At 47.5% G+C, this 267,765-nt stretch overlaps 37 protein-coding genes and 8 non-coding genes across 69 annotated transcripts in view; 26 read left to right on the plus strand and 19 right to left on the minus strand.

Annotated features, from left to right (window-relative positions):
* Positions 1-19,427: 19,427 nt before the first annotated feature.
* mrm1 (mitochondrial rRNA methyltransferase 1 homolog (S. cerevisiae)) lies at positions 19,428-21,718 on the minus strand. The gene is made up of 5 exons (XM_028982456.1): positions 20,933-21,718; positions 20,757-20,850; positions 19,938-20,058; positions 19,730-19,849; positions 19,428-19,630 (listed from the first exon to the last, which is right to left on the minus strand). The coding sequence occupies exons 1-5, from the start codon at positions 21,556-21,558 to the stop codon at positions 19,554-19,556; spliced, it is 1,038 nt and encodes a 345-aa protein (XP_028838289.1). The 5' UTR covers positions 21,559-21,718; the 3' UTR covers positions 19,428-19,553.
* An 84-nt stretch (positions 21,719-21,802) lies between these two features.
* mks1 (MKS transition zone complex subunit 1) lies at positions 21,803-28,327 on the plus strand. 2 transcript variants are annotated; one of them, XR_003750065.1, is made up of 21 exons: positions 21,803-21,847; positions 22,010-22,106; positions 22,638-22,750; positions 22,845-22,900; positions 23,736-23,891; positions 23,968-24,065; positions 24,154-24,282; positions 24,360-24,464; positions 24,554-24,662; positions 24,755-24,811; positions 25,246-25,288; positions 25,378-25,440; positions 25,541-25,611; positions 26,115-26,184; positions 26,274-26,381; positions 26,886-27,019; positions 27,096-27,178; positions 27,266-27,363; positions 27,471-27,633; positions 27,881-27,940; positions 28,017-28,327. XR_003750065.1 is itself a non-coding variant. In XM_028982453.1 (19 exons), the coding sequence occupies exons 2-19, from the start codon at positions 22,030-22,032 to the stop codon at positions 27,578-27,580; spliced, it is 1,680 nt and encodes a 559-aa protein (XP_028838286.1). In that variant the 5' UTR covers positions 21,803-21,847; positions 22,010-22,029; the 3' UTR covers positions 27,581-27,739. The 2 variants fall into 2 exon arrangements, 1 of the variants encoding a protein (XP_028838286.1); XM_028982453.1 differs by lacking the exons at positions 27,881-27,940; positions 28,017-28,327 and having other exon boundaries at positions 27,471-27,739.
* Positions 28,328-43,603: 15,276 nt separating this feature from the next.
* On the minus strand, positions 43,604-47,544 carry fzd9a (frizzled class receptor 9a). 3 transcript variants are annotated; one of them, XR_003750064.1, is made up of 2 exons: positions 45,526-47,544; positions 43,604-44,720 (listed from the first exon to the last, which is right to left on the minus strand). XR_003750064.1 is itself a non-coding variant. In XM_028982451.1 (2 exons), the coding sequence occupies exon 1, from the start codon at positions 47,397-47,399 to the stop codon at positions 45,678-45,680; it is 1,722 nt and encodes a 573-aa protein (XP_028838284.1). In that variant the 5' UTR covers positions 47,400-47,544; the 3' UTR covers positions 43,604-44,720; positions 45,668-45,677. The 3 variants fall into 3 exon arrangements, 1 of the variants encoding a protein (XP_028838284.1); XM_028982451.1 differs by having other exon boundaries at positions 45,668-47,544; XR_003750063.1 differs by having other exon boundaries at positions 43,617-44,720; positions 44,806-47,544.
* An 11,462-nt stretch (positions 47,545-59,006) lies between these two features.
* Positions 59,007-61,788, minus strand: fkbp6 (FKBP prolyl isomerase 6). The gene is made up of 9 exons (XM_028982464.1): positions 61,688-61,788; positions 61,489-61,606; positions 60,924-61,013; positions 60,308-60,510; positions 60,106-60,225; positions 59,838-60,035; positions 59,446-59,555; positions 59,249-59,332; positions 59,007-59,077 (listed from the first exon to the last, which is right to left on the minus strand). Exons 1-8 carry the CDS (start codon positions 61,757-61,759, stop codon positions 59,260-59,262), a joined length of 984 nt encoding a protein of 327 aa, XP_028838297.1. The 5' UTR covers positions 61,760-61,788; the 3' UTR covers positions 59,007-59,077; positions 59,249-59,259.
* A 473-nt stretch (positions 61,789-62,261) lies between these two features.
* Positions 62,262-69,048, minus strand: LOC114791909 (E3 ubiquitin-protein ligase rififylin-like). Its single transcript, XM_028982458.1, has 5 exons — positions 68,802-69,048; positions 65,664-65,842; positions 64,940-65,377; positions 64,655-64,865; positions 62,262-64,422 (listed from the first exon to the last, which is right to left on the minus strand). The coding sequence occupies exons 2-5, from the start codon at positions 65,832-65,834 to the stop codon at positions 64,235-64,237; spliced, it is 1,008 nt and encodes a 335-aa protein (XP_028838291.1). The 5' UTR covers positions 65,835-65,842; positions 68,802-69,048; the 3' UTR covers positions 62,262-64,234.
* A 352-nt stretch (positions 69,049-69,400) lies between these two features.
* On the plus strand, positions 69,401-74,058 carry rfc2 (replication factor C (activator 1) 2). The gene is made up of 11 exons (XM_028982457.1): positions 69,401-69,527; positions 69,611-69,680; positions 69,761-69,802; positions 69,883-69,989; positions 71,937-72,038; positions 72,117-72,217; positions 72,628-72,785; positions 72,876-72,941; positions 73,021-73,101; positions 73,193-73,306; positions 73,852-74,058. Exons 1-11 carry the CDS (start codon positions 69,451-69,453, stop codon positions 73,960-73,962), a joined length of 1,029 nt encoding a protein of 342 aa, XP_028838290.1. The 5' UTR covers positions 69,401-69,450; the 3' UTR covers positions 73,963-74,058.
* Positions 74,059-78,141: 4,083 nt separating this feature from the next.
* Positions 78,142-81,532, minus strand: LOC114791912 (transmembrane 4 L6 family member 1-like). The gene is made up of 6 exons (XM_028982463.1): positions 81,036-81,532; positions 79,724-80,052; positions 79,184-79,249; positions 78,755-78,888; positions 78,486-78,672; positions 78,142-78,402 (listed from the first exon to the last, which is right to left on the minus strand). Exons 2-6 carry the CDS (start codon positions 79,898-79,900, stop codon positions 78,394-78,396), a joined length of 573 nt encoding a protein of 190 aa, XP_028838296.1. The 5' UTR covers positions 79,901-80,052; positions 81,036-81,532; the 3' UTR covers positions 78,142-78,393.
* LOC114791911 (mannose-P-dolichol utilization defect 1 protein-like) lies at positions 78,793-83,814 on the plus strand. Of its 2 annotated transcripts, XM_028982462.1 has the most exons (9): positions 78,793-78,902; positions 79,191-79,268; positions 80,985-81,094; positions 81,170-81,235; positions 81,322-81,454; positions 81,801-81,886; positions 81,970-82,088; positions 83,009-83,119; positions 83,196-83,814. In XM_028982462.1, the coding sequence occupies exons 3-9, from the start codon at positions 81,007-81,009 to the stop codon at positions 83,316-83,318; spliced, it is 726 nt and encodes a 241-aa protein (XP_028838295.1). In that variant the 5' UTR covers positions 78,793-78,902; positions 79,191-79,268; positions 80,985-81,006; the 3' UTR covers positions 83,319-83,814. The 2 variants fall into 2 exon arrangements, with proteins under 2 accessions (XP_028838295.1, XP_028838294.1); XM_028982461.1 differs by lacking the exons at positions 78,793-78,902; positions 79,191-79,268 and adding an exon at positions 80,828-80,869.
* Positions 83,815-87,282: 3,468 nt separating this feature from the next.
* LOC114791910 (transcription factor Sox-19a-like) lies at positions 87,283-89,018 on the minus strand. The gene is made up of 2 exons (XM_028982460.1): positions 88,430-89,018; positions 87,283-88,330 (listed from the first exon to the last, which is right to left on the minus strand). Exons 1-2 carry the CDS (start codon positions 88,984-88,986, stop codon positions 88,099-88,101), a joined length of 789 nt encoding a protein of 262 aa, XP_028838293.1. The 5' UTR covers positions 88,987-89,018; the 3' UTR covers positions 87,283-88,098.
* Positions 89,019-93,744: 4,726 nt separating this feature from the next.
* On the minus strand, positions 93,745-99,494 carry LOC114793024 (eukaryotic initiation factor 4A-I-like). Its single transcript, XM_028984617.1, has 11 exons — positions 99,430-99,494; positions 98,705-98,753; positions 98,492-98,624; positions 98,253-98,392; positions 97,970-98,138; positions 97,438-97,547; positions 97,052-97,195; positions 95,924-96,061; positions 94,492-94,581; positions 94,183-94,262; positions 93,745-94,098 (listed from the first exon to the last, which is right to left on the minus strand). Exons 1-11 carry the CDS (start codon positions 99,450-99,452, stop codon positions 93,954-93,956), a joined length of 1,221 nt encoding a protein of 406 aa, XP_028840450.1. The 5' UTR covers positions 99,453-99,494; the 3' UTR covers positions 93,745-93,953.
* Positions 97,622-97,692, plus strand: trnag-gcc (transfer RNA glycine (anticodon GCC)). The gene has a single exon. It is a non-coding gene; the product is annotated as a tRNA-Gly (tRNA).
* A 591-nt stretch (positions 99,495-100,085) lies between the features above and the next one.
* On the minus strand, positions 100,086-105,114 carry senp3a (SUMO specific peptidase 3a). Of its 2 annotated transcripts, XM_028984075.1 has the most exons (12): positions 104,939-105,074; positions 104,247-104,344; positions 103,464-104,085; positions 103,213-103,386; positions 101,837-101,948; positions 101,599-101,746; positions 101,432-101,479; positions 101,259-101,336; positions 101,010-101,147; positions 100,834-100,917; positions 100,707-100,757; positions 100,086-100,261 (listed from the first exon to the last, which is right to left on the minus strand). In XM_028984075.1, exons 3-12 carry the CDS (start codon positions 104,041-104,043, stop codon positions 100,151-100,153), a joined length of 1,524 nt encoding a protein of 507 aa, XP_028839908.1. In that variant the 5' UTR covers positions 104,044-104,085; positions 104,247-104,344; positions 104,939-105,074; the 3' UTR covers positions 100,086-100,150. The 2 variants fall into 2 exon arrangements, with proteins under 2 accessions (XP_028839908.1, XP_028839907.1); XM_028984074.1 differs by lacking the exon at positions 104,247-104,344 and having other exon boundaries at positions 104,939-105,114.
* Positions 105,115-117,986: 12,872 nt separating this feature from the next.
* plscr3a (phospholipid scramblase 3a) lies at positions 117,987-119,675 on the minus strand. Of its 2 annotated transcripts, XM_028983805.1 has the most exons (6): positions 119,141-119,675; positions 119,016-119,058; positions 118,719-118,939; positions 118,485-118,646; positions 118,244-118,402; positions 117,987-118,158 (listed from the first exon to the last, which is right to left on the minus strand). In XM_028983805.1, the coding sequence occupies exons 1-6, from the start codon at positions 119,189-119,191 to the stop codon at positions 118,099-118,101; spliced, it is 696 nt and encodes a 231-aa protein (XP_028839638.1). In that variant the 5' UTR covers positions 119,192-119,675; the 3' UTR covers positions 117,987-118,098. The 2 variants fall into 2 exon arrangements, with proteins under 2 accessions (XP_028839638.1, XP_028839637.1); XM_028983804.1 differs by having other exon boundaries at positions 119,016-119,207.
* Positions 119,676-120,148: 473 nt separating this feature from the next.
* LOC114792550 (PHD finger protein 23B-like) lies at positions 120,149-124,433 on the minus strand. 2 transcript variants are annotated; one of them, XM_028983801.1, is made up of 5 exons: positions 124,154-124,433; positions 123,270-123,301; positions 122,903-122,995; positions 121,800-122,349; positions 120,149-120,972 (listed from the first exon to the last, which is right to left on the minus strand). In XM_028983801.1, exons 1-5 carry the CDS (start codon positions 124,179-124,181, stop codon positions 120,770-120,772), a joined length of 906 nt encoding a protein of 301 aa, XP_028839634.1. In that variant the 5' UTR covers positions 124,182-124,433; the 3' UTR covers positions 120,149-120,769. The 2 variants fall into 2 exon arrangements, with proteins under 2 accessions (XP_028839634.1, XP_028839632.1); XM_028983799.1 differs by having other exon boundaries at positions 122,903-122,998.
* On the plus strand, positions 123,213-129,204 carry LOC114792551 (CTD nuclear envelope phosphatase 1A). 2 transcript variants are annotated; one of them, XM_028983803.1, is made up of 8 exons: positions 123,213-125,242; positions 126,001-126,067; positions 126,240-126,322; positions 126,494-126,565; positions 126,692-126,808; positions 127,726-127,837; positions 127,924-128,008; positions 128,308-129,204. In XM_028983803.1, the coding sequence occupies exons 1-8, from the start codon at positions 125,138-125,140 to the stop codon at positions 128,366-128,368; spliced, it is 702 nt and encodes a 233-aa protein (XP_028839636.1). In that variant the 5' UTR covers positions 123,213-125,137; the 3' UTR covers positions 128,369-129,204. The 2 variants fall into 2 exon arrangements, with proteins under 2 accessions (XP_028839636.1, XP_028839635.1); XM_028983802.1 differs by having other exon boundaries at positions 123,214-125,242; positions 126,240-126,358.
* A 1,377-nt stretch (positions 129,205-130,581) lies between these two features.
* LOC114792257 (gamma-aminobutyric acid receptor-associated protein) lies at positions 130,582-132,424 on the plus strand. The gene is made up of 4 exons (XM_028983211.1): positions 130,582-130,849; positions 131,149-131,227; positions 131,974-132,092; positions 132,180-132,424. The coding sequence occupies exons 1-4, from the start codon at positions 130,760-130,762 to the stop codon at positions 132,261-132,263; spliced, it is 372 nt and encodes a 123-aa protein (XP_028839044.1). The 5' UTR covers positions 130,582-130,759; the 3' UTR covers positions 132,264-132,424.
* A 539-nt stretch (positions 132,425-132,963) lies between these two features.
* gps2 (G protein pathway suppressor 2) lies at positions 132,964-138,245 on the plus strand. Of its 4 annotated transcripts, XM_028983898.1 has the most exons (13): positions 133,075-133,109; positions 133,320-133,403; positions 133,524-133,641; positions 134,121-134,230; positions 134,313-134,425; positions 134,517-134,596; positions 135,317-135,396; positions 135,510-135,684; positions 135,786-135,869; positions 136,943-137,019; positions 137,154-137,249; positions 137,353-137,436; positions 137,599-138,245. In XM_028983898.1, exons 2-13 carry the CDS (start codon positions 133,401-133,403, stop codon positions 137,689-137,691), a joined length of 1,113 nt encoding a protein of 370 aa, XP_028839731.1. In that variant the 5' UTR covers positions 133,075-133,109; positions 133,320-133,400; the 3' UTR covers positions 137,692-138,245. The 4 variants fall into 4 exon arrangements, 3 of the variants coding, with proteins under 3 accessions (XP_028839734.1, XP_028839731.1, XP_028839732.1); XM_028983901.1 differs by lacking the exon at positions 133,320-133,403 and having other exon boundaries at positions 132,964-133,109; positions 137,599-137,691; XR_003750138.1 differs by lacking the exon at positions 137,599-138,245 and having other exon boundaries at positions 133,067-133,109; positions 135,510-135,707; positions 137,353-137,400.
* A 4,990-nt stretch (positions 138,246-143,235) lies between these two features.
* On the plus strand, positions 143,236-152,404 carry tp53 (tumor protein p53). 3 transcript variants are annotated; one of them, XM_028983911.1, is made up of 11 exons: positions 143,236-143,408; positions 146,391-146,510; positions 146,708-146,741; positions 146,831-146,998; positions 149,255-149,441; positions 149,890-150,002; positions 150,462-150,571; positions 150,654-150,796; positions 150,865-150,953; positions 151,689-151,792; positions 151,910-152,404. In XM_028983911.1, exons 1-11 carry the CDS (start codon positions 143,365-143,367, stop codon positions 152,007-152,009), a joined length of 1,212 nt encoding a protein of 403 aa, XP_028839744.1. In that variant the 5' UTR covers positions 143,236-143,364; the 3' UTR covers positions 152,010-152,404. The 3 variants fall into 3 exon arrangements, with proteins under 3 accessions (XP_028839744.1, XP_028839745.1, XP_028839746.1); XM_028983912.1 differs by lacking the exon at positions 143,236-143,408 and adding an exon at positions 146,040-146,153; XM_028983913.1 differs by lacking the exons at positions 143,236-143,408; positions 146,391-146,510; positions 146,708-146,741; positions 146,831-146,998 and adding an exon at positions 147,014-148,472.
* A 734-nt stretch (positions 152,405-153,138) lies between these two features.
* Positions 153,139-156,377, minus strand: LOC114793018 (E3 ubiquitin-protein ligase TRIM21-like). Its single transcript, XM_028984610.1, has 10 exons — positions 156,235-156,377; positions 155,778-155,902; positions 155,606-155,686; positions 155,161-155,286; positions 154,965-155,084; positions 154,757-154,885; positions 154,502-154,547; positions 154,351-154,377; positions 154,247-154,273; positions 153,139-153,699 (listed from the first exon to the last, which is right to left on the minus strand). The coding sequence occupies exons 1-10, from the start codon at positions 156,335-156,337 to the stop codon at positions 153,164-153,166; spliced, it is 1,320 nt and encodes a 439-aa protein (XP_028840443.1). The 5' UTR covers positions 156,338-156,377; the 3' UTR covers positions 153,139-153,163.
* A 1,738-nt stretch (positions 156,378-158,115) lies between these two features.
* On the minus strand, positions 158,116-161,528 carry LOC114792853 (macrophage-capping protein-like). Of its 4 annotated transcripts, none has more exons than XM_028984334.1 (10): positions 161,459-161,528; positions 161,180-161,329; positions 160,511-160,708; positions 160,252-160,406; positions 160,017-160,178; positions 159,781-159,930; positions 159,631-159,717; positions 159,355-159,487; positions 158,884-158,972; positions 158,532-158,597 (listed from the first exon to the last, which is right to left on the minus strand). In XM_028984334.1, the coding sequence occupies exons 3-10, from the start codon at positions 160,701-160,703 to the stop codon at positions 158,532-158,534; spliced, it is 1,035 nt and encodes a 344-aa protein (XP_028840167.1). In that variant the 5' UTR covers positions 160,704-160,708; positions 161,180-161,329; positions 161,459-161,528. The 4 variants fall into 4 exon arrangements, with proteins under 4 accessions (XP_028840165.1, XP_028840167.1, XP_028840166.1 ...); XM_028984333.1 differs by having other exon boundaries at positions 160,511-160,848; XM_028984335.1 differs by lacking the exons at positions 158,532-158,597; positions 158,884-158,972 and adding an exon at positions 159,009-159,223 and having other exon boundaries at positions 160,511-160,848.
* Positions 161,529-162,939: 1,411 nt separating this feature from the next.
* slc25a35 (solute carrier family 25 member 35) lies at positions 162,940-166,342 on the plus strand. 2 transcript variants are annotated; one of them, XM_028984337.1, is made up of 6 exons: positions 162,940-163,361; positions 164,104-164,169; positions 164,668-164,820; positions 164,963-165,097; positions 165,168-165,386; positions 165,548-166,342. In XM_028984337.1, exons 1-5 carry the CDS (start codon positions 162,990-162,992, stop codon positions 165,336-165,338), a joined length of 897 nt encoding a protein of 298 aa, XP_028840170.1. In that variant the 5' UTR covers positions 162,940-162,989; the 3' UTR covers positions 165,339-165,386; positions 165,548-166,342. The 2 variants fall into 2 exon arrangements, with proteins under 2 accessions (XP_028840170.1, XP_028840169.1); XM_028984336.1 differs by having other exon boundaries at positions 165,168-166,342.
* On the minus strand, positions 166,313-169,568 carry rangrf (RAN guanine nucleotide release factor). 2 transcript variants are annotated; one of them, XM_028984339.1, is made up of 5 exons: positions 169,423-169,568; positions 169,217-169,333; positions 168,187-168,244; positions 167,907-168,001; positions 166,313-166,654 (listed from the first exon to the last, which is right to left on the minus strand). In XM_028984339.1, exons 1-5 carry the CDS (start codon positions 169,485-169,487, stop codon positions 166,537-166,539), a joined length of 453 nt encoding a protein of 150 aa, XP_028840172.1. In that variant the 5' UTR covers positions 169,488-169,568; the 3' UTR covers positions 166,313-166,536. The 2 variants fall into 2 exon arrangements, with proteins under 2 accessions (XP_028840172.1, XP_028840171.1); XM_028984338.1 differs by having other exon boundaries at positions 168,082-168,244.
* A 1,659-nt stretch (positions 169,569-171,227) lies between these two features.
* On the plus strand, positions 171,228-177,131 carry grk1b (G protein-coupled receptor kinase 1 b). Its single transcript, XM_028983044.1, has 9 exons — positions 171,228-171,273; positions 171,448-171,619; positions 172,076-172,776; positions 173,705-173,832; positions 174,688-174,845; positions 174,951-175,034; positions 175,707-175,831; positions 175,922-176,123; positions 176,219-177,131. The coding sequence occupies exons 3-9, from the start codon at positions 172,078-172,080 to the stop codon at positions 176,506-176,508; spliced, it is 1,686 nt and encodes a 561-aa protein (XP_028838877.1). The 5' UTR covers positions 171,228-171,273; positions 171,448-171,619; positions 172,076-172,077; the 3' UTR covers positions 176,509-177,131.
* Positions 177,132-177,850: 719 nt separating this feature from the next.
* On the plus strand, positions 177,851-183,627 carry arhgef15a (Rho guanine nucleotide exchange factor (GEF) 15). Its single transcript, XM_028983981.1, has 16 exons — positions 177,851-177,917; positions 178,026-178,320; positions 178,579-179,334; positions 179,414-179,453; positions 179,547-179,605; positions 179,686-179,921; positions 181,019-181,179; positions 181,266-181,418; positions 181,490-181,619; positions 181,713-181,787; positions 181,873-181,965; positions 182,059-182,213; positions 182,295-182,459; positions 182,615-182,700; positions 182,809-182,913; positions 183,294-183,627. The coding sequence occupies exons 2-16, from the start codon at positions 178,065-178,067 to the stop codon at positions 183,443-183,445; spliced, it is 2,622 nt and encodes an 873-aa protein (XP_028839814.1). The 5' UTR covers positions 177,851-177,917; positions 178,026-178,064; the 3' UTR covers positions 183,446-183,627.
* A 101-nt stretch (positions 183,628-183,728) lies between these two features.
* Positions 183,729-188,429, minus strand: LOC114792221 (uncharacterized). Its single transcript, XM_028983146.1, has 16 exons — positions 188,400-188,429; positions 188,181-188,324; positions 188,036-188,104; positions 187,273-187,497; positions 187,130-187,226; positions 186,755-186,972; positions 186,235-186,388; positions 185,937-186,145; positions 185,735-185,852; positions 185,431-185,636; positions 184,869-184,983; positions 184,565-184,734; positions 184,332-184,423; positions 184,094-184,245; positions 183,957-184,000; positions 183,729-183,882 (listed from the first exon to the last, which is right to left on the minus strand). The coding sequence occupies exons 1-15, from the start codon at positions 188,427-188,429 to the stop codon at positions 183,969-183,971; spliced, it is 2,031 nt and encodes a 676-aa protein (XP_028838979.1). The 3' UTR covers positions 183,729-183,882; positions 183,957-183,968.
* A 1,046-nt stretch (positions 188,430-189,475) lies between these two features.
* On the plus strand, positions 189,476-191,037 carry LOC114792716 (mitochondrial fission 1 protein-like). The gene is made up of 5 exons (XM_028984079.1): positions 189,476-189,565; positions 190,325-190,457; positions 190,560-190,636; positions 190,712-190,817; positions 190,940-191,037. The coding sequence occupies exons 1-5, from the start codon at positions 189,521-189,523 to the stop codon at positions 191,032-191,034; spliced, it is 456 nt and encodes a 151-aa protein (XP_028839912.1). The 5' UTR covers positions 189,476-189,520; the 3' UTR covers positions 191,035-191,037.
* A 1,995-nt stretch (positions 191,038-193,032) lies between these two features.
* LOC114792701 (claudin-15-like) lies at positions 193,033-194,359 on the plus strand. The gene is made up of 5 exons (XM_028984056.1): positions 193,033-193,403; positions 193,570-193,734; positions 193,814-193,895; positions 193,962-194,072; positions 194,151-194,359. The coding sequence occupies exons 1-5, from the start codon at positions 193,187-193,189 to the stop codon at positions 194,230-194,232; spliced, it is 657 nt and encodes a 218-aa protein (XP_028839889.1). The 5' UTR covers positions 193,033-193,186; the 3' UTR covers positions 194,233-194,359.
* Positions 194,360-196,448: 2,089 nt separating this feature from the next.
* Positions 196,449-198,503, minus strand: naa38 (N-alpha-acetyltransferase 38, NatC auxiliary subunit). Its single transcript, XM_028984280.1, has 3 exons — positions 198,344-198,503; positions 197,194-197,362; positions 196,449-197,091 (listed from the first exon to the last, which is right to left on the minus strand). The coding sequence occupies exons 1-3, from the start codon at positions 198,386-198,388 to the stop codon at positions 196,982-196,984; spliced, it is 324 nt and encodes a 107-aa protein (XP_028840113.1). The 5' UTR covers positions 198,389-198,503; the 3' UTR covers positions 196,449-196,981.
* Positions 198,504-201,219: 2,716 nt separating this feature from the next.
* Positions 201,220-205,226, plus strand: LOC114792798 (claudin-15-like). The gene is made up of 5 exons (XM_028984247.1): positions 201,220-201,517; positions 204,202-204,366; positions 204,443-204,524; positions 204,615-204,719; positions 204,812-205,226. Exons 1-5 carry the CDS (start codon positions 201,301-201,303, stop codon positions 204,897-204,899), a joined length of 657 nt encoding a protein of 218 aa, XP_028840080.1. The 5' UTR covers positions 201,220-201,300; the 3' UTR covers positions 204,900-205,226.
* A 2,874-nt stretch (positions 205,227-208,100) lies between these two features.
* Positions 208,101-210,652, plus strand: LOC114792905 (low density lipoprotein receptor adapter protein 1-like). Of its 4 annotated transcripts, none has more exons than XM_028984415.1 (3): positions 208,101-208,188; positions 209,390-209,964; positions 210,531-210,652. In XM_028984415.1, the coding sequence occupies exons 2-3, from the start codon at positions 209,409-209,411 to the stop codon at positions 210,605-210,607; spliced, it is 633 nt and encodes a 210-aa protein (XP_028840248.1). In that variant the 5' UTR covers positions 208,101-208,188; positions 209,390-209,408; the 3' UTR covers positions 210,608-210,652. The 4 variants fall into 4 exon arrangements, with proteins under 4 accessions (XP_028840248.1, XP_028840249.1, XP_028840247.1 ...); XM_028984416.1 differs by having other exon boundaries at positions 208,119-208,188; positions 209,393-209,964; XM_028984414.1 differs by having other exon boundaries at positions 208,137-208,188; positions 209,052-209,964.
* Positions 210,653-216,640: 5,988 nt separating this feature from the next.
* taf6 (TAF6 RNA polymerase II, TATA box binding protein (TBP)-associated factor) lies at positions 216,641-226,808 on the minus strand. The gene is made up of 14 exons (XM_028983643.1): positions 226,385-226,808; positions 225,720-225,879; positions 225,531-225,617; positions 225,183-225,336; positions 225,038-225,094; positions 224,842-224,961; positions 224,618-224,739; positions 221,954-222,133; positions 221,687-221,869; positions 220,132-220,206; positions 219,912-220,037; positions 219,534-219,707; positions 217,540-217,731; positions 216,641-217,181 (listed from the first exon to the last, which is right to left on the minus strand). The coding sequence occupies exons 2-14, from the start codon at positions 225,873-225,875 to the stop codon at positions 216,900-216,902; spliced, it is 1,908 nt and encodes a 635-aa protein (XP_028839476.1). The 5' UTR covers positions 225,876-225,879; positions 226,385-226,808; the 3' UTR covers positions 216,641-216,899.
* A 7,673-nt stretch (positions 226,809-234,481) lies between these two features.
* Positions 234,482-238,463, plus strand: LOC114792970 (serine-rich and transmembrane domain-containing protein 1-like). Its single transcript, XM_028984527.1, has 2 exons — positions 234,482-234,588; positions 238,111-238,463. The coding sequence occupies exon 2, from the start codon at positions 238,131-238,133 to the stop codon at positions 238,461-238,463; it is 333 nt and encodes a 110-aa protein (XP_028840360.1). The 5' UTR covers positions 234,482-234,588; positions 238,111-238,130.
* trnae-uuc (transfer RNA glutamic acid (anticodon UUC)) lies at positions 236,576-236,647 on the plus strand. The gene has a single exon. It is a non-coding gene; the product is annotated as a tRNA-Glu (tRNA).
* On the plus strand, positions 236,912-236,983 carry trnae-cuc (transfer RNA glutamic acid (anticodon CUC)). The gene has a single exon. It is a non-coding gene; the product is annotated as a tRNA-Glu (tRNA).
* An 820-nt stretch (positions 238,464-239,283) lies between the features above and the next one.
* On the plus strand, positions 239,284-239,355 carry trnae-uuc (transfer RNA glutamic acid (anticodon UUC)). Its single transcript has one exon. It is a non-coding gene; the product is annotated as a tRNA-Glu (tRNA).
* A 501-nt stretch (positions 239,356-239,856) lies between these two features.
* On the plus strand, positions 239,857-239,928 carry trnae-cuc (transfer RNA glutamic acid (anticodon CUC)). Its single transcript has one exon. It is a non-coding gene; the product is annotated as a tRNA-Glu (tRNA).
* Positions 239,929-241,086: 1,158 nt separating this feature from the next.
* Positions 241,087-241,440, plus strand: LOC114792222 (serine-rich and transmembrane domain-containing protein 1-like). The gene has a single exon (XM_028983147.1). The coding sequence runs from the start codon at positions 241,108-241,110 to the stop codon at positions 241,438-241,440; it is 333 nt and encodes a 110-aa protein (XP_028838980.1). The 5' UTR covers positions 241,087-241,107.
* Positions 241,441-242,260: 820 nt separating this feature from the next.
* On the plus strand, positions 242,261-242,332 carry trnae-uuc (transfer RNA glutamic acid (anticodon UUC)). The gene has a single exon. It is a non-coding gene; the product is annotated as a tRNA-Glu (tRNA).
* Positions 242,333-242,833: 501 nt separating this feature from the next.
* Positions 242,834-242,905, plus strand: trnae-cuc (transfer RNA glutamic acid (anticodon CUC)). Its single transcript has one exon. It is a non-coding gene; the product is annotated as a tRNA-Glu (tRNA).
* An 856-nt stretch (positions 242,906-243,761) lies between these two features.
* On the plus strand, positions 243,762-243,833 carry trnae-cuc (transfer RNA glutamic acid (anticodon CUC)). Its single transcript has one exon. It is a non-coding gene; the product is annotated as a tRNA-Glu (tRNA).
* Positions 243,834-245,283: 1,450 nt separating this feature from the next.
* rfxap (regulatory factor X-associated protein) lies at positions 245,284-248,557 on the plus strand. The gene is made up of 3 exons (XM_028984574.1): positions 245,284-245,832; positions 246,868-246,978; positions 248,048-248,557. The coding sequence occupies exons 1-3, from the start codon at positions 245,476-245,478 to the stop codon at positions 248,141-248,143; spliced, it is 564 nt and encodes a 187-aa protein (XP_028840407.1). The 5' UTR covers positions 245,284-245,475; the 3' UTR covers positions 248,144-248,557.
* Positions 248,558-248,623: 66 nt separating this feature from the next.
* Positions 248,624-253,041, minus strand: smad9 (SMAD family member 9). Its single transcript, XM_028984573.1, has 7 exons — positions 252,738-253,041; positions 251,830-252,299; positions 251,308-251,547; positions 251,100-251,207; positions 250,621-250,842; positions 249,290-249,546; positions 248,624-249,111 (listed from the first exon to the last, which is right to left on the minus strand). The coding sequence occupies exons 2-7, from the start codon at positions 252,239-252,241 to the stop codon at positions 248,968-248,970; spliced, it is 1,383 nt and encodes a 460-aa protein (XP_028840406.1). The 5' UTR covers positions 252,242-252,299; positions 252,738-253,041; the 3' UTR covers positions 248,624-248,967.
* A 1,534-nt stretch (positions 253,042-254,575) lies between these two features.
* alg5 (ALG5 dolichyl-phosphate beta-glucosyltransferase) lies at positions 254,576-258,263 on the minus strand. Its single transcript, XM_028983312.1, has 10 exons — positions 258,014-258,263; positions 257,290-257,458; positions 256,641-256,687; positions 256,380-256,448; positions 256,193-256,285; positions 255,391-255,504; positions 255,246-255,305; positions 255,017-255,168; positions 254,852-254,937; positions 254,576-254,765 (listed from the first exon to the last, which is right to left on the minus strand). The coding sequence occupies exons 1-10, from the start codon at positions 258,077-258,079 to the stop codon at positions 254,650-254,652; spliced, it is 972 nt and encodes a 323-aa protein (XP_028839145.1). The 5' UTR covers positions 258,080-258,263; the 3' UTR covers positions 254,576-254,649.
* On the plus strand, positions 258,221-261,049 carry exosc8 (exosome component 8). The gene is made up of 11 exons (XM_028983313.1): positions 258,221-258,642; positions 258,924-258,960; positions 259,037-259,100; positions 259,249-259,322; positions 259,404-259,449; positions 259,621-259,726; positions 259,799-259,844; positions 259,930-260,026; positions 260,102-260,222; positions 260,635-260,741; positions 260,823-261,049. The coding sequence occupies exons 1-11, from the start codon at positions 258,626-258,628 to the stop codon at positions 260,939-260,941; spliced, it is 834 nt and encodes a 277-aa protein (XP_028839146.1). The 5' UTR covers positions 258,221-258,625; the 3' UTR covers positions 260,942-261,049.
* Positions 261,041-267,765, minus strand: part of supt20 (SPT20 homolog, SAGA complex component) — a 13,302-nt gene continuing 6,577 nt past the window's right edge. Inside the window, exons 16-23 of one of the 4 annotated variants that reach the window (XM_028983307.1) lie at positions 267,439-267,594; positions 267,074-267,353; positions 265,932-266,029; positions 265,791-265,825; positions 265,595-265,711; positions 265,236-265,323; positions 264,764-264,852; positions 261,041-261,740 (exon numbers count right to left, since the gene is read on the minus strand). In XM_028983307.1, coding sequence (XP_028839140.1) covers positions 261,597-261,740; positions 264,764-264,852; positions 265,236-265,323; positions 265,595-265,711; positions 265,791-265,825; positions 265,932-266,029; positions 267,074-267,353; positions 267,439-267,594 — 1,007 coding nt within the window. In that variant the 3' untranslated portion in view covers positions 261,041-261,596. Of the gene's footprint in view, positions 261,741-264,729; positions 264,853-265,235; positions 265,324-265,594; positions 265,712-265,790; positions 265,826-265,931; positions 266,033-267,073; positions 267,354-267,438; positions 267,595-267,765 lie in introns of all 4 variants that reach the window. The other 3 variants (XM_028983308.1, XM_028983310.1, XM_028983309.1) reach the window with 3 other exon arrangements.

Raw genomic sequence — 267,765 nt, forward strand, 5'->3', positions numbered from 1 at the left:
TTCATAGGTGAGTGTGTTACCCCACTAAGGCTTCTACCACCCTACTACTACTACCAAAGATAGAGATGAATGAAATTCGATTTTCATGATGATGCATTCTTGAAGTTTAATACTTGATGGGTAAAATTCTGCATTTTCATTCATCATGCAGGCAAGATCAACTATTTCCTTTTTACAGTTTTTTTCTATCGTTTTTTTCCACTAGTTACAGAATGTTGATGTTATTTTTTAAAAACTCGAAATGCAGATTTTCCTAAACTCTTCTGACTAGCGTGGACACAATACACTTAAAACAGGGTTGCCTGGTTCCACCACGCCATGTCAGGTTCCACCACGCTCAACTGGGGCAGGTTTCAGGCCCATTCCCACTTCACCACCATGTTCTTGCCACCATATTCTCCTGTCCTCAACTGCATTTTCTCATGTTTCTTTATAAATATGGATGCAAAAAGCAATGTTTGGAACAGTCACCATTTTGTGACTCAATGTTCTTTAACTAGTGAAAAAGTGATTGGAAAAAACTGTAAGTTGCATTTAGCAAACTCCTGTGTTAGAGTACCTTTCATGCTTAATATGATAGTAATATAATTACATTGAATTATTTAATAACCCCTTAGTTAATTAAACCCCCCCTTGAAGTTTTAAGTTTTCTAATTTAATGGAATTCACACAAGCATGCATTGCATAAAGCTGAAATTATTTGAAGTTTCCAGCATTCCATCTCAGGAGCCTGGCAAGCAATTATCCATCTTCTGTATTCAATAGTTTACATGAAAACGTGATCAGCAGCTCTGGAGAAGAAGAGCACACGTGCATAAATTCCTGCACTGACAGCCATGGAGTTAATAATATCTTAATTAAACGACCACTTATCCGGCCAAGGGCCGAGTTAATACCCAATGCGCAAGTACCTTAATATTAAATATTGCACAAATTGCTTACAAATGGGCACTTGAGGTCCACTGTGTGGGATTTAATAAAAAACTGTAATGGCTTTTTTAAAAAGTAAATGATCTTTCATGGGACATCCTCATGAACACAAATCTAATGCTCACGGGCAATTATTAAAACCTTAATCAAATAGAGATGGTCATTTGCTAATTAAATTCATCTGGGTCATCAGGGGTCGTTTGGAAGGTGAAAAATGTCCCCAGCCAGAAAGGAAATGATCCCAAGTGTTGGGGAACTTCATGAAATGTTACCTGGATTCTGTTGGTGGTGCTGTAATATTTCCTGAAGAATCAGAACATGCTGCAGCCTTCTGTCCCGATGGAGATCAAATGTTTGCATGTCCTTTTTCTTCTCTGGCATTTACATGACATTTGCAGTAGGTGATGAAACAGGAAAGTGGACCTGGAACCATTTTTTCTCGGCCCACCCGTGCCATGATCCATAATGACATTTTATCTCACTTTTCAAGCCCTCACAACATGGCACAAGAACGTGGAAAATCTCCCAGAGCTCAGGATGGTCAGATAAATCAGATCGTGCCGCACCATTTCGAGTCGTGCCGCCACGTCCCCGTCGCCTCGCTGCAGGACGCCGTCGGTCTGAGTCGGACGGCCGATGCAGATGTAACATTTGTCGTGTCAATAGAAGTTGTTTGCGCTGGACTGATTAGCTGCACGCGGGGGCTCCCTGAGAAAGAGACTGTAATTCACCCGACTCCCCTCCCCACCTGCTCTGCACCCAGGAGAGAGACAGATCAGAGCGGCCCGGCTGGGGTGGGGGTCTCACAGGGAGTCTGCAAGGATGTAAAATGGACGGGGTAATTCTGTGTTAGTACCCACTAGGGGTGGTGGTAGCCTAGCGGGTAACACACTCGCCTATGAACCAGAAGACCCGGGTTCGAACCCCACTTACTACCATTGTGTCCCTGAGCAAGACACTTAACCCTGAGTGTCTCCGGGGGGGGGGAATGTCCCTGTAACTACTGACTGTAAGACGCTCTGGATAAGGGCTTCTCATAAATGCTGTAAATATAAATGTAAATGTAAATGTGTTAGAAATAAAGGATATTCCCTCTATTCTGTATAAACTGTAAAACATTAAGAACCATCCAGTGGAATTTTTGAAAATAATTGTGATAATTACAGATGATGAAGTTTGAGATATCCAGTATTTGGGAATACTGATGTAATTTCTGTGTCTGTACCACTGCTGACGAGTTCATTTGGTGGAGCGTGGCAGGTTTAATAGATAAAATAAAACCCGAATTGAACCAACATCTCAACTCCTCTTTCCTCCTCCTCCACCTTGAGGAGCTAAAAGAACCGAAGACGTCTCAGTCGGTGCCTGGTGAAACGAGAACCGATGAAACCACGCCCCGGCCTCTCCATCAGACAAGGTGGGCGTTGCCAATTAACCTTTTCTGCTATAACTGCAACACCCCTACATTACTCATTTACATAATTACACAGTTAGAACCAAATAGAACCACAGACATGCATGTCATGTTAAAATAAAGTAAAAACCGCTGCAATAAATGCAATTAAACAATAGTCAGCAAGTTACACTCTATTTAATTATTAAAAATTAATTCTAATCTAAACACACAGCATGAGCTGCCAGCAGGAGGCCTTTTGTCCAGTGAAATGCTGGATTTGCTCTTATATACAATTTTAAAGGGCCCATTTCGTCTGATTTCCTTACGACATTTCACTCAGCAGGAAATGAAGCGGTTCTTATCATGCCCCCGCCTGAATTATTAATCACATAGATTTTTAAAATTTCACAAAGACGGGCAGGCACTGCCAGTAGACACACTGATTTAATTGCATATATTTTAGTGTTATTAATTGCGTTTTACCAATAAATTTCTCATTAATCCACAGCTGAAAAAACATCATCACTGTTGTGTGCTTATGTCTGTGTCTGAGTGTTTCATGCAGACATTATGAATTCATAACGTGACCTGTTTGCATAAAAATGGTGCAAAATGAGGTTCTGCTGGTGTATGTGTGCAAATATAAAAAATAAAATATGAAATATGAAAATACAAAAGAGGAAAAAAGGGTTTCCAAATAAAATGCACGCGGCACATGGTTTGTGGTGGAGGGACGTGGACATGACCTCTACTCCATGGCGTCGTGAACCGCGGGGACGCCCTCCTCCATCCCGCCAGTGTCCATTATGGCTCCTGATTAGAACGGGATGAAGAAGGATCCCTCTCTCCCAAATGTTTGACAGCGCATATTAAAAATGTGCCACTCTCAAGGAGACGGAGAGGACACCGGCGGATGTTTGTTGCGACGCGCCACCATCCCCATCAATCCAAAACATTAACACTGACACAGTTTGTCCATATCAAAGACCAAATCCGGCCTTTCCCTCAAAATGAATATCAATTTACATCAAAATTATACATACATACGCTGTCACTCATCAGCGTTTTCTCATACAAGAAGCCCATTTCTCTCTCGAGACACCAGGTCCTCAGGACGAGCGGCCCGGTTTGAATTTAGAGTGTTCATTAATAGGATATTACGTCAAATCACAGGCCTCCGCTCCGACTTCCACCATGAAAAGGGCTCCCGCTCATTATGACAGCAGAACCGATGGGGTGGGGAGTCACAGCAGGCGTGTTAAGCATAATGTCAGATCATGGACAATGGGCTTAATGAAAAATGGAGGCGGAGGCGGATCAGTTCAGGTCAAATACTAAAATTAAATTAAAATACAAAACCATGGAATGGGTTAAATTCATTGGAACTATAGCAATACACAGTAACTATAAATGCAACTATGCATGGAATTGTTATATATATATGCTCTCCTCACTCATCTGTACATTAATGCTTTATTCCACCCTGTGCATGTTGCATGCTCATATAATCATATTACCATTAACCCACGAAGTGCAATGCAATTCTATATTACACCTTATCCTACACTGCAATTTATTTTACTATTTGCATTTAAAACTCTTATATGATAGACATTTCAAATAGAAAATAATCGAAAAGGTCCATAAATGTCATCTCAGGTTTCTCCTCAGGGCAGGAATGTCAGGGTCCCAGCTGACTGCTCAGGGAGGGTAAATTTGGGGTAAATGACTACGCCTGGGTCCTCCCTCGGACCGGCGATTGACAGGAAAGCGCCGCAGGGTCAGCAGAGAGGAGAAAGAGACCTTTCCTGTGCCCGAGGGCTGAGGAGCATCAGTCAGTCTGGGGTAATTCATAAAAGAGTCGGACAGGGGTGATAAAAAACGAGTTGGAAATGAAGTGCACCGGGGACGAGGGCGTGTGACAGACCCGGGCGTCCAATCCACCTTCATTCCCACACATCAGCCAACCTGCCTGGTTTATCTTTCTTAAAGGAGCCGTGCCCATTTCATGCTGCATGTTAATACGTGAATAATAACTTCGTCACACAATATTTTGTCAGCATCGTTCAGATCTGCTATTTGCTGAACTAACAGAACTGCACTTCACTCATTATTGTTAAAATAAGATTTCTCTAAATCATATAATCAGTCGTATTTTAACATTCAGACTGCAATCAAACAAAGAACCGCGGCCCCTCAAAAGCCAACGTGACCTCTGACCTCTGGATTTGGACTTTTGATGCCAATGTCCCATCACACACACACACACATGGATTACTTCTATTTGTTCTCTGCTGCTAGTGGGCCAGTTATTGATACAATCCCAGAATGATGGCTGGGATTTTCCAGTTAAGCCTTTGAATGACAACAAACATTCTCCAGCGGAATAATTGAAGAGCGGAACGGTATTGATTCCTTCCCCCCTCACTTCCGCGGATATAAAGGAAGGAGCAGGGTCCCCTTTATGAGCTGTAATGTGGTGAGATGCGGCCATGCTTGCAGGAAGGCAGGGAAGCAACACGCAGCACCTGAGATGAAGCTCTTTCTCTCGCCCGATCCCTGGCAAGCAGCGGCGCAGACAGGAGATCCGGACTGATGGATCGGAGCGTGACACCAGACACCCCGATATTTAACTCCTGCACGTGTCTACGGGAGCCAAAAGCCGCAGGACGTCCAGAGGTTTCTGCAGTTTTTAATTCGCTAAAATGAAACGTGATTAATATCTGATGTACCATCATTGCACATCACATCACAAAGGGATTATGAGGCGGAAAAAATACGATTAATGTCAGTTCACACAAAACCTGCTGTACGCAGTCATGTGCAAAGGTTCGAGCATAAAATTGTCCGGCTGAAGTCTTTAAATTCTTACACAAGACTTGTTGCAAAAAAAAGGCTTCCAATCCTGCAAAATGAGCTGAGCGTGTCCATATGTGGACTCGTGCCTGCCTTCAGGTTCTTGAAGAATGCAGATCACCTGATTTACGGCCCTCAGACTCCTGTACATGAGATTTTTTCGTAAGATTTGAGTTTGCGGATAATGTTTGGATCTGTCGCGTACGGATCCTGAGCATAACAGTGAATTTAAAATGCACGGAACCTTTATATGAAAAGACCGGATCTATTACCCTTCCAGCTCAGCAGTTAGAAGTCTTATTCACATCAACGCACAATTAAGAAGGACGGATTTGAACCTAAACGTTCAATAGAAAACTGAATGCAGGCAAATTTCTGGTTATAAATTATTTGTCTGTGTATTTAAGGCAGATCCAAGTTTTAATTTTTTTGCAGTCAACTTGATCCATTGTATAGTTATGCAAGCAGGATAATCCACTATCCATTAAAGGGATTTAAAAGACCTCAGAGTGGATTATCCTTCTCGTGCCACAGCCTCGCCGAAAAAAAAACAAAAAAACTCACTCAATTGAATCTCTTGTTTCTTAATGATTATTTAAAAAAACGAAGTTCTTTGTTCCAGACTCTTTGCGCAGCTTCCTGCGGCTCTGTACCGTACAGTACATGGTCAGCTGCAGGGGGTGGGGCCTGAATGGGCGCGGTGGGGGGAGCGCTCCACTCTGGCAGTAGCAGGTGAAAAGGAGCCAGCAGATGGCGAGCCGGGAGATTACGGGCCGCGGGATCTATATTCATAAGGCGGCGCACACCTTTGATTTCCAAGCGGATTACACCTTGTGTTCAAACACAGAGGGAAGAATGGGTCAGGGAGGCAGAGGACATGGGGGCAGAATAAAATCGCCGGCTACTTATTCATGGTTAACTCCTCACGGCTCATTACGTCTAATCCTTATTGCGCCGCAAGTAGTGGGCCGGTGTGAATGGGTCATCATTGGGCTGGCGGGGGGGGGCATGTGTCACCATTGTAGGCCAGAGGGCCTAATCCCACTTCGTGGAGACCCCGGGAACCCCCGACACCATCAAACAGCCCCGGTGACGGGGGCGCTCCCCGGGAGGAGTCGGCCTGGTGAAGAGCGCGGAGAGAAGCCCGCCTTTGTTCGTCAGCCTGGTGGCACCTTCTTCAGCGGGTGCTAATGAGGTCGTGTGGTGAAGTTAAAAGAGAAGTAAATGCTAAATGAGATTTTCCAATATGAAAGGCACCAAAAGTCACCAAAGTCACCAAAAGAAGCCGTGTGCACAAACGGGTCACTTTTGTTTCACGGCAAGCCTGTGAAGGTTATTAATGTCATGAATACATTATAAAGCAACTTGGATTGTAATAAATTGTAAAAACAACATCAGTTAATGGTATAAATACTAAGTGAAATGGAAAATTGCTTCATTAAAATTTTACTGTAGATAAATAAACACAGCATACAAATGATAAGCATGGAATGTTTGAATAAGACTTAACACATGAATGTTTTGTGAGGTACATTACCGGAATTCAGAAACACTACAGAACATTTGGCTTTGGATCGGTACGCAATAATGAGACAATAATCTTGATGGTTACCAAGATGTCTGACTCGTTAACACTCATTTAGTGTAATATAAGGAAGCACCACTAGATAGAGGACTGTGAACATGCAAACGTGTACGAGGCCTACGGTTTTTATAACAGCCCCCTGCTGTCTCTGAAAGTTAGAATTCAAGACGATGTTAAATAGGAGAATTCACTGCCACATGACAGAATACAGAGCTTTTTATGAGGTACGGCGGTGTAGAAGTTCAATCGAGAATTAGAGAGTTCAAAAGTCTTTTCAAATGATTCAAATTATTCACAGCTCACAAAATGCACAAAAAAAAAGGCCTGACTGTGTTTGTCATCGTCGGCATCTCCGTCCATCTCTTTCCCCCACCAGAGATAAGAGCACGAAGACAAGCCGCGTCACCTGCCTTGCCCATTGTCTGAGCTAAACCTTCACTATGGTGACTAGTTTCCATCTCGGGTCGCGGTGCACTTGTCAAGTCGCTGCCAAATCAAATCATGCAAATGAATTCGCTCCCCATTGTAAACGCTCCCCGAGATCGGCGCTTTATCAGGAACACGTCCCACAGAGCCGATGAGGATCTTGCGCCCGACCCCGCCGCTCGGGGGGCGGTGACTTGGCCCCATTCACGACTCGAAGGTCATGTGACACACATCTGATGCATACAAAAGAGGGACGATTTCTACAAATTTACATCTGCATAAGACCGCAGGTTGCAATTTCCCAGCGCGATATAAAATGTAAAAAGTGAAGTGATTGTCATTGTGAAACACTACAGCACAGCACAAGGTGACATATGTCCCCTGCTTTTAACCATCACCCTTGGTGAGCAGTGGGCACCATGACAGGCACACGGGGAGCATTGTGTGGGGACGGTGCTTTGCTCGGTGACACCCTCGTGTATCGGGATTCGAACTGCCAACATTCTGATTACTACACATCAATATTCATCAAGTCTAATTTTAAAAAGGGGAGGAGTCTGTAGGCATGATTGACAGCTCTCACAAACCCCCTCTTGTCAATACGTCACATGCCCAGGTGTCTTTCTCCTCCGTTTGCCTCCGCTCTCTACACTCCTAATGCGCCTGGCCACGCCCCCTACCCACACCAACATGCAGGTAGGTTCATCAGCAATTTATTTAAGAGTTCTGATGCGTGAACTTGCGAGCCTCACACTTCTTATAAATCTTATATACATCTTACATCTTATAAAAACACAGCCCCGCAGGCCAACAATCACAAAGCTGGAGCCGTGATAATGTTACAGGTAGACCATCCAGAACATGATGAAATGACATGGCCATATCTGCCGGGGACGGGCAGTGATCCATTCGGCGAATGAGAAACAAACGCACAGGGGAAAAAAAATTGTGAAGGTGAAAGTTTTCACATGTGACACAGCACAGCACGCGGTGACACGGTGAAACGTGTCCTCTGCTTTTAACCATCACCCTTGGTGAGCAGTGGGCAGCCATGACAGGCGCCCGGGGAGCTTCAGCAAGGGGACCTCAGTGGCACCTTGGCAACCTTCCGATTACCGATGTCCGCTCTTCCTTACCCGCTAGGCCACCACTGATCAATATCTCAGATGAATCTCAGATGATACTACTGGGGTGGTAGTAGCCTAGTGGGTAACACACTCGCCTATGAACCAGAAGACCCAGGTTCAAATCCCACTTACTACCATCGTGTCCCTGAGCAAGACACTTAACCCTGAGTGTCTCCAGGGGGGGACTGTCCCTGTCACTACTAATTGTAAGTCGCTCTGGATAAGGGCGTCTGGTAAATGCTGTACTTGTAAAAAGTTTCATCCCTGCTGGATTCACCTGTTATCATTTTCAGATGATCGATGGAGGAATTTCTTGTTCAGAAGGATGCAAATCTAAATTCACAATGCGGAAATGCATTTTTCTTTTCCAACTTGCAGGTGAACAGAAAGCAATTCCGAATATGAATCCTTTCAATCGTGGCGACCTGTTCCATAAAACCCAGTCACAGGATGAACCCCAGTCCTTCAGAGCTGGTAATGGCCGCTTACGCCTTATTTACAGCGTGTTTACTCCTTTTATGTCGTGGGGACAGGAAAAGGCAGCGTCTTTTTCAAGCACACGCCTGCGACCCCCGTGATTGAAGGAGAAAGGGACAGAAATGACCCACTTATCCGTGATTGACAGTAGGCCAACTCCTGCCCTCGCTGCGCCGCTGGCTTTGTGCAGCCGGCTGCGCTGCTTTTGTTACACGTGAAATTGCCATTTTTCCCTCGTCTGTGTTTCCCGCTTCCCAAATTGGAGACACATTATGCTATTGGGGACACACGGAGGACCGGTGCGGAGGGGACAATTCGTAAAATGCCCACCTCCGAACAACTTTAACGACTGGCGGTGCAGGAGGTGTCGCCACTGCGGCGGAATCGACAAGGAGCGTAATTGGGGTTGTTAGGGGGACATTATGAGATGCTGTGGTGGGACGTTTACTGTGTAAACAGTCATTACGGCAGTGTGGGACCGAGGCGGGGGCGGCTCAGCTCCACCTGAACCTGGTTTAAATAAGACCCAGAACCGTTCGAGATCCTTCGTAATCCATCCGAGTCCAGGCCACCGACACCGGGCTGTGCGCCGGGCCTGGGATTGGTCGGAATGCGTACAGCATCGGTGGTAGAAACGGAGGGGCCAATTAAACGGCGAGGGCTCTCGTGTGGAGATACGCCCCCATCGACCCGACCGCCACGCCCGGCTCGAAACCGACTCACCACAATTACAGCAATTACCGGCAGCCGGCGACTCTCGCCGTCAAGTAGCTTTTAGTGGGACTCACCGGGTCAGGTACCCATTAGGATCACCGACCGGCCGGGCAGCGGGGAAAAAAAAGAACTTTCAAACAAACTGCGAATGTTAAAGCCAATAAAAAGAAACATTTTATTTCACAGTAAATAAAAAAAAAAACAGTGATAATAACAATGTAATAACAATAGTAAAAACTCCACGACGTCCCATTCCAGACTAAACTGCAGCACCGGGATCTAGAGTTGTCCGTATAAAACGTGTTGGGAATCTCCTCTCTGATGACGTGCGCTGGAGTGCAGATTTTTGGTATGGAAATGTGGAATATTTACAGAATTAGCGAGCATCTGGGATGTAGGTGTGGGACGTGTGGACGGTGGGGAGACACACGCAGATGATGAAGAGGACCCACTGACCTCCATTAAAGCCTAAACGGCCCATCCTGGACTGGAGCGCGTGAGGGTGGATGGGGCTCGCACGCGATGGGCGGCCACCCACGGGTGCAGCGGGGGGTTGTGGGTAGTTAGGCTGTGATTTACTTCAGGAACGAGTTGGGATGCTCCGATGACGAGTGTGTGCGGAACGAGTGGCCGCTTCAATTTCTGTAATCGTGTACTCAACCAAATCAAGTCTGGGATGGATGGAGTCGTTTAAACTGGTGACGGGCAAATCTGGAACGATAGGCGAAAACGTGAGGGCTGGAAATCCATCAGTCACACTGGGGGAGATGCGTGTCGCTCGTCTCAAGTCCTCGACCGTGACAATCCAGAGTGAGACAGAGTTCGGACAAACGACTGCACGTAACACGTGAGCCTGGGAGGGCAATATTTCATCCGAAATGTCTTCTATTGCTACACAAATCTCTGAAATGTAGACACTTCTTCGCTTTCAAACTGGTTTTTAAAAATCATGCACGCCCTGAATTGGCGGTGTTTGTAATATTGAGCATACTGTGTACTTGACAAAATACAATTTGAATTTGAATCCTGTTTTTTGCTTCAGACTCATCTCCATCTTACCAAAACTTATCCAGAATTAAAATTGCAAAGCTATCATATACTGTATATTCATTATATGAATATTAATAGCATGAACCTAATATATTAATAGCATGAAGACTGCTGAGAGGAGGCAGCATGGGTCACATAATTAAAAAGAAAGTTCAATTAACCTAATATTCTGCTCTTCAAATCTTCAAGCCCCCGCCGGCTCGATGAAAGTGTGCCATTCGGCAGCATTTATATTTACACGATAATTAATATATTCAGTTCCTGACAAACCGCCCAACAGGGACCCCGTCATCTTGGAGAGAACAGAGAGCGCCGCCACGCCATCAACATCTCCCGTCATACCAGACACCAGACACCACACCATCAGCTGAGGAAATACTCAACACCACGACAACACCAAGACTCAACACCACACCATCAGCTGAGGAAAAGCACAACACCACGGCATTAGCTGAGCAAAGACTCAACACCACGACATCAGCTGAGGAAATACTCAACACCACGACATCAGCTGAGCAAAGACTCAACACCCCAACATCAGCTGAGGAAAAGCACAACACCACCACATCAGCTGAGGAAAAACTCAACACCACAACATCAGCTGATGAAAGACTCAACACCACGGCATTAGCTGAGGAAAAACTCAACACCACGACATCAGCTGAGGAAATTCTCAACACCACGACATCAGCTGAGGAAATACTCAACACCCCAACATCAGCTGAGGAAAAGCACAACACCACGGCATTAGCTGAGCAAAGACTCAACACCACGGCATCAGTTGAGCAAAGACTCAACACCACACCATCAGCTGAGGAAAAACTCAACACCACAACATCAGCTGAGGAAAAGCACAACACCACGGCATTAGCTGAGCAAAGACTCAACACCACGACATCAGCTGAGGAAATACTCAACACCACAACATCAGCTGAGGAAATACTCAACACCACGACATCAGCTGAGGAAATACTCAACACCCCAACATCAGCTGAGGAAAAGCACAACACCACGGCATTAGCTGAGCAAAGACTCAACACCACGGCATCAGTTGAGCAAAGACTCAACACCACAACATCAGCTGAGCAAAGACTCAACACCACAACATCATCTGAGGAAAACTCAACACCACAACATCAGCTGATGAAAGACTCAACACCACAACATCAGCTGATGAAAGACTCAACACCACAACATCAGCTGATGAAAGACTCAACACCACGGCATCAGCTGAGCAAAGACTCAACACAACAACATCAGCTGAGAAAAGACACAAAACCACAACATCAGCTGAGGAAAAACTCAACACCACAACATCAGCTGATGAAAAACTCAACACCACAACATCAGCTGATGAAAGACTCAACACCACGGCATCAGCTGAGCAAAGACTCAACACAACAACATCAGCTGAGCAAAGACACAAAACCACAACATCAGCTGAGGAAAAACTCAACACCACAACATCAGCTGATGAAAGACTCAACACCACAACATCATCTGATGAAAGACTCAACACCACAACATCATCTGATGAAAGACTCAACACCACGGCATCAGCTGATGAAAGACTCAACACCACAACATCAGCTGAGGAAAAGCACAACACCACCACATCAGCTGAGGAAAAACTCAACACCACAACATCAGCTGATGAAAGACTCAACACCACGGCATTAGCTGAGGAAAAACTCAACACCACGACATCAGCTGAGGAAATTCTCAACACCACGACATCAGCTGAGGAAATACTCAACACCCCAACATCAGCTGAGGAAAAGCACAACACCACGGCATTAGCTGAGCAAAGACTCAACACCACGGCATCAGTTGAGCAAAGACTCAACACCACACCATCAGCTGAGGAAAAACTCAACACCACAACATCAGCTGAGGAAAAGCACAACACCACGGCATTAGCTGAGCAAAGACTCAACACCACGACATCAGCTGAGGAAATACTCAACACCACAACATCAGCTGAGGAAATACTCAACACCACGACATCAGCTGAGGAAATACTCAACACCCCAACATCAGCTGAGGAAAAGCACAACACCACGGCATTAGCTGAGCAAAGACTCAACACCACGGCATCAGTTGAGCAAAGACTCAACACCACAACATCAGCTGAGCAAAGACTCAACACCACAACATCATCTGAGGAAAACTCAACACCACAACATCAGCTGATGAAAGACTCAACACCACAACATCAGCTGATGAAAGACTCAACACCACAACATCAGCTGATGAAAGACTCAACACCACGGCATCAGCTGAGCAAAGACTCAACACAACAACATCAGCTGAGCAAAGACACAAAACCACAACATCAGCTGAGGAAAAACTCAACACCACAACATCAGCTGATGAAAAACTCAACACCACAACATCAGCTGATGAAAGACTCAACACCACGGCATCAGCTGAGCAAAGACTCAACACAACAACATCAGCTGAGCAAAGACACAAAACCACAACATCAGCTGAGGAAAAACTCAACACCACAACATCAGCTGATGAAAGACTCAACACCACAACATCATCTGATGAAAGACTCAACACCACAACATCATCTGATGAAAGACTCAACACCACGGCATCAGCTGATGAAAGACTCAACACCACAACATCAGCTGATGAAAGACTCAACACCACAACATCAGCTGATGAAAGACTCAACACCACGGCATCAGCTGATGAAAGACTCAACACCACAACATCAGCTGATGAAAGACTCAACACCACAACATCAGCTGATGAAAGACTCAACACCACCACATCAGCTGATGCTTCAGCCATATCTACATATTTTGGGATTAACAGCGAGCTCAATTACAACCTGCATTTGATGGTGAACTTCTGCTTTATGAGCTCCTGGCTCGTCTGATTCATTTGAAACTGTTTTAAGTGATTTTCTTTGACACGTTATCATGGCCAATTGCATGTAACTGCGGCGATGTTACCTTTCTTCTTCACTACATGATACTAGTGAGGCAGTGGCCTGTAATCGAAAGGTTGCTGGTTCGAATCCTGAACCACCAAGGTGCCACTGAGCACACACTGCTCCCCGGCACCAGTCATGGTGCCCACCAAGGGTGATGGTTAAATACAGAGGACACGTTTCACCGTGTCACCGTGTGCTGCGTTGTAGTGTTTCACAACGACAATCACTTCACTTTTTCACTCACTAGAGGAAATGCAACCACACCGACCACAACGGCAACATTAAAACCCCAGAATAATACAGATGCTCTCATTACAGGACGTGCGGAGGCAAGTGAAAATGTGCAAGTGTCTGAGTGACGAGGAGCATGTCGGCATGCTGGACAACAGGGCCAGAACTCCAACACAGCAGGGTGTTTTTGACATGTCGCGGTCAGTCCTGTAGACTAGATCGTGGCACCAGGACGCACAATAAGAAGAAGACAAGCCAATGGAGGGTGATGGAGGGGGACGTCAGAGCTCAGTTTAAATCAGCGCTTGTCCAGACGGCTCGCATTGCACCTCTAATGAGACAAAAAGCGAGGGATCCAGGAGTGGCCGGATATTGTGGCAGAAAGGGGGCTGCCGAGAGGGTGACTGATGGCGGTTTAATCAGCAGTGAGGAGGGTTAAGTAGCGGCACACCCCCCCGACGCCCCCTCACAGGCTCTCACAGCCCATTAAGACGGAGGATATGGATGGGGGGACAATGGTCCCGCGGGGGGGCATCGTTGGCGGCTGATCCCGCACTCATCCTGAGTTTAATGAGCTCGCCGCGTCGTCCTCCAGCCACAGTTTAACCGCGGAGCTGTGCGCCACCTGCACCTGCTCCCCATTTTTTGTTTGGTTTTGGGCTTTTTTTGGGGAGGAAAATCTGTTAAAAAGAACACCGAGAACCGAACTCAATCTGGCTTCAGAGAAGGAACCAATAAGGCGGGTATAACGCCGGACCCTACACTGGGAAATCCCACAAATGCATGACGGCTTGAGCGGCCCATGAGGCCGGCTGAAAACGGGGCGCAAAAAGGCCGCAGGAGCCCCGACTAACCTGAGCCTGGAAAGGCCGGCGTGGCGGCCGCGTAAAAATAACAGACGCTCATAAATCAAGGCGGCGGGAGAGGTTCCGCGATGAGAGGTAATCGATACGAGGGCCTGGCTTCGCCACCGAGCAAAATGGCACTCCATTTATAACGCAGGACTTTGAGAGGAAACATCACTCACGTCGGAGCACATGGGGCTTTAAAACCCGAAAACCTCTCGAAATGTCTTAAAAAAAAAACCTGGTCGTGGGTCACAATTTACACCAGACTTCCACCAGCCTGTTTTCATAATCATCATATACTGTAGATGGATGGTTTAAAATCCCACTTTTACAAACAGTCACATGTAGCTGAGGAAATTCCAGGCCCCTCAACTGGAGTTCATGGTCATGATAAATCTAATAAAAAAGATTATTCTAAATATAAAGATTATAATGACAATTGTGTGGGAAAAAAAAAAAAAAAGGTCCACATTCACTGGCGACATATTCATCAAGGTGTTGAACAAAGGAGCTCCGTATTTTCCGCCGCCAGCAATGCCATTAAATATTAACATGTAATTATAACAAGGTGAGAAATTAAATATTTACAGCTTTTAATCATTCATCCATTAGGGAGCTGTTTTGCATGGTGAAAATCCTCTGATTAGAGCAACGCAAAAGGTCACGTTTGATTATTACCTCCTAATTTTAGAGCCTCCAGATCTGGAGTGTCAAGGCGGAGGACGGAGGCGCCGTGATGAGGAACACTTCACCCGCACGGAATTGGCTAAATGGGGCCTGGTGGAGATCGCCCCGGAATACTGATCCGAGATTTGATGGTCTTATTAAAATCATTTTGTACGTTAAGGGTTTATCATGTCGAGTTGGGAACACAAAGAGGACCACAAAGAGTTGGAATAATTCCTAAAATTATAATTCTGAGAGTTCAAATTTGTACAGTAAAACTCTTACAACAAACACATGAAGATATATTATGAATAATATATACAGTGTACAACTTATTCCATACATAAAAAAACACCCTGAAGTCCTGTGAAAATGGCAGGAACCCTGGCGGTCTCGGCCCAGCCGCCGGTGAGTTGCAGTAATTGGACAGTAGCTGCCGCGGCCATCCGTGGCCATTAGGCCCTCACACCTCCGCGGCGTTTGTGGATCGGCGAGGTTTAATGGTCAGACCCTGCGGGGGGGGGGGGGGGGGGGATGGCCAGGGACGTCGGCGCCAGGACCGGTGGGTGAGGGCGTCGCGGAGAGTCTTCATGTTATTACCGCATTTTTACATTAACCCTTACACACACTTTCACTTCCGCTGCCTGACACCATGTTAATACCTACGTAGCAAAGTGTTATAAATGTGTTGCAATATTTCCTCCTTCTGCGTCCTGGTGCGGTCACATTCTCGGAAAAAATTCACCGTTCCTATCGCTGTGAGAAGACGCCGAACGTCACCAGGGTTCCCGCACTGATCCTTTTCCTGCCGTGTTGAAGACAGCGACCCAGGACCCTCACCCCCCAACACCAGCCCACCACAAAACCGCTAACCAGGCGGCAGCCGCCAGTTGGGCGCTCGTTTAACGTTAAAGAGCAGATCGATTGTGGTTCCTCTACACGTTCTCCATTACAGCACCTGCACCCGCGTCACCGATGCGCCGCCACGGACCCGATTCTAAAGAATATAAAGAACGCTGAACATAAACGGTTCAGAAGGTCTGTTTACCAGGGAACCGCAAACTGCAGTCTGGAAGTGACACCAGTTTATTGTGTGTGTGTGTGTGTGTGTGTGTGTGTGTGTGTTGGACAGTGAGGGGCCGGAGATGCCCAGTCAACCCGACATCTTTTACAGCTGGTTTTACTGGGGTCTCTTACAGGCCTGTCCCCTTCTGTCTCTTTGCCATGGCAACCAGGGTCTCATTTCAGAAGTGTCATGCTGCATTATCATCTCACCGGCTTACCCCCAAACACACACACACACACACACACTTTCACCCAACAACACTTTACCTACACACAGAAAGAGAAGGAACATGAAAAAATGATTTTTTTAAAAATATACATATAAACAATGATCTCATATGTTCTAACAAATATCAAACAATTCCGTCTCGTAAAACACTTAACGAGGATAAGAAATCCTCCCCACACACGTTCAGGGCTCCGTTTGTTGAGAGTTGAGTGTGTGACGGATGCAGGTTAATGACAGAATAGAACATCAGAACGAGTGAAAATTAGAACCTCTGCAGCAACACGGTTCAGACGGTGTGGGTTGACAAGAGGCCAAACAGTGGCGTGAACAAAGCACATGGCAGCCCGCCTGCACAGGGCACAACGGACTGAATACCAGCCGGAACCCCGATCAGTAATGAGAACATCAGAAAGTGCTCAGTATTATCTGTTGGTTGAATCGCATTCTGGGGTTTCTACTAAACCATAAACTCTGTCCAGTGCACCTTACCCAGATTGCCACGAAACCCACTAAAGCGAAGTGATTGTCATTGTGATACACAGCAGCACAGCACACGGTGCACACAGTGAAATGTGTCCTCTACATTTAACCATCACCCTTGGTGAGCAGTGGGCACCATGACAGGCGCCCGGGGAGCAGTGCTGGGGAGTCGAACCGGCAACCTTCTGATTACGGGGTCACTTCTTTAACCACTAAGCCACCACTGCCACTAATACTATAATAAACTATAATAAACAAGCCAAATACCACTTTTGGGTATTGAATCTGCTGGATTTTATATATATATAGTTTCATCTGAATCATGTTGTTTATTTATTTGCCTACTTGATGAGAAATGAATGGACGCGCGGGTCTGAAACTGAGTCTACGTCTCTGTCCACCTTTAATCGCCTTCATTTTAATAATGATCAACTTCACAAATGATCCCTAAAGGAGCCGCAGTCCTTCACTGACACTTAATCCGATCCAGCCCCCCTAATTCAGCCCCGGCAATTACCTCCCGCCCTCGCCACGCGCTCCTGACACGGCCGCTCCGTCACGCCGGCCACGAACTCTGACGAGTAAATTAGCTAATAACTCCGCAGGCGCAAGGAGCTAAAGCCCCGTCACGGGAAACTCCTGATCCTGACGGGCCCTGGGGACAGCGGTGTTCTGTCCCGTAGGAAATCGTAATGAAATCACCGCAGGCCAGAATGTCTTGTAATTGCTGTGAAACACTGCAGCACAACACATGGTGACACAACGAAACGTGTCCTCTGTATTTAAGTCACCCTTGGTGAGCAGTGTAAGTAAAGTGAAGTGATTGTCACATGTGATACAAAGCAGCACAGCACACGGTGCACACAGTGAAATTTGTCCTCTGCATTTAACCCATCACCCTGAGTGAGCATTGGGCAGCCATGACAGGCGCCCAGGGAGCAGTGTGTGGGGACAGTGCTTTGCTCAGTGGCACCTTGGTGGATCGGGATTCGAACCGGCAACCTTCTGATTATGGGGCCGCTTCCTTAACCGCCAGGCCACCACTGCCCCAGTGGGCAGCCATGACAGGCGCCCAGGGAGCAGTGTGTGGGGACGGTGCCTTGATGGTTGTGGATTTGAAGCCACAGCCTGTTGGTTTAGAGTTCGCTTCTCCGTAATAAAATGCTGCCATTCCGAGCAGAAGACCCTGGGCTGCCAGGTCTGCCAGCCTCTGGCACATTAAACTGATTAATTGATCCCTCCAGGGAGGGAGGGTCGCCTGTCAATCTCAACCCAACACACGGGCGGAAGATGGAAGCAGTCTGTGGCTCGGCCTTCGCTGCTGATAAAGCAGGAGAAGCAGAAGAGACAGTTGCTAACTTCCTCCATTTCTGTGAATAGGACGTAACCTCTGGAGCTGACGGACCCTGAACAAGCCAGATGGCCATTTACCAGGCCCCAGACCGAGGAAGTGCACGTCTTTATCAAAAACATTTCTTTCTCATTTCAGTTCGCCTCCGTGGGCTCCGACAAGGAGAGAAAGAAACCCACGAATCAGAGAGGGACGTCCTCCCAGAGTAAAGTGGAGGTGCAGGTATTAAAAAACGTCCAGCAATATGTCAGAGTAAGGTTGGAATTGAGAAGTCTCTTTCTTTTATATTGAAAGTGTACATACGAGCTCTTTTTTATTACTAATATTTTCTTTACAGGAAGGCGTCTGTCCTGCATTTGAAGATCTTTATTTGAAGAGAAGAGTCTAGACGAACGCTTTCCTTGAACGATGGTGGTACCAGCGGAGCAGTGCTGGAGGATCGGAGAGATGGAGGTGCAGAGCGAGGAGCGGTGAGGCATCTGCGGTAGGACTACGCACGGTTCAGACCTGATGCAGGGGCAGCTGCAGGGAGCCCGTGGAGTGGTGAGGGTTGAAAACGCCGTGGATCAGCTGGTGAGGTCGAGTAGCACTTGGAGGAGAGAGGTGCAGTGGTCCAGCTTGGAGATGACCCGAGGTCCGTCTCGGTGGCAGCAGATCCGGCAGTGGCCAGGACAGCCTGATGCCTGCCGAACGCCAGTCTGTAATTACAAGTCGGGTCCGAGACGCCACTGACGGCCCCGGTGGGCTGAGGGGATTCGTGGTGGCCGTTTCAACTTTAATTGTCCATTTGTTCTCAGCCTGCGGCGTGTGACGAGAGGAAAAGCGGCAGGTGTTGAGCGCCACCTGCTGGTTAACACCCTACTAGAGCACCTTAACCAATCAGAAATGTTCCTATGTGCAACATGCATTGCACAGAAGAGTCTCTGTTTAGAATATACATTAAATCATTGGCTCATGAAAATGAGTAATCCAAATTCTCATATTATTAGGATATATCCTACGGTCACCTCAAAAAAAGGATTCGAAATACTGAACTGTCCAACTTCTGTAAAGCATCTTCATTTATAGTCAGTGCTATTCCAACATTTTCTCATTTTTGAGATACACTAATGTACAAGTTTTCATAAGGACCCCCTAATACAATGACGAGCAATGATGGTGAGACGCATGGTTCACATCATCCCTACTGTGGTTCCAGTCAGTGACGTTCCCCGAGGTCGAGAAGAAAGCAGCGAGTGCAACAGAATGCCTGCCGTTCACAGACAAAAACATGTCACCAGTGAGAAATCAGACCAAGTTATGAACAGAAAGTATTGCTGAACACTTCAAGATGAACATAAGATGGTACCTGTTGCAACCGAGACGTTCAGCGATTCCACGCCAGGATGGAGGTCTCGGCGGGGTGGGATGGTGAGGAGGACCTCACACAGGCCACGCAGTTCTCTGGACAAACCAGAACCTTCTCCGCCTGATCGAGAGAGTGGACCCCAGAACCCAGGCCAATCAGAGGAGCTTTCGCCTGATCCACTGCGTGGTAAAACGTGCCTGGAACTCACCCATCAACAACAACGTCGGCTTCGACATGCGGAAATCAGAACACTGCAGAACCGGGACGTCCGCGTTCCGCTCTTCGAAGCCCACAGTACCAACAACCTGCCAGCCTTGTTCTGCCTTCATCTAAAATAAGCAGAAGACCAGACTTCTTAGATGTTAAATTACACACACACACACATAATCAAGTATATAACGGTATTACAGATCATGTATCACATCAAGAGTCTCGTCAAAATGCATCGAAATAAGTAGAAATGCTGGTAATTGGTTTTTTGGAGACATGGTGTGTAATTCATTCTGACATCCCCTTTAAAAAGGGCAGAAGCCTGTAGGCATGATTGACAGCTTTCACACCTCCTACTTCCTTGTTCTGGATGACTTAAGCCCTCTCCTGTCAATACGTGACATGCCCAGATGTAGAGCAGCGCCCGTCTTCTCCGTTCTCTACACTCCTAATACACCTTGTACACAAACGTGACCACGCCCACTACATTTACATTTACAGCATTTATCAGACGGCCTTATCCAGAGCGACTTACAATCAATAGTTACAGGGACAGTCCCCCGTCTGGAGACACTCAGGGTTAAGTGTCTTGCTCAGGGACACAATGGTAGTAAGTGGGATTTGAACCTGGGTCTTCTGGTTCACAGGCGAGCGTCTTAACCACTAGGCTACTACCACCCTCGTAGGCCACTACCAACACCAACACGCAGGTTATCGGCTCTTTAATTCAAGCCTTCTGAATGGTGAATTGGTGAATGTGACTTCAGTGAACGCTACATCTTATGCAGCACCTGGGTGGGGAAAAAAATCCAGGTACCTTGATCATCTCTGCCAGGTTCATAAAGCCATAGACCCCCATGAGCTCCATCACGCCGGAGCTGGCCTTACTCACGACTGGTGTAAGAGGGCAGCTGGAGAGGGAAAAGATGAAATAAAATGACAATATCGTTTACGACCTGTGCAAACAGTGAGAAATTGGTGGAGAGTGAAGACCTATTGCGAAGACTGCTGGCCACCCTGTCAACACCGAGGAAATACGCAGAGCGCAGAACCGCTCCGAGGTTCATGGGGTCCTGGATTCCATCTAGAACCAGCCACAGTGGGGAGCGCTTCTGAAGATCTCCCCCCTTGGGCTTTTCCGAGCCGCCATGCATGAGATACGCCAGAGGACTGGCCTGAAGGCAGAGCCCCTGATGCACCCGTCCGCTGGTCATCCTGTCCAGCTCCTTCCTGCTCACCCTCTGGACAGGAAGGCGGCGTTTGTGCGCTTCCTCACACACCCGGGCCACAGATTCCCCTCGTTGAGACTCAATCACGTCCTTCACGAAAAGCCGGAAGACCTTCCTTCTGCCCTGGGTGAGGGCAAGGAGGCATGGGGCCACGCCAAACACCAGGTCATGCTTCTCTTTCGTCCTCGTGAAGTGCAGGTCCTCCAAACTGAGATTCTGGAGTTCAGGAGGTATCCGTCCAGGTTTGGAGGGACCCACAGGGCCACTGCGTCCCAATGTCATGCCTCCAGCCTGCAGAAGGCGCCTTGTGCGGTGATGAAGAGCGTTGGGAGATCTGCCCAGCTTCACCAACACTGGTTTCAGGAGGCTGGAGGGCTTCCACAGCTGCATGTTCTCCTCCTCTAGGACAATTTATTCTAAATGCTCCTCGCATTCAGACCAGTAATTTACGTGCTTTACCGAAACGTGTTACTTTTACTGTACATCTATTTAAAAATAATAATAAGTAACGACGAACAACACAGACCACGTGTGTGTATGTTCTTCTTTTCTGGTTACGGTTCTGCAAAATCGCGTTGGAAAGACCGCTGCTGCCATCCAGCGGCGTCCGGCGCAACTGCAGCTATGCGCAAACCGGAAGTGACGTTAAGTTGCTATGCAACCTAGACGACGCTCACTGGTAGGACACTGGAGAAGATTAACTTAACTTTACACATTTGTAAAGCGACATTGGTCGCATATTCAGACAATGTACTGTTTTAGATAACACGTTCTGTGCGAGGCGGTAAAACCATAGTGCTGAAGTCAGTCTTTACTTCATGAGCCTTGTTTTGCTGATTAGCGTAGCTTAGCTAACCGGGGATGGCTGACGGCTGGACCTCCGACACCGGAGAGGCGGTCTACCGTTCCCGCGACGCCGTCAAGAACCTCAAGATTAAGTAAGCACCTCGCTAGCCTGTCGCCAATCACGTACGCGCTGCGTGTTGGCTGTTGTTGGCGCGGTGTGTGCTTGTCTGGACAGTTATGCTACAGTGTCTATTCAACGTCATGTACTCACGTTGTAAGTCGCCCTGGATAAAGGCGTCTGCCGAATGCCTTAAATGTAAAAATGTCACAATGTTGTGGAGGGCAGCAAGGAGAGACATTCGGACGTGAAGGATTTAATGCGTTGACTTCTGTGTGTTTGTGTGTTATTGCATATCTGTATTTTCTCTATGTCTCTTTCTTGGCAATCCTACTGTTTTGCGTTCTGCAGCACTTTAGTCAGCTCATTTGTTGATTTAAAGTGCTTTGTAAATGAATATACAGTACCAAAAATCTAGCCACACCTTCTCATTCAGTGTGTTTTCTTTATTTTCATGACCATTTACGTTGGTAGATTCTCACTGAAGGCATCAAAACTATGAATGAACACATGTGGAGTTATGGACTTAACAAAAAGTGGACGTTGTGTTGTGGTGTGTGTGTAGAGTTCGGATCCAGCGCGTGACCTCAGCTGCAGCCATCTCGCAGCATCTTCAGCAGCAGGTTTTGTCCCACCAGGACCGGGGGGGCATTGAACTCAGCACCTTGGCCCCTACAGGTACTGAAATCTCTGCCTCACCAGTCCACGGTTTAACAGAACAGTCCACATCCCGCTGCGTGGTGGTCCAGTTATGTAATTCACGTCCTTTCAGGTGGGGACGATGAGGAGGAGCTGGTCCTGGGTTGGCAGGAGAAGCTCTTCAGTCAGGTGAGTTTTCGGCTTTTAGCTGCTCCCCTTAGGGATCGTCTCCATCCAGGGTTCCTACGGTCATTAAAAACCTGGAAAAGTCATGGAATTTGAAAAGAGAGTTTTCCACACCTTGAAAAGAAATATGCTTAAAAAAACCTGAGGAGAGAAAAAGGAGTGATACAGAGAGGGACCCCCTTCCAGGGTAGAGTGAGCCTGCAGGTGGTGTCAGTGCAGGGTTGGTGATGGTTTGTCCAAGAAGAGAAAAAGTCCTACAGTTGTAGAGGTGGGGAAGTCCAGAGTGTTGTATAGAGGATCTATCCATGTTTGGAGGTACTGGACAGGGCAGAGTAGGTTTAAGTCCAGTGTCATGGTGTACGTTACGTCTCCATTATGATGTTACTGGTCCATTTGAAGATCCCTGAAGCTGTAGTTGTTACGGTGGTGTTGGCTGTGGTGACCCTCTGGTTCGTTTCATGTTAAGTTGTCTGGTTAGCAGTTCATTGCCAGGGACCAGGATCCCTCTAGTGGTCCCTTCACTGGACTCTGGAGGTGTCTGGGCGCTTGATTCCGTGAGAGAACAAACAGAAGCAGCGGCAGACGGTGCCATTGTACGACTGGTACAGAAATATGTGGTTATAGCGGTGTATTGGTGCTACAGTGGCCCGGTACCCTAACTAGGACAGCCTAACTAGGGTGAATTTAACACTGTCTGTGCTTAACAGGGTGACTGTGTGATAAAGTGGACTTAATATTTGACACTGTGTCTGTGACTTTTTGACACTGTGTCTGGGACTTTTCAGTTTAGATTTAAACACTACGTCCGTTTAATGATCCGCACGTGTGTCTTGTGCAGTACGAGGTCGACCTGTTTCAGACGGAGGCGGCGTGCCAGACCCCGCTGGACCGGCAGTATCACGCAGAAATCGCGGCCCTGCTGCGAGGAAAGGGCCGCCGCAACGGCCGCATTTTCACATACACCGACTCGGACCGCTTCACCAGCTGGGAGGAGGTTCGTCCTTGTCCGGCGGCGCCGTGCGCTTTGCTGTCGGGGTGTCCGCGATGTGACCCTGCGGTTGTTTCGGCAGCACTCCGAAAGCCTGGTCACTCCGGGGACGTCTGGCCCGACGTTTCTGGCCGAGCGCATGGCGAACGTGAGGCACCGCAAGCAGGAGAGGTGTACAGGGTGAGCGCCATTCCGCCTTCTCTAATTCACTGTCCCCAGGCCTGATGGTTAACGTGTTAAAGTTCCCGCGGCCCGTTGTCCTGTGTAGGGACTCGATTGTCCCAAAGTCTAAGCTGGTGAACTGGGAGCCGTCACAGGAGTTCATGAAAAACAGCCACATCATCAACACACCCGTTCAGACCATGCACATCATGGGGGACCTGGGCCCTCCTGGGAAGTAAGAGTTTTTAATAAAAATCCGTAATAATAAGCTGAGATGGAGATGTGCGCCTGTAATGGAAATCGGTCCGGTAGGCTGGGTCTGAAGGAGAGCGAGCACGTGCTGTGCACCATCAGAGCGTACAAGAACGGCGTCGTCACCATCAAGCCCGACTTCAACAACAGCAAAGGGCCCTACAGGCAAGACACCAGACGCGACCTTTCACCCCCACTCGTCAGGCGGGTCGCCGCCCCGCGACGTGCACACACTGTCTCGTGTTTGTGAGCAGGCTGGAGACGGCCGGGGGGACCAGAGAGTTGTGGCGCCTTACGCTGGTCAACGCCTCCAAGGCCATCGGCGCGGAAGAGCGAGAGCGAGAGCAGCGGATGTACAGAGACGTGGGTTACAGAATCTGGTCCATGTTGAACGTTGATTATCGGTCATATCGGTCATGATTATCGGTAAGTTTTTTTTTTTATTCTGCCACCAGCTTTACGTTCGCCACAGAGATTACCTCAACAGCCTGGCCGGTCAGGATTTTGAGATGGTATGTTCCACCAAACTCTTTTTTACGATATGACTACAGAAACTGTTCATTCTTCTAATGTCTCAAATATAAAAATGACATTGACCTGTTTAATATAAGACCTGTTTAAGATTTTTATGGCAAGGATGAATAATATATTTTTACATTTACAGCATTTATCAGACGCACTTATCCAGAGCGACTTACAATCAGTATTTACAGGGACAGTCTCCCTGGAGCAACTTAAGTTTAAGTGTCTTGCTCAGGGACACAATGGTAGTAAGTGGGATTTGAACCTGGGTCTTCTGGTTCACAGGCGAGTGTCTTACCCACTAGGCCACTACCACCTTTTTATTGATGCACTGTCACAGATTGATTAGGAATTGTGTACCTCTGGATTCAGGAACACTACAAAGTTCACTACAAAATAATAATTTGTGGGATTTCTCCTGTAGCCTCCTACCGGGATCCTGCGTCTTATAGTGAACGGGGAGATCGGTAATTTTTTTTTTTTATAAAATATTATCCAGAATACATTTTCACCCTTCAGCTCATATTATCTGACGTCTGTTCTGTCCGTTGTGCAGTTTCGGCTGAAGGTTTTGAGTATGATAACCTCTACATCCACTTCTTCCTCGAGCTCCCGAACAGTAAGCACGAGTCCAGGAGCCAGTAGTCCATATAACCGCCAGGGTTCGAACCGGTTCTCACTCTTCCCTCCTCTCCTCTCCTCCTGCTCCTGCGTACCAGACTGGTTCAGCCTGCCGTTTGAGCCTCTTTCCGGAGTCACCCAAACCTGCCGCACCCGCACGCTGGGGAAGGTGGGAAGAGCAACTTCAGACACTACTTCAACTTTAACCTCTAGATCGGTTTTGAGAAGATAAAATGATCCTTTATCATTTTATCTTATTTACATTGTCATGGCAGAAAGTGGACAGTTCATGAATAATAGAATAAAGACGACAGTATAATATAAAAAGTTCACTATTCAAATAAATAATTTACATTTACAGCATTTATCAGACACCCTTATCCAGAGCGACTTACAATCAGTAGTTACAGGGACAGTCCCCCCCTGGAGACACTCAGGGTTAAGTGTCTTGCTCAGGGACACAATGGTAGTAAGCGGGATTTGAACCTGGGTCTTTTGGGCGAGTGTGTTACCCACTAGGCTACTTCCATCACAAATAATCTGAAAACAACTGTGGATGAGTGTATTAAAAAAAGTCTATGTACACACACACACACACACACACACACACACACACACAAGGAAAGTGTTCTAGTCTGACCCTGCTGTTTATTCCTTTTTTTTTTTTTGTAGGACAACGTGGCTTTTTTCTGCTACCCTTTCAGCTTTGAGTCTTTTTTCCAGAGTGAGGATGAGAGTGAGGGTGAGTTCAGTCGCATGGCGCTGCAGAGGGCGCCAGGCGGGGCGGGGCACCAGTAGAGGTTTCTCACCGAGGTTTTTCTGCCCAATCAGAGTCCTTGCCCCGCTGGCCAGTGCTTTACTTCAAGGTTCTCTCCCTGGACTACTGGCAGCGCTACCGGACCGAGGGATACGGTTACCTGGTCATCCCATCGGCGCACGGTCAGTGAGATGATTGAACATTAATGCAAGTTCCCCAAGCCTGTCTGTGGTCCTGCAGTGGCTAGAAATGGCGATAGGTGTGAAGAGTGGTTCGGCTGTTCTGCTTCAAAGGTTCAGAGAGGGGCAGCTCAGATGGTCTGATCAGGAATTTGATCAGGACGTCATAAGGGGAAAGGTTACCTCCCATTTCGCCCAGAGAATTTCACGCTCCTCCCCTAAAACCCTAAATCTCCACCGACTGTTATGGCTTCCAAACAGGAAAATTTCAGAGACTTCAGATACAGTATAAGAGGATCACTAAGACCAATATAAAAGGTTGAAAAACCTTTAATAGTGGCAACCTCATGTAAGAGCACAGATCTGACGATTACTTTCTGATCTTTATGTGAAATATAATTTTGTCATGGAAAACAGACATTATAATAAGTAAATTAAATGAAAAACAGCTTTATAACAATATCACTTGGATAGAATATTGTAATCGTGTGTGCGTGTTTTCCCCAGGCTGCCACAGAATGACGTGCCAGACATGGAGACCCGTACAGAACGGGACCGTTGCAGAGCTGCGGCGTTTCTTCATCGGCGGCTCCCCCGAACTTGAGGACAGCAGCTATGCGAGGGTACCAAGCACCTTCAAGGTGGGCGCCTTCAGGCAGACACCAGATATCAGACATGAATAAACATGAAGCTTCATTCACTGCTTTTACGACTCAGGGAGAGCGCCTGAGTCGCCTCGGCTTTCGAACGGAGACGTCGGGGAGCGTGACCCTGACCCTCCACTGCATTCAGCAGGCCAGGCGAGTGAGACGTAAACCTGCTGCTGAGTCTGGGAGCGTAATATCGTCTTATTGACCGTGCGTCCCCGTGGCTTGTTATGTCTACAGGGCTTTTGTCGATGCCAATTCTCTGAAGAAGAGGAGGCAGACCGTGCTGGACCAGCTGGGCGGCCACAGTCAGCAAGGGTCTGTTTACAACGTGCTGGGTAAGAGCCCCGCCTCCACCTGCTCTGCTGGGTTTGGTAGACGACTTTTACTCTCACTCCACTGACCGTGTGTGTGTGTGTGTGTGTGTGTGTGCGTGTGTGCGCAGAGGCTTTCCAGCGGGCACGCAGGCGAATGCAGGAGGCCAGAGAGACTCTCCCCAGAGACCTAATCAGCACCATCTCTCCCGTCCCTCGCAGCTCCGAGTCCACGGCCTGACCAGCCAGCACAGACCTTCCAGAGTGATGTTCTCTCAGTGGAACGTTGCTCCGGTGAATTCCAGGAATTGATCTTAATCACGACATGATATATATTTTATACAGCAGTATGTACAAGACTGGGTTTTTATACATATAAAAAATAAACCTTTCTAATCAATTCATTCACGTCATTTGGTATTTTAAATTGCATAATGCGTGGATTTCCACGCATGAAATTCTGCACATAACATTACAGGATTTTAATTATATAAACCTCTACAATTTAGCCTGTTTAATTTACTCTTGTATTATGTATCAGGACGTTTCCAGAAATCCTGTTAATATTGAGCATAGTGTGGAATGGACTACAGAGATACAGGTAGGTCTTCCCCGGCCCAGGCATTACTGCCTGACGCACCTTATCCGGTGACTACGGATTTGTACCCTTAAACCAGAACGTCTCCTGGGACGTCTCCCAGCCGCCCCCTGCAGCCCGTGAGCTAGGTGGTGCCGCATCATGCATCCCTCCTCTCCGGCCACAGCCAGAAACTACTCCTCTCTGCCAGGCCTGCCCCGCCCAACCCCGACTCTGTCAGGAGGCGGACCGCTGACGTCCCCACGAATCGTGGTCCTCCATCCTGCTTGCCTGAAGACCCGGTCATGCCGCCATCTTTTCAGCGGCCCTGGGAGATGTGTTGGAGGCTCGGACTCCTGACGTTACAGAGAGACACAGCCACAGTTCTAAATTCTGATCTTCCAGAGATCTTCCACGCCCTCCCATCCTGCCTCATCTCACTTTTCATCGTGTTTCTGTAGATAATGAGATATGTTCTGCATACATCAGTAATATGTCGTCCCGCGGTGGGAATGTACATTTAATGGCTCGGGGCCTTCTGAGATGAGAGGAGAGGTGTGATGGAACCCCAGTGTTGTGTTGCCTGACCCGGACAGCTTGAGTCCTTGTGAAACTGATCCAGATTAGTTCCGGCAGAAAGGGCCCGGCCCACCCCGATGAACGCCGTGCCCCTGGCAGCATGTGGCGGTGAAATGGACGCGGGCGGGCGGGTCTCTCTGACCAGCTGCCGGTGTGTAAAATGAGCCGAGGCCGACAGACGCTTGGGCTGGTTTACTCCCCGGCAGCGCATGGGCGGGGCCCCAGCCTGCCAGGAAAGTGTCAGCGCTGGCGTGGCACTCCCCTGCCCGTCCGGACGCCCGCAGCACCTGCTCCTGTCACAGTGCATTCTGGGCCGGTGCTCTCGCCCGCCTGAGCCGCTAACGGCGGCCTGATGACAGGTCCACCACATCAGGGTCCGCTTTTAAACAGGGTCCTGCGCCTCTGTGGTTCTTTGTGGCAACTTTAACGGTGCATAAAACCCCTTAGCACCTCCCTGTCACGTTGTGGGTCGGATTGATACGGGCAGAAGCGAAACTTCTCTTACTCTCCTCAAGCAGTAGGAGTTTTAGCGTCTTGCTGACGTGTGGGAAAGCTCCTCTTCAGTCGTAAGAGCAGCACACACCAACTGACTTGTTTTCCTTGTACCCTAATAGTGGGCAGTGGTGGCCTAGCAGTTAAGGAAGCGGTCCCGTAATCAGAAGGTTGCCGGCTCAAATCCCGATCCGATCCCCCCACACTGCTCCCCGGGCGCCTGTCATGGTGCCCACTGCTCACCAAGGGTGATTGTTAAATACAGAGGACATGTTTACATTTACATTTACGGCATTTGGCCCTTATCCAGAGCGACTTACAACGTGCTTCCATGTTACAACCAATGAAGTGATCAGTTCTGGTTCACTAGGACCCCCAACTATGAATACAATCTTTTTATTCACTATGATGTAGTTTCTATACAGAAGAAGGTTACAAGTTCATCTAAATATTCTCTAAAGAGGAAGGTCTTGAGCTGCTGCTTGAAAGTACTCAGTGACTGAGCTGTTCTGACCTCGAGGGGAACTTCATTCCACCACAGAGGGGCCAAGATGGAGAAGAGTCTAGATGAGCGTCTTCCTTTTACCTTCAGAGATGGAGGGACCAGGCGAGCAGTACTGGAGGCTCGGAGTATACGAGGTGCAGTGCGAGGTGTAATAAGGGCTGTGAGGTAGGATGGTGCTGCTCCATGTTTGGCTTTGTAGGCCAGCATCAGTATTTTGAACCTGATGCGTGCAGCTACTGGGAGCCAGTGGAGGGAACGTAGCAGAGGGGCGGTGTGGGAGAATTTGAGGAGCTTTCACAACGTTTCGTTGCTGTATTGTATGTCACAGTGACAAAAGCAATCACTTTCACTGAACATCATGAGCATTCCATGCAACAGCATGAAATCAGACAGCATCAACTATAAATCCAAAGAAAATCCAAATTGTATATAACATAAAGTAAAGTGAAGTGATTGTCACATGTGATACACAGCAGCACAGCACACGGTGTACACAGTGAAATGTGTCCTCTGCATTTAACCCATCACCCTGAGTGAGCAGTGAGCAGCCATGACAGGCGCCCGGGGAGCAGTGTGTGGGGACGGTGCTTTGCTCAGTGGCACCTTGGCAGATCGGGATTCGAACCGGCAACCTTGTGATTACGGGGCCGCTTCCTTAACCGCTTGGCCACCACTGCCCCAAATGATTGTCACTTGTGATACACAGCAGCACAGCACACAGTGTACACAGTGAAATTTGTCCTCTGCATTTAACCCATCACCCTGAGTGAGCAGTGGGCAGCCATGACAAGCGCCCGGGGAGCAGTGTGTTGGGATGGCAACCTTCTGATTACGGGGCCACTAACCAGCAACCTTCTGATTACGGGGCCATTTCCTTAACCGCTAGGCCACCACTGCCAATTAACACAGCTTTACCTCACTGATCATATTTCATGCTGCGTATGAGCTTAGTTTCACTTTCTAGCTGCCCGACGATCACATATTCCGTCCTGTGCATTAATGAATAATTTGTGGGGGGTGCTGATTGTTTATAAATGCCATGACCACCAGCTGACTGTCCACCGGGCAACAGCATGCCAGCCACAGGCCCTGGGCGCCACAGGCACCATATGGCCTCTCAGCCTGCATCAGCCGATGCAATGTGGCCCCGCGAATGCAGTATTTCAGCCGCCTGAGAACAAAGCCCCCCGCAGAAAGGGCTAAATATGGCCGGGCGCGGCGCGCTTTGGCAGCGGCCTGGTATTTGTCGGTTCGGATGCACGCGCATGTAATGTGCAGCTTGAAGGGCATAGCGTGCGTTGCGATGCGCGCTAAGACGTGATGCAATGTTGCGTCTGCGCTTCTGGTTACGCTTTGAAAGGTGTATTCCTCGCCGGGGGGCACGAAGCGACGCTCAACATGTTTATTTGAAACGGTAACTTCATCCCTCAGCAGCTGAGAGGCCGAACAACAGATCACTTTCCTTTCCATGGCCCGCAAAAACGCTTAATAGAACATTCGGTTCTATTATATTATATTTATTGAACTGTAAATTATGTTTCTATTACTACTACTATTATTATTATTGTTATTATTATCATATATGGTGGTCGTAACCGAGTGGGTTCCCCACTTACTAACATGTTCCTGAGCAAGACACTCCAGGGAGACTGTAAGTGAAAGTGAAGTGATTGTCATTGCGATACACAACAAAATGTGTCCTCTGCATTTAAACATCACCCTGAGTGAGCAGTGGGCATCCATGACAGGCGCCCGGGGAGCAGTGTGGGGACGGTGCTTTGCTCAGTGGCACCTCAGTGGCATCCTTGATCGCTATGCCACCACTGCCCCACTGTAAATACTCATTGTAAGGCGCTCTTTATAGGGGCGTCTGATACATGCTGTAAATGTAAATATACTTTATACACTATGTATACTAAATATTCACCTATACACTGATATACTATCGTTTTGCTGTTACTTGTCCGTCTGGTTTGTCTCGACCTGCACTGTATTATGGGTCATGCACAATGTCCTTTGTCACAACTTTATCTTTGACTTTGACTAGCTGGACATCTGCATGGCGTTCTGGGTCAGTTTGGGTAAAAAGGTGATGACGTGAATGTGCAAACGCTACAGCTGTGCTGGTTTTTATTCTTACCAATAAATCCACATTGTCAGGATTTCCTGCCAGCAGATGTCGCTCGTCTTCACCCAGAACCGGAACAGGCCGGTAAAATTCTGGCTGCATCTGAGGTTTATTATTCATTTCTTTATGAACGCATTCCTGTCCTTCACGCATAGCTTTGCACAGATATGATGAACCATTGCATTATTTTCCCCCCGCAATAGAGCCTTGTTTTGTGTGTTGAACGATAAGAAAGTAAGTGATGATTAACCTCGGGCTGAGAGCGAATGGGAAAGAAGCACCTGGGGAGAAGTCCATTTCCGGGCATGGACCACCTGTCGCCACTTTTAGGATTACTGAGGTCAAGGCTGCTGGAGATACCGGCCCTTCTGGTCACTTTATCACCGCTGTCCACCATCCGACTCGGTCAAGTGCCCCATAAAAGCAGCCAGGGGGAGGAACCTGGGTCCCTCGGGGTCCCTCTGTTTGTGACTCATTAGTGTTTGGAAAGAATCTCTGGGACCCTTTGATGGCTTCCTGTTCATCAGCTCATAAAAACCGCACTTCGGTTGAGCCCTTTTCCACCTTCCAAGGCTCAACGGTCTCCTTTTCTTTTTTTTTTTTTTTTAGGAGAAAGGGGGGATGAAAATAACGAGATAATCAAAAAGCAAATATTGCCGTCTGGAAAGTATGCATTCCCATTTCATAGCATCAGCTCAGCAAATAAACGCCGCTGGGCTGCTCCGCAGTTATAAATTTAGCATGGTGCCGAAGTTTAGATTAGCACTTTGTTTTAAATAAAGGAGCCGTTTGAAGTGCATTTTTGTGCCATGAACTGGGAATTAGAGCAACTCTCCGCTTACGTGCGAAACGATGTTATCTCAGACCTAGCGAGAAGGCTTTTCTCGAAAACGGGATTTCAAAAAAACCTTTGTCCACACGGGAGCATTATCTGAGAAGTCGTTGTCCACACGGAGACGCAGAGAACGTCCCGAACGCTGTTAACCTCCCTCCACGCCTGCAGGTGGCGCTGTAATAGTTCTCCTTTGTGTTCTGTTAAACAGCCGCATCTTTTTTAATTAGAATTGTGCAGCGTAGAGAGGATCTGAAATGTCGTTGTCCACAAGGAGACGCAGAGAACGTCCCGAAAGCTGTGTCAACCTCCCTCCACGCCTGCAGGTGGCGCTGTAATAGTTCTCCTTCGTGTTGAGTTAAACAGCCGCGCCTTTTTTAATTAGAATTGTGCAGCATCGAGAGGATGTGTTATCCGCCGTTGGACGCGTTTGGTGTAATAGGTCAGGTTGGAGGTTGAGAAAGTCACTCCGGAACCCATTTTAGGAAATAACCGTTCTGGGTCCCCTGAAACGCCGTCTCCATGTGGACGGCAAATTTCTGCCGCGTGCCCGAAATGAGAGCGGAGATCTACTGGTGTCGTGGGCGTGTACATATTCCGTTTTCTACCAGATCTCCAGCATTTTCTGGCTATAAGGGGCCGCGTCGGTCTGCGCTCTCGACATTCCCCGTCTTCATCAGCAGCCCGGGGATAATCCAGGCACTAAATGTCTGTGCTTATGAAGACGTCGTGATATTTGGCCCCGGACTCGGCGGGGGGAGGCGTGGCCGCAGCCGGCATGCGGCGGCCCGCTGTCACTCAGCGGCGCGCCGCCGGGCCGCGGGCTTGGCGGCCCACGCTAATCCCCGCCAATAAAACGCCGCTTTAGTCCCGGTGCCATGTGACCATGAAGGTGACTTAATCCTATTTTTGACAACACACACACACACACACGGTCAGAGAATGAGAACAACGTCATGGACACACACGCGCGATGGACGTGCGTGTCTCACCGCTGACTGGAAGCCACGGGCCTGGTAATGTGCCGCTGTCAGAACGGGGATTAGAAGCCTCCTGCCCTGGAGCTCTTATTTTAGACGCCGAGTGTCCCTGCTCTGCGGCGGCAGCGTGACATCTTACCCTCGGCCGTCCCCGGCCGCAGCGCTTCAGATCACTCCAACGTGCACAAAATAAAGACGCTTGGAAATATCTTGCTCGTCTTTAACCGAAATGTTATCAGCCCGATACTCCTCAGTTGCCTTCGTGGTGGAACTGGTGACTTTCAGCTATTTAGCTGTAGCCATCAGGGGACACTGACCTCTGCCATGCTGCACGTCTCGCTAGTACGAGACTCCCCTCCTCAAATCCTGCACTTTTTTTTTTTTTTTGCAAGCAGCTGTCCAGGAACATGTGTTATGGGGAGACGAGAACGAAAACCAGGATCTCTGCTTTCGTGACAACTGTGAAGACCCCAAAGCTGCATGAGCAATAATGGCAATCTGCGTGAGAATTGGTCTGCAAAGCCGTGCAAAGTTAGTGTGGAGTTCTCAGAAATAAACACACATAACCATGAAAACTGGTCTTTGCAAATTGCCTGGATCTGGAAGAGGAGGACGGTTACACAGTTCATGGTTACACAGGAGGAGGTTACACAGTTCATGGAAATTTACAGCATACACCTATGCTGTAAATACTGTATATAATAATATCAGTAGCTGGCATGCTAACTCCATGTGCTGTAGCTAAGAACTTATTAAGGCTTGCAAAGGGGAACACATCATGGGATGTGTTAACCTTTTTATTTTTAGTATTTGGGTGGTTTAAGTGCATGTAAATATATTCAATTTTGTTATTGTGACAGTCTAAAGTTCGTTAATAATTGCATGATTCAGACGACGCGTTTTGTTGGCTTCAAATGAGTTAGGGTTACAGTGCAATCAGATACCCCAACATGCTGTACCACAGCATTTTGGGGTCTTTTTTTCAATTGTAATTAATTTTACATTTATTGTAAAATTTAATAGATTTACAGCCTGCATTGTTCTACTATCTTAATGTGTAGAGGAAAGCAAAAGAATAAATATTGTGTTTATGGAAAACTCTCCCTGCACAGAATAATAAAACTAATGAAGAGCTGGAACTGAGATCATCAGCTAATCTCCATTACAGCACCTCCTCTACAGCAACATGGCCCCCACACAGCGGGCCGCTCTCAGCTTACAGCTCCACACATGATGATACGGACATCTGACCACACGGGGCAGCTCATAACAGGTCCCTGAACCGTATCCACCAGCTGGCCCCGCAAATTCCTGCAAACCCCCCCGGGACGGCTGGAATCTGGCGCTGAGGTCGGCCATGTCTGGCCCCAGCCACTCAGCATACAGTAACGTCCTCCACCGCAGAATCACCAGCTCTTGCTGCGCCTCTCCCCACCACCGACAGCAGCGGGCAGATTAACAGCTTCCTGCTCTCCGGAGTTATGGACCTCGGGAGGGCCGCTGGAGCCATGAGTCTGTCCACACGCGGGGTCCCAGGCGCCCCAACAACATCAGCAGCGTTTTTTTTTATAATGACACGAAGCAGAAAGCAGAGCAGCTCTGAGGAACGGTGTGAGGGTGAAGTCACCCTCGCACCAGGTCCATGCTCCGTGGGCAGATGGCCGCTCTCCTGCGAGGGAGGACTCGGCCGGCTGGACCCACACAAACGCTGACCGGCCCGTGACCACGCATGGCCTCTCCGCATGACGGGGCTTGGATGGGACGACCGCGGCTCCCACACAGACGGAGAACATCTACAAAGACCTGGAGGGGGTGTCTGTCACTGACTATAAAATTAATCAGAATGCTGGTGATACACTGTGTTCTGCACCCCCTTCTTCAGTTGATTACCAGCTCGCATGAAACAGAACAGTATATCTTCATATACAGTAAAATGTATTACATTTAAAGGCTTTACATCTTCAACAAGCCATGATCATGACAATACTAAAATTGCACATTGCTGAAACAATAATGTACTATAGCCAGCAAGGAACCTATTCTAGAGCTGTAATCTGGCCTAAAAAGTCCACAACTTGACAAGCATGGCTTTTTAAAAGCCCGGCTTTCTTCAGGCGCTACAAGTGCTGGACTTAAAGGGAAAGGAAATGTGTGTGGAAATGATCAGCTTTAAAAAAAAAAAAGCGGAGCCAAAGGCTAGCGTCCATTTCACCTCCTCAGCATCCATTTTCGTATCTCTCTTGCGATAATTAAAATACGTTACCTGACAGCAGTGGCCAAAAATTGCAAATCAACTTGAGATTTCATGAAAAAATGTACATTTAATAACACAAATTTACAACATACACTTTTACCAGTAACGAATAAAACTGAAAGGATAGGTACAATAGACCGCAAGTTCGTGTTTGCTGGCTGATCATTTACTGATCAAGCTCGACCTGACCGGAACTGAGTTAAATGCTAAACATTGAGGCTGAACCCGGGCTCTGGCCAAGATTTACAGCTCTAACCTTTATAACCAGGATTGTTATCGAGGTTGTCAGATTGGGCGATTTATTGGGTACCTGGTCGAATGAAATGAACTGCGCGTCTCTTCTCCTGTTTAACATACACGATCAGTACAGTGAATGTTATCTAACCGGTCAAACTAACTTCTCTAACTTCTCAGAGAAGTAAACAGCTGTAACCAGGATGTGTTGGTCATTTTCAGGCTGAAAGTAGAGCTTCAGTAAGTGCTCTCTGGTATGCTCAAATAATTCTTCTTCTTCTTCTTCTTCCTCCTTTGGCTGCTCCTGTTAGGGGTCACCATAGCGGACCATCCAGTTTGGTTGTCCACATAGTCAACATGTTACAGTCCCCTTTTACACAGGCTAGGGACCGGCACCAAGAAATACACCATCACATGCATTCCCAGTTTGATTCCCATTAAATAATTCTAACAATATTTGTGCAAAATGAAAAATTCGTAAAAATTCACTGCTTTTATGAATATCATATCAGATTTAGCTCCAGGCCATACACAATGACAACACACTCACCTAAGAACCAGAAGACCATAAAGTCCCAAGTTCAAACCCCACTTACTACCATTGTCTCCCTGAGCAAGACACATAACCCCGAGTGACTCCAGGGGGGGATTGTCCCTGTCACTACTGATTGGAAGGCGTTCTGGATAAGGGGGTCTGGTAAAGGCTGTAAATGTAAATAATAGTACTATTTGTATTTTTTGTATGCAGAAGTTATGAACTGGTCGATTTCATCACAAAAAGTCATTTTCATATATGCATTCAGTTCTGACCGAACTGATGACTGCAGGCCTTCAGTCTGCTCTTCTGTGGCCCCGGAGTTGGTGGTAAAAGTGACAGCTGACTTCAGGGGGCGAGTGGGAGGGGCACAATCGAGGGGGGTGGGACCAGCAAGATGACTCCCCCACCATCCCTGTGCCCGTAATCTATAAACCTGCTTCCTGCTGGCAGATGCAACAATGTGAAACTGCAGGAGCTTCCCTGGCGCCAGCCCGTTTTACTGCCCACTGTGTGCGCTCATAATCGCCTCTCACGGCCTGGTAGGTTGGTGTGCGGTGGACGGGAGTGAGAGAGAAGCTGGGCTTCGTCTGGATACAAACACACACACATACTCTGGCCTGACCCGACAGCTACACACACGGCTGATCACCAGTAATATCTGCTGGGATAAGGATTGTGGATGTGACTTCAGTTTCAGATTAAATTTCTGATGTATGGTTGTGATGGGTTTGTAGGCATAAAACTTCTCCGTGCTCAGTGTCGATCTCTGATTTTCTTGATTTTCATCTGAATCTTTAGCAAAAAATCTGCTAAGACCTTAAAATAGCTCATAAGACAACGTAAAGTTCTCTTAATAAGTTATAAATGAGTCAGAACCCAAAATAAACAGAACTTTTTAATTTGTAATAGAACAACCATGTGGAACAATGAGAACAGTTCCCCCTTCTTCCACGTCAGTTTCTCTAGGGCCGCCCACATTCTTGCTTGAATTCTTGACCGGGTGACCACTGGAATATGTATTCACCTCCCCTCCACATTAATACACAACAGGAACCATAAGAACCCTAATCTGTGGAATCCAGGAAATCACATTGTATGATTTTCAAAGAATGTGTTTTAGTAGTGCAGAAAATAAGTATGTAGCACCTACAATCAAGCAAGATTTCAGGATCTCACTGACCTCTTACTTCTTCTTTAAGAAGCTCTTCCATCCTTCATTTGTTTGAACTCCAATCTCCACCATGGCCAAGACCAGAAAACTGTCTAAGGATACCAGGGACAAGGTTGTACTCCTGCACAAGACTTGGGACTACATGCAAGATGCAAGATGTCACCTCATAGGGTACAAATGATATTGAGAACAGTGAGGAATGGTGGGGAACTGGTCTATGAACTAAAGAGAGATGGGACAATAGTAACAAAGGTTACTATTAGTAACACACTACGTTGTCATGGTTTAAAATCCTGCAGCACTCAAAAGGTCCCCCTGCTTAAGACAGCACATGTCCAGGCCCATCTAAAGTTTGGCAGAGACCATCTGGATGGTTCAGAGGAGGATTGGGAGAAGGTCATGTGGTCAGATGAAACAGGACGACTGATCTGTTTTAAGGAAAGAAAGAATGGTGCCATGTATTGTGAGATTTTGGGCAAAAAGCTCCTTCCATCAGCCAGAGCATTGAAGATGAAATGTGGCTGGATCTTCCAACATGACAATGATCCCAAACACGCTGCTAGGGCAATGAAGGAGAGGCTACCTAAAAAGCATTACAAGGTTCTGGAGTGGCCGAGCCAGCCTCCAGACCTCAATCCAACAGAGAATCTGATCCCAGAGACAGCCCCAAAACATCACAGCTCCTGAGAATATCTTGCATGGAAGACTGGGCCAAAATACCAGCTACAGTGTGTGCAAACCTGGTGAAGACCTACAGGATATGTTTATCTCTGTCATTGCACCCCAAGATTACATTACAGTATTGAGGTGAACTTTTGCTGTTGACAAAATACTTATTTTCTGCCCTATTATACAAATAAATCCTTATAAAATAATACAGTGTGATTTGCTGGATTTTTATACATTCTGTCTCTCACAGTTGAAGTGTACCTATGATGAAAATTACAGGCCTTGCTCATCTTTTCAAGTGGGACAACTTGCACAATCAGTGGTTGCCAAATACTTTTTTGCCCGTCTGCATATTTATGAAGCCCCACAGAACCCAGTGCCGTGTTTTTCACATTCGTCTGAAGGTTTGAACGTCTCCTCGTGGCCATTTTTTCCCACTTCTGCTCCATTAGCTGCACGCGGTACCTGCAAAAGCCATAAGTGTGAACGAATCACCATGCAGAAAATGTCAGGAAGACACGCTGCTGGGCATGGGGCTAAAAGTGGGGCAGGGGTGTGACGCCGATCGGCGGCATTCTGTTCATCAAGCCTCTTTAAGAGGCTGCCGACCACCGAAATCAGAGCAGAGGTCCGGTTCCCACCGCCCCTCCTCGCGGCTTTAAAGTAAACGCATGTTTCCGTGGGGACTTGTTCCTGTGATCATAAATCTGTCATCCGTAATCTCAGCGTCCTCTTAACTTGTAATAATCAACTCGCGCCGCGCACAGACACCGGAGAGCGTCTTGTTTTCCCATGGACCTCCGCTTGTGTGATGACGACGGCGATGATGATGATGTTATTTCCAGCAGATATTTCTTAAATGATGCAGCTTCTGTTTGCACAAGGGGCCGCGACCTTTTTTAGGAAAGCTGCCGTGTTTTTATTCTGGTCGACAGCCGCCTTGTGGCTCCCTCTGCGCCCATTGTGCTCTGAGAGACTTCCTCACTCTGTCTCACACGCAAAGGTCCCGGCGATCGGGACCGTGACACAACAAGATCAAAGTGACTTAATATAAAGGTCACCAAGGTCACCAACACTGTAATGGCTACAGGTTCAGTGATCTTCAAATGGCCCAGTAGCATTATAATGGACATTTTTCTTTCTTGGACAAATCCCTGCTTATTTTAGTGGAGTTTTATCTTGTGTGCAGAAGGGTCAAGTGTGGGGTTCAATTGTAGGGTCTGTCAGAGCTTACATTTACATTTACGGCATTTGGCAGTTTGTAAGTGATTTTGGCTTATATAAGAAATACATGTTGTTGTTGTATTTTATACTGCCCCCTTGTGGTCTCCAAAAGATGCTATTCCAGACACGATTAACTGAATGAACCGGAAAGCGTATTTAACCAAATTTGAATCCATCAGTGCCCCAAAAGCATATAAGAGCTAATCAATAATCGATTTATCAATGTTTTAATACAATACACCAGCAGGGCTTCAGATTTTTGCTATTCATACCGCATTAATAAACAATCAGTGCCACATTTGGGGAGATTGTATCTTATGAGAATATCAGACTAAGACCATGGTGATATCCTTGGCACAGGCTACTGTGCACAAACAGGGGCACGTTAGAGCCCCTCCGCCCTCCCAGTGCTGAAAAAATAACAGAGTACTCAGATTCCAGCAACTCTGTGAAATAACTCTCCATTTTTAAAGCAGAAATGAAGGCACGCTCTGTCCGCGGCCAGAATTTCGGCGCTGCCGGGCTGGACGCTTTAATGGGAAACAGTCTGGTGGCAGCGCACACACGTCCATAAAGGACCCTTTGAGTGAGTGGCAGTGCGTCAGGCCCAGTAATGTGTAGCAGATGAGGGGTGAAACTCCCCCAGCCTCCTGGTCTGAGCGCAAGGCTCCGCGCCGCGGACGCCGCAGCCCCTGGCAAGCGCAGCGACCCGAGAGCTTTTAGGTGTTACTGGCTCATGTGTCTGACACTTTCTATTAAAAAGCGCATTTCTGAATTTTTCTCTCTGCTTGGAGCTAAAATGTTAAATTTATCTGCGGTTTTTATCCCTAATTTACCTTAAAATAAACAATTATACCATCATGTCATTCCATTTTTATCCTTGAACTGTAACCATAATTACATCTCTATTATTAAGTGTAATGAGACCGACATTAGGGGACTTTCTGTAGGGTTGCTCTGACCTTTTCAACTCTATATGAACCCCATATAGCCCTTCATATGAAACATATTATGATAACAAGTAAAATAAATGAAGCATTCAGGCTGGTTTAACCCTGTGTCTCGAAAAGATTTTAAAATAACACTTGCACTCTATGCACGTCATTCTTCCACTGCACATATTCATAATTTTTCTCATATTCTATTGCATACTTAATGTTTACATGTTTATTTTACTACATCTACAGTTACTGTTACACTGCAAGGAATTTTTTTGCATCTATTCTATTCTATTCTATATCATATTATATACCTTATTTATGTAAACATATCTATATATTCTCCATGCATGCAGGCATCAATACATCTGATCTCATGCTAAAAAAAAATTTTTCATTTTGCCGGTAGAGTGAAAATTAAGGCGTCTTGTCCAGTGAAAGTGAAGCTGGAACGATGGACCCTGGAGAGACAGTGGACACTTTACAAGTCCAAGGTGTTCCAGATGGGCAGGTAAGGAAAACAGAGTGTTAATGAAATTCCCCTTCTCCTCACACCATCAGCAGCTCAAGTGTGGCCCCGGGGGCCGAGGCACTGTCCATCCCACCGCGTCTCTGTCCTCCACCAGAGGGAAACACAAGCCAGCACTCCCGTCTCACAAGCCCCGCATCGATTTCACATTTCATTAGAGCCTGATAAGACAAACAATTTAGGGCTCTGAGGGCCACAGTCCCTCCCTGAAACCAGAGGCCGGCAGCCATATGGGCCGCCGCTGAAGATAAATATTCAACGAGCCCAGCCGAGTTAACGGTTGAGGCCCCTGTCCCTCTCCCCACCACGACTACTGTACTAAACCTGCAGAACGTGGGAAGCGGCCCACTCCGAACTCCGAACGTTTTCCAGATTCTTCTGCAGAGTCCTGGGACTCCGGTCGGCTTTTAATATATTTTAGGGCCTACCGGGTTGCCAGGGCGAGGCCACGGCGCAGCTCAACCCTGGCGCGGCGTAAAAGCACACGGAGCAAAAGGGGAGAATAAATGATGCAACGGTGCCCAGGCAAGGGACCCGTTTATTTTCACACGTCCCAACCGTTCGGGCCTAAATCCATTTACATTTACATTTACAGCATGTATCAGGCGCCCTTATCCAGAGCGACTTACAATCAGTAGTTACAGGGACAGTCCCCCCCTGGAGCAGTTTAGGGTTAAGTGTCTTGCTCAGGGACACGATGGTAGTAAGTGGGGTTTGAACCTGGGTCTTCTGGTTCATAGGCGAGTGTGTTACCTGCTAGGCTACTACCACCCTTCTGTCACCTGCCGTCAGCCGCGAGCTGCCGTCGGCGGAAAATCTAATTGCCGCGTTCATTAGAAGGAGCGGCCGGAGCGCCCGGAGACACCTCCATTTCCTTTATGGGCCTCTTCCTGAAACCTGCGTGAGCCAAGGTGCCGTCTCGCCAAGCGGCGGGGAACCCGGCTATTTAGGACACCGGTAGCGAGCTGGGAAGCGCGCCCCGCGGCGCGAGCGGCTAACGAGCAGCATATGGCACCGAGTGCCGGTTCCCCAAAGTGGTCCCATGTGTCCCGACTGGATAATCGGACAGACACTGACATGGCCGGCGCGGGACGTCCTGTTTACGGGCCCGGCGTTTTCCCTAAACAGGCCCGGTCGTAAAACGCGCTAATATCACTAATGGCTGCTAATGACGGCTCGTAATTCCAGGAGTTCCTTTAACGCGATGGGAAAGGAAAGCTGTGCAAACGAAGCATTATAAACAGACGCCGAGTGCGAGACGGTGAGAACGCGCTCCTTCGCGGCGCGATCGACAGGCCCGATAAACACGCGGCGCAATGAGAAATGGCGGCGGGGCAGGGGCCAGCGGCGAGCCGCGGGAGGAACCTGTCGGGGGCTTTTTCTCCACACAAAGCCCCCTCTGTGCTACCTATCCCGGCCCCGAGCCAGGCAATGGCCCTTTGTCGGGGTTCTCTGGGGGCCCTCCGGCTAAACGCGGCCGTGCCGAGGCCGCCGTCGGCCAAATGGCCGCGACTCCGCGCAAAAACGCGGAATAAATACCGCGCTTCAGATTTACCCAATAAAACATGGCCGTGCCATAATTATCCAGGTGAAGCCGCGCCGGGCCGAAGTGACGTTGGCAGGTGGGATACGGACCCCACGTTCGGGCAGATGCATTTTGGCGAAAGGCCTTCTGGGAGCTCTGGCTTTTCAATGGGCTTCTTTTTTTTCCACCTCCTTCTTCTTCCTCAAACTCATTACCACATCAAATGTCCAGGAAAGGGATACTGCCCATGGGCGGGGAGTAATGAGGACTCCTCTTTTCTTCCCTGTCTCCGCTTCTCCGGCTTTCTCCTGTTGTTGAGGCTGGGGAAAGCCCCCCCCCGACGCTTTAATGATCTCCCCAAACCACAAAACGCTGATTCTCCCTCCAAGCCGTGGCATAATGGCGCACAGATACTCTATCTTGTCAGCTCTAAAGCTCACTTACAAACCCATTAAAATTCGCTGTTATAATAGAGCTGGACCTGAAAGGACGTTATTTTAAGATGTCGCCTACAATTGAGCCTTTGTGTCAAGGGCTGTGATTGGCAGAATAATGAGCGACGCATCGTCACAATAAAACACCAAAACCATCCCAACAGGCACTTAAAACGGTTTTTGCGGCCGGTCGCGTCCCAAGAGTCCGCTTGACCGTGGCTGCAGCATTTTTAGCCCCACTGTGCTGCGAAACGAATCAGCAAAGATCACTAAACATTTACCTTTAAAACACGGACGGATTAACCTGACATTCCGCAAATAAGTGATCGTGATTTACATTTACATTTACAGCATTTATCAGACGCCCTTATCCAGAGCGACTTACAGTCAGTAGTTACAGGGACAGCCACCCTGGAGCAACTTAGGGTTAAGTGTCTTGCTCAGGGACACAATGGTAGTAAGTGGGATTTGAACCCGGGTCTTCTGGTTCATAGGTGAGTGTGTTACCCACTAGGCTACTACCTTGAGAATCGTGAACGATTCTCAAGACGCGGCCACCTTCAGGTGTGCACCACAGTGAAATCACAGTGAAAAATGCATTGAGGATGGCCTGAAAGTTTGTGAATTATTCAGAATTATTTCCTGGGAACAGATGTCAGGATGTCACAAAATGTCTACATTTTTATTCTTGACTGGCACAGCATTTCATAAATCATTTTTTAATGTATTGCCCTTACCCAAAATTTGAATAAGAGATCGTGCGTTCACAGTGTTTGCGGCTCCATCTAATGGTGCTTCCTTATAAAATGTAATCCAGCTTTTTAAAAAATATGCACACTGCAACTTTCTGTCCAGACAGGCAACCACACCCACAAGACACATTTACATTACATTACATTTACATGATTTTTTTACCAGACGCCCTTATCCAGAGTGACTTACAGTCAGTAGTTACAGGGACAGTCCCCCCCTGGAGACACTCGGGGTTAAGTGTCTTGCTCAGGGACACAATGGTAGTAAGTGGGATTTGAACCTGGGTCTTCTGGTTCATAGGCGAGTGTGTCACCCTCTAGGCTACTACTTACACAATTGTCTCTGATTAAGTACTATAATGTGGATAATGTGGACGTCCCGTGCAACTCTGCTTTGCCTGTGTGTGTGGACCAGGAAGGAAGACGGCGGGACGTTTTATTTCTCTTTGCTTCTCACCATGCAGAGTTAACAGCAGCTGCTCGGTGACCACAGCCTTGTGAACGCGAAGATCCTCCTGCAGCAGAAGCAGAAGATTGACTGCGTCGAGGCTGTCCGCGCCGCGCCGTCCCGTCCCGGCAGCGAAGGCCGCCCCGGTCCTGAGAACGGCGTGTCTCCGCTCGCCTCCGCTGTGTAAACTTGAAAGCGCATTAATTGAACGTTTTGGTGACGGGTACGTGTGGTTTATGCGCCGCGGGGCCTGGGCTGCGGGCTCCAACACAAACACAACCTTTCATCCGTGGCCAAACGCTACAGCGGCTCTGGACCCGGGGCTGCGGCGCTGCCGAGCCGTGGACAGTGTCTGCACCGGCTGAGGCCTGGCGAGGACAAGTCGACGCTCTCGACGATAAAACAGCAGAACACTGTCAACCGCAGACCGTCCCTTGTCTTTATCGCTCCGTTCCTCCGCCCGGGCCTTCCGTGGAATATTTCTGTTCTTTTTCCTCATCAGGGCTCTTAGGGCTCAGAATCTATAGAATTGCTGGTGTCGTCCTCTTGTACGTCGCTTTGGATAAAAGCGTCTGGTAAGTAAAGTAAAGTAAAGTAAAGTAAAGTAAAGTAAAGGAATTTGTCAGTCTCACACACAAACAGCCACCAGCGCGGCACCTGAGTCACTTTTCCCTGCGGCGCGAGGGTGATGCAGCGGAAAGTGATTTGTAGGTTCAGAATGGGTGACATCCACAGGCTTGTCTCACACACACACACACACACACACACACACACACACACACACACAGTGCATTAAAAGGATGTATACATCATTTAGATTTATGCTAAATTCTCATTGAATATTCTTCATTGTTATGTTGTCAGATTTTTTCTTTTTTGCAATAAAGTTTTATTTGGATTCTGATTCAATCGGCGGAAGGAACTCCCACATAAAATATCTTGATTATTGTGAATATCAATTTTTTTTGTGACGTGAAAATGTAAAAAAAAATGGCTTGGTGGCTGATCACATCAGATTATGCAAGAAAAGCGGTTTCATCATGCCAGTTACCCACAGTGCAGAATATCGACCATGTTGATCCTCTGGCCGAGCCCGGCTCTCGTCCCGACGGATTCCGCGGCAACACTGGGCGCATGTTGGCGATAATTCAACGATAATTCAACGATAATTCTGCGCCGCGTTCGCTGTGCAAGTCGAATCAAACGCGCGGTTGTACGTTGTACGTCACGACACCGATCAGACGCCACACCGGGAGACTTTAAGAAAAATAGATCTGTTTTATTTTCATTACGGTTCTTGAAAAAGACACTTTCGGCTGATATCAGTCCCGCATGTGACACGGAAAAATACATGTGGGAGGGGGTGGCCTACGGTACCTGCATTTAAATACTCGGGAAAAAAAAGAATAAATTATCTTCGCCCCCGGGGGCCGAGAGGGGCCCCGGACGTTTATGTACAAGTCGCTCGTCCCCGCGCCAAATAAATACTCCCTTTACCGCCAGGTCCCCCCAAGGTCACCTTCTGGCCCTCAGACGTGCGCAGGGGCGTCCAGGTACGGCTCCGCTTTGGTCACGTGCAGCGCCACGCCCGCCGTTTTGTAATGGCAGTGGGGCTTCCTGCCGCCCTGCGCCACCAGCCTGCGGCCGCACAGGCCCTGCCAGGTCTGCAGGGTCTTGGGGCTCCACACCCACACGCCGCTGGTGATGCCCACCACCAGCAGCATGAAGATCTTCACCATGAACACCGCCACGGCGGGCACCGACGCGTCCAGCGTGCAGTCCTCGCCCCTGCGGCCGGGGAAGGCGGAGCACTTGCTCTCCAGGGCCCTGAACTTCCAGTAGTCCATGTTGAGCCTCTCGTAGAAGTAGCAGACGATGACGCAGGTGGCCGGGACGGCGTAGAGGATGGAGAACACGCCGATCTTCACCATCAGCTTCTCCAGCTTCTCCGTGTTGGTGCCCCCCGTCTTCATGACCTTGCGGATGTGGAAGAGGGCGACGAAGCCCGTGAGGATGAAGGAGGTGCCGACCACCAGGTAGCAGGACAGCGGGATGAGGACGAAGCTGGTCAGGGCGATCATGTCCATGCTCCCCACGTAGCACAGCCCGGTCAGCTCGTCCCCCGCCACCTTCCTCATGGTGAGGATGACGATGGTCTTCATGGCCGGGACGCCCCAGGCGGCCATGTGGAAGTAGCTGCTGTGCGCCTCGATGGCCTCGTGGCCCCACTTCCTGCCGGCGGCCAGGAACCAGGTGAGGGTGAGGATGACCCACCAGATGGAGCTGGCCATGCCGAAGTAGTAGAGGATGAGGAAGACGATGGTGCAGCCCGTGCTCTCCAGGCCCTCCTGGATGATGTAGAGCTCGCCGTTCTCCCGGTCGCAGGCGATGTTCTCGGCGCCGGCCACCGAGCGGATGATGAAGGCCACAGAGTAGACGTTGTAGCACATGGAGAGGAAGATGATGGGCCGCTCGGGGTACTGGAAGCGCTGGGGGTCCAGCAGGAAGGTGAGCACCGTGAAGGCCGTGGACACGAAGCACAGCGTGGACCACACCGCCATCCAGATGAAGGCGAAGTCCTTGTCCTGGCGCGACCAGAAGACGTCCACGGCCGGGGAGCAGCGCGGGGCGCAGGACCGGCTCTTCTCCACGTACTGGAACTTCTCCTGGTTCTCGCAGGAGCCCTGGACGCCGGTGGCCGGCCCGGGCGGCCTGGGCCGGGCCGGCACCGGCAGCATGCCCTCTCCCTTCCTCCCCTCCGGCCTGGTGTCGTTCTCCGGCGCCTCCATGCACAGCGAGTTGGGGTCGTTCCTGGTCGGCAGCCGGGCGCAGTCCAGCGAGTCGGGCCAGCCGAAGCGGAACTTCTCCATGACGGGCGAGCACCGCTGGCGGGCCTGCTCGCACATGGGCCGGCAGGCCGGGATGGAGGCGGACACCTGCTCGGCGCACATGGGCACGAAGAGCGAGCAGAGGAAGAAGCGCAGCTGCGCGTCGCAGCCGTACCGCACCAGCGGCTCGAACTCCCGCAGCTTGGCGGCCGCCTCCGCCTGGCTGGCGTGGCGCAGGAGGTTGGGCATCCTGGTCGTGTTGTAGCCGATGCCCTGGCACAGCGGGATGGCGATCTGCTCGCACCGGGCCGCCGGTGCGCGCTCCAGGTCGTACGCGCCGATCTCCAGCGTGGATCCCGGCGCGGCGAGGTGGCACCAGAGGTGGCACCAGAGCGCAAGTCCGAAGCGGCGAAGAAGTCCCATAATGAGCGCGAGAGCAAAGTGAAGTTTTTAGAACGTCAAGGAGATGGGACGAATCCGGTGTCGCCTGTCATCCCGCGACGTGAGCGCGCCCGGCGCGTCCATGTGCCGCCGACGCGACTGTCTCTCGCCTCGCCGTCCCACAGCGTGTGTATCCCGAGTCAGGAGGCGGGGCGTGGCCACGACGCCCCGCCCCGCCCCGCCCCCGCGTCCGTCGAGCGACCCTCCGGTGACCGAATGTGGGTTCTTTTCCCCTCTCTCTCTCTCTCCTTCTCTCTCTCCCTCTATCTCTCCCTCTCTTTCTCTCTCTCCCGCTCTCTCGTTCTCTCTCTATCCTATATCTCTCCCTCTCTTTCTCTCTCTCCCACTCTCTCTCTCTCGTTCTCTCTCTCCCTCTCTCTCGTTCTCTCTCTCCCTCTATCTCTCCCTCTCTTTCTCTCTCGTTCTCTCTCTCCCTCTATCTCTCCCTCTCTTTCTCTCTCTCCCTCTCTCTCGTTCTCTCTCTCCCTCTATCTCTCCCTCTCATTCTCTCTCTCCCTCTATCTCTCCCTCTCTTTCTCTCTCTCCCTCTATCTCTCCCTCTCTTTCTCTCTCTCCCACTCTCTCTCTCTCTCTCTCTCCCTCTCCCTCTCTTTACTTGACACGTTCCCGGGAAAAGAGGTTCTCCAGGAAAAAGTGATTCATGCCGCTGGTGCAGAACAGGACCCAGTACCGTCCGTCCTCTATTCCGGCGTTTTCACCTACACTTGCACACGTAAAGTAATTACAGCAAGAAGAAAAAGTCGAAACCCCCCCCCAGATTTGGCGGGAACGTGTGGAGAAGTGTTCGTAATTCGGAGAGAGCGACTCTGCTCCACAGGTGTCGTGCAGGGCTGGTGTAAAACACTCCATCGTCCATTAAACAGTCGTCGGTTGTTGTCCAGTCGTCCAACATCCAGTTGCCATTTCTTGGTGCATGAAAAGGAAACCGGCGGCTTCTCCGACTTTTATTGCAGATGAAGTGAACAGATGTCCCGGGAAAGTGGAAGGATGCCGTTCCCATCTAGTGGCCAGGCGACAAGCAGCGCCCCGGCACCGCAGAGACGCCCCGGGCCCTGGGCCGGGCCTACAATCTGGCACGTCGGTCCCGGACATTTAAAAGACACGCCCGCGATGAGACCGGCATCTGTTACCTGCTGTTCTAAAAGCGCTACACAGTCCACGCCCGTAACGGGAATTTGTCTTTTTAACGTGGAAAGTTATACCAGGACACGACACGCTGTGAAATGCGTCCTGAACTGCTAAAATCTGAAAATGCAGAAACGTGCGTCATCGCTGTGTCGTTGCTATGGATACTATATATGCAGCAGGATGGTAGTAGTAGGGTGGTAGTAGCCTAGTGTGTGTCACTCGCCTGTGAACCAGAGGACCCAGGTTCATGTCCCACTTACTACCATCGTGTCCCTCAGCAGGACACTTAACCCTGAGTGTCTCCAGGGGGGGGACTGTCCCTGTAACTACTGTCTGTAAGTCGCTCTGGATAAGGGCGTCTGGTAAATTCTTCAATCAGCCAAAATACATCCATGTTACACCTCTTCTTACCTCCCTCCACCGGCTCCCGGTAGCTGCTCGCATTGAGTTCAAGTCCTCGATGCTGCCTACAGGGCTGTAAATGGAACTGCACCCTCCTACATCAACACACTACTACCTACTACACTCCTGCACAGAAGCTACAATACTACCTCCTACATCAACACACTACTACCTAGCTACACTCCTGCACAGAAGCTACAATACTACCTCCTACGTCAACACACTACTACCTAGCTACACTCCTGCACAGAAGCTACAATACTACCTCCTACATCAACACACTACTACCTAGCTACACTCCTGCACAGAAGCTACAATACTACCTCCTACATCAACACACTACTACCTAGCTACACTCCTGCACAGAAGCTACAATACTACCTCCTACATCAACACACTACTACCTAGCTACACTCCTGCACAGAAGCTACAATACTACCTCCTACATCAACACAATACTACCTAGCTACACTCCTGCACAGAAGCTACAATACTACCCCCTACAACAACACAATACTACCTAGCTACACTCCTGCACAGAAGCTACAATACTACCTCCTACATCAACACAATACTACCTAGCTACACTCCTGCACAGAAGCTACAATACTACCTCCTACATCAACACACTACTACCTAGCTACACTCCTGCACAGAAGCTACAATACTACCTCCTACATCAACACAATACTACCTAGCTACACTCCTGCACAGAAGCTACAATACTACCCCCTACAACAACACAATACTACCTAGCTACACTCCTGCACAGAAGCTACAATACTACCTCCTACATCAACACAATACTACCTAGCTACACTCCTGCACAGAAGCTACAATACTACCTCCTACATCAACACAATACTACCTAGATACACTCCTGCACAGAAGCTACAATACTACCTCCTACATCAACACAATACTACCTAGCTACACTCCTGCACAGAAGCTACAATACTACCTCCTACATCAACACAATACTCCTGCACTCCTGCACGCTCTCTCAGATCAGCAAACGAAAGGAGACTAAAAATTCCTTCTTCACGGGGTCTCCGATTCCAATCATCTCTGTTCTCCGTTGTTGTCCCTGGCTGGTGGAACAACCTGCCCTCCTCCACACGACTAGCCGAGACTATCACCACTTTTAAGAAGCAGGTGAAAAAAATATTACAGACAAATCTAACACATGCGTACACATTGCACAAAACAATACAAAAATGTATAAATACATTATACATTGGATCGCTATTGTTAACACCCACGGCATCTGCAAAAAGCCTTGGGGTTTGGATAGATAACAAACTGAGTTTGAACCATCATGTTGCTGCGATCTCCAGATCCTGCAGGTTCACTCTCTACAACATTCGCAAGATTCGGCCTTTTCTCTCACAACAGGCTACGCAGCTCCTCGTCCAGGCAATGGTAATCTCCAAACTCGACTACTGTAACTCTCTCCTGGCTGGAGCCTCTGCAGTCACCATAAAACCACTCCAGATGGTCCAAAATATGGCAGCCCGCCTCATCTTCAATCAGCCAAAATACACCCATGTTACACCTCTCCTTACCTCCCTCCACTGGCTCCCGGTAGCTGCTCGCATTGAGTTCAAATCCTTGATGCTTGCCTACAGGGCTGTAAATGGAACTGCGCCCTCCTACATCAACACACTACTACCTAGATACACTCCTACACGCTCTCTCAGATCGGCAAACGAAAGGAGACTAAAAATTCCTTCTTCACGGGGTCTCCGATTCCAATCATGTCTGTTCTCCGTTGTTGTCCCTGGCTGGTGGAACAACCTACCCTCCTCCACACGACTAGCCGAGACTATCACCACTTTTAAGAAGAAGGTGAAAACCCTCTTATTCCAAAAATATTACAGACAAATTTAACACATACACATGCATACACATTTAACAAACAAATACAAAATGTATAAATACATTATAATTTTTCTTAGTCTAGCACCCAACACTCTCCGAGCATGTTCTTCAATGACAAGTCTAAGCCTTATCAGGGCTCTTAGTTTGTATACTTGATATTCTATAGAAATCGAACGAGAATTGCTGGTGTCTTCCCATTGTAAGTCGCTTTGGATAAAAGCGTCTGCCAAATAAAGTAAAGTAAAGTAAAGTAAAGTACATTATAATTTATCTTCGTCTAGCACCTAACAATCTCTGAGCATGCTCTTCACTGACAAGTTGGGCCTTATCAGGGCTCTTAGTTTGTAAACTCGATATTCTATAGAAATCGAACGAGAATTGCTGGTGTCTTCCTCTTGTAAGTCGCTTTGGATAAAAGTGTCTGCTAAATAAAGTAAAGTAAAGTAAATGCCGTAAATGCAATAAAAAAAAATCAAATGAAAAATGAGCTGTGACAAAATGCAGGGTGGCGATGAGCGACCGCTTCTCCCCCGGGGACCCCGACGGACCCCGATCACGGGGTCAAGGCTTCGGACGGTCGCACCTGGTTCCCACCCGTCCCTGGCCGGTCTCCGGCCATTCTCATGCAAAGCAGGCCGGGGGAGCGGCGCAGCCTGGAGCGGCCCGGCCCGACTCGGCCTGTTGTTCCAGCGCTCTCTCCAGCAGGTCAATTTCCTGCCGGTATAAACGAAACAGGACTCCTCTTGGCGCCTGTTTTTGTTTTGCCGCCGGCCTGTTTAAGTAGCGTTCGCTGCGCGTATTTTACCACAAGTCCCCCCCCCCAGCCCGCTATGAAAGGAGCCATTCTTCGTGCCTGCTGAATGGAGCCGGGCCGGAGAAGAAAAAAAAAAAAAAACGAACCCGCATCTACAAGTGCAATCAGTCAAAGTCACAATTGCGGTGCATCGGGGCGGCCGAGGCGATTTCCATGAAAACGGCGGCCATTTAAACCCTCGTGAGGGAACATCTCATTAACCTGGATCACCGGCGGATGGGCGCGGCCCCCTCCTCTCGCGGTGGCAGGGTGGGCAGTCGGAAAAAACAAACCGCCGCTTGTGTTGGTGTAACGTGGCTACTTTACACCCGGCGGCGTTCTAGCGGCGCGTCCGGCTCAGGATGTGGTGGTCGGGGCTGGAGGAGACGGTGAGGAGGATGTGGGGAGAACTTGGCCCGGTTTTTAAAACATCAGTTCACCTGAACTTATTAGGGGTGGTTGTAGCCTAGCGGGTAACACACTCGCCTGTGAACCAGAAGACCCAGGTTCAAATCCCACTTACTACCATCGTGTCCCTGAGCAGGACACTTAACCCTGAGTGTCTCCAGGGGGGACTGTCCCTGTCACTACTGACTGTAAGTCGCTCTGGATAAGTGCGTCTGGTAAATGCCGTACATTTCACATTCGTCTACGCGAGTCTGGCCGTTAAGGACCACGTTGGAGATGGAGCGAGCGGCTCTGGTGGAGCCATGATGATTTCTGGCGCCCAGAAGAGGAAATGTAATGACGTCTTGGTAAAGGGGAGGAGCATGTAGGCATGATGGACGGCCTCCTTCTCGTCGAGGGCGTATTTTAACATGTTGCCGACCCTCCGGGAACGCGACCCTCGCTGCCGTTCCTCAGCCGGAGCTCCTCGGAGCCGCGCTCTGGCACCACGGCGCGCCAGTCAGCACCGTCCCAACTATGAACAGAATGCGGCATGCCAAGGAAAGCAAACACGCCAAGGAATGTGAAACATAAATGTGCAGACGCTGTTGCGCGGGTCGCGGTGAAGGCCCGGGACGTTGCCAAGCCCCCGTTCTAGCCCCCCAGCCCCCTGAATCCGCCACAAGTCAACCTTGAGATATAAATGAACAATGCGGTACATTTATACGGCGCAGTCTCTCACTCTCGCTCGCTCGCTCTCCGCAACCTCGGCCCGGCGTCTCGCCTTTGTTTGCAGAGGCAGCGTTCCCCAGCGGCGGCACGGCACATCGCCGGGATGCCAGGCGATGGGGCCTCAGAGACCCCATCTGGCCTTTGAACCGGAGACGGGCCTGTCTTCGGCCTAGCTGGCATTCGATAGGACGAAGGCCTTCCCAGTTTCCCGGCGGGCGAGGACGCCCCCGGCTTTCTTGCGCTGTCCCAGGAGGCGAATGGACACCGTCTTCAAAGTCCAAACGGCTCCCGAAAAAGCAGCGGCGCGACTCGGCCTGCCGCGACCACCTGACCCGCTCTCCATCACCCTGTCAGGACACGTTAGCACGAAATGCCGGCATTTTACTGCAGGCCTTTACTCTCAAGGTGGATCTTTCTCGGCCACTTTCTACCATAAAAAATTGCAATTAAAAAAAAGATTAATTTATTACATTCACTGATTGTGCAGCAATATGTAAAACCACGGTTTTAATTGTCATTTGGTCGTCTGATAATTTAAACAATTAGCACAGTATCCCTCTAAAATGATCAACATGAACCAATTTCATAGTTTACTAAATGAAAAAAATTAACCCTGAGATGCCTTGAATTTGGCTAATTTTTTGGGATAGAATATTTCAATTTTGAAATATCAAGGACTTTACAACTTAAAAAATGTAACATTCCGTTATTCTGATGATCGAAAATGTCAAACCCAGCATTATACAATTGATGCAGCAGCATAAAAAATGATTTTATTCCAGCATTCATTCGCGTGTAACGCCGTTAGGATTAATTTACGGGACATTTAAGCTGCGGTGGGGGGGGTGATCTTTTACGCATTAATGCCAAATTCCCAGCCTGCCGCTCCCACCCTGCTGCCCCATCTTGGGTTTCCCGCGTGCCCTATTAATACTGTGTGGATGGACAGAGACATCAGGTGGCATCTCGCAAAGGCGTGGCGAGAAGGACAGGACGCACCGTGACAAAGTGCCAGAAATGTGTCACTATGGGCAGCCCGTTGGGACCGGTGGACGGAACGTGAAATGTGCCGGACAGCGATACGGCCAGCGGAGGCCAAGAGCCCAATATACGACCAGGTTCCGCCCACAGGTCAACCGGTGACCCCGTTACAGGAACGGCTCCTCTCCGACCTCTATTATCTAGTGGCGTTCTCAGAAGCGCGTTCTAAATACACGAATGAAGCGTTGTGAAGATCCTGGGGGGTACGGATGAAACAGTATCGTGAGATCGCTGAGCTCCAATTCTTCTCTTCAATTTAAAAAAAAGAGGAAATCAAAACGTACAGATGTCAGTTCTGGACATGAAGGGCCGACGGTGCTCGTCCCCGTTCCCTGAAATTCCAGGTCGGTTTTTCCTGAAGAGCGCTCCGAAGCCGAGCGAAGATTGGGCCAAATTAGCATGGCCTGCGTTATACGCTGCAAAAACATGTCTATATAGTGCATGTAACATACGTTTCTAAAACTAGTCTTGCACAAATCTAAAATAAAAAAAGATTGGCCTGTTGTTTTTTTGCAGTGTATTTACACATGCAACGAAACCAAATGCATAATGATGAATTATTATGTTTTTTTTTTTTTATGATATAAAATATCCAATTACCGTTTTACGGGAATAATATGTTTGTGTGGGACACGAAGGATACAGCCCCATAATTTCACTTAAACAATACGATCCCTTAAGGTGAACCTCCAGTGCTTATTCTTGGCTACAGAAATGTTTAGGAAAAGTTTTTACGCCAGAAAACAAAAACGGCATAATTTGATATTTAATATTTACGAGTCGTGCAACAAAAGTCCATTCAAGTTCTCCACAAATGAATGTACATGGTTCTGCTGCTCAGGAAGGGGAGATCTGGTCAGATAATTAGATGCATCGCAGGGCCCGCGGAGGGACAGAACAAAAAGTGTGAAAGTGAAAGTGAGGTGGCAGCACACGGTGCACACAGTGAAATGTGTCCTCTGCATTTAACCATCACCCTTGTTGAGCAGTGGGCAGCCATGACAGGCGCCCGGGGAGCAGCGTGTGGGGACGGTGCTTTGATCAAGGGGACCTCAGTGGCGCCTTCGAACCTTCAACCTTCAGGGTTCCCTCTGCCTCCACCCACAGTCCATGAGACATGCAGGTCAATTCAACTTCGCCGTTTCTTCGTGTGTGTGCGGTGGGGCTTCACCCTGTGATGAAAGATCTCTGGGAAGAGCTCCAGTTTGGATAAACAGGGCTGCTTTCCTCACACAAGCGAAGGTCACGTGGAAAAAGGTCCTTCGAGTCCGTCTGGGATGTTGGGACCGGGGACAATGGGGCCTGTTCTGTCGGGACAGGCCCGGAGATGAGCCGGATAGCAGCCCGTCATCAGATTACGCCGAGTCGCTCACCAAACGCTCTGAATCCTGCGAGACTCCTGTCCTCCTGTCCTTCTCGAACCTGCTGTCCCCACCCCGTCCTCTTGCGGGAGTCACGGCGGAATGGACTGGAGGAACCGCTCCGGCCTAAACGGGCCATAAAGCGTTACAGCACCACATCAATAATAAACCCGTCTCAGCGGATCCTTATTCGGCGCGGGGTTCATTTCTCCGCAGGGCCGTGTAAACAGCACCGGAGTAACAACAATGCGCTCTTATTATAATAATTATTAACTCATGCTCGTCACCCATAAAACCGAGGAAAATAATGATCCCAGATTTGGTCACAAGCTTTTGGCCGAGGAGGCACAATTGAAAGGTTTTTCTTTCATTTTTTTTTAGCCACAATGAACACATTCACGTGTCGCCAGCGAGGGGGGAAGCGCTTACCCTGCAGGGGGCATTTAAACGCAGTCGTATAGCGCCTAGAAACGAAAGGGGCACCCTGACAGAGTCTCAGTTTCTTCGCAGCGGTGGCCCCGTAATACAGAAGGTTGCCGGTTCGAATCCCGATCCGGCAAGGTGCCACTGAGCAAAGCACCGTCCCCACACACTGCTCCCTGGGCGCCTGTCATGGCCGCCCACTGCTCACTCAGGGTGATGGTTAAATACAGAGGACAAATATCACTGTGTGCATCGTGTGCTGTGCTGCTGTGTATCACATGTGACAATCACTTCACTTCAACCAATATTCGACCTATCCATCATACTGTCATTAATAATCTAGGAAAATTACATTAGATAGATATTAAATATTCGATCGGTGTTAAGCACATTTGAGTAAGAAAAAGGAAAATGTCAAGAAAAGTCCAGCGGATTATCCATATGGACCCAGTGGTGGTCATGGGAATAACATTCTAGATGAGACATAGGGGTGGAAGTAGCCTAGAGGTTGACACACTCGCCTATGAACCAGAAGTCCCAGGTTCAAACCCCACTTACTACCATCGTGTCCCTGAGCAAGACACTTACCCCTGAGTGTCTCCAGGGGGGGACTGTCCCTGTAACTACTGACTGTAAGTCGCTCTGGATAAGGGCGTCTGGTAAATGCTGTAAATGTTTTGTAGAAGAATTACCGGGACACATTTACAACTTTTGCTTAAAGTTTCCCCTGATCCTCTTGTTCCACGTCCTCCGACTCGACGCTGAAAAACGTCTCCGTGTTTATGGGGAGCGAGGCGAGTCCGATCTTCCCTCGTCCACCACACACCTTCCATCCTGCTCCGCTTCTTCCTGGGTAGACGCGGGCGCCGTGGCGTCTGCAGCTTACCGTGGGGTGTCCTACCACCCGCCCGCCGCCGTGCCAGGACAAACACCTCGCCAGGCCCTCCTCACCAGGGACAAAGAAGCAGTGTGCCCGAAACGGCAGAGATGGGTTCCTCGAAAAAAAAGAACCCGCATCACTACGGATTTTGCAGCGCGATTGTCCAGAATGGAAAACGTCCCCCCCGTTTTGGTGGAAATATATTAGTTACCTAAAGACAAACACGAGGAAAGGTTGAGCCGTCAGATCTGTTAGTAATTATACGGTGGCCTGGAGAGAGCTGCGGGGGGGGAAATGGCCTCCTGCTTTATATGCAAGGAGGGACATTTCAGAAAAACAGCCGTGTTTTTACGCCACCCCCCCCCCCCACAAAATTAACATGGTCAAAGGTACTTCCCCCCCCCGACGAAATCGCGATCGCTATTACTTCACACTCGCAGAGGACAGACGGCCGAGACGCAGGCCTCATTATTCACCCACCAGAGTTCCCGCTCTCCGGGGTCCGAGGCCGACAGGGAAAAATAACAATGATCAACCTCGGAAAAATCCCTGGAACGAGCGAGACGTGGATTTGCCCAAAATGTTTTCGCACACTCCACGTGTTCCCGTTTTCTCCCCCACAACATGGCCGCTTGGTTTAGGACGCTGTCCTCCGGTCACTCCACTTCCACGTCCTCACGTGGTCCCGAAGGACCATAAAAGTCGGCCTGGAGCGCGGATATTTACCGGGGTGAGCGCGGCAGGGGCCTCGTGCCCCCGTTCTGCACGCCAGTCTCGTTGGTGCATCAGCCTAAAGGCCCCTCACCGCTGGTCCAATCATCTGAATTTAACGTTTATAATAGAAAAGGGGAATTTGTCTGACTTAATAGGCTTTTATGGCGATTTTATGCTCCTTGCTGTTTAATTCGAGGTTTACTGGTGAAGAGCATCTTCTGTTTCGTGGTGGATGTTCTGTTTTATATTATTCTGGTCGCACTCGTTTCTCACGCAGTGAACAGTCGTGTCAGTCTGAGGCAGCAGATGGAATCCTACCCACAATGCCATGCGGTTTAATGGGTGGCCTGTCTGCACACTCTCGGCGCCCTCCTGCCCGGATCTCTTATCAGGACGGCCCCCACCCAGCCTTTTCCAGAACCTTCTCGAGCCGAGGCAGACAGCCATCTTCATTGTGGCCATGGTTATCGCACCGTTCCATCTGCGAGGTGAAGATCCGTGTACACCAACATGACGGCCTGTCTCCGGGGCGGCGGTCTAAACACGCCCGACTCCGTCGGGATACCAGGATTCTTCATATTTTACACACACACACACACACACACACACACACACACACACACAGAGAGACTCATTTTTTTCACTAATACATACTAATCTCATTGGTCATAAATCTGACTTTAAAGGTCCCCCATCATGAAAATGTCACTTTGTGAGGTGAGGTAGTAGCCTAGTGGGTAACACACTCGCCTATGAACCAGAAGACCCGGGTTCGAATCCCACTTACTACCATTGTCTCCCTGAGCAAGACACTTAACCCTAAATTGCTCCAGGGAGACTGTCCCTGTAACTACTGATTGTAAGTCGCTCTGGATAAGGGCGTCTGATAAATGCTGTAAATGTAAATGTAAAAATGTAGATTTAACATTAATACAAGTTCCCCGACCACCATGGCTTCCTAACGTGCGAAGCATTGTAGTTGCTTGGTGATTGGATGTAAAAATTAGCACTTTTATTTTTTCTGGAAAAACGCCGAGACAACTTCCTGTCTGCGCCAGACATCGTGGTTGGTGTTGATGACGTAATTTCCGCGAAGGCCTGCTCAACTTCCACTGGCCGCCCTCCTCCTCGTCCCGCCCCTCTCCTCCTCATTTGCATTTAAAGCCACAGACGGTGAAGCGGCGCGTCCTGGGAAAATCTCACTGTGGGACCGGACCAAAGCGGCTGTGATTCTGCACGAATTTCGGAAAAGAGACGTCAGGTACTGGATCCCGGCGCCTTTTGCCACCATTACTGACTCACAGCTCCTCAGTAGCATCTTTCAGTCTAAACTGTGCATCCGGGTGGCAGGTCCACGGGTTAGTTTTAGGCCGTACGGTGTGGATTGGGTACCGACACGTCCAGCTGTAGCAGCACAGGGCAACTGGGTGCTGGTCCTCAGTTCGTGACGCCAATAAAAAAATGCAAATGGCCAAAGGAACATGCTGACAAATCACGATACTTTTACAATCTTGTGGCCAATGTGATAATAACAAATTATGCAAGAAAGCAACGTCTCAGGCTGTATCACCATAACAATTGACGGCCAATATTGGTCAGAAGCAAAATTGCGCGAGGTGATCAAATAGAAGGCGTGGACAGGGTAACAAAGGCTTTACTGACTATGACAACGAAATAAGAAAAACATCTCATCACCACAAACAGTGCATGTCAAGGGGCGAAAAAACGAGAACGCGAGAGAACCATGTAAACATTATTAACGTGAATAAATCATTAACAAACAACAAAAAAAAAAAAAAAAGAACTTGACGAGAACGTCGTCCTCAGCAGGTCTTGCGGCGACAAACCCGGGTTTTGCTTCAGCTCTCTGATGCTGCTGGTGTTGGGGGGGGGGGTCCTGGTTAATCAGAGAATCGACTTCAAGTTGGACACGCTGCTACACGTGACACTTTTAATGTGTTTTTAGCAGATGCCGCCCTCTAGTGGGGGATTAACAAAGTGCACGCAAATCTCGCGAAGGTTTCGTGGACATCAAACAATTAACGAAAAGAGATTAAACAGTATTTACCTGTCAAGGTTTCATGATATGTTGAAGCTCGCAAACATCTTGCAGCACATCTCCCTCTCCTTATCCACAAAGTCTTTGTAGGAGCTGCACAAGATGCAACTTTTATTACACATCAGAGCGAAGGGGGGGGGGGGTCGAGAGAGAGAGAGAGAGAGAGAGAGAGAGAGAAAGAAAGAGGGAGGGAGGGATCAACTCACTCGGCCAGCTTCCTCAGAGACTTGTTGATGTCTTTATCGAACGGCTTTCGAGCCCGAGCCGCCACGAGGAAATCGTAGGCTTTTTCAAAATCAAACATCTCCAGACAAGCCTGGCAAGAAAGAAAAATGTCACATGATTCCGGTTCAATTGCCAGGGTTTACGGTCCGGGCTGCTTGAACAAATCGAATCGGATTCAGGTGAACCGACTTACAGACAGTAGTTACAGGGACAGTTCCCCCCTGGAGACACTCAGGGTTAAGTGTCCTGCTCAGGGACATGATGGTAGTAAGTGGGGTTCGAACCTGGGTCTTCTGGTTCACTGGCGAGTGTGTTACCCACTAGGCCACTCCCACCCTCCAGTGGAGGAGGAACGAGGCCCACAGGCACCCACCTGCCCACAGCGGAAGAGGGCCTTGGTGCTGCTGGGATCCACCTTCAGGGCCTTCTGCCCGATCTGCAGCGACTTCGTGGGTCTCTCCAGCCTCAGGTAGGTCAGCGACAGGTTGAGGAGGACCGGCAGCCGCACGGCCCGGACCATCTGGCGCTCCTCCTCGTCCTTCGCGTCGCGGTTCTGCAGGAGGGTGATCGCCTGCGCAGGGACAACGTCACACGAAAGCGCGCGGCCGACGCGCGGCGAAAATTCAGAGACCGGCGGCCACCTGCTTGTATCGGTCTTTGGCGTCTTCATAGCGGCCCTGTCTGAAGCAGTGGTTGCCGAAGGTGCGCTCCGCGTTGACCACGCTCAGCACCGCGGCGAGGGGTACCGCGTTCTGCTCCTCCTGAGATGTTCCGACCAAAGCAACAGACGGAGACTGAGGAGACCGATCCGACATTAAAGAGTCCAAGTGGAGATTCCCTCACCGGAGTCAGGGCGAAGAACTCGTCCACCTGGGCCGAGTCCAGGAAGTCCAGGATGTGCACCTCGAAGAGCACCGTGGCCCTGGGCGGAATGGTCGGGGGGCAGCCCAGGTCCCCGTACGCATAGCTGGGGAGGAGGAGGAAGCGGGAGAACTCGCCTTTCTTCATGGTGAGCAGGCCCAGCTCCAGGCCCGGGAGACTGACGTCTGTGGAACGTGACATTTGTTAAATCTCAGAAGACTCCCGACAAATGCTGACGGGCTTTCAGAAGTGGAAAGCCGTTCGGCCATCATCAGACAGGGCTCCCACGGGCCGGGGAACGTCTGGAATATCAGGGAATTTTGCTCAAAACCTCTTTAAAATGTGCAACGTTCTGGAGCGTTCTAGATATTGGTCTTTACGTGCAGGGCAAGTGTAAATTTGAGGATGTTTGGCCTGAAGCTGAAGAATTTAAGGACTGGCTCATCCAAAGATGCACGTAGATGCACCTATATTCAACAACAATGGCGGCGATGTGGTTTGGAACTCCTTCTCTGCTCAGCACCGGCGCGGTGTTGGACGGTTCTTTATACGGGAGGCGAGTGGGAACCCCGAACCTCTCGGCCTTGGTCTGGCTCACCTCTCCCCAGCTTCATCATCCGGGGCTCCTTCAGGTGCCTCGTGGTCTGGAAAGGCTGCTCGGAGTACTCGAGGAACGCAGACAGGTGCACTGTTAAGACACGTTTATATAAAGATAAAGCGAAGTGATTGCCGTTGCGATACGCTGCAGCGCAGCACGCAGTGCACACTATGAAATGTGTCCTCAAATTCAAATGTTCAAATTCAAATTTTATGTCACATACACGGTATAATATGCAGTGAAATGCTTTAGCGGCTGCTACAGACCACAGTATTGCAAATATTGCAAGTATACAAGTGTAATATTTGGTTATGTTTGCAATATTTGCATATTGCAAACATAACCGAGTCCTCTGTATTTAACCATCGCCCTTGGTGAGCAATGGGAACCATGACAGGTTCTCGGGGAGCAGCTGTGGGGACGGTACCTTCATCAAGGGGACCTCAGTGGCACCTCAGTGGCACCTTGGCGGGTCGGGATTCGAACCAACAACCTTCTGATTACGGGGCCGCTTCCTTGGCCGCTAGGGCCACCTAAACGCCTGTTTAAAAACGACACACCCCACCTGAAACGGACGCGTCCATGGGGACGGTCGGACCCTCGCCTTCCCGGACCACCTCCTTCAGGACCCCGCCGTCCCCCAACACGTCCTGCATCTGCGCAGCGAGACGTCGGAAGGGAGTCTGGGACAGGGACAACGGGGACAGCAGGTCACCGGTGGCGGCCCCGACCCGCCGGTGGCGCCATGTGACCCGAGCACTGACCTGCGCTCCGGCCCGCAGGCGCTCGCCGGGCTCCAGGTACTGATGGTACCGGGGGCACAGGCCGTTCGACATGGTTCTTCTCGAAGGTTCGCTCGGGACGTTCCGGGGGAAACCACGTGGCATTCGCCGCGCCAACCTTATAAACCCGCCGCTTCGGGTTTATATTTTAAAAAACGCCGCCTCACTCCGGTCGCTTGTGCCCAATTATCGATGTTATTTAAATGAGTGATTTGGGTGACGCTGCGCGTAATGACATTTTGCGTCGCCTGACGTCACCACGTGACGTCACCGGTCGCTTAAGCTCGACGGTGCTGAGGAACAGCAGGATCGGTGGTGAGCTTGCTTCAAACACATCACTATTAATAATGAAGATTATTATTATTATTATTATTATTATTACATTTCACTTCACTTTTCATTATATTGTGTGCGTATTGTTATTGGCCGTCGTGTCAGTTTTCTGGCGCAAAAACTACTGAAAACAGGAGACCAGTTTATAATCCAGCCCTCGTGTTGCTTCTATACCCGCAACACTGGCACCAAGCACAAAATACAGAAAAGAACAACACTGTTGTAACTTTGTAAATTATTTATTGTCATCTTACGTTTTCATCTTTTCACAAAAATATAAAGATAAAAAAAAACATACATACGTACATACATACACCAACATAAGCAATTACAAGTGCTTCTTAGGGTAAATTTTCACAATTTTGTTTCGTTCTTTTCCACATGCATGCAGATCAGCCTTGTATGCAGAGACACTTAGATAAACTTCCACCTGTTCTAATACTGGCAAGATTTTTTTTAAATAGATCTTTCGTTTTGTCTCCTTACATGCTTCCAACAAACTCCTGTGTCCATCTCATTCTCTACCTGCGAATCTCCAGCATGCAGCATGAGGATCCAGAAGCAGGAGTTGTTATGGCAACATCTGGTTCCCAGAGCGTTTCACCAAATTTGCCTGCTTGACCCCATGCGCCGCTTCCAAACATTGCTCTTCATTAAAGTGGATTGAGGAGTATACGGTTGTAATAGCTATAAATGTGTGTGAGATTCCAAATTACCTAAGCCATTCCACAAAGTGCCAAAACACACTAAATACACTCAAAACCGTGTCTATTTTTTATACCCTAAACAAGGATACGGAGATTCAGTCAGGACACGGCCGACTGAAACGGACTCGTTTCACACCGAATAAGAGCCACACCACATTGCTGTACTATTTTTAAAGGAACAGGATCAGCAGGTATTTGTTTAGACATTTTACTGTGGATAGAAATGGTCATCCTGGGACCTGCTACTGGGATTGGCAGATGACGTTAGGCCTGAGCGGTATGGTGAAGATGGGATGCACCGTGGCACAAAAACGTATATATATCGGATTTTGCATTCTTATTCAACTTAATGGATAAAATGATAAATATTATTCATCGTTTTAAAATAAATTTCAGATTCGTCACGCGCCATCGGATGGCAGAATGCTGGCCAAGGGCATTCAACAGGCAGCTGTGGCAAGGTCGATCTAGTGCAAGTGTAGTAGATATAAAATGTGAAAATGGGGGTTAGTACCAGATACGCCGGACTCTGTTAATGAACTCAGACAGGCTGCACGGTACGCTTAACTCCGATGAAACCACATGTAAGCTCGCTTTTGTCGTTTCGTGTGACGTAGCGATCTGGCGGACGGGACGGATCGGGTACTGACGTTCCACTTCCCCCCTTTTCAAAGTAACACACGGTGGCCACGTCAAAATAAACGCACACGGATACCGCCCAAACCTAGATGGCATCTGACCTTTCCCGATCAGAAAGGGTGGACTCCAGTGCTTCGGTACTGACGATGAGCGTGGCGTGATTACATTCAGTTCAGGCAGAACGCGTACCCAAAACCAAACACACCCGGAGATGAACATTTTGTACATTCGTCTTGTATAAACCATGAATATGTTAAGAAAGAACATCTAGAACAGAAAAAAAAGAAGTGTTCTTGTTCTATAATTATGCATTCGATTTATTTACAATCTTGACTGTGAAACAGGTATGTATGGTACGGTACGGTATGGTATGATATGTCACATGCTGCTTCCTGTTGTACAGAAAAGACGGTAAAAGAAGCACCACGGGCCGAACGTCTCTACGGCAAGGCCCAGTAGACATTCAGCGCTACTTCACGCTGACCCAATGAAGGGACCTTACGACCTTTGACCCCCCTGTTTCTCACCCACTCCCACCTACAGCACTGGCTGCCCCAATTCACAAACAGAACTGCGGTTAACGTAGTGGAGATACTCACTCAGTCCGGCTAGCCGAGCTACAACACCAGTATTAGCACAAACACTTAAGCGGCCAGACCGCCGCCCACTGGGATCTGAGGTGGCATCAGCCATGCGCCTTGTAAGGAGGAACTTCGCGTAGTTCTATACCCTGTATCAAAACTCAACAATCGGACGTAAGATCACAAGAAATCCTGCGGTAGGGGGAGTTCTGGAATGCAGAGAGAGAGAGAGAGAGAGGATGTGTGTGTCGCCACGGTGACGCCCCTCCTCAGGACCTGAAGACGTGGACGGCCCTCACCACGTACTGCCTGCAGATGGGACATTCGCTCATGCGCTTCCCGCACTTGCTGCAGGTCACCATGTGGCCGCACTCCAGCAGCACGCAGTCGATGGGCGAGTCCATGCAAATCTTGCACAGGTTCTCCTCCAGCCCGGGGGGCTCTGGACCTGCAGGCTCTGGAGGTCAGAACAAGGAGACAATTCAGAATCTTCAGACTCCCTTATCCAGAGCGACTTATAATCAGTAGCGACGGGGACAGTCCTGGAGACACTCGGGGGTCAAGTGTCTTGCTCAGGGACACAATGGTAGTAAGTGGGGTTTGAACCTGGGTCTTCTCGTTCATAGGCAGTGTGTTACCTGCTAGGATTGTACCACCGTAGCACTTTCTGGATGTGCTTCCACACTCACCCACGTTCTGTTGGTCCTTCTGGTCGTTGTAGAGACGGGTCACTCGCTCCATCAGCTCCCACTTTTCACAGCAGCCTTTGAAGTTGACAAAGTTGCGGGCGAGGATCTCCTTGAGCTGCCTCACGCTGAGCCCCTCGATGTCCTCCACGCTCCTCAGATCCGACAGGGAGGCTCGCCGTCCTTCGCCCAGAGCATCCTCACTGTCTGACGACTGAGGAACGCCGACAGTTAAACGTGAGCCCACTGCATGAATAATATTAAAGAAGATGAAATCACTTCTTTTACCTCATCTTCATCCTCCTCCTCCTCCTCCTCCTGACCCTGCTCCTCTTCCTCGTCCTCATCCTCGTCCTCCGTCAGCTGCTCGGTCTCAGACTCCGTAGCCGGGTTGATGGCAGTCGTCGGGGGCACAGTGATGTTGGAGGGCAGGTCCGTGTCGGGCGGGGCGCCCGCTTGCGACACGGTGTCACTGCTGCTACTGCTGGGCGGAGTCTGCTGGCCTATAACCAGCTCCACCAGCTCCTCCTTCTCCCGGCACATCTGCGTGGGGACCTCGTGCAGGTGGAGGTAGTCGCGCAGGTCCTTCACCTTCAGCCGCATCAGCTCCGCCCGGCTGAAGAGGTTCCCGTGGAAACGCTGGCAGGTGAAGCACAGGCGTGGCCGCGGCTCCAGCTGAACGGAGCAGCGGCTGCAGAAGTTCTTCTTGCAGTCCACGCACACATGCTGTATAATAAATAATAAAGCGAAGTGATTGTCACATGTGATACACAGCAGCACTGCACACGGTGCACACAGTGAAATTTGTCCTCTGCATTTAACCATCACCCTGAGTGAGCAGTGGGCAGCCATGACAGGCGCCCGGGGAGCAGTGTGTGGGGACGGTGCTTTGCTCAGTGACACCTCAGTGGTACCTTGGCGGATCGGGATTCGAACCGGCAACCTTCTGATTACGCGCACTCAACATAAACACGAACCAAGATAGGATCTCGTAGGAGCGAAAGACACGTACCTTCCTCGAGACTGTTTCAAAATGGCCTCCGCAGGCCTTGCACAAGTGGTCGGGGGACGTTGGGTAGGGGCTGAAGCCCGAGTTTGTGTAGGCCTGGCGCCATGAGCTGCCGTTCTCGTCCACTGTGGCGGTGGTTCCAGCACACAGCCAGTTACAACAGGAGGGCCACATGCCCCTGCCTGCACACAGAGACAAAATCAGCGTCTTACTTCGTTTGCTTTGGTCCAAACCAGTTTTGAACATCGTATCATTGTTCACGGGGGGAAAAAATCCAAGCGAACCGAAACACATCGCTTCAAAAAACACGAGGACTTTCTCTCTGCTGATCGGGCAGATGTATCGCCGTGGAAACAACAAAAGTAAATACAGAAAGTAGATCTGCTGTAGTGGACTGTGTTTGTGTGAAATTGGAGGGACATGATGGAAGTTGGCCTGGCGATTTGATATTATATTTCATGCATTTACCACATACAGTACAGGCCAAAAGTTTGGACACCTTCTCATTCAACGTGTTTTCTTTATTTTCATGACTATTTACGTTGGTAGATTCTCACGGAAGGCATCAAAACTATCTACCAACGTAAATGGTCACGAAGATAAAGAATACACATTGAATAAGAAGGTGTCCAAACTTGTACTGTACGTTTCGAAAATGTAGCGCGGTTACATCTATTATCTTAATATGCTGTAGATCTGGAGTTGCCGAAGGCGAACAGCAACACAACACAGGAGGGGAACTCAGTGTTCTCAAATCATGTGATAGCATTTCAAGTGTCCCACGGAGAAAACGAACTGCTAAAGAAGGGAAACCTTGGCTAAACTGCCACCGCAACAACTCACGTACATTAACACGCAGCAGGTAATAAGAAAGGGAAACCGCTTGACTGTCACTGCGACAATTTGCAAGGGAGCAGTGCGTCTTCAGTGGGAATCCTTCACTGAATGTACTGTGGGGTATACGGCCAATGAATATATTTTGATTTTAGGCGCCTTTCTGACACACAATCAACAATACAACACACAGCAAAACTAGAATAACATACAAGCTTATAAGGCATAACACAACAAAAAAAGCAAAAAAGACAAAGCAGAGAACTCAGAGAGAGAAAGTGCACCTGAACAGATGGGCTGTGAGTGAGGAGTTAATGGGCGAGAGTGAATTTATGATAGTAAGTTCCAGAAACTAAACTGCTATCAATATCACCCGAAATACCGTCGGCTTTGGATAATGTTGATTTAGTGTGAAGTGATTGTCACTTGTGATACACATCAACACAGCACACAATGCACACAGTGAAATCTATCCTCTGCATTTAACCATCACCCTAAGTGAGCAGTGGGCACCATGACAGGCGCCCGGGGAGCAGTGTGTGGGGACGGTGCTTTGCTCAGTGGCACCTTAGTGGCACCTTGGAGGATCAGGATTCGAACTGGCAACCTTCTGATTACGGGGCCGCTTCCTTAACCGCTAGGCCACCACTGCCCCAAATTTATTACTAATAAGTAGGATTTCAGTTTTATCACTGTTTGATTCAAGGAAATTTGAGTAATGCCAATGAGTGCAGAGAGATGGTGGAGAATTGTATAAGAGTTAATGTTCTTATACAATAAGAATGATAAGTTTGTATTACCTTCATTAGAGCAGATTAAACCAAAGCAGCAGTTGTGCTTGGTGTGAATTATACGACTCTTGTAATGGAGCAGTTAAATAGCATGCCATGGGACAGGACACTTAAAGCAACATGATTTTTAAACGAGTTTAGTTTTTACAAAAGGAACACAGACGCAACTCTCGGTTCAGGAGGTCGGATTCGCAAGCTCGGGGCAGTGGTGGCCTAGCGGTTTAGGAAGCGGCCCCGTATTCAGAAGGTGCCAAGGTGCCACTGAGCAAAGCACCGTCGCCACACACTGCACCCCGGGCGCCTGTCATGGCTACCCACTGCTCAATGAGGGTGATGCAGAGGACAAATTTCACTGTGTGCACCGTGTGCTGTGCTGCTGTGTTTCACAAGTGACAATCACTTCGCTTATTTATTTTTTTTAGCTCGTCCCGCCATGCACGGAATGATTTGGTGATTCATTTACGTTTAGAGCCCTTATCCAGAGCGACTTACAGTCAGTAGTTACAGGGACAGTCCCCCCCTGGAGACACTCAGGGTTAAGTGTCTTGCTCAGGGACACGATGGTAGTAAGTGGGATTTAAACCTGGGTCTTCTGGTTCATAGGTGAGTGTGTTACCCACTAGGCTACTAACTCCCTCTTCGGTGAACGAATCCTTTGAGTGAGCTGATTCTAAAGATTCGGTACATCTAAAAGAACTGCCGAGGCCCATCACTAGTGGGAAGTCCAGATCCAGCGTGAATCCTGAGTGGCTGTCACACAAGCAGCGAGTGAAAAAGGCTGCCTCCGATTGGTCGGCAGCAAAGGGCGCCGCTTCTGATTGGTCGACAGAGGCTTCGCCTGCTCGCCGGTGAAGAGCGGAAGAATAAATCGAAGAAACCACAGGAGACAGTAGACGTCTGAATGTGCTTGTGCAGATGAAGGAAAAAAAATAATAAATTCACTTTATCTTTTCACTGAGATGACAACACGCAGGAGTCCCCCTCCGTTTCAATTACCGATATATTTAATATAATAATTAGACGTTTAATAATAATAATCATATCTTAATATCTTTTTAAAAAGGCACACTTCCTCGTAGTGCCACCAAACCTAATGACACCTCCGGACGACTTGCTTAACACATGCATGAGATGAAATCATATATGAGCAACACTTGTAGTTATTTCCTCTATTTTTCCATCCCTTCAAGGACGCCAGTGCATTTTCGCCCCCCCCAGGGGAAAACACTGAAGCTGTTGCCTGTTCGGGCGTTCAAAATGACCCAGAACTTCATTTCGTGGATCTGACCAATTGGCCCAACACACTCACACCCTTTATTCGTGAGCCGGGCTTGCAATGCAGCATGCCACACTTGCGTTTTTCTCAGCCAATTAACATGTCTTGGTGTTGCAGTGATTGTGCATCCGTTTGGTGCTGAACCCCACGGTCGCCACATCGTCGGGATGCGGTTACGCGTTCGTCCCGTTTCTTGCATGATCGTCCACCTTGCAACATTTTAAGGATGCATGACCTTACCTTAATGACCCGCAGCAAAGCCTCATTGTCACGGGCATAGCGCAGAGCTCCTCGCTGATATGCATTGATACACTATGTATGGAAGCGAGCGTGTGGAAATTAAAATTTTTATCCTGCTATGTTCATCCGGCCACATCCATCCCACAAGAAATACTCCCGTTGAAAAGAAAACAAGAACGGTAGTTTGGAGCAAGACCAACGACTCTCGCTTATTCCTGAAATTAAAGCAGTTCATTCATCCATATTAAAACTGGGTTAACATTTTTGTCTGTATGGTCAAGGGAAGCATACGGCAGTAAAAGAATGTTTCATTTACATGCGGACATCACTCTTTATTAGCACGCTGGCTGGTGACGTCATCAAGGTACGCTATATTCGAGCAGCACTGTGCTAGCATTTGCTGTTCGTTTACATTGTGTCACTAATTTAAATTAAACACAGGTGACGTTCAATGTGTTTAGATATTAGCACTATACAACATTTACTATACAACTCTCAACAAACGCATAAAAAAATCCCCAAATTATAACGCGGGGTTAAATAGAGAGTCGTCGATCTGGTTTCTAAACGCGGCGTGAGAACAGTGAAGGTGGCGCGTTGGTCTTTTCCGGACGTGACGTCACAGCGGCGGCGGGAATTTGGGAGGAAGATGGACGTCGAGATGAAAGATGCTGGTCCCGAGGAGGCGCGGAAGAAGGGCTCGGCTGCCGCGTACGAGCTACCGTGGTACGAGAGCTTGTTAGTCCGCTCGTCGCAGGCACGTCTAACGCGACGCAAGCTCGGCGCTTCTGACCTGGTTTGTTGTGCAGGGTGGAGAAGTACCGACCGGTGAGACTGGACGAAATCGTCGGGAACGAGGAGACCGTGAGCAGACTAGAGGTAAAAGTTTGGAGTTTGGTTTTCTTATCATTTATTTTTTATATCTTTATAATAGTTTTGGTTTGTTTTTGCATGTTCAGGTTTTTGCCAGGGAAGGAAACGTACCCAACATCATTATTGCCGTGAGTCTCGCTCCGTCTGAAGAAGTGCTCTAGGACTGCAGCGAGAGCCTGATTATTGGTTATTGATGATGATCTTGTAGGGTCCGCCTGGAACGGGAAAGACCACCAGCATCCTGTGCCTTGCTCGGGCTCTCCTCGGCCCCGCCATGAAAGATGCGGTCCTTGAGCTGAATGCGTCCAACGACCGGTACGTTTTCTCTCTTCTTTTTTTTATAAATATATTTTTGTATGATTCCTATGACTAACATGTAATTCAACACCATAAAGAACAATACAGAATTTTGTCCAATGACCCAGCAGTATATCTTAATAATTTGCCATGCTTACACTGAGAGTGATAAAACCGAAGCTTGTTTCATTAGTTTATAGATTTGAAGCCATTGGACAACTCATGTCAGTGTCTGACACAGCATACATATTAAGACCGGTACGTTTTTAACCAGAAATGCATATTTACAATATATAATAATATATCTAATATAATATACATTTTTATATATATGTATACACACATGTACAGTACAGGCCTAAAGTTTGGACACCTTCTCATTCAACGTGTTTTTATTTTCATGACCATTTACGTTGGTAGATTCTCACTGAAGGCACCAAAACTATGAATGAACACATGTGGAGTTCTGTACTTAACAAAAAAGGTGAAAAGTGAAAACGTGTTTTATATTCTAGTTTCTTTGCTCTGATTACTGCTTTGCACACTCTTGGCATTCTCTCAATGAGCTTCAAGAGGTCGTCACCTGAAATGCTTCTCCAACAGTCTTGAAGAAGTTCCAAGAGGTGTTTAGCACTTGTTGGTCCAGCTCACCCCAAACCATCTGGATTGGGTTCAGGTCCGGTGACTGTGGAGGCCAGGTCTCCACTTTTTGTTAAGTACAGAACTCCACATGTGTTCATTCATAGTTTTGATGCCTTCAGTGAGAATCTACCAATGTAAATGGTCATGAAAATAAAGAAAACACATTGAATGAGAAGGTGTTCAAACTTTTAGTGTGTGTGTGTGTATATATATATATTAGAGGTGGGCATAGATTAATTTTCTTAATCTAGATTAATCTCACTGAAATCCTGGAATTAATATAGAGTAAGAAAATTTAATCTAGGTTCTTGATTAATCTAGATTAAAATGGCTCATGTGAATTCTGCCGAAGGCATTCAGAATATGTGTGCTACCCAAATAATGACTAAAAGTAAGTCTTTGAGAACGGGTTTCTCAAGTCAGGTGGCGCATTAGACCAGGGGCTCATCTCCTGTTTCCAAAATGCATCACAAACTGCTTGAGAAAGCTGTTCTACTATGATAATTGGTGATGAAAATAAATTATGTTCAATAAGTTGTACTTGTGTTTTACCAACTGTTTATTCAGTTAAATAGCTGCATCCATCCACGTCACATCTGATGTGGTAATTTCACAGTTTGAAGACTCGTTCTCGCCCCCTACAGTGCAATTCGGCTAGGTATACATCCGCGCTAAAATATCAAGGTGAAAGTAATCATAGTGTAGCAGTTCTTCTTCTGCGTTGTGTAACTTTTTTATTTTGTTTCTTGAACCACAAATGATGAGCTGACACCCAATAGGTCGCGTCAGAACATCACGTCACACATCGCGTCTTTCTGCACCTCTCTCTACAATATACAGTATTAAAAGAACATAAAAAAATATTCACAAAATAACACACATGCAAAATATTCCTAATATGTACAGAAATTCAAATGAAAGAATTAACTTTTTGCACACAAACCCCACGCAGCTCTCACAGCTCACGCCATGTGTCCAAGAGACCAGAACCGGGTCTCAAAAACAAAATAAAAGTCTTTAGGAAATAAGAAACTAAAAGACACAAGAGAGAAGAAATATACTTATAAATCTAGTGTAACCATTTAACTCCGGCACAATAGCTTGCGTAGTATAGACCCAGCTCCCAACACAACTTTGTGAATAGATTAACGGCGATATTTTTTTTTTTTTTTATCGCTCGATAAGAGTCTCACGTTAACGCCGATAACGGCCCACCACTTTTTTATATATATATATCTTCTCTGGTGTAGGTGGTAAAATAAAATATTGCTTTATGACTAGACTTTTTTTTAATTTAAAATCTCAATATTGTATCTTTGTCAGCGGTATTGATGTGGTGAGAAACAAGATCAAGATGTTTGCCCAGCAGAAGGTCACCCTTCCGAAGGGACGGCACAAGGTAATCATTCTGGACGAGGCCGACAGGTGAGGATCTATGAAGAACCTCCTGGTGGCCAAAACATGCCGCTGGTGTCTAAATCCTGTTGTTCGCTCTTTTAAAAGCATGACAGATGGAGCTCAGCAGGCTTTGAGGAGAACCATGGAGATCTACTCCAAAACCACACGCTTTGCTTTAGCTTGTAACGCTTCAGATAAGATTATAGGTGAGTCTGTGTGTATGATGGTTTTATTCTGAATTTGTCAAAATAACGGTGCATTAAATCATATTTAATCGCCAATTTCAGGCTACGTTATTTAACACCCCAATTTATTAACTTGCATGTAAAGTACTTGTAACCCATTTCAGTAAAGTAATATTAAATCTGGCTATTTTCTGCTAATATTTATTGAGCCGATTACATTGATCGTGATTAGTGCTTAAATTCAAATTTCATTGATCATATGTGGCGCAACAACTGCCAGCTGTTAATAAAATGTTTTCAGAAAAATTTAAATCAATATTGCTTAATATGAGAGAAAAAAAAAATAGATATTAACATATCGTGCATCAGTTTTTGCAAGTTTTCTGTTTTAAGGTGTGTGTGTGTGTGTGTGTGTGTGTGTGTGTGTGTAGAGCCAATCCAGTCCCGATGTGCAGTGCTGCGCTACACCAAACTGCGCGATGAGCAGATCATGATGCGCCTGATGGAGGTGGTAGAGAAGGAGGACCTTCTCACCACCAACGACGGCCTGGAGGCCATCATCTTCACCGCACAGGGGGACATGAGACAGGTTGAATTGCTGTACATAAAAAAAAAAAAATCGCCAAATTAGCTCACCGTTTCCTCATGTATTTGCTTGTTTTGTACATTTTTACTCCAGGCGCTGAATAACTTGCAGTCGACCAACTCCGGATTTGGCTTCATAAACAGCGAGAACGTCTTCAAGGTGGATTCATTGTGCAACACTGCCATTTAATTGAAACTCTGAAGCCTCACTTTAATTGAATGAATTTCTCTCTGCGCAGGTATGCGATGAGCCTCACCCCCTCCTGGTGAAAAGCATGCTGGAGCACTGCGTTAACGCGAACATAGACGAAGCGTATAAGGTGCAGTAGACGCAGATGAGACGCTTCATTTCACTCCACTCCCTTCGCTGAAGTTGTCGGGTTCTGACTGATGCTCTTCTCCCCACTGCAGGTCATTGAGCTGCTCTGGTCGCTGGGCTACTCCCCCGAGGACATCATTGGAAACATCTTCAGAGTGTGCAAGACGTTCCAGATGCCAGAATATCTCAAGCTTGAGTTCATAAAGGTTTTTTTTTGTTTGTTTGTTTAAAGGTCTCCTATCATGAAAACGTGACTCTCTGTGAGATGATTTAACATTAAGTCGAGGTCTTATGGTCCTGCAGTGGCTAGAAATGGTGATACGTGTTCACCGTTCAGACGGTCGGATCTGGAATAAGGGGGTTATTTTATTTATTTAGAAAATTTCTGACACTACTTCCTGTCTGATGAATGGTGTTTATGACATCATTCCCGCAAATGTCCCCTCAACTTTTATAGGCCGCTCTCCTCCTTGTCCCGCCTTTCTCCTCTGCATTTAAAGCTACAGACGGTGAAACGGCGCGTCCTGGGAAATCTCACTGTGGGTCCGGATCAAAGTGGCTGTAATTCTGCACCAAGGCGGAATTTCAGAAAGAGACGTCAGATACAGAATTAGGGGGCCAACAAGACCGATATAAAAGCAAAATGTCAGGGAGTTTTATTAAGAGTCGATGTCCCGACAGCAGTTATCGTAACGGAGAATGTTGGATCGCAGGGAATTTACTGACGCCGCGTCTCTGCTTCTGTTCTCAGGAGATCGGCTACACCCACATGAAGGTGGCGGAAGGCGTTAACTCGCTGCTGCAGATGGCGGGGCTTCTGGGCCGACTCTGCAGTAAGACGGCCGCCCCCGACGCGTCCTGAATCCTCCTCCTGCTGCTGCTGCTGCTGCAGTTTTACGTCAACAAACGACTCGTGTAAATACTGTGATGCCCAGTTTAATAAAAAAAAAAAAAAAAACTTTACAGCTTAAAATGTCCGTCTGTTCGTGGCAGAAGGTTTGGTGCTGCTGAGACCTCGTGGAGCTTCTAGTAGGACGTGCCGATGCGTGAAGATGGAAGCTCCGTCAGTTCTCCGTGCTGGCGTTGACGTAATCCGGCTCATCTGAATCGTCTGCAGCGCGTGAGAGAGCAGAAATCAGAACGTTGCACAAGATGCTCCGTGTGCTCTTCAGAAACGACGTGGAAATGTATAGCATTCTCTGCTTATGTCGTGCAAACATTTTTTTTTTTTTTTTTGTTCATAAATTAATTCAGAAAGGTCCATTTATGCGTTCAATTAAAAGAGTAAAGTACTGACCGTTTTCCTTCTTGGCCAGATATTCCGCATTTTCGTAATCGGACTCATCTGTTGGGTCAAAAGCTGGTTTCGTGGTCGTGGTTTTTGTTAAATGGAGTAATTAGTGTGTAATGGCCACTCACCGGAGCGGCGCCTGTTGCTGAACACGTTCTCGTACGGGTCCTGATCTGTGCGGAGGTGGAACGAGAGAGTGTGTTTCCACCCTGCAGTGGGTTCCTGGTGGGCGTCGGCCCGTTATTTCCTGTGGCCCGATGTTCACCTACCTGATTGGTGGACGTTGCCGTAGGTGCTGCTGGGAATCGGGTCTCTGTGGGGAAACATGAGTTCCTCTCCACTCATTGTTTTTTAAGACATGTTGTATTTTGTGTGTGTGTGTGTGTGTGTGTGTGTGTGTGTGTGTGTGTGTGTAAAACTCACACGTATGTGGGTTCAAAGACGTCAGCGGCTGCAAGAAGCGGCAAGATTAAAGGTCACTTGGTCATGTGACGGTTCTGCGTCCGTCACAGTATGTTAGAAAGATGCCACTCACGTTTTGAAACGTTCTGATATCCATCCTCATAATTGTCTATAGCTGATAAAAGTAAAAAAAAAAAAAATCAAAATACTAAAATATATGAAGTGCAACACTCCCGCTGATTTTGATTTTTGAATTGCCAGACATGTTTCATGAGATCTTTACCTTCTTGTGGACGTTTGTTGTGTGCAGGGTACCTTTAAAATACACACTTACTGTAAAATCCGTCTGACAAAAAGTGATTATTATTATTATATTAGTCAATCTCGAAAAGAATATGGTTTAAAAAGGTTTTATCATAGTTTAACCCCAGGCATGTGTTGAGTGTTCTGTGAGATGCTGGACTTCCATCAGTTATAATAAAAAGAAATGCCGCGTGTATAAAGAAATGACCTTTTCTTCACCATATTCTCATGTGTTGAGATGCCCCAGGTCTCCCGTTCGTGGCGGGGACGTCGTACCTCGATGTGATCTGGTTGGTCCGCGTCACTGAGGATGAAACGGTTATGCCAGTTAGGCCTTGCGTGGCGTTCAACACACTCAAAACCCCACCGTCACGCTGCAAACCCTTACACGCACACTTTTAACACAGACAACACTGCACTGGCTGCGATAATACAATAAAAAATGACAGCACCTTCTTTATATTCTTCAATAAACGTCAAAAGTACAAGCGCTCATTCAAACGGTTCTGCTAAGCGACTAACTACACAGGTTAATATTCAATATTATATAGTATAATAATAATAATAATGTTTTCTGCAGTCAAAACTGGGTGAAATAATGTTAACGTTTTCCATGGTGGAAGATGGTGAAGCTGCTGCACCACATAAAGCATAAAAAAAATTAATCAATAACTGTACCTGTTTTTGACCTCGTCACTGCAAACATACTTCCTCCCCTGTGGCTGAGAAACAGCATACGTGATCACCTTTACTTTACTTTACTTTACTTGGCAGACGCTTTTATCCAAAGCGACTTACAAGAGGACACCAGCAATTCTCGTTCGGTTTCTATAGATTTTGAGTTTAAAAAATTCAGCCTTACATCACTTGTGGGTCGTAGAGTTGGTTCTCTTCTTGTAGAATCTCTGTGAGAGGAGAGAGGGTTAACACGGCCGAGCGCGTGGCTGGACGTGGACGTGCAGGACAACTCACTGGATCTCCGTCTGCACCACAGGCACACGGCGCCGGCGACGCCCAGAGACGCCAGGGACGCGGCGAGCAGGAGTCCTCCCTGCAGGCCCACCATGGCCACCATGCCTTCAGACAGAGACGAGAACCCCGCTCAGGCCCTCAGGTCGTCCTGGGCTTCAACCAGAAAGTTCCAGACTTCTCATGAAACAAACCCAAAGGAGCTACTGTGGAAAGCTTGACCCCTGCCCTCCACACCACTGACCACTCCGTAAGAGTTCGTGCGAATGTGAAATTTGGCCTGGACGGAGGTGTGAAGAGCAACATTCACACCTTCACCTCAACAGCTCCTCTTCAGACCCGGCCAGACTTCTGAGGTATTTCTGCAGAGATACTCACAGCAGCTTGAAAATAAATTCATTTTCCTTCCGTCTCGTCATTTTAGAATCCACACCCGCCTTAACAAAGACCACGAGAATGAAAGGGTCTGCATTTAAATAATAATACAAATTTCAATACCTCAGGAGAAACCACACCCAAACGCTGCCGGGTTTTAATCATTTTATTCAATTTACGCTTTAATCTTAGTCTGTAAAATAAAAGCACCGTTTCATAAAGTGTCATGAAATGGTGAAATAATGTGAATAGAGCAGATTTTTTGGAGTGGGAATTAAGATTTAATCCGTACAGTATTTCTCAATGCCATGAAATAAAAGGAATTATTAAAATGATTTCACCAATGAGGATCCCAGACGCACTTATTCCAACACTCATTCCAATAAAATTCCATTCGTTTCATTACGTATTTTGAAATGGGAACATTATTGAGTGTTCAGAGGCGTAATGTGTTTTCGTTTTTTTTTTCATATTTACAAAAAAAAATATTCCTGAATTTTTTTTCTCTATTGAACAGTATTTGTTGGTATACGGATATGAAGATCGGGTGAGATCTTCATCACTACACAAAAGCATCTAATGAATAGAGCAGATTTTTGAGAGGGAAGAGAAATTAAATCAGTAATGGACTGGACTGAAACTTTTTTCCCCCTCAAAGCCATGAAATACGAGGAAACGATAAAATAATCTTTTATAATATCCTTACATTTGTAATGGAGCCGGACATAACCGCGAAGTCAGTTATTTACATTTACAGCATTTATCATAGGGTGGAAGTAGCCTAGTGGGTAACACACTCGCCTGTGAACCAGAAGACCCAGGTTCAAATCCCACTTACTACCATTGTGTCCCTGAGCAGGACACTTAACCCTGAGTGTCTCCAGGAGGGGACTGTCCCTGTAACTACTGACTGTCGCTCTGGATGAGGGCGTCTGGTGAATGCTGTAAATGTAAATGCAGTTATTTCCCTGCTGTTCCTACAAACCTGTTGTCTTGTGAGGAGAATCCGGTTGAACAACCTTCTGCTCATCTGCTGGAAATTCCAATCAGATTTCTGAATCCCGAAAAAAAAAAAAAAAAACCTTTCAGGGTTCGCAGAAATACGGAAAGCCCCCTGTAAGAAGTTCGACTTACCTTTAGAAGAGGCCTGAAATCAGGCATCTGGTGGTGCGGTGTGTGTGTGTGTGTGTGTGTGTGTGTAGTGAACGCGTCTGCTTCCTGTTGCAAACTGCCTCACCACCACATCCGCGGCATCAGCCGCGCCGGACTCCTGTCCCCCTCCTGCTGACCTCGCCTCCCCGCCACCAGCTTCGGCCCAGGAGTGAGATGGAGGCGCGCTGCGCAACCGCTGTGGCCAGATGAAACGTTTCACCAGAGGAAGTGGGGCTTGGCCTGCTCTGCACAGGCACGAACCAGGCTCAGCAGTTATCGGTGACGGGCCAGAGCTTCACGATCGCTTTCTGGACCTCTTTACTCGCTCGGGCCATCAGGGCCGCCGCGTGCGTGGTGACGTGTTTCGGAGGGTCGCCTGTTCCGAGCAGAACGGAAAGACGGACTCGTCACCCCGCTCTAAAGTGTCAGGCTTGTCGCCAGTTTCATTTTGTGAGGGGTCTGTCCCACAGACCCGCTGCGCTGTTGTGACTTCCTGTCTCTGCGGTGGCCGCCGGCTCGAGGTTCAGTGCAGGAATCACAGGACTCGTATTGTATTATTATTTTTTTTTTTATTAGTTTAAATCTGTACGGGTAGAAAATACCACATTGTACACAATCCCAGTAATATCTACATAACACCAAGCCGTGAATATTCCAAGAAATATTTACAAGAAACAGAAACATTGCCTTTCTGGAAAAAAATAAAATATATATGTTGTTGGACAGTAGAACGGGCGTGGTGTATCTCTGCACCTGGCCACAGGATGGCGCTGCTGAACTGCTTGTCACCTGGAGTCCCCCCTACAGAGGCTGCAGGGAAGAAGTGGAATGAATTTCGGTTCGTGTTCGTGTGTACGGGTGTACGGACGCGCTGTTCGGCGCGAGAGCCCCACCCCTTTGCTGTTGCAGGTCCCGCAGAGGCAGCCGAACAGGCCGTTGACCATCTGGACGCCGCAGAGCACCACCTGCAGGCTGCTGGCCGCCAGCAGCGTGCCGAACAGGCCCACGTTGAACTCCACCACGTTGTTGGGCTCGGTGCACAGGCCCCAGGAGTCGCGGTCGTTCAGGTAGCTGCTGTCCCTGCAGGAAGAGGCGGGGCCGGCGTCAGCGGGGGAGGGGCCACGCTGGAAAACGGGGGTGGGGGGGGGGGTATTCTGCTCACCTTTCTTTAAACGGGGTGACCCATATGAGGAGCACCTTGCAGAGGGGGCCATTTATCAGACCAAGCATCGCCACCACGAAGCTGTAGAGGGCGCCAGCCACCCCGAGCGCCGCGAAGGCTATGGACAGAAACATCTGCAGAGACCAGGGTGAGGGCGTGGTCAGCACGCACAGCACCATGGACATAAGGGACAACTCTTTTTGCCAACTATGCACGAAAGTAAAAACCAACATTCCATTAGTAAAAATTAAACGTACACGCGTCTTTAAAGCCCATATGGTTCTTAATCCCTCAATATTCCCATAAGAATAATCCTGTAACGCTCTGTAGTGTAACTAGACACTGTGCATGATTATATATTATATATTATAAGTGTATTTATCATACATGTATTATCGCATATTTATGCACTTCCTGCCGTGCACTCACCCCACAGCGGTTGGCGCAACATCCTCCTTTTCCGGTCAGGTGAATGTGGAAGGCAGGAACCAGCACCTACAGGACACCACCATATGTATGTAACACACACATATATATATATATATATATTAATAAATGTCATATGGAACCCTGTCATATAATTATATAACATTACAGCCATGTAACCCAACCAAACAGACGCTTCTAAAGTACCGTGGCACTAAAGCGACAAACTTCTCCACTCCCCACGTTCCACTTCCAGCCCAGCAGAACCTTCTAACCTCATCAAGCTAATCGCCTAACTAGATTTAAACTAGTCTGCATGGCAGCGCGGTAAAGCAAACGGGCCGTTTTCAGCGGGATGAAGAGCCTCCTTTGTGTCAAACGTCCAGCCTAAATCAAAGCGAAAAAAATTCCACCCCGCCCACGTCTCACCCAGCGCTGTTCCGGGAGGATTTCGGGAGGAACCTCGCGGCCTTATCATTTTATAAGAAGGGGCGACGTTTAGAAATGATAGAGGCAGAGCAGGCCCAGGATCAGAACACTCACCAGTACGCCCCCGCCCACCAGACCGCCCATGTACTTGACCTCCTCGGTGAGGTGTCCATCCTGGGCGTACTTGACGTCCCAGCCGGGGAAGAACAGGATGACGTTGCAGACGATGGAGATGACGGCCAGCGGGTAGAGCGTGGCCCCGATGCACCGCGCACACTTGCCTGTACACATGGCGCGGGCCGAGGAACGTGCTGGCGGGCGTCTGAGGCTCGCCGCCCCAGTTCGGGGGTTAAATACGGGGTGGGAGGGGCCTGTGGCCGTCCGGCGAACCGGGTTGCGGCATGTGACTCACTGTCATCATCTAACCAGCTGACCTGGAATTTCTACACGGATGAAAAAGGTTTAATGAAACTGCGTGATATTTTGAGCCCTCTGGAGTTTTCATGTCTACAGTTGAACAGCAAGAAGATCTTAACGATCTACAACAGTCTCTAAGTAGAGAGCTCCAGCAGGTGGGACTTTTTGGACATCATTGTACCTGATAATGTAAAACAGGGTCATAACCATCACTGTGGGTTAAAAAAAAAACCCAAAAAACATCTATGTGGCTCGTACAGGCCTGCGAGGGACCCGTTCGGGCGGGAGATGATTGGTGTGTTAATGGTGTGTGCATTGGTGTGTTGGCCTTATCGGAGGAAACGCGGTTCGAACGTCTCCATTGTTTCGCGCTCAGACCCTGATATTATGGCACCAAGCGGGACGGCGCTGGGCTCTAAAGGTTAAAGATTAACTGGCGCCTGAACGTGTCCATCTGGCCTCTCCGAGGTAAACAGACACCTACACACTGATAAAAAAAAAAAGGTGTGGGGCCGCGGGAGGGTCTGAGGTCCCAGAGAGCGCTGGGGAAGGTGTGTGACGCGCCGGGGGCACGGTGACATGCCAGCGTTAGTCACCGCAGGGTAAACATGTCCGAGTGGCCTCCGAAACCACTTAGTAACGGGACATCCCGCGAAACCGAATTTACAACACGCACACAGACCGAGGTCCGCTCCAAAATTCCTGCACAGATAAGGCTCATCCATAAATCAATTACGAGGGCCTCGGTGTCGTCGTCATGGCAACAAGTTCCAACAGGAAGTGGCTGTGATCCACGCCCCTTTTTGTGGACTTTCGGGAGAGGAAAAACAGAAGTTTTATTTGGTGACTGGGACACGGTTTATTGCGCAATGGTAATAAATTCTATGTACATAAAGTGATCTTTTTTTTTTCTAACCGTCCTGTTGGGTTCTCGTGTTCCTGCTCGGCTGCTAAAAAGCGGGTTTTTGGGGCGCTGGACCATGGCCGCCGCCAGAGACTTCCTCCTCACCTTCTTCATGCCCGAGAAATGCTACGACCAGTTCTTCGTCCACCTCAACCCGGCGCACGGTGAGTCGGAGTAAAACGCTCCTGCGTGTGACGCCAGCGTAACGTGTGACGCTCCGGCTCTGCGCCCGTTTACAGTTCCGTGTCTGAAGATCGTCCTGAACCGGACCGTGGGCCTGTGGATCTTCCTGGGCACCGTCGTGGGTGAGTCTGGCGCTGTCCAGGCCACGTGGCTGGCATCGCGCTCGCCCGCGACCTTTGACCCCGCCACCACCCCTCTGTGCCCGCAGCGCCGCTGCCGCAGATCGCCAGGCTGCTCCGAGGCCGCAGCGCCCGCGGCCTGAGCCTGACCTCCGCCCTGCTGCAGCTGCTCGCCGGCTCCGGCTGCGTGCTGTACTGCACGGCGCACCGCTTCCCCGTCGGGTACGTCGCCGGCTTCGGCGCTTTCTTTCTCTATTATTACCGCGCAGCGGCCGGCGCCATCGCGGGACAACTAGTTCCGGCCCGCTCTGGAGTTTAAATATCCCTCCGCCCGTCGCGGCTGCATTTACCGCGATGTAGTTCTAAAATTCTAAAGTTAAAAGTTCCTTCCGGCCTGTTATTTAGGCTGGGAGTGTGTATGTATGAAAACACAAGTCATTTCAACTTATTAAGGACTGTTGAATGTTGTTTTTATAAAATGCACAGCTGTAAAGGTATATGTGTGTGTGTGTGTGTGTGTGTGTGTGTGTGTGTGTGTGTGTGTGTGTGTGTGTGTGTGTTTCTCTAGTGCTTGGGGTGATCGCCTGTTTGTGTTGGTCCAGGCAGCTCTTCTGGTTTTTCTGACATTGCACTACGGTGGAAAGACAACGAAAGGTTTGACTCTCCCACCTCCTCCGATCTCAGTACAGCCCTGCCGTTCAGGCACTGAATGTTCTCCTGCTCGGACCACCCTGCAGGGCTGCTGTTCCTCGTGGTCTACGGCATCCTCATGTACGTCCTGACCCTGCGTGTGGCACCCAAGAGCGCTGTTCTTCTGGTGTGGGAATTTGAGGTGCTGGTCATCATGGCGAGCAGGGTATGTGCTGATGGAAAGAGCGGTCAATGCCTGGGATATACTGGGCAATATGCAGTATCATGTTCATTTTATTATAAAAGTGTTAGAATTGTGTTCAACGCCTGATGAAACACTATTAGTCCATAAGAGTGATTCTGGTTTGAAAAGTACAGTACAGGCCAAAAGTTTGGACACCTTCTCATTCAACATGTTTTCTTAATTTTCATGACCATTTACGTTGGTAGATTCTCACTGAAGGCATCAAAACTATGAATGAACACATGTGGAGTTCTGTACTTAACAAAAAGTGGAGACCTGACCTCCACAGTCACCGGACCTGAACCCAATCCAGATGGTTTGGGGTGAGCTGGACCAACAAGTGCTGAACACCTCTGGGAACTCCTTCAAGACTGTTGGAGAAGCATTTCAGGTGACGACCTCTTGAAGCTCATGGAGAGAATGCCAAGAGTGTGCAAAGCAGGAATCAGAGCAAAGAAACTAGAATATAAAACATGTTTTCACTTATTTCACCTTTTTTTGTTAAATACTGAACTCCACATGTGTTCATTCATAGTTTTGATGCCTTCAGTGAGAATCTACCAACGTAAATGACCATGAAAATAAAGAAAACGCGTCGAATAGGGGTGGTAGTAGCCTAGTGGGTAACACGCTCACCTATGAACCAGAAGTCCCAGGTTCAAATCCCACTTACTACCATTGTGTCCCTGAGCAAGACACTTAACCCTAAGTTGCTCCAGGGGGGGGCTGTCCCCTGTAACTACTGATTGTAAGTCGCTCTGGTTAAGGGCGTCTGATAAATGCTGTAAATGTAAATGAATGAGAAGGCGTCCAAACTTCTGGCCTGTACTGTATGTTTGCTGAATAAATGGCTATGTCTGTGTTCGCGTGCATCTGCAACTTCTTTCCACGCGTGTCCACAGCTCGTTCAGGCCGGCAGTAATTACTGGAGGGGGAGCACAGGCCAGCTCTCGGCTGTCTCCGTCTTCCTCGTCTTCACCGGGTCCCTGGCGCGAGTTTACACCTCCTTTCAGGCGCGTACCTCTCTTCTGCACCTGCTTTACTCGCGGGCGCCAATAAAAAGCTTGAGCGTCTGCTCCCGTCTCGCAGGAGTCTGGCCAGACCTTCGCCACCCTCACCCATGCCCTGGCCAGCGCGAGCTGCGGACTCGTCGCGGCCCAGGTGCTCCTCTACCGGAACACGTCTCCGGCTGGCAAACCGAAAACCCAGTAGAGGAGGCAGCCTGCAGCAGGCCGACGGTCGACCCACAGAGAAACGGGCGTGGCACCCATCAGGAGTGACGTTTTTGGTCAGTTTTTACGCTGGGAACAGGGCCGGGCCCGACCAGGAACTCGGTGACTGGTTCGTGTTCGCCTCCCACGCGGTTAAATACGGGTTTTATATCTCCGACAGAGCGGCCCAAACTAGACAATGTCAGCTCTGAATCCCCAGGGTCCCCCTCTCTCTTGTTCTCTAAGGATATTAGTATTAATAAGTCAGTATTTTGTCTGTAATAACTTTTCTTTTTTTTTTTTTTATGTTTGCATGCGCTTCATATCTGTCTGGGTTTTAAGGAGTAAAACTGGGTGTGGTTCCTGTGAGTGACGCCAGAGGGCAGCGAACTCCTGGCCGGGGCACCGGGGGCCAGAATATTACCCCGTTCGGACTGTTACTTTGTTTAAGAATAAAAGAAGATTCTAAATGCTAAATAAAATATCTTTTCCAGGCATTTCCGTGTGTGTGTGTGTGTGTGTGTATATATATATTTCTGTTCTTCGTTCTTTTAAAGACCGTTGTAAAAGGAATGAGGAAGAAGAAGATCAGAAGTAGGGACAGTACAACGGCAACGTTGTCATTCATGAAATGTCTGTGATGCCGTTACTGACCTTTCATATGAAATCTGGAAAATCAAAAATGAATAAACACACAAACGAATGATGCTTTTTAAAATGTGTTACAAACCAGAAGACCCCACTTACTACCAATCTGTCCCTGAGCAAGACACTTAACCCTGAGTGTCTCCAGGGGGGGACTGTCCCTGTAACTACTGACTGTAAGTCACTCTGGATAAGGATGTCTGGTAAATGCTGTAAACGTAAATGAATCTGCTGTGACGAAGACGAGGTGATGATGATGTTAACTCTACACTTCACCTACCAGCCACTTACATTTCTTTTAAGTGTTTACTGTGTTTTCTTGTAATAACACTTTAAAGGTGTATGTATATTATATAAATATAATTTTTATGTGGGTTTGGGCCCAGTCTCCTGGCCTGTAGTGTTAGTGATAAGATTTGTGATTATTGTAATTCGAGTGTTACTCGGCCCTGCTGTTTGATTGGAGCGAATTAGAGAGGCGGAAGATGTAATCTCTCCCCTCATCTTGGGAGGTCTGGCCTTGGACTTCTGAATGTCGGGCCATATCTGCCTCGATCTGAGCGCCGCGAGAGAATGACAGTCCCAGACAGATTCGGTCCCCCTGCCTGTCCTGCTCGTCAGGAACTACCAGGTTCTCCACACGTTGTGTGCACTCGTGAACAACTGCGGAAAAAAGGCACAAAATCTTTTCATTCGTTTTTTTTATAGAGCCATAAAAAAGTATGAATTTTTTGGTTGATCGCAGGTCAAATGATAATAATTTGATATTTTTGATTTTCATTAGCTCATAAAAAAATGTAAATATGTGTTACTTAACTGAGTAAATGAAAAACTAGTTTGTGTTGACTGATTCCAATGGGAGGCAAGTGTGTGTGTTGTGTTTCGTTCATTAACTATACATATTTACATTTACATTTACAGCATTTATCAGACGCCCTTATCCAGAGAGACTTACAACCAGTAGTTACAGGGACAGTCTTCCTGGAGCAACTTAGGGTTAAGTGTTTTGCTCAGGGACACAATGGTAGTAAGTGGGATTCGAACCCGGGTCTTCTGGTTCATAGGCGAGTGTGTTATCCACTAGGCTACTACCACATAGTTCTTAGTCTTTATCTATTTTATTTTTAATGTTAACTTGTAAATAAAGATATTTTACAAAAATATATATTTTACTTTGTCTTTAAATTGTACTCTGCTGGGAAAATACATTAAATCTATATTTTTACAACATGAAGCATGAAGGACGTGTTTAATGGATGTGCATGTAAGAAATACAAATTACATATAAACTTTTCAAAACAGAATTGCTTGGTTAAGATAAAGTTAACTTACTTTAATATATTTAAATAACTTAATTTCAAGCGCGTTAACCAATTATAAAGAGAAAAACTAAAACATCGGACCTTTTTTCATGCTAATGGAATAATGCCCTGGAGAGGATTTAGCGTGAGATCATACGAAATGAGTGTTATTATGTTATTATGTGTGCAGGCAGGAGCCCTCTGATCCCTGAATGCGGCGACATCTGCCGCCGATCAATATCCTAATCCCACTCGGCCCCCACGTCCCCCACGCCGGGTTCCAGGTGATCCTGGGCCTCTCGGACCTGTCGGAGTGTGACGTGGGAGGACTGGGAAGGGCTTGGAGCAGAGTGTTGAGGGTCCCAGGGGTCCCAGGGGTCCCTCCCGGGATAATCCTTCATTTAGCAACAACGGGATTACTCTGTGATGTGAGGACAGGCCCTGCAGATATCAGGCCCGGACGATCGGTGATGCCGCCTGCGCCCTCGCACCTGCTGGTTCCTGAAATAGCGCTCGCCAGACGGGCCAGACAAAACACGGCGCCGTATCTCCGCCCGAACCTGCACCCTGCGCACGGTGACAGGTGGGCGGAGGTATGCAGCTGATCCGGCCCCCGGTTGTGACCTCGGCACTGGAGCGTGACAGCCGCACACACACTCCCTGCCATACACACACACACACACACACACAGGGAATGTTGTTTGGGTTTGGCGTCAGGGAGCGTCTCTGCCTTGTGACACGCCTTCGGCCCGGAGTCCAACGTGACGTCCAAACAGGAGACGTAGCGGCCTGGTGGGTAAGACACTGGCTTATAAACCCCACCTGAGCAGGACACTGTCCCCGTCACTACTGACCCCAAGGCGCTCTGGACGAGGGCGTCTGGTAAACGCCGTAAATGTAAATAATAAAGAGCCACTGAGACGCTCGCCAGATCTGGAGGTTCAATTAAATCGGCATTAAAAATGCGTGTTTGCCGGTCGGATTTAAAAGAAAAGCGCGAGTGTGTTTCGGAATGTGACAGCATCTAGTGTTGAGAGAGAGCGGATCTTCTGTCCCCCGGACCCTCGAGTGGGTTTGGGGGGGTTGAAGTTGTCCGGGAAACAACCTGTGGAGGCCTGGGCCTGTTGCTAAGAGATCTGATGCTTTCAGCAGGAAAATCCCACTTGCACCCCCCCACCCACCCACCCATCACCTCTCTCTCTCTCTCTCTTCAACCCCCACCCTTCCTCTCACCCAAACTCTCAGACTTTCGAGTTGTTATTTAGATCCGGCTCCTTTATTAACTCCTTCCTCCCCCTGAGTGTGGTGAAGTGCCAGAAGGCGGGACCACGTCAGGCTGCGATGTATATTTTATATGCATTTCATTCTGCGATAATAATAATCATGATGGCAACGAGCACGCAGGGTGATGCGACTCATACAAGACCGAAAAGTCAAAGTTGTGCTCGGAGTCCGGGCCGTTCCCTCCCCTTCCCCCGCGATTAGCCGCTCCCGACTGGACCATTTCCATGAGAATGGAGCGGGGCAGCGAGAGGGTTAAGCCCGGCCTGGAGACGGGGGCCACCTCAATGCGACGCTAATTTTCTGCCCGGCGGGGTTCCGAGAGAAAGGGAGGACAATGGCGGCCGTAAGAGGCGCTGAGAACCGCGGCTTTTACTGCGCGCACCTGCCCGCTGAAAGGCGGCGGCACAAAGCGGGGGCCGAGGCGGCCAATTACGCGCCGCTCCGGAGGGGGGTGCGGGCCGGGTACCCGCGACTCCTGCGCCCCCTGGTCCCCCTGGTCCCCGTCACCTTCTCCCGGGGCTCGGACGCGCCTTTACGCGCCAAATCCGGACAAGTTCGCGCCTTTACGCGCCAAATCCGGACAAGTTCGTGCCTTTACGCGCCAAATCCGGACAAGTTCGTGCCTTTATATTTAACGGAGACGCTCGTTACAATCCAACTCTCCTCATTTCCACCTATTAAAACTTAAAAATTGATAGAAAACGTGATGGGTGCAGAAAAAAAGACAGACAAACGTTTACAAAAAATAATACATTTCTTTATTATTTTTTTTTGTTCGTTTTCTCTTTTTACACAAGAAATAAATGTCCCTTATTATAAGGGCAATAAAGGATTATACAAGCACACATCAGAAGCAGCAAACCAACACGTCCATCCATCCACTCGGTCCATTATTTTAATATAAAGTACAGCTTGTAAACCCCCTTCATCGGGAAGGTCACTTTTTGGACGCAGGAAGACTCTACAGTCAGTAGTCTCAATTTATAATTTAAATCAGACAAAAAAAAAACTACATGAATTATTGAAATTATTATTTTGCATTTCTAATCAGAAAAAAAAAACTAAATAAAAAAACAGCAGCACAGCAGAGACCTAAATGTTCCTGTTAAACTCATTCTGGAGCCCGGAAAAGGGCTCAACTACGAAACGAAGACGAACTACCACTATTGTCCCAGACCGAGTCGGGCCCGGCGCGCCGTGTCATAAACCACGTAGAAAAGTGTGAAATCGGGGTGCTGAGGGGACCCAGCATCATGCAGTGAACATGTGTGTGTACCCATCAGGTCTACCGTCCAGCTGCACACCAGGACGGGCCCTGGCTTCCGCAAAATAGCCCGACGTGGGGCCCGAAGGCACCGGGAATATGCCGCCTTGTGCTTTAGTGTCTGGCCAGTTCAGAGTTCGCCCCCACTTCACCGCGGGCAGGAAAAGTGACCGGGTCGCCTCTGCGTCTTCTTGTCGTGCCATGGCCGGTCAGCCGGGCGGGGCCCGGGCCACGGGGCCGGACCGGAGGCCTCCTCGCCGGAGAGGGCACCTGAGCTGCTAATGGGGTCATATGTGGGTGAGAGGCGCGGTGCCGCCCAGGTAGTGTTGCTGGATGTTGGTGTAGCCCCTCTGGACCACCGCGTCGGCGGTGTCGCCGCCCGGGATGTACATGCTGATCATGTCCCTCAGGTCCCCCTGCAGGGGGCCCCTCTGGTGACCGGGGCCCCCGGTCGGTGAATGGGACACCGGGTCCGGCTTCACCATGGCCTGCTGCGGGCCGCTGCCGTAGGACATCTGGCTGCAGAGACAACAGAAGCGTTAACGCGACGTGAACAGTGACACCCCCGGACGTCGCCTCACCCCCCCCCCCTCCCCGGACCTGTACGACTCGACGTACCTGTACGAGTTGGCCCCGCCCATGTACGGCTGCGCCGCGGCCATCGCCGGCGGGTACTGCAGCGCGGACAGGTCGTAGCGGTGGAGCTGCTGGCCGTAGCCCAGGGCGTCGCCCTGCACGCCCGCGTAGCCGCCCGTGTGGCCCCAGCCGTAGCTGTCCATCCGGGGACTCCCGCCGGGGCCCTGCGCGGCGGCCAGCGGGTACTTGGTCCCCGGGCCGTCCTTCTTCAGGACGGGCTTGGTCTTGCGCCGCGGCTTGTACTTGTAGTCGGGGTACTCCTTCATGTGCAGGGCCCGCAGGCGCTTGGCCTCGTCGATGAAGGGCCGCTTCTCGGCGTCGGCCAGCAGCTTCCACTCGGCGCCCAGGCGCTTGCTGATCTCCGAGTTGTGCATCTTGGGGTTCTCCTGGGCCATCTTGCGCCGCTGGCCGCGGGACCAGACCATGAAGGCGTTCATGGGCCGCTTGACCTTGTCCATGGGGTCCGGGCCGGCGGCGGCGGCGGCGGCCTGGTGCGGCGGGACCGGCGCCTTCAGGTCGTGCTCCATCACGCTGTACATGACGCGGGATCTGCGGGCTGAAGGACTGGAGCGGCCCGGTCCTCCTCCGAGCGCCTCATTTGCATCACCAAAGGAGGGGCGCGGCGAGCTCAGAACGGCGCTGGAGCCGATAGGGGGAGGTTCCTGCGTGGGAGGGGGAAGAAAGTTTCTTACAGCCCCCCCCCCCCCCCATCCCGACAGGAGAACCAGCTGGACAGGCACAAAGCGACCTGGCCTGGAGACAGCTGTCACCTGATCTGGGATCAGTGGACGTGGAGGAGGACTCAGGCAGGACAGGTCCGGAGATATAAAAACTCGCACATGCCGTCATGGTGTACTTTGTTCTATTCATTTGAGTCGCGGTCGCTCCTCTTTGTCCTTTCCAGCAACTCTTGGAACGAACTTTGTGTCCAAAACACACTTTTTACGCACTTTTCAAGCACCAAGTTCGTTCCAGAAGTCGTGAATCTGCTGTGATGAAGACAGCCGGTGCTGTTTCATCATCATCATCATCAGAGAGTGAATATCAGCGTACATCAATACACACCTGGCATGTACGACGCCCTTAGAATCAGTAGTTAAAGGGACAGTGTTCCCCTGGGGACACTGGGGTTAAGTGTCTTGCTCACGGACACGATGGTAGGAAGTGGGATTTGAACCTGGGACTTTGTGGTCTTCTGGTTCATACACTTACAACATTTACAGTAAGTGACTTACAATCTGTAGTTACTGGGACAGTCCTCACCCTGGAGACACTCAGGGTTGAGTGTCTTGCTCTGGGACACGATGGTAGGAAGTGGGGTTTGAACCTGAGACTGTGGGTTGATTTATTGTTTTTTGAAATTCCAGTCCACAATTTTTCTGAAGCCATAAATGTAGATTTTATTACCTATTTTAGTCTTTACTTGACTAATTGTGTTTGGTTTTTATTTCATTGACGATAAAAACTTTGTACGACGTCTCATTGCTACACCGACGATAAAGAACGAATTTTGGATTTATTACTGAATATTGCACACAACAACGTGACACTCAGGCGATGATGTGACTTGGTGGGTTTTGTGTTTAAATTTCCTCTATTCGATAGTCCTGGTTGATGGACGAGTGTGTTACCCGCCAGGATGCCATCATGTCCAATAATTGACGCGTTACTGCAGACTAGAGAACGGTAAGAACAGCCCGTCACGTTCGTCCTTCTAATGTTCTCTTGTAGCAGAAAAAAGCCCCCCAATGTGACGCCGCGGCTGTGGCCTGTGGTGTCTGACAATTAAAAAAGGACATGAAAATGCTGCTCTTTTTATTATAATTTCGTCCCCTGTTCACCACGATTCCGATCAGTAAAACCAAAACTCACCAAACCGGGACGGGTGTGGACCTCGGACGACCCTGGTGGATGGAATCTCTCATTCTCATGCTGCCACGGATCGTGCAGCCTTCAGATTATGTTTTTATTGAACGGTATTAAAGTGAAGTGATTGTCACTTGTGATACACGGCAGCACAGCACACGGTGCGCACAGTGAAATTTGTCCTCTGCATTTAACCCATCACCCTGAGTGAACAGTGGGCAGCCATGACAGGCAACCGGGAAGCAGCATGTGGGGACGGTGCTTTGCTCAGTGGCATGGTTGTCATGGTTTCGCCAGGCCCTGTGAATTTTTGTGAATTTTTGGGCCAGTGGTGGCCTAGCGGATAATGAAGCGGCCCCGTAATCAGAAGGTTGCTGGTTCGAATCCCGATCCACCAAGGTGCCAGTGAGCAAAGCACCGTCCCCACACACTGCTCCCCGGGCGCCTGTCATGGCTGCCCACTGCTCACTCAGGGTGATGGTTAAATGCAGAGGACACATTTCACTGTGTGCACCATGTGCACATGTGACAATCACTTCACTTCACAACACATTGATCTTCATTTGACAGTTTTGGCCATTTGTTGGTGTACAATTAGCACAATTTCTGTTTTTTTTTATATATATATATGTGTGTGATTCACCAAAACTGTGTAAAATGCGTGTGCATGGTGCGGGGCGTCGCCTGATTCCCACCTCGCCGGGCCCAGCTACCGTAGGGAGGCGGAGGTGCGAGCGCTCCCTCCTTAGCACCTCGCCGGGCGAGGCCCGTTAGGTTTCCACGGTCGCCACTTTGCGCCTCCATTGTCGCCGCGGCGCCACATAAACATACGGACAATGGGCGTACATGCGAGCCCACCTGGCCCCCCGCCGGGCCCCTCCACCCATCGCACATTAGTATGTGCATGCGGCGCTGCGCCCCGGGGGCCTTTCACTCGCAGCTCGGCTGCATCCGGGTAAAAACCCGACCCGACGCGCTGGAGTGACATTGCGCGGCGGTGCCACGTGCCGGGATGAAATCGGAGGCCTCCGACGTTTTACACGTAAAATAAAAAGCCGAGGACGGGAGTAATCCCGCCGCCGACTGTCCTTCCCCTCGTCCCTGTTATTGTTACACACTTATTGAGCAATTAACCTTACTTTATGCCGAGTGTGAATATGGAGTGTGCCGCCGCCATTGTGCCGGCTTCATTGTCATGTATGGGATCAGTCTCATAAGCCAAAGCAGAAAGAAGGGGAAAAAAAAGAAGAGAGGAAACGCACCGATGTCTCCCGGCGCTGTGTCGACAATCAAATCAAAATTTAAGTGGGGCCGCGAGCGAGGGGCCAAAACGGAGCGGCCCTGAAAGCGGCCGACATCATACTCACACGGGACAGGGGACGGGGGGATGACAGATTGGACGCTGGGGATAAAGGGGGAGAGGAGAATGAAGTGAGGAGGTGAAAAGAAAAGAGGGGATGATCGGAGGGAGGGGAAGGGCCCGGGTTGAGCTGGAGGACAGAAAGAGAAAGAAGGGGGGGGGGGGGGGGGGGTCGCTAGGAGGAGAAAGTTCTTAAGCTTTTCAATGACAAGTAGACTAAAAGGCCCTCTATTCAGGCCCGCTCGGGCTGCTCTTCTTATGCAAATGGCGGCCGTGGTCTCCCAGCCATCCATCACTGGCCGGGGTGACCCTTTACGAGCCCCACTCACCCCGGCCCACAAACAGAGCTGCTACCGGAGGAGGGGGCAGGTGATGGGGGCTTGAGTTGGAGGATGGGGTGGCCGGGATGGAGAGAGAGCGGAGTTTGGGCCACCTACACAGCGCGAGAAATCGCGGAAATGCTTCGCGCGCGGGGAAAAAAAAAAACTGTGTGAAGCATTTCTGCGAAAAACATATATAAAATATATATTTAAAAACAAGTATCAACAGGTGTTTTCACTATATATTTTATATATATATATATCTGAAAACTCTTGTTGATGCTTCACTATAAAAAAATCCAGTTAGGTAAAATCTTCATTCAGCATTTAATTAATTAAAAGTATGTTAACACACGAATATAGAGCAAATATGCCAGTATTAACTGAACACAGATCAGTGTTTAACACTCACTAGTGTTGGGACTGCTGTTTATGTATATGTTCTGCGTACGTGAGAATGAATTTATTTAATCTGTAACGTTCTAAATCTAACAGTTGCATTGCTGAAAGTGGCAGCATGTGACATTAATATTTTTATACACTTTAGAATTATAGAATGTTGTAGTTTTTTCTGCATCAGGGTAGTGCGTGGCCCTGCGCAGGCCTGCTGCACTGTGGGAGATGATGTCATCACTCCGAGCCAAAGCAGAAGCTTTTTATTATTATTAATGGTTCATTAACTCTGTACTTTATCGCACTTCAGTTTCAGTGTTATTAACGCAGATTTGAAATGATCCGAGCCTCGAGTAAATGCTTTATTTTGATTTTTAAAAATGTAACTATAGTTAGGGTTACTTATGTGAAATGGGGTGGTAGTAGCTTAGTGGGTAACACACTCGCCTATGAACCAGCTTACTACCATCGTGTCCCTGAGCAACAACGCACCAGTGCTGTGACGCCACCTGGCGGCCACTACAGGAACCGCGCGGTTACAGGAAGACTAGCAGGGAGGTAGGAGTCTGGTGGTCCAGGTTCCTAGGACGGCACCTCGGTAAGCAAAATAGAACGCTGACGTGGGGGGAAGTGGGCGGGGCTTCGTGGGCGGTCTTAATGCAGATCTGGGGCCACTGTGTAGAGTCAGGGCTGCATGTATTCTGCAGACGCTGATCTGGTAATACACCGAGCACTGGGGAAAAATCGGCAAGACCTTTAGACGCATGACATGTCTGTGTTTATGGATGAAGAATTTAGGGAGTAACGCTTACCTCTGCCTGGGTTAATGGATTATTGCAAAATAAAAAGTCATGCTTTATTATAGTATATTTATTTTAGAAACCCTCCCCATTTCAAGTTTACAATAAAGAAAAGAAAAAAATTAATTTGACGGGCATACAAAAATCTTTCTTATAACGGAATCCAATATTTATTCATTTCTATTCATATATTAATCCCAGGGACGCATTTCTGAGACCTTTACTGTACACTGGGGTGCCCGGAAAATTAAAACGAGTGGACCAAAAATATTTAAATCATACTTTGCTCCCCCTCCCTCTGCTTCGAAATCATGAAAACTGCGATTCGGATTAAAAGCGCTGAGCTTTTATATAGATATTTATTTAAAAAAAAAAAAAAAAAAAAAAAAAAAAAGGTGCGGCGACTATGTCGCGAGCAGAACCAGCACCGGGCCAGCAGCGGTCAACACGAGCCACGCTGGAACCCGGAAAGCACAGGTACAGGGCGAGTCAGGGCACAAACATTTAAAAAGACGACGCACGGTAAGGGCTGAGAAAGGACGGGGGTGGCCGAGTCGATCCAAGCATAAACTTTCTTTTTATTCCAAGAGCGGAGGAAGAGAGGCAATTCATTCATGTCCCAACACCTTAAAGGAGAAGAATGGACAGAGCTTCTCAGACCTCCCCCCTGTTTAAGAGCATAAATTCGAGGGGGCGTGGACAGGGTGAGCGGTGAACCGATAGGAGCGTTTAGAGAGGGGCGATTTCGGGGTGGGGCCGGCGCTGGCCTAGATGAGATCGGCCACGTTCATGGGCATCTCCTCGACGGTGGTGTTGTAGAAGGTCTCGATGTCACGCAGGGTGCGCTTGTCATCCTCAGTCACCATGTTGATGGCCACGCCCTTTCTGCCAAAACGTCCGCCCCTCCCAATCCTGCAAAACGGGCAGAGCTGTCAGTGAGACTAGCAGCAACTCGTCAGCGTGAACTCGTGCAGGAGGTCGTGACCCCGCTGATACCTGTGAATGTAGTTCTCTCGGTTGGTGGGCAGATCGTAGTTGATCACCAAAGATACCTGCTGCACGTCAATACCGCGGGCCTGTGGAGACATGAGGAGACACGCCGTAGAACATCCGGATTCTGGAAAACGTCCTGTGGGCTGTTTCATAGTTGCGGGGAGGGACGGGAGGGACCCAGCCGCAGTGGAGAACAGTCCCGATTCGTCTGCCAGGGATCTATACTCCCACCTGAGCACGGAGGTCCGCTCAGGAGACAGGGAACCCCGGGGGCCCGGAGCCGGGGTCAAATTCGTACAAAATTTCACTCACCAGCAGATCGGTGGTGATGAGGACCCTGCTGGATCCCGAACGAAACTCCCTCATGATCAGGTCCCGCTCTTTTTGGTCCATATCACCATGCTGGGGGGCGAAATAAAACGGCCGTTACACCACGCGATTCTCACAAAATCACACCGATTCAGGGTTAAAGGCCTAAAATTTATGAGCAGCGTTGCACCTTTCCTGGCATACGAAGGGCCCAAGTCCTACAGGGACAAAGGCCCTATTGTATTTGTAAGGATAATCATTATTATTGGAGCCTTCCCTATGCTCAAAATACGCTTAATTTTGCACAATCAAATTGCACATTCATGTCGACTCCCTGGTCACACCCACGTAAAAACTGCGCCGGTTTTGCAAAGCGCCACCAACTGGTCGCAGAGAGGACGAGCTTTTGGTTTTCCATACTGTGCTCGACAAGGTTAACCAAAATCACCTGAAATTTGGGCAGGATGTTACGAAGTTCCCTTCGAAGCACTGATACGCTGAACAGTGACTTAACGCTGACGTTTCTAGCAAGGCGTGAGTTGTTTGAACCCAGGTTCAAATCCCACTTACTACCATCATGTCCCTGAGCAAGACACTTAAACCTAAGTTGCTTCAGGGGGGGACTGTCCCTGTAACTACTGATCGTAAGTCACTCTGGATAAGGGCGTCTGGTAAATAATGTAAATGTAAATGCACCAAACCCGCTACATCTTAAACATTTTGACACCCCAACGCTAAACATCTCATAAACACCAAAATTGCTCAGCATCAAAGCTCAGTGCTAAAAATCACTTTTTTTTTTTTTTTTTTAATCTTGGAAGGTATGGATGTGAAGATTCTTCAAGTTGACATTATTTTCACCTGTAAGCGGGCGGAGTTTCTCTCTGGCCTTGACGTTTTACTTCCTGGATTCATATGTCTGAAACTGTCGCAGAAACGGGTTAAACACACCACACGTGAAAATGCCCCGCCGGACCCGACGCGTTCACCCCTTCACCTGCCCTGCTGCGCGACATCGTGGACTCCTTGAACGGTAGGACTCCTTCACCGAGTACCGGCATTTAAAATACGAAGCACTATATATTTCCTATTCTCAGATTACGAGTCGCATCTCTGACAGTGTCGTCAAGCAGCGTGAACGTTGCCTGGTTCGTTCGAATTGGATAAATGACGTTGCATCGAGGCGTTTATTAATCTATTTACCTGGTTTAGTTATCAAAATGTAAGATAATTCAATATCTTTAAGGCCTTAACTTGAAAAAAACGTTCATGTTAATGCTTGAAAAATATACCACCACTAACAGATGTTTGCAAAGTATTACGATATGATATGAAAGGAATAAAGATGCATAAGAAGCTAAACTGAGTTGAATGAGCGCATAGAGACCAGGTTGAGAAGCGAACTGAAAGCGTTGCGGAGAGGGAGGCTGTATACCAGGGCAGAGACAGTAAAGTCCCGGGCGTGCATCTTTTCAGTCAGCCAGTCCACCTTTCGACGAGTGTTGATAAAGATGACCGCCTGAGTGATGGTCAGGGTTTCGTAGAGGTCACACAGGGTGTCCAGCTTCCACTCCTGCAAGTAAGGAGGAGAGCCATAGGTGTAGCTAGACGAACTGAAAGCACTGTCGAGGTGGAGAGCTAGCAGAAACAGCGGAGGGCACTGGTCCTGCACATCAGGGGGTTTAACTTAATTTAAAAGCCCCCATTCAACCTCTCTGCCTACTACAACCCAGTTCAGGATCAGGGAAAAAAAACCTATTGGTACAGAGCTGGTGCCATGCAGGACCTGAAGGAACCAGGACATACTTGAGACGTGCTCTATATCCAAAAGAGACGTGCCAAATATCCTTATGGAACACGCAACAGTGTATATAGACATATCTATTTTTTTTTTATGATTGCACTATGGTGGGGTCTTAAATTCAAAATTCTAACGTGATTTGTCACATACAGTCGTACACAGTATGATATGCAGCGATTGCACAGTATTGCAAATATTGCAATACAATGAACCAATATGCAAATATTGTAAACTAAACCAAATATTACACTTTTGTTTTTAACATAAAATATGTTCAACAGGTAGGGTGAAGGTGTGCAAATGAGTGAAGTCAAAGTAAAAAGTAAAAAGATTGTGCAAGAGTAAAAGAGTTTGTGCAAGGGTTTTGGGGGCATCGAGTCCAGAAGTGACTGAAAGTGAACGTGCTGGAGTGTATTAAGAGTTCTGTGTGAAACATTATTTCAATATACGGTATACTGTGCAAACTGTTGTACTAGACATTTCAACCCCTATCAAAATCATTCGTATGCACACACACACACACACACACACACACACACACACACACACACACATATATATATATATATAAAGAGGTTGGATTCTGTAGTGAACCTAATGACTGATTTCAATAATGGGTATTTAAAAGCAATTATGCAAGTCACTCTGGACAAGAACATCTGCCAGATGCTGCAAATGTAAGTCAAAACATCGACATCCAAATGCAGTCGTTACTGTTTCACTCCCTGCGGTAGTTCTCGGTTCGGACTGGCTCGCTCGTACCTCCTTCTCTACGTTGATGTAGAACTGCCGGATACCCTCCAGGGTGAGCTCCTCCTTCTTGACCAGGATGCGAATGGGTTCTCGCATGAACTTGGTGGTGACATCTAGCACCTCAGCAGGCATAGTAGCAGACAGCAGCACCACCTAGAGTCAGACAGGTGTTAGTGAAACCACAGACCTGGCACTAAACAGGCACCCAAAATAAATAAATAAATAAAAAGATAGATAGGTAGATAAATAAATAAATAAATAAAGAGCAGGTTGAAAGTGCAAACAACCCACAATTTTGTGTATGGCAGAAAACCAAACAAAAAAGATCCCATTCTAAGCAGTTCAACAACAAAAAAACTATTACGCAGAACAGGCATCCAGGCTTCATCGGTCACCTGTATGTTGGAGGTCAGCTTCTGGAAAATCTCGTAAATCTGGTCCTTGAACCCACGGCTCAGCATTTCGTCTGCTTCATCCAGCACAAACATCTTGATGTACTTGGAGGCTAGAGGAGACACACACACACACACACACAGACATTTCCATACAAGGTGCAGGCTAGAAGACCGCAGCAATAATGCATTGGTAGATCAGTGGTATAATTCTCGCCTGCCACGCGGGAGGCCCGGGTTCAATTCCCGGCCAATGCAGCTGTGCTGTTTGTGGCAGTGGTGGCCTAGCGGTTAAAGAAGCGGCCCCGTAATCAGAAGGTTGCCGGTTCGAATCCCGATCCGCCAAGGCGCCACTGAGCAAAGCACCGTCCCCACACACTGCTCCCCGGGCGCCTGTCATGGCTGCCCACTGCTCACTCAGGGTGATGGTTAAATGCAGAGGGCAAATTTCACTGTGTGCACCGTGTGCTGTGCTGCTGTGTATCACAAGTGACAAATCACTTCACTTTACTTAATAACAGTAATGAACACGGACCCAAAAACCTGCGGTTGAGCATGTCGAACACACGGCCCGGTGTGCCCACCACTATATGCGGAGCCTCCGCCTGCAGCTTCTGCACTTCGTTGCGCACGTTGGTCCCGCCAATGCAGGCATGGCACGAAGCACCCATGTAGTCACCCAGCGCCAGAATGACTTTCTGGATCTGCAAGGACACACAAGACGCAGAGATTTCATGGCAGGCACAGGACCGTGTCCGAAGGAAGGCACTGGGCGCACACCCAGGAAGCAGTAGTGTTAACGGGCGGACCGGGCGGACCTGCTGAGCCAACTCGCGGGTCGGGGCCAGGACCAGCGCTTGCGTGCCTCTCAGATCCACGTCAATCTGCTGCAGGATCGAGATGGCAAAGGTAGCGGTCTTGCCCGTGCCTGACTGGGCCTGTGCAATGACATCATATCCTACCGGAGGACCGGGAAAAAAAAAAACAAACAAACAAATAAGTAAAATTGCGACATCGATCACGGCCAAAGCATGCACGCAGTGCGGCAGCCGCTCACCCTTGATACAAGGGAGAATGGCTCTCTGCTGGATGGCAGAAGGCTTCTCGAAACCATATGCATAGATGCCCCTGAGAAGGGTCTCGCGCAGGTTCATGTCATCGAAACTGTCCACAATTTCATGCCAGTTGCTCTGCGGGGGAAAAAAGAAAAAGCTGCGCTCAGCACCAAAAGGGGGTGCGTCCTGGGGGAGATTCTGGCGCAGGGAAATACCTCAATGACACCGTCGGGCTCCATGCCCTCTGGGCCATTGTCTCTGGGTCTGTAAAAGAACGGAAGAAAAATTAACACGGCACCTACGAGCACAGATAATCGGGTGAAAGTGGCCACACACGGAGCTCACGCCCGACATTTCGTCGGCGGCCATGTTCCCACTGATCCGGGAGCAGAACCGGGCGCGCAGGGCCCGGGTGGGTGGTTACGGCGGGGAACCACCCACCCTCAGCGAGCCATGCGGCGCTGCGTGAAGCGCCGTCTCTCGTAAACCATCCCCGAACCGCACAAATAACTCATAATACTGGCACGAAATAAACGCGCGGTTCGGATCTACAAGTGACGATCCCGACAGAACGCGGTCCACGTCGACGCCAGAGGACGGACTGCCCGTTCTGGGCCATTACAGTATGCGGAAAAATAACTCGAATAAACCGCTCGGATTACGGCGTCTACGTGTGACAGTCACGACCCGTGGGGGGCCGGCGGCTAAATTTAGGACGTGGGGGCCGGGGAGTTAGCAGCATGCTAGCGGGGACAGGCCTTGCGCAACACCGCGTTCTGACGGGAAACGAGAAGGCCGACATGCCGACATACAAAGGGGCGTTCTGACTTCCATTTTTTTTTTATTTAAACGGCATTCATACTGTACGCGGGTTAATGACAACGACAAACTGCAAAAATGAAAGGCGTGGAAAGGCGTCTGTGCGCGACCGTCGCCTCACCTCTCTTCATAATCTGCCGACATTATCACAAAGGGCGAAGCGCGCCGCGGGAGCGGCTTATATACGTCGACGTGACCCGCGCGAGCCGCGCTGCGATTGCGGGAACGCGCGGTCAGTCGCGGCGGGCCCCTCCCCGCCGCTGCGGGCCCCGCCCTCCGGTTACCACATATGGTCGGAAGGGGCGGGAGCGGCGTGGGGTGGAGGCGGCCGAAAGTGGCGATACGCGCGATTTCATTGGCTCCCGCGTTAACGCGCAAAGAATGCCATTTTGCACGCATGCGCGCGGTGCTGCGGGGCGGGGCCTGTAGCAGTGAGTGAACCGAGCAGACGGGGTCGATGACGTGAAGACAGCACTTTTATTAGTGGTATTATCACAACGTATGCATAAAAAAAAGATACAAAACAGTATTGATGAATACAGATTGCCACCTTCCTCTGAACAAATACATAAAAACAGACAAAAAAAAAAAATACTGAACAAAGATAGTGTTGTACATAAAGTCTCTGTGGTCAGTAATGACTCAAGTCTTCCATAATTTAGAATTGAAGCCAGTCACTAGAATCCCCCCCCCCATACAGATCCCCATTAAAAAGATTTTTAAAAAATGACAGGACCTTGTGAGATAGTAATGGGGAAGCAAAACAGAACAATTGGATTTTTTTTTTTTTTTTTTTTAAGAAAATGCACTTTGTTCATAATTGTTGCACCATCCTCTTGGTCTTACAGCGAGAGCTTGCAATGGCACAGTTCTTTGTACATTTGCCTCCGTAACTTGGGCATATCTTGCTGGCTGAAGTTGAAAGGCTGCTCCAGGGCTAAGCACTTACAGTACTGGAATAACAAGAGGGAGATAATTACATACAGCACACTGGGTAAACCGATCGCCATGGCCTCGATACACTTTGCATTAACAGCAACCCAACATGAACACCGCAGACAAACCGCACTTACACCTGCCTGCGATCGTGTGACAGGCCAGACTACGCCTAGGGGGATTAGATTCCGACTGAAGTGTGTCCAGCATGCATTTACATACTACTGCCCGGATAATCATTACACTTTATTTAAGGTTACAAACATCTGACTGAACAGCACCACTTAACAGGCCTTCTTAATGCAGCTTTTTAAATATGATTGCAATCCGACATTAGGATTAATCTACTGCACACATTTTGCTTGCAAAAGACACAAACCACAATTTAATTAAAAAAAAAAAAAAAAGAAATGAAACGGTGTGAATTCCTCTGCACAAAGAATTATGGCCTGATTTACTCACCTGAAGGACAAAAGCTCCACAGTCACTGTCATTGTTCTGTCTGGCGACATTCTGAAACGCACACAAAAGAGCTCGACTCACAAACATCGAGTTGTGCCGAGTAGCGACAGGGTAACCATTTACCTACCATTTTGAAAAAACCTTTCCACCCCCGGAAGAAGTCCTTCTGTTCCTTCTTTATTGCCTCTGCTTCTAAGTATTTTCTAATATGCTGACAGGCGAGAGAGGAGAAAAAAAAAAGTGCTGCGGTTAAAATAATAAAAACAAGGGATGCAAGAACAGAACGGAGGAACGGATTCTTACCTTCGGGCAGCGGCGGTTGAGAGTGCGCTGAGAGTCAAAATATGTGATGGAGCGCTGTGAAACGTTCACACACACCAGCGACCAGTGGACCTCCAGGTGAATGGGGATCAGCAGCACCTTCTTCTGGAAAATGTCAACCTTGGAAGCAAAGAAAGCGACGCCGGCGTGAGGGTCCCTCGCACCAGACACTCTTTTATATGAAGGCAGCTATTACTTAGAATTAATTAAAGCAGGAATTAAGCGACCTACATTTTTTGTCCACCGCTTAACACCGTCATAGCCTTTTGTCCTCAGCTTGTCATAAAAGAAGCTGTTGAAAAAGTGAACCTGGAACAATTAAAAGCATTACTTTAGAATTTAGCTTATTGAGCAACTCAGTACATAATTTGCTCACAGGCTCATGCTATGCATGAGCCTTTTACCCTTTCAGGTGCTGCATCCATGACCAAGTCCCCATACATATTCATAACCTGAAAGACACATGGGATAGACATGGGACATGCAACTCTATGAAGAGGAAAAATGTGGCATGCTGCATCATAACGTAATATATCTCAGGCATAATAAAAAAAAATATGAAAAACATTACCTGGTCATTGAGCCAATTCTGTCCATACAACGTGCTGAGGTCGTCCATGGTGAGAACGTGGCGTTTGTAGTTCACCCGGAAGCCCCGCAGCATCATGCTGCCAGACATACGCTGGCAGGACTGCATTAGATGTTGGATAACCACTTTCCTGAATGAACATGATAATAACACAGACATTGTGAATATTGCTAGCCTGTCAGGGGTCTGATGAGAGAGAGCATCAAGATCGACACGGCACCTCTGAGGGTCGGAGAAGTTCTCCTGGAAGACGTCCTGCAGCTTTTCCACCACTTCATCCACATGAATGGGTATCAGGCTTCCGTACTGCTGAAGGTAATCGTCCAGAATACCTGTGGGACCAGAATGACCATAAGTTCTCATTCATTTTTCCATTCAAAATGTTCAATAATCTCACAACGTAACATTAATACGAGCTCCCCGAGCCTGTCTGTGGTCCTGCAGTGGTTAGAAATGGCGATGGGTGTAAAGAGTGGTTTGGTCGTTCTGCTTCACCGTTCAGAGAGCGGAAGCTCAGACGGTCGGATCTGGAATTCTTACCCTAATGTCGTACTAAAGGTATATTTTTTTCCTGGAACAGTGCTGACAACTTCCTGTCTGCGCCAGACATTGTGTTTGGTGGATGGTGTTGATGACGTCATTTTCGCAAATGCCCCTGAACTTCTATAGGCCGCTCTCCTCCTCATTAGGATTTAAAGCTACAGACGGTGAAACGTCCAGGGAAATGTCATTGTGGGACTGGATCAAAGTGGCTGCAATTCTGCACCACGGCGGATACAGAATTAGGGGACCAACAAGACCGAAATAAAAGCAAAAACAGCATTTACCACATGTTCTTATCCAGAGCAACTTACAATCAGTAGTTACAGGGAGAGTCCCCCCCCCTGGAGACACTCAGGGTTGAGTGTCTTGCTCGGGGACATGATGGTAGTAAGTGGGATTCGAACCTGAGACTGTGGGTTGATTTATTGTTTTTATTTTGAAATTCCGGTCCACAATTTTTCTGAAGACATATGTAGATTTTGTTACCTATTTTAGTCCCTTTTTATGTTGAGTCTTTACTTGAGTAATTGTGTTTTGTTTTTTCATTGCCGATAAAATCTTTGTATAATGTCTCATTGCCACACCGATGATAAAGAACAAATTTTGAATTTATTACTGAATATTGCACACAACAACGTGACATATAATAAGTGAAGTTTGCCTTAAATGTTTTGTAACAGAGCGGATAATTGTAATTTTCTGCCAAGAATTTAAATGAGTTACCTAAAATAAGCCGATAAAGCAAGAGCTTTTTAAAGGGAAAAAGGGAAAAAAAACTAATTGGACATTAGACATGTTATGAACATCTGTACTTTAAATCATAATTGGAAGTTTGCCGGTTTGTATCCCGAACCCCCAAGGTGCCACCGAGGCACCGTCCCCGCTGCTCACCAAGGGTGATTGTTAAATGCAGAGGACAAATTTCACTGTGTGCACCGTGTGCTGTGTTTCACAACAACAAAAACAAACAAACAAACAATCTCTTTCTTTCACTTCCACATCAGCTTTGTGAAGTTATACATCGCTCCACAGCCGCCACAACGCGGTTTTTACCTTGAACACAGGAAATGTGTTCACTGTTCAGCTGGCTGCGCGGCGAGGCTTTGTCCTGATGGGTTGCTAGGATACCGGCGGGAGAATTCGCCATTTGTTGTCCTTCTGCGTCCGTCATACGGCCACCAAGGCTGTTCCCCAGCGCTCCAGCATAGCCGTTCTCAGCACACGGTTCTGAGGGGTCAAAAATCTACGCATGACTGCGCCGTTCACAGTTCTGGATAGAGAACACATCCCAAACATGCACTTACCGGCCACACCCCTCCTGTCTGCAACATCGCCGAAGCGGACCTCTCCGTTAAATAAAGTCTCTGGTCGGTTCCTGTCTTGCCGACCTTCAAGGTGATTCCGTCGCCACACGCGCGCTCGCATTAACCGGCGCACTCCGGCCAACTTGGCCCGTTGCCGCCACGTCTTCCATCTCTGGGCCAAATGGCAGCCTATGTTTATGTGGTGGGCCATCCGCCGCTGCCTCCTCGGCCTGAACGCAGGAGCCCGTGTCCGAACAGAACAAAGAGCCGAGTCCACGGCCGCGAGTTCCTGCGGCGCAGGCCGCCAGCCCTCGTCCCCGTCTTCGTGCCACTGGAAGCTGTTGCTGTGGCCCTCGTCCTCGTCGCCTTCCTTCCGGAGGACCACGCACTCAGGCGCCCATAAACTCCCCATGCTCTCCTCCTGCCTGTCCAGCTTGAGCTGCATGGGACTGGGTCCATGGTGAGGGTCCATCATGTGTCCCCCGCTGATGGTCTCAACGGTCGTGCCCTCCTGGCCACCGGCCAGCGTGAGTTCGTCAGGCCAACGCGTCTGGGCCAAGCTGCCGCCATTGTCTCTCATGGTCCAAGGACACCCGACCACCTGCGCCAGCTTGCCACCCGCCTGGCAAATATGCAGAAAATGCAGAAGTCGCGGTTATTAAAGCACAAAAACCTCAATACGATCACACACACAAACCGCAGGAGGACTAATCGGACTACTACTACACAGTTCATTACCAGGGACGAGACAACAAAAACCAAAATCAGGCCGCGCTTTTATACCTTTGGCGATCCATTGCTGATGTGCTGGTGTCCTGTATTGATATTTTTGATTTTTTGTATTATTTTTTTTTACAGCGTGTTGAGGGCAGTTTCTTCTACTAAAAAAAAAAAAATGCATCGATTCGAGACCAGTCTGCGTTAAACAGATCTAAAAATCACTGCGAACTGTACCGCGATGTCCCGTCATATTCGACGCCACCCACACGTGCCAGTGCATCTGAGACGCTACGGGACCGAAACCACGGGCAGAACCGCGAACACGTCCGTTCATGTGGTTTCACATTTCCACTATTTTGCACATTTGCATTTACATGTATACTTTTAATCAACCGCCGAGCTTAACAACAGAAACGTGCGTGTATACGTCTGCACCACGTACACGCGGCGAAGGTGAAATAAACGAGGGGAGACGCGGCCGGGAGTTAGTTCACCACGAACCGCCGCCTCCTGCGTGTGTTTTCCTCACATGTGGGCTAGCCGGCTAGCCGCTAACGGGCAAACAGCGAGCGCGGCCGGGTCGGAATAAAGGCGGCCGGGGTAAAGACCAACGGGCGAAGTAAACGCGGGACGGCGGTCCGGCCGGCAGCAGGGTGCGCGGCAGGCGCGACGGCGCCGAGCGAACGCCGACCGCCGCTAGCCGAGACGCTCCTTCGCCGCCAGGTCGCGTCTTTCGCCAGGTGCCAGCCACTCACCGTCAGACGAGAGAGGGTCGGCAGGGCAACCGGCCTCGCCTCCGCGGACAAACGCGACGGGGGACCGAAGCGGCTTCTCGGGAACGAGACAAGGGGATCCGAGCATTTAAATTTTGGCTCATTCAATGAAACCCCGTCGCTTCTAAACAACGAAGGACGCCTCTTCCGCCGCATGCTAACTGCGTCGCTGTGACGTCACGCCGGCAACGACGACGTTGCCAGAACCGCCAATTTTAAGCGAACACGTAACACGCCTTTTGAATAAAAATACCCAATCGAGAATGAAATGTTAAAATTGGTGTTGTTATGCAGGACGAAGTAAGAAATAATACACAACAATGTAATAGCACAGCCACATTCTCTTTCACAGGTGTAAAATGTGAAAAAAAAAAACGTTGAAATACAAAACAAACAAAAAAACAAGCCTTCAAGCCTTTGTTTTTCCCTATTTAGGAGTAATCAATTCTGTTCTTTTTATTTAACCGCTGTTATATAAAAGTTCTTTATATTCTCAGTAATTTTGTAAAAATATATAAAACCTATACATCCAACATAATTGAGTGCAATAGATATTTTTTATCTACTGTGTTGTCTACCACCTATCCCAGTGCGTCCTAAGTTGTACACTTTTGATTTTAAATAAAAAAAATCAGCATCAGCATGGAAAACACATGTAGGCAGAAAGACATTTCAATAATTTTACTAATTGTCACGATTAAAGCCAGGACTCAGTCAATTGCACCTTACACAAAAGGCAGAGTAAGGTGTGTTGTGTTGGCCTGTATCCCGTGATGGTCTGGATCCCCTGCCACATGCGTCGTGAAGTGGCTGTGGATTTTCTCTGTATAAGCTCGATAAGCGATACGCTCCTCTGCCACACCCATTTTTCCAAACGATTTTCACTTTTCAATAAGTCCTCACGACCACAATTTTCATCATAGACAACAATAACTCAATACACCACATGAAACGTGGTGCATTCCAGCATTAACCTGCAAACTTTTCATTTGACGTGACGCATTGGGGCCTGCCCCGTTAGAATAGTTGACGTTAGTTAGCGTGCTAACATGCTGATTTGTCAACACGTCCCAAATGCCACCAAATTTGACATGACATCATCGGGTCACGGCGGTTAGCATTGATGATGTTATCTTAACACTAACAGCTAACGTTAACTTTTTGATATGTTTTTTGATATGTCCTAAAGATCACCAAATTTGACAGCTTAACGCTTAATTAGCATGCTAACATGCTAATTTTTTATATGTCCAAAACATCAGCGAATTTGACGTTACTCATGGGCGCCCCGCAGCAGTGATGATGTCAATGTTTGCGTGCAACGTTTTCGTTTTTTGCTTTTCAAGCCAAAATGCAGACTGTTCACGAAGTGCCTTTCTGAAGTTTACTTTTTCAGCTTCCGAAAGTTTGACTTTACGGCCAGGGGGTTTGTTTAAGGGGGTAATGCCTTTTCCTGCCCCGGCACAGATCCTGCCCTAGCTGGCCATTTCATTCTTTAAATTTCATAATGGGTTTTTTGTCTTTTCCAAGATGCTCAAATTGTCTCCAACTGTGTCTGTCCTAAATTCCACCGGTGCATTTGATTCCAAAAGTTTTACTAAACCGCCAGGGGGGTTGTTTAAGGGGGTACTGCCTTCTCCTGCCCTGGCACAGATACTGTCCTCGCTGGCCATTTCATTCTTTAAAACTGATGATTGTTGTTTTGGCTCTTCCAAGATGCTCAAATTGTCTCCAACTGTGTCTGTCCTCAATTCCACCGGTGCATTTGATTCCAAAAGTTTTACTAAATCGCCAGGGGGGTTGTTTAAGGGGGTACTGCCTTCTCCTGCCACGGCACAGATACTGTCCTCGCTGGCCATTTCATTCTTTTAAAACTGATGATTGTTGTTTTGGCTCTTCCAAGATGCTCAAATTGTCTCCAACTGTGTCTGTCCTCAATTCCACCGGTGCATTTGATTCCAAAAGTTTTACTAAATCGCCAGGGGGGTTGTTTAAGGGGGTACTGCCTTCTCCTGCCACGGCACAGATACTGTCCTCGCTGGCCATTTCATTCTTTAAAACTGATGATTGTTGTTTTGGCTCTTCCAAGATGCTCAAATTGTCTCCAACTGTGTCTGTCCTCAATTCCACCGGTGCATTTGATTCCAAAAGTTTTACTAAATCGCCAGGGGGGTTGTTTAAGGGGGTACTGCCTTCTCCTGCCCCGGCACAGATACTGTCCTCGCTGGCCATTTCATTCTTTAAAACTGATGATTGTTGTTTTAAAGGCTCTTCCAAGATGCTCAAATTGTCTCCAACTGTGTCTGTCCTCAATTCCACCGGTGCATTTGATTCCAAAAGTTTTACTAAATCGCCAGGGGGGTTGTTTAAAGGGGTACTGCCTTCTCCTGCCCCGGCACAGATACTGTCCTCGCTGGCCATTTCATTCTTTAAAACTGATGATTGTTGTTTTAAAGGCTCTTCCAAGATGCTCAAATTGTCTCCAACTGTGTCTGTCCTCAATTCCACCGGTGCATTTGATTCCAAAAGTTTTACTAAATCGCCAGGGGGGTTGTTTAAAGGGGTACTTCCTTCTCCTGCCACGGCACAGATACTGTCCTCGCTGGCCATTTCATTCTTTAAAACTGATGATTGTTGTTTTGGCTCTTCCAAGATGCTCAAATTGTCTCCAACTGTGTCTGTCCTCAATTCCACCGGTGCATTTGATTTCAAAAGTTTTACTAAATCGCCAGGGGGGTTGTTTAAGGGGGTACTGCCTTCTCCTGCCCTGGCACAGATACTGTCCTCGCTGGCCATTTCATTCTTTAAAACTGATGATTGTTGTTTTGGCTCTTCCAAGATGCTCAAATTGTCTCCAACTGTGTCTGTCCTCAATTCCACCGGTGCATTTGATTCCAAAAGTTTTACTAAATCGTCAGGGGGGTTGTTTAAGGGGGTACTGCCTTCTCCTGCCCCAACACAGATCCTGCCCTAGCTGGCCATTTCATTCTTTAAAACAGATGATTGTTTTTTTAGCTTTTCCAAGATTTTGTCTCCAACTGTGTCTTTCCAAAATTCCAGCGGTGCATTTGCTTGCAAAGGTTTGACTAAATGGTCAGGGGGTTTGTTTAAGGGGGTACTGCCTTTTCCTGCCCTGGCACAAATCCTGCCCTAGCTGGCCATTTCATTCTTTAAAACTGCTGATTGTTTTTTTGTCTTTTCCAAGATGCTCAAATTGTCTCCAACTGTGTCTGTCCTCAATTCCACTGGTGCATTTGCCTCCAAAAGTTTGACTAAATGGTCAGGTGGTTTGTTTAAGGGGGTACTGCCTTTTCCTGCCCCGGCACAGATCCTGCCCTAGCTGGCCATTTCATTCTTTAAAACTGATGATTGTTTTTTTGTCTTTTCCAAGATGCTCAAATTGTCTCCAACTGTGTCTGTCCTCAATTCCACTGGTGCATTTGCTTCCAAAAGTTGGACTAAATGGTCAGGGGGTTTGTTTAAGGGGGTACTGCCTTTTCCTGCCCCGGCACAGATCCTGCCCTAGCTGGCCATTTCATTCTTTAAAACTGATGATTGTTTTTTTGGCTTTTCCAAGATTTTGTCTCCAACTGTGTCTTTCCCCAATTCCACCTGTGCATTTGCTTCCAAAAGTTTGACTTTACGGCCAGGTGGTTTGTTTAAGGGGGTACTGCCTTTTCCTGCCCCGGCACAGATCCTGCCCTAGCTGGCCATTTCATTCTTTAAAACTGATGATTGTTTTTTTGGCTTTTCCAAGATTTTGTCTCCAACTGTGTCTTTCCCCAATTCCGCTCGTTCCAGTGGTTTATCTTCTTCATTTGGCAGGGAATCAACCGGTGCATTTACGGTCCCCTGGTTTTTAGTTTTCTCAATCTGTAAACTCAGTTTCAACTTGGATATAATGGCTAGGTATTGAGTACAGACCATCTCTTGGCGTTGCAACCTTCTTTACAGTGATGCAATCTCGGCTCCTTGTAGTTTTTGAGACTCTGTAAGAGCAGCCAACTGCTTCTGGGTGTCTTCTGCCTGCTTGAGCAATTTGCAAACAAGGTCGTCAACCTTCTGTTTATGCTCTTTAAGATCTATGACACACTGAGTTCTGGCAATTTCACATCTCTTCATTGGTTTTGGGTTCATGTTTTTCTTTAAAAAAAGAATCTATAAAAATTATGTATATAAATATTTTCCCCATGAGTACCAATCGATAAAGAAAACTGTCCAAGAATTTTAAAAGCAGCACAGAGGCACCACAGTGGACTGTTCAGTAGTCACCTCATCTTCAGAAATGTTGTGATGACTGCAATATATGGAGGGATCACTGATGGGCAGGAAGAGGAGTATTTTCTTTTTTAGATATATGAGACAAATGTGCATCCCTTTATGGAGCTTTTATTATGTTAAATATTCTTTATCTGCCCTTTACGTTGCTTGCTCTGTTTTTGTAGTTTTTACATTTTCTTAACTGGAGTGTTTTTGTTTCTGCTCTGTTTCGTTTGTTGCACTGGGCATGTAAATGAACCAGAAGACCTGGTTGTGTCCCTTAATGAGCAAGGCACTTTACCCTGAGTGTCTCCTATGGGGACTGTCCCTGTCACTACTGATTGCAAGTCACTCTGGATGAGAGTATTCTGTAAGTGTAATCCCTGTATTATTTCAATTTCCAATGTGAAATACAACGCAAATTCCCCCCCAAAAAAAGTTGGGTTGTTACTTAAATTTGAATCAAATACTTTATTCACAACATAACACAAACAACACATGCTTAAACAGAAAGGTTTCCATTTAATGCACAAAATGAGTTTCAAATTTGCTGCATACCGTAAAACCTTTGTTTACATGTTTTTATACCATCATCACTTTGAAACATACAGGACACAACAGCACTTCTGGACCATGTTCAAATAAAGCTGTAGATGGCACCTACAGATGGCACGGTGGAAGTAGTCTATGGCTCATTTAGTAAAGTCAGTGAAGACCACAGGCATCCATCCATACCTTCAAATAAATAAATAAGTAAATAGAAAATGAATGAAATCCATTGTCTGAGTAATTCAAAGAACAAAAAGAAGACAGCGTTTCAGTTCGTTGGTGAGAAGTGTCACTTGTCACCCTGTCACTTTAAGCAGGGGTAGTTGTTCAGCCAATGAGGAGGGCTGCTGTGCCGCTTGGGAAAAATAAAAGCAGTGGATGGTGCTGAGTGAAAAGACACTAGTGAGATTTGATCGGTGAATAAGAAACATATGTTGGTAAAAAGCGGCTGCAAGCACTTGTGCTGTGTCGTTGACGAAGATGGTAGTCACCCACTTTGAAAGAGCCTGGATAACACAGTGCAGCATTTACACATTTACATTGAATAATAAAGTGAAGTGATTGTCACATGTGATACACAGCAGCACAGCACACAGTGCACACAGTGAAATTTGTCCTCTGCATTTAACCCATCACCCTGAGTGAGCAGTGGGCAGCCATGACCGGCGCCCGGGGAGCAGTGTGTGGGGACGGTGCTTTGCTCAGTGGCACCTCAGTGGCACCTTGGCGGATCGGGATTCGAACCGGCAACCTTCTGATTACGGGGCTGCTTCCTTAACCGCTAGGCCACCACTGCCCCCCCATTGAAGGCATTTGGCAGACGCCCTTATCTAGAGCGACTTACAACGTGCTTTCAAGTTGCCATCGATGAAGTGATCAGTTCCAGTTCATTAGGACCCTCGACTATGAATACAATCTTTTTATTCACTCTTGTTGTAGATTCTGTACACAAGTGAGACAATAAAAGGTCATCTAAATATTCTCTTAAGAGGAAGGTCTTGAGCTGCCGTGTGAAAGTGCTCGGTGACTGAGCTGTTCTGACCTCGAGGGGAAGTTCATTCAACCACCGAGGGGCCAAGACGGAGAAGAGTCTAGATGAGCGTCTTCCATTTACCTTCAGAGATGGAGGGACCAGGCGAGCAGTACTGGAGGCTCGGAGTATACGAGGTGCAGTGCGAGGTGTAATAAGGGCACCTCGCACGATTCCCAGCAAGGCTAACGACTTCTCTTCAGCCTGGCTAGGGATGGAATTACCGTTCTGGAAAACACTGACAAGCGTGGCATTATGTACACAAGGGAAAATTCAACAACTATGCTCACTGTAAGGCCCGATACAGAACTGCATAACCAATCACGTTGCTCCAAATCACACAAAGACTTGCAGTTGGCTCTGGTGTCTCTCAGTCTGGAATCTTTGGTATTGTGTTCATTTTCATGGCAAAGATGGACTTTGCAATTCCTCTCATCACTCTTCATAAGTATGCTGGAGTATATACGCAGATTGCCATAATAAAAACAGAACTTTGTGTCATTCTCAGAACTTTTAGCCACGACTGGACTCTGGGCGTGCGGCACACCCCAGGGCAGATGTTCCAGCAGATAACCCCTTGCTCCAAGGAAGACGCGGAGTGGGCCTGAACGGACCATAAGGTACCCTCGTCTGGTCAGAGATTGGTGTACCGGTGGTCACAGGCAGGTACCTTTTCTGTGCCCAGCCGGGGTGGTGGCCTGGCTTTTGGTTTTGTTGTATTTTGAGTTCGGTGTGTTTGGGGCCCGACATGGGTGGGATTGCTATGTTGCCTTTCTGTTTGTGGGCTGGGTTTCCAGTCCAGGGTCGCACGAAAATACATCGAGTCTTTGGACCATACCACAATTCAATTTGTCTATCCATGGATGCAGAAATAGGCAGTTTGCTCTTTTTATGCGCTGATGGTCCTACGCGACTCTTAGTTGGGCGGCTTTTAGCTTCCTCATCGTCCAAGCTCATATTGGCTAGTAGGACTCCATACTGAATGCTGCAAAACTCTCGATGTTACATGCTTTTTTACAGTTCTATAATGTCATCTGCTTGTTCTCTCTGACGTTCTGTAAAAGCAGCCATCTGCTTCCTGGTGTCTTCGTCCTGCTTGATATATTATCCAACAGTGTTGTCAATCTCCTCTTCATATTCTTTCAATTGTTTGCCACAGTCTAGTACTTCACGTTCACATCTATACTTTGATTTAAATGGTTCCATCTTATTCTTTAGCATGTAAATGTCTGCTTAATCATGTATATAAATATTTGCTCTATGAGTACCAACCAATAAAGAGTGCTCAGGATTGTTTTTTTGATTTTGTTTTAGTTGGGGACACTAAAGAAACTCCATCTTGAGGAATTTTCTGATGGCTGCTTTCGATGGAGGTATCATTGCTTGGCTCCAAGCATAGATGGTTGGTGGACAGTTTCATGGAGTGGTGAACATCACAGAGACAAAGGAATGGATGTGGACTACAGGAAGCAGGCCACTCCTCACTCCCCGTCACCCTTAGGGGGTTAGATGTTGCTGTCAGCTGTTACAACCACAAATGTACATACCTTCAAATCGTTTTAATAAGTTAAACAAGACTTTATCTGCATTTTATATTGCTAGATATTTTAATTGAAGAAAACCAAAAAGAATAAAATTTTGGGAGTAGTATTATAATGAACACGTAATGTACACCGTGACACTGGACTAAAACCTACTCTGCACTGTCCAGTACCTCCGTACGTGGACAGATGCTCTCTATACTATACTTTGGACAGCATTTATCAGACACCCTTATCCAGAGCGACTTACACTCAATAGTTACAGGGACAGTCCCCCCCTGGAGACACTTAGGGTTAAGTGTCTTTCTCAGGGACACAATGGTAGTAAGTGGGATTTGATCCTGGGTCTTCTGGTTCATAGGCGAGTGTGTTACCCACTAGGCTACTACCACCCTATTCTTTCCCACCACTACAACTGGTGGAAAGTGGGACAAATCATCACAAACCCTGCCCTGCAGGATCACTCTACCCTGGAAGGGGGTCTCGCTCTGTATTACGGCTCTCCGCGAGTAAACGTTCTTGATAGTACTCCACTTGCTTGTGCAAGAGTCCAGTTTTGTCCTCCATCGAATGCTTGTCATCTCAAGTTGTGCTTTCAAGGGGTTCTTCCAAGAATAACACTGCCACAGATCTTTCACCCTGATAAGAACACATTTCAATTAAAGACAAATGTCTAAAAGAATTTTTAGCTTCTTATTTTAAAATTGAGGCCAAAATTATTAGCTGCTCAGGAATTAAAGAATATTTTCTGAATATTCCATCCAGGGACCATCAGTCTGGAGCTCAGAAAGAAGACACTTAGCGATTCACAGTGTCTAGAACTGCTCACACGGCGGCTGTAAGCACAAGATCTCGAGAAATAGTTGTCCTGGGCGAGCCCCTTTCTTTACTCCACGAGTGGCACATCAGAACCCGACTGTGGTTTTGCCTGTGAACATTTGAAAGGTAAAGTCTGTGCTGTGTATGGTCTGATAAGATAAGATCAACCTTTATTAAGTCCCACAAGTGGGAAATTGCATTTGTTACGGCAGAAAGTGGGTAGAAACAGAAGTAATTGCAGCAAAAAAATAAACATGTATATGTATTTATCTACAAATGTTCAATTGAGACCTACACATGTGCAATGGGGAAAGTAATGGGTAAAATGGGTAAAGCGCAATGGGTACACATGTATAATGGGTAACTACCGTGGTGTATTTGATGTGTGTGTTTGTTTGTCTGTGTGTGGTCAACTGTGAGGTCTGTGTTATAGAGTCTGACAGCGTTTGGAAGAAAAGACCTTCTGAACCTCTCCTTCCCACATCGTGGGTGCAGTAGCATGCCACTGAAGGAGCTGCTCAGTGCTGACAGAGTCTCCTGCATGGGGTGGGAGATGTTGCCCAACAGGAAGGACGGCTTAGCCTCCATTCTCCTGTCACTCACCACCTCCACTGGGTCCAGGGGCCATCCCAGAACAGAGTTGGCCCTCCGGATCAGCCTGTTCAGTCTCTTCCTGTCCCCAGCAGAGATGCTGCTGCCCCAGCAGACGACACCGTTAAAGATGGCTGATGCCACTACAGAGTCATAAAAAGTCTTCAGGAGTGGCCCCTGTACACCAAAAGACATTTAGATTTACATTTACATTTACGGCATTTGGCAGACGCCCTTATCCAGAGCGACTTACAACGTGCTTTCAAGTTATCATCGATGAAGAGATCAATTCCGGTTCACTAGGACCCCAACTATGAATACATCTATTTAATTCACTCTGTTGTAGATTCTGTACACAAAGTTCGACAACAAGAAAATTACAATTTAATCTAAATATTCTTTAAAGAGGAAGGTCTTGAGCTGTCGTTTGAAGGTGCTCAGTGACTGAGCTGTTCTGACCTCGAGGGGAAGTTCATTCCACCACCGAGGGGCCAAGACGGAGAAGAGTCTAGATGAGCGTCTTCCTTTTACCTTCAGAGATGGAGGGACCAGGCGAGCAGTACTGGAGGCTCGGAGTATACGAGGTGCAGTGCGGGGTGTAATAAGGGCTGTGAGGTAGGATGGTGCTGCTCCATGTTTGGCTTTGTAGGCCAGCAAAAGACCTGAGCCTCTGCAGCAGGTACAGCCCGCTCTGCCCTTTTTTGTAGAGAACATTTGTGTTATGAGTCCAGTCCAGTCCAGTCCCCAAGGTACTTGTAGCTCTCCACAGCCTCAATGTCCATAACATGGATGTTCAGTGGTTGCAGTGTTGATCTGGAGGTAGTTCTAAACTGGAGCTGTTTTGGCACATGGTTGTGCCAAAAGAAAGAATGGCCTCCAGCCCAAGGAACACAGTTCCCACAGTTAAACATGCAGGTAGAAGAATCGTGCCTTTCTCAAGTGCGTGGCATCATGAAAAAAGAAAATGATGTTGACATTTGAGAATATGCAAAAATCTGCTTGTGTCTAGGCTTAGGTTGTCACTTGGGTCATCCAACAAGACAATGGTCCAAAGCATACCTCGAAATTAGTTTCTTTCAAGGATAACAAAACCAAGATCCTTGAGTGGCGCACATAGCCAAGTCCTCAATCCTATTGAGAATCTGTGGCAGGTGCTCAGAGTGAATGCTCAGGAACCATGCATTTTGGACCAGCTAGATCCATTTGCAATGGAAGAATGGGCCAATATCCATCAGGAGACCTGTGTCAACCTAGTAGTGACAGATTCCTGTCAACTGGTGCTCAGAAAGGGTACATTATTGAGTATTAATGGGCAGGGGGTGGAAAAATGATTTATGTTCTTGTTTCAACTCGGTGTATGAATTAAAAATCTTAAATACACTTACTGGACATTGTTGTTTATGGAGCATTTGATTCTAAAATAAGAAACACTTATCGTTAATGGCCATTTTCATGGCAATATCAAGAGTGTAGTAGACTTCTAATTTTGGCCTCAACTTAACTTTTTTGGGGAGTTTTTGTACGTCTCTTTTAACTGGGGACTTCACTACTCTTGGATTTACCCCTGCTCAATTGTTGCCTACGTTATAAAGGCTTCTTGTTCCTTTTGTTCCGATAGTCCTGCAGCACTTGATCCTGGATCTCGTCTTGATCACTAACAATCTGCTCTGTCTGATCTGCCAACAGAGTACGCTTGGTCTCCGTCAGCACAGGGCTGGGCGGCAACTGGTCCTCTTTTATTTGTGACACCATCACACCTATTTGCTTTTTCATTTAGACATTCACTTCTTCAAGTGCTCTGATGGTGAGGGCGGTGTTCTCCAGATCTGTACTCAGCGTCCAATTGCGTTGTTTTGCTCCACTCAGCTGTAAATTCAGTTCTGCTATGTTTTCTGAATGGTGCACAGACAAGGCTTCCATTTCCTTCACAAGCACGGGGATCTTTCTGCTGCACTCTTGAAGACGCTTCTTTGCGTCTTCGTGACTCTCTTGCTCGGTGTTTACTTTGCCTTTCAGCTTTGCAATCGTTAAATCAGTTTTTTACAAGGTACAAACCTGGCCCTTAATGCGCCTCCGTGTAAGCAACACTTGACTTTGCAGATATTCTACTTTTGTCTGTATGTTGGAGATTTCGTCCCTCAACGTTGCTATATCTGAATTTAGGGTGTCAATCTCATGTGTCCGTTGTCTGTTAAACTCTTCGTTTTGTTTCAAAAGGGTTTGGGAGTAATAAAGGTCGTGTTCCAAAGACGTTAAATTGTCTTTGAGCGCATTGTTCTCGTTTTTCAGTAATTCAACCGAGTTTTGTGATAGCTGGACCCTGCTTTTCTGCATGAGGAATTTTTCTTTATAACACGTCATCATGTCATGATATTGCTCAACTTGAATGAGTAAGAGACCATTTTGGTTCTCTGTCAATTTCTTGTCACTTTCAAGTTGTGCCACGCAGGCTTTGGCATCGGCAAGTTGCTGTTTCAGCAATGCCATTTCGTGCCCATTTTCCTGCGTTGATCGCTCATTGCTCAACACAGGTGATAGGCAACCACAATGTGTATCCTCACTATCACATGTCGTTATATTCTTATCGCTTTCCATTGCGGTGTACTTTATTTATTAATTAATTAAAATGCTATTTAATATAAATATGTAGTGAAAGAATTAACACTAAAGAATTTATGTAATGAAATGACATGCCGTTCATTTACGACCACCTTCCACATGATCCGTGGAAGTTTCTCAGTCCAGTTCCTGGAGGATCCCCTTCCCCCAGGAACTGTGTGTGGATAGGATGAGGTTCTAGTTGGGGCTTCTCCAGGAACTGGACTGAGAAACTTCCACGGATCATGTGGAATGTGGTCGTAAATGAACGGCGTGTCATTTCATTACATAAATTCTTTAATGTGACAAATTGACACGCCGTTCAGTTATGCCTCATTACCTCATTTTAGACACATAAAAAATTCTTTAATGTAACGAACTGACACGCCGTCCAGTTATACATTTACGGCATTTGGCAGACGCACTTATCCAGAGCGACTTACAACGTGCCATCGATGAAGAGATCAGTTCTGGTTCACTAGGACCCCCAACTATGAATACAATCTTTTTATTCACTCTGTTGCAGATTCTGCACACAAGTTACACAATAAGAAAAAGTTACAATTTAATCTAAATATTAAATCTAAATATTGTTTAAAGAGGAAGGTCTGTTTGAAGGTGCTCAGTGACTGAGCTGTTCTCACCTCCAGGGGAAGTTCATTCCACCACCGAGGGGCCAAGACGGAGAAGAGTCTAGATGAGCGTCTTCCTTTTACCTTCAGAGATGGAGGGACCAGGCGAGCAGTACTGGAGGCTCGGAGTATACGAGGTGCAGTGCGAGGTGTAATAAGGGCTGTGAGGTAGGATGGTGCTACTCCATGTTAGGCTTTGTAGGCCAGCATCAGTATTTAGAACCTGATGCGTGCAGCTACTGGGAGCCGGTGGAGGGAACGTAGCAGAGGGGCGGTGTGGAGAACTTGGGAAGGTTGAACATCAGTCGTGCTGCTGCATTTTGTATGAGTTGTAGAGGTCGGATGGTTATGCCTCATTCTATACACACATAAATGATTTAATGTAATGAATTGACACGCCGTTCAGTTATGCCTCGTTACCTCTTCCTATACGCACACTGCGTTGCAACCTGTTCGGGAGGATCATTGGGGGGCGGGGTTTATTCGTATGGGGGCTAACAGGGGCCACAAAGAGGACGACCGTGTGATGTGGGTTGATGAAATCAAATCGAGAGAGAGAAAGAAAGAGAGAGAGAGAGAGATAACGGGAAGGAGGAGGCCAAAACAGGGAAGATTTACAGATTCGAGCAGGAAGAGACTTAAAATGCCCCAATCGGGCACAAAACTCTTAACATTACAACTGAGCATCATACGGTTGAATACAGAGGACACGTTTCGTTGAGTCACCGCCTGCTGTGCCGCAGCGTTTCACAATGACAATCACGTCTGAGAACACCCACTGGGATCCTAAACTGATGTCGGCACGGAAACCGGGGAGGAGAGGAGAGGAGAGGAGAAAGGCGCTATCGCCGGCCCGCCATGCGCTTCTTCAGTCGTTCACCTTGTGCTTCGATAAAATAATCAAACCTTCAGATCAAACATAATTTGATCCGGACCGCCGCGTCTTGTTAAGCGGCGTGCTTTCGCGGGTGCTGGATCTTGTCAGGGAAAACGCAGCCGGTATGCAGGAAGAGATTTTTATTAAACATCAGCATTAAGCGGCAGGACTCGGTCAAGTGCACGTTACACAATCGGGCAAGGTCAATTCCGGTGATTATTGCCCCTTATTGCGTTCCACGCTCTTCATCCGAACACGCTGCACCGCTGGCCGGAGTCACCGGTTTGCTCGAAGAACATGAAATCCTGCGGATGAAGGATAAAAAAACAGGCTCACAGAAGCACGAACTCGGTGGATTAAAGACGTTCGTGGAAGCAGCCCCACACTCACAATCAGGAAGCAGGCTCCGAGCAGCACCGCCTTCACCTTCACGTCCAAGTCCATCGGGAACTGGATCCCAAAGTTGTCCGAGTCGGTGAAGGCCTCCTTCACAAGGCCACTCCACTGCTTCGTGATGCGGCCGATCACGCGGTCGTCCTTGCTCTTCACCTGCGTTCACGGGAAACGGTCTGACTGCATTCGTACCGAACCGACACGCTGCGCGCGTTAGGCTGAATCGAGAGGAACAAACCTCGAAGTCCACATCGCCGCAGCAGCTTATGGCACACAGCGGCCCCTCCACCTTCAACAGGGTCTCCTTGGAAGCACCCAGGACGGAGAACTTGGGCAGAAACGGGTGCCAGTTCTGGCACACGTAGCCAATCGTCGTGCCCGGGGGGGACTGGACCTCCAACTAGAGGAGACGAGACGGTTAAGCGGCGGGGCGGGGCCTTTCGGCCATTGGCGGAGCTGGGCAGCGCTCTACCTCCTGGAGACAGCAGGGGCAGCAGCAGGAGCTGCAGCGGAGGGGCCGGGCCAGGCGCACCACCTCCTGCCCGTTGTGGTCCGTGATTTTGATGTCGAAGCAGCGCAGCGGGCCGCAGCAGTTGCGCGTGCAGCAGTCGGTCTGCTCCTTCGCGTCAAAGATTTTCTGGCCCATGCTGTTCTTCACCTCATACTGGTTGTTGGTCTCAAAACCGATAAGAGCTGGAACAAAACCGGAACGCGACATGAAACAAGGCGGTTCGGGCACCTGAAGAAAAGCCCTCGAACGCCTACGTACTCTCCAAGAGCTCGATTTTCTGGTGTATTAAGACCTGGTCAATCTGAAACCAAGAACACGGGTCAATTTCTGGAACATCAAGCACTTGTTCATAAGCTCGGTGCATCTCGAGTTCACCGGTTCACCTGGGCGAGATACTCCAGACCAGCTGGGACTCCCATAGGGCTGTAATCCATGTCCCTGGAAGATAAGAACGCTCATAAATCCAGCAAAACCTTCTCTTGCTCTTCCGAAAGGTCCTATTTATATAAAAAAAAAAAGGTTCCTGGTTTTTGTGGCAAGACGCTCTGAGCATCTCAAATGAGACAGAATCTCAGTGCAGTACAAGTGCAGCATGTGACCAAAACTACCTGAGCAGGCGTAAAGATCATCGACGTGGACTTTCACCGGGATGGCGACCTACCTCGCGCACGGCAGAGCAATAAAAGTCCCAACCTACACATATCTCAGGCGACGACGTGAAATGACAGTGACGCGGTCAAACATTTACTTTTGCGGCAGCAGAACGATCAGGAAGCCAGTATCCTCGCATGGAGCGGTGCTAGTAGCCTAGTGGTTAACACACTCGCCTATGAACCAGAAGACCCAGGTTCAAACCCCGCTTACTACCTGAGTGTCCCTGAGCAGGACACTTAACCCTAAATGTCTCCAGGGGGGAGACTGTCCCTGTAACTACTGATTGTAAGTCGCTCTGGATAAGGGCGTCTGGTAAATGCTGTAAATGGAGCGAGAAACCACCATTTTCGCCAGATTTAAAAACGTCTACGTCGGCTTTGATGAAAACGGCCCGTGTGATTCCTGCCCGTCGTTGGAACACACGGCGACGGCTCGAGACATACTCACGTCCGCCGGATCGCTCTCCTGACGACTGGGGGGGAAGGGCGAGACGGAGACTCGCGATAAACGTGCGGCTCGGCAGGCCCCGCCCTCGCACACGCCCACGCCACTTCGATTCTCGCACAACGGCCGACCTCCGAGGGGCTCGGACTCGCTCGCGCTGAACACGCCGATATAAAAAGAGGACTTTTTTTTTACACAAACCTCGCATTTATTTTCCTCAAGCAACATAACACATCTTCAACATATCACAATTTGCCAAAAAATATATAAGGCTCTGTTTCCTAAAATCTTCCTTTTTTTTTTTTCCCCGTTTTGGACAATCCGTCGCTGTACAGCTATGTACAATCGTCCGAAGGTGGAGAGCAGGAGCAGGTGCAGTCAAGATGGAGACAGGGGGCGGGGGACACGGCACGTTCTTTAGTTTAAAATGAACTGAACAGAAATATTAATGGGACATCAGAAGGCACAAATATCTCATCTTGTTATGCACTCTGCATGAAACAGCAACAGATAAGAAAAATCTATAATAAATTATGTGAAGGGGGGGTGGGGTGGGACACACGTTTTAAAAGACAATTAAATAAATACGGACTAGTTGCGTTTCGTTAGTAAATTAACATTAAACACATTTACACACACAGCCGGCAGAAAGCGAGGAATGAAGGACGTGCGTTCTCGTTTCTTTCGCAAAACTAGATTCATAGCGAGACACCGATGAGTTGAAGATGGACACTGGGTGGACAGGGGGGACAGAGCGTGTTCAAATGACACCTGAGCGAACCGTTCAAAACGGCCCAGAAACGCGGCACCTTCGGAAATAAATAACGGCGAAGCGGGAGGACGCCGCGTGGCGGCGCTTAGTGTGGCGACTCTAGATTTTTTTTTTTTTTTTTTTTACAAAGGAGGACGTGTCCTCAGTGTTCCTTTTTGTGCGGCGGCTTTCTCTCGTGCCCACAGTCCCTGCACTTGTGGCAGAAGAATACGTCGGGCACGTTGGACTTCTTGATCTTCACGCACGAGAGGTGCACCCAAATCCCACACTGGTTGCACTCGATCATGGGTCTCCCAGCAAAAGGCTTCCCACAGTAGCAGGTGATCAGGTCCCAGGAGTCGTCCCCTGCAGGACAGAAAAAGAAAAGAAAAACCACTCAATTAAAGGAAGATTTTTCAGCAGAAGGGACAAAACTGTGTACGTGTACTGTTGTACAAGGGGCAGTTCGAATCCCGATCCGCCAAGGTGCCACTGAGGTGCCACTGAGCAAAGCACCGTCCCCACACACTGCTCCCCGGGCGCCTGTCATGGCCGCCCACTGCTCACCAAGGGTGATGGTTAAATGCAGAGGACACATTTCACTGTGTGCATCGTGTGCTGTGCAGCTGTGTATGACAACTGACAATCTCTTTCCCTTCACTTAAAGTATTGAGGGGTGAGAACCACCTCATTATGAACCAAGACTGTTTGCTTTCGTGCTTAATTCTGGTAGTAGTGGGGTAACACACTCGCCTATGAACCAGAAGACCCGGGTTCAAACCCCACTTACTACCATCGTGTCCCTGAGCAAGACACTTAACCCTGAGTGTCTCCAGGGGGGGACTGTCCCTGTCACTACTGATTGTAAGTCGCTCTGGATAAGGGCGTCTGGTAAATGCTGTAAATGTAAAATTAAGAGTTTATTCATTACCTTTAGCCTGGAGAAAGTCAATCAAGAGCTTCATCAAATACACCACGGTAATTACCAATTGTACATTTGTAGATATGTACATATTTATTTTTTCCTGCTATTTGCTGCTCTGTTTCTATCCACTTTTTGCCGTGACAAATGCAATTTCCCACTTGTGGGACTAATAAAGGTTGATCTAATCTTATCTCTTATCTTCATTTGGGATGCCCATGTGGTCCTCATACCTCAATGTCAGTGTTGTGTAGAAAGCTGTGCTCTGTACCTGACTCGACCATGATGTCCTCATCTGTGATCCACGTCTCGCCGTCACTGGAGCTCCCCTCGCCATCCTTCACCTCCGCCGGGCTCTCCAGCGCAGCGCGCTGCTCCTCGAAAGAGCGTCCGACGTCCACGCCGCCCCCCTCATCCCTGGCACAGGTCTTCATCTTCTTCAGCGCGCCCCCGGCTGCTGTGCCGTCCTGGCAGCTCTCGAGCCACGCCCGTTTCTCCGGCGCGGCGTCGCACGTGCCTGTGCACGCTCCGCCCCCCTCGCTTGGCCAAGGACTTGGTTTGAGCTTCCGCTCCTTCTTGTCGTTCATTTTGCCGTGGCTCCGGTACAGCGAGCCTTTCAAATGCACCGCATCGAACAGCGAGTTGGGCGGGCGGAAGGTCTCGCGGGCCGCAGTGTCCCCGTTGGCCGGCGGACCCTGAACAGTCGCATGGACGCCGTGCCGATTCGAGTCGTCTTTCCTCCAGCCGATGTTCTTCTCGTCCTCCCCTGACGTTTCGGAGCCAGGAGACGAGCGAGACGACGCTGGGGACCACGACCCCTCCTAGAACAAGATTGCATGCATTTTATACCAAAGCGAAGTGTAAGAACATCTGGCTAATATTGACCTCACCCTCCAAATAGATATGCCTTTACATTTACCAGACGTAGTTACAGGGACAGTCCCCCCCTGGAGACACTCAGGGTTAAGTGTCCTACTCAGGGACACGATGGTAGTAAGTGGGATTTGAACCTGGGTCTTCTGGTTCATATGCGAGTGTGTTACCACCGGGCAGTGGTGGCCTAGCGGTTAAGGAAGCGGCCCCGTAATCAGAAGGTTGCTGGTTCGAATCCCGATCTGCCAAGGTGCAACTGAGGTGCCACTGAGCAAAGCACCGTCCCCACACACTGCTCCCGTCCCCACACACTACTCCCCGGGCGCCTGTCATGGTGGCCACGGCTCACTCAGGGTGATGGGTTAAATGCAGAGGACAAATTTCACTGCGCTGCTGTGTATCACATGTGACAATCACTTCACTTTCTTACCCCACTAGGCTACAACCGCCCAAATAAGCATTTAATTAACATGTTCGCGTTTTATTGAGCTGCAAACCTACCTCTTTAGACGATGGTATGTAGCCAGCGTAGGCAAGCACAAAGCTGCAAAACTTGTTGAAGTCCTCAACCGTCCTCTTCCTCCTCTGCGGAGGCTGCTGCAGGAGGAAAATGCGGCACAATAAGTCGTGTCTCTCCTGGAACATTGCAGATTATCGACCGGATCAACAGCGTTTATGGAGGAATGTCACGACGCTGCTGGTCCCACAAGGTGGCACGAACCCCGTGGAACGCCGACTACTTTTTACGACCCCTGCACGCGCGGGGTCACGCCCCGCCCTCTACCTGCAGGGGAACAGGGACGGGACAGCGCCACCTGGCGGCCAGCAGCGTGCACAGGCGCCGACGGGTTGGTAACCGTGCACTTACCGCGGAGTCCGGCAGGCACCGTCGCCCGGATTCTGCAGGGAAAAAAGAACCGAGAGAGGGTGTTAGAACGTTCTGCTGCCGGCATCTCACTCCCGCGGGCAACCGTGGCGTGTTCGGGTCCGACCCGTGCAGCGACAACGACGTTGACAACGACGAGGACTTTAAAACAAGCGCCGCGCGTCGCCTGAAAAAGTAACGCGACGGCGAGACGTCCCGCTAACGCGTCCGAGCGAGCTAGCCGACCGTGTGCGTCTAGTTTAAAGCCCCAAACAGGCGAGACGTTCGCCGTAAAGCCAAGTGTAGTTCTGGCAACACATTCTGTCGATTTCAACTCGTTTTTTTTTGGCCAAAAAAAAAAAAGAATAATTCCAATTTCGACCAGACTGTCAAAATCGCTTCGCCCCTCCAGATGTCCAAGTATCAAGACGAGACAAAAACGGCAACGTCAAGAGGTCGATATTTTCTTTATATATATATATATAAAGCCGAAACACATGGCACACACTCCAGAGCCGCCGCGGCGTTTTAATCTGCTCCCGAGTTACGACCCGCGGCGTGGCGCCCAGGCTAAGCTAACGCGCCGCGGCTAGCACGTAGCATTAGCCACTCGCGGACAACTCGGCGATTTCCCAACTCCCGACTAACACGTCCGGCCGAGGCGCCACACACGCACAGGACCGGGCGAAGTTGTTCCAAAGTGACACCGCGAACGCGGGGCGCGATCTTTCGACGTCGTTTCGGTAAAGAAAAAAAAAAGCGGCGCGACCGCGCAATTGAGCTAATCCGATCTCGGTCGTCAAAAAAAACCCCAAAAACGACAGCGGGGCGAGCGATGCACACGGGAGAGATATGAACACCGTACATCATCCTTTCTTTCTTTTTACCTTTACGTTCTTCCATGACGCCGAGCATTGTTGCAGGACGAATAAGAAGCAGCTACAGACGCGGCGGTTTCTGCCACCAAACGAGCAACGTTTAAATTGTTGATCTGTTAAATACGACGACTATTAATGAACTAACAGCCCCGATTTAACGCGGGGAAAGAAGCCGGACTGAGGCGAAAACTACCGCTTGACCAGGCAGACATGGCACAACACTGTCCGCTAAAGAACGACTTTTTTTTCCTACTTCAACCCGATCCTCTGCGTCCGGCTCCGCCTACAAATCCAGTCCGGGTCTTCACCGGATTCGGCGCTCCGCGGCTTCACGTTGCGAGCGTGGCAAAACCCGGACTGGATTCAGGTCGGACTGCCGCGTTCAGAGCCACGACACGTTCGTTTCAAACAAGCAAATGGCACAAAGGGCCGAATGGCGACTACGTGTACGATTAATCAAAAAATAAAAATCACCCGAATGGATCCAAGGGACTCGAACATAAAACAGAGATATAACGCACATTGAAGGAAATATTTTAATATAATGTTAATTGTCGGCACGTGGTGTTTGGTTCCAGCTCTGGTTGTGCATTCGTGTACATATTTGTCCTTTTTCATTATTATTATTATTACTACTGCGCGTCGTCCTTCCAGGAAGTGACGTCAGTGGCTCCCGATGGCGGCTCGCAGCGAGTCTGAGGATTTTGTGTAGAGACGCGTTTTCATGGCGCCGTTCGCGACTCTCTGCCCGCTCGGAAGCGTTCCCGCGGTCTCCGCGTCTGCCCGCCGCTCCCCGTCGAGACTTTTCGGCCCGTAGGTAGATGTCGGGGGTGCTTTTGCTTTCCAGGTCACCCAGCCAACTAAAATAGCAACACCGCGGGACAGCAGCTCCCCTTCCTCGCCGTCCTCCCCCAGACACCATGCCTCTCGCCCGGCGTAGATGAGCCAGCTTCGGCGCGTTTCTGGAGGCCGCCTCGCCGCTGGACCCTCAGCATGCTGAAAACCCGCCAGTGTTTGCTCGGGATCCGCACCTTCCTCGGACTGACGTCCAAACTGTGGGGCTTCGTCTTGTACGTGCTCAGGAAGCACTTGAGGACGGTCAGTAGGCCCGAGTTCACTGGTGTAATGGTCTGGTCTCCCCAACAGGAACTGGGCAACGGGTGTCCAAAAGTGTGAAGCACACAAACAATGGCCATTAAAACGTGAAAGCGGCGACGGTGTTGGGTGTAAATTAATGAATGATGTCCTACCAGTAAAAGATATGTCATGAAAATAATGAAAATTAGGTGAATCGGTCTTTGACGTATGGGGGTTTTCGTTGGTGCATCAACGTAGATTAGAAGGGGTGCTAGTATCCTAGTGTGTGTTGCCTATGAACCAGAAGACCCAGGTTCAAGCCCCACTTACTACCATCGTGTTCCTGAGCAAGACACTTGTCTCCAGGGGGGACTGTCCCTGTAACTACTGATTGTAAGTTGCTCTGGATAAGGGCTGTAAATGTAGAATGTCTGGGTTGCTTGGCCGGTATAGGAGGCCGTCAGTTTGCTCTGTAAAATTATTTTTTAAAGGGGTCTAGATATGATGAAGCTGCAGGTCAGTGGCTTGGCCGCATGTGGCGGGCAGAAGGAACAGCGGAGTCTGCCTGCCGCCAGGCCGGTGGTGGTTACCGGAAGACTTACAAACACACACCGACTCATTCAGAGAAGTGCTGAAAGGGAATAAAACTGGCAGGTCTTGGCTTCTGCGTGCCACGCACGGAGGAAAAAAAAAAAAAAAAAAAAACACGTTCAGACGATGTGCACACAATTTGGGGTCTGGACCCCACTAACTCACATTTGACCTTTTTCTCTCTACAGATAATTCAGTATCAAACTGTTCGTTATGACGTATTACCTCTCTCCCCTGTGTCCAGAAACAGACTCAGTGAGTACCTCCCCTTAATGCAGTAGCAGTGCTTCTAGTGGAAAATATATCTAATGGAAGACCGGGTTGAGAATGTTTTTATGTAATGCTTTCTTTTATATGGCATTTTTATATTATTTAAAAAAAAAAAAAATAGACCAGATTAAAAAGCTTTTGGTGGTACATCGTTTAGATGCTGTCAAACGCAAAATCCTGGTGCTGGACCTGGACGAGACCCTCATCCACTCGCACCACGACGGCGTCCTGCGACCCACGGTGCGGCCTGGCACGCCGCCGGACTTTGTCCTCAAGGCGAGACGCGACGAGCACATGCATCTTGTTTAGTCCAGACTGTAATGAAATTCTTGCATGATCTGATTTGAAGCAGATGGAATATTCAGGGCCATGTAATACCCGTCCTCACCATAGTCTGTTATCGTCCTGCAGGTAGTAATAGACAAACATCCTGTAAGGTTCTTCGTACATAAAAGACCACACGTGGACTTCTTTTTAGAAGTGGTGAGTACGTTTTTTTTTTTTTGTTTTTTTGTTTTTTGGTAGGTGGGGTAACGTCATTTTGATGTGTAATTAACTTTGGTTTGGCCACACAAACGTGTGTGCGTGTGTCTTTCTCTGATCCTGCAGGTCAGCCAGTGGTATGAACTGGTTGTGTTCACAGCCAGTATGGAGATCTATGGCTCTGCCGTGGCAGACAAGTTGGACAATAATAAGGGTGTACTGAAACGCCGATACTACAGACAGGTATGGGCTTCCTTCGCATTCAGCATCAACAGCAAACCCCGCTTCCTACCGTGGTGTCCCAACAAGACAGTTGTGGCAGTGGTGGCCTAGTGGGTAAGGAAGCTGCCTCGTGATCGAAGGGTTACGGGTCCAAATTCCATAACTCCCGGCAACTGCCGCTCTGGATAAGTGCTGTAAATGTAGATGTATAACACTAATTCCAACAAAGTTGCGATGCCGTGTAATATGTAAATAATAAAAGATATTCACAGACGAAAATAGAAACCATATTGGATATTGAAGCATCTGATACATTTTACACTTTAATGAGAAATATTAGTGAATTTTTACCTTTATTGCAGCATCTTAGAAAGTATAGATCTGAAGGTAAAAATTGTGAATACTTTGAATATTTTGTACATATAATGACAAATAAAATCACCTTTGTCACATGATGGTAGCAGTTTGAAGATTTTCCCCGCTGTCCTACATTTACAGCATTTATCAGACTCCCTTATCCAGAGCGACTTACGGTCAGTAGTTACAGGGACAGTCCCCCTGTGGAGACACTCAGGGTTAAGTGTCTTGCTCAGGGACACAATGGTAGTAAGTGGGGTTTGAACCTGGGTTTTCCGGTTCAAAGCCGAGTGTGTTACCCGCTAGGCTACTACCACCCCTTAGGCACCGTTTGATGTAGATGTTCTGTAGGGAGGTGCAAAGCTTCCAGTTAGGACGATCTCAATAGCACCGTTGTAGAACATACCGAAGCAATGTCTGCGTGCAAGAAACTATTTAATCAATAATAGAGGCCTTAATTCTGCACTGCATTAAAAACGCATGTTATTCCGTCCTGGGAATGGCTGCATGGGAGCAGGAACTTTTTTGCACATTTGGAAAAAATAATAATATTTTAGGTGTGTTTTGTTTTTGTCGGTCAGCACTGCACTTTGGACCTGGGCAGCTACGTTAAGGACCTGTCAGTGGTTCACAGTGACTTATCCAGCATAGTAATTTTGGACAATTCACCTGGAGCTTACCGCAGCCACCCGGGTGAGTTAAACTTGCGCCAGTTAACAGAGACGTTTCTACGAAATCTGATTGATTTTTTTTTTTTCCCCTCTCCTCCCATCCCACAGACAATGCAATTCCCGTAAAATCGTGGTTCAGTGACCCAAGTGACACAGCACTTTTAAACTTGCTGCCCATGTTGGACGCACTGAGGTGAGGTCAATTGTGTCTCAGCGCTCCTCGAACTTTTCGTGATGATCAGCACTTTAGAAAATATTTGGTTGAACAGCACAGGCTTTTTTTCTAAACTAGTTTAAACAGGAGGCAATTAATTTCCCAAAATGAATACTATTTATTGTTGACTGTCCTCAGCTGCCAATACTACAGTCAAATACAAGGAATTATAGTAATACTTAATAAGAATAAGTAATATTAACAGCTTAACACTATAGGGGAACCAGAGGACCACTATTGTTTTTTTATTAATCTATTATTCTCTCTCCCTTTTGAAGGTTTACCTCAGATATCCGATCCGTCCTGAGTCGAAATCTCCACCAACATCGCCTTTGGTGATTTGTTCGGTTTTTTTTTTAAACTGACTCTCGTTGGCTGCTCGTTGCCTCCACACCGATGACATGTTCAAGCCTTCATCATGTGCGACTCCAGTGGAGAAGTGAAGTGACACGACTGGCTACCTAAAGTGTGAGGAAGGTGGAGTTTGAGAAAGGCAAGCTATTGCAGAAACTAAAGCAGAGAGGCTGTCTTTTTTTTTTTTTTCTCTTTCCCCTCATCATGCAGAATGGGATCTCTGCCTTACAGTCCTCTGTGTGTTCATGTTGAGTGTTTGTGCAAATAGGTGGGAGAGCATTTTCACGTTGACTTTTTATTCTTTTCTCTTTTTTTTTTTTTTTTTTCCTCCCCCTCTTCTTTTATTAATGCGTTGAGCACTTATTCCCTCCACAGCACATAGGTTTTATTTTCGACTCTGTCTTTCCCTCTCTGTCTCTGTTTGCCACCTCAGGTATTGTCGTGTCCATGGGCTTTAAGTATTTTTTTTTTTTAAAACCACGGTTGTGATGAGCTCTTGCAGGATATACCAGTGGATGAATCATTAGCAATATTTATCATTTATCGGAGTATACAGATTTTTACTGAGAAGGGCGAATGAAGTGCGCTTCTCAAAAAATTGAGATTGTATTGTAAATGGAAACATTCTTTTTCATAAAAAAAGAAAAAAGTGCAGCCACAACATACAAATGCTTTTGTTTCTTAGATGGAATACTTTGGGTGCAAAAGAAATTGTTCTTCACAAAACATGCGGCATTAGCCTTATTAGCCCTACAACTGGAAGCTCTGTTTTTGTATGACGCTGTTGAACGCGAAATAAACAGACCTGCACTTTTTTTTTTTAGAACTAAGTCAGTCATTTTTCTCCTCCCGTGTCTCCTTGCTTCTTGTGAAATGTTTCTGTGAACCTTTTGTCTGGCAGGGGGCCGAGACAACACCCCTCCTCCATATGTAGGGCAGGTGAGCAGATACGAGGTTTTATTTATTAAGCGCAAATGCATCCCGATTCGTGGCGGGCTGCATGAGGACTTCAGCCATGTTAAGAAGTAATATTACAGACTGTAAGCAAAATGACCCATCAATCAATCGGTACGTGTCCGCCCCATTCATATTTTATGAATATGAAATGTAGCCAATAGGGTCAGTAAATTGGAGACATAGATTTGAGGTGAAAAATGTCAGGTTCCAGATGGCCATACAGTACATATCCGTTGGGCCTTCCTACAGGAGAATCCATGAGCGAAAAAACAGATGCAAAGCCTTATAAACCCTTCAATAACATACAAATGCCAGATGAGATTGCACCAAAAACCTTTGCATAGTCTCCGGGAGTTACAGGGATGTTATATTGTGGTAAAAATTCTTTGGAAAAATGAACTAATCAGCCAAAAGAATGTTGTGGAGCCAATGATAATGAAAAATGTAGATTGTCCTTATTGCTCCATATAAAATATTTGTGGGATTGAGGAATTGTGTTTGTAGATGGGAGACCAACCGCGTCAAACCTTCTCAATGAACGCGTTTAATTCCCAACTTCTCCCACACCACCCCTCTGCTACGTTCCCTCCACCGGCTCCCAGTAGCTGCACGCATCAGGTTCTAAATACTGATGCTGGCCTACAAAGCCAAACATGGAGCAGCACCATCCTACCTCACAGCCCTTATTACACCTCACACTGCACCTCGTATACTCCGAGCCTCCGGTACTGCTCGCCTGGTCCCTCCATCTCTGAAGGTAAAAGGAAGACGCTCATCTAGACTCTTCTCCGTCTTGGCCCCTCGGTGGTGGAATGAACTTCCAGCTCAGTCACTGAGCACCTTCACACGACAGCTCAAGACCTTCCTCTTTAGAGAATATTTAGATGAACTTGTAACCTTCTTATTGTCTGACTTCTGTATAGACTCTACAACAGAGTGAATAAAAAGATTGTATTCATAGTTGGGGGGTCCTAGTGAACCAGAACTGATCACTTCATCGATGGTAACATGGAAGCACGTTGTAAGTCGCTCTGGATAAGGGCGTCTGCCAAATGGCTTAAATGTAACTGTTTAATTGCTGGCTTGTGATTGGCCAGTGTCTTGCTGCGTGCCGATTGGTCCGCCTGAGATCATGATCTACATGTGAATTCCGGTCGTGACGGCCTCTCTCGGGTCAGACAGGACCTAATTTGAGGCCAAAGTCCGGAGCGTCCATCGGACTTTCGGGACACGATCTTTCGGTCGGTCGTGACCGCTCCCTCCCTCCCTCCCTCCCTCCGTCTCGCTGTTGCTGCGCAGCTTCACTCCCTCTTCCCGGTGTTCTGACGTTCCTCCTCCTCCTCCTCCTCTTCCTCCGCCTCCTCGAACGCAGCCGTCAGCTTATCGCGGGTCGCTGGTAAACACAAGCCTCGCCTGGCCATGAAGTTCGTGTACAAGGAGGAGCATCCGTTCGAGAAGAGGAGGTCGGAGGGGGAGAAGATCAGGAAGAAATACCCGGACAGAGTGCCCGTGAGTCGCCGCGACCCCTCGCCCTGTTGTGCTAGCCGCTCCCCGGCTAACTCGCTAGCGGTCGGATGACGAAGTGAAACGAGCCGGTGCGAACGTCTCGATTTGAGGGGGGACGTCGCTGCGGTAAAACGCGCTTTACGCCTCGGATACGAAGCAGCGAACGGCCCGGAACCTGCAGGCGTTCCACACAAGTCGGCTTTCTGCACAAATCGACCATGTAGCGTGCGGTTTCACCCCTGAAGGTCTGATAAGAGTCGCGTTGGGTGTTTTTCATTTTTATTTATTTTATTTGCCCCCAGGTGATCGTGGAGAAAGCTCCTAAAGCCAGGATAGGAGATCTGGACAAAAAGAAGTACCTGGTACCATCTGATCTAACAGGTAATTTAATACTTAATGACGTATGCGGGGCCAGGCAATGCAGGTAAATGCCAAGGGCGCCATCCACCAGGGGGCGCCACTAACGAAGGTGGAAATATAAAAAAAAGTTTGTATTAACGTAACTTGGTATGAAAAGCCTATTAAGTAGTAATAGAACTAATAATAACTCCCCCTCCACTACGGCAAGCCAACAGGGCCAATAATCGGCAGGTTCGCCATGGGGTTTTAAAAGCAACGACGTTAAAAAAAAAAACGACATTTTGTTGCAAAGGAGCAGCGTAAAAACACCGTTTAATCCTCAACGGGAGGATTGGCATTCTGGGGGCCGCCACCCACAATCCAAACCTATATACATATAGTTTCTACTGACCTTCAGTTGATGGGGGGATTTTGAAGGTGCAATTTAAGGTTCTGGACTGGATGTGAGCATCAGATTGCCGATTGGAACACTTGCATTAAAGCACGTCATATTTACTGATGGCCCCTGAACATGTCCAGAATTAGAAAGTAGGGTACGTGACAGCTGTCAATCATGCATACAGGGTCTGTGATTTCAGATAAGCACCCTTTTGCTGATTCTATCTTTTCATACCTACTATAAGTCTTGAAGACGAACTCTCCATACGCTATGTCTATTATAGCTCTGAAGTCAGGCCCATCCTGACATTTCTTTCTATGCCTGGAATGTGATGACCTTAGCTGAATATTGTGTATGTGTGTTTTTTTTTTTTTTTTTTTTTGTCCAGTGGGACAGTTCTACTTTCTAATCCGGAAAAGGATCCATCTGAGGGCAGAAGATGCCCTTTTCTTTTTTGTCAACAATGTCATTCCACCCACATCAGCCACCATGGGGCTACTTTATCAGGTTCTTACCACTTTCTTACTTTATCTGTCTACTGGTTGGTCCCATTTCATATTTGTATTTAATTGGTTTTATTTTCCTGTGTTACAGGAGCACCACGAGGAAGACTTTTTCCTTTACATTGCCTACAGCGATGAAAGTGTGTATGGAGTAAATAGTGTGGGAGCCAAGTGATGTTTCACAGCTTATCCTCGGTGTGCCGAAACCTGTAACACCGAAAACAAGATATAAATCATTTAAATGACCCTGCCACCCACTTTCACATGACATTGCCTATTCAGTCTTATTTTAGCACTCTGCCACACCATATTTTTTGCCTTGTTTCACTGGTTCAGTTCACACTCACTCCATACATCACCTGGACATTTAAAGTCATACCACTACTACTTAAATATAATATTTTTAAAGAGTACACTTAATGTTAATGCAACATTGCCATAATTATTTGTGTATTATGTATTTAATTCATAATTCCCTGCCAGTTACTTTAAAGTTTTCATGAGACTTCCTGTACATCTTTAAGCTATCACCTTGAATATAATTGAGTTTTTCTGCTATTCTTTAGTATTTCTTCTGTTTGTTTCAATTTTATTCCATGCACAGCTGTGTTTGTAAATGGTTCTTGCATCCATTATAAAGTTGATGGACAAAAACTGGTTTATGCCCTGTTTTGTTTTTTTGCGATAATGAAGCGTTTTCACCTGAATTACGTCACGTGGATGACGTCATTACACGGGCAGTTGAATTCCGTTTTTTTTTTAATTATTACGTTAACGCCACCTTGTCATCAGACTATAAGACTCCGTCGCGGCCGTCGACGCGGATTATAACGCGCGGCGTGACGCGTTATTCCCGCGACGCCGCGTCACCGGAAGCGCGCCGGGGGGCGGGGCGGGTTCGGGCGAGTCGTGTCACATTTCTCATGTCGGCGTCAGCGCAGCATCCGCCGCCGCCGCCGCCGCGCGTCGTCCCAAGAACGAACCAGCTCGGCAGGGCCGCTCCCTCCCAAAGCGGACAAAAGTGCGTCTGAGGGGATTCCGCTCTGTGAACCGAATCGGTGCTAGCTGGCTAGCGGCTGCAGCCGCCGGGCTCCGCTGGACATGCATCCACCACCACACCAGCACAACACAACAAGGCACATTTCCACGGCCGAGCTCTTACTGAACAGCTCGCAAGCCAGCTAGCAACATTTTTGGTTTTTTCTTTTGTTTTTGTGTTTTTTTGCAGCAGTAGTGATATCTGAATTTCCTTCTTGCTGTTGAGTAGTTGCTCCTTTTTCTTACTGATTGTCTGTCCTTGATAGAATTTGATATGGTAAGTTGATCGTTGCACTGTTAAGAGAACAATGCGAACGTCTTTTGACGTGCGTCAGCAGGTGTTGTTGGGTGTAAATGCGCGTAGGTAAAAGTGTGACTCCCGTCCTGCCGCTTGCAGCTGGCCCCTCCGGTCCCCACCATCATGCCAGCCCTGCTCGAGAGGCCGAAGCTGTCCAACGCCATGGCCCGAGCCCTGCACAAGCACATCATGCGAGAGCGGGAGAGGAAGCGGCAGGGTGAGTTCCTCTGATGCCTTTCCGGGGTCGGAGGCGGGCCCGTAATCGGAGGGCTCCCAAGGCGCCACTGAGGTCCCCTCGATCGAGGTACCGTCCCCACACACTGTTCCCCGGGCGCCTGTCATGGGCGATGGTTCAGTACAGAAGACACATTTAACCATGCTGTGGGGGCAGTGGTGGCCTAGCAGTTAAGGAAGCGGCCCCGTAATCAGAAGGTTGCCGGTTCGAATCCCGATCCACCATGGTGCCACTGAGGTGCCACTGAGCAAAGCACCGTCCCCACACACTGCTCCCCGGGCGCCTGTCATGGCTTCTCACTGCTCACTCAGGGTGATGGGTTACATGCAGAGGACAAATTTCACTGTGTGCACCATGTGCTGTGCTGCACTGCTGTGTATCACATGTGACAACCACTTTACTTCTTCACTTTTACAATGACAGCCACAAAAGTGTTGATTTCTTTTTTTTTTTACCCATAGAGGAGGAAGAGGTGGACAAAATGATGGAGCAGAAAATTAAAGAAGAAGAAGAAAGGAAGAGGAAGAAGGAGATGGAGGAGAGGATGTCTTTAGAAGAAACCAAAGAGCAGGTGTGAGTTGGTAGCAGTGACAAAAGGACGTTCTGTTTTTTATTGTTACCTTGTCAGTGATGCTTCTCCTGCTCCGTGCCAGATCATGAAAATGGGTGAGAAGCTGCAGGGCCTCCAGGAGGAGAAGCACCAGCTCTTCCTTCAGCTCAAGAAGGTTTTGCACGAGGAGGAAAAGAGACGGAGAAAAGAGCAGAGGTGGTTTGTTGAGACATTCCCGTGTCGTGTTAGAACGAACGAGGAAAACGCGAATGTTTTAACCAAACGCTTCTACCTCGTCCAACTTTAGTGACATGACCACCCTGACTTCAGCCACCTATCAGCCCAGTATGGCTATTCATTCCGGACAGCATTTGTTAAGCATGCAAGGTGAGTTGCTTCATCTTGTCTTATCGGGAATACACACGTCATCTTGTCTTGTTGTCTTCAAACGTAGCCTGTGGAGGATATCGAGAAACTCGCCACTCAGCAGCCATCTTAATAGTTTCACTATTAACTAACACGGCATGGCCTGAATAAAGCAGTGGGGAGCCAGTGGCGGGAGCCATGATCAGTGTGTGGGGACGGTACATTGATGTCTTGACAGTCGGCTCTGGAATTTGTCCCCTTATGACGTCATAGTGGTTACCTCCCGTTTCCCATGCTTTTTCCGGCCAGAGAATTTTCCGCCCCTCCCCTAAAACATTATCTCCACCGACCGTCATGGCTTCCAAACGTGCAAAGCATTGCAGGTGATTGGATGTAGAAATGAGCTCAAATTTTTTATTTTTATTTTTTTTGTTCGGACACGCGAGACGCGATCAGACCCCCTTATCCAGAGCGCCTTACAATCAGTAGTGACAGGGACAGTCCCCCTGGAGACACTCAGGGACACAATGGTAAACACAAGTGGGGTTTGAACCCGGGTTTCCAGGCTCATAAGCGAGTGTCTGAATTTCAGAAAGAGACTTCAGATACAGAATTAGGGGACCAACAAGACCGATATAAAAGCAAAAACTTAAAAAAGCAGAAGCTTCTGCTTTTGGGGGGGGACTGGATTTTTTGTTTCAGTATATTACTGCCTGAACATACTTTTAATTGTCTTTCCAGCCAACCCGGGGGGTCATGGCCGGCCGGGTGCCCTTCTCGGCGAGCGCAGCAAGCAGCTCTTTCAGGCTCCTGTCATCCCTGTGAGTTGGGCTGTTTGTGCATGCGATGAATTACGCCGGTGCTGCAAATACGGAATTCCACCTGATCCTGACGTGAAAGCCAGCGACGGACCCTGTCCCGCATGTCTTCCCAGGGCCGACACTATCAGCCCCAGCAAGGCTTCGGCGCGGGCAGCTCTGAGCACGCTCAGTACTCCGGCGGGCAGCCGGGCCACGGGCCCTACGGTGTCACCCAGCCCCAACACGCCTCCCCCTTCACCCCCGGCCAGCCGGTGCCTGTCAGCTACGCTGGTGGCTCGCAGCTCCGAGGTGCGCTTGTCTGTCGGTGTCAGGTAAAATGAAATCGGCATCGCCGCTTGGCGTGCAGGAAGATGTAATGTTGTACGTGACTTGCTTTTTTTTTTTCCCAGGAGCCTCAGCATTCCAGACCATGCCCTACTTACCCCACCAGCAGCAGGGCTACACAGTCCACACCCACTTCCCGGCTCAGCAAGGTGGGCGTCTCGCGCTCCTGTTGTGTGGTTTGGCCAAACCCCACAATGCTCTTGGTTGTGACGTCTTGTGAGCTTCCGAAGCTCCAGAACTATCTAGCAAAGTATCTGCTGCGTTTTCTTCAGGTGCTTTGAACAAGAGCACAGAATTCTGTCTTCAGAGCTCAGCATTCCAAAAGTGGTCATTTGACCTTTTGACCTTTGGGGCTGTTTGTCTGTATGCATATAGTTTTAAATGTCCCTTGACATTATTTTATTTTTTTTGCTTTTATATCGGTCTTGTTGGTCCCCTAATCCTGTATCTCTTTCTGAAATTCAGCCTTGGTGCTGAATTACAGCCGCTTTGGTCCGGTCCCACAGTGAGATTTTCCCAGGACGCGCCGTTTCAGTGTCTCAGGGGAGGGGTGGGAAATTCTCTGGGTTGAAAAAGCCTGAGAAGCGGGAGGTAACCTTTCCCCTTACGACGTCATAAGGGGACTAATTCCTGATCAGACCGTCTGAGCTGCCGCTCTCTGAACGGCGAAGCTGAACGACCAAAGCACTCTTTACACCTGTCGCCATTTCTAGCCACTGCAGGACGGGCTAGGGGAACTAGTATTCATGTTAAATAATCTCACAAAGGGAAAATTTTCATGATAGGGGACCTTTTAAACAAAGTCTAGCAGCCGATTCTTCATGAACATTGTGTGTGTGTTTGTGATATATGGACAAGCCAACTAATAATCCATTCAGTTTTGCAGTCAGTCAAGGGTGGGGTGGTAGCCAAACACTTAACCTTGAGTGTTTCCAGGGGGACTGTCCACGTAACTACTGATTTGTAAACTGCTTTGTAGAACCATTGACTCTACAACCCTGCAGATGGCAGTAAAGCTCAATAACAGTGAACCACAGCAAATTCCTTATAATCTTCAATTATAAAGGAATTGTCTAGGATGCAGCCATTCAGTTGGTCAAACTGCAGACAGAAAGCAGCAAGCACCTACCTACCGACCTACCTACTGTCAACAATTAGTTTGCTGTAGTTTGGTGCGCTTGCATTATTCTCCATTCCCATTGCATTGTGCGTCTTTCCACAGGCTTCATTCCCAGTGCTGCAATTCCCTTGCAGAAGCAGCTGGAGCATGCCAACCAGCAGTCCGGCTTCACCGATTCTGTGAGTTCTCAGAAGTTCACTTAAAGATGGGACGGCAGTTTTTTTGTTTTTTTTTTACATGGAGAAACATTTCTTTGACTGATAGGTTTTCTTTGTGTGTGTGTGTGTGTGTGTGTGTGTGTGTGTGTGTCCAGAGTACTCTGAGGTCCATGCCTCCTCAGGCCCTTCATGTAAGTGCTGCTGGGCTGTTGCCCACCCCCCCCATTGCTGTGCAGATCCCTCCTGCCAAGGTGGGTCTTCTTACTTCGAACACTTGCTGTCTTCTGGGTCTTAAAAACTGAAAACATCAAACAGTAAGGCTGTGAGGACTGATGCTTTTTCCATATTCCTCAGTCGGGTTTGCCATATGCCCACCCGCCCCGGCCGGCTTCTCCAGGGGCTTTCACTCATGGGACTCCCCCACAGTCTGCTCATGGGGTAGGTTAGGTCAGCCAGACCACACCTCCATAGATTCATTAAATCCACCAGTTGTGTTTGTCCAGGGACTTTGTGTGGACGTAGGAAAAGTGTTCCAGAGCGTTCAAATTCAGCGTCATGAATGGAGAATGTTTTTTTTTTTTTTTTTTTTTTTGTTATTAGGCTTCATTTCAGAGCTCTCCTCAGCCTACCCCACGCCACGCATACCTGTCTCACAGCCAGTCGGGTCAGAGGTTCTACCACCACAGCAAGTAATCGCAGGACGAGCGTCGAGAGCAACTAGACAGGTCGCCACGGCAACCACATGACCACGCTGTCCGTTCGTCTGTCTGCACGAGTATAATTATAATCAACATGCTTGATTGATCCTTTTACATGTAACAGAAGCAGTGAATCGTTTCAATGTTGATTTGTAATAATTGTAACGAGCTTGTTCCCATGTGTAAAGCTGACCGATTAGTTGCTCTCACTGTAGAAGTAGGCAGGCAACTTTAACGCTTGCTATAAACTTTGATTCTCAGATAGAGATTAAATTAACTAACATGTTTTTTTTTAAAGAAAATCCTCAGGGCTTCAGTGGGAATTTAGAATTGCCCACCCCTTCACTTGTAGATAATATACATATCCTCAAACGCTCTTATTTTCTTACAGTTTAACTGTTTTTAAAAATCATGTTTCTAAAACATATAAAAAAAAAAAACTACATTTCTACTAATTAGTAGAATTTGCACTTAAAAATGTCAATGCATTTATTTTTTCTGTCTGTAGCGTCTTACAACAAGAATAAACTGTCTAATCGGTTAAATTGATGAAGTTGTTTTAATGTGTGATCTTTCGTGGACATTACACCGCCCATAACCGGTGTAATTCGAACCCACAGCCTTGGAGGTGTGAGGTCTGCATTCCACTCACACGTATTCGGCTTTGGTAGCACTTTCAGCTTGGTTCAGTAGAGCTCTTAATGACAAACACGTCACAGCAAATACAGTTGAGGTTGAAGGGGTTCTACACCGACATGACGAAAGCATAGTCCTCAGCGTAGCTATATGTGCAATGTGACAGACAGTTAACTTTTATATATGGCCATCGTTTAATGGAAGAAACTGGTTAAATAAACCCACGAGGTCTGTGATTCGTTAGAAAGTGAAAAGAACGTCTCTGGAAGTGTTTCATGGCATGGATAAATGAGACGCAGGAGGACCTCAGAATGGTGGCAGTTGATGCTCATCAGGTTGGAGAAGGTTGCAAACCTGTCTGGACTTTAATCAACAGACAGTCTGTACAACTGAACGAGGAATCGACCAAGAAAGCTCTACACAACAGCAACATGCATAATAGTTTGTGAGGTCACCATGGTAAGTGGGGCAGTGGTGGCCTAGTGGGTTAGGAAGCACATTCGTAGGCTTGTGGGTTCAAATCCCAAAGCATCAAGGCATCGTCCCCACACACTGCTCCCCAAGTGCTTTTCATGGCTGCCCACTGCTCACTAATGGTGATGGTTAAATACAGCAGACCATCTACAGTTTGCTAAAGATCATGTGCCCAAGTCAAAAGGTTGCAGAATACATCTGATCAGAGACCAATATCAAAATTTTGTTTAAATTGGTTACGTTTGAAAATAGAAAAGTGCGTCCCATCAACTCTTATCTGGGCCAGGATGGGTTTGAATCATTGATGAAAAAAAAAATATATATATATATATATATATATATATATATATATATATATATATATGTGTGTGTGTACACTACTAACAATAATTTAGGGATATTGTGACTTAGTGGATGTCACATATACGGTGTTTGTTTCACTTCAGACATTTTTGGGATAGGGAGGCAACTGTATTGGTATGGCACACCTCATTTTTTGTTTTCCTTGTAATGGTCTCATTGTGTACTTGTGTGCCTTATATTGGGGACAATACCAAGAGACAACCTTACTCAATGTGGCATTAGTTTGGATATAACATTCTGTGGGTATAAAAAGCTGGTATTGTCAGTAAGTCATTCCAAGTTCATCATATAAAAAGCCACGACAACGTCACTTAATGGACGAGCAGCGTCACCTGGCCATGGCGTGGCTTTGGGTCGGTGGCAGGCAGTCAGATGTTGGTCGTGAACTCGGTGTGCCTCAAAGCCTCATCAGCAGACTTGCATCAAGACACAGAACTACTGGCAGAGTTCATGACAGACCAAGGAGTGGAGCCTTGGTCTGTCCAGAACCAGAGGACCTACGTACTCAGACACCGTTATGCAACTGCCACACAGCTACAGGCACGTTTACGAGAAGCGAGGGGGTACTAGGGTTTCCAGACAAACCATTCGCAGGTGACTCCACTGACACCAAGACACCACTGTGGACGTTTGCAGTGGGCACAAGACCATGTGACCTGGACAATGCAGCAGTGGTCTACTGTCCTGTTCACTGATGAGTGTCACATCAGCGTTGCTGGAGAAGGTCGAGGTGAGGTCAACATGGTCCCCAAGGTTTGCTTTGGTGGAGGAGGTGCAACAGTCTGGGCAGGCACCACAAAACAGATTTGGTTATTGTACATGTCTCAGTCACTGCACGTTCTTACCTCAGAGACATCATACAGGGAGTGCAGAATTATTAGGCAAGTTGTATTTTTGAGGAATAATTTTATTATTGAACAACAACCATGTTCTCAATGAACCCCAAAAACTCATATCAAAGCTGAATGTTTTTGGAAGTAGTTTTGAGTTTGTTTTTATTTTTAGCTATTTTAGGGGGATATCTGTGTGTGCAGGTGACTATTACTGTGCATAATTATTAGGCAACTTAACAAAAAACAAATATGTACCCATTTCAATTATTTATTTTTACCAGTGAAACCAATTTAACATCTCCACATTCACAAATATACATTTCTGACATTCAAAAACAAAACAAAAACAAATCAGCGACCAATATAGCCACCTTTCTTTGCAAGGACACTCAAAATCCATGACCATGGATTCTGTCAGTGTTTTGATCTGTTCACCATCAACATTGCGTGCAGCAGCAACCACAGCCTCCCAGACACTGTTCAGAGAGGTGTACTGTTTTCCCTCCTTGTAAATCTCATTTGATGATGGACCACAGGTTCTCAATGGGGTTCAGATCAGGTGAACAAGGAGGCCATGTCATTAGTTTTTCTTCTTTTATACCCTCTCTTACCAGCCACACTGTGGAGTACTTGGACGCGTGTGATGGAACATTGTCCTGCATGAAAATCATGTTTTTCTTGAAGGATGCAGACTTCTTCCTGTACCACTGCTTGAAGAAGGCGTCTTCCAGAAACTGGCAGTAGGACTGGTAGTTGAGCTTGACTCAACCCGAAAAGGCCCCACATGATACCAGCCCAAACCAGTACTCCACCTCCACCTTGCTGGCGTCTGAGTCGGACTGGAGCTCTCTGCCCTTTACCAATCCAGCCACGGGTCCATCCATCTGGCTCATCAAGACTCACTCTCATTTCATCAGTCCATAAAACCTTAGAAAAAATCAGTCTTGAGATATTTCTTGGCCCAGTCTTGACGTTTCAGCTTGTGTGTCTTGTTCAGTGGTGGTCATCTTTCAGCCTTTCTTACCTTGGCCATGTCTCTGCCCAAAAGCACAAGGTGTGCAATGCTCACTCCAGTGATGTTGCAGCTCCAAAATATGGCCAAACTGGTGGCAAGTGGCATCTTGGCAGCTGCACGCTTGACTTTTCTCAGTTCATGGGCAGTTATTTCGCGCCTTGGTTTTTCCACACGCTTCTTGCGACCCTGTTGACTATTTGGAATGAAACGCTTGATTGTTCGATGATCACGCTTCAGAAGCTTTGCAATTTTAAGAGTGCTGCATCCCTCTGCAAGATATCTCACTATTTTTGACTTTTCTGAGCCTGTCGAGTCCTTCTTTTGACCCATTTTGCCAAAGGAAATGAAGTTGCCTAATAATTATGCACACCTGATATAGGGTGTTGATGTCATTAGACCACACCCCTTCTCATTACAGAGATGCACATCAACTAATATGCTTAATTGGTAGTAGGCTTTCGAGCCTATACAGCTTGGAGTAAGACAACATGCATGAAGAGGATGATGTGGACAAAATACTCATTTGCCTAATAATTCTGCACTCCCTGTAGAACCCATCACCATCCCCCAATTCCGCCAGCACACCCCCAACTTTCTGTTCATGATAATGCTCCACCACATCGTGGCAGAAGCTCGACTTGAGGAAGCTGGAGTGCCTCGTATGATATGGCCATCAATGTCCCCTGACCTGAACCCCATAGTGCATGTCTGGGACCAGTAGAAGAAGCGCTTCATGATCGTACCCCACCCTCGCATGACCTGGCAGAACTGCGTGTAGCACTTGTGGAAGAGTGGAACGCATCGCCTCAGTACAACATCATGAGGCTGGTGAGGAGTATTAGACGTCGCTGTCAAGCTGTCATTGCGGCAAATGGTGGAAACGCCCGCTACTGTCAATTTTCGTTATTTGGGGCAATCCCTGTTATTGTCCAAATTTTTGGGGTAAAAAATATTAAACTAATGAAAATGGTGTTTCTTCTCATACATTATTATTAATATCAAATGGAACTTTTCATTAAAATTCAGAGCAAATAGGAAAAGCACTCATGTAAATAACAATATCCCTAACTTGTGAGTAGTGTGTGTGTGTGTGTGTATGTGTATGTATGAAGACTGCACATAGTGTTAGTCTATGAACATCCTCTAGAGCATGTAAGTTGTACCAAGTGATGGTAAAGAAGAATAAAACTCATGGCATAGAATGGGCAAGCCAGCATGATGTGGAGAGACCAGATGTTAGCAGATCACGTGAGGACACATACCAACAGTCCAGTGACGAAGACGTTCAAAAATCCCAAGCTGAGACCAGATGGACAATTGCCAGAAACCGCCTTCCTGTTCTTTACCTGCAAACGTCTCCCCGTTGTGGTGACAAAACACAGAACACGTTCTCAGAAAAGCTCCTGCACTTACCAGCGTGACACAGGCCGCTGCATTCGCCCATGATGTGGCTTGGTGTCTGTTCGCGTCGGAAACATGAATGGAGCACATTGTGTGAAGAGGCATAAACGTGATCATTACGGCTATCGTGGCAGCTCTTAAACGAAGAAGCGTGACTACCGACTCGTTCCTCGACCGGGCGTCAGACGTGTGCTGCGAGTGTGTGCACTAGCTGTGGTTGGAGTCTTTGTCCGACCGGTTTCCTTTAGCTCTTTGGTGCATTTGCGTAGTCTGCTGTTGACTCACTTCCCCTCCTCCCCCTCTTCTGTTTTCGCGCCTCTTCAGTCCTGTAACTTGCAGAACATGGCGGCTGAAGTGCATGTCACCGTCTGTCCTCCGTCGTCTCACCGTTCGTTCATTCGTTCATTCATTCGTTCATTCATTCATTCGTTCTGCTGCTGCTGCTACTGCTGTTTTAGCAGGAATTCGGATGGTTTGAATATGCAGCAAGACGTTCCAGAGGGAAAGCCCCAGCCGCTGCAGACAGCCAGTTTCGCAGAGGACAGATCCGTATCGAACCACGAGACAAATTCGCCGGGCCGAGCATGACAAGGAATCAATAAATAAGGCAGAAACCATCAAATCCCTTTTCATCTGATATTAGGCATTAGAGAGATACCATGATATATATACACATATAAATCTATTATACATATATATATAATGATCAGATCGTGTCCTGGCCAGTTGCTTACGGAAGTAAGTTTGAAAGAGGGGAGGGGTGGAGGCAGGAGAAGAAAAAAAAAGAAAAACTCCCTCCCTTCATCCGTAGAATTACATTTGAAGAATGCGTGAATGGAGTTATAATTTAGCCGGGGACTTGTTCACTTTTCCATATTTAAGTCGGAATGGAATTTACACTTGATGAGGTGATTTTGAAAGTGAAACTGGTGGCTTTTCGATATGAATGAATTTGGACGGAGATGAACGTTATCTTTCTACCACTCATTTGTAAGTCTCTCCTGACTTTTCTCTCGTTCGGCGAAAACGTTCGCGATTTTACGTGCTTTTCGCTGGCTTGTTTTGGCGCTTTATTAATTTTTTTGTACTTCCTAAAACTGTGACGTTTCTCTGTCATGCAGTGACCGTCTGGAATATTCTTAAACTAGAACATCCAGTAAAGCATCACTGGCTAAAGAGGACAGAATCGCAAAATGCCCGTTTTTAGGACGACCAACTGTCAGACCCCCTCGATGACGTTTTTGCATCTCATTTATCAGACCAAATATAAGCGGCCTCCCTTTTCCGCTTTCGAACGTTCTAAAAGTTGGGAATCATTTCTTAATTCGGATCTCCCCGTGGTCGCTGGCATGGACACTCCGTCCACCTCCTTCTCGCCTCCTCGGTACTTCCAGGAGCGGGGACTCTCGGAAGACCTGGTTGGAATGGAGGATTGTGCCGGGTGGGTGAGAGAGCCGGCTGCTTAAAGCCTCGTTTTTCTGTTCGAAACGCGGGATGTCCGTTTCATAGATTTCACTCGCAGGGCTCGAGATTCGTGCTCGTGCATCGAAAGAAGATCTGATGCTACATGCTGCATGCTAGCTAGCACATGCTGGGAGAGCCTTCTCGGGAGATCTTCGGCTAGGCTCATTGGACTTGGGGTTGGCGCCGTTCGCCATTATTCAGCCGTTTTTCGACAGAACGTCCACGAACGGAGGCCTGCGTCGGCCTTTCCCGAGTCCTCCTGACACTTTCCACCTGCCCATTCACACTTTCCACACCGCTGGCCAAATGCTACACGTCAGCCATTTTCTCTGGCCTGGAGAAGAGCTTCGTTTGGCTCTTTTAAACCGTCTTTTGCATTTACTTGCACGTCGTTCGAGAAATAATCTTCGGCGCCGTTGTGCAGCGTGACTTAACAGAGCTCCTTTTCTTCGTTGTTCTACCTTTTGAGAACCACATACGCAGAACAATGAAGAAAAGTCGGGTGAATATATGGATATTTTACTGATGGCAAAGGGAGATTATCAGGGTGCGTGGACGATTTGCCCATGAAAGCAGGATAAGCGATTTTGAACATCACTTTATTTTTCTGCGATGTTGCTGTGGCTTTCACGCATGCAAACAGAACATAAAACTTGGACAGCCGGTACCATTTTCTTGACCTCCTTCCGCTTCGCCGCGATTCTACTTGGCCGTAATATTTTATTCCGGGTAGAGCAGACGTATGTTGCTCCATGGGTAAAACCCTGATACGCTCATTTTAACTGGACATCGTTTTAACAAAGGCCTGCTGATATCCTTCCTGTTACTCACGCTTCCCATCGCAGCTAATTTCAACAGCACCTTCACAAAAAAGGTCGAGGCTGCACATAATCATTGAGTGCTTACCATAAATTATCATAAAATCAGCTTCTTGGCTGTTTAGTTAGCATGCCATTCATGCACATTTTCGTGTTTGCATTTCGTGGGGTGCAATGAGGGGTCGGCACAATGAAGGCCTTAGAAGATGAGTCTGTATGAAGTGCACTGGGCACTTCATACAGGGAGCAGTGGGGGGGACTGATTGTAAGTTGCTCTGGATAAGGGCGTCTGATAAATGCTGTAAATGGGACGGGACCTTCATCACGGGGACCTCAGTGGCACCTTGGCAGATCGGGATTCGATCGATTAACCGCTAGGCCAATACATTATGTCATGATTCATATGACATAATGTGAATATATGGTAGACATAATGTTCCAAACTGTCATCATTCGATGTAATGGTATGAATGCAAAAATTTAAATAAATTTCTAAAATAGAAAGATAACAGCATATATAACGTTTTTTTTAACCTTTCATTGGTATTGTGTAACCTGCAGATAAAAGCAGTGAAATATCACGACATCAGAGCGATATATTAATACGTACAGGCCACTGTCAGGTTAGTCACTCCTGAATTCCACCAAGAGGGGGGTGGTAGCCTAGAGGGTGACACACTCGCCTATGAACCAGAAGACCCGGGTTCGAACCCCACTTACTACCATCGTGTCCCTGAGCAAGACACTTAACCCTGAGTGTCTCCAGGGGGGGACTGTCCCTGTAACTACTGATTGTAAGTCGCTCTGGATAAAGGCGCCTGGTAAATGCTGTAAACGTAAAATGTAAGAGATGGTGCGGCCCTGCCATTACATTTTACACACACGTGAATAATGAACGTTTTAAAAACGGTCGGAGGGATATCGTGAATATCCAGGACATTCTATAAAACCCCGAGTCGGAACGGAATTCCTCTGGCTCCGGCCTACAGTACCATCTCGCCGACACCCCGCCGACGTACTGACGTAAGGCGCGAGTACGGCGTGAGTAGCCCGCGTCGCACCTGCCGAGTCGCCCCGCGTCCAGCAGACCCTCCTGCTCCCGGTAGGGGTCGCAGCAGCCGCTCGCAGCGGCCTCGGCGTCCCGGGTTCGAACCCCGCATGCGACCATCGTGGGGGGTGGACTGTCCCTGTCACTACTGCTTGTAAAGGCCTGGTAAACAATGTAAACGTGCACTACTTTTCCCAGTTAAAAATTGTGTGGGGAACTGGGCGCCAGACTCGAACCCCATTGGTCGCGACGTGGCCACGTGACCAGGCCAGGACGCCCCGCCCACTCGGGAATTCCCCGACTCGTGGCTTTTTATTGCGGCCTCCCGACCGAGGGTCGCGACTCCGGGACAGCGAGGCAGGCCGCGACAAACAGCCCCCGAACATCCGCCACAACAGCGGGAAGGTAACGCCGGAGCCGACCCCGCCGGCGGCTAGCCGCGTTCCGGACTAGCCGGGGACGAGCGCGGCGAATCGCGCGTAGCCGCGACGTCGGACCCCGCGCCGGTTCCGACCGAACCTCCGCGTCGCGCTCGTCAGTTTCCCGGCAGGCCTTGCGTCGGAACGTCGGCCGATAACCGAGCGCCGTTGTTTGCCCTGTCGCGACTAAAATCCCGACTTCTCCCCCTCCGCATGTTCCCAGCTCGCCTCGGCCGCCGCGTCCGCGCTGCTGCTGCTGCTGTGCGGGTTCGAGCCTGTGGGCCGCAATGGACGAACCGGGCGACAGTCAGGAGTTCGCGGACCTGTGGAACTTGAACTTGATGTGAGGCCTCCATCCTTCATCCTCACCCTCACCCTCACCGCGCGTCTCGGGCGGGTTCTGGAACCCGTGTGGCGGTCCGCTCTCCCCTCCCGGACTGTGCGGTGGCGAAGTGCATCAGTCGTTTTTAACTTCCGCGGTTGGTCTAATGTCTTGATATGTCTCCTCTTCTTCTTCTTCTCCCCCCATCCCGTCTTTAGAGAGCTGCCAACGGAGAACGGAGACTGGGACGATGTAAGTCCGGTTCTACCCCAAGCACTTTCACGGCGCGCCACCTGCAACGAGCCAGTCCGATTCAAGAGCGCTTCTGTTGTCGTGTGCAGGTTTTCGGCCGGACCGGCCTGGAGTTCCCGGTCCCGGCGGCGGGCTTCGCCCAGGACGGCGGGTCTCCGCCCGGCTCCACGGTGCCGACCACCTCCGACTACCCGGGCGACCACAGCTTCCACCTCAGCTTCCCGCACTCCAGCTGCGCCAAGTCCGTCACCTGCACCGTGAGTACCGCGCCGATGAGTCCGATCTGCAGAGGACGGGGTTGTTAATAGTAATAAGACGCTGACTTTTCTACCCGTATTCCCACTAAATGTCAAAGTGAAGTGATTGTCGTTGTGAAGCACAGCACACGGTGACACGGTGAAATGTGTCCTCTGCTTTTAAGAGTCACCCTTGGTGAGCAGTGGGCACCATGACTGTGTGGGGACGGTGCTTTGCTCAGTGTGACCGATCGGGATTCGAACCGGCAACCTTCTGATTGCGGGGCCGCTTCCTTAACCGCTACGCCACCACTGCCCCACGTACTCAACAGTGACCTATTATACAGGAAAGCGACATGTTTTACCGTCAATTATAATATAAATCCCATAATATGACACAATAAAAACCCACAGAGACGAGAGGAATATTTCGTACCTGTCGGGCGTGATCCGGATCGGAGGCTTAACAGGAGTAACTCTGCACCCGCGGTCTCCATCCGGTTTCTGCGGAGAAGAGTCGTTTTTCTACCGCCAGGTCCCCCGCCGGGGGTGTTCGTACCCAACGCCCTTCCCCCCCCCCCACTGCCCGATTGTCGCACCTCCCCGCTTTGTTTCTGCAGTTTATTAACCGGACGGGACGGCGGCGAAGACATGACGAGGCATGTTCGTCTCGGAAACCCGCCCCGTCTTCTTCTCGGATACCCCGGTTCAGATTGGTTTTTCAGAGACGTGCTCGCGGGGATTTTGGAATTTGGGATGTGTAAATAAATTCGCCATTTAAAGTGACCCGGACTTTTTATTTATTTATTTTAAATCGAACTGGTCAACGCCGTCGGTGCGGTCAACGTGAGGGTCTGACGTCCATCTGGTCCCCGATGCGGCATTTTCATCATCACTGTGTGAAAAATGCTTGTGGGAAATCGGCCCTGGATATTTATTTATTTATTTATTTATTATTTTTTTTTTTTTAAGATAACTGCTAGAGGTGTTAAATATTGATTCGGCGATATATCGCGATATTTTATTATTTTTTTTAACGTGGTGATTTTGTATCAACGTTTTTGTATTAAAAAAAAAAAAGTTAATAATAATTACTCCAAAATTCTGTTCTGAGTTTTTGGCTGAATTATTAATGTAATTTGACCCACCCAGATCGTACACCGCATCTCGCGTATCAGCTCTGGTTTTTACGTTTGCGGTGCATCGCGAGGTACCGCTGTATGTGCTGTATCACAATCGCATCGCGACATCCTCGCCTAATAACTGGCTGCAGGCGAGATTTGCCGGCGGGCATGCCCCGACATGCCCGGGCCGGTGGAGGCTGAGGCGGGCGGAGCGTCGCAGGAAGTGGAGGCTGCAGGAGCAGCTCGAGGAGCTTTACAGGGTCCCTGTTGCGGACTCACTTTCTGGAGACTCCGCAACGCTTTTTCACAGAGAGCGCGAGAAATAAGGAAGTTTGGTCTTTGTGTCTGTGAGAAATCGCCTGCTGCGCGGGGTAAGCGGGTCACGTATCCGTCTATTAATCAAATCGCTGTGGCGTAGTCTTAAATATGATCGTTGTGTGGATAATATTGTTAATTTCGTTTCTCTGTTCCTCTGTTCTCTGTCTGCCTGCTCATTTTTGTAATTCTTGTTTTACCCGACCTGACCTGTGACCCCCCAGCTGCTCTCATATTGACTGACTGCAGAAATGAGTTGACTCTGGGATTTTTTTTTTTTTGCTTTTATGTAGATTAGTTTGGGATTAAAAATGTTGTTTTTCTTATATATATCTTCCAAATCTGTTGATCCAGTTCGATTCTCAATTATTTCAACATTGACTCATATAGCGATGTATATATGTATAAATACCCGAATGGGGGGGGATCTTATCGTTCCAATGTATGTTTATTGCTCTTAAACTCAAAATTACTAAATAAAATATTGTCAGATGTAGCATTCAATAAAAAGTCACCCATGAATACTTAGAAAGAATGCTTAGTAATAAACCGCAGCAGTGGAAGCCGGCAGCTCACCGTGGTGTCTTTCCTGAGAATTTAACAATCGTAACGTACGTGCATTTTCAGGAAACATAAAAACACTTAATGTTTCATCCACCGATCTGAGCATGCAGGCGATTTCGTTACAAGGGGCCAGCATCGTGAAAAGATTTAGGCAAAAAGTCAAATTGGCTCATATTAACCTCGCTCTAAGCCGGCTCCAGTTCTAAAGTGCTTTACGCATCTTTGACGAGCGGTCTCGTTTCTTGCACTGACCTGTACCACGCCCCCCCCGCAGTACTCGCCGGACTTGAATAAGCTGTTTTGTCAGCTCGCGAAGACCTGCCCGGTCCAGATGGTGGTTGAGCAGCCCCCACCTCCGGGAGCGATGGTGAGGGCCACTGCGGTCTACAAGAAATCCGACCACGTGGCCGAGGTGGTCAAACGCTGTCCCCACCACGAGAGGACCCCTGAGAACAACGATGGTACGTCCGGCATGCGGTTCCGATGCTTAAACTGCTCCTTGTACCAAACCCTTAAAAAAAACGATTCGTTTTAAGAGGAAGAAAGACGAAATCGCTGTTTTGGCTGCCCTCTGGCATTCGGCTAATCGAAACCACACCGTGCACAATGCATGTTTAATAATGAAAAAGCATTCGTAAGATAAAGAACGGTGGGGTAGTTGAAAATGTAAGTGTGATAAACCTTTTTGTTTTTTATGCCCGTCTGTTCTCTAATTTGGTGCACCCCCTCCCCCTTTATGCTCCCCACTAAAACAACGGCGTTCAAATAGTCAAGGAAATGACTGCAAAATGAAATAAGCACCTGTGGCGCATGGCGTCGTTTAATTGTATGTGCATTTGGAGAACGGATGCAGCTTTTTCCCAGATTCCGTCAGGTTGGGTTATAAAATTTTTTTTTTTTTCTGCTCAGGTGCAGCTCCTCCGAGTCACCTGATCCGCGTGGAGGGGAACCAGCGAGCTCTGTACCACGAAGACGCCAACACGTTCCGGCAGAGCGTGGTGGTGCCCTACGAGCCCCCGCAGGTGAGTAGCCTCCGCCCGCCGGCCCCCGACCTGTCGACAGAGTGCGTTCGCGGGCCGAACCGGGTCCAGCGTGGCGCCGCACTGGGAATCGCGCCGGTGGGGGTTTCTCGCGCCGCGGAACGGCGAGTGACGGGACTGAACTTTGAACTCTGCACAACCAATAGAAACAAAGCGTCAAAGGCTTATATCTATAGGCTGATGTAATTTTCCACGACGCCGCGCACCCAGACCAACTGTAATATGTTCACTGCACAACGCTGGTCCCGTAGCGACTACACAATGGCGTCTGTGTGTTATGTTCTCGCTGCACTTTATACACACTCTTGTGTACACTCTTGGTATATTTGTTCATTTATACACACTCATGGACCTATGTACACTCATACATATATTTATATTCAGTATATATATTTATAAATAGTATTTTTGTTGTGCTGATCGCATGTATTTGCGTCTCAGCTGGGCTCTGAATGGACCACGGTCCTCTACAACTTCATGTGCAACAGCAGCTGCATGGGGGGCATGAACCGCCGGCCCATCCTCACCATCATCACGCTGGAGACCAACGAGTGAGTACGCCGCGCGTCTGCCGCCGCCGCGTCGCCTCCCTTCGAGCCTCTGACCCCTGACCTCCTGTCGCGTGCGCTGCAGGGGCCTGGTCCTGGGGCGGCGGAGTTTCGAGGTGCGCGTCTGCGCCTGCCCCGGCCGCGACCGCAAGACCGAAGAGAGCAACTTCCGGAAGCAGCAGGAGACGAGCGCCGCGTCCCAGGTGTCCGTGTCCTCGAGCAAACGCAGTAAGGCCCGTTTTACCGAGTGTCTGGAGTCACTTCCTGCAAAAACCTGAAGGTTTTTTTTTTGTCAGGCGCTAAGGAGGCACCATCGTCAGACGTCTCCGCCGCTAAGAAGGCCAAGTCCAGCTCCAGCACTGAGGAGGAGGTTTTCACGCTGCAGGTGAAGCCTTCAAACGCCTCCGCCGCTGTCCAGTTTTGCTAGGCTACAAAAACCTTCGGTACAGTGCGGTTTTATACCGCATTCATACGCCTTTTACCGCTGCATGTGACGTGTTCGCAGCATGAGACCAACAGATTGCGATTAGCGGATGTCCTTGTCCAAAGCATCATACAGTCAGTAGTGACAGGGTCAGTCCACCTGGAGACACTCGGGGTTAAGGGTCTTGCTCAAAGACGCAATGGTCGTAAGTGGGGTTTGAAGCTGGGACTTTGTGGCCTTCTGGTTTTAGAGGCGTTTTTATTTTGGGGGGGTAAAAAAAAAAAAAAAAAAAAAAGTTACAATAGCCAAGAAAAAACTGGAAAAGTCATAGAAAAGAATATTATCCAGGCCTTAAAGTTTTGGATTATGAAATATATAAACTTAAGGAAAAGTCATTGAAATCTGACACATTGATTGTATAAAAAAAAAAGTACATAGTTCCTGTTTAAAGTTTAAAACCCATGGTCAACCTGTAACTACAGGTTGTAAGTCGCTCTGGATAAGGGCGTCTGGTAAATGCTGTAAATGTAAAATTTATTTTCTGAAAATACTAAAAGAAAAAGTTGCATTTCCCACAATGCACCTTGTGTTTTCTTGATGAAGGGCAGGTATTGTCTGTCCTCTACCACGTGCCCACAGCATAAAATGGTGATTCTATTTATTTATTTATTTATTTATTTTCCTGTGCTTTTCTAGGTGCACGGTAGGGAGAGGTATTTGATGCTCAAGAAGATCAACGACAGCTTGGAGCTCAATGACCTGGTGCCTCCTGCTGACGTTGACAAGTACCGCCAGAGACTGTGAGTGACTCTTACGTCATATGCATACATTAGCAGCCAAACATTTCACTACATTAAAGCCTTTCACTGCATATCATACCGTGTGTGACTTTACCTTTCTGACTTCCCTCATGTCAGAAATCCCAAGAGCTCGAACAAGCGGGATAAGGAGCCAAAGAGAGGGAAAAGGCTGCTCCTGAAGGAAGAGAAAAGTGACTCCGACTCAGTCAATGAGTGAGAAGAGGAACAAGAATAGGAAACGGATCCGTTGGCATTGAGTCTTGAGTAAAATCCAGTTGATAAGCTCTGGACAGTCGTTGCTTTGGCTTCTGTTGGATTACCAGGAAATTCCAATGTTTCTTGTACCTTTTTTTTTTTTTTTTTTTTTTTTTTTTAAACCTTAATAACATCACTGTAGTTCACATGCATTCCACTTGGAGGCTGAACCTCTGCCTCACCATTGATGATTCTGAAGCACGACTGGATGCTAAGTCCATTTCTATTTCTAACATTCATTTGGAAAAGGGCCCTAGTTATGTTGTGGCCCTTGTTCCTTTTGTAAAGTTTGTGGTTAACTGGAACTTTGTGCCAGGGCAGTTTGTTAGTTCCTTGTCTATTTTTCTACATCGTGTAATCCTGTTAAAACAATGTTTTACTTTTTTTTTTTTTTTTTTTTTTTTTTTTTTTTTACATATCAGCTATTTTTTTGAGAGATTTTGTGTATTTCCAGTTTTTCTAAAAATGTCTTTCTGTAGCCTTTTGTATTCTTATATAAATGATTTTTTTTTTTCCTGTAAATTGTGTGTGGGTTTTTTTTTTTTTTTTTTGAAATGTGTTGCAGTCAGAAACACATATTCATTATCAAACCACATAGAATGAAGTTGTACTGTAGCCAACCGGCAGGGGCGCTAGACCTACACTGGTTTCACGTACCAGCAACGTTATGGAATAAATATACTACAGACAATTTTCACCATCGTGCATAATGGCCACAAGCTCAGTGCTGTACCGTGACCTGATGCATGACTGCTATTACTTTTCCTTTCTTTTTTTTTTTTCTTTTTTTTTTTTTTTAATTTTATTATTTATTCTGGCATCTGAATTTAATGCAGGATTGATTGCTGGCTCTGTTCATTATTTATCATGTGGATTGACGCTACAGGAAGACTTTGAAAGAAGATAGTACAGGATATTCGATGGAAATAGGAGAATTTTATTGCTGGTTTTCTGGAATATGTGAGCTGGGTGTCCTGCATTCCACAAATCTAGCCGTGCCTGTGGATTTACTGAACCTTCTGAATTAGAGCAGGTTCACGAATTCAGAAGGAGCAACGGCTAGTTGTGGCGTGGAAAAAGGATTGGTCGAACTGTAGATTTGTGTGCGAGCTGAGCTCATGGGTCTGGCACCTCCAGCCTGGGAGAGGAAACAGTCATAAGTGTGCGTCCATCCAGAGGGGCAAAGAGCGGGTAGAGCTTCTCATGGAAACATCCAGAGAACGTGTAGATGTGTGCCCGCTGCTCCACGTTATAGAAGGAGATCTGGCCCTCCTCATAGTCCAAGTAGATGCCAATTCTCCTGCCCACGAGATCCAGGGGCAGGTCGCTCTCGGGCTTGGTGCAGGCATAAAATCGCCTGGTGCTGCGCCAGAGCACCCAGTAGCCCTCTTCAGGGCACATGGAGAAGCGGCCGTGCCTCTTGGACGAGGCCGTGGTGACGCCCAGCCTCCAGTAGCCGTTGTTGGCCAGTTCCACCTCCCAGTAGTGCCGGCCCGAGGCCAGGCCTTCCCAGCCCAGAACGCACGGCCAGCAGTCAAAGCGCTGCGTGCTGAAGGACACCTGGGTCTCAGCGTGCGCCTCCTGCACCTTCTTATGGTCCTCAGACATCAGCAGCCACGGGTGGTTGGTCATGGGATCCAGAGTCACATCAACTGCACAGTGCCACAGCAGACATAGAATCATCAACAACAAGCATTTACAGTGGAAAGAAATGTGCACAAATACGAATTAGATGATGGAACATGGGGCAACCCTGGTCCTGGAGGAACGTCTGCCAAAGAGTCTTCCCCTGAGCCTACTCAATGGCCTAATAATGAGTGGGACAGATTGTGAAGATGAGTGGGTTTCTTGTCAAGGTGCCACTGAGGTCCCCTTGATGGGGGTACCGTCCCCACACACTGCTCCCAAGGGCGATGGCCGCTCACTGCTCACCAAGGGTGACGGTTAAATACAGAGGACACGTCTCGTGCTGTGCTGTGCTGCAGTGTTTTACAATGACAATCACTTCACTTGAAGGAAACTATCAGAGCTTCTGTCCAGTTCTAATTAACTGGAGACAACGAGCCTTCCTCGATTCTCTGTTATCTGTCCCATCGAAGAAGTACACATGGAGAACATTAAACAGACTCAACGTGAAAAACGTCCATCTAAGGAGGAACCGATTCGAGAGCAATAATGAAGGCAGGAACAATGTTTTACCTGCTGCACTGCAGATCCAGTCCCACACTGCAGACGCAGAGAGCCAACATTAATATGTCACCCAGTGACAGAAGTGACACGGCATTTTCACTCTGACCACCAACCTGAATTTGGAATGTACTTTGGTGTCTCTGTTAAGATGAAAAAAAATGTAATTCAAATTCAAATGAATTTAATTCAATTGAATTCAAATGAAATTCAGTCAGCAGGGCAAATCGTATTGGCCCCGATGTCTCTCTGGGTTTTGAGACTCACCCGTTTTCCAGGTCTTCTGTTTGGTGGACAGCCAAATGTGGGACACCTGGACAAAGAGGGCGTGGTGCACTCATCACGCTGTTTCTATTTGTTATAGGCATCTGATGTTAACGGCAGGTCACAGCGACATTTAAAGTTTTGGTTGAACAGTGGCCCTCTTTGTTCTCCCGGTGCCAGCGGCGCCAGCCCTGACCCAGCCCTGGTTCGGGTGGGTTAAAAATCAGTTCTAACGCTGCTGAGTGGAAAAATAATCACCGTGCTGTCCTCCTTCAGAATGGACCAGGTGATGAACTCCAGGAACGGCAGCAGGTTTATGGTTTTTCTCTTCCTCGGTTCCAGATGTTTGAGGATCTGGGACAGTTCCTCGCTCATCACTCCACAGCTCTGTTCACACACAACGTTGCTTCAGTACTTTAACACCGGGTCACAAACGAACGAACGAACGGTCGGGGATTCGTTCTACCTCCGACACACACTGGAGCTCCTTGGCCCATCCCATGATCCTCTGCTCCACCTGGAAACAAGCGTCCTTCTGCCCGCTGCGTTCGCTGGGTTTCTGCCTCAGGGCTCCTTGGCTGAGGCGCTGCGGGACGTGAGAACAGGCATGTGAGGATCTCCACAACGCCGCGGGCCCCGAATACGTGGCGAAGAGGCCCCACCGTGTCCACGCTGCCGAGCTCCCGGGACCACTGCAGGATGAGTTTACGGCACTGTTCCACGCTCCGCTCGCTGATGGACTCGGTTTTCACACTGCAGTGGCGGCCCGTTGAAACCCTGTTGGCAGGCTGAAACACACACACACACACACACAATCATATTATACCTGCACACGTGTGTGATGACTGTTCGTGTTCCATCCTATGAAGGGAGATCATGTAAAACCTGGTGAATGCAGATGATAACCATTCCCACTCAGACCTTCTCCACCCTGCGCACCTTTATCTCCCCACCAGCAAACTTTCCCTTTTCCCGCCCGCATCATTACGTCTCTAATAAACTGCTCCTCTAATCTTCACTGATAACAGCTGATCCATTAACACCATGGATATTCTGACGCTTCACTTTCATTCGTTGCCAGATCTTTCTGAGGTCAGAGTGCAGTACCCTGCAGACGGTTTCCACGTGCTGCTTCCACTGCTCGATGAAGGCCACACATTCCTGGAGGCTGCGCAGGCCACTGAGCTCCTGCAGGGGAACGAAACCAGACGTTACCGAGGAGCAGCCTGGAGGAACGAGTGCCTGGAGGACAGTTGAATGTGCAGGACATCAGCGGCACCTTCTGCTTGGTGGTGCCACTCGAGCTGGGCGCAGAGTTGTGGACCTGAAGCTCCTTATTGGGCGAAGCCCAGCGTACGACTCCAATGGAGTTGCCTGGGATGCTGGTCTCAGGTTTTCTGTGCGCTGAATGATATGAAAATCCTGTTCACGATCTCATGAGACGCATCGTTTTACTTTATTTGAATAAAACTACTGACGGGCCTTCTTCTGTCATAGAATACTCAGCATTTATAAGAATAAAACTCTCACTGGTCTTCTTCATTCTGATAAAACTTCATTTGAAAGAATAAAACTACTCACAGGCCTTTTTCTCTATGAGAATACTCTTCATTTATAAGAATAAAACTCACTGGTCTTCTTCTCTCTGAGAAACTCTTCATTTATAAGAATAAAACAACTCATGGAACCTCTTCTCTCTGAGAATACTCAGAATTTATAAGAATAAAACTACTCACGGATCTTCTTCTCTTTGAGAATACTCTTCATTATGAAGGTGTGAGATAGGCAGCGCCACCGTGTCACTCTTTGACTCCCAACCTGTTGTTCCCACATGTACATCCCCTCACATTGAGTTATTCAAGCAAAGGGCATGATGCCAGAGTATACATATTTCTGCATGAAGTATAGTAGACGTACCTGTCCCAGAAGCACAACCTCTCGTCTTCCAGCGGGAGAGCAAAAGGACAACGGTCCTGACATCCAAGCGCTTAAATAACTTCGTGCATTTACAGCATTTATCAGACCTTTGCACTCAGTGATATTAGGAAGGCTCCAGGTTTTTACTACCTTACCAGAAATCTCACTTGCGATAGAAGGGACCAAAGTCACCCAGAGAGGAGCCACAGGCTCATTAACAGCTGAGACGTTACGAAACATTTTATGACTCTTACTGTAACCGCTCAGAAAGAAGATATGTTTTTGTATGACTACCTCAGTCAGGTAGATAAATCACAGACGGATCAATAGAAGCAGGAGAGAAGGGATGGTCATGACTTCTGGGCAGTGATTTAGATCTTTTGGAGATTTGGAGGCAATCATTCCTGAATGCTTTTTGTAGTGTGACAGGGCTCACTATCCTACTGAAAGAATGATGTTGGTCACCAAGCTCAGGCACCCTGCAAAAATGGTTCAAGAACGTTTTAGGAACATCACGAGTCTTGAGGTGTTGCCATGACCCCCAAATTCTCCAGATCCTGTTGAACACTGGTGTACTGGGAAGAAAGGTCAGCGCCATGGAGGCATCTGCTACTGAGAGTTTGGTACACGATACCCCAAGATGGAGTCCATGCCCCAACTGGTCAGGGCTGTTTTGGCGGTAAAAATGGGAACCAAGTCAATATGACCAATGGGTATATTTTGTTCAGATACCGAGTCCATCATTAAACAGTCCCATAATAATGGTCCTTCATTTCAGATGAACCTAGGGTGGTAGTAGCCTAGTGGGTAACACACTCGCCTATGAACCAGAAGACCCGGGTTCGAATCCCACTTACTACCATTGTGTCCCTGAGCAAGACACTTAACCCTAAATTGCTCCAGGGAGACTGTCCCTGTAATACTGATTGTAAGTCGCTCTGGATAAGGGCGTCTGATAAATGCTGTAAATGTAAATGTAAATGTATGGTCCCTACACGGATTACCTCACATTTATCTACATTCCTTTTCATCTGACAGTTAACAGCCTGGTCTTTAATCTGGCTGAAGTTACTGCTGCACTTGATGACCTACCTTGGAGTTGTCATGAAATATAAATGTCACTTTATGAGATGATTTAACATTAATACTAGTTCCCCGAGCCTGTCTGTGGTCCTGTAGTGGCTAGAAATGGCGATGGGTGTAAAGAGTGGTTTGGTCGTTCTGCTTCACTGTTCAAAGAGCGGAAGCCCAGATCTGGAATTTGTCCCCTTATGACATCACATAAGGGGATTTTTTTTTCTGGAAAAACACAGATACGACTACCTGTCTGTACCAAACATTGTGGTTGGTGGATGGTGTTGATGACGTCATTTCTGAGAAATGCCACTCAACTTCTACAGGCCGCTCTCCTCCTCGTCCCGCCTCTCTCCTCCTCATTAGCATTTAAAGCTACAGACGGTGAAACGGCGCGTCCTGGGAAATCTCATTGTGGGACTGGATCAAAGTGGCTTCAGATACAGGAACAAGATCGATATAAAGATACCAACAAGACCGATATAAAAGCAAAACATTTTTTCATATCAGGGGACCTTTAACCAGTTTGCGGCTTGTATGAATGTCCTTTGCAGAAATGAGGAATAATAATGGTCCCTGGAATTGAATCCAGGTTGGTGTGAATATTCCAGACCGGGAGCGGGTACAACACTTTATTTTGATGAATCGTTCCCTCATTAGACATTTCAGAACTGGGTCGGGGTTCCCAGCTGCTGAGATCTCAGGGGAATCTGGGCACAGATTAGGCAACGCTAGCGCGTGTCATTCTGAATCGGCATGTAGAGCAGGTTATGGACAGACCAGGGCGAGATGTTGGTTTACTTGCTGGCTTTTTGTGGGAAGTCCCGTCTTCTGGAGAATGAGTCACAGTCACCAGACTGCAGAGTCATATGGACGAATTCGTCAAACACACAGAGCTGAGAGCACAATGCAGAGATATTGCAATATTGCAAGAAAAAATAATTTCATACTGTCTATAAACTGCTTTAAAAATAAACACAGAAGCCTATAAAATACGCAGTGAATGGCCAATCAATTAACAAAGCTGCTTTTGGTGTGTGTGTTAGTTCCAGTCCTTGAAAAACTGCTTGAAAAGGATTGATTCACGGCCTTGTGGGAGAATCTCCACCTGAAAAGATAAGAATATTGAATTATTTTTTAAAATTCGGTTATTTAATAAAATACTGACACTGAGCATTTTTAAATCAACATTACAGTATCATGAAAACTAAAAAGAACATGAAAAAACTGAAAAAATAATAGGCTGATGATATTTTAAATCTTGGACAGAGACGGAGAAAGCTATTTAAAAAAAAAAAAAAAAAAAAAGAGAGAGAGATTAGACAATTATCACAAAGTTTTATTTGTCAGAGCGGGTAACACAGAAACAGCGACAAAGTATTTTCTTACTTTACCTGGGTTTGAAGTGGGTAACTCATCTTCTTAATAAACTGGTCGGCTATCTTAAGACACACGGTCTTCTCATGCTCATTGGCTCCGAATCCTAGCAATGAACAGGAAACAGGACGTTTCACCGCGTATGATGTGCAAGATTATGTTATAAATGATGATATTAAGTTAATATTAAGTTAATTTCTCTTTTCCTTGCTAATCCTGTTCGACAGTTTCGGAGGAAGAGGTGGCCTAGCGGGGAAGGAAGTGGACCTGGAATCAGAAGGTTGTGAGCCATAGGGCACCGTCCCCACACACTGCTCCCCGGGCTCCCGCTGCTCACCGATGGTTAAAAAAGCAGAGCTTCACAACGATAAAAACAACCCTCACAATAAAGGCAGCAGGCGTGCCCGGTGCCCATTTACGCTTTTGGACCTTAATCACAGCTGACGGTCAGGGTTTTTCTCGCATTGTGGGTGCCGTGTGCCACTCACCTTTCCACACAAAGATTTTGCCGTTGGCTCCATTGTCCAGGATGAAGCAGTCGTCTCGGTCCAGCAGGTCTTTGCTGAAGGGGCTTTTATCAGACACCATGATCAGTTCCATTGATCCTGTGGCATCGGACACCTGCAGAGTTTTAGAAATGCGTGTGTGTGTGTGTGTGTGTGTGAGGGAAAAGGGACACAAGAATAATAGATGAAAATCATGGTCAAGACAACCTACACCACACGTAAAGATCCAGAAGATGGAGTTCAGATGGGTTCAGTCACCTTGTACAGAGACGCTGAGTTTAAAAGGTCTGCCTGGGTGTCATCTTCTGGAGAGCTGTCCTTCAGACGCGGGATTGGACCGAGCACCTGCCAATCATGCAAGTTTACAGTACTGTAAACTTCTGGTTGTGTGTGTGTGTGTGTTTGTACCTGTATCATTTCCAACGGCTCCTCCCCCTCGATGGCGTCGGTAATCCGGGCTTTGCCGTTTCGCTCCGTGTCCCGGATGAGGGCGGCGATCTCACGCACCTTCTGACGCTCAAACATGTTCGCCTTGGACCCGCTCCACGATACGATCGTCTGAAATGGACCCGTCGAGTTATGACGCAACCGGAGAGCCGTGTCCACACACACACTCACGCACGCACACACACACACTCACACACCTCCCCCAGGTCGAGGATGAAGCAGTCTCCTCTGTTGAAGCTCTCCCAGCTCACTTTCACTTCCTTGGCTCGGATGTTCCGCTTCCCTTTGATCTGGTAGAGATGCCGTATCGGACCCGGACTGCGCTGCGCCCTCCTGAAACCAGATTCAACGCCCCCTTCCTGAAGCCAGGGGGTCGATACGTTCATTCGTTCACATTCAGCCAGAAAACCGGCGGCAGAACGAGCCCTTCACCTTGTAGCTGACTCCGTTTGGAAACAGAGCCATGAACTCTGGGGTCTCGTAGCCCTGGACCTGTCTGTGCTGTACAGGGTCCCCACCCAAGAAGTGGTCCAGCTGGGTGGCCAGCATGGCACACGCCCCCTGCTCGTCCCACGAGGACTTCTCGCCTAGAGGTCAAAGGGCAAATAAGTATAATAAAAATGAGGATTAAGTCTCGAAAATGCAGAATTGGAGTGATGAGTTCTGGTCACGCAGAAGGAGAACCACACACCGATCCACATGTGCAGGTCTGCACCCTCTTCTCCGCGGTTGTTCAGAACCAGGTAGGAGTCTCCGTTGAAGAAGACCCCGAGCTGGGCAGGATCCAGGAGGACGGCCTTCATCTTCTCCACCCTCCAGGCCCGCAGGCCCGGCTCTCGAACCTCGGGGCCGAACTGCCCGGGCACGGCACGAAGAGGGAGCATCTTGCCTGGGGAGGGACGGACGTTTGGACTCGCGAGGGCGTCAGAATCCGGCGGGAACGTCAGGAGAACACATGTGAGGAGCGTCAGCCGCGAAGAGCAGGAGGAGGTTTGGCGGACCGGACGGGGAAGGAAAAAAGTCTCCAATCTGAGAGGCAGAAAACGACTCGTTACGGTGGAAAGGAGTAGTCAAGGGGAAAGGTCACAGTGTAAGGAGGGCTGGGGTCAGAAGTTAGGGAAGAAAGGGGACGAGAGGGGTCCATTAGGAAAGGACAAAGAGACATAGCCATGGGTGAGAGCGGAGGAACCAGGCATAATAGGCGCGTAAAATGAGAAGCGATTGCGCCCAAGAAATAATTGATGAGGCCAAGCCGATGCTGAAATCATAGAGAGATGAGTGAGACGAAGTGAAGTGGGGACGAAAGGGAGCCCGTCTTGGGGCCAGTTTCCACGTCCGAACAGAAGAAACGGCACCTTACCGCAGAGCTACGCTCCAGTGGCTGGACAGGGAGGGAAAATGCTGCGGCTACGGCACAATATTATCTCTTCTCAGATTCCCACTGATCTGGATCAATACAACCGAATCCTACTCCAACGTGCAAATATTGTACAGAATAACAACCTTCTACCTGTAACAACAAGAAACATACAGAACTATAAATCCCATCACATCCCAATTTAAATTATGATAAGTATGTACTTTATTTAATCGATATCTCGTAAGGCTTTGATTTGAGGAGGATCTTGATTCATTTTACCTTTCAGCGACGCCTGGGCTGTGAGGACAAGGCAGGAGAACCTGCCTGACCCTTCCGCGGACTCACTTCCTCAGCGGCTTCCTGGTGTCGCCCACTCGGCTGGTGATTCAAAGGCCATGACATGCCGAGATCATGTCCGACCGATGGCTAAATGACATGTGCACGGGCCTGGGGTCTTCATATCTGCACGCAGCAGCTAGAGCAGCAGAAGCATCACTGTGTCTGTACTGAACTGACTGAAAAGTCCCAAAGAAGCTTATGATGAACGTGTTTCTAAGGTCCTATATTGTACTGCTTAGAAAGAGGCGCTTAATTTCCACTAGAGGGAGAACTCAGTCAAAGAATGGAATAGAATAGAACAGAATAGAGTAGAACAGGGTCGAACCGGGTAGAATGGAATGACGGGAAGTAACAAAAATGGAAACATTTATTACTCTTCATTGAAAAAGGGATAAGTGGAGCAACGTTTCTCCATAAGGTTTCTGTCGTTTCCAGATAGTGACTTCTCAGCAAAACGACATTGACCCCTTTCCTTACAAAAAAGTGGAAATCGATGATACGTGACGTCATCGTGTCGTGGTCCAATGAAAATGTTTTTCCCCCTCCTCAAACTGAATTGGGCAGTCAAAAAAATAATTATTTCCAGATCAAAGTCGTAATACCACGTAATATTACGAGATCCAAGTCGTAGCGTCTGACGGTACATCAGCACCTTGTCGTCATATGTCCGGCGACCCTGAAGCGAGTCTGTAGAAAACTGTATTCGTACAGAAGGACGAAGCACGCAGATTTGTGAGAAGTGGTCGGTTTTATTGAAAACGAACTGGCGGGCAGTGGTCGGACAATCGAGGGTCGCGAACGGCGTCCGAAAAGACGCGGAGCCACGCCCACTCCATTCCGGTTTACGACCCCTCAAAATAAACGCCGGCACGACAAACATATCCCGAAAACAATGCAAAATAACACACGTGTGTGCCAGAGGGAGAGACAATCAGAACTGTGCTAAAATCTACTGATCCAGAAGTTGAGCTCCGGCGCGAACGGCAACTTTTTGTTCCGCTAATCGGTGGCCCTAAAACGCCGCCGTAAAACCAAACATTTGCTTTTGGAGGGAACACTTTTTTTTATCGCGTCGTCATTGCGCGCTTGATGTTCGTAATCTTTTGTTATCTGTAAACGGCCAACACCGGCGCCCGGCGTGCTTTCATCTCGTCTCCCACAATGCAGCGGCGCGGTGCCGCAGTTGCCACGTCCGCGTATTCTAAGCGAGTTTTCAAAAACTTTTGGCAAGTCTTGTTTGTACATTTTATAAGTTTACACAAATGATCCCTCCCTTACTTGTGCCCTAATCATTATGGTGGGTTTTTATTTTTTGCTAGTTCATTGTGTAAAGTTGGATTTGTCGGCTTGATTCTCAGAAAAGGTCTGGCAACCCTGGGTGGCTCTGACGTGCGCGTCGCTACGTAAACAGCGTCCGAATGCCGAGCAGGGGACCGGCTTCTGGGACAGGGTGACAGGGACGTCGCGCCTAATGGACTTCCTCCTGAGCGGGGCGGCCGCCTGCGGGGCCTGCCTGTTCACCAACCCGCTGGAGGTGGTCAAGACCCGCATGCAGCTGCAAGGCGAGCTGAGGCGCCGCGGCAGCTACCAGGTCCACTACCGCAACGTCTTCCACGCCTTCTACACCATCGGCAAGGTGGACGGGCTCGCCGGGCTGCAGAAGGGCCTGGCGCCCGGACTCGTCTACCAGTTCTGCATGAACGGCGTGCGCCTGGGCTCCTACGCGGTCATCGAGACGTCCGGCTACATCGAGTCGGGCGGCCGCGTCAGCGCGGTCAAGAGCACCGCGGCGGGCGCGCTGGCCGGCGTGGTGGGCGCCGTGATGGGCAGCCCGGTCTACCTGGTACGTCCCCCGTCCTGGTCAATACGTCAGTAAACGTGCATGCAACCGCTTTCAATTACAATTAGTGACAGGGACAGTCCCCCTGGAGACACTCGGGGTTCAGTGTCCCTTCATTTACCATAACAGCGTTTACCAGAAGGTAGTGACAGGGACAGTCCCCCTGGAGACACTCGGGGTTCAGTGTCCCTTCATTTACCATAACAGCGTTTACCAGACGGTAGTTACAGGGACAGTCCCCCTGGAGACACTCGGGGTTCAGTGTCCTGCTCAGGGACGCAATGTGTCCCTCCATTTACCATAACAGCGTTTACCAGACGGTAGTTACAGGGACAGTCCCCCTGGAGACACTCGGGGTTCAGTGTCCTGCTCAGGGACGCGATGTGTCCCTCCATTTACAATTACAGTGTTTACCAGACAGTAGTGATAGGGACAGTACCCCTGGAGACACTCGGGGTTCAGTGTCCTGCTCAGGGACGCGATGTATCCCTCCATTTACCATAACAGTGTTTACCAGAAGGTAGTGACAGGGACAGTACCCCTGGAGACACTTGGGGTTCAGTGTTCCTTCATTTACAATATCAGCGTTTACCAGAAGGTAGTGACAGGGACAGTCCCCCTGGAGACACTCGGGGTTCAGTGTCCTGCTCAGGGACACAATGGTAGAAAGTCGGGTTTGACCACTTTATGGCGACTTTGTGGCACCGGTCAAACTGGACTGTGACCTTTGTCTTTTTGGTTTCAGGTGAAGACGCATCTGCAGAGCCAGTCCACCTCCTCCATCGCCGTGGGCCACCAGTACAAGCACCGGGTGAGGCGTGATGGAGTGTGTAAAAGAGCACGATAGAAGGTGCAGATCTGGTGCCGTTTAACCAGAACAGGTTTCAGCATTCAAATGTCTGAACTTTGAGCGAACACACGCACACTTTAACTCGACTACGGGCGAGTCAAAGTGGTTAACCGCAGTAAAATGTTGCGATGACATAATCGCTGTACTTATGAAAATATTATTATGAAAATTTACAATAAAACACACGAACTAAAGAAAAAAAAATATATATAGGAATAAGAAAATAACTAAAATAAGCAGTAAAACTAAACAAAAAAAACAAAACGAACAATAAAACTATAAAATCAATCAATTAGTCCCTCCAAGAATTTACAAGCAGGATACCATATCCTGGAGATATTGATTAAGGTCAAAAGTCAACCTCTCCGGTGGTGAAAGACAGATATCACGTCCTTAGCTGAATGGGAGGTGGTTGCCACGGTAACGCCCGGCTCACGCCGTCTCGCTCCTCTCCTGCAGGACATGTTCCACGCGCTGTCCGCCATTCACAAGGAGCACGGCATCATGGGACTGTGGAGGGGCTCCAGCGCGGCGGTGCCGAGGGTCAGCATCGGGTCGGCGGCGCAGCTCTCCACCTTCTCGGCGTCTAAAGAGCTCGTGGAAGACCTGCAGGTATTCGTGCCGTTTTTACGTCACGGGACAGCGTTGAAAGTGCCCGTCTGGAGTCGGAATTCTCGGCCCGAGAACCTTTCCTTGAGGTGCCAAAATCTCCATGGGCGTTTGACCTTTGACCTTGTGTTTGAACCCCGTGCAGCTGTTTGCGGAGAACAGCTGGCTGATCGCGCTGAGCGCCGGCATGATCAGCAGCGTGGTGGTGGTCCTGGCCATGACGCCGTTCGATGTCGTCAGCACCCGCCTCTACAACCAGCCGGTGGACCCCTCGGGCAAGGTGGGTGCCCCCCGCCGCTCCGGTTTCTCTCGTACCCGCGTGGGCCTGACGGCGTTCTCCCGGCGCGCAGGGCCAGCTCTACCGGGGATTCGCCGACTGCTTCTCCAAGGCGCTGAAGAAGGAGGGCGTGGCGGGGCTGTACAAGGGCATCGGCGCGTCCTACTTCCGTCTCGGCCCCCACACCATCCTGTCCCTGCTCTTCTGGAACGAGCTGCGCCGCTTTTACCAGAACCACAGCTAGTCGGGGGCTCTCCTCCCCCAAACAACACTGAAACCGGAGTTACTGAGCGTATGAAGTCTTCTTCATATTATAATAATAATAATAATAATAATAAAAAAAAAAACAGGGAACAGCGTTCCGTACCCGCGGTGAAAAGGGAGCAATGCCGAGGTTACAGTTTACTGACTTCTTCTTCTTCTTCTTCTTTTTAACATTTTATTTATTTGCAGGTTTCTGTAGTTCGCTGTTTAACCTCATGAGGACATCCAGTAGTCGTTTGAAATTTTTGTGGGTTTTTGGCCCCGAGACCACGAGATATTTCCTGCGCGAGGCGGGCACCGCGAAGTCAATTCAGGAAACGTGAAGCGAGGACGAGGAGGCTGTGGTGCGAGCAACGGGCCTTCTGCTAATCTGCACCCGGCGCCTTTTAACGGTGGCTCGGCGCGATTTTATTCTCCTGTCGGCCACCGAGGCGAGTTGCAATTCGAGTGGGTGGAAGTCTGTTTCCATAACCTCTGGCACGGGTTTAAACTTCACCAAAATACATTACCGAACGTTCCGTATGCAAATGAGCTCGCCTGTGGACGTTCTAGTCAAAAATCACACAGCCTTAATTCAAAGCCTAGAATTGTAAGGAAAAATCCATGTGTGTGTGAATACTGTAATATATATATATATATATATATATATACACACACACACACACACACACACACACACACACACACACACACACACACACACACTAATACATAAAGAGTATATAGATTAATATAGTTTTGTTGTTTTTATGCTGATCGAAACTAACCTTCCCACCAAAGAGCTGTAAACTGGCTAGAAGTTTGTCAGACTACAAGGTCTGATTTTAAAAAGGTTTTACACGTAGAAATGGATTAAAAACGACTTGCCTTTGGTCCACTGGACCATCCGTGTTGTTCTCGCTCTGAAACGTGACATTTGTTACACTCCAGCATCAACAAGACTTCCTACACGAGTTGCCCAATAAAAAGTATTTATTTTAAAAATGTTGTGAGCTGGTTGCCTGTGAATAAATACAACCTGTAGCTAAATGATAATTCCACATGCAAAGTTCACTCCTTATCCAGGTGATAAAATACGGTCGTGAAAAGAGCGTGCAACAATGCACCCTTCGCGCCTTGTGATTGGTTCTGTGCCGAGGCGTGTTACGGTGAACGCGCAGGAAACGGAACCGACTCGTTCACCCGAACACCCCGGGGTCCAGTAGCCGTACGGAGCGCAGGAGACACTGGAAGTTCTCCAGGGTCCACGGGGCCGAGTCCATCGCGGCGGGTCCAGCCGCGCTGCTACTGAGAGGACTGGGGGGGGGAAAGGGAAAATTATTCATCAATTCGTCTTTCCTACTGATGTTTTTTAAGGATGACGCAAGCATCAGCTATCAGTCAAATAACGCCTCAAATAACCCGGGTATCTATGAAACATTTCAATTCAGTTAAATTCTACACCTTTTCTTGTGTGAACTGCCCATTGGGAATATACAGTTGTAATTGCAACAGAAGGGTGCTAACAATAATATTAACATAGTTTTATTCTGAATCATTCCACAATTCATATTGCCCTTACAAAAGGTAAATTTTAACTATGGACCGGTCGTATAGTTATACTGTACTGTACTTTTAACCGCTTCTCAGCGGGGACTGGGACAGTAGTCTAATTTAGTTACTTGAAAGTGAAGTGCGTCCTCTGTATTTAACCATCACCCTTGATGAGCAGTGGGCAGCCATGACAGGCGCCCTTCTGATTACGGGTCCGCCACCACTACTTATCAATCTTATCCACTATAACAAAGTAATCGCACTCTCCTCCCCACAGAAAGGCTGGTTCTTCATTAGATACTGGTATCCGTACACCACGTTTTTGTATGAGAGCAGATGGGAACCACTAATAGCAGAATGGCGCCACCTGGAGGACTAACCAGGCATGACTGGCTGAAAATGGCCAGAAGTACTAATAAATACTAAAGTGAAGTGATTGTCACTTGTGATGCACAGCACACGGTGCACACAGTGAGATTTGGCCTCTGCATTTTACCATCACCCTTGGTGAGCAGTGACAGCCACGACTTTATAACTACTCACCTTGACAAAATGTGTACTGGCATAAGCAGGCGAGAGCGCACCGCTCCAACGTTTTAAAGTCCTTTTATTTGTCTCTGAACGGCTCCGCCCCAGCCCATCTGTCCGAACTCCTACTCCCTGCACCCTTACAGACAGTCCCGTTCCCCCAGGTGTTTTATCTGAACCAAAGTCACGCCCCAAACACCTACAGCCCCTGCTCTATGAACGTGCTGCCAAGCCATGTTAGGCAGGACCCCAAATCTCCCTGGCCTTCAACCCAGTGTGAGGCGGCGACCATTCTGGTTTCTTTACTGCTCTCATGTTGTTTCTATGTCTTTTTAGTTCTATTCTGTTTCATCACTTCTGCATTATAGGATCTTTTTATATGGCTTTTCTTAGTTCCTTGGCCTGTGTGTAGTCATGTTTAACATCTGCTTGTATAGGTTGTGGTCTTAAAGGTGCGTAATGAATAAAACTGGTATGGCACGGATACCTTATGACAACCGGGTCATTAAAAGTCACCAAAACGTCGGTGGAGAACTGTGGCAGCCGGAACAGACACATGACGATGTTGACCTGGTTCTTATCCTGGCGCGGTGGCAGAAACAGAGCATGTTAACGCAGTTCCCCCACAGCCCCCCAAACTTCCCGCTTTTAAATGGCGGAACCTTCTCGTCGAACTTGGACACGCGCTGTGTGCCCGTCAGGAGCCAGGCCGAGGCGCACTGCTGCATGGACAGCTCGGTTTTGGGGAGAGGCTCGACCGAGCTCACCTCGGAGGAGCCCGGGTCCAGGGCGTGGTTGCTTTCAGCCAGGTCCTCGAAGTGATACCTGGGGGGTAAATTTACATTTACAGCATTTATCAGACGCCCTTATCCAGAGTGACTTACAAAAGTCTTGTCGCTTGTGTACAAATTGACCTCATATATATTTAGAATCAAGATTTTTTTTTTTACAAGAAATGGCTAATTTTATTTCCAACAGCTTTTGTAATAATGTTTCAGTGCAAAACGAAACGGGCAAAACGTATTCTAATATTCAAAGTTTGGTAAAGCTAATTGAGTCAGTTTTTGAAAAAGACGTAAGTGTTGTCGCCTGTTGCTCCATCACATACTTCCATCTCCACATCAAAGTTCCTCAAGGCGAAGAAGATCAAGATGGTCCAGGATTGGCCAGCCCAGTCACCAGACATTAACATCATTGAGCATGTGTGGGGTAGGATGAAAGAGGATCATGAAAGATGAAACCAAAGAATATGGATGCCTGTGAGACCGCTTTCTTTGCTATTCCTGATGACTTCATCAATAAATTGTATGAATTCTTGCCAAACCGCATGGATGCAGTCCTTCAAGCTCATGGAAGTCATACAAGATATGAAATTTGGATCTCACAGCACCACAACTTAATTTGCTGACATATTTCTGTATAGGCAACAAAACTTTTGTGTTTCCAAAATCTGACCTTTCTGTTTTGATTAAATGATAAAAAAAAATTTCAGTGAAACTAATTCATTTCAATGCATTAAACATCATTTGGTAGGGTTTAGCTTTTCATATGAGCTATTTCTCAGGTCAGGTCAATAGCAGGTGTTTCTACAAAATAGATAAGCGACAAGACTTTAGAATCAGTAGTTACAGGGACAGTCCCCCCCCTGGAGACACTCAGGGTTAAGTGTTTTGCTCAGGGACACGATGGTAGTAAGTGGGATTTGAACCTGGGTCTTCTGGTTCATAGGCGAGTGTGTTACCCGCTAGGCTACCACCAGCCCTGGACGATGGAACGTCTCCGAACGAGGCCGCTCACCTGGCAGCACCTTCATCCTCCACGTGGCCCTGGTGCTCCAGCAGCTCCACCACGATGCTCTGGTCCGTGTGGCGATGGGCGAACACCTCCTGGTTGTCGGGGACCTGCCTCAGCTCGCTGCTCTCAGCGACAGCGACACAGAAGCGGTCAGCGCGGAGACCATAAACTCGGGAATAGCCGAGAAGACGAGGACGAGGTTGCCGCACCTGACGTCCTGGGCGCCGTGGGGGACGCAGGCCGACAGCGCTCCTCCGAACAGCGGCTGGAGCATCGCGACGCGTCCCGCGGCCGGAGAAACCGACCTGTGAAGTAAGCGCGCCAACGTTCGCCAGAAGTGACGCAGCGACGCGCACTTGCGTCATGACGTAACGTAACGTAACGTAACGTGACGTGACGTGACGCTGCTGCCCTCTGCTGGGCTACTGGGGCCGGTGCCGGCACGCAGAATACAAATCGATACATCACTGTATGGACACAGTAAATATAGTAAAATGCAGATATGGAAAATAGACTTGTCCATTGTCCAGAGCAGCTTACAGTCAGTAGAATAGGGGGACAGTCCCTGTCTGGGGGGACAGCAAAAAGCCCGTAGGTCAAACGCTGATCTCTTATTGATTTACCTACAGCATGTATTGCAGAATTTCCAACTTTTCATGATGTGTGTATCTACCACGAAAGAGACTCTGAGCAGCGGTACAACATCTTTATCTTTCTCTATCTACATCTTTAAAGTGAAGTGATTGTCATTGTGACACGGTGACACAACGAAATGTGTCCTCTGCTTTTAGACATCACCCTTGGTGAGCAGTGGGCAGCCATGACAGGCGTCCTTTGCTCGGTGGCACCTCAGTGGCATTCGAACCGGCAACCTTCTGATTACGGGCCCGCCTCCTTAACCGCTAGCCACCACGGCCCAAAAGAACACCAAATCCGGCCAGGAGTCGGACCTCTAGACTCTTCTGATTCGAAGTCAGACGCTTTATCCATTGCGCCACCGGCCTTTTGCTTGTAGGAGATTCATTGATTAGTTTATAGAGTCGGGAGAGACCGGCGGCCAGTTCTTCTACCACCATCTCTACATATCAACATCAACATTATTGACACTTTTTATAATTATTATTTGTGTTTTTCTAAGATTCATACTATGTGTAATCTATCTATATTTATAGAAAATTGACCTCTCTTTAATCTTACAGTCATACAGTCATAAAGAGGCGGCCCAGCAAGCCAAGGAAGTCACATCAATCTCATTAAGGTCTTACAGGCCGTGCAGAACCTGCCCATCATCAGCCATGGCCTTATGTGGGATCTTTTGTGTGCATCGGTGCATCTACAGCAATCAACATTCCTTCATACAACTTTTATACCGAGCATCAAAGTTCAATGTGCTCATCTGCAAACCCACTTTGTAAATTAACTAATGCAAATAATGCAAAAACAATCACATTTACGGCATTTACCAGACGCCCTTATCCAGAGAGACTTACAATCAGAAGTTAAAGGGGCAGTCCCCCCCTGGAGACACTCAGGGTTAAGTGTCTTGCTCAGGGACACAATGGTAGTAAGTGGGATTTGAACCTGGGTCTTCTGGTTCGTAGGCGAGTGTGTTACTCACTAGGCTACTACCACCGCAATCACAACTACTGATTCTGATGCACATTGTGCAGAGACTTCATGTGGTAACGTATGATTTCTCATCTTTTAGTTCCACTAACTATAGATTATGTGCCAAAGTGTTATTAGGGTCAAAATCTCAGTCATGTCCGTTGCCTGATCTCTTTGGCAAGGTGAGCTCAATCCCCTGAGTCCTGCTATCTCCAACCCAGAGATTCTCAAGATTCTCCCGCCTGGTTTTCTGATCTTAATCCTTCGTTGTGTGACCTAATATGGACCAGGTAGTGCGGTGCGATTCCTCTGCATGCTCGGGACGAGGCAGCGGAACAAGAAATCTGACATCACGCGGTTGTCGGCGTGTGGAACATGCGTGCATACAGTTTTTGAATGGTGGCACGTGGATTTAAAGTGACAGGCCATTTCATGGGGACGAAGCCTGGCTGGTAACTGTTTAGGGTCATGCCAGACTTAGGCTAATAGCTTCTGACAAGTCGCCTTCCTTAGTAATATAGAGCCATAATCCTCCCAAGATAATGAACTATCAAGCAGGATTTGAGGAGTGTTGTAATCCCCCCGCCTGGATCTTCACATGTCTCCGTCCACCTTCTGGAGAGCAGCGGCAGCGAGGGAAATGAGAGGATGCAGGAGGACCGGAGCTGACGAGAGCGAGAAGAAAGTGTTCCTGGATCCGTTCGGCCGCCGGAGCTGCATTCGTTCAGACTAGATGCTTTTCGCGCCGACGACGGTCGCCTGAAGCTTTCTTTACACCCTCTACAGAGCGAACGAACGGTATGGAGGAGAACGTCAAGTGTGGTAGATACCACAAATTGATCAGATTGTTACTGATGGCTCCGGACGTGTTGGAGAATATTTGGTGTTTGGAAGGAAAGTGTATGCTTTTTAATCTTAAAATTTGGCATTTTGGACATCGTTAGAATGTGGATCTATTCTAGCTGCGAATGTGAATGAAAAAAAACGACACAAAAAAGTAGTTATTTTAATATACGCCACTTTTTATGTGTAAAATATTCGAATGGTGCTTCTGCTCGAGACGGGATTACAGGTCGGCTGGATTACAGACATGCTCCCTTGCCAGGAGTAGCCGCAAGGATTAATTGGATACGGGAGCGTCAGGGATGAAGAGATATGTGACTGAACTAAATAGGATGAGTTAAACCCCAGAATAAAAAAAAAAAAAATCCATGTTTCCCCGCGTTTGGTGACCGCGTTGCGTTCTGTCCCCAGACATGGACATCGGGGGCCTGGAGACCGTGGTGGCCAACTCGGCCTACGTGTCGGCGCGCGGCAGCGTGGACGGCGCCTCCGCGGCGATGATGCGGGACAAGAAGTACCGCGCCCGGCTGGAGCTGCCGCACATCAAGAAGTGCGAGCACCTGAAGGCCGCCGTGGACGCCCAGTTCCACGCCATGTGCGTGCAGCAGCCCGTCGGCAGGCGCCTCTTCCAGCAGTACCTGGAGAGCGAGGCCGAGCACAAGAACGCCGCCGACCTGTGGAAGGACTTCGAAGACTACAACATAGCGCAGGAGCAGGACCGCGCGCAAAAGGCCCAGAAGATTGTCAACAAGTATTACGAGTCGGCGTCCAAGAACTTCTGCAGCTTCCTCGAGGAGAAGGCCGTGACCCGGGTGAAGGAGGACCACAAGAACGTCCGCTCGGACCTGTTCAAGGAGACCGAGCAGCAGCTGTTGAAGCACTTGGAGGCCAAGGCCCACGCCGGCTTCAAGAACAGCATGTACTTCCTGCGCTACGTGCAGTTCAAGTGGCTGGAGAGCCAGGCCGTTGCAGAGGACTGGTTCATGGACTTCCGGGTGTTGGGGAAAGGCGGCTTCGGGGAGGTCCACGCCTGCCAGATGAAGGCGACGGGAAAGATGTACGCCAACAAAAAGCTCAACAAGAAGAGGCTGAAAAAGCGCAAAGGATATGAGGTAGGAGGGCGTCCCCAGCAGGCGCTGAAAATGCAACGCAAGCAGTTTACGTTTCATCACCAGAGAAAAACGACCGTGGATGAGGAAGAGTAAAAAAAGGGAGGGAGATTAACAAAGTCACCTGAGTGCAGAGAATTAGTTCGCACTAATCGCGGCACTAGCTAAAGACAAAGAGGCTTGTGGGCTTCTTCAGAGACCCAACAAAGCAGATCAGGCAGGAGCACTGCGGAAACACAGGACCTTTTCCTGAGCGTTTCACCGAACAACGGTGGCACCTTGGCGTGTTGGGAGCAGGAAAGATGCCCAAATGTTGGGATCTGGGTGACCTTGACAAGAACCAGATTGTGAGGCTAGACAGCTCTTGTGGTTACTACCCGAGACAACAAGAGAGAGATAGGGACATCTGCTACCCAGGGCCATCGATGTGCAGGGAGCACTGAAGGCTAACCTGACAAGTCCAAATTGAAGAGCTTCAGCAGGATTCATTGTGGGAAGAAGGCGAAGCAGCTATCTCTTTAGTCCTGTCATTAACACTGTATAACACACATACTTCTTTGTGACATAATAGGCCTTGATGGCAGCAAAAATGCTCAAGGTGTGGACTTGGCCTCCAAATTCTCAGTACTGAACTCAATCCAATTGTGCATCTGTGGCCCCACCTCACAACTTAGAAGATTTTCAAACATCTTGGAGCCAAGAGACCTTGGTGGTATCAGGGGGACATAATATGAGACAAAAGATTCGCTTAGTGTCGGGACACTTATCCTATTGATTTTTTGAACAGAATTCTCATGGCAAAACCAGACACAGAAGTGCTCATGACAGTGACACAAGTACATTTGTCTTGGTTTTTAAATTTGAGTCCGTCTTTATCAACAGTCTACTGATCTGATCGTGACTTATCTACCTGCCTTACCCTTTATTTCAGGGTGCCATGGTTGAGAAGCGCATCCTTGCCAAAGTTCACAGCCGATTCATTGTGACGCTGGCCTACGCTTTTCAGACCAAGACTGACCTTTGCTTGGTAATGACCATCATGAATGGAGGAGACCTCAGGTACATTGACAATTCAAGTGAACATTTCAAAAGAATGAACATTTTTGATTGATCCCGTAAATAGGGGAGGATTGTGGATGTTCAAAAACAATTTTATAATGAACATATACCAGGCAAATCAGATTAAATGATCACACACAGGTAAATGGGCTGGGCAATATGAAGCATGGTACTGATCTCACTTTTATCCCACCTGGCTTGGGCTCCACCTGGTTGTAATTCCACATAAGCTGCCTGAATAAGATCAGCCTTGAAGCTAATGGGTTAGGAGGGTGTGGGAATACGTCAACATCTGACCTCAGGAGACTTCTTCCAGAGCATAATGCTAGCTGCTCAAATGGAGTCGAAAATGACCCAGCGACCTCAGTGGATTTACATCAATGGATGTAAATAAATCATAATTTAGATTTTATTGTATTGTTCTTTTCGGTAAACATTTTATTGATTCTGATGTAAATTAAAGATTTTCTACAACTAGAATGCAGTAAATGTAATAAAAAGGATGAAACCAATAACTGAACCCTGTGGGACACCATGAGAAACCGAAATGCCTGTACATTCTAGAAAATATTCCCTTATTTGGTATATATCGCATTATATCCAATGTTTCTCAAAATCCAAAACGAATTGGCTTCGTATCAGGCGACTGATTTACATTTTACATACACATGATGCTTATTCATAGGGACAAATGGACCGAAACAAGAAGTAGCATTTATTCTGCTATTTAAACGAGCATCTATATATACCTGTAGTTGAATAGAAGTTTTTTTTTTGTGTGTGTAGTACTGTAAGTAGTGTAATTTAATTAACTATATGCAATAAAAAATCCTCTTATTTCCTCTGTTACTTCAGGTTTCACATGTATAACGTTGATGAGAAGAACCCAGGCTTTAATGAAACCCGAGCATGTTTCTACACAGCACAGATCATCTGTGGCCTGGAGCACCTTCACCAGCACAGGATCGTTTACAGGGACCTGAAGCCAGAGAATGTGCTGCTGGACGACGCAGGTACGAAAAGCATAGAACCACACCCACCCACAGCCACTCGCACGCATGAGGTTGAAACTGGCGAGGCACATCACACAGCGAGCTAACCCGACTTCCCCATCTCAGGACATGTGCGTCTGTCTGACCTCGGTTTGGCTGTGGAGCTCTCGCCTGGAAAAGACAAGACTAAAGGATACGCCGGGACACCAGGTCAACACAAACCCTCACAAGACAAATACACTGACTAAACCATAAGTAATATTGTTTTCGTCAACGAAATTTATGAATTTATCTTCGTGCACAAACCCTTTTGACGTAATGGAAACAAGACACATCATAAATGCTGGTCATGTGACGATAACTATAACTAAATATATCACATAATATTGTTGATTAAATATTGTATGGTTTACAAGATGTTTAATCAAGTTTTTTATATTGTGGTTTCTGATACCTGTGTCTCACAGTTGATGTCACTTCCTCAATACGCATTTAAGGCATTAATTCGATTTAAGTATACTTGCAATCGGTTAGCAGATGGCTGAGAGAACATGACGAGGAATTTTTTGGAGTCACTTTCTTTATTATGAAGTGGAACAGAAAACAGAATGTGTGTCGAAAAACATGAAACAATCAGTCTATAAAGTAACAAAAATGAATTTTGGTTAAATAGAATTTCATTGCTAAAAAATACTATTTTTATTAATTAGACTAAAAGCTAGACTAAAATGTCATTAGTTTTAAACTAGACTAAAATAGTCATGGATAATTCTGACTAAAATGTATTTTTAGTCGACTGAATCTTGAGAGATTCAGCCCAAATGCACAAAACTATCATTAGATGTTAACTGAAATCCATTGTGCTGAACAACGTCCCCGCAGGGTTCATGGCCCCAGAGCTCCTGGAACATAAAGAGTATGACTACACGGTGGATTACTTCACCCTGGGTGTCACTCTCTATGAAATGGTTGCAGCTAAAGGGCCCTTCAGGTGTCGAGGAGAGCAGGTACAAATTACCAATCATGTCCTCAGGACTGAACACTTTTGAAGTGATGTCTACGACATGAAACCTGCCTGGGTCCATTTACATTTGTAGGTGGAGAACAGTGAAGTGACGCGGCGCATTTTAAACGACCCCGTCTCGTACCCGGAGAACTTCGGCACTGACCTGAAAGCCATCTGCGAGGGGCTCATGGAGAAAGACCCCGAGAAACGACTCGGCTTCAAGAACAACGACTGCTCAGAACTAAAGAACCAGGCCTTCTTCAAAGACCTCAACTGGGGCCGATTAGAAGCAGGTCGGCAGATATGATATCTGTTTATTCAAATGTAAGCTTCAATGTGAATTGTTGTCATGTAAAATACTCGTAACGTCTTCCAATGTACTCTGCAGGTATGCTGACACCCCCTTTCATCCCCGACCCGAAGGCGGTGTATGCTAAAGACATCGGAGATGTGGGGGCCTTCAGCACAATCAAGGGCGTGGTGATCGACAACAAGGACACCGAGTTCTACGACGAGTTTGCCTCGGGGAACATACCCATCCCCTGGCAGGAGGAGATGATCGAGACTGGGGTGTTCGGGGAACTCAACGTTTGGGGAGAGAAGGGCAAACTGCCTAACGACCTCGACCCCAACTACGTCCCAGTGGAGTCAAAGGGCGGAGCCTGCGTGCTGCTCTGAGGAAGAGGGACAGAGGACTGAACCTGGGTGCAATGAATCCATCGTCCAATAGATGGACTTCTAGGGTGGAACTCACTCAGCAGTTATGAGTTCATTACTGAAAGTATTTACATATTCTGCAATCTACTTTATTGCATACTTATTACAATGATAATAATAATCATATTAATAATGTAAATTATTATATTGCAATTGCATTAATTTAGTGTTTTCAAAATACTTGTTGTATTGATGTATTGAATTACAAATCCTAAATGAACAATGTATATTATTTTATTATAAATCAATTCTTCATTCACTACCTGCTGGTGTAAGGGGGCAGTGGTGGCCTAGCGGTTAAGAAAGCAGCCCCATAATCAGAGAGAACTGCCATGGTGCGACTGAGGTGCCTCTGAGCAAAGCACCGTCCCCACACATTGCTCCCCGTGGCACCTGTCATGGCTGCCCACTGCTCACCAAGCAGTTTTGGTGTGTGCACCGTGTGCTGGGCTGCAGTCGCATCACGATGACAATAACTAAAGAAATTGTTTTGTGCTTATATCACCATGTAAGAGTTATATAATCTAAATGCTAAATTGTCTATTTTACTGTATATAATTAATAAAAGTAAATAATGGTGGGGCTGATCGTTGTTCGAACCTTTTTTCCCCAACACAACAACTTTAATTTCTTCAACTTCTATTAAGAGCGATGAGCCAAGGTGTCTGGCGTTTGATGAAGTGAAAAAAATCAGCATCTCAAAGTTTCCATCACTTCACGAAGGTGCGGCTGCCTGCCAGTTCCCCGTTTAATGGAGCGACTTTCCCTGCAGCCTGTGCTGCTTCCTCTTTTCTGGGCGTCCGCACAAACTCACCGCCAATCGTCGAAAGGGGACGGTTCCACTTTACGGATTTTCCTCATGTTTTTAGCGATAGGAACACGCTCAGGTGTCCATATAATAATACATGCCACAAAATGAAATGTCTGTCACACTGCCACAACAACCTCTAAACGTACAATCCATTCTCTTGTTGCAATGGAAACAATAAAGTTGAATACAGGCCTTTTTTATATTAACTGATTCAAATTAAATTAACACCAGTGCTGAGAATGTGACATATTCAGGAATAAGACGTATTTGTTAACTGGTTAAACAAATGCTGTTTAATTCCATTTCCAGAACAAACTACTCTTGTAGTATTAAAGACATCAATTTAATGTTTAAATGAAATATTCATAGATTACATTGCGGCGTTCACAATAGTATTTTTTTTTGCCTGTCAGCATTTTAGCCGTGACAGAGTGAAAGCAGGCACTTCCCTAATGGGAAGGAAAGTAAAGAGGACGTGGACCAAAAGGAGAAGTGGACATCAAGTAAGCACAAGTTCTTTTGCACTTCCATGGTGAGGACGGAAAAACTTCTGACCACGGTAGCGTATTATGCTGTCTTTCTAACGCTTAATGTGTGCATATTAAAACAGTTAAGTATTGAATTTACTGAAGCCTCGGATAAATACCAACCATATCATCTTTTCAAGGTGCCGTGGCTGTGATTTTGTGGTAGTATAGCAGTGAAAATGACGCTGCATTTGTGGAGGACTCCACCAGCCAGCAGACCCACCATTCCCCCCAAGCCTGTCCTGACCAGAGAGACGCCTGGCTCCAAGAATCCAGCGTTCGCAAGGAGGCCCATCGAGAGCAGCGCTACGGGGCAGATCCCCTCCGAAAGCAACACAACTCCACCTGAAACACAACACGTTCCCAGTCCAGACAAGCAGAAGAACTGGGGACAGGAATTAAAACGTCCGCTCCTTGGGGATGGCTGTAGATCAGGTAAAAACATCAGGAACCTGGATATGTTCGTTTGTGTGGTAGGTAGGAAGGTAACTCGTGAACAAGCTTTGGTCTGTAGAGTTTGGGGTAAATGAGAACCATTTAAAATCCATCTTATTGTGTACCAATATGACAAACAGGCACCATTATGGAGATTTTTGTGTTCTACAGCATGGTGATGGGTTCCACACGTTAGCCTTCGTGCCAGGTGATATAGACGGTTGCGAGTAACGCTGCATCTCACTTCTTTATTTTCAGCTCCAGACGGCAGTGATGAGGCTCGGTCGGGTCCGGTGGTAGAACGTGACCCGTGTTCTCCACCGGAGCCCTCCAGTCCCATGGAGGTGAAGCCGTGCTCCTGCATTTGTCATGAAAACAGACCTGGCATGAAGTTGGTCTGGGTGCCACTGGAGGACAATGATGTTGTCGTGGCGAAGGATGATAAAACGCCGGTGCAGAGCGTGGGAAGTAAGAGGGCCGGGACAAACGACCGCAGCAAAACAGGGACGATGAAACGGCCGATTGAAAGAGAAAGGAAGATGACGCAGAGACGACGCAGCTACGCCGTCTCTAAAAATTCACTCACCAAGAAACCCCTGAAACAAGCGGATTACGACACGCCCCCGCCACCGTACCTGTGCTTCAGCCAGGAAACACACGGGGACGACGACTACGAGTGCATGGACGATGACCCGCCCTCGCCAGCGACCCCAAACAGACTGCAGCAATCAGCAGGGCCTTCCGGTCTCCAGGGTCAGACACATAAACCAGGTGAACTGGACACCCAGTCCTCCCCCGCGCGGGCACCGAGGAAAGCAGGTACACCCCCACCCATCCCACCCCGACCCGTCACGACACACCAAGAGAAGAAGCCCCACCCTGCCACAAGCGGTAAGGTCGCCCTGAACCAAAGGACAAGTGTCCGGCCAGCCCTCTCGTTCATGCTGTCCCCTAGGGGTGGCCGTCCACCGATCAGACCGAAGGCCAGTCAGGTTTCGTCAGCTACAGATGAGTGTAAGTCCCCATTTCTTTCATTTAATCCATTTGGTTAATTAAAAATAAAAAATGAGACGAATGAATTCCTTTTACCTAGATGAAGACCTGAGCTGCGACTGTGAAATGGAGACAGAAGAGTAAATATGCTTTTCCTTTTGCCGTCTTTCACTGGACCTTCATCCTCAGTTGTTTCTTCAGCTGAAGCTGTAATCGATGTCTTCAATTTTCAGTGAACTGGAAGACGGGCCGAGGAGGATTTCCAGTGACTGGCAACCTACGCAAGATTACGGTACAGATGTCACCTGTCACACCTTTGAAGAAGCCACAAGGTGTCCAGTTTTGAACTTCAGTCTTGACGACTCTCAACAGAACCTCTGTACCAGATCTATCAAGCCAAGGTCATAGAGGAGGCCATCAACCAGAAGACTTCCTGTTCAAAGAGGAGCAGGTGCAGCCTGGCCTCAGACCCTCACCTTGACCCAGAACTGGAGGGTCCAGGGGGCAGGAGGGGTCCAGAGGAGGTGACCCTGTGGCAGGACCTGCCGGTGGTGAAGGAGAGTGGCATGTTGGACAAGCTCAGCCATGTCGAGTGCCAGAGACAAGAGGTAAGGGTCTAGACAAATGGTGTATTTGTTCACGAATCTCCACATTGGTAGATCCCCATCGATATAAAGACTAGATGCCGCGTTGAATGGGTCAACTCCTTTTAAATGAACGAACGTCTATCAGGGCCAAGGCGGAATACAGAATTCAAGCACCATAGACGGGCAAATTTGAGAAGCCATCTTTATATCTTATGGTTTGTTTCAAATGTCGGACATGTTTTTACGACCGAGTCGGTAATAAATTGATAGTGAAATGTTTTTTTGAAATATAGTATAATTATGTTCAAAATGTAATCTGCACATAGGTGGTGTTTTATTCGAAAAAATAATATCTTAAACTACACTCCTACTACATGCAGAACAATGCAAATACAGAGACAACAAAAATGTTCATTGAAAGAGCCTGGCAGTCTTCATGATAACCCTGTAGCGTGACCACTCATACATTCATATTTACACGGGTGGTAGTGGCCTAGCGGGTAACACACTCGCCTATGAACCCACTTACTACCATGGTGTCCCTGAGCAAGACACTTAATCCTGAGTGTCTCCAGGGGGGGGGACTGTCCCTGTAACTACTGACTAAGTCTGGATAAGGGCGTCTGGTAAATGTTTATCCAAGGTAACAGGCATTTGTATGGATTTCTGGAGAACTATAGACAATGAGCTGTTCACAATAAATCTTTCAGACAAGGAAAATACTTTATTTTTTATATTTAATATGAGAGAAGAACATCAATATTCCTGCTTATTTGGGCAAAAGGTCTGTGGACAATGAACTAACTATACAATACAGGTGTCTGAACAGAAGCGGTGACCGCAGAATCTATAACATGCAGAATGTTTTATTTGTCGCACACAAAATTCCGCAACATACAAGATTATAAAATAAAAATCGTACTTATGAAATGTTAGGACTTGATCCTTCATTATTACAGCCCTACGCGGGGCAAACATCCCGCATCACCACGTGTACCATCAGAGAAGTGTGGCTGAATGACCTTGGAACCCGGTCCAGATAAAGCAGAACTGTTGAGTGCGCTGTCTAGTGTTTATATCTCTGGGTCGAAGCCTATGACTTTTGAACTTCCTTGTAGAGCATGTTTGAGGTTCTGACCTCGGAAGCCTCCTACCTCCGCTCCCTGAAAGTCCTCAAAGAACACTTCCTGGGCTCACGGGAGCTGAATGACACGCTGTTGGTCCACGACAGGAAGACGCTGTTCTCCAACATCCAGCAGGTGTTTGATGCCAGTGAAAGGTAGGCAAGGGAGGAGGTCGATCGGTAAAAAAAAAAAAAAAAGCCAGATCAGAGAGTGATCAGAACTTTAATTGCCTCACACACAGATTTATGATCGACCTACTGGAGAGAGTGGACAAATGCGTGGTCATCTCAGATGTGTGTGACATCATCCACCACCACGCCACCAACCATTTCTCGGTGTATATTGATTACCTCCGTGACCAGGTCTACCAGGAGAAGACCTACAGTGCTCTAATGTGAGAATACCTATACCTATGTGAAGCACTTAACTGTAGTCCTCAAAAGTCAACCAAATTCCCCTACCCAGGCAGAGCAACAGGTGTTTTGCCCTGGTGATGCGGAGGCTGGAGGACTCCCCCCTCTGCAGGCGTCTTCCCTTCACCTCCTTCCTGCTCCTGCCCTTCCAACGCATCACCCGCATCAAAATACTCACCCAGGTGACGAGAAACGTTTCGTCCACATCTGTCTGTGTGGTCTACAGTGTGTTCTGATAGGTTCTCCTTCAGACCTCATCTTTCCCGTCCATTTAGAACATTCTGAAACGGACCCCTGAGGGCTCCGACGGAGAGAGCTCCGCCTCCCAAGCGCTGGCTGTGGTGTCTGAAGTAAGCCTCCGACGTGGACGGTACCCATACGCAGGCTGGATTACAACGCTCACCTCGCCCGTAACCCATAACCCACTTTTCCCAGATTATTAAAGAGGCAAACACACAGGTGGGCCAGATGAAGCAGATGGAGGAACTCATTCACATTGCCAACCAGCTGGAGTTTAACAAACTCAAGGTCGGTGCCTTTACTGATTTAAACATGCCGCGCCATTTTTAACGGAAAGACATGGAAGTTCAGCAGCCCCAATGAGTGGACCTGTTCTTGTAGGCTGTACCCGTTGTGACTAAAGCGCGTTTCCTGGAGAAACAAGGCGAGCTCCAAGAACTCTCCAAAGGCGGCTCCCTCTTCAGTGTCCGCTTAAAGCTCACCCCCGTTTACCTCTTTCTCTTCAACGATCTCCTCATCCTTTCCACTAAAAAGAGGTGAGTTCGCCGAGCTGGGCGCGTTGGAAGTGCTGCCATTAACGCTCTTCACAACATCACCCTCCATCTTCTGCACCCTAGTGCAGAGCGGTTTGTGGTGATGGACCACGCCCACCGATCGCTGGTTCAGGTGAAGGCAGCTGGAGATGGTGAGCCTGGCCCACGGTTCGAGCATGCGTTCTCACTGACAATTCTGGAGAACCATCAGGGTCACCGGTGTGAGAGACTACTGAAGGCCAACACAGAGTGAGAGCAGAAAATGGGTTATGTCAATCCCATGACCAATTCAACACACCAATCACCTCAAAAATCCCAAAATATTGGACATGACTGGTCCAGATCATCACACCCATTCTTCTTTAAAGTCCAGAGTCAGTTCATAGCTTCTTGTCCTCCTGCAGGTCAGACATGCACCGGTGGATGGCAGCCTTTCCCTCGGTCGTAGACCCACACACCCTTAGCGAGGAGGTGGTGTATGATTCCTGGGGTGAGTACGAGGGAATAATCTCAGTTTATGGAGCATAATTCTACACGCTTGTGTAGAGTTTACTGGTCAGTATTCAGTGGGCACTGCACTTCAGTTTGTGTGTCTCAGACTGCCCCCAGGTACAGTGCGTGGAGCGATACGCTGCTCAGCAGGCCGACGAGCTCACGCTGGAGCCCACCGACATAATCAACGTGACCCGCAAAACCCACGAAGGTGAGAACTCGCCAAACTCTTCAGTCATGTTTTCCCAGTTCACATAGAACATTTTAACTAAAGCACCGATAATCGGAGGAGAACAGTGGGGAAACTGCAGAGAAAGGGAGGAGATACACCTGGGCGTGTGATGTATTGTGAGGAGGTGGTTAAATCATAGAGAATGAGGAAGTAAGGTGTGTGAGAGCTGTCAACCATGTCTACAGGCTCCTCCCCTTTAATCAAAATGAATCTTCTAGATGTCAGAAAAAATTACACACAAGCAAAAATAAAGAGTGAAGTGATTGTCACTTGTGATACACAGCACAGGTCCCCTTGATCAAGGTACTGTCCCCGCAGCAGGTCAGGATACTATTTTCATCCTGCCTCTCACGGTTTAGGTTGGTACGAGGGCATCCGTCTCGCTGATGGACTGAAGGGCTGGTTTCCCAAAGCCAACGTAATGGATATCACCAACGAACACCACAGGAGACGCAACCTCAGAGAGCAGTACCGCATTTTACAGGCTGCCAGCCGGGCAGCCAAGACCTGAACCTTCAGCAGATGATCCTCAGCTTCCTGGGTGTGTTTTGAACTGCAGTAATGTTGCTAAAGCCCTTCAATTGTTGCTTCAACCAGCAGATCATATGCTTATACAAGGATGTCCTTTCTATAGCAAGATAAGAAAGCTGATCAAAAATTATAGAATATATATAGAATATGTTCTTAATATGTACTCATACTGTATAAAATATGCATTGTATATCCTATATTTCAAATAATAAAAAAAAAAAAAAATTCACATGAGTTGAGTTTTCATAAAAATTAAACAGCAGAATTTATGATCCAGAAAACAATTATTTTTTTTTTTTTTTATTAAATGCATGTAAGACCAGTAAGCAAATGGGCTAGCCCCGCCCACATGGACTCAAAGTCCCGCCCCCAGCGTCATGGTGACAGCGCAGGAAACTCTACATATAGAAGACATGACTACAAATAGAAAGACAGGAGATTATTACATGTTTAAAATCAAGCCATTACCATCTGCAACAAATTTGGCAAACCTGTTCCAGATGTCATCCAGCTGTCGGAGGTACATGTTTTGCTCCTAAAAAAAATAAGAAAAAAAAAAGAGCAACAGAAAACATTTAAAAATCACCAGTCAACTCCAGCGCTAGACGAGCTAATGAGTCAGACTGACCTATCCAGAAGGGACGTTTTCTGGCGCGTGCGGACCTGGGCGTCCGGGACTTCCTGCTGTGGGATGCATGTGGGAGAGGCGGCAGGCTGTGAGGCTGGTAGATTCCCAGGGTGCGGGTCCCGTTTGCCGGGTGAACGCACCCCACAGGGATTCTGGAGTAATAAGTAAAAATAATAATAATAAAACAAAAAAAATAATCACTGCAGACAGATATGCTCATAATCCATGCGCGTCTCACCTGAATTTGGGGTAATGGCTGCTTTGAAGCTGGGACAGGAAGGCCGGGCTGTATCTCACCTCATTCCTGTACTCCAGGAGGTCACCCTCAAGCTGAGGAGAAGCAAACATTTCACACTAGTGTTCACCGTAGGACAAGAAAGGATCCCTACAGTCAAACTCAAGGGACGCGATCAAATTATATGAACATTTAAAGCACTTATTTATATCAAGGTGAGAGCAAGTCCAACTCACAACTTTCATAGTACCACACGAGTCCACGTTAAAGCTGAATAGAGCCTGGGTCCCGTCAGTGAACAGGGGGCCACAGGCAGGGTCCAGCAACGTGACCCATTTCGGGTCGACGGGTGGAACCACGCTGGACATGTCTATCAAAACCACCATCTCCCCATCTGGCAAACAAACTGAGGGAAAAGGGGCACCTGTTAGGAACATTTGCATAAATTACAAATTCTCCTCGTTATTGGAAAAAAAAGTTTGACCGCCCTCAACATTATTATTATATTATTATTAGGCATAACACTAACTGGTTCTTTACCCAGTAATTCCCGCACTGGAAACACACACTGGTGTGTGTGGATCTGCTCCTCCCCTGTGTCCTTGTGCTTTATAGTCATCTGCACACTGACTGCAAGTCCTTGTAGACCAAGACCCTGAAATACAAAACAATGGGGCAAAAAAAAAAAAAAAAAAAAAAATCAACTACACATCTTGTAGCCTTTTGCAGGTTTATTTCCCTCCACCCCAACCGAATCAATAGTCTTCAGTTTAGAACGGCATTCAATTTCAATGAAAAAAATAGAAGTGTACATTTCAAACTCAAACTCATGCATTTTTTACTCAAATGTTAGGGACAACTGTTGGCAATGAAAGATGGTAGGGTGGTAGTTGCCTAGTGGGTAACACACTTGCCTATGAACCAGAAGACTTAGGTTCAAACCCCACTTACTACCATTGTGTCCCTGAGCAGGACACTGTGTCTCCAGGGGGGACTGTCCCTGTAACTACTGATTGTAACTCTGGAGAAGGACGTCTGGTAAATGCTGTAAATGTAAGACACCCCCATCCCCAGGGAAATTATGATGACGGCCAGGCCTCACCTCGTAGGTCATGCCTGGGGAGTAGAGTGGCACCTCCATGCTCAGGTGGTCCACCTGCGCCGACACGGTGTAGCCACCCAGCTCCACAAGCTCCCAGTCTAACCTGAGACCGCCAACGTAGACCTCCCACTGCCAGTCTATATTCCCATAATGCAACAGCAGCTGCACTCCTCTCTGCGTGCACCTCGCTTCGACACTGGGCAGGACTACAGAAACAACAAAAACATTTATTTATTTATTTATTTTTTTTTTTAGGTGAGAACAATAGGCTAAAAGGTACATCAGAAAGATAGGAACCACACACCTACATCCTGGACGTCAGACTCCACAGTGGCTGTGTGGTGGTAAAGCTGAGCCTGGGGAGATATGATGAAGGAGAAGACCACAGACAAGGTGTATTTTCTGTACTGGTCTCCCAGATACTGTAAAGATCAACAAAACAAGATCAAGAGATTCAGATTTGGGGTGCAACCATGTCTACTTGCAGATTTGCCCGCGATTCTCACCTTCTGAGAGACGACGGGATGGGGAAACGGGACCTCCAGCAGGTAGCCATGCGTACCGTTAGGGAAGGGGACATGAGAGAGCTTCAGCCCCAGACCATCCGCCTCAACCCAGGCCACGGGATGGCCGCCCACCGTGATATTCACCAGGGACACGTCATGAGGGAAGGCACCCAGAATCAGAGAGAAGACGCCTTCAGCGGGGACAGTGTCTGGAATGGGGGACAGGAACCATGTCCAATCATGACTTTTTGAATACTTTTTGGAATTTCGTGCTGCTTCTGACTAAATAAAGCCTCACTGTTGATAAGTACTGGGGTCCGAGGCAGCTGCACGAGGTACAGTGGCCTGAAGGTGCGCTGCTGTGTCAGAGTCCACTGGGCGTCCTGCCACTGGTGCAGGTAGAAGAGGTCAATAAAGTAGGACTGGGAGTACTGGTTGTTGTTCACGTGGCTCTGGGAAAAGGGACAAACTGTGAGCAAGTGAACAGAAAGGAACGTAAGAGCAAACCGCTAGTTCCATTCCGTTCAACTGATCAGTCAGTGATCTAACTACATACTGTATAAACAAATATAACTAATAGTACCAGTCAAACTACTATGGTGGTAGTAGCCTAGTGTGTAACACACTCGCCTATGAACCAGAAGACCCAGGTTCAAACCCCACTTAATACCATCGTGTCCCTGAGCAAGACACTTAACCCTGAGTGTCCCATATTTTACATGGGTCATATTTTCCTTGCTTGAAGCGCTGATAATCTGCCTGTTGGTGTTGGTAGTGGGCGTGGTCATAATCGTGATGCGAACAGGGGGAAAACGCACCTTCAGGAGGCCTCCCTCAGCTCCGAAGGGGACCTGGATCTCGACGGTGCCGCCGCGCTCCAGGACCTGGTAGCCCCTCTGATTGGCTAAGCAGTCGCTGAGAAAGTGGTTTTCTATGCCCACCCTCACCCCCCGGTTCCCAAAAGGGGGCTGGACCAGGGCCGAGAAGACCTGAGGAAAGGACCACACTACATGGGACCCCTCCAACCTCGCCTTGCCTAAGGAGGAAGACAAACGCCAGCTGACCTCTAGAAATCCGGTCTAGACATCACGCATTTTGAGAAAACGAACAAAAATAGGTGGGAAGTCAGAAAGGCTCTGGAAACAGAAACAGGAAGTAGCCATAGAAACCGGGCAGAGCTGGCGGGTACGTACGAGTGGGACAGGCTACTGATGTGTCCACTTTGAGGATCATCCACTGGTGTTTGTACAGGACCATGGCAGTGACCACCTCCACATCAATCCCCATCTCCTAGAAGGAAACAAAATCAAGAGAACCGTAAGCAGCGGCGCAGGACGCACCTCATTTTGACTGCGGTTATCTGTATTCGGCGCGCCTGCACGGTGTAGGACAGTCTGGACCCATAAGCACAGCGCAGGAGGATGCGGGACTGGGTGGTGTTGACGTGGTAGCCCAGGAGATGCGCCATCTGAACGGGCACGGTCTCCTCCTTCATGGCGCCCGTTTCCTGATGCGGTAGGCGGAACACCACGCGCCACTCCCTCAGGCCCGCCTCTGAGCCCTGGGCGGAGAGGGTTAGATTAGTTCCGGGGATTACCTCTAAACTGTTTTACCGTGAGAAGTACTTAACACACTGAGATTAATCTGTTTTGTTTAAGGAAACGTCAGACGTAAAATATGGTTCTTTACTTACTGCTGCCACCCCTTTACACACAGATATCGCAAGAACCAGAAGACCCAGGTTCAAACCCCACTTACTACCATTGTGTCCCCGAGCAGGACACTTAACCCTGAGTGTCTCCAGGGGGGGACTGTCCCTGTAACTACTGATTGTAAGTCGCTCTGGATAAGGGCGTCTGGTAAATGCTGTAAATGTAAGCAGCCATGGAAAAAGGTGTAGCGGCCATTAAATAAGATTTTGTCGTTAGCTCCCTCCAGCGGCGTTACACCGGTCCACTGCGGTGTAAAAACATCTTAAAAAGCTACAATTTAACTGGATTCAGATCGGCACACTGTCACCGATACCCCATCCAGGTCATTTGATCCTGATTTGACCGAGAACCGATACACCACAAACGCCTTCGTGATCACAGGCATACCAGGGGAGCCGGGGTCATCCATTCTGTCCCCTTGTGATTGTCGGGAGGGGGCTGTTTCACGACCGACACCTACAACCAAAAAATCTATAAGATTTCACGTCTCGTCAAGCGCGTTTTCTATCTCACAAACGGCGATGGATTTCACCTCCATGTAGTTCTCCTCGCAGACCATCTCCCTGGGACTCCAGGGCTGCTGCAGCAGGCAGGTGAGCAGCAGGGGGTAACCGCGCTCCTCGTCAGTGGAGTCACGGTTGATGAACCACACCAGCAGCCGGAACTCAGCGTCATTCTGGAGGCAAAACGACCCATTAACCAATAATACATTGACTAGTTAATACAGCGGACGATCAGACACGTGACCAGCCTCTCCGGTATCTCGCCTGGTTTTCCACATGGCACGCGAGGTACGAGGCTCTGAGGACCAAGTCTCCCCTAGAGTCCAGGACTATGTTGTAGCCACATTCCACGGCATGCTGGCCCAATAAGGAGTGGACACCATTGGAATCTGAATCAAGAAGAATAAACTGAAGTCAACAAGGTCGTCTGCTACGGCGTGCCGGAACTGCCTCCGCCTGCACCAACCTTCAGCATCAAGTCGAAACTCAGAACCAAGAAAGCTGGACTTGACCAGGAGCCAGAAATGTCGATCCTGACACTCGGTCCTGAACATGCCTGCATCGTGACAAACGACAAGCATTCCCACAGGCTGAACAAACGTGCAAATCAGGCCGCCGGGCTGGAATTCAGCCACTCACCGATCGGTATGGTGTCAGGCACAGAAGCTGGGAGCCAACCAAGCCAAAGAAGACTACGCAAACAGCAAAGGGACGTGATGAAAATGTCAGAAGGAATTCTGAGCCACTATATAACCAAATAAAGACTCACCACAGCACTTTTTTATACTGCATTACTGGAATAGTCGAGATGTAAGAGTTTTCAAAAGCAAAAAAAAAAAAACAAAGACGAAAGGCTTCCCTTTCTAACCTAACTATGTGGATAACGCGTAGGAAGAGGTAGGAAGATTTGACCTTCGTGACCTCCACACGGAGCGCCTGACAGGTGACCGACTCCCTTAATTAGGCCACACGACACGTGACCCCGAGCGGCGCGTTGGAATCTGGAGAATGAAGAGAGATCTTTATTAATATTTAGTCGTTATTTAGAGGTTGACATTCTGTAACTGAGCAAGTTTTTTTATTTTTAAACAAATATTGCAGCCGTTCTGCTCCTGGGCTTTAAGGGGTTGCCAGATCACGACTGCATTGACGCGATTATTTCGGAAATATTTTTAATTAGTTAATTTACTTAGTTTGGGTTTCTAGTGTTTTAAAGGGCGAATAAACGAACACATTTCGCGATGTTCAAAAAATATTTGAAACTAGTGTTTATTAAGCGAACCTGGCAATACGCTTGGTCATGTGACCGCTCCCCTTTCCGGAAGAAAACACCACCAACAACAACAACAAAGGAACCACTTCCGGGAACATGGAGGCCGTCGTGGGTGAAGTTGTCGCCCCGGAGGATCTTGAGGTGATTTGTCGCCGTCGTTCAACACGTCCGTGCGAATTGACACGCACATTGATCGCAGTCAATGCAGCCAGCTGCTTGTTCCGCCAAAATCTCCACATTCTGCGCCCCACCCAGCATCTGGTGACGCATTTAAGCGGTGAATCGGTGCCTCTTACCGATTCGATACTAGTATTTAGAGAATAAAGTGTCCTGCTGTTTGCAGGAGGCTGAGATTAGTCTGTCACGTTTAAGGAAGCATCAAATTAAATGCTTCAGTAAAGTTAAACAAAAACCCGGAAATCCTTACTTTCACAAAGTCACGTATGTCTGTCAACTTACACACACGTTGTTTTTTTTTATCCCTGCTTCTGACAAATTGTAAAAAATCTGAAATAATTCAGCAATAAAAGTTCCAAGTGGAAAGACGGGGAATGGTTTAATTTACATTAAAACAGCGCCTTTCACACTTGTGAAAGCCATATATAATAAAGTATAGGTTCGGGCTCTTATTTTGCAGCGATATGAAGAGCGGCTGAATTATTTAGCATTTTCACATTTATCTGCTGCATCGATTGAAAAAAACAACATATGTGTGAAAGTTGACTGACATGCATGACTTTGTGATGAAAGTGGAGATTTCCAGCTTTCTGTTTAATCTGCAAGAGAAAATCCAGCAAAGACCCGCGAATGTCTGTCGAATACAGAGCGCAGAACTTGACCGAGGTGTATAAAACATTGCATGTATCAGTGAATAATAGTTGTTTATTTTTTTTTAAATAGAATTTTCAAAACAAGTATAATGCCGAGCTGGCAAAAGGGAACGTCTCGAAAGATACAAAATTTGAGTATTCATGGTGCCTGATCCGGAGCCAGAGTCCAGATGATATCAAGAAAGGCATTGTGTTTCTGGATGGTTGGTAAAATATCGAAGAAAAAAAAAAAAGATTTTTAAAAATATACTGTCAGAATATTCAACCAATGTAACAACTAACAAAAACCTTTTCTATTTTAATAGAGCTCGTTCATAAAGGAACCAAGGATGACCAGAGAGATTACTTGTTCTACCTGGCAGTAGCAAACTACAAACTGAAGGTTTGTGTTTTTTTTTTTCTCTGATTCACAACATAAATCAGCCCTTCGTCCTTAACATCTCACTTTGTGTGACAGGAGTATGAGAGAGCACTGAAGTACATCAGGACGCTGCTGAAAAATGAGCCTGGGAATACACAGGCCCTGGAGATGGAGAAGCTGATTGAGAAAGCAATGAAGAGGGGTGAGATGTCTAGAGCAACATTCTGTCGTTTTCCAGCAAATATGGAACATTATGTAGATAAATATTTCAAGCGTTTTGTTGTACGTGTGCAGTTCTGATAACTTCCTTCTTTTGCCTTTCAGATGGCTTAATTGGCATGGCGATAGTGGGGGGCATTGGCCTGGGTGTTGCAGGACTGGCTGGACTTATTGGTTTGGCTGTGGCAAAGAAGGCCTGATGCCAAAACGGGAGACGCCTACAGCTTTAAAACACAGTGTTCCAAAAGTGCCACCACTACTGCAGGTGCATTGGAACCTGATCATAGACGTTAGGATGGCACTGATTACATTTAAATTAACTGCCAGTAATATCTCCCATTTTTTGCAAAAATGTCACACATGGTGGGCTCGTTCTGTGCGGCCTGTGACGTGGAGGACGAGGTAGAATTGCGGACTGAATTTAATATTCATGTAGGTGCAGCGTACGGTGTTATGAAGAAGAGAAAAAGAGTGTCTGCAAACATGCGAACACGTCCGTTCTTAATGGAAGAGTTTGAGCGTCTTGCACGTGTGTCTGTGTGCCTCTGTGATTTGAGTAAATTAACATCTAAAAGGCGCTTCTGAGATCTAAGACACTAAGTGATAAAAAGGATCGTTTTTGGATCTAAAAAGGGATTTACGTTCGAACCTGACCTTTTTTGATGTGAGGAGTTGTTGCGTTGCTGAGACATGTTCATATTTTGAATGTCAGAAAGGAGCAACTTGTCCTGCTGTGATTTGAGAGGGTTGAATCCCTCCTTGGTTCCTCACGACTTCAGGTTTTAGCCTGAGGTGCCCTAATTTTTGCCAAATAAGTTGGTAATATGTTTAAGCTGCCAAATGGAATCTGCTTTTGCACTCTGCGTTGATATCTGTTGTAATGCTTTGTGCTGCAGTACTGTTTGACGATAAAAGAAATGTTTAAGATATTTTTCTTGTTGTTTTTTTTTTTTTTCCCCAAGATTCTCAGCTGGTGTCATTGAAACCCCGACAACATAAAAAAAAAAAAAGATTGTGCTTTATGAAGTGTGGCACATCACATACAGCATGGAAATTGTCCTGACAGCCTCAGGACTGCTCCTGAGTTGTGGCGCAACAGAATCAAGTTAATAAAGGGGCACTTCTCTGCCTCGGTGGCCGGAATGCTAATAAGCCGACCTTGAATTTGCCCCAGGCCATCGTTAATTCCCTAAAATGTGTGTGGGACAGAAATAAAAAGAGGGGGAAAAAAACTGCATGTTTGCCTTTGAAAAAAAACGGAAAGTGGTTGTTCCCAATCCAGACGTGTTGCCCGGGGCGATGGGCTCTTCAGCAGAAGAATGGACATCCGGCCGTGCGTCAGACCTGACCGAATGCCAGGCCCAAGCCATCGTCAGGCGGCTCACACACCAGCTCCTTTGGAAGGCGTCTTCGGAACAGCGGGGTTAACGAGGAGGGAAAAAGCCCCACGCCCACCCATCCGAGCCAGCAAAGTGTGCTTAAAATGAAATAATTCACTCAACAATGGTGCCACTTCGCTGGCGTAATACTAATATTAAAGAAAATCCACTGTGTTCCAGTTGACTTTCTATGACAATGCAAACTGTTTTAATAAAGACAATATATATATATTTTAAGATAAAACGCATGAAAAAAATGATCCATGCACACCGGTGGCTGAACAGTTAATAAATAATAATTGTGATGCAGTGCTCTGAAGATAGACAAGAGACAAAATAAACCCCCAAAAAAAGAGTGTGAGCGAGAGAGAGAGTGAGGTGGACAGAGTGAGGGAAAGAGAGAGAGTGAGAGAGGTGGACAGAGTGAGGGAAAGAGAGAGAGTGAGGTGGACAGAGTGAGGGAAAGAGAGAGAGTGAGGGAGAGAGAGTGAGGTGGAAAGAGAGAGAGAGTGAGGGAGAGAGAGTGAGGTGGACAGAGTGAGGGAAAGAGAGAGAGTGAGAGAGGTGGACAGAGTGAGGGAAAGAGAGAGAGTGAGGTGGACAGAGTGAGGGAAAGAGAGAGAGAGTGAGGGAGAGAGAGTGAGGTGGAAAGAGAGAGAGAGTGAGGGAGAGAGAGTGAGGTGGACAGAGTGAGGGAAAGAGAGAGAGAGAGTGAGGTGGACAGAGTGAGGGAAAGAGAGAGAGAGTGAGGGAGAGAGCGTGTGGTGGACAGAGTGAGGGAAAGAGAGAGTGAGAGAGAGAGTGAGGTGGACAGAGTGAGGGAAAGAGAGAGAGTGAGAGAGAGAGAGAGTGAAGTGGAGAGAGTGAGGGAAAGAGAGAGAGAGAGAGAGTGAGAGAGAGCTCGTCCCCGCCACCGGCAGGGCGCGCGCTATACCGAGGAGACGCGGGCAGGACCAGGAGGGATCGGGCGGGCATGAACTCCGCTCTGGAAGCCGCGGCGTTCCTGCTCGGGTTCCTGGGCTGGGTGCTGGTCGGGGTGGCCCTGCCGCACAGGTGCTGGAAGGTGTCCACCGTGGACGGCAACGTCATCACCACCGCCACCATCTACGAGAACCTGTGGACGTCGTGCGCGTCCGACGCCACCGGGGTCCACAACTGCCGAGACTTCCCGTCCCTGCTGTCCCTGTCCGGTAGCACACCTCCTACATTTCAATATTCAACATTTCATATTCCATATACGTTATATATCAACTCTGCATTTTCATTATAATCTTACTTTTCTTTGCATGCGTTTTATTGGGTAGAAATGTTTTGTGAATTTCGATGGATTAAAGTGCCATATTTCCCTCGGTGGAGGCTACATCCAGGCGTGCCGTGCGCTCATGATCGCCTCGTTGGTGACGGGCACCGTTGGCATCATCGCCACCCTGGTGGGCATGCGGTGCTCGAAGGCGGCAGGGAACAACTACGTCCTGAAGGGCCGGATTGCAGGGGCCGGTGGGACGTGCTTCTTCCTGCAGGGTAAGCTCGCCCGTTTTTACCGTCTGGAGGAGGTCACGGGGTCAGCCGCCCCGAGCCAAACGTGCCCTTCTCCCCCCAGGCCTCTGCACCATGGCCGCCGTGTCCTGGTACGCGTTCAACATCGCTCAGGAGTTCTTCGACCCGCTGTACCCGGGCATCAAGTAAGCAGAGCGCCGCGCCGGCCCCGCCCGTCCCCGCCGGTTCTAACGCGCCCCGCTGTGCTGCAGGTACGAGATCGGCGAAGGCCTGTACGTGGGCTGGAGCTCCGCCACGCTGGCCCTGTGCGGTGGGTCCTGTCTGCTCTGCTCCTGCAGGCTGGAGAGCGCTGAGGAGAAGCGGTGAGTGTTTGTGCACCATAAACATCTCCAGCAGCCATGTGTGTTGCTGACATCATCCCCACACTCCTCGTTCCTCAGCCCGCACCCGTACGAACCGCCACTCCGACACAGCGGGTACCACGCCGCACCCAGCCAGTATGGAAGGAATGCGTACGTGTGAGAGGCGGACGACACACACACACAGAGAGACACACATAAACACACACACACACATACATACACACATATACAGACAGACACAAATACACACACACACACACACACACACACACACAGAGAGACACAAATACACACACACATACATACACAAATACACACACACACACACACACAGAGACACAGAGAGACACAAATACACACATACATACACAAATACACACACACACACAAACATACACACATATACAGACAGACACAAATACATACACACATATACACAGACACAAATACACACACACACACACACACACAGAGACACAAATACACACACACATACATACACAAATACACACACACACACACACACAGAGAGAGACACAAATACACACACACACACACACACACACGCACACACAGTATAGATGTACAATTCCCTGAGGATTAAATCCTGCCATGCATGTTACGCGTGTGTCTCATATCAGTGAGTTTTGAATGTCATGTTAATGTACTTCGGTCAACTATGCAAAACAGCCGTGTTCACATTTTGTATTTAAATGTGCAGATGTTTAATATATTAAAATGTATTAATGAATTAATACCACAGAATCATCTTTTTACTGTATTGTAGAATTTCATGCATTCGCTGTTGAATGAAGTGCCATATGCTGGACATATCAGTCTTAAAGGTTAATAAAAGGAACAATTTACATGAAACGTTGTTTACATTTGTAAATTAAAAGAAAAAAATATTAATAAAATGAACACTTTACATGAAACATTTTGTTTGCCTTTGTAATTTTTATGGCTGATTTCTGCTGATAATTAGCAGGTAATAAAGCTAGTATCCTCCCACGTGACCGCGAACCGTACGCAGGCGGCAGGGGCGGCCCCGCGAGCCCAGGACGCCGTAAATGCGAGTCACCTGACGTCACCCCTCAGACCGGTTCCACCTGGCCACCCGGCGACCCACGCAGCGCCGTGGAGTTTGTACCTCGCCTCTGCTTGATGAAGGTATTAATTGTGATAAAATGATGGATTTATGGCCCGAGGCACTCACTGACCCCGGGTCTCAAGGTGCAGGATGGAGGTCGAAGCAAACCGGCATGATTCCAGGATGTACTCGTCGCATGCAACATTAAAAATGATGCAACAAATAAAAAAATTCATTATTCCACTTTATTTCACTGTACTGCAGTTAATTGCAGTTTAATTGTTGACCAGACTGACTTCCAGACGCAACTTCTTTTTTACCAAGGGTGTTTCCACAGTTACTCACCAGCCCACGTTTGGAATTAGATGGAAAATCGGCATAAATAAGTTAATATTTTCCGCGCGTTGCGGTTTTCCTGGCAGTTCATTCAAAAGGCTACAGCGACCAAAATGATTCTTTGCAATGCCGCAGCCGGGAAATGACGCTTACTAAAATAAAGTAATACGCGCCATTGGAGAGACCAGCAAATAAATCCTGGTTCCTGACAACTGCTTAACAAGGACATACCATGAAACAAACCAGAGGGTCACCGCAGCCACCACCACCGTTAAACTACAGCTTCAGGGATCTTCAAATGGACCAGTAACATCATTATGGACACGTAATCTAGACCATGACACTGACTACATCCTGGACTTCTCCAACCCTACAACTGTAGGACTTATTATTATATCATATCCAACCCTGCACTGACACCATTTGCAGGCTCACTCTACCCTGGAAGGGGGTCCCTCTCTGTATCACTCCTTCCCAACGTTTCTGCCCTTCGTTTTTTCTCTCTCCTAGAGTTTTTTTTGTGTGGAGGTTTTCCTTGTGTGCAGAAGGGTCAAGTGTGGGGGGTGTCAACTGCAGGGCCTGTCAAAGCCCATTGAGACATACTGTATGTGATTTTGGGCTCTATAAGAAATAAATGTTGTTGTTGTTGCAAGCTTGAGCTCATTGTAAAATTCTTTTAATTTGCTTTAAAAGCCCCGTCCAGGCTCTCTGAGTGCCGGTTTAGAGGCGAGATTCGACCGGCCTCTTCTGTCACTTTTTAGATCACGCTGGAAAAACACGTCGCTTCACCTGGCTTTTCACACCTTCTGACATGCATGGATTTTAGCTTATATTTCAGTCGATTTTAATGATCTTATCTTGTTTTATCTGCCGTTATTTCTTTTTAATTTACTGTCCTATCTGTACATGTACAGCTGCTTCATGAATAAAGTTGGATGGCAGAGAATCACGACTTTTATTCTTCTCTTTTATTGTGCAGCTAAAAGAGAAATCTGTGTGGAAGCCGCCCACTGTTATGGTGCCGTGATGTAATCCGGACTGGCATAAATGATCAGGTAGCATATCTCAGAATTGGATCGGAGATAGGCGAACGATTGGGGCCTAATAGATGTCGACACCAAAGGTCGGCACGTGGCGCCGCAGGAGGCGGGACGGGTTGCAGACTTCATTTCTACATGCCATGTGGACTCCTGGAAAGTGCCGGTAACTTTATTGGAATTTGCAACAGCAAGTTCGTGGGTCAACCTGAAAAAGCATTTTCCAGGAGAACCTCAACCGAAGTTCTCTTACAGCTCAGGCTCGGTCCTCGAGCCCTAACGAATCAAATAAACGACATTCCACGCAGACAGGCGTTACGGTGACGTTTTAACACGAGTCTTCTTTTTATTCAGCCGAGTGTCCATCCGTCGCCACGCTGCTGGTGCCTGGCTGCAGCGCGCAGCATCTCACACTCGGACAGTCCCGCCATCGTCGGCCCTCCAGGTCACGACGTGCCGGCCAGCAGGCTTTCCGACTCCACTTCGATGGAGACCACATGGTGACCAGGAATCATCGCCAGGCCCAGCACCCTGGGTTCACCTTGCGAAAACGAATCTGGGGATGAGAGGTCGTGGTGAATTATTAGTCTGAGTGTCGACGCTTCGGTGAAGATTATAAAACGGATTCATTATTTGGGCACGGCTCCGCCTGCGGTACCTGCGGATTTGAGGAACTCCTGAGCCGATCCCAGGATGACGTTGCAGTCCCGGTCCGTACAGAGGAAAATCCCGACCAGCGTCCGTCCGTCCGTCATGCGGATCCGCATGCTTTTATTCAGCAGGTTCTCCAGCTTCAGCCTCGCCAGGGAATATTCAGAATCCTCTGGCTGACACACAAGCAGGCTTCATTTTATTTACTCGGCATGAGGCTTCTGCCCCAGACGTTCTCTCGCTCACTAAACAGAAATCTGGAAATCTTGTTGGTTCATTTTTTTCTTAATCGCTGCAGCAGGTAAATTGTGAAAATGACGTTATGCGGCGTTTCAAAATAAAAGCCCGAACCTAAACCTTATTAACTGCGGCTTTCACAAGTGTGAAAGTGCATGGATTTATACATGTAGTCTCACCCCAAGCTGAAAGGCGCTTTTTTACTGTAGATTTAAATCATTCCCCGGCGCTCCATTTGGAACTTTTATTCTGAAACATCGCGTACCGTCAAAAGCGCAGCGAGCGGATGAATTATTTCGCATTTTCACAATTTAACGGCAGCGATTAAAAAACCCCAACGATTGTTGACAGACAAGCATTACTTTGTGAAAGAGGGATATTTTCGTTTAATAAGTGAGAGAATACAGAACTCAGAACTTGACTGACGTCATCCAACGTAAAGACACCTGATCGAAAAGCTGATGCATCTAATTGCTTTTTTTTTTTAATTGGCTTTGCTCTGCCCGAAATTTAAATAGTTTTATATGCGAGCAGGTCGTGGTTTTACAAGCTGCTTGGATAAATGGTTCAGTTCTGCTGCTGCTGCTGAAGTGAGACGGACTGTTGAATCGTCCTGGAGAGCGTTCCATCCATCCATCCATCCATCTATCTGTAACCCTCCTCACCTGGATTCAGGCAGCCTCGTTTACTGCTGGCCTGCAGGATGCATGTTTGTTATCTGAACCAGAAGACCCGGGTTCGAATCCTACCATTGTGTCCCTGAGCAAGAAACTTAATCCTAAAATTGCTCCAGGGGGACTGTCCCTGTAACTACTGATTGTAAGTCGCTCTGGATAAGAGCGTCTGATAAATGCTGTAAATGTAAATGTTATGACGCGATCTGCCGAACACCACGAAACGCTATCCGGCTGCGGTCTTACCCCGGTCCGCATGTCCGTCCCGTTCTCCTCACTCTCTGCCGCCATCGTCCACGCCGCAAACGGCGAAATTCGCTCCACTTTCAGCCGCAAAGACGCGCCGGACGCCGGGATTGCTCGCAATGTTTCCCGCTTCTTCGGCTTCACGGGTCTGTGCGGCTGACGGCGGGGAGGAATCCGGCGCCCACTGCCCTCTAGAGGCCGGGCGGGGACACGGCCGGAGTTCAGGGTTGCCAGGTCCGCTTATTACACGCAACGTTGGGCTTGAGGTGGTCAGAAAACTCTCCACGGTTGAGATGAGTTTTTACAAAATGTTAATGCGACAATAAAGAAGCATATGCAAATGTCCCTAGGCACATGGTTAGATTTCTGACCTGACTGTGGTCTTTGTGTATGGGGCAGTGGTGGCCTAGAGGTTAAGGAAGTGGGCCTGTAATCAGAAGGTTGCCGGTTCGAATCCTGATTTGCCAAGATGCCACTGAACAAAGCACCGTCCCCACACACTGCTCCCCGGGTCACTCAGGGTGATGGGTTAAGTGCAGAGGACAAAGTTCACTGTGTCCATCGTGACAATCACTTTACTTTTTTTTTTTTTTGAAAAAACACTGTACTTGGTATTGAAATTATAAACAGGACTGTGTGGAACACTTTTTTCCATTTACATAACCCTTCTTTAATAAAAGGAGCCATTTATCCACTGTCACTGCAGTGTCATCGTCCCGACAGGAATCCTGTGACGATCGTCTCCATTTCCACTGATATCAGCAAATGTTTGGAAAAGTGTTGAAAAAAAGTCCCCATTATCCTGCACCTTTGTTCTCTGATCCTGTCTCATGGCTCGTTTTAGCTGTGACAGCCATGTTTCTCAAGCCATTATTAAGAAGGTAATTATAAAACACCCTATTCCAAAATGTGCAGTAAAAATGCCGAGGCCAATGCCTCACTGAAGTTGTGTTCAGCTGAGGTCACCTCATTAGCCAGCTACACTTGAGAGATTTATTCCACTTTAACCAATGCGTGAGAGCTTTTCAGGATTAATTATTACAAAGACTAACACCCACAGCGATCTTCAGGCGACCTCTTCTACTTCTACTTCAACTACACAACTCATTTTCAGTGGTGGCTGTTAGAATACATATCTTGTTCTGGTTTACTGACAAATGTATAATTTTCTTCATTTATACAAAGTTCCTTATGAAGAGCATAGTACAACTTTTCAAATGAACCATTTATGTCATTTAGCAGATGGCCGTGTCCAGATATGCATCTGATCTTCATACCTGTACAGCTAGCTGCAATGCTTCTACATTTACTGTCGAGTTTTAAAATAAGATGATCAGATTGTGTGATTGATGTAAAAATAATGATATACGATTGTAAATTTACAAGTGTGTCAGGATTGACAGAATTTAAAAGCCGGGGATTTCCGCCCCTTCGGGAGCGGCGGCATTTTAGTGAACTTGACTTCCTTCCCCCGTCAGCTCGCCGGCGTGACAAAGAGGTCTGTCATCATGAAGAACAATAATCAAGCTGTGATCTTGGACTGATATTCTCATCTCATAATTCAACCATATTGACGTGTCTTGTTGTCTGTCTTCATACGGAGTTGTAAAAAAGCAGGATCTTCCTCATCGGATGTCTTTTATTACTCACTATCTTATATATGGCCATCATTTTGGTTAAAGACTCAAACAGCATGGCCAGTCATGGCCATTCAATAAATTCCTTTCATATGTGCGCCAATGGCCATGCGACGGGGGGGACTGCAGGTGTTTGACGTGGGACGCCTCCATTTTTCCTAGAAAAAGGCACATAAAACCCTGGACTACATAATGCAGTGTGTTACTCCAGAAAACATAACTCGTGCCTAGAGAATCCAACAGAGGCACTAAATTGAATACTTTTAACCTAGACTGCGCAGTAATCAGGCCATAAAACACAAACGGATGACCTGCTTTTCCACGTCTCCCAGCCATAAAACAACATGGTGAGCGTTTCCCTTTTTCATGCCTTCACATTTTTCCATTTGTACATCATTGTGCATCTGTTTTTTTTAAACCTTCAGACCGTGTTTCCTGGCCACAAACAGCATGGCCGTAATTATTACGAACTGATGCAGATCGTATGTGATTCCACGCGTTTCCTTTTCCATCCGATACCAAGTAAAATGATCCGATACTGATACTTTATACAAAAACCAAATGCGATTGGGAGTCGAACCTTTCTGTGACATGACTGCGTCACATTGGTGTGTGAGGAGCAGTATTTCTACCAGTACGTTTATTCTCAGCGAAAATATCGATACCAAGTATCGATCCAGTTCTGATACCAAATTGGTATCGATCGTATCGATATTTAGGATCGATCCGCACATCCCTAGTATGCGGATTAGGGATTCAGATGTCATATGGAATTTAATGTCTGTAATAAATGTTCTCTTCCCAGTAAAATGTTAGTGTCTTTTTTTTAAATTATTTTTTGTCCAGTCTTGTCTTTTTTTCTCCAAGGTTAAAAAAAGCAATTCTATTAACATTTCTTAGACAATTTGAAGTCTTCTCTTTATAGTAAAAACCTGCAAATAAAAGCAGTACAAAGGGTCATATTTGCTGAATTTATAGAGCAGCGTCCAGGGGACCCACCAGGTCTGCAACACCACTGGATTACACGTTCTCGGCCAGGTAATAACTTTGTAAATATTTGATAGGTAATAACGTTTATCTGGTAATAAATGCTTGCCTTGGTACTTAAAGTGTGCCGACAAACTTTTTTATTAGGTCTCTCCCTCCCCTTGTCTCTCCCTCCACCTTCAGCGCACAAATCATTCTCAAGCGACAAGCGGCGGTAATGCGAGACCCGGCGAAATCCAGGTGAGAAGGTCCCGAAGCAACCTGGCGGGGAGAATGGACGTCTGAGGCCGCTCACGTGGTCCCGAACCCCCGACCAGACGGCAGATACAGAACATGCGGGACGTGCTGGAGGTCGTGGCCCTCTCCCTGGGGTTCCTGGGCCTGGTAATGGCCTACATCTGCATACAGGACAGCTACTGGAGGGAGTCGAGCGACGACGGCAGCGTGATCATCACCTCCAAATTCTACGCCAACCTCTGGATGACTTGCGCCACCGACTCCACCGGGGCGTGCAACTGCTACGAGTTCCAGTCCATGCTGGCCCTGCCTGGTAAGGAAGGAGGAACAGGGGCTGAAAATAATCATAATACTGCTTTTATTAGAATAACCTTTAAGACTGAACCTGTAACTCATTTCATTCCCCACAACTTGCGGCGGCGAAATTTAAAAGGTTTGTGAAAGTTAAGGTCTCCATCTGATGCACCTATCAAGTAATGCACCAATTAATATTAGTTCTATAACAACAACAATAATACTAATAGTAGTAAAGTGTTATTATATATTACTGATTATAACAATAATAAAAGCGTGAAGCATGTCCAATAGCTAAGCAGACATTTTAGACTAAATGGCAGCTAATTGGTGTGAATCCTACTGATCTACTTATTTCCTCCTTTCATAATTGTCATCTAGATTTTTTTAGATTCTAAAACATGAATAGAGATATTGCTTGAAATAAAGGATTTGTAATGATGAATATGGACGAATAATTTTATTAACCTTTTAACTTTTTGACAGAGGAATGAGCAACACATTGTGTTTCGTGATGCTTAAAGTGAAGAGATGAAATTGGAAATATTTTTACTCGTTTTGTGTTATGAACAAGGAGCAAACACCAGACACAAGTTGGCTGCATATTTTGGTAATTGATTCCCAAAGTTGTAAAATAATAATTAGATGTGATTTTATCAGTAATGAGAACTACTATGTGCAATCATTTCATAATAAATACATTTGAGAACTACTGAGGGATAATATTATGTGGTTGACAGTACTTCAGTACTAAAGTATTTCCATTTGGGGAGACTACATTTCAAAACCAACATTTTTATTGTAATTGCATAAAAACGTTCATGACTCATTCTATAGCTAAAATCTAGAATTATGCATGCAGTGTGTGTGTTTCATCAGAATTTATCCAAACACTTATCAGCCCTTATAATAAATGTGATTTGCCTGTTTTCTATATTGTCGATAACTTATTTTTTGCTGTGTTAGAAATAAATTTGACACCAGAAATGTCATATCACAGCCGCTTGGTTCTGAGGACAAGTACTCTTGGACTTTCACTCAAGCGGAGGTTTATAGAGAGGATATCTACTTTTCCTGGAGTCATATTTCACCCTGAGTATCACAGCTTTAAGTACTTGGTTTGTGTACCTTGTCCATCAATACAGGTGAAACATACAGTAACATATCCATTCGTCAAAATTACCATTAAAAAAAATTGTATCACATAATTGATTTCAAGTTAACACTACGTTCAAACTGCTGATTTGCTTTCATCAGAAAATTATGGTATTAATCTCATTGATTATCTGGCAGGGGGTCGGATGTGAAGCAGATAAAAATGGGCAAGTGTGACGATTTGAGCAACTCTTACATGTCCAGACAATATCTGCTGCTTGACGGCTGGGTCATAGCATCGACCTGCAGTTCTGAATCAGCAATAGGGTCATGGGCAGCCACAGAAGCACAGGCTGCAGGATAATGTGGCGGCCCACCCTAAAAATACACCTCAAGAATGGTTTGGGGAACGCAACAACGAGTTTGAGGTGTTGGCCTGCCCTCCAAATCCTCCAGATCTCAGTCCAATCAAACATCTATGAGATTGCAGAGCCCAAAAATTCTGAGATTATCAGATACCCGACGTCTTGGTACCAGACACCAGTGCAGCCTACTCAACATGAGGGGGCTGGTCATAAAGTCATGAATGAGGTGTGTCTATTAGAACATGTGATTTCTCTATTAGGCCATGATAATCCTTATTACATTCTACCTGCTGCTGCGATACAAACGACAGCCATTGCCAATTTTCCGGTAGCATATCTGAAACCAGGAAAGGAGATAGGCGGAGATATAGGGAGATACAGGGAGATAGGCGGAGATATAGGGAGATAGGCGAGGTACACTGAGATAGGTGGAGATACAGGGAGATAGGCGGAGATATAGGGAGATAGGCGAGGTACACTGAGATAGGTGGAGATACAGGGAGATAGGCGGAGATATAGGGAGATAGGTGAGGTACACTGAGATAAGTGGAGATACAGGGAGATAGGCGGAGATATAGGGAGATAGGCGAGGTACACTGAGATAGGTGGAGATACAGGGAGATAGGCGGAGATACAGGGAGATAGGCGAGGTACACTGAGATAGGTGGAGATACAGGGAGATAGGCGGAGATATAGGGAGATAGGCGAGGTACACTGAGATAGGTGGAGATACAGGGAGATAGGCGGAGATATAGGGAGATAGGCGGAGATACACTGAGATAGGTGGAGATACAGGGAGATAGGCGGAGATACAGGGAGATAGGCGAGATACACTGAGATAGGTGGAGATACATGGAGAAGGCCGGAGATAAACGGAGATATGCGGAGATCCTCTGAGATAGGCGGAGATACAGGGAGATAGGCGGAGGTACACTGAGATAGGCGGAGATACAGGGAGATAGGCGGAGGTACATGGGGATATGAGGAGATACACTGAGATATGCGGAGATACACTGAGATAGGCTGATATATAGGGAGATAGGCGGAGATACATGGAGATAGGCTGATATATAGGGAGATAGGCGGAGATACATGGAGATAGGCGGAGCTACAGGGAGATAGGCGGAGATATACGGAGATATTGTGGAGACACTTGGCTGAAGCCTGCCAGGCAAATGTCCAGAATGTTTTATTGAAAGTTTATGGCTCAGATACAGCCTGGTTTTTGTTACATTTCTTCCAGGCTTGATCCAGGCGTGCCGTGCCCTCATGATCACATCAATCGTGTTGGGGATTTTTGGCGTGTCAGCCACCTTGATGGGGATGCAGTGTTCTAAAGTGGGTGGAGACAACTACATCCTGAAAGGCAAGATCTCGGTCGTCGCTGGAGTGTTGTTCATCCTCCAGGGTAAGTGTCTGAAGCCCGATGGGGAACCGGTGTTTCCACTGAATTGACGGGAACTGGTCGTGTGGTGCTCCCGCAGGTCTGTGCACGATGGTTGCGGTGTCGTGGTACGCCTACGACATCACCAGTGAGTTCTTTGACCCGCTCTTTGAAGGAACAAAGTAAGTGCTGCAGCTCCCGAACGTGACGCGACCTCGGACGCGATTGTTCACACAGCTCTGATGCAGCATCCTGCTCTCGCTGTGCTGCAGGTACGAGATCGGAGGCAGTCTGTACATCGGCTGGGTCTCTTCTCTACTCGCTCTCTCTGGAGGAGCGCTGCTGTTACTCGCCTGCGGGACAATCACAGAGGAAACGTGAGCTTCCTGGTCTCTTTGGTCCATGTCCTTGCACGATGGTTGCACCATTCTGTCCTTTATAGCACATGCCTCTACTTTCTTAACTCCAGGCCACACCCACGACCAACCCATGTCATCGTCAAGAGCTCGTCCTCCCACAGTACGTCCAGCCATTACAAAATGAACGCATACGTGTGAGAGGGGAACCCTCAATCATCTCCAAATCCTCGGCACACGCACACAGATTTACTGTCCAACATCGTATTACAGTTATATTTCATGCTCATCCCATGTCAACTTTTATTTATGATGATTTTGACAAAATCCCCACCCAAGAGCTCACCTTGACTCTGCGCTTACTTGCTATTGCGTTACACTTGTGTACGGGAACATATTGGAAAATGCTGACATGATTTGTCACTTCCATTTAATGTGACAATTTTGTGAATTTTAAATTTTACTCCATGACCTCTGAGATCTGGCAACATAAACCATTAAAATGTGCAAAAGATGACCTTCAAATGCATAAAAAAAGACAATTTTTTGACGCAAGCTAGATGTATTGATCAGAATTACTTAACAAGCAAAACAACTACTATTGAGGGTTTAATGCCAGACGTTTTTGTGAGTTCTCTGTGTGTTCCTGGAGAAACTGGCAGCGCAGAAGCTCCATTCGCGGCGTCTTGGATGCAGATCTGCTCCACTTGACTGCCGACACGCGTCCACTGGCGTGGAAAATAGAAGCAAAAGAGCCAGAGGCCGAGATGATTATTCACACGTTTCAGCACATAACCAGTAATCCATTCTCGACGTTCTCTCTCACGCCCTCGCTGAGGTGTGGAGTCTGTGCTGCGTTCTGTAAATACGAGGGCTTTAAGAGTATTAAACCTTGTAAAATGTATGTAGAATATGAATATAAGAATACGTTGGTGGAGTGGTGGCTAAAAGACACTGCCAGTAACTGCGTATGAACCCAGCAGGCCAGTGGTGCCTTCTGGGGAATTTACAGAACTTTAGTCATTTACGTTGTTAAACTTCTAACTGGGAAAACTGGCCAGGGAATGTTTTAACACCCCCCCCCCCATTAGCATATTATCTTCTTCTTTTGCATATTTGCTTATTTTACGTGCTGAATAATGTGATATTTTGTAAAGGTGTTTGTCATAAATAAAGAAAATAAAGGACCTTTTGGAGCCTGTGTGGCACTAGATGGTCAAATGACACTTTTATTGATTTATTTCTCCTTTTAGAATGCTGCTAGTTTTTACACGTTGAAGTGTGGCAGGTTTTGATTCACAAACCTTTAACCTTTTTATTTAATTTCATTCATGTATTTCTAAGCAGAATGGATTTGTATTTCAATCTCCAGTATTCGAAGTAATTTGAACACTACCTGGCACTCCAGAACCATATATTTCATGGCTGACCAAAATCCAACATAAAATAATAGAAACTGGTAAATGACATTCCCATACAGTAAAATGTCGATAAGCAGATTACGGTCACAGACTGGGGCTGATGAGGCTGTAAAGTTAAGGACGAAGGTTCCACAGCAGACTGGATGTGGAGGACGACAAAGTGCCAAATTCACATCATTCTCTCTGAAGGGAGACCAGTCGCTTGTTGGATCCGTCCCGGTTGACGTAGTGACTCTGGTTCCTGCTGGTCTCACTTGCAGCATGGACCACTGTCCTTTTCTCTGTGTCACATGGGGTGGGAGAACCTGAAAGGACTCTTGGGGTCAAGGTATGTCTCTCTGTGTCCTCAGAGTGTGCGCTGGCGGCAGGAATGAGCCAGCTGTCCCCAGTTGTCCTGTATTTGTCCCCAGTTGTGCCGCACAGGGACATAGGTTGCCTAGCGGGTAAGGAAACGGTCCCATAATCAGAAGGTTGCTGGTTCCGGTGCCACTGAGCGCAGGACATGTCGTTGTGTGCACCGTGTGCTGTGCTGGAGTGTACCACAGTCATTTACACACACAGAACAGCTCATGAAGCGCAGCAGCATTTTTGATGCCCAGTCCTTCACAGGCGAACATCGTGTGTTTCTCTGGTCCCTGTACTCAGTGGCCTCAGTGGCCTGCCGGTGACATCTAGTGGCCTGAAAATTCACATGAAATCTGTTTCTCTTCATGTTATCAGGTCTGCTGGTCCCAACAGACCGATCCCTGGTGTCTTCTAGGATAAAAAGAAGAGGAAATTCTAGAAAAAGAACACTTTGGGTGGGAGAAACAGTCAGAAAGACCAAGTAATTAAAGTCTCTCTCTATTTCACACACACACACACACACACACACACACACACACACACATAAATACCCCCCCACACACACACACACACACAAAGGGATAATACTAAACATCCTGGTATAGGACCATCATATAAACAGAGACAAGAGCCTGGAATAATAAAAACAAAATAAAGGAAGTATTTAAGGGGTTATGGTAGCTATTTGCTGGCCACAGTGTTATAATATACACTGTAAAATTCTACACAAAAGTTCCACACTTGATCACTAGTTTTGAGCAAAAGTGCCCCCCCCTCCCTTCCCACACACACACACACACACACAAAATGGCCGTGGGGTCATTTCACCTGGCCTGTTAAAATTAAGTTTTAAAGCGTTTTCAATGGCTGTGCTGGTGGGGGGGGGGGGTCCTCACCAGGATATAAAAACAAGTGCACACAGTTAAGACCGACATGTGGTTCCATAATTATTGATCGACTTGACTCTCTCTTCGTGACTTTTCCCCCACACCTGGCCAGTTTCTGCGCCGTGTGACAGTGATCTGGTGACCCAGAGGACAGAGACTGGCAGATCACGACTGCGGTGACGTCACGGCAACCGTGCGAATCCAAAGTACTCGCTGCAAGAGTTTAATCATTCAAATAACAAGAGGATGATGAACAAGAGGACACTTCACTTACCCTCCCTCACACACACACACACACACACACACACATGCACAAACAGCAACCCCCCCCCCCCCCCCACACACACACATGCACAAAGACCAACCCCCCCCACCCACACACACACATGCACACACACCCCACACACACACATGCACACACACCAAACCACCCCCCCCACACACACACACACCAACCTACTGACTGTAAATCGCTCTGGATAAGGACGTCTGATAAATAGTGTAAATGTAACCCCCCCACACACATACACACAGAGATATGCACACACAGACGCAAACACGCACTCACACACTGACACCCCCCCCCCACACACACACATATGTACACACAGACGCAAACACACACTCACGCATTAACCCCCAACCCCAAACACACACGCACGCACACGCATGCTCACACACCCACAGACTCACACACCAACCCCCGAACACACACACACACACACACACACACACACACACGCGTCCCAGGCCACGCCCCTCCAGAAGCGCCTCCTCTGGGTTCAGACCTGAGTTGGAACGTTGAAGTGTGTTCGACCCTCCACGTTTCTCCACGCGGTGAGTTCGGGGTTTGGAATATTTGAGTGTTGGTGGCTCTTCGGTGACGGTGACAGTGACGGCGACAGCGGGCGTTTATCGCGACTGCAGCCCCGCGATAAGGCGGGAGCCGAGGGGGACACGCAAACTGCTCGGGTTCGAATAAAGAACGTCGTGGCGGTGTTTTAAGCAATAAAACGCAACCAGGCTTTTAATGCATGTGTACAAATGTAGATTCGCGATTAAATTCATTTCAATTTCTGTTTCTTAAAAAACACGCACTGAAAACAGCTTCTTTTTTATTCGGAACACATTTATCCGTTCACTTCCAAATAATAATATATAAAAGAACAGATTCCACATAGAGACATGTGAGCTGTACAGTCCTCACCCTGCTGCTATATTTAATGATTATTGGGCTTGATAATCAGAGTAATATGACCTCAAGTATGTGAGAAGGAATTTTCCCAGAATTCCTCATGCTGTCGGTCGGACAGTTCCTGCTGTTCCTGTTTTACTGCTACTAATACTTGACTAAATATGCACACACACACACACACACACACACATATAGATTTTTTTCTGAAAGACTTCTAAAGTGATAAGGTGAATTGTGCCCTCTGTATTTAACCATCACCCTTGGTGGCAGCAGGGTGTGTGGGGGCACGGTACCTTCATCAAAGGGACCTACTGGCACCTTGGCGGGTCGGGATTCAAACCCTTCTGATTACCGGGCCGCTTCCTTAACCGCTGGGCCCATAAACTCGCCCGCCCATCGTGGGGCTGTAACTTGCAGAACGTGCGTCCGTAGTCCTGCAGCTGTCAGGAGACAGTGTGTGTGTGTGTGTGTGTGTGTGTGTGTGTGTGTGTCTTCGTACGTGCAGCATCAGGGTCGCTGTGCCGTGCCGAGTTACGGTTGGAGGGAGGATGGAGGATGGCGCGGCCTGTTCCAGGAAGCTATTTATAACTGTATTTACAGCCCGGCCAGGAGACACCGCTAACCCACATAATAAATAAGGTCGTATTTTATCCAGGCTTCACTCTCGGCCCCGAGATCCGCTGGGAAAAAGTCCTCGCATGACGATATTGAAATGCGAATATTACCTCAAATTCAGTATTAATACGCTTCTTAGCTGGCGCTGATTATTGGAATTTTATTTTGAAAAATGAATGATCAAATGAGCAATTCTTTGGAAATCCTGAGCATTGTCTTCCATCGCAGCAGTTTCCAGCTCCTCGCCATGGCGCAGGGAGGATCCTTCCAGCTCATGCAGACGCTGAGGAAGTCCCCGGCGGTCTTCCGGCCACGTCTCCACGGCGACGACACCAAGGCCCTTTCCCACGGCGACCCGCTCTTCAAGGTGCACTACGTGGGCACGGAGAAGATCTTCTCGCTGGACCTGGAGCAGGCGGAGGCCGCCATCACCCGGATGCTGGAGAGAAGTCCGGTCAGCGCCCAGCTGGGGAAGGAGCACGCCCTGGTGGTGCGGCCGCGCTACGTGGAGGTGAAGGAGATCAGCACCGGCCGCCAGCTGACCAAGACCTACCTGCGGGACATCGCCTACTGCGCCGCCCACAGCCAGCGGCCCAACGTCTTCCTCTTCATCTGCAAGCAGCACGGCCAGCAGCTCCACTGCAGGGTGTTCTGGTGCCGCCGGCCTCAGAGGGCCAAGGACCTGACCGCCTGCCTGGCCCGGTCCTTCCAGAGGGCCCTGAGTGACTGGCAGGAGGGCTCCGCCCACCACGCCGAGGGAGAGAGCGACAGGCTCCGCCCACCCATACCCAATATCAGGAAAGGTGAGTTTATCCATAACTGTACAACTGTTACACACAAGTAAAATATTACTAAATATTACTTTGTCAAATTATTGATGAATAGGGATGGTATGTACAAATCTCAAACAATTCAAATATTACCTGCGATCAATCACTAAATCTTCATTTGCAGTCATCAATAATTGTTAGGGATTGAAGGTTTAACTTTATGAAATAAATTATGAATAGAAATGAACAAAATATTTTTTGAGGTGCATGAGTCACCCTACTTCTATTTATCAGTATAGATGGAACCATGAGCCTCTGGAACCAAATTTATCAAAGGAATGTCCGTGCTTGTAATCAAATTTATTATAAATATCATAAATATGCATTGAAAAACACACCTCTTCCATGCTGGCGTGGAGATGTTTCCTCCACCATCCACACCTCGTCAACTAAAGCACAGGTTCTTGTAAATGTTCACCTGTACCAATACGCCCCCTAGTGGTCAAAACCACACGCCACCTCCGATCAGTGTTGGGATAAGCCGCATGTTAATAATCCGTTTTTTTCATCTATATCCTGCCTTTTTGATCTGTCTGTAGTGGCGGGTCGATGGCCGAGGAAGGCGTCCCGCAGCCCCCTGAGAGAGATGCCGAGGAGGACGAGTACCAGCGACTGAGAGATCAAGACCACCAGACAACATCCTGTTCGTGTCCGTCCTCCGCAGCTCTGGAGTTTCCAGAACACCATTCTGGAGTTCATATTTTATTGACTTTATGTCCTTTTAAAGACATAACTATAGTTTAGGCTTTGTAATGAATTGTTCTGTTAACCATTAGGGAGCCTCTGGCCTTTGAACTTTTGCAGTTTGATGAAAGGGTTCAAAGTATGTATGTTACATTTTGATCGTTCTGACAAATGCAATAAGATAGAAAACAACAAGGCTCCCAACGTCACTGTGTTTTTGTACATTTTGTATTGCAGAAAAAAAAAGAATTCTTTTTGTACAGTACATATTTATAGTTCTAACAATATTGTCTATTATATGAATTGAAAGTGTTTTACATAAAAATGTGGATACGTTCATTCCTTCTTGCATTTGATGTGATTCACGTCCATTTTAGTTCTTAGAAAATGAACATATTTGTAGTATTTTTGCACAAAAGTGAAAGTGATACAATGACAGCACAGCACATGGTGAAACGTGTCCTCTGCGTTTAATACTGCATCACTGTTGGTGAGCAGTGGGCAGCCATGACAGGCGCCTGGGGAGCAGTGTGTGGGGATCAGTGGCACCATGGCGGTTCGCAAGCCTCCGATTACCCACTAGGCCACCACTGACCACCCCAAGGCACATTCTGGACAGAATTAAATATATATTAATGCCAACAATCTCATTTGTTCACACAACGGCTAAAGCAGAATAGGAAACATCTAAAACGTGCAGAAAATTCTGATTGAGAATCTATATTATAGGTATATTAGGTTCACCATATGGCTTTGGATGGCAAATTCTTCTCAAGTAAGGCATAAAATGAAATTATTCATTCACGCTGAAAACTGCAGTAAGGCACAAACAACCGTTTCTTCTTTTTCCTGCACCTCTTCATCTGTGCAAGTAAAGCTAGTGCTGTAAACTAACATGAAGAGGATCCACACTTGCAGAATATTGAAGCATTTAGGCATTTGAGGGATTTGGTCTACAGCAATTTGGGTAAAAATGTGTGTTTCTGCCGGCATTTATTCACCATTCCAACAGAATGGGTAAATGAGCCGAGAAGGATCTGCCTGAAAAGGACTGAGATTTTAAAACACCGTTCCTACAGTCCCTTTAATTCCCAGCTGTATAGACCAGCGGGACATGCTTCAGACATCCGACTCCGTCCCAAATCCCCCTCTTCCACATAGGAGCAGCGCACAGCAGCCCAGGACAAAGAGCATCCCCAAAAGGATGTAGACCAGGGTGGTGGTCCAGAAGGCGAACAGGTACAGAGTCTTGCTGCAGTAGTTTTCTGCGCCTGGGATGTAGCTGGGCTGGTAAATGGAATAAATCCAGATGTTTCCTGTGATGGAAAAGAAATTAATGCGCATCCGATGCAAATCGCTCCCATAAAAATCAATCACTCCAGGCTGCTTACAGCGTGAACACGTTTATAATATTCCAGTATTGTGGACAAGACTAAAATACAGCAATAAACGTACAATCTTCCTCTAGAGGCACAATATTAATGTAGTAGGACACACTGGACAATTTTTTTCTTGTACATATCTAAATGTTTGGGCACCAAACCCTGTAATTATTTGTTCTACACCAGTCGTACGTAGAACCATCACGTTACTGCGATCTCCAGATCCTGCCGGTTCACTCTCTACAACGTTGGCAAGATTCGGCCTTTTCTTTCACAACCGGCTACGCAGCTCCTGGTCCAGGCAGCGGTCATCTCTAAACTGGACTATTGTAATTCTCTCCTGGCTGGAGCCTCTGCAGTCACCATAAAACACATCCAGATGGTCCAAAATGTGGCAGCCCACCTCATCTTCAACCAGCCGAAACACCCCCACGTCCCGCCTCTTCTCACCTCTCTCCACCGGCTCCCTGTACCTGCTCACATCCAGTTTAAATCCTTGATGCTGCCTACAGGGCTGTAAATGGAAGTTCTCCCTCTTACACCAACACACTACTAGCCAGATACACTCCTGCACGCCCTCTCAGATCTGCACACCAAACCAGACTGAAAATTCCCTCTTCACGGGGTCACCGATCCCAAACGACTCTGTTGTCCTTTGGTGTCCCTGGCTGGTGGGACAACTTGTCCTGCTCCGTTCGACTAGCCGAGACCTTTAAGAAGCAGGTGAAAACCCACTTATTCAAAAAGTATTTCAGACGAATCTAACACTAACACACGCACTGCAAAATAAAAATAAATCGTCCAGCACTTAACAATTCCCCTGCATGTTCTATTCTTGACAAGTTGGGACTTATCAGGGCTCTCAGTTTTGTAACTCAAAATCTATAGAAACCAAATGAGAATTGCTGGTCTCGTCCTCCTGTCAGTCGCTTTGGACAAAAGCGTCTGCCAAGTAAAGTAAAGTAAAGTAAAGTAAAGAAAAAACAGTTTCCTCACCAGCAATAAACCAGCAGAAGAGGAAAAGCGTCACGGTGGAGTTCCAGGCAGTGCAGAGGCTACCGAGCGGGCTGCTGCCACCGTCCTCCGGCTCCTGAGCGCAGGGCAGGCAGGAGAGCAGCGACAGGACCAGGGCGAAGACCCCCGAAACCAGCACGTACACGGGGATGTAATGCTGCGCCGGACAATCCTTCAGGTACACGGAGCCTTTAAAAAAAAAAATTTTAAAAAACCCCATTAATACACGCACGTTTTAAATTCTCCTCTCTATTCTGCAATAAATCAATATTTGACCACTGTTTAACATGCGGGGGGGTTCGTACATTATCACCTTTGCCAGACTCTTAAACAGTTCTGTGTATGTGTGTACACACAATAAAATATATACGTTTTGCCTTTTATTCAATTTACATCCTACAAAACAAAAAAAAAAAAAATCCGAATATGCTTTGTATATTCAATTCTTCGTTTGCTTTGATGACAGATTTCTACACTCTTGCCATTTTCTCAGTCAGCTTCAAGAGGTCGTCGCCTGGAAAGGCCTTCAAACCATCCAAGCAACTCTTCTTCTTCTTCTTCTTCTTCCGCAGAAGTGGCTTGATTCTCCCCTGAGCGTTTCACGCTGGACTCGGTGATGTATTTATGTGGGCCCTAATCTGAGGCGCTGATGAGTTAACTTCCTCAGGAGAGCCAGGTAAGATAGGCGAGGAATTAAAACCATTCCCGGTGACTGAGAAAATGGCAAGAATGAAAATATAAGAGCACATTCTGGTCTGTTCATTTCTTTTAATGAACTGGCTTTACTTTTTTTTTTTTGTTTACTACATAAGCCCATGTATTACGTCATAGTTTGTACATCTTCCATATTCCAACAGTTATTTGAATGGCATTTTTAAATGATAATTTTGAAAGTTTGGATCAGAATAGACATACATTTAAACCTCGGGTGACAGGAAGCAGCATGTTGGTTAGAACTGGCCTGGCATGGGCGTCGTTATGTGACATAAACCGGAGCAGAATTCAAACGGCGGACGGAAATGAAGCGGGAACATTGTTCTGCTGTTATGGATTATTTGTTCCCTTTTTAGCGAAAGTTTTAACTTGACTACATGTGTTTTGTTTTTAGTTTTCTGAACTGGAGAATTGCACCTTTTACAACGTCACATTGCTACAATGACAATAAAGAATAAAAAAAAAAAAGAATGAGCGACATTTTTATTTATTACTTAATTTCACACTCATGCGATTAATCCCGACCAAAAAGTTCAATCGCTGCCCAGAACAAATGATTATATAATATAATATTACATTAGATCCCATCCATTTTAAAAGTACATACCAATTGCCACCTGAGTGATCGGAAGGGCGACCATGAAGATTTTGGAAATAACTGGAGTTGAAAACATGAAAAAATATTTCACATCTTCTATTCAGTACAAAGTTTTTAAAGACAGACAATCGTATCCATATGCATTAAAAACTAGTTATTTTCCACTCACTTAGCACAGGCACACTGGGCCTAGGTGCCTGGGACATTCTCTGCAACAAGGACCGGTTCTCCATTGTTCCCATAATGGACCACTTGTGGAAGAGAAAGGAAGAATAAGTCACAGGAATGTCAAAAGCCCAGCTTCCCATGTCACCTGCTGTGATTTGAAAAACCAATATCATGCGCAATGAGATGAGACAATCCACCACGAACAGTATGAAAGACTTCCGTCCCCTGACGCTCACACCTGCCATCATGAAGGGCTTTGAGAAACCATTTACATTTACGGCATTTACCAGATGCCCTTATACAGAGCGACTTACAATCAGTAGTTACAGGGACAGTCCCCCCCTGGAGACACTCAGGGTTAAGTGTCCTGCTCAGGGACTCAATGGTAGTAAGTGGGGTTTGAACCTGGGTTTTCTGGTTCATAGGTGAGTTTGTTTCCCGCTAGGCCACTACCACCCTACCGGTGCGGAGCCACACCATCACCTGCCTGCCAGCAGACCTGGACCCGCCTGCTTCGGTACCATCCTCCCGCATCAACACTCGCCTGCAGCTGGAGACTGGGTCCCCACACCTCGACACACCCTCACACCCCAGCAACAAGATCACCAGATTCGCCGACGACACGACAGCTGGCACACAGGGAGGAGGATGAAGAGTCAACTACCTGCTCCTAAACACCACAAAATGTAAGACGGGCGTCCCCTAGAAGTGAAAACAGCGGGATTCAGACGCCTTCGCTGTGAGAAGGTCTTCGGTGCGCAGCTGGGGGGACAGTTTAGTCCAAGCACAGGTGACCGGCTTGGATCCGACGGTGACAGCGTGGGGAGGGAGCGGCCAACACGCCCTAGCGGGTGAGGAAGCGGACCCGTAATCGGAAGGGTCGTGGGTTCGAATCCCCTTGATGGGGGTACCGTCCCCACACACTGCTCACCAAGGGCGATGGTTAAATACAGAGGACACATTTCACATTTCCGTGTCACTTCACTTTCACTTCCACGTGACCGCAGTGCACACCCAGGCCACCTCGAGACGGGACTGTCGCTGGAGACCCGGGGTGGAGACACAGTCCGAATTAAAAACAGCTTCCGCGTCGTCACGGTGGAATTACACAAAACAGCAGATTCGTGAACATCCCCCACGCAGTTCAGGTAGTAACTTCAGTTTCAGGCAGAAGTGGGGAAGAGCCGAGGCTTTTACATCATGCGGCCAAACACGCGTTGTCGCGATTGGAAAAGACGCGGCGGAGTTTAAAGTCCGTAAGAAAAGCTCGACGCGTGGACGTTCTTACCCGCAGCTCGAAATCATGAGGCGCGTCGTTCTGGTGCCGGACTCCGCGTCTGCGCATGCGCGGCCGCTCCGACCCGAACCGAGTCCTTTTTGGAGGGCCGGGGGTGTGGTGCAGTTGCCGCCCCGTCGTACTTGTAAAAAAAATAAATAAAAATTAAAAAAAACAACGCGTTCGGCGCTGCAATTAATTGAAATAACCGAACGAGGTCGCGCTTCGTGCGACGGCGGTGGGCGTGGCCGCCGCGTCTTGCTGGTTACAACGTAGCCGCTCGAGCGGACTTACATTTACATGTACAGCATTTACCAGACGACTTACGGTCAGTAGTTACAGGGACAGTCCCCCCCTGGAGACACTCAGGGTTAAGTGTCCGGCTCAGGGACACGATGGTAGTAAGTGGGGTTTGAACCTGGGTCTTCTGGTTCACAGGAGAGTGTGTTACCCGCTAGGCTACTACCACCCGTAAAGAAAAGTGATTAGAAAAAAAAAAAAAAAACAAAAACAGCCCAACACCATAAGTTTCCTTGAATAAATAAATCATCTAAAATGTCAATTAAAGGCGTAGATGATGCCGAACTTTTTTTTTTTACCTTTTCATCAACCTGGCCTGGATGTAGTTTGACTTTCGGCCGGGAACAGTGGAATCGGCCACAGCTACAACTATTCGGGAATGCAGAGGGGAAAATAAAGGAACAATCCAGTTGACAATGCGCACAGGCAACCCTGTTCACCCGAGAATGAATGAAGAATGGCCGCAATTTCGGACCCCAGATGGATGGATGGATGGACAGACGGACAAAAACAAAAGCGTTACAAAATCGTGTTTATTACAGAATATAAAAAGATCATGAAACCACGCCAACTGCTGGATAAACCTTGGGGAAGCAATGCCCCCAGTTCCGGATGACACGTGAGGGTGCGGATGTGTTGCAGAGGCAGACTCTATTCTCTCTCTCTCTCTATTCTTTCATAGCACCAAACATCCAGCTCACATTTATAAATAGTTCGTTCTGCTCCCTCGCGTCGGTTCGCTTGTACACGCGTCGGCCCGCGGAGGCCAGTTTCAGTGCGGAGACTGTGTACTGGCCGCTGGGGACTCGGAGCGCTCCAGCTTCACAGACTGTTCTACGGAGATGGGCGAGGTGGAGGCGGGAAGTACGCCGGAGCCTTTGCTATCGACGGACGAGGACGACGGCAGGGACACGACGATGTACTTCTGCAGCGGCCGGGACATCCCGGCCGTGCTGCTGGATTCCAGTTTGACCAGCGGCTGCAGTGTGGAAGGTGTACTGGGAACCGTGCTGGTGACTGGAGAGCCAGACTGGGCAGAGCTGAGGGTGATAACCTGAAAGAAAGAAAAGCCCATGTGTGCTCTGGAACATGAATTGTATGGCGTTTTACACACAAATGTGCTTTACACAATTAACAACTGAAATATTAATGTTGTGTCTATGTAGATTTTTTCTAGATATTGATCACAATATTATAAATGGGGTTTCTGAGCTTGTCTGATTATGATCACTGTGGTATAGAACGATATTTTATTTGAAGAATAAAAGTGCACCAAAGTCTTGATTATGCAAGAAAATGAGTGTCAAACTGACGATAGATGAACGCTCATAAAATTTCACAATGCAATAGACGCTAGTACCAGTGTTAGCCATGTTTACTTTCCCGCCATCAAGTTGCTGTTATCTTGGTACCTGCTGAGTGGAAGCGGCTCCAGCGCTGGTCGCCATGACGATGTACTTTGTCGTCGGTGGAGACGGCTGGGTGGGGGTGCCCGGTCGGGTGGACATTAAGGCGAGTGAGCTGGGGACTTTAATGATGCTGGGGGTTCGAGGCCCGCTGGACACGCCCAGGGTACTCTGGGAGACGGTGAGGGTGGGCCGCGGCTGAGAGAGCAGGACGAAGAGGGGCGTTTACGTTCAGAATCAACAAATCCTACTTCAATGACAGAAGAAAATAAAGTCTATAGGTGGGATGCATGTTAAAATTCATCACAGTGAGCTGTAGTGTGAGGACTCGTTTGTTCAGTTTTATGAACTGGTGTGGTTGGTGCGACAGAATTCCAAGTCTGTGAAAACTTTTTGTTGAATTTGGTTATACATCCTGTAAAACAAATACGAAGACAAAGACGCTGTTGATAAGAGGCTGTATACTGGGTAGTTCCGCCATATAATAATATTTAGATTAAGCCCAGCCCAGTGCAGCCCAGCCCTGTTGTTACACACACACGTAACCAGATTCCATACAGTAAATTAAACCGATTAAGGCCTGTCCACAAGGACGCTGTCCTCTGAAATAGGGTTTTCGGTTTCTAAAAAAAACCTGCATTATGAAAACGAGAGCATTATCTGAAATGTTGTCGTCCACACGAAGATGCAGAGAACGTCCCGAACGCTGTTTTAACCCCCTCCACACCTGTAGGTGGCGCTGTAACCCCCCGCTCTCCTTGTATGGTGAGAACGTCCACAGCTCTGTTTTAACCCCCTCCACACCTGTAGGTGGCGCTGTAACTCCCCGCGCTCCCTGTTTGGTGAGAACGTCCCGAACGCTGTTTTAACCCCCCTCCACACCTGTAGGTGGCGCTGTAACTCCCGACTCTCCTTGTCTGGTGAGAACGTCCCGAACACTGTTTTAACCCCCCTCCACACCTGTAGGTGGCGCTGTAACTCCCCGCTCCTTGTCTGGTGAGAACGTCCCGACCGCTGTTTTAACCCCCCTCCACACCTGTAGGTGGCGCTGTAACTCCCAGCACTCCCTGTTTGGTGAGAACGTCCTGACCGCTGTTTTAACCCCCCTCCACACCTGTAGGTGGCGCTGTAACTCCCCGCTCTTGTCTGGTGAGAACGTCCTGACCGCTGTTTTAACCCCCCTCCACACCTGTAGGTGGCGCTGTAACTCCCCGCTCTTGTCTGGTGAGAACGTCCCGACCGCTGTTTTAACCCCCCTCCACACCTGTAGGTGGCGCTGTAACTCCCAGCACTCCCTGTTTGGTGAGGACGTCCCGAACGCTGTTTTAACCCCCCTCCACACCTGTAGGTGGCGCTGTAACTCCCCGCGCTCCCTGTTTGGTGAGAACGTCCCGAACGCTGTTTTAACCCCCTCCACACCTGTAGGTGGCACTGTAACTCCCCGCTCCTTGTCTGGTGAGAACGTCCCGAACGCTGTTTTAACCCCCTCCACACCTGTAGGTGGCGCTGTAACTCCCGACTCTCCTTGTTTGGTGAGAACGTCCCGACCGCTGTTTTAACCCCCCTCCACACCTGTAGGTGGCGCTGTAACTCCCGACTCTCCTTGTTTGGTGAGAACGTCCACAGCTCTGTTTTAACCCCCTCCACACCTGTAGGTGGCGCTGTAACTCCCAGCACTCCCTGTTCGGCGTCTACTTCTCCTCCGCAGTGAGGTAAACTCGTCGTTGTTCTGCAGCCGCGTCTTTTCGTTAGAAATGAGCAGTGCAGAGAGGATTTCTTGTAGCACAAACGTATTATCCGCCATTGTTGTATGCTGGATGCGTTAGGGGTTAAAGGTCAGGTTGGAAGCTGGGCTAACACATTAGCAAAGCCAATTTGCCGTCCACACGGAAATTCACCCTGGAACCCGTTTTAGAAAACGACCGGTTTTGGGTCCCCGTAAACGCCATCTCCGTGAGGGCCAGTTCTTCCAGAACAATTTACATTTTTGGTCTACTGACCTGTGTGATGGTGAGGGTGGTTCTGTTGACCTGCTGCGCCTGCAGCGCCGCTTGAGCTCGGGCCTTCACCACATGAGAGCACAGCATTGGCCCCAGGTAGCCGTAGTCCGTCCGGTACTGGTCCACGACGTCAGGAAGAGGCCGAGTTTTCGCAATGACGCTGGCACAGTGTTTCTAAAGGGCCAGGAGCAACAGAGACCATCAGATTTGTCCCAGAACCTGGGACATTTGCATTTACATTCACAGTTCCCCCCCCCCCCCCGGAGACACTCAGGGTTTAGTGTCTTGCTGCTCAGGGACGTGACGGTCGTAAGTGGGGTTTGAACCTGCGTCTTCTGGTTCATAGGCCACTACCACCGCACATGACCCAGTGCTCACCAGTAGCAGGCTCTGTACGTGTTCCGCGCCAATCTTATCGATGTTGGACACCACAGGCCCCTCCATCACCGCCTTGATACGAGCGCCTTCGACGGACAGCCGGGCTATAATCAGAGTCTTTATCACCTGCAGAGAGAGAGAGAGACACGGCCGGTCACAGTGTGCACAGGTGACACAGAGACACCGACCGCAGCCATATGCAAAGACGAGGACGACTCACGTCGGGTCCGAGCTCGGCGAGCCCGGCAATGCAGCCGTAGCGGGTCGTCCACTGAGTCTTCTCATCCAGCAAGCTCTGAGTGAGAGAAAATATCATGAAAATTTCACTTTATTTAACATGAATACGAGACCCCACCCAGCACAGGGGTGGGCAAACTACGGCCCACTTTAAATAAAAAGACCTGAACTCGCCCCGTAACGCCTGGCGTTCCACCGGGTGGCGCATTAGGCGCAGATGGAGCTGAAGATCTTTAGCCGAGCACACCGGGGTTTTTTTTTTTTTTTTTCTCCATCGACTTGCGTGGTAAATCCGCGGTTTCGAGTCAAAACGGACTCTAGCCTCTGGTGGTTACGTTTCGGTTGAACCGGGGTGTGGGACGACTTTGACCATGATGTTAATAAATGTGTACACGACATATTCTTGACAAAGTAAGAGAGCTGTGTGATGCGCACGTTTGAACAACTCATTCGGGCTGGAATAACATCTTGGAATAACATTTTTACTAACTGACTGGCGAGAACGTGGCTGCTCTTCTTCTCCGGCACCATGCAAAGGAGACTAGTCTGATAAGCAGCACAGTTCCCACTAAAGGTGACTGTAAACACTGTAATGCCTTTATTTAATGTTTATATGTCTGATATGTCTGCATCTGATGCTGGTTCGGCCCGTCTGACAGATTTTGAAAGTGAAGTGCTTGTCATTGCGAAACACTGCAGCACAGCACGCGGTGACACGGTGAAACGTGTCCTCTGTATTTAACCGTCACCCTTGGTGAGCAGTGGGCAGCCATGACAGGCGCCCGGGGTGCAGTGTGTGGGGACGGTGCTTTGCTCAGTGGCACCTTGGCAGCTCGGGGACCCAGTAATTCATTTTTGGGTGCTGTAGTATACATTTTGTTTTTATTATTATTTAAAAAAAATAAAAATAAAAAAACTCTCATACTATACATGCCACTTTGCTGAGTCCTGTTGTAGCTTTGGTTAAAGAAGTGGACCTGAACCACCAAGGTGCCACTGAGCACGGGCGCCTGTCATGGCTGCCCACTGCTCACCAAGGGTGATGGTTAAATACAGAGGACACATTTTGCCGTGTCACCGCGTGCTGCGCTGCGGTGTTTCACAATGACAATCACTTCACTTTAACTTCCCTTAAAATCACGTCACGTGTGTGGAGGTGTGACGCTGCCATGCCCTCCTTTCCTCTCATTTCAAAATCATTTCAAAAGTGCATTATATGGAAGAAAGGTTAATCATGATAATCATATTTAAAATGTTGTTTTTTTTTATGATATTTTGATTAATTTTTGACTAAGTTTTCATGATTTAGATGATTTATTTTCTCCTTGCAGGTGACTCATTTTTTTAATGTGTCCTGTAGGACATCTAGTAGACTAGTTGAATTTTATCAATCTTTCACACTAACAAAATCCTGTTGTGCACTGAAGTTCATATGTTGTTAAATTTAAAGAAAATTATCTCTGCAATTTGCTTCTCACCACCCCAAAAAAAATAAAAAGGGGGACCTTTAACCGCGGCATGAGTGGTGTGGCCGGTACCTTGGTGAAGGTCTTGGTGATGCGGGACTGGATGTTGTTGTTGGTGGTGCTGAAGGTCTTGCAGCTCTGCGCCATCAGCCTGGCGGCGAAGTCCCTCAGGGCCCAGTGATTGTCCACGTCGGGCCTCAAGCAGAGCTGCTTGCTCACGATGCACGTCACCACGGCCGGGATCAGCTCGTGAAGCTGCGGCGAGAGTGGACAGCGAACAGGCGGTCAACGGGCGCCGCCGACTCCACCGCGAGGCACCCGCGCGGGCCGCAGCCTTACATATTTCTCCAAGTACAGCGTGGGGTTGTCCATCAGCGCCTTGACCATCCGCATCAGGTAGATGAGCAGCGCCAGGTTGTTCTGCACGACGTTGACGCGGACCCCCTCGGAGATGAAGGTGCTGAAGCGGGGCAGCATCTGGTACAGCCCGGGGTCTGTGGCGATGCTCTGCAGAGCTTCCTGTGGAGGGGCAGACAGGGAGCGCTCTGGACCTTAAAACCATCTCACTTACATTTTACATTTACAGCATTTACCAGACGCCCTTATCCAGAGCGACTTACAGTCAGTAGTTACAGGGACAGTCCCCCCCTGGAGACACTCAGGGTTAAGTGTCCTGCTCAGGGACACGATGGTAGTAAGCGGGGTTTGAACCTGGGTCTTCTGGTTCATAGGTGAGTGTGTTACCCACTAGGCCACTACCACGCTGTAAGGAACTCGATCCAGTCTCAGTGGCACCTTGGCGGCTCGGGACTCGAACCGGCAACCTTCTGACACTATTGATCACGCTATTCTCCTTACCAGGTTAGAGAATGTTATCGGGATTAAGGGAACAGCCCTTGAATGGTTCAGATCATATTTGACCAACCGATATCAGTTTGTGGACATCAATGGTGTTTCGTCTTCACACAGTAAAGTAGAATTTGGTGTTCCACAAGGTTCTGTCCTAGGTCCGTTACTTTTTTCTCTATACATGTTACCTTTAGGCGACGTCATCCGCAAACACGGTATTAGCTTTCATTGCTACGCTGACGACACACAGCTGTATCTGTCAGCAATGCCAGACCAGAGGCAGCAGCTGAACAAAATAGAGAATTGTCTGAAGGACATTAGACAGTGGATGCTCACCAACTTTCTCCTGTTAAACCCTGACAAGACAGAAGCGCTTGTACTTGGGCCTCAAGCAGCCAGGCATAAACTGGCTGACTACACAATAACCCTGGAGAGCCTTTCTATCTCACCGAGTATTGAAGTGAAGGATCTAGGTGTCATCATTGATGCAGGTCTCTCATTCAGTTCGCACGTAGATAATGTCACTAGAATAGCATTCTTTCACCTTAGAAATATTGCGAAAATAAGAAATATCATTTCAATGCATGATGCAGGAAAGTTGGTCCATGCATTTATTACATCAAGGTTAGATTACTGCAATGCATTATTGTCTGGATGCTCTAGTAGGTGCATGAGTAAACTCCAGCTAGTACAGAATGCTGCAGCCAGAGTTCTAACCAGAACCAGGAAATTTGACCACATCACCCCAGTCTTACAATCACTGCACTGGTTACCCATCAAATTTAGGATTGACTACAAAATCCTACTTTTAACCTATAAAGCTCTAAATGGTCTCGCCCCACAGTACCTGAGTGAACTTTTGGTTCCTTACGAACCGCCACGCCCCCTTCGATCAATGGGTGCGGGGTCACTACTGATACCAAAGGTGCAAAAGGTCACAGCTGGGAGCAGATCCTTCTCCTATAGAGCTCCGCAGTTGTGGAACAGCTTGCCTGTCAGTGTCCGGGATTCAGACACAGTCTCAGGGTTTAAATCCAATCTGAAAACCTATCTGTTTTCTCTGGCTTTTTGCTAAAGTCCTAGACCCTCATTTCACTTGATTTTGACACAGTGTCAATTATAAAGTCCAGTTTATCACAGAGTCCCCCTGTTAGACACAGACAAAGTTAAATTCACCAGTTAGGCTGTCCTAGTTAGGGTACCGGGCCACTGTAGCACCAATATACCACATATTTCAGTATCGGTCGTACAGTGCAACCGTCTGCCGCTGCTTCTGTTTGTTTTTCTCCGAGACACGGAATCAGGCGCCCAGACTACTGGCAGACCCCAGTGATCAGACCAGCAAATAAATCCTGGTTCCTGACAACTGCTTTACAAGGACAAAACATGAAACAAACCAGAGGGTCACCACAGCCACCACCACCATTACAACTACAGCTCCAGGGATCTTCAAATGGACCAGTAACATCATTATGGACACGTAATCTAGACCATGACACTGAATACATCCTGGACTTCTCCAACCCTACAACTGTAGGACTTATCATTATATCATATCCAACCCTGTACTGACACCATTTGCAGGCTCACTCTACCCTGGAAGGGGGTCCCTCTCTGTATCACTCCTTCCCAAGGTTTCTTCCTTTCTTTTTTTCTCTCTCCTAGAGTTTTTTGTGTGGAGTTTTTCCTTGTGTGCAGAAGGGTCAAGTGTGGGGGTGTCAACTGTAGGGCCTGTCAAAGCCCATTGAGACATACTGTATGTGATTTTGGGCTATATAAGAAATAAATGTTGTTGTTGTTGTTGTTGATTACGGGGCCGCTTCCTTAACCGCTAAGCCACCACTGCCCAAAGTGTCCACGTGGCCGTTCAGCACCAGCGCTCGGTCGGCTGCACGTTCGTACGACGCCAAATAAACGTGTTCTTAGCATCAATTTCAGCAGAAATCCCGACGAGCGTTTAACAGCGTGCAGTGAACGCCAGTAAGACGGCAATCGAGCGGTGCTACAAAGACGGCGAGGATGTTCATTTCAAACGTCCTGCCACCAAACAACATCATTACGGTACGTAACTGATTACGTTCTGCATCGCGATGCGTGGATTATGAGACGAAGCGACGCGAACCAGCTGACGTGATCAGGCGGCGGGAAACTGACCGCTCTCTTGGCCTCGCAGGAGCCCACGCAGGCCTCGGTGATCTCCTTGTAGTACAGCTGCTGCTCCACCGACAGCTCGTGGGTGCTGCGCGGCTTGATCCGGATCGAGCCCTTCTCCTTCCCTAAAAAAAAAAAAAAAAAAAAAAAAAAAAAAAAAAAACACACCACAGATGAGCGGCAACGCCGGCGCCGGACGGAGGCGGCGGTCCGATTCGGACACCGACCTAGACCCTCGGCCGAGGTCGCACCCTGACCCTTGGCCTGTATGGAGCCCTCCTCTTCCTGTCCGGGTTTGACGACCTTGAGGGGCTCGGTGAATTCCGATTTCTGCTGCTCTTTAGGAGCTGGGAGGGACAGAGAGAGATGATTATGAGAAGAAGCGTCTTCATCTGCGTAAAACGCCCAGACGGCGCCGCTCACCTGGCGGTGGGTTCTCTGGAATAGCAGGCTGGACACCATCAATGCTTAACCAGTGAGCTAGAACAACACGAAATGACATCATAAATACGTGGATCCGAATCATAACGTTCACGCGGCGGCGAAGACGCTGACGCCGAGGGCACACCTTTGAGGGACACGTCGAGGGGAACTCGAGGGAGGGGCGTGTTAATGATGTCGCTGAGGTCGACTTCCTTCTCCTCGTAGAAATGCAGCTCGCGACCCCCACCACTGGCGAAGCGGAAGGGAATGAACTCCTGGGACTGGAAGCCGTAGAGAGGCTGCAGACACAGGACGTGAATTCTGAAATATCGTTCCATCACAGGAACTATTATGGACATTACGACTGAGGACTCACTGAACAATCAAATGTTCATTTAGGAAAAAAGAACAGCGCGTTTGATGAATCCGATTGTCTCAATCACTTAATAGTTCATCCATGACCTCAAGAGTCATCTCGAAGTCTCGGACTCACCTCGACATTCTTCAGTTTCAGGGCGTGGTCGATGTCATTGGTCGTTAACTTCCTCCTCTTACCGTGGTGCATGAATTTCAATGCATCCTGAGGGGAAAGAAGAAGAAGAAAGAAAAAAAAACGCACGATCAGTTCGCCAGAACGTGGCTTTCACTCCCCACCGGCCTGGGACCTTCTGCAGACGTTTACCTGCACGATCTCCTTGATGCGGTAGCTGACCTCCTCGCTCAGGGCCACGCAGCTGTCCTCCTGCAGCTGCCCCACGCCCACAGACTCGGCCATGGCCTTCATGGACTCGGTGGGCATGACCACACTGCACTGCTTCTGCCTGCGCTCCTCTGCCATGGCTCTGGAAGCAGAAATATGCCGCATCACTTTTCACAGCAGCGCAACAAAACCATCAGTGGAACATTTCAAATCACATTTCTACTATGTTCCATGGACTGGACAGAAGCATGAGAAACACGTGAGTGGTGGAGAGTTATATGGAGTGGTAGTAGCCTACCAGAAAGTCCCGGGTTCGAGCCCCACTTTCTACCACGACGCTGAACCCTGAGTGTCTCCTGGGGGACAGTCCCCGTAACTACTGTCTGTAGGTCGTATATATCACACAACAGAACCGAATCGAGCAGCGAGCCGGACCGCCGCGGCTCAGTTCCGCCGGGCCACCAACGCGGCGAGTTCGGCACCAAGTTCGGTCCGCAGGCCGCCGAGTGGGAACTTTTTTCCAACAATGCGGCGTCTCCCCCGGTTCCCTCCATGCTCGTCCGCGAAGTCGGGTCTCCGCTCCGAGTCGCCCTTCGTTTTACCCCCACATGCACCAAAGCCCGCGGGAAGCTCGTTTCGCCGCTTACCTCCGTGAAGCAAACGCCGGGCAACCAGCGGCAGACAGGCGCGAAAAGTCGGCGGGAGGAGAAAGACAACTGCTTCTAGCGGCCGGACACTTCGCGATTATTCGTCGACGGATTTAAATAACCCGTTTATTTCTCGCTTTATTAAACATGGTTTTTGCTGTCGAGCTCCGACCCTTTTTTCTGAAATTCCGCCATTTTGTTTCTGCTCCGCGGGTCCTAGCGCTTGTGTTGACAGCGCGGTGTGGTACTAAACGAAAATCTGCGAACTTTCGGTCGCGGGTGAAAGTAAATAAAAGCACACTGTTACGCCGAGGCAATATTTCGCTTTTGGTGTATTTTAATCATCCTCCGTGCCTCGGAGAGTTTCGGACTTAATCGACGTTTTCGACAATCTGTTAGATAGGCCTATCGAGCGCTGTGCAGAGGAAACCAATCGAATTGGAGAATTCCGCGCATGCGTACTACGCTGGTCAGAGAACGACGATGTGAAGGGACGCGATTTAACAACGTTATTTACATTCATATGTTTACATTCGTCTTTACATTAATAATAATAAAAAGAACAAAAGCGGATTTTCATGTTAAGTGTATTTTTCACGTAATAAAAATATTCTCTATGGTAAAATAAATACATATATATTTTAATAAATCACGTTCTTTGTTTGAGCTGGTGCAAGTACAGACAAAACGAAACCCGACTGAATATGATAAAAACTGCAAAATATGAAGAATTGAAAGTGAAGTGATTGTGAAACACTACAGCACACGGTGACACGTGTCCTCTGTATTTAACCATCACCCTTGGAGAGCAGTGAGCCATGAGAGGCACCTGGGGAGCAGTGTGTGGGGATGGTGACCACGATTCGAACCGGCAACCTTCTGAATACAGGGCCGCTTCCTTAACTAGGACACCACTGCCCCGGTGCGTTGCTCAGTGGCACCTCAGTGACACCTCAGTGGCATGCGTTAAAAAAAACTTATGTGATAAATGCTGGGCTTGCAACAACCAGACAGCAACAGATTTCAATTTTAATTTGTTTGAACATGTTCAGATCCCTAGTGGTTACGGCAGTGGACTAGTGATCCAATGGTCGCATGTTCGAACCCACAATCCGGGTGCCCTTTGTGGCTGCCCACTGCTCACAGTTGGTGATGGGTTAAATCCATGGAGCACATTTCGCTGTGTACCCTGAGTGCCAAGCATTTACAGTCACATTAGACTGTACAGGCACGCTGCGTTCATAATCAATTCACCACTTCTCAGTTACAGGTGATCCGTTCCTGAACTGGCCAAGTAATTATGATTGGCAGCGATATTTCAAATCGATTCATTCTTTTGCTGATTTTTCATTTTCGGGTGCCATTGATTGAAGACTCATCTAATCTGTAGATGTTTGGGAAATTGTATGTGATATTTCAATGGCAGGCTACCTATTCAGAGTCATAAAAGTATACAGTGTGCAGTGAATGCGACGCCCGGCAGTAAAAAATTAAAGAGCAAGTACAATACCAACATGGCTGGTTTTGTTTCAAGATAATAAAGTACAGAGATTGTATGAATGTATAAGATACATATAAAATTATAAATTACCTTGGCGGTTCGGGATTAGAACCGGCAACCTTCTGATTACGGGGCCGCTTCCTTAACCGCTAGGCCACCACTGCCAATATATAGGGTGGAGTATTAATGAGGATATGAATGAATATGATATGTATACAGCACACAAGAATGCTTTTTTCTAAAACGGTTTCTAAAAAAAACTGCGTTCACACGGACACGCAGAGAACGTCCTGAACGCTGTTTTAACATGCTCGACCCCTGTGGGTGGCGCTGTAACTCCCCGCTCTACTTGGTTGCCGTTCTCCTCTGCGGTGAGTAAAACATGTTGTTCTTCAGCTTCGTCTTTTCATTAGAAATGTGCAGCGTAGAGAGGATTTCTTGTAGCGGCTTCAGTACAACCACAAACGTTATCCGCCATTGTTGTATGTAGGACACGTTTGGGGTTAAAGGTCAGGTTGGAGGTTGGGATATATGATAATAATATATATGATATATTATGATAATAATAATAATTTATAAAAAAAGAGAAATTGACCCTGAAACGCCGTTTCTGTGTGGATGCAAGGCCAGATCGGATAGACATTTTCTGAGGTTCAGAGACCTAAGAGTTACAGTTCCAGATATTATAGTTGCAGGTGGAGACAGTTAGAGAGTCCCGATCTGCACCTGGATCAGGGCCTGAAGAAGCTCCTCCCCATTCTCTGTGCCGGCTTCCCTGACCTCAACAGGGAAAAGAGTCTAATGTTAGAATGACAGAGAAATTCCATAATTCGCAGCGCAAATACATATTCCGTGATCCTTCTGACCACTTTCATATACTCTGGATTTTTGGTTTAATGATATATAATGATATGTTTAGATTGGGGAATATTTTCCACAGTACACACTGGACCTAAATATCTGTGTAATATAATTATTGTGGCATTGTTCTGTTTGTAAAAGTATAAGTGCTGTGGCATGACGGAGGAAGGGACGAGTGGACCCTGATGGTCCACCGCATGACACACCATGGATTTCTATAAACGCGCCACGGCCTGAATACCCGATGACCTGCGGTTCCATAGGGATTTTCCTTTGGCTGAAGGTCAGGGGAAATATTAACAGTGAAAGGCAAATGCATTCAGAAACACACACACACACGGGCATCTGTGTGCTTTCCTGCCAGCGGGTGTAAAATTGCCACTTGCCATCTCAGATGACTTTAATCATGGCAATTAAACCCCTGTGGCAGGGATTAATGAGCAGGCTTGGCGGGCAAGACCATCGCCACATGTCATATCCCTGCAGGAGAAACGAAGGTCAAGTTATAAACGTGTGTTCCTGTACAGTAACTCCTTTTGAAAACACTGCAGCAGGTGTGTGTGTGTGTGTGGTTCAGCAGTTGAAGATCATTTGAGATGAGGCAGCCATTTGATTACCTCTGATGTATTACTGTTGACAGGAAGAAACCTGCCGGCACCCACCTACTCCACCCAAACCGAGATCCTTCTCGTTAACTTTCGATTTCGTCACGTGAAATGCAGATTAGCTGACCCTGATTCAGCTTGGTCTCATTTCCAGCATTTCCATGCCTTCATGATGGCAGCCTTTATGAGCTCCTTTTCCTCGACAAACACACTGTCCCAAATACGCACAAACAAAATCTTGCAGCCACACAGCACCCATATTGTCAGAAAAACACAGAATTGTTGACATTTTGGCAGATTTATTAACAAAGAAAAACTGAAAAACCAGAGTGGCCAGACGGAAGCCTCACCTCTGCGCAAGACACATAAAAGCCTGCGTGGAGTTTGCTAAACACCTGGAGGACTCCCAGATGGTGAGAAATAAGATTCCCTGGTCTGATGAGACCAAGATGAATCATTTTGGTCTTAATTCTAAGTGGTATGTGTGGAGAAAACCAGGCACTGCTCATCACCTGTCCAATACAGTCCCAACAGTGAAGCGTGGTGGTGGCAGCATCATGCTGTGGGGTGTTTTGCAGCTGCAGGGACGGGACGACTGGTTGCAAACGAGGGAAAGATGAATGCAGCCAAGTACAGGGATATCCTGGACTAAAACCTTCTCCAGAGTGATTGAGAGACCTAAAAATGACTGTCCACCAATGTTTACCTTCCAACCTGCCAGAACTGGAGAAGATCTGCAAGGAGGAATGGCAGAGGATCCTCAAATCCAGGTGTGAAAAAATTGTTGCATCTTTCCCCAAAAGAGAGCTTCTACAAAAACTGAGCAAACGGTCTTAATATGTAATATGTGATATTTCAGGTTTTCTTTATAAATAAACCTCAACAATATGGGTGTCAATATGGGTGCTGTGTGTACATTAATGAGTTATTGAGAAAATGTACTTAAATTATTTTAGTAAATGGCTGCAATATAACAAAGGGTGAAAACTGTTAGATGGTCTGAATTCTTTCCGCACTGGCTGTCAGACACTCTCTTCCATCCTAACACTGAACGGGACTATTCCACTTCCGTTCGATAGCCATGCAATGACTTCATATTATAAAAAAAACATGCATATTCAATCTGACATCAAACAAAATGACATTTTGACTTTTGTGATATGACGATGAAGATTAAACAAAAAAAAATTGGCAATAAAATCCCAGCTCTGATGCCTTTGTCTAAAAGGCAGGGGGTTTAAAAGCCCCCCTCCCCAGTGCGCCGAACTGATGAATTATGAATGAATGAGGAACAGGGTCCTGCAATGCATGGACCTCTATATCCCCTTCGCTTTCAATAATTTATTTATTTGAATGGACGTGATGCTTTTAGAATTTTATGTAAGTCTATGGGTGACATTTTCTCTGTTAACAGCCCTGACGTGACAGACATGTTTTCTCAACTTTGACACACACACACAAACACACACACACACACACATATATAGGGAGTGCAGAATTATTAGGCAAGTTGTATTTTTGAGGAATAATTTTATTATTGATATCTGTGTGTGCAGGTGACTATTACTGTGCATAATTATTAGGCAACTTAACAAAAAACAAATATATACCCATTTCAATTATTTATTTTTACCAGTGAAACTAATATAGCATCTCCACATCTCCAGAAATATACATTTCTGACATTCAAAAACAAAACAAAAACAAATCAGCGACCAATATAGCCACCTTTCTTTGCAAGGACACTCAAAAGCCTGCCATCCATGGATTCTGTCAGTGTTTTGATCTGTTCACCATCAACATTGCGTGCAGCAGCAACCACAGCCTCCCAGACACTGTTCAGAGAGGTGTACTGTTTTCCCTCCTTGTAAATCTCATTTGATGATGGACCACAGGTTCTCAATGGGGTTCAGATCAGGTGAACAAGGAGGCCATGTCATTAGTTTTTCTTCTTTTATACCCTTTCTTGCCAGCCACGCTGTGGAGTACTTGGACGTGTGTGATGGAGCATTGTCCTGCATGAAAATCATGTTTTTCTTGAAGGATGCAGACTTCTTCCTGTACCACTGCTTGAAGAAGGTGTCTTCCAGAAACTGTCAGTAGGACTGGGAGTTGAGCTTGACTCCATCCTCAACCCGAAAAGGCCCCACAAGCTCATCTTTGATGATACCAGCCCAAACCAGTACTCCACCTCCACCTTGTCGGACTGGAGCTCTCTGCCATTTACCAATCCAGCCACGGGCCCATCCATCTTGCCCATCAAGACGCACTCTCATTTCATCAGTCCATAAAACCTTAGAAAAATCAGTCTTGAGCTATTTCTTGGCCCAGTCTTGACGTTTCAGCTTGTGTGTCTTGTTCAGTGGTGGTCGTCTTTCAGTCTTTCTTACCTTGGCCATGTCTCTGAGTATTGCACACCTTGTGCTTTTGGGCACTCCAGTGATGTTGCAGCTCTGAAATATGGCCAAACTGGTGGCAAGTGGCATCTTGGCAGCTGCACGCTTGACTTTTCTCAGTTCATGGGCAGTTATTTTGCGCCTTGGTTTTTCCACACGCTTCTTGAGACCCTGTTGACTATTTGGAATGAAACGCTTGATTGTTCGATGATCACGCTTCAGAAGCTTTGCAATTTTAAGAGTGCTGCATCCCTCTGCAAGATATCTCACTATTTTTGACTTTTCTGAGCCTGTCAAGTCCTTCTTTTGACCCATTTTGCCAAAGGAAAGGAAGTTGCCTAATAATTATGCACACCTGATATAGGGTGTCATTAGACCACACCCCTTCTCATTACAGAGATGCACATCACCTAATATGCTTAATTGGTAGTAGGCTTTCGAGCCTATACAGCTTGGAGTAAGACAACATGCATGAAGAGGATGATGTGGACAAAATACTCATTTGCCTAATAATTCTGCACTCCCTGTACATATATATATATATATATATGATCAACACACTGTAGACCATAATCAGCAATCCACACCTGTAGATGGATTAAATTATGTCATTGTGATACATTATTAAAAAAACATTTTCAGTTGCATTACAGCATACCGTTTTTGGTTCTGTTTTAATTTGCACATTCATTCATGAATCGGATATAAAAGCGGTTTGTCCTGGTTTTCTGGAAGTGTCAGTGACCGGGGTGTGACGAGTCCTGTGAATTGTCTATTGCTTTTTTGCACCATCGTGAGATGTAAATTTGCCCCTGGGTGGGGAGGGTCCAGCCAATAGGTTTTTCCGGTGACCTGATGACCTCGTGGAGCGACTTCCTTTCTGTACCACACACACAGTCTTTCTACGGCGCTGGTTTCTTCTGAAAATTCTCCGAAAGTACAGTCTCTGTGGCGCCTTCTTCAGCAGCTTCTTGTTGTTGGTGCTCCAAGTCAGGTCGCCCTCCAGCTCAACAGCCAGGAACCTGAACACTGGGACCCAGAGCGGGACACTTAGAACGGTTGTTTTCTGAACGCTTTTTTTGTGAAAACGTTGACATATCAGCCCGATCTCCAACCTGACCTTTAACCCCAAGACGCATCCTACGTACTACAATGGTGGATAACACGTTTGTGGTCGTGTTGCACCAGCTACATGAATGTAAACGGAAAAAGACTCGTCTGTCTTCGCTTTTCATGGTGATTTTTGCTTCTTGCTTTCTTCCTTGAAACATGTGAATAGGTCAGTAACTTTTAAAAAGCTTGCTCTGGCTTTTTTATTTAACTTTCTCTCCCTCCCTCTCTCCTTTCTTTGCTATAATGTTCATGTTATCTCTAAGTGGATAATTTACATTTACGGCATTTATCAGACGCCCTTATCCAGAGCGACTTATTTTTCGAGACGTCACAATTCGCTGAGGGAACACGTGAAAGAGCAGAGTGTGCATGGAGAGCAACATGGAGTGCAATTCAAGGTGAAGCGAGTGATGGAAGTTGCACGGCTGCCGATGTCACGTTGCGTGTATACGGCTGCATTATCTGTTACCAAACGAACACAGTTACAGTAGTTACAGGAGCAGTCCCCCTGTACAGGGACAGTCCCCCCCTGGAGACACTCAGGGTTAAGTGTCTTGCTCAGGGACACGATGGTAGTAAGCTGGGTTCGAACCTGGGTCTTCTGGTGACATCGGCAGGTAACACACTCATAGGCGAGTGTGTTACCTGCTAGGCCACTACGACCCTATAATTATTTGTGCTGTCTGGGCTGGAGACCATGCAATAAGCTGTCATGTAAAAATAGTTGCCCTCTGCGTTCAATAAAGTTAATTAAAAAAAAAAGAACAGCGCCACTTACAGGTGTGGAGGGAGGGTTAAAGCAGTGTGTGGCTGTGTGTAAATGCCGTTTGCCCATTTCTACTCACGGCGGGACTCATCAGGACTGGGTGCCAGGTCAGAGCTCTTATCAGCCTCCTCCAGCACCATCATCGCCGATGGACACTTTGGTGATGAAAACCGCCCGTAGGCCCCACCGCCGCACCGGAGGCCCTCGAGGCCTCTGAACTCCTATGAGAGGGATGGTGCTAAGTGCCTGGGGAGCCCGGTGCTCTTGGCGTCAGGCTGGCCGTAGCCAACAGACGTCCGGAATCGTCCGGTGTAACACGGACGCCAGAGACAATTCTGCACAGGCCCCAGGGACGGGGGAACCAGGCACCCCGGCCGGTGCCACGATGGGCTCCTGCTGAGTGACTGGAAGGATAATGGAAGGGATCAGGGATGGACTGGAAGGGATCAGGGATGTAGGTGGTGACTAAATGACAGAGAATCGTCACCCCCTCACCAGGCGGCAGGCTCTCGTTAGAACCGTCCTGCCGAATCGCCAGGCCAGCAAGCCCCAGTGCTCAAGCGCCAGGCTCAAAGTGGCTGGATCCCAGCAGGGGACAGCGACCAGGCACAGCTTTCATCGTCACCGTCACCGCCATCTGACAACCTGTTGACCTCGGGCTCCCCCGAAATCTGCCTGTCATGGTGAGAAGCGCCCCAGAACGGAGAGAACAGGGGCGCAGACGGCAGAGGGGGGAAAAGGAACTTGGAGGACGGAGGATGGGGTTGAACAGAGCGAGCGCTGTTTCCTCTCTCCCCCTCCCTCCCTCCCTTTCTCCCTCCATCTCTCTCTCTCTCTCTCCCTTTGCCTGTCTGTCCATCACCCCCTTTCAGGCGGCTGGAGACGCCGTCTCCGCGTTCGTCTGAGCCCCCGGATTTACCGTTCCACCGGATTTTCAGCCGATATCTTTGCGGCGTGAGCAGGTAGGTAAAGTCTTACTGCTGCATGGCTACAACATGCTGGGTTCTGATCTCCAACATGTGTGTGTGTGTGTGTGTGTAAGAAAGTTGTCCCGCGTTGCATGCGTGGGACAGTGATCGGTGATGTAAACCGCCGATGTCGGCGGCAACTAATGACGAGGGCGCAGACTGACTGGCGGGCAGGCGGCAGGACCTCCGCCCCCAGGGTGCCCAACCCCTTGTTCATTGAAGCCTTCTGTGGGGGTTCGCTGTACGGGGGTCTGATTTTGGCACATGACATCCCTTTAGCCCTTCACTCGGTGAGCAACAGGAAACAACTACGGAACGAGAGAAACCTCCCAACACCACGAACCAAGTGCATTCGGAGGATGTTCACGGTGCTCTTTGATACCATAGACAGGATGTCCTCGTCAGGAAGTAAAAAGGGCCGCACAACGCCGGCGTCACGCTAACAAGCTGCACTACAGAGGCAGGGGGAACCAAAAAGTACATCAGACACGCTTTCATTACCGCGTGACGGAGGAAACGCGCAGCCTGTGTTCGTTTGGTAACAGATAATGCAGCCGTATACACGCAACGTGACATCACTCGCTTCACCTTGAATCGCACTCCATGTTGCTCTCCATGCACACTCTGCTCTTTCACGTGTTCCCTCAGCGAATTGTGACGTCTCGAAAAATAAATGCCCCGTCCGCCACACATAAATGTCTTTTTTTTCCAGGACACGGTAATTCTGGGAGCCGTGGGACTTACTTTGCTTGCTTGTGGGATAAATCCCAATGACGACGAGGGCCCGGAATATCATGACATTTAACGGCCTGGCCACTCAATTATTCATATCGTTCTAAAACCAGAATATAGGGAGAAGAAGAAAAAAAAAACCCAAACTAAAACTAAACAGGAGAGCGAATGACCTTCTCTACGTCGGCGCTGAATGGTTCTCCTGCTGCCCTAATGGACCGCCGCCGCCTCCAACATCAGCCAACAATTAAACAAGCACAGAGGTGCGCATGTTGCCAGGAAACAAACAGCACAATTAAATATGATTATTCTGCTCTCGGCGCGGGCCGGGAGGCGTGGAAGTGTGTGCGGGGCTCAGATCACCGTGGATTGAGTGACGAGACACCAACTTGATTGTTCGGCCGGTAATTGCAGACGATTAACGTAGCTTCTTCTCATCCGTTAGATGTCTTCACAGTGGAGGAATGATTGGAAACCACAATAGCTGCTTCTGGCAGCTTGTCTTTAATTTTAGTTTTAGTCGAGGCTTTGTGTCCATCTGTCATTTTAGTCTTTATTAGTCTTTATCACGTCCATCACGTCGCCTGTGAACCAGAAGACCCAGGTTCAAATCCCACTAACTACCATCGTGTCCCTGAGCAGGACACTTAACCCTGAGTGTCTCCAGGGGGGGACTGTCCCTGTAACTACTGACTGTAAGTCGCTCTGGATAAGGACATCTGGTAAATGTAAATATCAACTCATTTTAGTGTCAACAAGTCAAACGGCCAATTTATATTTGCATTACATAATATTTAACATTTTATTAAAGTTATTGCTATTTACGGGTTCTGTAATGATGCATGTGTGTGTTCGTATAAAATATATTGTAAGAAGTCATAAAGAACATTAATGTTTTCCTAGTGATCTAGTGGCTAGGATTTATATCTATTTACATTTTACATTTACAGCATTTATCAGACGCCCTTATCCAGAGCGACTTACAATCAGTAGTTACAGGGACAGTCCCCCCTGGAGCAATTTAGGGTTAAGTGTCTTGCTCAGGGACACAATGGTAGTAAGTGGGATTCGAACCCGGGTCTTCTGGTTCATAGACGAGTGTGTTACCTATTTATATATATGCCAATTTATATTTGCATTACATGATATTTAACATTTTATTATAGTTTTTGCTATTTACGCATTCTGTAATGGTGCATGTGTGAGTTCGTAAATATTATATGATAAGAAGAAGAAGAATGCTAATTCTTCCCTGGTAATCTAGTGGTTAGGATACAGCGCTTTCACCGCTGCGGCCCGGGTTCGATTCCCGGTCAGGGAATCTAGCGATCTGTTCCACCATCACGAGGTTGAAACAGATTATTACAATGGCTAATTTATATTTTCATTACTTAAAATATTATTATAGTTTTTGCTATTTACGCCCTCTGTAATGGTGCGTGTATGTGTTCGTATAAAATATATTATAAGAATAGTAAATTATTAATATAAATAAAACTTTTGATTTAGGTAAAAGGACTGGGAAACCAAGACGGTGCTCACTGCAGGCCGCCAGAAGACGAGCCGCGCCCATTAGTCTGATGTGTCCCTGGTGGTCTAGTGGTTAGGATTCGGCGCTCTCACCGCCGCGGCCCGGGTTCGATTCCCGGTCAGGGAACTCCTTTTTGCAGTAGTCCACCTCTGACCAAATCAGAGGAACACCGAGAAGGTGGCCATTACAGACCTTTGTTGTGACGCAGGGTGGAAGCCAACCACCATTAAACAAGAAGAAGAAGAAGACGTGGAGTGTCATGGCGGCTGAGCTACGCCAGCCCCGCCCATAGTCAGCCCCGCCCACTCTTTAATGATTATTAAAATAATAGGGTTAAGCAGGAACGTATTTTACATTTCAATGTCTTATTTTGTTTGATATGAGGAAAGCTTTTGAGGAAATAATTTTGCCAGCTTGTCCTTATTTTAGTTTTAGTCGAGTCTTTTAAAATCTGTCATTTTATTCTTTATTAGTCTTAATCACATCCAGACTCATTTTAGTCTAGACAAGTTTCAGTCGACTAAAACGCTGAGCATTTTAATCATATCTTCATCAGAATTATCCATTAATATTTAAGTCTTGTTCAATCAGTGAGAATTGTATTTTAGTCTCTTTTTTAGTAATGCAATTATATTTAACCCAGTCAACACAGTACAAGTACCGAATACAACAGACAAAAAGCTCGTTATTAGGTTATTAATACCTTATAAATTCAAGAATATTCAACATCTATTTCAGTGGCTCTATTTCTCCTCGTGATTTTTGACCACACATTCTGTTTTCTTTTTCCCTTCATTGTTCAGAAAGTGTCCTTATTTCTATAACCCACCACAAGCATTGTGAAATATTAATAATGCACCAAGGGGAATTGAAAAAGTGATGTCATCTGTGCGACCGAATGGGAGTCACAGGAAACAGAAATACAATACTTCATAAAAATAATAATGTGATTAAACAAGAGGAAATAACCTCTCGTCTTATTTACATCATCAATAAAAGTAAATACTACATTTTTGTATACCTTTTATTTTGTAAACCATATTTTGTCTAATTTTTAAAAAATATTGCATGATGTATGTTATCTTGACTCGTTTTCGTCAGGTCATAAAGTTTTGTTGACAGAGATATTTTAGAAGTTATCTTCTCCACAAATTTCCAAACGTTGTGCTCCAGATCCTTCTGTTCTTGATGCTTGAGGACATCTGATGCGAGTTGCACTGCTTATCTAAAAATTATTCTTATCTTCATGCCAGGAACCATTCATTTGGAATCGATGTCTGGAATAGAGTTTTCAGAAAAGGAAATGAATGGGACGATTCCGGAAGATGGAGCGTTCCTGAAGTTCACCCCAACCTCAGCTTCCACAGCAGCGGCCGCATCATTGTCCAGCCGTCCGGAAAATGTCTTCGTCTACGTGTCCATCTTCCTCAGTCTGCTGGTCTTCCTGCTCAGTCTGCTGGTCATTGCCCTGTACAGGCTGAAGAACATCATCTCCTCCAGCTCCTCCTACCCAGAATGCACCAGTGAAGGGGGCAGCTCCTTCACCAACATGGAGATCTGCAGCATGTCCTCACAGCGCTCCACAGTGTCCTCTCTGTCTTCCTAACATACACCACTGTGCTCATGATGATGACATCTGCAGGTCCGTGTGGATAAAGGTTTTTCTGAGAGGATGAAGCGGATGCAGGCTGGGGAACGGAGGACATGGAGCAGTCTTCTGACTGCTCCGAACAGAACTGCAGAACAAGCCCTGAGGAAAACAGACTTCTGCTGTCATTATTGCCTTTTTTTTGTTTCTGTACAGAACTGTGGTCCAATTTGATTGATTGATACATCACATATCCTTGTATTATGCAATGTGCATTCACCAGAAAGACTGGCATGTGAAAGGATCGGTCCTTTCTGGATCAGGTCACCACTGGTTTCTGTTAAGATGCTGAGCTGTGAAGTCTTGTCCCCGTGTGTCAAGGCCTGGAGTGTCTTGCTGTGACCGGGCCACAGTTTCATATTTATTCAAGGTGACCAAATTCGATTTCCATTCCATTTATGATCCAGCTGTTCCTGAGCGACATGGAATGAACATTTAAAGTGGTGAATATTGCAACTCATGTCAAAACATCACATAGGAAGTTTGGTAAAATTACGTTATAATTTTATAAATTACATCATAATTACACATATTATAATGCAGGCTCTTGAGTGCGACAGACACAATTTTCTTTTTTTGTATTTATTGTATTTCTCAAAAAAGATCATTTGAAGGCTAGTAGCGCTTCACTATGAAACAAGAACCTGGAGCCAATCAAAAACGAAAGGGCCAACACACCAGCCAATCAGAATAGTTTTTGCAATTTACGCGCTCTGTAACGGTGCATGTGTGTGTTCGTATAAATTATATGATAAGAAGTCATACAGAATGCAACGCTTCCCTGTTAGTCTAGAGGTTAGGATACAGCGCTTTCACCGATGAGGCCCGGGTTCGATTCCCGGTCAGGGATCAATCTTCGTTCATGACATAGCGATCTGTTCCACCATCACGAGGATAAAACAGGTTATTACTTTGGCCCGAATATTTTTTAGTTACATCATATTTAACATTTTATTATAGTTTTTGCTATTTACGTGCTCTGTAAATATGATTATGATTCGGAGCTTTCACCGCCGCGGCCCGGGTTCGATTCCCGGTCAGGAAACATCCTCGTTCTTCACCCAACGGTCATGACATAGCGATCTGTTATTGAATCTGTTGCGCCATCACGAGGTTGAAACAGATTATTACAATGGCCAATTTCTATTTTTTATTACTTAAAATATTATTATAGTTTTTGCTATTTATGTGCTCTGTAATGGTGCGTGTATGTGTTCGTATAAAATATATTATAAGAATAGTAAATTATTAATATAAATAAAACTTTTGATTTAGGTAAAAGGACTGGGAAACCAAGACGGCGCTCACTGCAGGCCGCCAGAAGACGAGCCGCGCCCATTAGTCTGATGTGTCCCTGGTGGTCTAGTGGTTAGGATTCGGCGCTCTCACCGCCGCGGCCCGGGTTCGATTCCCGGTCAGGGAACTCCTTTTTGCAGTAGTCCACCTCTGACCAAATCAAGGGAACACCGAGAAGGTGGCCATTACAGACCTTTATTGTGACGCAGGGTGGAAGCCAACCACCATTAAACACTGAAGAAGAAGAAGAAGACGTGGCGTGTCATGGCGGCTGAGCTATGCCAGCCCCGCCCATAGTCAGCCCCGCCCACTCTTTAATGAGTATTAAAATAATAGGGTTAAGCAGGAACGTATTTTACATTTCAATGTCTTATTTTGTTTGATATGAGGAAAGCTTTTGAGGAAATAATTTTGCCAGCTTGTCCTTATTTTAGTTTTAGTCGAGTCTTTTAAAATCTGTCATTTTATTCTTTATTAGTCTTAATCACATCCAGACTCATTTTAGTCTAGACAAGTTTCAGTCGACTAAAACGCTGAGCATTTTAGTCATATCTTCATCAGAATTATCCATTAATATTTAAGTCTTGTTCAATCAGTGAGAATTGTATTTTAGTCTCTTTTTTAGTAATGCAATTATATTTAACCCAGTCAACACAGTACAAGTACCGAATACAACAGACAAAAAGCTCGTTATTAGGTTATTATTACCTTATAAACTCAAGAATATTCAACATCTATTTCAGTGGCTATATTTCTCCTCGTGATTTTTGACCACACATTCTGTTTTCTTTTTCCCTTCATTGTTCAGAAAGTGTCCAAACGTTGCTTCGTACATTTCTTCCATCTTATTTCTATAACCCACCACAAGCATTGTGAAATATTAATAATGCACCAAGAGGAATTGAAAAAGTGATGTCATCTGTGTGACCGAATGGGAGTCACAGGAAACATAAATACAATACTTCATAAAAATAATAATGTGATTAAACAAGAGGAAATAACCTCTCGTCTTATTTACATCATCAATAAAAGTAAATACTACATTTTTGTATACCTTTTATTTTGTAAACCATATTTTGTCTAATTTTTTAAAAATATTGCATGATGTATGTTATCTTGACTCGTTTTCATCAGGTCATAAAGTTTTGTTGACACAGATATTTTAGAAGTTATCTTCTCCAGAAATTTCCAAACGTTGTGCTCCAGATCCTTCCGCTCTTGATGCTTGAGGACATCTGATGCGAGTTGCACTGCTTATCTAAAAATTATTCTTATCTTCATGCCAGGAACCATTCATTTGGAATCGATGTCTGGAATAGAGTTTTCAGAAAAGGAAATGAATGGGACGATTCCGGAAGATGGAGCGTTCCTGAAGTTCACCCCAACCTCAGCTTCCACAGCAGCGGCCGCATCATTGTCCAGCCGCCCGGAAAATGTCTTCGTCTACGTGTCCATCTTCCTCAGTCTGTTGGTCTTCCTGCTCAGTCTGCTGGTCATTGCCCTGTACAGGCTGAAGAACATCATCTCCTCCAGCTCCTCTTACCCGGAATGCACCAGTGAAGGGGGCAGCTCCTTCACCAACATGGAGATCTGCAGCATGTCCTCACAGCGCTCCACAGTGTCCTCTCTGTCTTCCTAACATACACCACTGTGCTCATGATGATGACATCTGCAGGTCCATGTGGATAAAGGTTTTTCTGAGAGGATGAAGTGGATGCAGGCTGGGGAACGGAGGACATGGAGCAGTCTTCTGACAGCTCCGAACAGAACTGCAGAACAAGCCCTGAGGAAAACAGACTTCTGCTGTCATTATTGCCTTTTTTTTGTTTCTGTACAGAACTGTGGTCCAATTTGATTGATTGATACATCACATATCCTTGTATTATGCAATGTGCATTCACCAGAAAGACTGGCATGTGAAAGGATCGGTCCTTTCTGGATCAGGTCACCACTGGTTTCTGTTAAGATGCTGAGCTGTGAAGTCTTGTCCCCGTGTGTCAAGGCCTGGAGTGTCTTGCTGTGACCGGGCCACAGTTTCATATTTATTCAAGGTGACCAAATTCGATTTCCATTCCATTTATGATCCGGCTGTTCCTGAGTGACATGGAATGAACATTTAAAGTGGTGAATATTGCAACTCATGTCAAAACATCACATAGGAAGTTTGGTAAAATTACGTTATAATTTTATAAATTACATCATAATTACACATATTATAATGCAGGCTCTTGAGTGCGACAGACACAATTTTCTTTTTTTGTATTTATTGTATTTCTCAAAAAAGATCATTTGAAGGCTAGTAGCGCTTCACTATGAAACAAGAACCTGGAGCCAATCAAAAACGAAAGGGCCAACACACCAGCCAATCAGAATAGTTTTTGCAATTTACGCGCTCTGTAACGGTGCATGTGTGTGTTCGTATAAATTATATGATAAGAAGTCATACAGAATGCAATGCTTCCCTGGTAGTCTAGAGGTTAGGATACAGCGCTTTCACCGCTGAGGCCCGGGTTCGATTCCCGGTCAGGGATCAATCTTCGTTCATGACATAGCGATCTGTTCCACCATCACGAGGTTAAAACAGGTTATTACTTTGGCCCGAATATTTTTTAGTTACATCATATTTAACATTTTATTATAGTTTTTGCTATTTACGTGCTCTGTAAATATGATTATGATTCGGAGCTTTCACCGCCGCGGCCCGGGTTCGATTCCCGGTCAGGAAACATCCTCGTTCTTCACCCAACGGTCATGACATAGCGATCTGTTATTGAATCTGTTGCGCCATCACGAGGTTGAAACAGATTATTACAATGGCCAATTTCTATTTTTTATTACTTAAAATATTATTATTGTTTTTGCTATTTATGTGCTCTGTAATGGTGCGTGTATGTGTTCGTATAAAATATATTATAAGAATAGTAAATTATTAATATAAATAAAACTTTTGATTTAGGTAAAAGGACTGGGAAACCAAGACGGCGCTCACTGCAGGCCGCCAGAAGACGAGCCGCGCCCATTAGTCTGATGTGTCCCTGGTGGTCTAGTGGTTAGGATTCGGCGCTCTCACCGCCGCGGCCCGGGTTCGATTCCCGGTCAGGGAACTCCTTTTTGCAGTAGTCCACCTCTGACCAAATCAAGGGAACACCGAGAAGGTGGCCATTACAGACCTTTATTGTGACGCAGGGTGGAAGCCAACCACCATTAAACACTGAAGAAGAAGAAGAAGACGTGGCGTGTCATGGCGGCTGAGCTACGCCAGCCCCGCCCATAGTCAGCCCCGCCCACTCTTTAATGAGTATTAAAATAATAGGGTTAAGCAGGAACGTATGTTTCAATGTCTTATTTTTGTTTGATATGAGGAAAGCTTTTGAGGAAATGTTTTTGCCAGCTTGTCCTTATTTTAGTTTTAGTCTAGTCTTTATGTCCATCTGTCATTTTAGTCTTTATTAGTCTTAATCACATCCAGACTCATTTTAGTCTAGACAAGTTTCAGTCGACTAAAACGCTGAGCATTTTAGTCATATCTTCATCAGAATTGTCCATTAATATTTAAGTCTTGCTCAATCAGTGAGAATTGTATTTTAGTCTTTTTTTCAGTAATGCCATTCTATTTAACCCAGTCAACACAGTACAAGTACCGAATACAACAGACAAAAATCTCGTTATTACGTTATTAATACCTTATAAACTCAAGAATATTCAACATCTATTTCAGTGGCTATATTTCTCCTCGTGATTTTTGACCACACATTCTGTTTTCTTTTTCCTTTCATTGTTCAGAAAGTGTCCAAACGTTGCTTTGTACGTTTCTTCCATCTTATTTCTATAACCCACATAAGTCACACATAAACACTCTTTATGTATGACCGCCGCGGCCCGGGTTCGAGTCCCTGGGATACCGAGACGGAGCTCACTGCAGGCCGCCAGAAGTCGAACCACGCCCGTAAATCTTGTCAGTCCCTGGTGGTCTAGTGGTTAGGATTCGGCGCTCTCACCGCCGCGGCCCGGGTTCGATTCCCGGTCAGGGAACTCATTTTTGCAGTAGTCCACCTCTGACCAAATCAGAGGAACACCGAGAAGATGACTATTAGAGACCTGGCTTATAATTTGTTGTGACGCAGGGTGGATGCCAACCGCCATTAAACACTAAAGAAGAAGACGCGGGGCTTCCCGCGGCGGAGCTACGCCAGCCCCGCCCACTCAGATCCTGAAAGTGAAGTGACCTTCATTGTGAAACATATGCAATAAGATTTGTGCCAAATTTTTTGAAGCAAAACTTTCCTAATATCAAACAAAAATGTAAAATAATAGGTTGCACAAATCTGATTCCGTAGAAACACCATATCGCCCGTGGAGCAGTGTCTGGGGACGGTGCCTTGCTCAATGGCACCTTGGCGGTTCGGGATTCGAACAACCTTCCGATTACGTGTGCATTTCCTTACCCGTTAGGCCAACTGCCCCAACGATCCTGATTACGTCTCCACTTACTTCCACGTCTTCGTGCTCCGTAAAGAATAATACTTCTTTCGCTCAACACTATTCCTTTCGATCATTTACTATTATATAAAGTGGATTTAATTTGCAGGTATTGCCGGGGATTCTGACGTGTTTGAAATTGTCGAAGCTTCCCATTGGTGGACAAATGGGCGTGGCCGACGGTGGGCGGTCGTATTGCAGGCGGCCATAGACATAAACACAGGGCGCCGCCATATCTGGACGGGGTTCCAGGTCCATCTAACCACGCTACTTTGCGAAGTTGTCGGACTTTTGCGTCGCGTACGAAGAATCAAGGCATAACATTTCATAAATGACATTTTATTTGATCATCTTCTGTGTTCCGAAATTTAGTGTTCGACAAATAACGTTGTTCATGTTACAGACCAGAGCATCTGTCTTCCCACCTCCACCCTACAGGAAAGACAGATTCTGTTCTGTAACCTGTACATGTTCCAGTTCAAAATCTATATAATTCTTGATCTCTAAAAATGCCTCTGTGTATGGACCTGCCCTGTCTATAGTTATTTTTTCCAAAGTAAGCAGACAAATTGATGTTTATCTCTCATATTAAATATAAAAAATAATATTCCTTGTCTGAAAAATGTATTGTGCAGAGCTCATTGTCTATAGTTTTCTACAAATCCACACAAATGCCTGTCGCTTTGGATAAACGTGTAAATATGAACGTATGAGTGGTCACGCTACAAGGTTATCATGAAGAATGCCAGGCTCTTTCAGTGAACATTGCTGCGTTGTACTTGCATTGTTCTACATGTAGTACGAGTGTAGTCTGATAAATGCTATAAATGTAAATGTAGTTTAAATGTGTTTCGAATGATTACCTACATACCTATATGCAGATTAATGCGGTCGTAAATACATGTCTGACATTAGAAACTAACCAAATCGAATAAAAACCGCGTCTCACGTTTATCACCTTGGCCATGATAGACGTTCATTCATTTAAAAGGAGCGCCAGCCCCTCCCAAGATGGCGGATCCGTTGACGCATTCGCTCACGTAGACGCCCCGTTCAACGCGACAGCTAGTCTTTGCGTCTATGGCAGCCTGCAGTGACAGGCTTCTCGTTTGTTTTCTTCCCGTGGCGGAGAGCTAGTCGTTGTTACGTACTGCGTATTGCGCCATGAATCCCAGTTAACCGCGCCGCAGGAGACATGAGCGAAGAAGACCGCGCCGCGTCTCTGGAGGAGAACAAAGAGTCCGCGGCCCTGCGTCTGCTGGCCAGCGTCGTGGACCCGGACGGCTACGACATGGACGAACCGGACGAGGAGAGCGACGCCGCCGTGGACGCGTCGGACCCCAGGGACAGCGCCGCGAGTCCCGAGGAGCTCAACGACGAGGACGGCGAGAACGTGTCGAAGACGTGCACGTACGAGGGCTGCACCGAGACCACCACGCAGGTGGCCAAGCAGCGCAAGCCGTGGATGTGCAAGAAGCACCGCAACAAAATGTACAAAGATAAATACAAGAAGAAGAAAAGTGACCAGGCCATGTCGTCAGGGAAACTCGACGTAAGTCGGAACGTTCGTAAACACGCAGAAGCACGCACACGAACTATGGAACCACCGCATTGTTATAATAATGTTTTAATACATTTTAAAGGTCCCCTGACATGAATTATTTTTGCTTTTATTTCGGTCTTGTTGGTCCCCTAATACTGTATCTGAAGTCTCTTTTCGAATTTCGAGATTTACAGCCACTTTGATCCAGGACGCGCATTAAATGCTAATGAGGAGGAGAGGGGCGGGACGAGAAGGAGAGCGCTTAAGGTGGCTTTCGCGGAAATGACGTCACCAACCCAATTTACCAATCTTGTCTTGTCGCCGTTTTTCCAGAAAAAAATTAAATGAACCCACTGGATCTTCAGAGTCTGGCATGACGGAACAAAAAAAAATACAATTGTACTCATTTTTACATCCAATCACTGAGCAACTGCAATGCTTCATGACGGTCGGTGGTGGGCAAATTCCAGATCCGACTGTCTTGAGCTTCCGCTCTCTGAACTGAAAGTGAAGTGATTGTCATTGTGATACACAGCAAGCTCAGCATACGGTGACACATGTCCTCTGTATTTAACCATCACCCTTGGTGAGCAGTGGGCAGCCATGACAGGCGCCTGGCTCAATGGGACCTCAGATTGCGGGTCCGCTTCCTTATCCACTAGGCCACCACTGCCCTGAACGGTGAAGTAGAAGGAACAAAGCACTCTTTACAGCTGTCACAATTTCTAGCTACTGCAGGACCATAGAAAGGCTCGGGGAACTCGTATTAATGTTAAATAATCTCACTAAGTCAAATTTTCCTAATAGTGGAGATTTAATATAATTTTTGATTATATTTTGTGTAATAGCCAGTAGGTGATATCGAGTGACGCTTTTTTGAATGTTAACCTTTGACCTTTTACCAGGTCTTTAGCTTCCGATTCAGTTGTTTTTATGCATACATGATATTTGAATTAAGAGTTAATTCGTAGCCAGTGCTTGATTGGGGGGGAAGTTGCACGCATGCTTAAATAAATGTAACTTTTGGGGTTGTGTGCTCGACAGGACAATTCGGAGGAAAGACCCATGTCTGTCACCAAGCAGCGGCTGGGGAACATGGGGGACCGGCCTGCCAGACCCTCTCTTATAGAGCAGGTGCTGAATCAGAAGAGACTGGTGAGATTCACGATTGACACCATACACCCGGCCTTCCTCACACGTAATCAATTTGACTTCTGTATTAACAAACATGCAGGAATGCTTCTTATTTAGCCTTGATCGTGTAATCGGAAGGTTGCTGGACATTTCGTTGTGTCAACGTGTGGCGTGCTGTAGCAACCTTCTAATTCTGGGACCGCTTTCTTTACCCACTTGGCCACCACTGCCCCACTTTACTGGCAAATCGCATGGTGCAGAATGTGGATGGTCTATCTCCAGCATCAGAACTCAGTTTTTCTGCTACACTCTCACATCTGCTTCTCAAGAAGAACAATATCTTGTACTGCATGCAACGTTGTGGTGGAACACAAACGAAAGTGGTCAATTGAAAAGCATTTTTCTACCACCAAGCCCTCACAGACATTCGCGACCAGCTGAGGCAAATCACCCCGACGGTCTCGCCAAAACCACCAAAATCCTGGAGGGGATGAAATTTTAAGTTAGAGCTGCCTGGCTTTTTGCCAATTATATAAAAAAAAGATTGATTAACACATCCAATTTGTTGTGCACTTTTAACAAATAAAAGTATTTTGACAGTTTCACAAGTTTTTCTGAAAATTGCTAAAAATAAAAGCAAAAAAAAAAAATCAATTTTTTTTTTTACTGTGGTTGTGATTTTTGTAATCATGGGAATCCCTAATCGTAATTGAAATGAAAATGAGATCAGTAATAAATCTGCGTCAAATAAATATGGCTATTGCTCTGTAGAGAAGCCTTGGGTTGCTTGAAACAAGTCCAGTTTGTATGTATGTATATAGTACATTTACCGCATTTACCAGACGCCCTTATCCAGAGCGACTTACAGTCAGTAGTTACAGGGACAGTCCCCCCCAGAGACACTCTTAAGTGTCTTGCTCAGGGACACGATGGTAGTAAGTGGGATTTGAACCTGAGTCTCCTGCTTCCTAGGCGAGTGTGTTACCACACTAGGCTACTACACCCGTATGTATATGTATGTGATAGTAAATGAATCTGTTTGCTGGCTGTAGTCGTTGATGATAATGCGAGAGCTTCATTTTGCCAACAGTCTCTGCTGAGGAGCCCCGAAGTCGTCAGTTTCCTGCAGCAGCAGCAAAGGCTCCTGTACACCCAGGCACAGCAGAAGACACAGGACAACTACTAGCACGGCTCTCGCTCCCCACGCCGGTGATGGGGACACACACAGGCAGAGGACATGTGCATGTCACATTGGCATCTCATCGCTGTATTTCGTAGTTTTTATACTAAAAACGTCCACAAAAAGCGGCCAACCTAGAGTTAAGCTGCATCATAAGATCATGTGTTTCAATTTTTAATGTTTTTAAAAGGTATGTGGAATTTTGCATGTATTTAACGGCAACTCGTTGGGTTTGATATTGGGCTGTACATTTTTAGTTTTAATAATCATTCACGGCATGGCTAGTTTTGTGCAAATCTAGCTCGGTTTTAATTCAGTAAACTGGTGGTGGGAAATCCACCAGCATGAAATCTTTTCATCGGTGGAGACGCTGAAGCTGCCCACGCGTAAGAAAAATAAATGTGAATTTCCTTCCCCGTCTGGATGTTCTTATTGTGCAGTGCTGAGGATCACGTATGCAGATAAAAGAACACGCAGCCTCAAACGGATGTTTTATACGTGTATATATTAAAACAATTCATTAAACGGACCCCACTGATCCCGATCCCGCCTGCCTGTAAATGATGGCAGACACAGAAATACTTTTTCATTCAAACAAATGGAAAATTATTGTAATAATAATAATAATAAGAAGAAAAAATTTAAAATTGGCTTATTTCAGCGACTGAGGCAGTTTCATGGCAATTTCTTTTTAATGAAAATGCCTGCTCGGGTTGGATGCCAAAATGTGGTGAAATTTGAAATACCAGAAAAATTGAACGTAACACACGACCGTCGAGCTAAAATACTCTGAATCTGGAATATTTTGACGTGCGCCGCGCCGCCCGCGGTTACGATACTGAAGAGATGGGGTTGTGAGGGGAGCCCATCTGGGTCAGAACTTTGTCCAGCCACTGCAGAGGGCCGTGGAGGTGGACCTCGATCCAGCAGGGGGTGCTGGTGACGTCCTGCCGGTGGTACTCTGCACCCCAGCCCTGAGCAGGATGGACGGATACACGTGAAAATGCAACACAAATCCTTTTAAGTTCTAACATTGGTTATATTTCATGATGTCAAAGCACAATCTGATTTTAAATCTCCAAATACTACTTAACTACAAATTTGATTCTAGTCATGTGACCATCTGCGCACCGTATCGCACTACTGCCTTACTTTGACGAAGCTCATTCTGATGGTGCACATCTTGGTGAGCTCGTACACCACTTCAAAGCCGTGGTTGACCGACTGGGAGAGCAGCTGGGCAAACAGCTGGTTGTTGAAGATCTTCAGGCTGCAGCCGCTGGGGATTTTGCAGACGGTGGTGGCGTGGAAGCCGTGCTGGTAGTTGCAGTTGCGGCTCTGGACGAAGATGCTGCTGTCGCTCAGGCACTCGGCGTACACCTCGCCTCCCACGTAGTACAGATGAACGCCTGGGGTGGGCACATGTTTACATTCAAATGGGATTCTCCGAGAAAAAAAAAAAAAAAAAAGTCACTTTGACCCTACAAACTTCTGTAAATTATCTGATGGGCCAAAGGTTTAAACTTTTTAAAGATCCCATGACACGAAATTGTATTTTTTTTTTTTTTATTTTGGTCTTGTTGGTCCTCAAATTCTGTATCTGACGCCTCTTTCCGAAATTCAGCCTTGGTGCAGAATTACAGCCACTTTGATCCGGTCCCACAATGAGATTTCCCAGGACGCGCCGTTTCACCATCTGTAGCTTTAAATGCTAATGAGGAGGAGAGCGGCCTATAGACGTTGGACGGGCGTTCGCGGAAATTACGTCATCAACACAAACCACGATGTTTGGCGCATTTTTCCAGAAACCCGCTGGTTCTTCAGAGTCCCGCATGACTGAACTAATACATTTGTGCTCAATTTTACATCCAATCACCGAGCAACTATGACGCTTCGCTTTGGAAGCCATGCCGGTCGGTGGAGATAATATTTTAGGGGAGGGGCGGGAAATTGTCTGGGCGGAAAAAGCCTGAGGAGGAGGTAACCTTTTCCCCTTATGACATCATAAGGGGACAAATTCCAGATCCGACCGTCTGTGCTGCTGCTGCCTGAACAGTGAAGCAGAATGAACAAAACTCTCTTTACACCTGTCGCCATTTCTAGAGACTGCAGGACCACAGACAGGCTCGGGGAACTCGTATTAATGTTCAATCATCTCACAAAGTCACATTTTTATAAAATTTTTGGAGAGTTCTAAGACGATATGTGGCTTTGAGGTTTTACAGATCCAGGAACAGGCAAACCCGCGTCTATTATTTCAAAGCAGCCTCAAAAGATTTATTATCCAAAAATGCCGTCTTGGCGTGGAAGGAGTCCAGGGGACGTCTTTAATCAATTCAATATCTAACAGCCTGACTTGGCTTTTATCCCCGGCCAACAGAGTCCCTCTTTCCAGCCTCCCTACCCCGTCACCCGTGGCAACATCGTACCATTCCTCCTCAGCCCGGCGCTCTTCTCCACGCCGTTTCGGGCGGGGCACGTACCTTTGCCTATGTGGCGGCGCGTGTGCTCGATGGTGGAGTTGCGGTTGACGTTGGACAGCAGGCCGAGGCAGAAGCGGTTCTTGTTGTTGGAGGGGTCTGTGAAGCCATCCACCAGGATGCTGCGGGACGAGGCGTGGAAGGTCTCGCCCACGCGGTTGTTCAGCTCGTAGTAGGCCACCGAGCACCAGAACTGGGGCTCCTCGTAGCACACCGGCCGCAGCTCTGGGGTCAGACGGCACACCGTCAACGGAGTGGCGCAGTTAGCCACATAACAGTGACAATGACATTTTTTTACAATGTAATTATTCATATAGACTTCCACATGAACCCATCAAGTACCAAACACGACCACAAACTGACAAACTGCAACTACATTTCCCACAGTGCATCAGTTTAAAACTGGCTCACGTCCCCTCTAGGTCGGCGTTGTGATTGGACGATGAGTTGTGAACAGCGCCGTGCGGCGGCGGAGGCTTCACCTCTGTGCTGGGAGGTGAGGATCAGCTTGCAGCTGCCGGACTCCACGGGCTTCACGTCCTCCGAGGGCGTGGTCTCCATCATGCTGTAGGGCGGGGGCGGAGTCTCCGCTGTTGAAGGGAGATGTTCCACAAAATACTTTAAGGTCAAAGGTCACTGGATCAAATTTAAACTTGAACACGATCCAGTCCATCCGAGTCAATCTAACACCTGCGACGTGGTACGGGCTGCTGACGTCGGCGCCGCTGGCGGGGGAGTCGGGGTATCCGCCGGGCGACTGGGCGAGGGAGCTGGAGGGGGAGGAGAACGGCACCGCCTGGAAGGAGTCGGGGTAGGTGGCGTTCTGCGGCATGAGCGGCTCGTTGTGGAGGGACGTGTTGCGGAACTTGGCCAGCAGGCTGTGCTGCGGGTTGAACTCGCTGTGGCGAGGGACCAGCACTGGTGGCAGGACTGCAGCAGAGGAATAAAAAAAACAACAAAAATTACTACCATCGTGTCCCCAGGGGGACTGTCCCTGTCACTACTCTGGATGATAAAAGTGGTTGTAGCCTAGTGGGGTAACACACTTGCCTCTGAACCAGAAGACCCAGGTTCAAATCCCACTTACTACCATCATGTCCCTGAGCAAGACACTTAACCCTGAGTGTCTCCAGGGGGGGACTGTCCCTGTCACTACTGATTGTAAGTCGCGGATAAGGGCGTCTGGTAAATGCTGTAAAGGTAAAAGTGTACCTGGTGTCTCCACGCGCCGGTAGTGGTACGGGTTGATGCAGATGTCCTTCTGCTTGGAGCCGAAGGGGAACTCGCAGCAGTCCAGAGCCTTGAGCTCGTGGTGCGACTGCAGGTCGGGCCAGCGCCACACCCGGCAGTAGATGACGTGGGGGAGGCCCTTCCGGTGCGACACCTGCAGCCTGCCGTCCAGGGAGCGCGGGATGGTCACGCACTTGCTGGGCTGGCCGGGGCAGCTCAGCGCCCGCTCCAGCTCCTCCATGGCGCCCTTCTTCTTCTTCAGCTTCTTCACCAGCGAGTCCACGGCCTTCTCGGCCCACTTCTCCTCCTCGTCCCCCTGCTTCCAGCCCAGGAGGCGCTTCACCGCCGGGCTGGTGAAGGAGAACAGGGAGGTGATGGACGTGGTGGAGTGCATGGGGGACACCAGGAGAAACGTCGGCGGCGAGCAGGGAACGTGGTGACTCCTTTACCTGCTGCAAACAAACAAGAGACAGACTCATTCCAGGATCAAATCCTGATACTTCATGAATCTATGAGCTCCACAACTCTCCTGCTGGCTCCGTTTCAGAAATATACTACTAATAATAGTAATAATAGGGTGGTAGTAGCCTAGCCTACACACTCACCTATGAGCCAGAAGACCCAGGTTCAAACCCCACTTACTACCATCGTGTCCCTGATCAAGACACTTAACCCTGAGTGTCTCCAGGGGGGGACTGTCCCTGTAACTACTGATTCTAAGTCGCTCTGGATAAGGGCGTCTGGTAAATGCTGTAAATGTAACAATAATAACAATAATAATATTAATAATATTGATGATGATGATGACGACGAGAACGGAACTCACTTTATACTTTTAAAAAGTTCTTTTGTCTGCGTCTGTGTGAAAGTGCGGGGAAGGTTCCTCCTACCTGCGCTCCTCGGCTGGACTCGGCGCGGTCTGCTGTCGGGAAGCAGCCGGAGACGCGGAGCCCCGGCGGCGTCAGACAGACGGGAGCCGCGCCGCCTGCGTGCAGGATCCATCCGCCGCGCTGGACGCGGTCCCAGGACGCCGCGCCCCGCGCCGCGGGAGGCCGGAACGCGCCGCGTGTCGGTGTTCGCGGTAACCGGGCGCCCGGCCCTCGCGGCGGGGGTCGCGGCGGGGTCACGCGCGGGGCTGTTTACGGCGGCGCCCGCGCGGACGCGCGCCGACACGCGCGCCGCCGAGCCGGGGGGGGGGGGGCGTGTCGCGTCGCGCGCGCCGCCGCCGGCCCGCGGATCGATGGCGGCGCTACTTGTCGCCGCGGAGGGACACGGGGCCGCGCGCACCGGCCGCCGCTGTTAATGACGCAAGGCCGGCTGGCGACAGAGAGTCTGGCTGCTTGACATTTTCACAGTTTACGGCTGCAGAGCGGGAACCAGACAAAGCCGAGAAGAAGAACGCAGAGCGGGAGACATGTAGCATTACACCGCAGACAGAGACAGGGGGAGACAGGGAGAGACAGACAGAGAGGTGTGCTGAGAGAGAGACAAACTGAGATGGAAAGACAGAGAGAGAGAGACAAACAAAGAGAGGTGGAGAGACAGAGAAGTGGGCTGAGAGAGGGAGACCGAGGACAGAGAGAGGGACACATGTAGCATTACACCGCAGACAGAGAGAGGTGAGCTGAGAGAGGGAGACAAACAGAGACACAGACAAACTCAGATGGAAAGACAGAGAGGGGGCCTGAGAGACTGAGAGGAAGAGACAGAGAGAGACAAACAAAGAGAGGTGGTCAGACAGACAGACAGAGAGTGAGACAGACAGAAAGAGAGAGGGACAGACAGAGCGGGAAAGACAGAGAGAGAGAAACAAAGAGAGGTGGTCAGACAGACAGAAAGAGAGGGGGTCAGACAGAGACACAGACAAACGGAGAGACAGACAGAGAGGTGAGCTGAGAGAGACAAATTGAGATGGAAAGACGGAGAGACAAACAAAAAGAGGTGGTCAGACAGACAGAGAGAGAGGGAGAGACAGAGACACGGATAAATAGAGAGAGACAGACAAACAAAAAGAGGTGGTCAGACAGAGAGAGAGGGAGACAGATGACTTCCTGCCTTGCCGACAGACAGGATAGGAGGACAAACAGGGTGTTCTCCCACAAAGCTCATCTGCGTTAACAAGGCCAGGCCTGCGAGCTCCAGCCAAAATGAACCTCACCATAAACTGTGCAGCACTTTTTTTATGCCTGTAATTTTATTATGGAGTTGGATTCTAAAAATCTATTTTAGCACGGTAAATCTACTAGTGTGTCTACAATGAAGAAAAATGGTGGGGAAAAAAAACATGTGTTTTGGTAAATTAGTCTCGAGTTGAAAATGGCCATTTCAGCATTGTTAATCCTTTTTTGATTGGCCCATTTATAAAAATTCCAACATGAAAACCAAAATTATTTGAACTTACGGACACTGTAGATGAAGGTTCTTTTTTGTTGTTGTTGAATTTAAACAACTTTAGTTAATAATCCCTGAATGTTAGAATGTACAGCAGTTAAGGGACTGAAGCCAACAATAAAAAATACCCTGTTAGCGGGCCCTCATATTTTCCTTCTTGATACGATATGTTATGTTTGTGATGTTTTATTAAGTGTTTATGGGTTGGGAAGTGTGTAAAAAGAACGTAGTGCGGAACAGTACTTTTTTTTTTTTTTTATTTGTCTTAATGATTCCTTCCCTCAAAACAGAAACATATAAAACAGGATTTCACTACAATAATATACTTGACAAAAAAAAAAAAAAAAAGTGGCGCTGTCCCGCAAAAGCTGACTGCAGACCCCAGCGGCGGCGCGTCCTGACGGTGGTTCGCTACTCCGTTTTCCTGGGAGGCTCCAGCCTCCAGGCACCAGTCATGTAACGAAGTCTGATGAAGACCAGATCCCGGCCCATCTGCAGCCAGCTCCAGAAAGGCACCAACTTGGACCCTGAGGGAAATAAAAATGTGAACAAGTGTGGACACCATGTGGACACCAGAGCGCCTCGTACACCGCCGCTGCTCCTCGGGACTCGCCTTCAATCTCCGTCCAGTTAACGGCGACCTCGGCTATGGGGATGTGGAAGCACTGGGCGATGTAGAGGAGCTCAACATCAAAAGCCCTGTGGCGGGTGGAGGAAACCTCTGTTATGTTCAGAGGACTGAAAACACTGAAACTTTTTAACATCTTAAACAGCTCACCATCGCTCCACATGCAGACTAGAGAAGGTCTTGAGGGCAGCTTCTCGGGTGAAGAGCTTAAAGCCACACTGAGTGTCCTTGATGCCCTTCACACAGAAGAACCACACCAGAAAGTGGAACCCGTACATAAGGAACGTGCGGAACATTGACCTCTGAAACACAATCGCAAGACGTTCAGTCGATAGGACACAAGAATGGGACAAAAAAAGACCAGATCCAGATACTGAACCTGAGCCACTGAGGCCTTCTCAAGATGCGCCCTGGATCCACAGGCTATGGCCATGTTGTCCTGCAAGGCATCGAGGTTTTCATTAGAAAACCGTGGCGTGGAAATGACAGCTGGTGACATTTTGCCATCCAACCGCGTCACTCACTGGCTTCGGGCTGAGATTCCGAAGTCCAGCCTCCACCTTCTCAACGTCCGAGAACCTCGTGGCTCCATCAGCGTCCGCCATGAGGATCAGCCGCCCGCGTGACCGCAGAGTGCCCTGAAAGGTGCAGCCATTAAACGTTTCAGAAACCCAAAATATCATCGGAAGATTGGAAAAAATCTAAACTACGGTGCGTTTTTCCGATATAATATTGATTTTTCCTAAACTAAATTAGCAGTTCAAAACTAGTCTTTTAGAAACACCCTCCGATTTGCAGATGTTGTTTCTGTTGGAAATGGAATATCTGGATACATGCAAACAGGAACCGTCCAGGCAACAATTAGTCCAGAGTTCCATTGGAATTATGCTGGGTTCATCAATGAAGTCGGCCACTTGATTGATTGTCAGAAAACCCTTTTGCAAAGATCTTTTTTGCAAAGCAATAAAACTGGACATCTGCTGCATGGTTATTTGTTTGTAAATGACAATTAATACGGATGGTAGTAGCCTAGCCGGTAACACACTCGCCTGTGAACCAGAAGACCCAGGTTCGAACCCCACTTACTACCATCGTGTCCCTGAGCAGGACACTTAACCCTGAGTGTCTCCAGGGGGGGGACTGTCCCTGTAACTACTGATTGTAAGCCGCTCTGGATAAGGGCGTCTGGTAAATGCTGTAAATGTAATACAGTAATCGTTTCTATGCAAAATAATTTTTTCATAGGAAACAAAAAAAAAGGGCGTTTGTAAACTTTGGAACCGTAGCATAAATCCCGAAGACGGGTGGCTCCGTGACGAAGATTACCATTCTCACGGCTCCACCCTTGCCACGGTTCCTCGCCAGCGTTAGCACCCTCACTTTGTCCGCACCATACTTCCTGGTGTAACCTAAGGCAACCTAAAAAAAAAACAAAATAAACAAAGAGAAGCCAGATAAACAGACAGCCACGATGAGATAGAGATCTGCGAAGATTTAAAGCCGTACTGTTCACCTCGGTCGTTTTATCTTTGCTGCCATCATCGACCACGATAACTTCGTACGTGAATGAAGGCTGCTGCTTCTGCATTTACACACAAAGGAAAATATTCAGCACAGCGCTGCCCCCTTGAGGAAAAAACATGCATAAAAATACAAATACATAAAACACTTACAGCATTTATTACAAAAGCACGCGCAACAACAAAAAAAATAAATTAATTTTAGACTAAAATCATCAGCAGAGTTACAAAAGTTTTTAGTAAATTCCCCAAACCTGTCTCTTCTCCAAGTACTCCATGGTTTCATCCATCATGACAGGTACTTTGTGAGAGGAAACAGTAAAGTAAAAAGATTAATACATTAATATATGAAGTAAAAAGATTAATACATTTACATTTGTGGCACTTGGCAGACGCCCTTATATCCAGAACGACTTACAGTCAGTAGTTACAGGGACAGTCCCCCCCTGGAGACACTCAGGGTTAAGTGTCTTGCTCAGGGACACAATGGTAGTAAGTGGGATTTGAACCTGGGTCTTCTGGTTCATAGGCGAGTGTGTTACCCACTATGCTACTTCCCCTGATAAGTGGGGCACTGGTGGCCTAGCGGTTAAGGAAATGGCCACCATAATCAGAAGGTCACGGTTTCGAATCCTGAGCCACCAAGGTGCCACTGAGCAAAGCACCATCCCCACACACTGCTCCCCGGGCGCCTGTCACCAAGGGTGATGGTTAAATACAGGGGACACGTGTCACAGTGTCACCGTGTGCTGTGCTGCAGTGTTTCACAATGACAATCAGTTCACTTTCACTTATCCACTCGGTTGTGAATGTGATATTATCCCTAAAACATGTTTAATATAAAGAGGAGCGGGGCACAGGTCGAGTGGCTTGATTGTGAGTGAGGCCTGTTCCGTTACTCACACCGCAGTTGCTCATTGTAGGACGGCACAACGACGGAGAGCTGCCGGGAGAACGGCTCCAGCAGGCTGGGGAAGGCTTCCTTCTCCCCCCAGGCGTTGTGGAAGAAGCTCTCCTTCTCGTGCTCCTGCGGGTCCACCATTCCAGCCGTGACGTGGGCGACCACTGCACCCTGCGGGTTTTTACACAGTCAAGCGCGCTGCAGGTGACCCCGAAACCACGACGCCCGACAAGGCCTCAGTAAAGTCAGCAGTGGGTTCTGTATTCGGCAGACATTCTCGTACTCATGAAACAAAAGCCTGGAAATCTCCACTTTTACAAAGTCATGCATGTCTGTCAACTTATACAGGTTTCAAAATAAAAGCCCCGAAATCTCAACCTTATTATCTACGGATTTCACAAGTGTGAAAGTGCATAATGCTCATGTAGTTTCGCCCCAAGTTGAAAGGCGAGGTTTTAATGTCAATTAAACCCTTCCCCGAACTTTTATTTTGAAACTTATTTCGCATTTTCACAATTTATCGGCTGCAGCGACTGGAAAACCGACGCGTGTGTGTGAATGACTTTGTGAAAGTGGAGACTTGCAGGTTTTACGCCGAACGAGCGAGAGAAAATCCAGCGGAGACCCGTGAATGTCTGTCGAACACAGAACTTTATGAAGAAAAAAAAAATGTACATTCATGACAGTCGAATTCTGCACGGCAGCCGCAGCGTGTCGTGTCCTCACCAGAACGAAGGCGAGCGCCGCCAATGACGCCAGAGCCTGAACTACTTCACCCAGACAGCAGTCCATTCCTCCCGACGCGCAGGACGCGTAAACTTCACTCCCGGTCACGGAGAAGCTGCGACGCGGAAAGCCATCCTGTCACCGCCGTGGACCACATCATCACACCAGGACAAGAGGGGCTCTGCGGGCGGAACGGAGCGTTTGCGGGCCGCGGCGTCGCCCCCTGGCGCACCGGAAAGTCAGGAACTCCCGGAGACCCGCGTAATTTTGCACCATTAACATTTAGATAATTTTTTTTTTAGATTAAATTCAATATATTTTCCCGAATCGGTAGAAACTTCGCTGACCGGTTCAATTGTGCAGAATAACGTCACGCTTTTTCAGCCAACGTTAGATTCGTTAATTCGCCTCTTCCTGAAATGTCGCCGTTCTCTAAATTCACGGGTAATCGAGATAAAGTATATACACGCATAGACTAAAAAAAGAAGAAAAAAGTATTACATTCTGAGAGGGTCCATTTGTCCTTTATGATTCGGTGTTTTTGTAACGAATCTGCGGATACCGAATGCTTGGCGGCCTTTTGGGGATTTTCACGTGGGAAACCTAAACATCATGGCAGCGGGATTCAAGTGAGTTTGGGGATAAGCTGCCCATTTTTGCCGCATGTGCTGATACGATTACAAATTCACGCAAGAATATCCATATTCTGTTTAATTCTTGGTCTTTTGTTGTCTATTTTGCTCCATTAATCACTGAATGCCAGCGGTAACGGAATGAATTTGGATTCAGTTTAGCATTTACTGAAGCACCGAGGCGTTGATGTTCAGTAATTATGTAAAAAATGTGGCGCTTTATATAATTCAGGATATTGGTCCTTAACCGTTGTTATAACACCGGCGTCTGTCCACAGGACCGCAGAGCCCCTGGAGTACCACAGGAGTTTCCTAGTAAGTTCGTAACATAAGATTATCAGGCACATGTGGCGTTTTTGAGTTATGTGTAGCATCCTGTTTTCCTACACAGAAAGAAAACTGTCGACCTGATGGAAGGGAGCTGGGTGAATTCAGAGCAACTACACTGAACATAGGTACTCTTTATTCCCGCTAGGACGGACGTAGGCAGCCTTTATTCCTACTAGGACGAACACCTATGTACTCTTCATCTGTGCATCCTTTTCAGCGGTTCATAACAGATTATTGATCATGGGTATTGACTTTAGTCTTTGTCGTGTCCAGGTTCCATACTGACTGCTGAAGGTTCAGCCTTGGTGAAAATTGGCAACACCACAGTAATTTGTGGGATAAAAACGGTATAACGTCTTAAAGAAGATTTGAATCTTAACCTCCTCTCCTCCCATGGACACAAGCGACCAGTGTTTTTGTCTTTATAGGAACTTGCCTCACCAACAGTTGATGGACCTACTAAAGGATATGTTGGTAATATGAATTTTTTTTATCCTGTTGTTGCATGTCCCAACATCTGCTCTGCAGGGTTCCTGTGTTCATTAAAAATCTAGAAAAATCATGGAATTTGAATTTCCATGATTTTAGAAAATTGGAATTTTCAGGAATACGAAATAAAGATAAAGTTCTGGCTCCATGTTTCAGTGCCCAATGTCGAACTGCCTTCACTTTGCTCTTCCCGGTTCCGGTCTGGCCCGCCTGGAGAACAGGCCCAGGCCGCCAGTCAGTTCATCGCTGACGTCATAGAAAGGTGACACTTTTCTTCCAATGCTGTTCGTGAAGTTGAGTCCTGGGATTTATGGTAAACTCTTTTACTTTTCAGCTCCGAGGTGATCCAGACCGAGGATCTGTGTGTTGAAAAGGGAAAGGTGAGGCTGTTCAGGCTGCCTGGTTCTACATTAGAAGGTTAAAAGCTCAGTGGTTTGTGGGTTAACAGTCTGATGTGTGTTGCAGCTCTGCTGGGTGCTCTACTGTGACATCGTATGCTTGGATTATGACGGAAACCTCCTGGATGCCTGCATCATCGCTCTTCTGGCAGCTCTGAAGAACAGTGAGTCTCCCAGCATGATGTTCTATGCTTACGTCACAGACGGTGCGATACTAAACCACCTTAAAACTGTCTCAGCACAACTGCCAGAGGTCATGATAAACAGCGAGACGGAGCAGCCAGTCGTGGACCTGGAAAAAAAACGACCTCTAAAAGTCCACAGACATCCTGTTGGCTCCTCGTTTGCTGTGTTTGATAAGTACGTTTTTCTGGCATTTTATTTAAACATTTCAAACAATTATTTTGCTCTTGTAACTTGTTTTTGTACCATAATTTTAGCCGCTGTATGATCAATAACTCCAAAAATGCATAATGTAACACATCAGTGTCAAACTTGTGATCCGAGATCCTTTAATATACATCTATTATAATTGTCCGATGATATGAAGCGCTGATAACACAAACTACAGATCCCATAATGCAGTGCTTCAGTTGCCATGCCAAACGCAATCCTGGTTGACCCGTAATCGGAAGGTTGCCAGTTTGACTCCAGACCTGACCTGCATCTCCACACGGGTTCAGGCGCTATTCTGAACAATGTCAACATTTAGGATATGGCAACACTGTCCTGAAACGTTACCATCACATGCCCTTCCATTGTGCCTGTCCAGAACAATCCTAATTGTGGACCCTACGGCAGAAGAAGAGTCTCTGTCCACTGGCCTGATGACTGTGGTGATGGACGAGGAAGGGCGCATGTGTTGTCTTCACAAACCAGGCAGGTTTTTTTTTTTATCTACACACCTATGCCAACCTGTAATAAATGTAAAGGGGCTGAGCGTTCATCTGCCTGAAACAGGCGGCACGGCCCTGTCAGGAGAGAAGCTCCAGGACTGCGTCAGCAGAGCCGTCGCGCGCCACACGGAGGTCAGGAAGCTCATAGACAAAGTGCTGGAGAGCATGAAGATGGACACGTAAAGACGAGCGGGAGACACCTTTCTTTTCTCTAAAAAGTTGTATTTTCCACCGTCAATTTATATTTTCTTTTTATCACAATAAAACTGGTGACAAAGAACATGTACAAAAAAAAAAAAAAAAACCTGCGTCGGTGTCCAGAAATGTCTTCCACGCGTTAGATTTCTCTTTCTTCATAAGAATATACAGTAATTCAATGCGAGTAGAAGAAAATGCCTCTGTATAAAAAAAGCAGACACACACACACACAACTGCATGCTGGGAAGAAGACTCCTCATTCAGACATCCAGCGAGAGGGACGCTGCCGATTCTCACAGACAGACGTTACAATGAGCAACGGGACAGTCAGGCACGTTTTCTTCCATTTTCCAGTGTGCACAACTTCTCGTTATTTTTTGTTGCCGTTGTTGTATTTGTGCCAACCAGCTCCCGTGGATCGCGCCGGCCATTTTTATTTTCACGAAAGGGAGGAACACAACATGCCACACGGGTCCCTATTAGACGTCTAAATTCACAATTTACTCTTTAAAAAATATAGTCTTCTAAAACTCCTTTGTTAAAGGTATACATTTGTGATTGCCCAGTTGCCAGGGCAACCACACATCTCCTCTTCTGTAGGAGACTTTGTGATTGGTGTAGTGCGGGCTGGGCGTGTCCGTCACGATGAGGGGTGGGGCTGTGGCGTGATGCGCTTCCTCTTACTTCTTGGTTGGCTGGCGGAATGTTGCCGCGGTGGCGCCGGCGGAGGCCCCGCCCCCATAGCCATTTGCTGCTGCTGCATTTGGTGCTGCAAGAATTGCAACTGTAAGACAAGAGAGGGGGAGATGAGGAACGGATGAGCCTGCAGCTCAGTCGCCGTGTCGTGTGTAAGGGTTAATAATGCAAAAATAGAGGGGCAGTAGGCGCGTGCGCTGGTGGGGGGGGAACAAAGTCTAAAAACCACTCAGAAAAAAGCGGTTAAAAGTCCCCTGACATGAAACTTTTTTTGCTTTTATATCGGTCTTGTTGGTCCTCTAATACTGTATCTCACGTGTCTTTCCGAAATTCAGCCACTTTGATCCAGTCCCACAGTGAGATTTCCCAGGACGCACCGTTTGGGCGTCTGTAGCTTTAAATGGTAATGAGGAGAAGAGAGGCGGGACAAGGGGGAGAGCGGCCAATAGAAGTTAAGGGGGCATTCGCGGAAATGACGTCACCAACACCGTTCACCAACCACAATGTTTGGTACAGACAGGAAGTCGTGTAACCTTTCCCGGCATAAGGGGACAAATTCCAGATCAGACCGCTCTCTACAAACCCTGACAAAAGTCTTGTCGCTTATCTATTTTGTAGAAACACCTGCTATTAACCTGACTTTTAATTAATCAATTGGTTTTAGAAATAGCTCATATGAAAAGCTAAACCCTACCAAATTATGTTTAAGGCATTGAAAAAACGTCAGCATATTATGTTGTGGGGCTGTGAGATCCAAATTTAATATCTTGTATGACTTCCATGAGCTTGAAGGACTGCATCCATGCGGTTTGGCAAGAATTCATACAATTTATTGATGAAGTCATCAGGAATAGCAAAGAAAGCGGTCTCGCAGGCATCCATATTCTTTGGTTTCATCTTTCATGATCCTCTTTCATCCTACCCCACACATGCTCAATGATGTTTGGTGACTGGGCTGGCCAATCCTGGAGCATCTTGATCTTTTTCGCCTAGAGGAACTTTGATGTGGAGATGGAAGTATGTGATGGAGCACCATTCTGATGCAGAATTTGTCCTCTTTTATGGTTGGGAATATAAAAGGTAGCTCAGATTTCTTGGTATTTCAGAATGTTGATGTTGCCTTCTACCCTGCAGATCTCTTGCACACCCCCATACTGGATGTAACCCCAGACCATGATTATTCTGCCACCAAACTTCACAGTTTTCTGGGTGAATCTCGGATCCATGCGGGATCCAGTAGGTCTCCTGCAATATTTGCGGCGACTGTGGTGTAATTCAACAGAAGATTCACCTGAAAAATCCACCTTCTGACACATTTCCAGTGTCCATCCTTTTAGCAGGCTGTGGGCCATGGCAAATGCCACATGGTTTTTCAGTTGTCTTGTTTAGTGCTGGCTTCTGGGCACTGATTCCACCATGGAGGCCATTTCAAGACAGAATCTGACTAACTGTTCTGGTTGACACAGGGACTTCAGGTGACCAGGTCTCGTGGAGAAAATGGGCTGGCCTTGGATTTTCAAGCCAACAAACGGTCCTCTCGAGCAGTTGTCTTGCGCGGTCTGCCTGACCTGGGCTTGTCAAAAGCGTCTCCAGTCTCTTCAGATTTTTTTTTTTTTTTTTAAATCCTCTGTACTTGACGCTGAGACACATTGAAGGTGTCTGCCACATCAGCAGTGGATCTGGTCTTCAGCCTCTCGATAATCAACACTTTAGTCTCAGGGTGAATCTCAGGCATATTTTCGGAGGTCTAGTTGCAGTTGATGTGAAGGTCTAGTGTTCTGGGCTTCTTTTTATACACACCTGTCACCTAGGTGATCCATTATTAGGTCACAGGTGAAGCTCCTATGACAAGGCGACAACACTTATGTCTTTGCAAAAATTAACTCAATGGGCTTTAACAAGCTTTGAATATTAGAATACTTTTTGACAGTTTCGTTTTGCACTGAAACATTATCACAAAAGCTGTTGTGATAAAAAAAAAAAAAAAAAATCTTGATTAGAAATATATTTCAGCGGCACTTGAGGTCAATTTGTACACAAGTGACGAGACTTTTGTCAGGGACTTTAAATGGAAAAAAAGCAGAACGACCAAAGCACTCTTTACACCTATCGCCATTTCTAATAACTGGAGGACCATAGACGGGCTTGGGGAACTCGTATTAATGTGAAATCATCTCACAAAGGCACATTTTCATGATAGGGGACATTTAAGAAGAGAGCAGTCAAGTGACATCAAAGCAACTGATGGGGGGAAAAAAGGTTGGCCACATGGCCATGCCTGCATCACAGAACGTCTACAATTCAACTGGCATCCCGCTCTGGTGTGGCGGGGCAGCTATTGCTGAAAAATGTCTCGCACGTATACTGGGTGTGGCCAAAAACTCATTCAAAGCAACAGTCAGAGCAACAACCTGGAAATGTCTGAATAGTCTGGTCCAACAAGCACTATTAACTGGTTTCAGATCAAATCAATTCTGTTATTACTGGCTATTAAAATAAATTCACTATCTAATGTATTAGATATCCCCATATCCTAAAATTCAGGGAAATAAAGCAAATTTAAGGCTGAAATAGGGCACAGTACACTGCTCCATAGAACAGTGGTCTGTTTTAGTGTTGATTTTCTGATCTTGCAATAAATCCATGCTCTCCAAGCGTCTGCAGAAAGCCATGCGCTGCAGCCTCCGCATGCAGGCGTCACCCCAGCATGCCCAGCGGCGCATTTATAAAAGGCAGCCCTGGTGCTCTAAAACTAAAAGAAAAAAAAAAAATGCAACAAGAGGCAAAATGGCGGGGGGCTTTACAGCGAAAGAGGCGAACATTGTGGGATATATTATAGCTGTAATGTGAGTGAAGCAGCGCCTTCTAAACACTCTTCCTGCACACTTTGTTTTAAAGTCCCTGAATGATCCCGATGTGGCAATGTCATGTGTTACTGTAATATCAGGACATGGACGTGGGTGGAGGTGTGGTGGGGGAAAACCCGGAACGTAAGAAAGGAAGCAGTATACTGACAGTACGGCCCGCCGCCGCGTCTGGGCGCCGAGCGGACGGGCCCGTAAGGAACAGTTACACACAGTGGTGTCGGTGCGGTCCGAGTTGCTGCATTACTTGGATGTGCGGCTGTGGCGGCTGCTGGAGCCTCGGTGACGGAAGGCCGGGCCCAGACCCATCCAGCCCGCAGCCCAGCTGCGACAGCACTACACACGGGCACAGGAGGGGCGGGCCAAAAACAGAGGAGGGGAGGGGAAGAAGGCGGGGTGAGGAAAAGGGGGGGGAGTCAACAGAAACAGAAAAAAAAAAAAAAAAAAAAAAAAAAAAAAAAAAAACAGGATGTAGCAAAGAAGGGTGTCGGACTTTCTTTCAGCTAATGACCTGTCTGACTCAGGACAATTGGACAACTGGACAATTCAACACAACCTGACTGAACTGAGCCCTGGTTTTGATTAGTACTGTTCTACCTAGAGAGGCAGAGTACATTGTGTTAGTACATTTATTTATCTCCTGTTAGTTCCGGTGAAAATACGGGCTACGGGTTGTTATCTGACTGGATAGCGTGGATTAAAAGTTATAAAAGATTTACCTGCAGCTGGTGGAGACATGAATCCACCCAGATTGATGACAGCAGTCTGCTGGGCTCCCAGACCCTGGTCAGCTCCTCCCTGGTCAGCCTGAAAGGTCAAAGGTAACACGCTAAACCCCCAAATCTTGAATATTTGCTTCTAAACGAGTACCCTGTATCAACTGTCTGGAAAAAAATGAGATCAGTGGACGTGTTTCTGTACGTCTGTTATAAATATTAGCCCGTTAACTTATTGCACTTTATGATTATTAATCTTACCCACCATAGACCAGGTTATCAACTGCAAATATGCATTTATTCCTTCCTCAGCCCCTCAGTTTGATAGGTTACGTTAGTGTAATATTCGGCCTGTGCCTCACCGTCTCCCCTTGCTGCTGAGGGCTGGATGTTGCAGACTGGCTGCTCTGTTGCTGAGGAGAGAACTGGGACAGCTGCTGCTGCTGCAGCGAATTGAAGATCAGGGGGGCAGTGGGGATCTGAGGGACACACAGAAACCAATCCAGCATGGCCATAATCCTCACCAGAAACTTGCACACTCACGCTGCATATCTTTACCTGAAGCACATTCAGCGGTCTCCCAAAGGGACTTCCTGTAGAATACAAAAGGCACACGGCTCAGAATCCTTCCATTCCGTCCACCGATCGCACACAGCTAACGTATTCATGGATGAACAGAGACCGCACGTGTTTCTGTACCAGTTTGAGGAGCTGGCTGCATGGTTGGCATCAGACCCCCGGACGGCAGAATCCCGCTCAGGCAACCTGGGGATAAGCTGCTCATCAACGTCTGGGGGCTGCTGCAAGCGGGGAAACCGATTCAATAAAACAAGGTGCTAAAGGTGATCAAGTGACCTAGAACTTAGCACTAGGGCTTTTAATCTCGTCAATTTTCTGTGTTAGCTGTGTTAATGCCCTTATTTTTGCACCAAAATTTTTTTTGCTTTTAAATTATATTTGTTTACAAATGTTATTTAATTTAATCTTGGCAATAAGGGCCTTGAACGGAATCTTTGTATTGTTCCCATTGAAAGTGAAAACGTCTGATTTCTATGCTGCGACTGAGTTGATAAAACACTGAAAAACTGACATTTACTTATTCACTGTCGAATTACAGTAGAACATGTTGGTTCATTTCTTTACCTTCTGTCACTGAAGTGAAATTAGACATTTTGAAAAGTTACTAGTGGTTACAGGCAGCCATATTGGAAGAGAGCAATGCAAACATTTTTCTGCTCATTGTAGTGCACACAGGTGTACGAGACCATAACTCTGGTACTTGAAAACATCATGTGATCATGTAGAAAATTTCTGGCACGCATCATGATGCATCGATATCGAGGCACTGACGATGGTAATCAAATCGAATCATGAGACCAGGGAAGCTTCACACCTCCCAGTCACTACTGATTGCAAGGTGCTCTGGATAAGGGCGTCTGGTAAATGCTGTAAATAGAAGCCATGACGTTTCAGGGGAGGGGTGGGAAATTCTCAGGGTTGAAAAAGCATGAGAAAAGGGAGGTAACCTTTCCCCTTATGACGTCATAAGGGGACTAATTCCTGATCAGACCGTCCGAGCAGCCGCTCTCTGAACGGTGAAGCAGAAAAACCAAAGCACTCTTTTCACCTATCGCAATTTCTAGCCACTGCAGGACCATAGACAGGCTCGGGGAACTCGAAATAATGTTAAAATCATGTCACAAAGCGACATTTTCATGATAGGGGACCTTTAATTTAGATGCATTAGAAGTAATTAGTAATTAAGTCATTATATAATTATATATAGATAGATAGAGAGAGAGAGATAGAGAGAGATAGAGTGGAGAGAGAGAGAATCTTACCAGACAGATCCCACTACATTGATAAAATTGAGCCCTGCTGGGTTGGCCATGACCTGTGAAGGTGTGCTGATGGACGTGGGGAGGGGGATGGTCACCACCGCAGGGCCAAGTGTCATCGGCTGCTGGGCAAACGGGGTGAGGAGGGTGGGCTGCTGGGAAACAGAGGGGTCTTGCGCCGTGGGCGTCAGCAGGGGCGTTGCATTCGGGGCATCACTGAGGTGCGGCGTAGAACAGGGCGTGTTGGTAGGGGTTGGTGTTGATGGCTTAGGCGTTCCTGATCCTTGCATCCAAACATGGCCACATGTTTACACACACACGTGTACTTATATGAATACAGAGCTCGAGTTGAATCCGGGGAGACTTACTCTGTGATGAGCCCATGGGAGACAGGGCTGACGGGGACAGCAGGCCCATCTGATTCCGCTCCATGGAGTGCTTCCTGCTCAGCGGCTGGCTTTTAGTGGGCGGGGGGGTCGGGCACTTCAGGTGGCCACCAGAAGCCTGGGAGCCGTACGGGTTACCTGCAGCGAGGCGATCAGGACTCAACAACTGGGCCTGGGACTCAAACGTCAGTCTCCAGACACTGAATCGGCGGTGGCGTACAGGTTCTCAGCGCGACCGGGAACCGGTATCGTACAAAACATCAGTTAAATCACTACAGAATTGTGTAGAAGAGGGGAACAGGAGGTAAG

Source organism: Denticeps clupeoides, chromosome 6, assembly GCF_900700375.1.
Source record: "Denticeps clupeoides chromosome 6, fDenClu1.1, whole genome shotgun sequence".
In the NCBI taxonomy this organism is placed as follows: domain Eukaryota; kingdom Metazoa; phylum Chordata; class Actinopteri; order Clupeiformes; family Denticipitidae; genus Denticeps; species Denticeps clupeoides.

Excerpts from the sequence above, each read along its gene's own strand:
- LOC114792905 (XM_028984414.1), top strand. The coding sequence starts at position 209,334 with ATGAATGATCAAATGAGCAATTCTTTGGAAATCCTGAGCATTGTCTTC. Across the intron at positions 209,965-210,530 it reads CATACCCAATATCAGGAAAG|TGGCGGGTCGATGGCCGAGG; the intron begins GTGAGTTTATCC and ends ATCTGTCTGTAG.
- rangrf (XM_028984338.1), bottom strand. The coding sequence starts at position 169,487 with ATGCTCCAGCCGCTGTTCGGAGGAGCGCTGTCGGCCTGCGTCCCCCAC. Across the intron at positions 168,002-168,081 it reads TGTCCAAGTTCGACGAGAAG|GATAAGAACCAGGTCAACAT; the intron begins GTTCCGCCATTT and ends CCACCGCGCCAG. Across the intron at positions 166,655-167,906 it reads AATGACCCGGTTGTCATAAG|TCCTCTCAGTAGCAGCGCGG; the intron begins GTATCCGTGCCA and ends TCCCCCCCCCAG.
- fkbp6 (XM_028982464.1), bottom strand. The coding sequence starts at position 61,759 with ATGTCGAACGGCCTGTGCCCCCGGTACCATCAGTACCTGGAGCCCGGC. Across the intron at positions 60,226-60,307 it reads AGTTCTTCGCCCTGACTCCG|GAGGAGCAGAACGCGGTACC; the intron begins GTGAGGGAATCT and ends GGAACATCTCAG. Across the intron at positions 60,036-60,105 it reads CCAAAGACCGATACAAGCAG|GCGATCACCCTCCTGCAGAA; the intron begins GTGGCCGCCGGT and ends GTCCCTGCGCAG.
- LOC114791909 (XM_028982458.1), bottom strand. The coding sequence starts at position 65,834 with ATGTGGCCCTCCTGTTGTAACTGGCTGTGTGCTGGAACCACCGCCACA. Across the intron at positions 65,378-65,663 it reads TTGAAACAGTCTCGAGGAAG|CATGTGTGCGTGGACTGCAA; the intron begins GTACGTGTCTTT and ends TTTATTATACAG. Across the intron at positions 64,423-64,654 it reads GAAGGACCAACAGAACGTGG|AGCCTGCAGGTCCAGAGCCC; the intron begins GTGAGTGTGGAA and ends TCTGACCTCCAG.
- LOC114792716 (XM_028984079.1), top strand. The coding sequence starts at position 189,521 with ATGGAGGCCGTCGTGGGTGAAGTTGTCGCCCCGGAGGATCTTGAG. Across the intron at positions 189,566-190,324 it reads TCGCCCCGGAGGATCTTGAG|AATTTTCAAAACAAGTATAA; the intron begins GTGATTTGTCGC and ends TTTTTTAAATAG. Across the intron at positions 190,637-190,711 it reads TAGCAAACTACAAACTGAAG|GAGTATGAGAGAGCACTGAA; the intron begins GTTTGTGTTTTT and ends TTTGTGTGACAG.
- senp3a (XM_028984074.1), bottom strand. The coding sequence starts at position 105,112 with ATGCGGCGGAAGAGGCGTCCTTCGTTGTTTAGAAGCGACGGGGTTTCA. Across the intron at positions 101,949-103,212 it reads ACACATTTCCTGTGTTCAAG|GTATTCTGGACGATTACCTT; the intron begins GTAAAAACCGCG and ends CTGGTCCCACAG. Across the intron at positions 101,480-101,598 it reads AGAATTGGCTCAATGACCAG|GTTATGAATATGTATGGGGA; the intron begins GTAATGTTTTTC and ends TGTGTCTTTCAG.
- mrm1 (XM_028982456.1), bottom strand. The coding sequence starts at position 21,558 with ATGCAGCTGTGGAAGCCCTCCAGCCTCCTGAAACCAGTGTTGGTGAAG. Across the intron at positions 20,059-20,756 it reads ACCTGGCAGAGATGATCAAG|ATGAAGGCAGAACAAGGCTG; the intron begins GTACCTGGATTT and ends TGCTTATTTTAG. Across the intron at positions 19,850-19,937 it reads GCCGACGTTGTTGTTGATGG|GCGGAGAAGGTTCTGGTTTG; the intron begins GTGAGTTCCAGG and ends TCTCTCGATCAG.
- gps2 (XM_028983898.1), top strand. Across the intron at positions 133,642-134,120 it reads GCGGGAGAGGAAGCGGCAGG|AGGAGGAAGAGGTGGACAAA; the intron begins GTGAGTTCCTCT and ends TTTTACCCATAG. Across the intron at positions 137,250-137,352 it reads TGCAGATCCCTCCTGCCAAG|TCGGGTTTGCCATATGCCCA; the intron begins GTGGGTCTTCTT and ends CATATTCCTCAG.
- LOC114792222 (XM_028983147.1), top strand. The coding sequence starts at position 241,108 with ATGTCTGGAATAGAGTTTTCAGAAAAGGAAATGAATGGGACGATTCCG.
- LOC114792257 (XM_028983211.1), top strand. The coding sequence starts at position 130,760 with ATGAAGTTCGTGTACAAGGAGGAGCATCCGTTCGAGAAGAGGAGGTCG. Across the intron at positions 130,850-131,148 it reads AATACCCGGACAGAGTGCCC|GTGATCGTGGAGAAAGCTCC; the intron begins GTGAGTCGCCGC and ends ATTTGCCCCCAG. Across the intron at positions 132,093-132,179 it reads CCATGGGGCTACTTTATCAG|GAGCACCACGAGGAAGACTT; the intron begins GTTCTTACCACT and ends CCTGTGTTACAG.
- LOC114791912 (XM_028982463.1), bottom strand. The coding sequence starts at position 79,900 with ATGTGTACAGGCAAGTGTGCGCGGTGCATCGGGGCCACGCTCTACCCG. Across the intron at positions 79,250-79,723 it reads TGGTGGGCGGGGGCGTACTG|GTGCTGGTTCCTGCCTTCCA; the intron begins GTGAGTGTTCTG and ends GGTGTCCTGTAG. Across the intron at positions 78,889-79,183 it reads GTTGCGCCAACCGCTGTGGG|ATGTTTCTGTCCATAGCCTT; the intron begins GTGAGTGCACGG and ends TGGTCTCTGCAG.
- alg5 (XM_028983312.1), bottom strand. The coding sequence starts at position 258,079 with ATGGACTGCTGTCTGGGTGAAGTAGTTCAGGCTCTGGCGTCATTGGCG. Across the intron at positions 256,688-257,289 it reads CTACAATGAGCAACTGCGGT|TACCTGTCATGATGGATGAA; the intron begins GTGAGTAACGGA and ends CCTCTCACAAAG. Across the intron at positions 256,449-256,640 it reads AGTACTTGGAGAAGAGACAG|AAGCAGCAGCCTTCATTCAC; the intron begins GTTTGGGGAATT and ends GTGTAAATGCAG.
- LOC114791911 (XM_028982462.1), top strand. The coding sequence starts at position 81,007 with ATGGCCGCCGCCAGAGACTTCCTCCTCACCTTCTTCATGCCCGAGAAA. Across the intron at positions 81,236-81,321 it reads CTTCCTGGGCACCGTCGTGG|CGCCGCTGCCGCAGATCGCC; the intron begins GTGAGTCTGGCG and ends CTGTGCCCGCAG. Across the intron at positions 83,120-83,195 it reads GAGTTTACACCTCCTTTCAG|GAGTCTGGCCAGACCTTCGC; the intron begins GCGCGTACCTCT and ends CCCGTCTCGCAG.
- grk1b (XM_028983044.1), top strand. The coding sequence starts at position 172,078 with ATGGACATCGGGGGCCTGGAGACCGTGGTGGCCAACTCGGCCTACGTG. Across the intron at positions 174,846-174,950 it reads TGTGCTGCTGGACGACGCAG|GACATGTGCGTCTGTCTGAC; the intron begins GTACGAAAAGCA and ends TCCCCATCTCAG. Across the intron at positions 175,832-175,921 it reads TCAGGTGTCGAGGAGAGCAG|GTGGAGAACAGTGAAGTGAC; the intron begins GTACAAATTACC and ends TTACATTTGTAG.
- LOC114792701 (XM_028984056.1), top strand. The coding sequence starts at position 193,187 with ATGAACTCCGCTCTGGAAGCCGCGGCGTTCCTGCTCGGGTTCCTGGGC. Across the intron at positions 193,896-193,961 it reads CCGCTGTACCCGGGCATCAA|GTACGAGATCGGCGAAGGCC; the intron begins GTAAGCAGAGCG and ends GCTGTGCTGCAG. Across the intron at positions 194,073-194,150 it reads GAGAGCGCTGAGGAGAAGCG|CCCGCACCCGTACGAACCGC; the intron begins GTGAGTGTTTGT and ends CTCGTTCCTCAG.
- LOC114792798 (XM_028984247.1), top strand. The coding sequence starts at position 201,301 with ATGCGGGACGTGCTGGAGGTCGTGGCCCTCTCCCTGGGGTTCCTGGGC. Across the intron at positions 204,367-204,442 it reads AGTGTTGTTCATCCTCCAGG|GTCTGTGCACGATGGTTGCG; the intron begins GTAAGTGTCTGA and ends GTGCTCCCGCAG. Across the intron at positions 204,720-204,811 it reads GGGACAATCACAGAGGAAAC|GCCACACCCACGACCAACCC; the intron begins GTGAGCTTCCTG and ends TCTTAACTCCAG.
- LOC114792221 (XM_028983146.1), bottom strand. The coding sequence starts at position 188,429 with ATGTGGAAAACCAGGCGAGATACCGGAGAG. Across the intron at positions 184,735-184,868 it reads TCCAGTGCGGGAATTACTGG|TTTGTTTGCCAGATGGGGAG; the intron begins GTAAAGAACCAG and ends CTTTTCCCTCAG. Across the intron at positions 184,001-184,093 it reads AAAACGTCCCTTCTGGATAG|GAGCAAAACATGTACCTCCG; the intron begins GTCAGTCTGACT and ends TATTTTTTTTAG.
- tp53 (XM_028983911.1), top strand. The coding sequence starts at position 143,365 with ATGAATTTGGACGGAGATGAACGTTATCTTTCTACCACTCATTT. Across the intron at positions 143,409-146,390 it reads TATCTTTCTACCACTCATTT|CTCGCCTCGGCCGCCGCGTC; the intron begins GTAAGTCTCTCC and ends GCATGTTCCCAG. Across the intron at positions 146,999-149,254 it reads CCAAGTCCGTCACCTGCACC|TACTCGCCGGACTTGAATAA; the intron begins GTGAGTACCGCG and ends CCCCCCCCGCAG.
- LOC114791910 (XM_028982460.1), bottom strand. The coding sequence starts at position 88,986 with ATGTACAGCGTGATGGAGCACGACCTGAAGGCGCCGGTCCCGCCGCAC. Across the intron at positions 88,331-88,429 it reads GGCGGGGCCAACTCGTACAG|CCAGATGTCCTACGGCAGCG; the intron begins GTACGTCGAGTC and ends TTGTCTCTGCAG.
- plscr3a (XM_028983804.1), bottom strand. The coding sequence starts at position 119,121 with ATGCACCGAGCTTATGAACAAGTGCTTGATGTTCCAGAAATTGACCCG. Across the intron at positions 118,940-119,015 it reads GAAAATCGAGCTCTTGGAGA|CTCTTATCGGTTTTGAGACC; the intron begins GTACGTAGGCGT and ends GTTTTGTTCCAG. Across the intron at positions 118,403-118,484 it reads GCGGCGATGTGGACTTCGAG|GTGAAGAGCAAGGACGACCG; the intron begins GTTTGTTCCTCT and ends CCGTGAACGCAG.
- LOC114792550 (XM_028983799.1), bottom strand. The coding sequence starts at position 124,181 with ATGCTCGGCGTCATGGAAGAACGTAAAG. Across the intron at positions 123,302-124,153 it reads CGTCATGGAAGAACGTAAAG|AATCCGGGCGACGGTGCCTG; the intron begins GTAAAAAGAAAG and ends TTTTCCCTGCAG. Across the intron at positions 122,350-122,902 it reads ACATACCATCGTCTAAAGAG|GAGGGGTCGTGGTCCCCAGC; the intron begins GTAGGTTTGCAG and ends ATCTTGTTCTAG.
- LOC114792970 (XM_028984527.1), top strand. The coding sequence starts at position 238,131 with ATGTCTGGAATAGAGTTTTCAGAAAAGGAAATGAATGGGACGATTCCG.
- taf6 (XM_028983643.1), bottom strand. The coding sequence starts at position 225,875 with ATGGCAGAGGAGCGCAGGCAGAAGCAGTGCAGTGTGGTCATGCCCACC. Across the intron at positions 224,740-224,841 it reads GACCTCGGCCGAGGGTCTAG|GGAAGGAGAAGGGCTCGATC; the intron begins GTCGGTGTCCGA and ends TTTTTTTTTTAG. Across the intron at positions 220,207-221,686 it reads TCACCAAGACCTTCACCAAG|AGCTTGCTGGATGAGAAGAC; the intron begins GTACCGGCCACA and ends TCTCTCACTCAG.
- LOC114792853 (XM_028984332.1), bottom strand. The coding sequence starts at position 160,703 with ATGCTCCCTCTTCGTGCCGTGCCCGGGCAGTTCGGCCCCGAGGTTCGA. Across the intron at positions 159,931-160,016 it reads TCATCCTCGACCTGGGGGAG|ACGATCGTATCGTGGAGCGG; the intron begins GTGTGTGAGTGT and ends GGTCCATTTCAG. Across the intron at positions 159,488-159,630 it reads ACTCAGCGTCTCTGTACAAG|GTGTCCGATGCCACAGGATC; the intron begins GTGACTGAACCC and ends AAAACTCTGCAG.
- arhgef15a (XM_028983981.1), top strand. The coding sequence starts at position 178,065 with ATGACGCTGCATTTGTGGAGGACTCCACCAGCCAGCAGACCCACCATT. Across the intron at positions 179,922-181,018 it reads TCGAGTGCCAGAGACAAGAG|AGCATGTTTGAGGTTCTGAC; the intron begins GTAAGGGTCTAG and ends ACTTCCTTGTAG. Across the intron at positions 181,788-181,872 it reads CGCTGGCTGTGGTGTCTGAA|ATTATTAAAGAGGCAAACAC; the intron begins GTAAGCCTCCGA and ends CACTTTTCCCAG.
- fzd9a (XM_028982451.1), bottom strand. The coding sequence starts at position 47,399 with ATGGGACTTCTTCGCCGCTTCGGACTTGCGCTCTGGTGCCACCTCTGG.
- LOC114792551 (XM_028983802.1), top strand. The coding sequence starts at position 125,138 with ATGCTGAAAACCCGCCAGTGTTTGCTCGGGATCCGCACCTTCCTCGGA. Across the intron at positions 126,809-127,725 it reads AACGCCGATACTACAGACAG|CACTGCACTTTGGACCTGGG; the intron begins GTATGGGCTTCC and ends TTTGTCGGTCAG. Across the intron at positions 128,009-128,307 it reads CCCATGTTGGACGCACTGAG|GTTTACCTCAGATATCCGAT; the intron begins GTGAGGTCAATT and ends TCCCTTTTGAAG.
- rfc2 (XM_028982457.1), top strand. The coding sequence starts at position 69,451 with ATGGACGTCGAGATGAAAGATGCTGGTCCCGAGGAGGCGCGGAAGAAG. Across the intron at positions 69,528-69,610 it reads GCCGCGTACGAGCTACCGTG|GGTGGAGAAGTACCGACCGG; the intron begins GTACGAGAGCTT and ends TTTGTTGTGCAG. Across the intron at positions 73,102-73,192 it reads ACATAGACGAAGCGTATAAG|GTCATTGAGCTGCTCTGGTC; the intron begins GTGCAGTAGACG and ends TCCCCACTGCAG.
- rfxap (XM_028984574.1), top strand. The coding sequence starts at position 245,476 with ATGAGCGAAGAAGACCGCGCCGCGTCTCTGGAGGAGAACAAAGAGTCC. Across the intron at positions 245,833-246,867 it reads TGTCGTCAGGGAAACTCGAC|GACAATTCGGAGGAAAGACC; the intron begins GTAAGTCGGAAC and ends TGTGCTCGACAG. Across the intron at positions 246,979-248,047 it reads TGCTGAATCAGAAGAGACTG|TCTCTGCTGAGGAGCCCCGA; the intron begins GTGAGATTCACG and ends TTTTGCCAACAG.
- smad9 (XM_028984573.1), bottom strand. The coding sequence starts at position 252,241 with ATGCACTCCACCACGTCCATCACCTCCCTGTTCTCCTTCACCAGCCCG. Across the intron at positions 249,547-250,620 it reads GCGCCGCCACATAGGCAAAG|GCGTTCATCTGTACTACGTG; the intron begins GTACGTGCCCCG and ends TGCCCACCCCAG. Across the intron at positions 249,112-249,289 it reads TCAGAATGAGCTTCGTCAAA|GGCTGGGGTGCAGAGTACCA; the intron begins GTAAGGCAGTAG and ends CATCCTGCTCAG.
- exosc8 (XM_028983313.1), top strand. Across the intron at positions 259,323-259,403 it reads TAATTTGTGGGATAAAAACG|GAACTTGCCTCACCAACAGT; the intron begins GTATAACGTCTT and ends TTGTCTTTATAG. Across the intron at positions 260,223-260,634 it reads TCGTTTGCTGTGTTTGATAA|AACAATCCTAATTGTGGACC; the intron begins GTACGTTTTTCT and ends GTGCCTGTCCAG.
- mks1 (XM_028982453.1), top strand. The coding sequence starts at position 22,030 with ATGGCTGACGGCTGGACCTCCGACACCGGAGAGGCGGTCTACCGTTCC. Across the intron at positions 22,107-22,637 it reads GTCAAGAACCTCAAGATTAA|AGTTCGGATCCAGCGCGTGA; the intron begins GTAAGCACCTCG and ends GTGTGTGTGTAG. Across the intron at positions 24,465-24,553 it reads AACAGCAAAGGGCCCTACAG|GCTGGAGACGGCCGGGGGGA; the intron begins GCAAGACACCAG and ends GTTTGTGAGCAG.
- LOC114793024 (XM_028984617.1), bottom strand. The coding sequence starts at position 99,452 with ATGTCGGCAGATTATGAAGAGAG. Across the intron at positions 98,754-99,429 it reads TCGGCAGATTATGAAGAGAG|ACCCAGAGACAATGGCCCAG; the intron begins GTGAGGCGACGG and ends GTTCTTTTACAG. Across the intron at positions 97,196-97,437 it reads AGCTGACCTCCAACATACAG|GTGGTGCTGCTGTCTGCTAC; the intron begins GTGACCGATGAA and ends GTCTGACTCTAG.
- slc25a35 (XM_028984336.1), top strand. The coding sequence starts at position 162,990 with ATGGACTTCCTCCTGAGCGGGGCGGCCGCCTGCGGGGCCTGCCTGTTC. Across the intron at positions 163,362-164,103 it reads TGGGCAGCCCGGTCTACCTG|GTGAAGACGCATCTGCAGAG; the intron begins GTACGTCCCCCG and ends TTTTGGTTTCAG. Across the intron at positions 164,170-164,667 it reads GCCACCAGTACAAGCACCGG|GACATGTTCCACGCGCTGTC; the intron begins GTGAGGCGTGAT and ends CCTCTCCTGCAG.
- naa38 (XM_028984280.1), bottom strand. The coding sequence starts at position 198,388 with ATGGCGGCAGAGAGTGAGGAGAACGGGACGGACATGCGGACCGGG. Across the intron at positions 197,363-198,343 it reads GGACGGACATGCGGACCGGG|CCAGAGGATTCTGAATATTC; the intron begins GTAAGACCGCAG and ends CTTGTGTGTCAG. Across the intron at positions 197,092-197,193 it reads GGAGTTCCTCAAATCCGCAG|ATTCGTTTTCGCAAGGTGAA; the intron begins GTACCGCAGGCG and ends TCTCATCCCCAG.
- LOC114793018 (XM_028984610.1), bottom strand. The coding sequence starts at position 156,337 with ATGTACATGTGGGAACAACAGGTTGGGAGTCAAAGAGTGACACGGTGG. Across the intron at positions 155,085-155,160 it reads AGCTCGGCAGCGTGGACACG|CGCCTCAGCCAAGGAGCCCT; the intron begins GTGGGGCCTCTT and ends CACGTCCCGCAG. Across the intron at positions 154,886-154,964 it reads AGCTCCAGTGTGTGTCGGAG|AGCTGTGGAGTGATGAGCGA; the intron begins GTAGAACGAATC and ends GTGTGTGAACAG.